Source organism: Dermacentor variabilis, chromosome 1 (genome assembly GCF_050947875.1).
Source record: "Dermacentor variabilis isolate Ectoservices chromosome 1, ASM5094787v1, whole genome shotgun sequence".
Taxonomy (NCBI): Eukaryota; Metazoa; Arthropoda; class Arachnida; order Ixodida; family Ixodidae; genus Dermacentor; species Dermacentor variabilis.
The window spans coordinates 136,784,411-137,023,325 of NC_134568.1; the positions used below are offsets into that span (position 1 = coordinate 136,784,411).

General features: G+C 45.9%; 2 protein-coding genes, 1 long non-coding RNA gene and 1 pseudogene across 12 annotated transcripts in view; 1 reads left to right on the forward strand and 3 right to left on the reverse strand.

Annotated features, from left to right (window-relative positions):
* Window positions 1-17,042, forward strand: part of raw (NDT-like domain-containing protein raw) — a 147,865-nt gene extending 130,823 nt beyond the window's left edge. For 4 of the 6 annotated variants that reach the window (XM_075695514.1, XM_075695528.1, XM_075695538.1 and 1 more), the window contains 15 exons: window positions 206-318; window positions 1,128-1,227; window positions 1,415-1,491; window positions 2,674-2,691; window positions 2,811-2,902; window positions 2,994-3,047; window positions 3,202-3,280; window positions 4,305-4,584; window positions 6,678-6,738; window positions 7,187-7,360; window positions 7,480-7,546; window positions 9,506-9,641; window positions 13,296-13,440; window positions 15,896-15,979; window positions 16,641-17,042. In XM_075695514.1, the coding sequence (XP_075551629.1) occupies window positions 206-318; window positions 1,128-1,227; window positions 1,415-1,491; window positions 2,674-2,691; window positions 2,811-2,902; window positions 2,994-3,047; window positions 3,202-3,280; window positions 4,305-4,584; window positions 6,678-6,738; window positions 7,187-7,360; window positions 7,480-7,546; window positions 9,506-9,641; window positions 13,296-13,440; window positions 15,896-15,979; window positions 16,641-16,769 (1,609 nt within the window). In that variant the 3' untranslated portion in view covers window positions 16,770-17,042. Of the gene's footprint in view, window positions 1-30; window positions 141-205; window positions 319-1,127; window positions 1,228-1,414; window positions 1,492-2,673; window positions 2,692-2,810; window positions 2,903-2,993; window positions 3,048-3,201; window positions 3,281-4,304; window positions 4,585-6,677; window positions 6,739-7,186; window positions 7,361-7,479; window positions 7,547-9,505; window positions 9,642-13,295; window positions 13,441-15,895; window positions 15,980-16,640 lie in introns of all 6 variants that reach the window. The other 2 variants (XM_075695518.1, XM_075695553.1) reach the window with 1 other exon arrangement.
* On the reverse strand, window positions 6,485-15,901 carry LOC142585074 (uncharacterized). The gene is made up of 2 exons (XR_012829022.1): window positions 15,402-15,901; window positions 6,485-8,641 (listed from the first exon to the last, which is right to left on the reverse strand). It is a non-coding gene; the product is annotated as an uncharacterized LOC142585074 (long non-coding RNA).
* Window positions 17,043-30,031: 12,989 nt separating the features above from the next.
* On the reverse strand, window positions 30,032-215,432 carry LOC142585079 (uncharacterized). Of its 5 annotated transcripts, none has more exons than XM_075695581.1 (27): window positions 215,264-215,432; window positions 213,281-213,455; window positions 212,912-213,101; window positions 212,748-212,820; window positions 189,695-190,055; window positions 189,329-189,609; window positions 188,229-188,320; window positions 188,013-188,159; window positions 182,635-183,214; window positions 163,495-163,938; window positions 157,186-157,843; window positions 153,919-154,093; window positions 143,478-143,577; window positions 139,726-139,814; window positions 134,706-136,211; window positions 134,397-134,631; window positions 134,023-134,215; window positions 120,826-121,157; window positions 78,941-78,964; window positions 66,610-66,720; window positions 66,357-66,440; window positions 49,894-50,079; window positions 43,304-43,527; window positions 34,015-34,342; window positions 32,896-33,051; window positions 31,945-32,721; window positions 30,032-31,789 (listed from the first exon to the last, which is right to left on the reverse strand). In XM_075695581.1, exons 2-27 carry the CDS (start codon window positions 213,393-213,395, stop codon window positions 31,601-31,603), a joined length of 7,650 nt encoding a protein of 2,549 aa, XP_075551696.1. In that variant the 5' UTR covers window positions 213,396-213,455; window positions 215,264-215,432; the 3' UTR covers window positions 30,032-31,600. The 5 variants fall into 5 exon arrangements, with proteins under 5 accessions (XP_075551696.1, XP_075551687.1, XP_075551704.1 ...); XM_075695572.1 differs by having other exon boundaries at window positions 157,186-157,846; XM_075695589.1 differs by lacking the exon at window positions 78,941-78,964 and having other exon boundaries at window positions 157,186-157,846.
* Window positions 89,966-97,062, reverse strand: LOC142585101 (uncharacterized; annotated as a pseudogene).
* Window positions 215,433-238,915: the final 23,483 nt, after the last annotated feature.

A 238,915-nucleotide genomic window follows, 5' to 3' on the forward strand; every position in this document is an offset into this window, starting at 1 on the left:
GGGCCATGGTTGCTGTCTGGCAATTTTCAGCAAGGCTCTAGAGGCATGGAGCAAGTTTAGTGGGGAAGCTGGGAGCCTAACTCAACAAGATCTCTTCCCATTGTTTCACACATTGGAAATCTACCCAACTGAATCACAAGGTAACTATTTGCTTCCCAAAGCCTGATCCCCTCCTTTTTTCGTTTCTTTTTTTGCTGTTTTTCAGCGCTCTGTTTAGTACCCATGCAGCAGCTCCTCCTTTTTATTTATGCGCTTTTTGTAAGTTAATTTGCCATGGAAGTGGACTGAGAGCGGAGTTCTGTAAATATCTGTGCAAAGGTAAGCAACAGCCCTTATGCTAGTGCCTGAGACAAGTTCTGTGCTCTCTCCCTTCGTTGCTTTCTTTCTTAGTTTTCTGCTGACAATGCTTTTTGCCTGGCATCACTTCCCTGATTCGTCACTCCTTTATTTGCAACTTCATGCCATTTAACTGTAGTTTACTGGTAGCCTCAGTATGGAAGCCTTCAGTATCACATAATAGGTAATTACTCATTGCCAAAGCAGAGCTTCTGTCACTGCCACTTAGAAGTCACTGTGAGTTTTTGTGATAGGTGTTAGGTTGCACATGCATAAAAGTAATGACAGATTGTTGGTGCCAGGAGATCACGCTGTTGCCGGCCAGATCAAAGTTTATAGTGCACAAGTGGCTTTTCTTTTTAATGCTAATAGTAAATTCCTTCCTATTTGTGCTGAAATATTATATTTTTATAATATGAAGTGAACTTTGCTATTTTGTATTTATGAAATGATGGCATAACATGCTTTGGTGTTGTCCTTCCTAGCACTTCTTTTCTCTTTTACTTGTGTACCTACGTCTAGCATGCCTTTTGAAGCACTATTAACACTAATCATTTGCCAAAATGTTTACAGTAGTCTGAAGTGGAGAACATAGGCCAAAAGCTGGGCAATATTAGCCATTTATTATCTTGTTGTGCTTTCTCTTGTTTCTCTGCCTTTGGGCTGATTAGCTTTCATCTAAACCTGTTTAGCCTAGTGTGCAAAAGGTATCAGCCTAAATATTCAGAATATGTCGCACAACACAATTGTCACAAAAGGTTTCGTATGTTTCTTCCTTTTCTGTTTTGCAGTTCATGAAATGTGGCAATGTTCTCACACCCATAATAACACTTTCACTGTGGGAAGCTTCTGTTTCTTCGCTTCGGAAATGAAATATGCGCATGAAAGACGGTAAGCAGGAGACCAGCAACATAATTTTCGAAACCAAAAGCATATGTACTGCCCTTTGTAATTAAGACGCTAAAAATCTTAAATCAGATGACCAGAAACGTTAAACACTTCAAACCCAATGATAAATGTCGTGAGGCTTTTTTTTTCTCTTGAGTTCTGACCACGCACCATGGTTGACTATGTGCAGGTTATCCAGGTCCCAACCTCTCTCAAAGTCTGTAAAAGATGTACGTAAACTTCTCATGAAAAGGAGGTCAGAATCTGGTAAGTACTATTTTACTTGTATTTTGATAGATGTTCACAAGTTGTTGTCAAAGGAATAGCACAAAAACAGCATGAAAGATCAGCCACGAACACACAGACACATGCTTTCTTGTGGTTTTTGTGCTTTCCTTCATAAATATATGTTACCAGTTTACCCATGCTTCAACGTTACCTTACAAGTTGCATCAGTGATGTGAAATTTTGTGTTATCTATTATGCACAAAATTTAAAAGCAAATACATTGCTATGGGCCAACATATTGGCAACAGCATAGCCAACTTTTATATCACCAGGCATTTGCATAGTTAGTATTCTCGATAGTGCGGAAGAAGGCGACGTGGCTCCTGTGATGACACACAGCTGTTAAATATATGGTGCACCACTGTCAAGCTATAGGATGAGTAGTGGGCACATTATCCTCATTTGAGTGATGGCTAGCGCTACTGTTAGAGCTACACTCGATATGGCACTGCAGTCGAAGCTATAGCAAGCGTCAAGTAATCAGGAGCACAGGCAGGCAAATGCATATGTCCTCGTGACACGTGCCCCTCAATGTCAGAGTATTGTCTGCTTTGTAGCCCCAGAGAAAGCCTCATAGCTTCCACTCAAGTGCTACATTTCTGTGAAACAGAGGATGGCTTAATAAGGAAGCAACCTTGACAGCTAGCAAAACAGGTATGCTGTTGCAAGCTTTTTGTCTTTCTTTTTTGCTTGCACCACTATGTTTGGTTTGTTCAAGAAATGTTAGTTGTACGGAAAAATTGTGTATACTTTCTTGTAAGGGGCATAGAAGAGCCGCTAAAGGGGCTTGAACTTTATTGTCTGTAGTTTGTTCTCAAGCCTGCATGAAAAATATAGTGTCCGCTCATCTTAGTTGCTCCTTCAAGATACCCATATGCCTGCCTCAGTTGATGAAAAAAACAAATTCAGACTGCTACAGTACTTCATGTAACATTTACTATGTGACCTTACTTTCTGCATTGTAGATAGGAGTTTAAGTTCATTACTGCTTAAGTAAACCTGTATAAGCATGCCGAAACTTTGTAGCTGTAAGCTTATTGCATAATACATGGCAAAGCACATAATGTGCAGGCTCTTTGTGACAATTGGTCGTTTTATCTGACCCATTTATCGAGGGTTAACCTCTTACTTCCTTTCTTTCCCCCTCTTCTTTTGTTTCAGTGGAGAGCTCATACGATGGTGAGCATTACATGCATATATCCGCATGCTTTATAGACAGTCGTTTTGTTATCTCATTTGTCCTGCAGTGTTGAAGCTGGCTTCAATTTCACTAATTTTAATTTTTTTTATCCATTCAGTTTTCCTTGGCGGTTCTTGCAATCCCACCACATGGAGGAAAGATGTTGCTATACCAAAACTCAAATCATATGGCATCTCTTATTACAATCCAGTGAGTACAAAATATTGGTAATACCGTCATGCTAGTGTTTTTAAAAATGTTTATATTTCCCTAATGTGCAAATTGATTGGCTTATTTCCAGCAGGTGACTCAGTGGATACCTGAACTGATTGAACTTGAAAACCAAGCAAAAGAGGTGTGTAATGCAGCTCACCTGGGACCCTGTTTTCACTGACAGGATCAAGATGCATGCAAAGTGCCCCTGATAGTTTGTTTCTCTTTGTATCATCACTTCCTATAATTTCTTAGGTATTCATGGCTTTCTCCTGTTTTCTTTTTTGCTCTTGCAGAATGCTAAAGTCATGATGTTTGTTATTGACAACCAGACGAGATCAGTTGCTTCTATGATAGAGTCGGCTCATATAGCTGGTATGTGCATCTGCATATTTTAATTGTTTGTTATTTTAGTGCTATTTCAAGTACAGTGTGATTTTGTGTGTTGTGCATCAGTTGTATTGGCATTAATATTTTCAAGCTGGCCTGACTGAAAGCTGACTGAAAGAGAGAGGCGCGTTTTCAACCTTTCTACATCATGGTGCCTGCAATTGCAGGCCTGTAATTGCAGGCATCTGAAAGCTCCTTCACATCGCATAGCATTCCTGCATTTACCCTGCACAATGACCGCTTTCACCTTCATTAAGGAAAATGCCTTTATTTGAATATTTTTATACTTGCCTTGTCTATTAAAGATATAGAGAGATCACAAAGAAAATGGTAGGAGAAAATGACTCATGTGACACCCTGATATATTTTGTTATAACCTGGTTGCCAGCTTTGTGACAGTTTTTTTAAGTGAAAAAGTTATGGCACACTGTTTCTTGGCTGTCTGCGTGCAATGTGTAGTACACCAAGCAGGTTGTGTCATTAAGCACAAATCAAACATGAAGCCACAATGTAGAAAAACCTGCGTTAAATTTATAAGTTTTAGTTATGCTATACTTTGTACTACTTTAGCTTTCTTTTTGTAAAGTGCATTCACTGCTTCTTGTATAAGCAGTTGCATAGATCCTCCGTGAATTGCTTCCTGATGTTGCAGTCTGGCTACTTAGTTCTCTCTTAGCCAGGTACAAAGTGCTGCTAAAATGTGAACACCTTATAAGAGTCAAGTGTTATCTTGCTTTGTACAAAATATGTATTGCAAAATTGCGCTATATGGGGGAAGCTTCCATAGCTGGTGGCTCTTTAAGACAAAATGGTCTAATGCAACAGCAAGGAACATATGCTGAAGGTTCACTTACTTGTTCACTTGAATGATTTGGCAACCATGCAGTGTATTACTAAACATGTTGCTGGCAAACTTAGCTTCTCATTAGCGTCTCTGTACCTGGTTATGTGCGGCATCAACTTTGTAGACAAATGCATGGCGCTGAAGAGGCTACTTGTGTGCACACAGGCACCCGGCGCAAGCTCATCCTTATCCTCACTGAGCAGTCACCGCCAGGCAGCCTAGTGCTGGGCGAGCCTATCTCGGAGAAGGAGTATCGGGACCTGCAGCAGGGCCGCAACTACTTGCGGGACTTGGTGGAGATGCGTGGCATACCCGTCTTCCAGAGCATGTCTGATGCCCTGGAGGTGACCAATCGCTGCCTCAAAGAAGATCTCTGGCCTCAGGATATCCAGGGCCGCCAGGACCTTGTCCAAGTGCCACATCTCGCCCTTGGTGACAAGTACCTGTGAGCATACCTTCCCTGCACATTTACCCACTTGGGTACAGATTGCCACATCCCTGTCCAGAGTGCCAGAGTGGTGTGTTTTGGAGCAAAAAGAAAGCGCTATATGAGAGTAGGTGCTGGGGCTTGGGTGATGGTGCTTGCCTGCAGACGCAGCCACATGGACACACAAGCTGCGTAATATTGAATACCGTTAACCAGGCAACTACTGCCAGGTTATGCTTTCGGTGCTGTGTAGCACACTGCCCAACCACTGAAGACAGGATTGTGGCTGTCCATACTAGAATGCTGAAAGACTTATTGCTGCTTGAGGGCTTATTTCATTAAAGCTTTATTTGTGCTTCAGACAGATTAAGCAGATTCACATTAAGAAGTTAAAATCTGCGTGTTGTGCAGATACAGTCCTGCACAGTGCAATTGTGCGAGATTAGCCTTTTGGCTACTGTCTCAGGTTTTTTTTCACAGGCTGATTTTTCTTCATGTCATGCGGAATTTGCACCATTCTTCCTGGCTTTCTTCAGTTTTCATAGTGTTCTTCAGTTGCATTATTTGAATTATTGTGGCTCTGTGTGAACAGCCAGCCCATCTCATCATCATAATCAGTTCAAATCCTTATAAAGTACAATCTGCTATAAGTACTGTAAAACGTTGATTATGCAGGAAATGGTTGTCCCATTAGGTTAAGCAATATGAGCAGTTAGTATCATGATAATGGACTACCCAAGCTTGCAAGTAGAACTCAGGCATTTATTTAAGCTAGGTGGCTAAGGCAAGGACAGAAATAACATAAATTTTAAGTAATGTGCTATGTATGTTGCATGTTGCAAGCACTTTATGGGCACTTCAAAAATTTTGTGCACAGTTGCCTAATATTTCTGTGTGGTTCATGGAGCCCTGTGCGAGCACAGTCCTGTAATATTTCTAATTCCTTCCATTTTCCCAGTGTAAATGAAATACCAATGCTGCTGCTGTAAAACATGTCAGCTGTTAAGTTAAACAAGGCAGCAAAATACTTCCTTATTAGTGGCACTGTTACATTAAAGTCAGTAGGATCAAATTGGAAGATATGAGTACCTCGCTAGGAATAAAGTAGGCTAATTGCATGACGGGGAAGTTTGGAAGAGTAAAAATAATTTGAGACCATAGCAGAGGCATGTAATACTATCTGGTAGTCAGTAGCAAAAGCTTTCCACAAGCTCATGTCAGTGTGTTTGGGAGAGTATAGACTGCAATGTAGTTTCTGAACTGAAGTGTTGAAATGATTTTAGTCATTTTAGATTTTCTTTTAAAATGGCTCTTTCATCACAGTGGTGCTTGATGCCACAGTTTGTTCCATTTGGCAGTGTCTGGCTGTAAGAAAGCATTGTCACATGTCTAGTTGCATTTTCACAGGCATCAGACAAAACAGCTTTGAGGCAACACAGTTTCACTGTTACATCCTCCCCTATAACTGAAAATATTTGGTGTTGCATGTTAAGGATTACTTTTCTTCTCTCTCTCTGTCAAATGCATATGTAGTATTGATATTTTCATTGCATTAGCATTATATGTACTTTGACCTGTCTTTGCATTGTTGGGAATGATGGTTACATGGCCGGGCATTGCATTTTATTTCTGTCTGGGAAACTCTATACTCATGAACAACTTTCTGTGGCAATGAAGGGACAGCTACGGGGGCGGAGCTTCTGCACATGTGTTACCATGCCAAGTAGTCGGCCAGCGTTTGACAGTGCTTTTGGTTGCACGGAACGAACGCTGAATCGACACAGATTCCATGTGCGACAGTTTTGCGTTTGCCCAGACGCGGAAAAGAAAAGCCGCAAAATAGGTAAACGTTTACATTAAGTGGTGTTTTATCTTGTTTAACTGTTGCTAATAAGGTGTTTATATTTTCTCTTCCCCAGCTTAAACTAACGTGGATGAAAACACGGGACTCTTTTCAGAAGTGCTCTCACTTGTGCGCTCTTTGCCTCCGTAGCTTTTCCTTCATAGCCACAGAAAGTTGTCCGCGAGTATAGGTTGCACGTAAATGTCTCAAAACCTGTTGGTTATGCTTATTTACTTGCACTGCTACACAATTTTTCCACCATTTACAGGAAAGTTCAAGAAGCATTCAAGAGCTTCTCTTCAGATGACGGGAAAGTTCGCATAAGAGACGTAAGCATTGCTTATTAAACTTAAAAGTGCATTATTCAATGCATGTTGCTTTGTCGTAATTAGCTGAAATAATGTCTTATCTTGTTCTGGCCCCCGTCCCATGCTCCTTCTACCACACAATGGCTTGCCATCACTGCACCTAATCTCCACACTCTGTATTATAAAGTAGAAATGCATGTAATTAAAGAGGGTTATCAATAATGCACAAGATTTCTTTGATCACCACTGTTCATGGGAGACATTTCCAGACGATAAATGCAACCTCTTGCTTTGCATGTTGTGAGGTATAAAGGCTTGCTGGAGCTGTTTGAGCTATTGTGGAATACTGCTGAGGCAGCTTTCACTGTGTGCAATCTGTTACTGCATCTAAAGCACTGACTCTGCTACATAGAAAGTTTGTTTCTCTTGGGCTCAAAACCTTATGTATTTTTGTTTTTGCTTCTGTTAGGTTAAAATGGCATTCAAGGTGCTAACAGCAAGAGATCTCCCACAAGAATGTTTGGAGGTACTCAGAAGCAACCAGCAGCCCACTGTGGCAGACACGGTGGTTGAAGGGGGTATGGACGACATTCCCGTCACATTTGATCAGTTCTGCCTCATCCTGTCAGAATTCAAGCATCAGGTAAGGACTCCCATTTATGCTGTCGTGCTATACTGCAATGTGAGGATTTATCTTGGCATTTGTTTCACCATTACGAAACGTCAACCAAACTGGCTAAGCTTCTTTTCTTTCTTTTTCAGGCCAAAAATGGCATCTGGCTTACAGAGTTCCTAACTTCCATCCAGCGTCTCTTCAGTCAAGTATATGGTACGCTCTCTCTGAAATGCATTTCACTACAATTGTTGGGTTTCTAAATGCTAACAGCCACAATTCACATACCATCATAGCGCAAGTAGCCAGAGTAGCCATTACTGAAAATGTATGGGCTGTATGAACTTGTGCAACATTCGTACTGCCTGCTATGAAGAAGTTAGCAAAACTTAATTATAAATTTTTATATTATCAATGTATAATGCCCTGGTCAGGTTGGCAAATTTAGTGTCACTATGACAAAGTGCACTATGCTTTGCAGAGTGCCATTCTGGCAGCCCTGTATCATCAAATTTGATGGCAGTGATGGTCAGTGCTACAAAACACACCTAAAATGATTATTAATATTTGGAAGGTTGTCATTAATGTTGATTTTTGTTTTACTAAAACACTCATTTTAAGTGGTGTTTGCAGAAACTTCTTGAGCAGCAGCAGCATGCATTGCACAACTAGGCAGTTTTCTTATTTGCTGTAAACATTAGAAGCACCCCCCCCTCCCTTTATCTTGATTGAAACAGACGTTGTTGGAATAGTTACTTTTTAATGCACTTACTGTTGAATGCAGTCATCATCACATACTTTTTGTAATGAGCGTTGCTACGCTCTTGTGTGACAGCCTCCAAATGACACTAACATCAAGCGACACTTACTGAAAGTGACAGTAAGTTTACCCATTTGACAGAGGTAGAGAGATTTCCAATGAGAACTTTCTGGTCATCGCCATAATAACTTTGAATTGTTAACAGTGAGCACCTGCTCAAAAGCATGGAGGACAGCAGCAGCAGTTGCGCTTCATATCCACGTTCAACAGTCCAGAGAGGAGTGTTTTTCTTCGAGCTGGGCATGCCCAAGCGTGTCTTCCTGCAAAAGAAGCGCTGAATCCAGCTGAGCCATGTACAGCTGTCGCCATCATCCCGTGTTAGTACATGGGTGAAACTCTTTAAGCTAAATGGTCCCTTTGAGCCAGCATTCATGAGTAGCTTAATCTTGTAAATATGAACGCACACTTTATTGGACAATTATCAACATAATGAAACAAAACTGGCATTTTTATTTGTGAAGTAGCTGTGCCCCAGCTTTTCTCCAGAGTACCTGGAAAAAAAAAGGTGTGGTTGTTGTGAATATGGTAACTGACTGGAGATCTTTGCGTTATCTTGAAATAGCTATTCTTACTACTAAAGAATATTGATGGGTCATCTTAATGCCTATGTTTATATATTAAGTGCATTCCATGTGCATACTAAATGAAGTTAAAGAGCTTGAAGTTGAGAACAAAAAGGCACTGCAGCATCTGTGATATCTAGTGTTTTTGTTTATCACTAGCATTCTCTTTTCACACACATTCTTTTGTAAAAGTGTGCATTGGTCTCATCTCTTTTTGACAGAAAGTGGACTCGTGTGAACTGAATATGTTGCTTTTTCTCAACAATTCTTCTAAACACTGCTAGTTCAACGGCACAAGCATTCAGGGGGCTAAGTGTGGTTAGCTAGGTAGCATTTGAATTGGCAAATATTTGCAAATTGTTGCCTAGATCTATTATACAATCTCCAGATAACTGTTACAAATTTAGATTTGAATTGTACAAGCAGTTCTGCCACAAGCCATTATGAATTGTACACATTTTCCTAGTGTGAAGAGGAAAACATATTTTCTCCAATTAAGACTTTACAAGTAGTATTGATTTAAAAGTATTAATTGGGATGGGTAATTCTGACTGCATTTATATTTGAATTCATTAAAGTGAGGGTAACAGTGATTGATTTGTAAGTGGCATTGCATATATGAGAAATGCTGCATATTTGGAGTGTAAGCAAGAGTAAATTATGAATTTAAGTTGGGTAAACTGCTAGTTGCACGTAGCATATAAGCTTGTGTTTCAATACAAGCAATTTGCACTGTTATTAGACAGGATGTGCATGGTGCTGACCAATACATTTATGGGTTTCCTCATGCAGATCGCATTGTTCCAAGGTCGGCCCTTTCTGGTGGAGTGACAGATGCCCCATTACCACCCTACTGGAGCCATGTTTACCTCGGAGGCTCCACAAAAGACTGTAGTTGGAGAGATGAGATTGCCATTCCACTTCTCAAGTAAGCAGGCAGTCATGCTCTGTCCCTGTGGTGTGCTGAAGGCTATTTGTTGCACCTGTCTAGGGTTTTCCATGCATTGTTTTACAAATGTTACCCACGCTGTGGCAGTAACGCTGAACCTGTCTACGTAAAAATTCTAATAAGGAAATTTAGTGCACAAGTACAGTCACCAACCTATAATTTGGACTTGGTTGGGACTGCCTTAAAGTCAGAATAATCAGGAGCCTGAAATATTGTATTCTTAAGAAATTAAGTCACTTAATTCCCCAAGTAGCCAAAAAACAGCTTTTCAACTTGTTCCTGCACACATATGCTTATATGCAACCTGGTCAGTCTATGTTTTGACCTACTGCGGTGGCTCAGTGGCTGTGGTGTCACACTGCTGAGCGTGAGGTTGCGAGCTCGATCCCGGCCGCATCTTAATGGGGGTGGAATTCAAAAACGCTTGTGGTACCAGAATGCAAGTTAAAGAGCCACAGGTGGTCAAAATCTCCTGGCAACTTTAACAGAGGTTGACTGCATTCCGACAGCCGAATGATCGCAGGTTTCTTTGCAACAGTCACTGTGCAGCATAATGACTGTTGCACAAAGCTTAGCTGCTTTCGGTTTTGAGGCGGCACCGGCGACGTATCAAAACAAAAACTTTGCTCTTTCTGCTCAACTCAGTCACCAAATTATCGAATGGCACTCGGTAATGTGTCTGAAATTTTGGTTGTTCATATACCGTATTTACTCGCATAACGGTCGCACTGTTTTGTCAGAAATATTGACGCAAATTCAGGGGTGCGATCATTACGCGGGTTAAATTTCCCAAGAAAATATATATTTTTTTATTCCGCGTTTGCTGCGGGATGGCAACAGGTCAACAAGCAGGCGGCTGCCACTGTAACAGTGTGGGTCATCAAAACAAATATGGCGGAGCGGCGGAGCAAGCGGAACGTGCTGAACGCGATTTTTTTTTCTTGTGAGTACATTACGCACATTGAAACAGTTCAGTAATGAATAATATTGTTAATATCGGCAAGTTTGCGACAATAACATAGCCATGTCTGCTTTGAGGGGACAGAAACAGAGCTGGGCTCGCGTAGCTGCCAGTGACATAGAAACACATAGCGGGCATGCTGCGGAAACTGCGGTATTTGTCTTTACTACTATCCTAATACGGTGCGTTTCCGCTAAGGGTGGGCGAATATCTTAGCTGTGTTACAAGCGTCGGCGAATGAATAGGGTACATTTCTAACGTATCTGTGTAAACGTGGCCACTGTATTTGCCGCTCGCGATTTGTTGCATGCCCACGAGCGCGGATGAGAAGAATCGGAAGGCGCCTTTTTTGTTGTTGTTGGCCAAAACCATTATGAAGCCTACAAGTAATAAAGCCAAGGCAAGTTTGGTTGTAGCTTTTTTTTTTTCTTTTTCATGGAAGTGCGGAAAGTGATGAAAGGAATGAAATGGGGCATCTGCTTAAGAATGTTTGGTGCGTGCAGACCGTTTGGTATGCCTTCAAGAGTTGTTCGCGTAGCATGCGACAGATGGTAAGTGCGATCATCATTAGCTAGACTTGGCACATGACATGTCACTGCAACAAGTTCGGGGTGCGATCATTACACGAGGAAGAAAAAAATCTAATTTTGACGACAAAATTCAGGGGTGCGATCATTTCGCGAGTGCGATCATTATGGGGCGAGTAAATACGGTACATTGTATCAATGTGGTGAGTGGCAGTGCTGTGAAGCTGTCCAAATAATTGAGCATGTCCGATTTATCTGTGTCTGAATACAGTAGAACCTCGTTCACACGTTTTGGAGAAAACAAAATGCGAGAGAAATTTATTAACCGAGACAACGTACGATCCGAAGTCACTGAAAAATTTGCATACTCAACTGTAGTTGACAGCTACGGAATGTGAAGCATTCTGCAAATCGTTGCAGCGCAAGACGATGCATGCTGAGCTGTTGGGGACTGAGCGGCTCGAGACACGCATTGTTGTTTTTGTGGCTTCAGCAAGCATATGTTAGCACTCTTTGAATATCACCTGGGTCGGCAGCTCCCTCAAGTGGGACATTTTGCCAGGAAGTTTCCATGTGCCCACTTGGTGTGAATCGTTGCAGCACGAGGCACCGACACGTATTGTGCTAGTGGGGCCTGAGCGACCTGAGATGCATGTTGTCGTTTTCGTATTGTGTAGTGTTTTAAAGGGCCCCTCACCAGGCCCCATAGCAAATTTTGGTTATATGCTGGAAGTTGTTACGTGTCCTCTAGGGAGCGTTCTGCCGCCAAAAGTTTTCAAGTCGGCTCATTAATAGCCGAGATAGAAATATTTCAGTGCCGCGAACCCATGATTTCAATAGGTGGGCTCCACTGCCAAGCAAGGCACTTTCTCCACTCGCCCCATCTAGCCTACGCAAGCGAAATTCCTTCCCTGCGTTCTCCCATACACGACCTTCAGGGTTGCGTGACGCATACGTCACAGGCCCCACCTTAATTTTTTTTTTTTTTTTGCTCCTCAATTTTTTTTCTTCTTTTTTTCGGCGCTACGCATTTCTGCCGACAGCGTCGCGCACAAGCTGTTGTCTTGTTCACACAGCGCACGATTTTGCGTGTTGTGCACAAGGAAACCTGACCAGCAGTATAAATCAGTGCTACACGAATACTGAGGCACAACAAGCGAATCGTAGAGCATGATCACGCACTGGAACACGTAAGAAAATGGCATAGTTCTTGTACCTGTGCACGTGACTGCACGACCGTGGGAACAAGCAGACGAAGCGGAAGTACATCTCTCTTGCTTCGGTGTGAAGTAAAACAAAAAACATGCAGACATTCCATTTGTGTTTTATTATTTCTTGAAACTTCAATTCGTCAATTGAAGCAACAGATCGCACAGATAACAGATGTCTTGAATAATTCTCGAAGTCACATGTCACCACGAGCGGTGTCACACTGCGGACATGACTACATTATGACACCATTATGACATGACACCGTTATGAGCAAAAGGTTCAGTCCCATGTAAGGGCCGCACCTTAACAAAATTGTGAAAGATAAGTGCAGTCCTTAAGCGAGTCTATACGGTATGCTTCTCTATTGCATTTAGTCGGTTGGCTGTGTTTATCACATTTAGACAGCTTAAATTTTAATGGGATATTAGTGGTGCCGTAATACTGTCACCAGGGCAAGTTGGTATAGCTACATATTTGGAATAATACTAGTTTAAAGTTATACATAAGATAAAGGATTGGATGACGTAAGTGCTTGTGGCAACTCACGTACATTTTTTTCTTTTCTTTTGTCCGCATCTTCTCGCCTTGTTATTCCAAATATACGGTAATAGCGACAAAAGAAAACATTTAGACATTAGATGCCCATAAGAAAACTTCGTCATGCACTAAGAATTTTGCTAGAATTTTTGCTGGTTTTCTTACAATAAAAATATACCCTGTCTTTCTTTTTTTTCTCATTGTGCACTTGCAGCATTTCTGCTCATGCTTATGTAGCCTGTGTTCATGCCAAGAAATACTGCCATGTTTTAATGCTGGATGAACACCTTCAGCTCCCAAACATCTGGCTCCTCATTACAAGCTATTTGCTTTTGTTTTGTTGTTTTTGGTGTATGTTATCAAATTTTTTTTCATATTTTTCTTGGTGGTGTGCAGGAAACATGGACTGACACATTCCATCCCATTTCGCTCCCCTTGGAATGCTCGCCTGAGCCCACTTGAAATGCACATCATCAACAGTGCTCAAGTTTTGCTCTTCGTCATCACCAAAACTGCACGCTGTGTAGCTGAAATGCTAGTGGTTAGTGAACTTTGCTTTCTCAATTAGTCTTAGTCTCTTAAGTGGCCTCTGGCATGGACTTGGTCATTTGCACGCACATTTCTGTGTTAGATCTTGTCATTGCCAGCAGATGCAGGCAGGCTGCTCCATCTGTCAATCCAATATTAAAATTGTCTGAGCACTGCAGCAACTTGAAAAACATGTTGTGTGATGTGTGTTGTGATAAATTTGCTTAATTCTTACTGCGGGCTGTACAAAGGAACTATATTTTGTACCAGCAACTACGTAAAATATATTTCCAGTGCACTTTTGATGTGGCGTTTTCTGGCGACTTATTTTACACTGCTTAGTAAACACATAACTGCAGTCAGAGATGTTTACTGTGCTGTGGTCAGACAAAATAGACATAATATGCATTTTACTTGCAATAAGAGCTTAATCATTGTGTGGCATGACGTGAACACGCCAACATAGGGTGATGCCACGGCACAAAGGCATAGAAAATGTGCTCCATGTTGTGTCATTTTGCCACATTTAGTGGCACTGAGAAAGACCCTTCTTGTTTTTTGCTATTGCGAGTGATACCAAAAAGGAACCATTCTTTTCTTGGTGCCAGTCGTCACAGGAGTGTAAATTTTATCCCCTTCCTCGCTGGTGGAGTACTACAAGATTTCACTGCAGCGCTGTAAACAAGCAAAAGAAGGAACTCTATCTCTGATGACGCCACCAACCAACACTAATTTTGAGCACTAGGTGTGACCCTGTATACACCTGTGCCTTATACGTTACACTTATACAAAACTATGGCCGTTCTGCTAGAAAATGAAGTTATTGTCGCAGAGTTTCATGAGGAATTTCATAACTTCAAACTAGCTTTGACCACCAGAAGTGCTCCAGTAGGTGGTTGTGTGTTTGTTTGCACCACTGAAACATCACCACTGAAACATCACACCACTGTAACCTCAATGTAACTTAATTCTCAGTAAAGCGATGTTTTAATGGAAAGCACGACTTCAGTTTCAGTTCAGTTTCAGTTTATTATTTGTTCATAACAATTGGTTACAAGAAATGGTGTACAGACAGGGGTCCCAAATTCAGAGACTGCACCGGGACCCTTGGATTTGAAGTTATATAAAAAAATAAAGCGGAATGCAGAGCAGAGAAACAAAATATGAAATAGGCGAAACATAACCAATAAACTGAGTGATGACACACATTAAAAAAAAGAGGAAAGATGCACAATCAAAGGTAATTACACAGCTACTAATTAGCAAAATAACATTATAGGAAATTAATCAGACAGCAAATAATTCTTCAGTTCGTATTTGAAAGAGTACAAGGTAGATGACAGCTTGATGGAATATGGTAAACTGTTCCAAAGTTTAAGCGTGCAAGAAAAGGAAGCCATTTTTGTAATTAGTATGAAGTAAAGGCAACAGGAAATTTCCTTGTGCTATAAAGCTTGTGTTATTAGGATTAAAAATGAGATCAGAACTAACGAAGTTGTAAGAAACTTGTTGAGTTAGTAATTTGAAAAATAGTATTGCTAATTGATAGTTAAACAAATCAGTAACTTGAAGAATGCGGTTTGTACATTGTGAAGAGGCGTTAGAGAAAAAATGGCTTTGCGTTATAATGCGGATAGCCTGATTTTGAACATGCTGAATACAGAAAAGATGACAATGATAGGTATTACCCCAAGAAGCGATACCATAAATGATATGGCTATGAATGAAAGAGGAGTATAACGATAATAATGCTTCTTTGGAAAAAATTCACGTGATTTGAGTAGTGCTCTAATGCCACATGCTGTTTTTCATTTGATGTGTGCAGTGTGGTTAGTAAACTTAAGGTGGGAATCTAATTTGATGCCGAGGAAAGAAACTCATGTGGAGGCAGGAATGTCATGCCCATTGAGAGTTATGGTCCGAGAGCAAGGTAAATGTCTCTGCAGGCAGTAGAAGTAGCAGGAATTAGCGTACGTTCTCTTTGTTGCGACTGCTGCTCAATGAAGCTGGAGCCACAGTGGATCCATTTATATCCTCTCCGTGCCAAAGTAGCACAAGCGCAGCATGGTCCAGGGAGGTGAAGCACGTGCCAGATGATTGTACAGATGACTCGACGATGTATGAACTGCACAGGGCGCAGATGGCGGGAATCACACAGAAACGAGGCAGCGGCTTAGAAGAACCTGCAGGCAGTAAAAGTAGCAGGAATTAGTGCACGTTCTCGTTGTTGTGACTTCTGCTCAATGGTTGAGCAGCTTGTTTGTTTTGAGGCTCGAATAGTATATAATTATATCAAAGTCCTCATATTATTTGATGATATGCTGACATAACCTTTTTGGTAATATATATTGACATTTGCCACACTTTGGTGTGTGTGCATACAGTGATGGTAATGTGTAGCCTGCAGCAGTTTATTATTGAATTGACTGGTGTTGCGAATTCTAATGAGAGTTGCTTGTTTTCGCCAGGCTGTGCACTATGTTGGCCAAGGCTGCAACGTCGTCCTTTGTATTCAGTACCTGGAAAGTGAAGTGGTCATTGATGGAGAAAAGGTAATTGGCCTTTTATCTCAAGCACGTACTGTCTGGACACATCCAAAGTACATACTGCTTTAAGTTTGGTTTAAATATTGAGCTAATTGATGTGGTCAAACTTGAAGGCTCTGCCTGTAGCATTTTGCTGCTGAGCGAGTACTATGGTGTTGCGCGCTGAGCTCAGGGACATGGGTTCGATCCCAGCCACAGCGGCTGCATTGCGATTGAGGTGGAATTCAAAAACGCTTGCGTGCCATGCATTGAGTGCTCATTAAATAACTCCAGGTGGTATTTAATGCAGAGCTCCCCCTCCTCCCCCCCCCCCCTCCCACACACTATGGCATGCCTAAAAATTGGATCGTGGTTTTGGCATGTAACAGTCCAGAATTAAATTGCTGAGCGAGTATAAGATCATGGTTTCAGTTCACAGTTGCACTCTCATTCAAACAGTGGAGAAGTACAAAAAATGCCTGTGTATTGACATTTCATTGCATGTTTGAGTAAGCCCAGGTGGCAGGAACTAACTTTCTCTTATGATATCCTTCATAATCTGGTGTAGCTTTGGAATGGTTAAACCTCATCACTCAGCCAAATCTAAAAATGAAAGAATGTGCTTGTGGCGCATGTTTGCATCTACATATGCAGGGTATATGCAATGCTTTCTTTTCTTCTGATGTAGCTCTCTGAGCTGGCAGTTAAGGACTACAACCGTGGACGGATGTACCTCTCGGACTTGGCGACACGAGCTGGGGTTCCTGTGTTCAGTGACATAAGTGAGGCTGTACTATGTGCTGCAGAAAGGTGCTGAAGCAACCGGATCCGACAGCAGTCGTTCCAAATGTCCAAAACCAGCCCCTTCATGCTTCACCATTTTAAATTTTGACAGCGCTGTCAGAGTTGCAGTCTGTTTGCCTTGAACTGTCTTGTAAATGTGCTCATCAAGAAGTGAAACTGATAACTATCATGGTAGTGTAAATATGAACATGCTGAAGTCTGTATAGTCATTTGTACAGTTTCATTCCTGCAATTCACTCAATGAAAACATAGCAGTCATACCCAAAATAAAGTGCATTTAACAGTGTGTCCTTGTCTTACCCTGTAATCAGCCATAGTGAATGTAGTCCAATGGCTGTAAAAGTGCTGTATTATTGCCCAGATATTCATGGCTGGTTAACTTAACAATGGTTTTATACTCACCTACTGGTTAAAATTACTGCTCTATTCAAGCAGTGGCAATAGAAAACGTTTACATCAACGATGCGCAGGTCCTTCCAGCTTGTGTGAATGCTTGACCATTCAGCCATGCCCACTTCGTTAGTAGTAGTATTCAGTCGTGTCTGTGAAATCATTACGAGTGCACAAAATTTTCACATTTTGTATTTTCCAATGCAATTAACAATGCAATGCTGTGTTCTCCACAAAATTGAGGCACACCGTCCATGCATAATATCTTGAGGATTGTATTTTTGCAGACATTTTTGGCTAATCAATTTCAATCCTTGCTTGATTTTGTCAAGTAAGGATGTAACTTGGTAAAATAGACCAAAATGAACTTTTGGGGCAGCTGTGTGAAGCAGCTGCACTAACCTACACTTGATATTGATGGCAGGCATCTTGTCATAGTAAAAGATTGCACCAGCACTCGTCATAGTGCTGGAAGTTTGTGATAAGTGATCATGCATATTGATTCACCTTGCATGAAATGGGTAAATGAAAGCTGTAAAGGGGGGAACTATTAAGCTGTATTGGTAAATCTTTATAGAATGCCAAAAAGCTGTCCATGAGCAAACATTTGGCAAGCCAGAAGATATTAAAAAATCCTGTTCACACTTTCTGTGACATTGTGAACTTTGACAAAATCTCCTCTGGTTTAGTTAATTGTTAATCAATAAAGAAAAATTACATTGCATTTTAAATTAACCAAGACAAGAACTACAAAGCTTAGATAACTTAGAAAGCTTAGATAATTTGGTGGAGACCCAGCAGGGCGAAGTTTTGTCAATAATGATGTGTTTCATGCAGAGATGTTCTTGTTTAGGTCAATGGGTGAACATTGGAATGATATCAGCATACAATACAGATCTTGTTTTATTTGCAAAATAATTCTGACAGGTGGCCTTCAGTTGATTGGTCTAATTAAAAAGCAATTGACCAATGAGGCTGTACTACACTATTCCCATGGTTCACATCTGGAAAAACTACCTGTGCATCACTCTATCCGACAATATAAACTTTTTTTTCTGATGTCCCTGCCTCGTTTAAAATAAATTATAACTGTGGGCAAACGTCGTGTTACTGTAACAGCTGCCGAAAAAATTTGAGGGAACGTCTAATAAGTCGTCTTCAGTTGTTCTTGTCAAGCTGTCCATTAGCCAACTTTTAGCGTAACGTTAGCAGGGCTTACTAAAGTACTTCTAGATGTCCATGGCTACAAAATGTCTTGATCAAGACAGCTACTAGGCTTTTGAATTAGCCGTTCAAGAGATCTTTTAGACATCAAATAGCTGCTTGCGTGTTTCGTGGGGAATTGCTGTGCAAATAAACCATATTACATGGACTTTAAGCAGCGAACGCTACATATTTTTACCCATACTTAATGAACTGAGATGCCTAAATAGAGGTTCCTCTGTGACTTACGCTTGGAAAATTTGTTGCACAAAGGCTGAGAACAGCGAATGCCCAGTTGCGCTAAGTGCACGAACAGCGCACAAATCGAGAAATTGGTCGCATTAAGAGGGGAGGCGCCTGGAGTTCGCTCAGACATTTACTAGATGAGACAAACACTAAGTCTAATCAGAGAACTGTGATAGGTAAGCTGGTCCATCAGGCGTGTCGGGACTCCATGGAGCAGGAGTTGCTGAAGGATTTGGCCGAGAGATACCTTCCTTTGGAGACCTGGCACGATACACCTGACGTGATTTTGGAATATAGTGGGGACGAAAATGCAGCTATGGATGTGGAATTTACTGAAAGTGATGTAAAGATGGCGCTGCAGAATCTTAATGGTCTATCGGCATCAGGGCCGGATGGCATTACGAATAAAATGCTACGGAATTTAGACGATGGGTCCATTGAGTTCCTTACGCGGGAGATCAATTGCCGATGGAAGGAAGGCTCTTTCCCGGAAGAGTGGAAACTTGCAACTACTGTTCTGATACCCAAACTGGGGAAGGCCATAGGGCTTGAAAATCTCAGATCCATTTCCCTGACGTCGTGTTTGGGGAAAGTCGCTGAGCATGCCATTTTAAATAGGCTAACGCGTTATGTTGAGGGCAATGGGGTTTTTCCGCACTCGATGACAGGATTTCGGCCCGGCCTCTCGACTCGGGATGCTATGATCAGGATTAAGCATCAGATCCTTGACCGGCGGACAAGGGATACTAAGGCACTAATTGGACTTGATGTGGAAAACTTTCGATAAAATCCGACATTCTTTCATTCTACGGGTGCTATCGGACTTGAATATGGGGCAGCGGCTTTTCCATTTTGTCAACGTTTTCCTTATGGATAGAAGGACATGTCTCAGGTTTGGGGAGACATGTCTCAGGTTTGGGGAGATGAAGTTGGAAGTCTTTAAATTGGGTTGCTGTGGTACTCCGCAGGGATCCGTACTCTCGCCTATGTTATTCAATCTGGAGATGTTGAAGTTGGCTAATAGACTGGACACTGTCCAGGATATTGGCTATTCTATCTACGCGGATGACATTACTATATGGAGTGTCGGTGGTAGTGATGGAGAGCTTGAGGCTAGGCTGCAGCAGATGGCAACGCTTACGGAGGAGTATCTGGGTCTCATGGGGCTCAAGTGCTCCACTAAAAAGTCGGAGTTGTTGATCTTCTAATCTGAGAAGCTAGGTCGTAGGCCGAAGGGTTGGATACCGGAAGTTGAGCCTTGCATTAGAATTCATACTAGGGAAGGGTCGGTGATACCCAAAGTTGAAGCAATCAGGGTCCTGGGTTTTGTACTTGAAGCAAACGGATCGAACATTAGAACCATTCAGCGTATTACCAAGAAGACGGAGGAGGCCATAAGACTTATAAGAAGGATCTCTAATAGGCATAGGGGTTTAGGAGAAGAAGGTGCGATGCGCTTAGTTCACGCATTTATTATGTGTCATTTCTCGTATGTAGCAGCTATGCTAAATTGGAATAGGGGGGAGAAAAATAAATTGGAAGCATTAATCAGAAAAGCCACCAAGGCTGTGCTTGGTCTGCCTATGACTACGTCAAACGATATGTTGTTACGACTGGGTTTGCATAATACTTTAGATGAGATTGCCGAGGCTCAACGTACCGCACAGAGGGAGCGGTTGCTAGGTACACCAGCGGGTAGGTATATTTTAGAGTCAATTGAAGAATCGGTGGCTGTGTCGCACGAGTTGAACGTGAACCTTAGGACAAATATCATGGTTCGTCCGTTTCCGCGGAATGTGCACCCCGTGCACAATGTAGGGAGGCGGGTAGCGAGAGCTAGGGCTTTGTTGCGAGAGGCAAAAGATCAGGAGGAGCAGTCTGCGTTTGTTGACGCCGCATGGATTAATGGTAAAAATGCTTATTCGGTGGTGGTGGTGGTAGATGGCAAAGGGAGCGTTCGAAATGCCGCTTCCATGTATACCAAAGATCCGGGGGTTGCTGAACAGGTGGCTATTGCTCTAGCATTAATTGATTCAAGAAGAGTTTTGGTGTTTAGTGACTCGCAATCTGCGATTAAAGCCTTCTCGAGAGGACTTGTTGCGGAACCGGCTAACAGACTGCTACAGGGTAGGGATATCACTTCGCATACAGTTACTTGGTTCCCGGCGCACATGGGGACAGTGGAGGGAGCCCCGCGAAACTTCAACGAGGTGGCGCACAGGGAGGCACGAGGATTAGTGTGCCGTGCACTCCCTGAAGGGGCTGGATCTCCCGCTCCTGAGTACAGAGACCAACTGTTAACCTACAACGAAATCACCAAGCACTATTACTTAGGGCGCAGGGCATTCCCGCTGCCACATCCTAAATTAAATAGGCCGCAGGCGGTTACATTAAGGCTTCTGCAGACACGAACGTACCCTAACTCGGTCACCATGAATAAAATTAATCCGGACTGCGGGGTTTCAGTCTATTATAGTAAGTGTGGGGGTTTGCTCGATTTAGAACACATGCTGTGGCACTGCTTGGCGTTGGCCGGTGATGGTTCTCGAGGTGAACAGTGGTGGCAGCGGATGCTGCACAGTGAAGTGCTGGCGGACCAATTCAGGGCTGTCCAGAGGGCCCGTGTGATGGCAGAGGGGCTCGGCCTCTCTGTACCGACGTGGGAGCGGCCCGCATCAGTCCCAGACTGATCCCTCAGGATCTAAAGTTCTTCATACATACATACATACATACATACATACATACATACAAAAAGAATGCCTTGTTAACAGTTCTTAGTTTCAACAATTGATTTACTTCTACTTCAGTTTAGAAAATTCAAAAAGTAAAAGCACAAATTCAGTTTAAATCTTACTATTATTATTCATAGTTTAACTTACTCAAGTTTAAGTATATCCTTTTTTTTATTCTCTTTCTTTGGTATTCCTGTCAGCGCAAGGCTTACTATATATAGTATTTATCAATACTTTATCTCATATATCCACAGTTTATTTTTCATCTTTGATTATATATTTATTTTCCTGTGCTCAGAAGCAATTGTGGAGCGGGTCAAAGGCGACAAAAGAGTGACGATAAGGACATTTCCAGGGCGGGAATTGGGCGCTGTCATGGAGTGAGCAAAAGCAAGGCTCGAGCAAAATGCCCACAGACGCAATCTTGTCGTAGTAGCAGGTGGGCTAAATGACGTCCTAAGCAGAAAAGGGGCAGGACTAGCCCAGCGCTTGGCGAAGGAGGTCGACGACTTGCACAAGCTGTCCCCTCAGGTGCAGATCGTGGTGTGCACGGTGCCGGAGGTGCCTTTACGTGACAGTAACGTACAAAGAGCCGTAGTGGCTGCTAATGAGGCTATATGGACAATGAGCCGAAAGGTTTAGAGGTTGTAGAACAGGGAAGTGAGGTGTGGTGATTTTTACCGAGACGGGATCCACTTCAATCACAGGCTTGGACAAGAAGTGGGCTTGCTGGTTGCGCTGTTGCTTTTTTAGGGGTGCCCACGGGCGCTCAGGAGGCCAGAGTAGGTAGTAATGAAGCAGGTCCCCTAGGGCAACCTCAGAATAGCATTGCCGTCAATAACAGAAAAAGGAGGAAAATGAAAGGTAGCTCGCCTTGCAATAAGCTCTGTAAGCATGCAAGGCGGCAGAAGAAAGGAAAAGTGGATAGAGTTTGAGGAGCAGTTAAATAGAGAACAAACAGGGATACATGCGGCTACAAAAACTCACCTTAGAGACTCGGAAGAGCCGCCAGTGATTGAGAATTTTGTTTGGGAAGGGTGCAACAGAACTCAGTCGGAAAGGGAGGCTCATCCATCGGGGAGCCAAATGGAAGAATAAATTCATAATGTCAAGAGTATCTTTGCTTATCATGCACCATGAGTCGAAAAGAAAACTTGGCTGGGCATAACACATTTGTGGAGTGGAAATAATTGCAGAGAGAAGAATGAAGTTAGTGAAATGCCTAAATGCTGATATTAAGGGTTTTGGGAATGATGCCAAAATTATCCTATTAGGTGACATGAATGCCCACATACAGGATCTAGATGGCTATACCAACAACAACGGGAAGTCGATGCTGGATCTTTGTGAGCAATATAATCTCATTATCGTGAAGACAGGGCCTAAGTGTCATGGGAAGACCACGTGGGAAACCGACAATCGATCATTGATTACTGTCTGATGACAGAAGCAATTGCTGATAAGCTGAGAGAAATGGTCATTGACGAGAAAAGGTATAGTAGCATAGGGAGTGACCATAAAATCATCATTTTGAAAATGGGATATGCAGTTGGGAAATGGAGCAAGGAGTGCAAAATGGCAGTCCAAATTTGAATGATGAACAAATAACAAATATAGTCGCAAGTGTTGAGGAAGAACTTGGCAAATGGCCAAGCAAAGAGTGGGAAAACACGGGGAAGGCAGGAGATGGAAATTCAAGATGAGCAAAACTAGAACAAGGTAACAGCGGGAGCCAACGTTTCCACAAGTGTACTTGTCTTTTTCAAAGCGACATATGCTTTCCTCGGCACAGTATATATAGGTAGGGTTCTTTTAGAAGAACCCTACCTATATGTACTGTGCCGAGGAAAGTATATGTCACCTTGAAAGGCGATATATGCTCCTTGCTCTCTTTCCGTATATATAAGCAGGGTTCTTTTAGAAGAGCTCTACCTAAACCCTAAAGAGAAGCTACATGCATGCTCGTTGGAAAGGAAAAAAGAAATTTAAAAAGCTGGTGGAACAGGGAGGTACGAGAAGCAATTGCTGAACGACAGAAAGCATCCCAAGAGCACAGGCAGGCAAAAAAAAAAAAAAAAAAAATGGCGGTTACCACAGGATAAATTAACCAAAAGATGGGAAATATACAGGGAGAAAAAATCACGCTGGTTTAAATACTGGTTCAACCAAAGATAAAAGGTGAAAGTAAATGTTGGTTGTCAGAAATACATGAGAAAAAGAAGGCCGCACCTAGAATATTTTGGAACCACATAAAGTTATTAGGCAGGAAGTCTGTCAGAATACAACATATCCTACACGAAGATGGAAACAAACTGGAAGAAGATACGGCACTAAATTACATTAAAAAAATAACAGTCGAATCATTCCAAAGCAATGGCGAGGTTGTATTTGAGGAAAAAAACAGCATGAAAGAGAACCAGATGGAAAAGGAGCTGGTGCTGACAAAGTTCAGCTGGAAGAAAGCCGAAGAGAAAATTCCTAAGCGCACAGCCACAGGGCTAGACGAGCTTCCCGTTAGACTGATTAATGAATTGGGACTAAAAAGTAAGCAAGTTCTGGTTAAAGCAGTGGAAAAAACTTTAAAACATAGAAGAATGCCAGACAGTTGGCGACAAAGTAGAATGAATAAATTTGATTTATAGAGGTAAGGGGGATAAAGATAGAATTCACTCGTATAGACTGTTGACCCTTACGTCGGCAATATACAGGTTAGCAATGCAGGCAATTAAGTTAAAGCTGCAAGCATGGGCAGAGAATACTATCATTTTGGGAGAACTTCAGAATGGCTACAGAATAGGTAGGCGTCTGGATGATCACTTATTTGTCCTTACTCAGTGTATTGAAATACCCACAGTATAAAAGAGACTGTTTTATGTGGCCCTTTTATAGACATTACAGGAGTGTACAACAACGTAGACCGCAACATTTTGTGGGATATTCTGGAAGGGGAAGGCTTAGGCGACAATTGTATACAGCTTGAGAGAGATTTACCTAGAAAATACCGCTTGCACTGAATGCGAAGGGAGGGGTGCCCTTCATCCCCGCTGCTCTTTATGATGTACATGGTGAGGATGGGAAGGGAGCTAGAGGGAAGTATTATCTGGTTTAATCTCTCGTACAAACAGGTGGGTACAGTAGTAGAGCAGCATCTTCCAGGTTTGTTTTAAGCGGACGACATTGTGTTGCATAGCTAACAAGCAAAGTGACATGCAATGTCTGGCTAACATCTGTGGACAGGAAGGCGAGAATTTAGGTCTAAAATTGAGCATTAAAAAATCAGGTGTTATACTAAATGAAAACAGTCAACAGACAGTGTCAATACAGGGCCAGGAAATGCCTCGCGTAAAAGAATATACATACCTTGGTGTATGGATAAACGAATGCAATAGATATATGGAAACACAAGAAAAAAAAAAAGTAAAGAGGAAGAGAAATGCAGCCGTAATGAAACACAGAGCGCTATGGGCATACAATAGACACGAAGTGCTCCGGAGTATGTGGAAAGGTACAATGATTCCAAGACTTTCATTTGGAAATGCAGCCGTTTGCTTGAAACCAGGGGTACGATCAGGACTCTATGGCAACCAAAAGTCAGTGGGATGCCTTGCATTGGGTGCTCACGGGAAGACTACAAAAATGAAGCTGTGCAGGACGATATGGGCTGGACAAGTTTTGAAGTAAGGGAAGCTCACAGAAAAATTGATTATGAAGAACAACTGAGGAATATGGAAGAAAGCAAATGGGCTGGGAGAGTGTTCAGTTATTTGTACAGAAAAAACATTGATTTACAGTGGAGGAAAAGAACTAGGAAGCTTACCAGCAAGTATGCGGCCTGTAGGGTGGGCAACACAGCAACAAAGGTCGAGCGGAAAGTCGGACAGGCTGAAATAATCTCTGGTGGCGGCAATGGAAAAGAAACCTGCCATGAGTAACTACTTAAGAGGAAAAAACGAAATCGGGAAAGAAACAATTATGATGACTCAAAAGGATGCTAATTACTTTTCGAAGCGATACCAGGATGCATTAGGACACTCATTTATAAAGCACGATATAAGAAGGAAGAAGCATGTGCTTGCTGTGGTAAAGCTAGGAAAACGATGGAACATGTTTTATAAGAATGTTAAGATATCTGCCCAGCAGTCTATTTAGGCACCTCTGGCCTTCACCAACCAATAAGTAGATTGGTGGAAGTAAAGAAACGACAAACAATGTAGGTGTACAAAAACAATGTTCACAATGCGGGTTCAGAAAGCTTGGTTATGGGAATTTATCTTTTTTTTTCTTTTTTAACACAGGTAGGACATTAGGCAATATAATAAGAGCTTGGTGGCAGCCCGCCACCTCTTTCCAAAGGGGACAGTCATAGCATCCATCCATCCATCCATGTGTTTCGGTTGGAAAAAAAGAGTGATGTAAAGAAGGACAAAAACAATGTTCACAATGCGGGTTCAGAAAGTTTGGTTATGGGAATCTATCTTTTTTTTTTTCTTTTTCAACACAGGTAGGACATTAGGCAATATAATAAGAGCTTGGTGGCAACCCGCCACCTCTTTCCAAAGGGGACGGTCATAGCATCCATCCATCCATCCATGTGTTTCGGTTGGAAAAAAAGAGTGATGTAAAGAAGGACGCTTGATTGCAGTGATGATGACTCATGGTACATGCAAACAAATTTGCAAACAAACTTGCTTGCAACAAATTTGCAGCCTTAGAACAGAGATGATGACGATGACATAGAGCTAATGAATGAAACTGTAACGAGGCAGCAATTTAAGTGGGAGGCAAGGCACCAAGGCAACCAGCAGGCAAGCTCTCCCAAATAACAAAGGACCTAATAAAGAAACGACAAAGAATGAAACTGTCCAACTCAAGAGATAAGATAGAATTTGCGGAACTGTCAAAACTGATCAACAAGGCAAAAATAAGTGATATTCAAAATTATAACGCAAGACCGAGGAAGCCATAAAAAATGGACACAGCCTGAAATTAGTGAGAACTTGGCATAGGACAAACCAATATGTATGCATTAAAAGATAAGCAGGGTAATATCAGCAATCTTGAAGGTATAATAAATGCAGCGGAAGAATTCTATACTGACATGTACAGTACCCAGAGGACTCTGGAGAACTCCATTCGGAACGATAATGAACAGGTGTTTTACGTAGTAGTTCTGCGGAAACCCGCAAGGTGGAGGGAAGTAATTAAGAGAAAGTCTGACATCCACCCTTTCGTAGCAATTGCTACAAAGGAAACCCATACGGGTTCCTCGAAAGAAATTCATCCCGGACCAGGACAAATTTTTCTTCAACTCCGAGGCCTTTCTTTCGAGGAACCCGTATGGGTTTCCTTTGTAGCAATTGCTACGAATGGGCGGATGTCCGACTTTCCCTTTATTAATTGCTTCTCTCCACCTTACGAGTTTCTGCAGAACTACTACGGCAAACACTTGCCTTTGCTTCATGTTGTCGACAAATTCGACTTCGCCCTGCCATCTGCTAGCCGCCTGGTTAGCTCCCATGTTAGAGCGGCTGCCCCGGAAAGGCGGTCGTCCCGGGTTCGTGTCCCGGACCAGGACGAATTTTTCAACTCTGAGGCCTTTCTTTCGAGGAACCTGTATGGGTTTCCTTAGTAGCAACTGCTACGAACGGGTGGATGTCCGACTTTCCCTTTACTGATAATGAACAGGATACAGAAACTCCTCTAACTAGACATGAGGTCAGAAGGGCCTTGCAAGGCATGAAACGGGGAAAAGCGGCAGGAGAAGATGGAATAACAGTAGGTTTATTCAAAGATGGAGGAGACATAATGCTTGAAAAACTGGCGGCTCTCTAATGAAATGTCCATTAACTGCAAGGGTCCCAGAAAACTGGAAGAATGCAAACATTACACTAATCCACAAAAAAGGGAGACATTAGAGGATTGAAAAATTATAGCCCTATTAGCTTACTCCCAGTATTATATAAAATATTTACCAAAACAATCTGCAATAGGATAAGGGCAACACTGGACTTTAGTTAACCAAGGGAACAGGAGGGCTTCAGGCAAGTATTCTCTACAATGGATCACATCCACGTCATTAATCAGGTTATCGAGAAATCCGCAGAGTTCAATAAGCCTCTATATGGCTTTCATAGATTATGAAAAAGCATTTGATTCAATAGAGATACCAGCAGTCATAGAGGCGTTGCGTAATCAAGGAGTATAGACCGCTTACGTAAATACCTTGGAAAATATCTACAGAGATTCCACAGCTACCTTAATTCTACACAAAAAGGTAGGAAGACACCTATAAATAAAGGGGTCAGACAGGGAGACACAATCTCTCCAGTGCTATTCACTGGAGCTTGGAAGTATTCAAGCTAATAAACCGGGAAGGCTTAAGAGCAAGGATCGACGGTGAATACCTCAGCAACCTTCGGTTTGCCTATGACATTGTTCAATTAAGCAACACTGCAAACGAGTTGCAACAAATGATTGAGGACCTTAACAGAGAGTGTAAGAGTGCAGCTGAAGATTAATATGCAGAAGACAAAGATAATGATGAATAACCGGGCAAGGGAACAAGAATTTAGTCTGTGAAGGAGTAAGTTTACCTAGGTCAACTAATCACAGGGAACCCCGACTATGAGAAGGAACTTCACAGAATAAAAATGGGTTGGATAGCATACGGCGGACATCGCAAGCTCCTGACTCGAAGGTTACCGTTATCATTGAAAAGGAAGGTATACAATCGGTGCATTTTACCAGTGCTGGCATATGGGGCAGACTTGGAGACTGACATAGAAACTTGAGACCAAATTAAGGACTGCGCAAAGAACAATGGAACGAAGAATGCTAGGCGTAACTTTAAGAGACAGAGAGCAGTTTGGATCAGAGAGCAAATGGGTATAAACGACGTTCTAAGTGACATGAAGAGAAAAAATGGAGCTGGGCAGGTCATGTAATGCATAGAGTAGATATCCGTGGGACCATTAGGGTGACAGAATGGGTACAAAGAGAAAGGAAGCGCAGTAGAGGACAACAGAAGACTAGGTGGCGCGACGAAATTGGGAGATTTGCAGGTGCTAGTTGGAATCTGCTGGCACAGGACAGGGGTAATAGGAGATCGCGGGGAGAAGCCTTCGTCCTGCAGTGGACATAAAATAGGCCGACAATAGGCTGATGATGAGGCTGCAAAGTTCCGATTCCCTATGCTAGAGTCTATGTGCCTCAAGTGTCAGTTTTGAGGTGGGCAGCCGTTCCATCTGCCAGCCTGCACACAAAGAGCAGACACCACAGTACAGTAGGGCATGGGAAAATGGCCATTGCAGGAAAACAAGCGAATTTCATTCCCTCAACAGGTTATAGCAATGCCATGTTGATTAGATGTCTGCTGTCAGAGTGGCATCATCCAGTCTTAGTTGCTTGCCCAAACCCTCGAGTCCATTAGGGTCTGCATGTAATCATATGCCATATCGAGTGATCTATTACAAATGTTCAAAATCACTATGGGTTTAGTGGCTGTTGAGACAGCTCCAACTGCACTGTATTGAACATCCAATTGGGGCCTCATTGCGTCCCATTGTCACATACTTGTAGAGGTCATGAATTGCCGTAAATAAAAAATTTTAATTAGCTCTATATGCCAATTTGTCTTACTTGAAAGTTGCTAGATGAGTAATGCCATGAAACAATATACTAGTTCACACAGAGCAAGTCCTCAAATAACAGACTTCTGGTATGATCAATGGTGAACAGCAACTTGCCTGTTCTTGCGCCAGATCAATCCTTAGAATTTCAAAAAAGTAAAAGCAATAATGGTAACACACACGAATGAGTCTTCAAAATAAGTAAAAGGAGGCCGTCAATTCGGAATTTACATAGCTCTGGATACACTTCACACTCCCAATGTAGCTACACTAGACACCCAATATCAGCAAAGCATCATCATTTCGTTGGGGAAACTAGTGCACCACAGTGGGCAAGCCTGCTCAGCTTAGCATTCCCATGGTTATTTTTTTACGAGGTCCCGTCATGGCTGCGTACACTTCAAAACAATGCACATCACTTAACTCCACATTCCAGACATCTTCCACTACATACATATTTGACAGTACAGTTGGTCAGCTATGTTGGCAGTGTGTGAGCCAAGTGAACACACCCTGCCGAGTTATTTTGCATTGTTAAGTAGGCCATAGTTAAAATGGCTGTAAAGAATTGTTTTCGCATAGTACTCATGATGCCACATCAACTTAAACTGTGTTACATTCTTATCAAACCATAATAGTGGTGCAGAAGCACACAGTATATGAACATAATTGCTGCATCAGGGGACAGATTCTGGGGACTATCACTCTTGGCGATACTATCACTTCGGCCATCAGTCGCACGCTGATTGGATGGTTGAGCACGATGTCACGTGAAGGTGATAGTACTGCCGAGAGTATGTCTCCATGTCAGTGCTATCAATACTATTTAAGCTTTTTTGAACATATTGCGCAGCACCTTTAAGATTGCAATGTTCTTAACGTGTAGGAACAGAATGAATAGGATAAATTATGCTACAAAACCTATTAAGAGGCCAAAATATTAACATGCATTGCACACGTAACATGAAGTAGGGTGTACACAGGAACATTTGACTAAAAATAGGCACTGGGCTGTGCCAGCCAGATTTGTAGACACTTCAATCGGAACGTGCATAAAAATAGGCAAAAACAAGATGCATAATCCTTAGTGCTTTATTGCAGAAAACTACATACAGCAACTCTCCTCATACAATGAAGTGCCCATCACATTTTCAATAGAAAATAATCGAGGCGGCAAAAATGCACAGAATGACACTTGTGCCTGCATCTCAGGGAAAGAAATGGAGGAGAAGGGGAAGGATATACGACAGCCACACAGATCCTAGATGAATCACATGGCTTCCAGCGCCTACACTGAACTATACCTTCAAGGTAATAGAGTCCACACAAACTTAAATGCAGCGCAATGCTAACTGACAAATGACAAACCACCACACAACCTTTAAAAAGAAAAAAAAAAAAGGGAGAAAAAATATCAAAGCACAGGTGCTTTTTCCCCGAAATTCAATGGACACCACATTGCCACAGATATCAGCCTGCTGCATGGCAAAATGACTGCACAACACCTCCATGGTGACAACACCCAATCCGAAACTTGGTGGCAGTTTATTACCGTTATAGACACTAATTACACAGCATAAACTGAAGAGTTGTCACATCATTCTCAAATGTACATTGTGCACCCATTGGCTGTTTATACCACACACAGCATTTTTCAACACCATCAAGAATGCTTTTCTTTTCTCTTACAAACTAGTCCTTCAAATACCGCAGCCACAATTTCAAAAGTGCATGCTCCTTTGCAACATTACACAATTAAAAAGCCATTCTCAAAAAACAAGGCATGGGAATCCCCCAACAGTATGCCTGGTAAAACAGATCCTGCCTCCTCCTCCTCCTCCCATATGGGTGTATATAAATTAAGAGCAAAAGTACACCACAAGTATTACACAAGAAGCGCTCGAGGCGTGAACGGAAACCATTTTGGTTCAGTTTCCTATGCAATAGGGGAAGAACCAATGGTGTCGGTTCCCACTGACCACATTTGTCACCACCAGGTTGACAGAAATACAGACTCAAAAAGACACATTCAACCACAGGAAGGAGGCAAACATGTTTTGGGGAGGATCCACAAAACTTGGGCACAAATTAAAAGGCCCTTGGGAAAATAAGTCGAAAATGTTTTTCATCAGAGGGGGAAAAAAAAACATGGCAGAAGAAGCCTGCCCACAAAAACACGATCAGCTACAGTACAGGCAGTTTACACACTTGTTATACATATGTATAATATTTATACTTATCCAAAGCTCGCCAGACCAATTTCATTACCCTTTTCCGAAATGGACAAAAACTCTCAGACAGAGAAGGGGGCTATGAATCAGCAGCAGCATTGTACACTTACACACACATGCTCACACACAGAGAATTCCCTTGTTCGCCCACTGCCCCCATGTCGGCACACATGTAAAAAAATGAATTCAGATCCTTGATGCCTTGCTGAAGGCAACAGGAGACCGAAAAGTAAAAAAAGGGGTTAGGGGGAGACCACATTTATTAAACCATGGACCAGATGAGTCCTTTATGGGAGGCGGGGACAGTGTAGGCAAAGAAGAGAATAGGCAAGTCAGCACATGATTTCCCAGAGACAACCAAGCGGCGGTGAGGGCCGTACAGGCGCCGGCCAGTCCCAGCCCAGCAAGTGGGCCTCACTCCTCAGCTGCCTCCTTGGGGGGCAGAGCTTTGTCGTCGGAGCTTTCGTTGACCACCAGGCCATCTTCGGTGGTTGGCTCGGGGACCGTTGGCTTGGACTGGGCAAAGAATAACTGTGCTTGTTTGACCGCCTCAGCCTGCTGCTTGGCCTGCTGGTCACTGGTGGGCAGTTGACGTGCTGGTGGCTGCAAACATACAGCAACTTTAATGCTAGTGCCAGGCAGTGTGGTCACATGTTGCCCCTCACCAAGTGCATGCTTCTGAAAATTTTTTTCACAATAACCTGCAGTTTACTTCATCGGCTTAAAAAAAACTAATGCGCTCTGGAGGGTTGCCGCACCTGCTGAGCTCGCAGAGCAGGTGCAGGTGGGCCCCGGGGCTGCTGTGTAGAGGTCAGCGTCAGACCCTGTTGGGGCCTTTGAATGGGTGCAGGATACTTGGTGGGCGCTGTTGGCGGGGTGCCTCGTACCAGGTTTGGAGGCAGTGACAGCACTTGCACAGGTGGCCGCAAGGAATTCCCTGGGGGAGTTGTTCCCGTGGTGGCTGCAGTGGGTGGTGCAGACTGCCGGCCCTGGCCAAAGGCAAAGGGTGATCCAGGGGGAAAGGCCTTGCTTGCCTGGGCCTTTGGCGGTGGCGTGGCACCAAACTCAGTGGCGAGCTCCAGAGACTTGAAGGGCGGGGGGTGGAAGGTGCGATGAAGGGGCGGCTGCGAGCCAAAGGCCAGCGCCTGGTTCTGCTGCTGAGACGGGTAGTAGCCGCCCTGGGATGGGTAATACGAGGTACCCAGAGGTGCCCCTCCAGGAGCCGCCCGGCCAGATCCCAGCAGCTGCTGCGCAGTTGGCAGGCTTTGCTGGCCCAGCACCTGGCTTGTAGGCACAGGCGGCCCTGCCTGGTATGTTGGCTGCAGCCGCAGAGCTGCTCCAGTGGCAGCAAACATGTCAGGCCCCGAGTGGGCTTGCGGAGGGGGCACAAACATGCCCCCTTGGTTGAAGCTCTGGTAGGACCCCAAAGGTGGGGGAGCTGGATAGCCATGTGTGGCCTGTGAAAACTGGTGGGCCACAGGACGCGGCACAGGGTCCTGAAGCAGAGTCTGGTAGAGTGCCGCTGGCTGAGTAATCTGCAATGGAGGTGTGCATGTATCTTATCTATCACATCTTTTAGCTCTGCACATGTGCCTTCAGGTGCTCAGTCAGACCACAATGATCAATCACAAATGGGTCAGGGGATTGGCTCTGCATGTTCATCACATAAGTAAAATGACTAACAATGCTCAATGAAAGATCGGCTTTACCTGCTGGGTGCTTGTGAAAAGCAAGGCAGCAGGAGGACTGGCTACTGCCTGGGGCATGCCTGCCACCTGAAGGTTTGCCATGGCCCGTACGTCCAAACCAGCCAAAGACGAGGCCGCTGCTGTTGGCGGCGGGCTCAGTGCATGCAAGGCCCTCACCTAAAATACACAATGAATACATTAGCTCCTGGAAACATAACACAGACATGCCACATGTTACATTTCTTTTAGCTCCTAAATAATTTATGTCAGACCTGCAACAAAGTTGATTTATGCTGTTTTAAACTACAACTTGCTGGAGATCTTTTTCCAGGTTGACTGCTCTCTAAAAATTTTCATAGGATTCTGTGCAAGACAACATGGCAATAAGTTGTGTAGTTTTTGGGCAATTTTAAAGACAACAGTATTCGTGACGTTCTTTAAGCAGATATTTATACTTGCCTCCCTATAGTAGCAGATGTGAAATATGGCAGATAGCAGTGTGGGTATGCAGGTATACAGTCCAACGCGCTTTCAAAAAAGTACAGTAGAACCTCACTGATTCGTTCCCGTTAAGTACCTTTTCCCAGCACCAACGTTTGCAATCCAGAACAACGAGAGGGAGAAAGGGAGAAACCCAGAAAAGTTACTCTTTTTACCAGTTCATACGTTCCTGGAAAACTATTCCTTTGGTTCTAACACTCAGTACGTCGCCAAACTGCTATCGTATGATGTTTCCTGGCCACTAGATCCCGTGTAAACAAGAAAATGTGCGAGGAACACACATCATCAGGAACTAATAAACACATCATGAAACTTTGCAGTTCCCTATAGTTCGGCGGTGTGAACATATCCTGAAAGTTTCATCTGCATATCTTAAAAAATAAAAAAGTTCAGTCTCTAGGGTAGCTCCCCCTTGTGCCAGCTTTGCCAACTAGCCCACCAAGCCATTCTTGCGAACTCCTCCACTTTCCTCACGCTCTCTTTTTTTCATTCCTCTGCTACGCGCCACATTCACTCTCATCTTTCTCTGTGTTTGTTAGCCCAGTTATGAGGTACGTCACCAAGTCATGTCAATGCAGGAACAGGTGCCTAAGAGCTGCGCTCTCTGCACAGACGCCTACTAGAGAGGTCAGTACTCGCCTTGGACAAGTTTTGCTGATCCAGCATAGTGTGTGCCTGGTGAGTTTGTCGCATCAGTGCCTGCTGCTGCTGCTGCTGCGATGCCTGCAAGCAACCATGGGCCTGTGCTGCCTGTGAATGATGATGGTGGGCTGCCAAAGACAAATGCTGCTGAGGCTGCACTGGTGGCTGTTGCTGAGCCTGCGGCTGGTGGTGATGGTGGTTGTGGTGGTGGTGGTGGTGGTGGTGATGGTGACCACTGGCAGTGTGCTGATGGCCAGATCCTACTGCCGATGCCACATGGTGCGAGAGGGAGGACGGCGCAGCTGGCTTTAGTGGAGACACAGAGCTGCGCATTCCCATTAAGAAACACAAATTAGACACACACCATCAGAAATTTAGCAATAATAAGATACACTTCTAGCTGCGCCAGCTTTGCAGTTAGATGCAATTTGGTAGCGGCTGCAAAGCATTACTTTATACACAGAAGAATACAGTAGACTTCTATAATCTGGCTCCGGTTAATTCATTTTTTCAGTTAATTCTATCCAGACCAAACGTCCCAGTTGGCACCCATACATCTCTATGGGCCACAAAGCTATCATTATTTCAGTCCAGAAATTGACCTTCAAGAGATAATCTGAACGTGACTGGTAAGCATGAACAAACCTTATCCCAACGATCTCAGTGGCAACTAATAGCAGCAGCATCTGTCTGGCCGACGCTTAGGGTACAATAAACGCATGAAACATGTCATGTCTCACCAAAAACTTAGTCTGGCCAGTGTCATCATCATTGCCATAACAAGATCTTGACCATAAATGACAATAAAAGAAGTTTTCACATAGCACGATGACATAATACTTTCAGTGTTTGATAATGAAAGCTCATTGAAAATGTATTACAGCCAACTTCTGCCAATTTGACAGTGATAGGACCAACTAAAGTGTTCGAACCATCCAGCGGGTCCAATTTAACAAGACGCAGACAAAGCGCAAAACACACCGCTGGTTCATTTACTAATACTTGCTTTATTCTAACACACCCCTGAATCAAATGTGCACATACAGTAAAACCTCAATAAACCGTACCCGCTTAAACAGTAGTTTCGTTTTAAAAGTAGTAAAGTCAAATCCCCGACTCGGCGGCCATTGAACATAATGTGTTTTGTATCCGCATAACCGTACCAACTTATTGCGTACGCATCGGTTAAAACGTAGCGTTTCAACTTTTCGTCGCGCAAACACGGCGGTGCGCCGTCTCCATCGGGCGGCCCAGCAGAACAACAAGCCCCAGAGATCGGAACACCGGCCTCTAAGCGCCCTGTGTGTTTGCGCGTGAAGCCACATCAACATCAACATCATTTCGACGTCGTGTCAGAGCGTCATGGCGTCGTGCAAGCGAGGACTCGCGTCGTTCTGAAGCTCAAATAAAAACCCGCCAGGTGCTCAGCATAGAAGAAAAATTAGACATCGTCCGTGCTATCGAACGTGACCCGAAGTCTGCGCTGGCACGCAACAGGGATCTGCTATTGACTACAGTGTGTAGCATTTGGAATGCGAAGAAGTTGCTCGGCAGCGCTGCTGTGACCGCGAAGACATGTCAGCTACGAGGTTCCACTTTTTGCCATCATTGCCTGTGTTGTTGCCGAAGTGTCGACTAGCGACAGTGATGAGGACGACACGGAAAGCGACAGCACGGGCGATTCAGGCCCGAGAGTGGCATAAGCTGTGCATTACGTCAGCCTCATGAATGCAATTGTCGCGACGAGAACAGGGGCGCGATAATGTAACTCTATTCCAAATGAAAAGTTTTCCAAAGGCGCCCCCGGGACTTCTGCAGCACTACTGCGCACATGCACGGAGAATATGTAACGCCAACGAGGGATCTGCCATGCGAGTGTTTGCAGAGAAGTTGGGGCTGGCTGAAAAGCTATGCAGCTTCAGTAAGTTTGAGGCCGCTGTCGTCGTCGTCGTGCTCGGCCGCGGCGGCATCAAACGAAAATAACACTTTTGCCGCGCGAAGTGAATAAATACTGCATGTTTTTTCCCCCTTTCATCGCACTCTCTCTCAGAGTTCCGTTTTCGACAGGTAAGTGGGCGATCTCATGCTATTCGGTTAAACAGTACTACCGTTTAGTACATACTTTTTCCGAGCTCCGGCCAACTATGGTTTAACGAGGTTTCACTGTACTTTCTGTGCGGTTAAAGTAGTAAACTTATGTAGAAATGACATCAAAGCTCCTAAACAATGTAGAAACTTAACGCAGAACCGATTTTTTTGCAAGAAAAATTTACTACGGTGGTTAGTTTCATAATGTAATTTTCCCAGCATGTTCTTTTTTAAGTCAGCTTCCCCGCAATACATTCATGCAGCAAAGCAAGCAAGTTGCGAAAGCAGTTTTGGTTTTATGTCTGATTGCATGACGCATGCAAATTTCAACCCAATTAGGAGAAAATGATGATGTGTGGTGTTTTATGGAGCAAGGGCCACTTACGGCCAAAGAGCGCCATGGCACATGATAATGTGAACGATGTACTGCTGGTGATATGGACAATGAATTCCTCACGGTAGATGTGGTATGGCTATAAAAGGGCCTGAGAAACTCGCTGTAAATACATAAAACGTATACGTGCTAAAGTGATAATCATTAGTTTGCGATGTGGGCTACGGCAATTTTCATTAGAAACATGATGCAACAAAACAAAACGGAACAATGACACTAGAGCTTCACGAGAGCCCTTAAACACAAGGGCTGTTATACCCCTGTCACATGGGGATTTAAGGGGGGACACGGCCCTTGAAAACCGAAAAATTGCGAAAGAGTCGATTTTTGAAAAACCATATTTTTGGGTTGTATGTCTCATAAACTACCTGTTCCGTAATTATCAGCACCTAATTCAACCGTAAAGTACCAACACTAACGCTACCTTTGAGGCCACCGCGGCCCAAAAAACACGCGCAAATGCGGAAATGAAGTCCAACTTCGCGCGCGCCATTCCCGGCCCATGCGGCCTGCCCGCGCCATCTTGGTGTCGTTTTGACCGTGGATTCTTTGTCTCTATTTTGCCGCCTTGCAAAATGGCATCGTCGGCGCGGTTGAGGCGCTATTGGCGTTTTCCCGCGATGTGATGCGGAGCGCTGATTGGCCGGAGCAGCGCGTTCAAATCTCGCGGGCTAAAGCGCGCCTGCCATTGGCTGCTGCGCGGGCGGTGGCAGCTGCTCCCTTTGATGCCGCGCTCGCGTCGCTGTTGCCCCTTGCTCCGACCGCCTCAACATGGGCTTGCGCGCTGCTCATCGCCTTGCGCTATCTTTTAGATTATTTGCTCAGCTTTTTTTTTTCCCCCGCTAGTTCTTCGCTGCACGCACTGTCGGCAAAGCCCAAGACAGTGCAGACGTTCGGTGCACGGGAGCGCGATGCGTCTTGTACGAGCATCGAACTTCTGACCTCCCGCAGCGAGTGCCGACTGCGTAGACGCTTTTCAGCGGCGAAACTGTGCTTTCGGCTGTCGCCAGTCGAAAATCCGACACACTGAGTGTGCCTGGAGCCGCATGAGCTAATAGCCGCATAAGCTCCGCAGGAGCTTTCTAATAAAAAAACACGTGGGTTCAACTTTAAGGCCTGTTTTCTCGGAATGGATTTTTTCGCTAGTAGTGGTGCTGGGGAAGGCAATATCTCAAGAACCGCTCTTCAGATTTGCATGCCGTTTTTTTTATTCTCTTCCTGAATGACTTTGCCAGGGGGTAACAGGCTTCTTTTATTTGAAAGCTGGTGCAGCTAATTTCTATTAAGCAATTATTTTTGATGAATGTGGTCATTACTGGCTACATCAAATTCAAAGTTGTCTTAAAATTTTTTGGAGGGGAAATTAAAGAAAAGGGCTCTTTAGCCCCCTGGGATATCTATCAAGGGATCATCACAGTGAATTTCAGCTTCCTACGATGTCCTGGAATTTCTCCAGGCTCTTCCTCAGGCATATACATGAATCACCTAGTTGGACCTCAATAACTCTGGAACTAATAAACATATCTTCATGAAACTTCGCAGTTCCTCATAGTTCTGTGGTGTGAACGTACCCTGAAAGTTTCATCTGGATATCTTAAAAAATAAGAAAGTTCGGTCTCCAGGGTAGCCTCCCCCCTTAATGCCATTTGAATCGAACGGCATTCGATGCATCGAATGTCATTTGGTCTCTTGCAGTGCTACACAGTAACATATAATGGCATTCGCAAATGATAATGACGATCTGGAACAAAATTTGTGAGGTTCAAAGAAATTTTGTACCGATTAAACGCGTTTAAGAACTTGTGCGAGTACTTTTAAAACAGACGAAAACAAAAGTGCTTTTTCCACGGCGCGTGACGGCCCCTGCAGTCGTTCGGTCGCGCCGACCTGTATATTATTTGAAAGAGCAGTCTCATCTTAATTTTCCTGCCAGCATCGGCTCCATCCGCACATTGGCAGTGAAGAAATTCCGCATCAAAAAGACGATCCAATGCGTCAAAGGCACGTGACCCTCAGCTAGCCACGCCATTGGCTAGACTAACGTCGTCGGCATCACTCCGCAGCCGCTCTGCACACGCCGTGCGTGCCAACTAGGTTTCCCATGCCAACAGCAATGCCGACCTCGACTTCGAATTTCGCTAAAAAGTTGAAATTTAAAGGAAAAAGAAGAAAAAAAGAGAAAGAAGAAGAAGAGGAAGTCTGTGCACAACGTTGAGAAATGACACTTCACCGCGCAGTTTCCCGATGACATCGATTTTATAGGCGCGTTTATAGTCTGACGTTATCGGTGCACAGGTGCGGAGTTTGTTGGCTGCGTCCGGTTACGCTGGCTGCACCAGTGTGTCGAACCAATGGTCTTATGATAGAAGCTGTTGTTCTCACCAACGTGACGTAAAGTGTGTGCGTGCTTAAGGCGCCAATACACTTCGACGTGACCCGGCGCGCGCGCGCATGGTGGCTGCGCTACGTCACGCCAGGTCGGCTACGCTGCATCAGGCGTAATCAGTCCCCCTACAGTACAACGCCGTGCACCTGCCGCAGCTGGAGTAGCGCGTGCGCAGAACACCGCGCCGCTACGTGCCGCCTGTCGTGAAGCATGGAAACAAATCTTTTCGCACGCTTTCTCTGTAGGTAGCGATTGCCACCGTGGACCGGACTGTTGCTCGGCGATGGCACGGACGCAGACACATTCCGCAAGACGAAACATTAAGCAGGAGACACGGTATGATTCGGCGTCCGATGCGACGTGCGGCGCCGCATGCTCCGGCATGCGGTATACGACGATTCGGGGCACACGGTGCGTGCATCCGAAAGATTGAGCGACGCACAAGCTCCGCCCAGATCCAGCCCCCCCAGCTTGACTTCATAGCCACATCGAGAAACGCAATATAAACAACTCTGCACAACACTGCTTCGCTTTACACGAACACTGTCACTAAAATCATGCCCCTGCAAGTGACAGAACACTTCACGACGGCGCGTTGTCCACTGACGACTCCGCTAACAGCCAGCGATAGGGCCGGTAGGCCTAGATAGGCAGACGGCGCTTACGATCCAACCCGAGCTCGTCTAAGAGCTCTTATGTTTGCCAAAACAATTAACACTGTACACTTAGGTCGCCCGTAATTAAATACAATTGGTTTACTCGACGCAGTCGTTGCGAAGGTCAAACGTGCAAGGGAAGCGAGCAGCGTCGCTCAGACGGTCGGTGTGGGATGTCTGCCCGCGAAATGCTCTCGCATCGCGGCTCCCGATCTCGCCAGTAGCTTAGTGCTAGTGTACTAGGCGCTGCCTTGCATAACAGGCACACGTTTGAGATAATTTTACTGAACTGGTAACTATTCCTTGTCGGAAACAAACTGCAGCAGGCAAGGAAAAAAAAAAAAAGAAACACTGCGGGAAACCGGCCAGTCAGCGCCGCCTCCGTGGAGGAAACTGAGAACGTCACATACCAGCCACGCTGTCATTGGCTGCGGCCAGACGCCGGTGCGGTAGCCGCACACCGGACGTCCGATCCGGTGCTTCGGCACGGGAAAACACCTCGATTCTGGCTGCCGTTCCGGTGCGTCGGACGCCGGATCGGACCGTGTGGTCCCGCTTCTTCTGCACCCCCCCACCCCCCCAAGAGGAACAGGTTTCTACATAAAACACACACGTAGCCGCTGCCACTCCTTTTCGTCGCTTCAATAGCTTTCAGTTCACGAGTATAGCGGTCCCTCAGCCGCTTCCATAGTTTCAGGCACTCTTCGACTGAAACAGGGAAAACAAGACAAACAAACAGGCGCTGAGTGTACAGCATGTCCGGAGACGTATACATACACGTGCGTAGCATTGACGCTCCTGTAGAAAGGCCGGAGTACATGCGTATCTGCTCCCACGCGTTGTTTTCCCGCTCCGCATTCCAGTAGTCCATACTTTTGGTGTCGTAGACACAAGGGTGTTGCTGGACGGCGTCCAGAAACTTTTCGATTTCGGAGCCGCACAGGTCGGGCATGTTTTCTTGCAAAGAGGCCATCTCGTTCTGGCTCAGCCTGCCGAGTAGTGAGTCTCTACCTCGACGAGAGAGGGCGCTAGGCGCTAACTTGCTCGGCGCGGTCGGCGCAAAATGCAGTTAGTTGCATTCGGCGCCGGACGACGCCCGAGCACGCTGGATGCCGCCGGACTGTAGAGTGTCGTGTTTTCGCCAACGTAACGTCGCCATGACGAGCACGCGCGCGTTACGTCGGAGTGTATTAGCGCCTTTACGCTACGTCAAGACTATATTTAGCTCGCCCGCTCCCACAATAATAATAATAATAATAATAATAATAATAATAATAATAATAATAATAATATATGGGGTTTTACGTGCCAAAACCACTTTCTGATTATGAGGCACGCCGTAGTGGAGGACTCCGGAAATTTAGACCACCTGGGGTTCTTTAACGTGCACCTAAATCTAAGTACACGGGTGTTTTCGCATTTCGCCCCCATCGAAATGCGGCCGCCGTGGCCGGGATTCGATCCCGCGACCTCGTGCTCAGCAGCCTAACACCATAGCCACTGAGCAACCACGGCGGGTAAGCCCGCTCCCACAGTAGAGCGCCACAAGAGATCCCGATGGCGTGTTAGGTGAAGTCCCCCGATGCGCTCCTGACAACGGCCATGTTTCATTAACATTTCGGCACGATGCTACTGTTCTGTAGCCGGAATTATTGCGGAGTATTGAGAGTGAAGCTCAAGGAAAACTTTAAGCATTAGCGCCAACTCCTGCTACTGACCGAAAATTGGATACTAGATCGCACTGACGACACTGCTGCTGAGACAAACGAGATGCTAGCTACGTCTGCTGAGCCTGCATCTGCTGAAAGCTTTCAGCGTGTGCTCAGAGGGCAACACCGTAGTGACACTAGCCAGGCTACATTTCTGGGGGCTACTCTACTAATGCAATAGCACTTGCATATATTTTCAAATATTTTGTGGTGCTCTGTTATAAAAATAAGCCCATTTTTCTTTTCAAATTTTCTCAGAATCACATTTTTGGTGTTCTTTAAACTTTCCGAAGTGCTATCTCGGTCTTTGGGGCACATAGAACTGTAATTTTAACAGCAGCATGTAGCTACATGTGTGTACTACAAAATATTAGGAGCAGATATTTTTATTTCACTTTTGTAAATGTTTAAATATGGCTATAATTGGACCACATGATTGCCACGTCTGGAGATCGAATTTCGAATTGCTGTAAAATTGGTAATACAGTCGCCGACCGTTTATTCGGACCTCACGGGGACTGCGGAAATGTCCGAAAAAGCAGATTAAGGAAAAAAAAAATGATATCCTTCATTTCCACGCGGTCATTCGGGCTCGGCAGTAGGCTTGAAGAAATCGTGAATGCGCCGTTGCACGCTGTTCCGTTTACGCGCAGTCAGATAAGCCTGAATCTCGGAGAGGGTCGTACGGTCACTATAGGTGGCTGAAAGCACAGTCACTGTTTGTGCATGCTCCGCATGCGACGGCAGCGTAGCACATCGTGCGTCATCTTCCGACTTGGAGTCATCGTCCGGCGGTGCAGCAGAAACCTGACGAATGATCTCGCCGTCGTCGAGTTCTGCGCATGTCAGTACAGCAGTGTCAGCACCTGTGAAACTGTCAAATGAGACGGTGTCCGGAATCGCAATGCAACCACTGCGCAGGTCTCGGCAGAACATTTTCCGCGTCAGTCGGGAGCACATTGGAAGGCGACAAATCTTAGGCCTCCCGGCACCCGCTTGCCGGCATTCCCCAGCAAAGTCTGCGCGGGCACTGTCGGCGCCATTAGACACTTGACGCGATGTTTCTACACGCCGCGTTGGATCACCGAAACCTCGACACAGCACTCAAAGCAAACACCACCATGCCGACACCAGTCGCACAAACGAAAAACGTGCCTGCTCGCAGCGTCGTGCGCGAAGAAACAAATCAGCTGCTGGATTGTCTTGACATGGCTTACTAAGCTGAAACTGGAACTGCTGTAGAGCCACTCTATCGAACAAGGCAGAAACGATGATGATGAGCGAGGATTTCCAGTAGCGCCACTTCGTGGGGCAGCAAGGAGGCTCTGTGCAAAACAAAAATGGCGTTCAGCAAGTCGAACTATGCGCCGGTCATAGTCTGTGCATGATGCTCTCGATCGAGGTGGTTCAAGGAGTGTCCGAAAAATCAGACGAGAGGTTGCAACGTGTCCGAACTTTCGGCAGTTGTTACACATTATGGTCTATAGGGGGAATGGCGGTGCCGCGAAGCTGACCAAATAATCGGGCATGTCCGAATTTTTGGAGTCCGGAAAATCGGTCGGCGACTGTAACTACAATATAAAAAAGTAGCCCTACAGTTGTGTAGCTTACATTTTGTAGTATCCAGCCATATGTCTTCATAAACATTCTGGCTCATACTCTTCTTACAGTTGTTCTGATAAACAATAGGTGATTAATTTTAATTATATCTGGAACCACTCAGTCAATTTAAGAAGGAATACTGGTTGCTTTCTTGCCCTTCCATCACACTTTCTTCAAGTTACCTTTCTGACAGGTAAGGGGGCGATGTTGTGCTAATTCAGGTAAGCAGCAATACCGTTTAGTATATTTTTCAGAGTTCCGGCCAACTACGATTTAATGAGGTTTCCCTAGAGTAAAGCCTTCAAAATAGGGCCATTTTTTGCATTGTAAGGCAAGTTTCAACACCCTGATTAAGTGGGCTTCGAGTTGCAGCATGCAGCGACCAAGAAGCCCAGCTGGTGCTGGTTAGCATGCGGGGCTGCCAAATATACAGTTACTGCTACGCACTCACCCAAAGGCAGCTTCACTAGTTGCCTGTGTTGACTCTGTTTGACCCTGCTGAGCCATGCTTTCGGTCGCCGTGCTGCTTGTCGCAAAAGAAGTGTCAGCTGAAGCAGAGCCTCCAAAGGAGCCAAAGCTTGGAGCCTGTACTGCAGCACTGCCAGTGTCGTCCCCCGCAACCGAGACTGCACCGTGCTCCAGCACTGTTGGCAGGGGCCCCACATTCTCCCAGACCTGCAGACAGGGGCCTTTTGCATACACGAAACCAGCCGAGAACTGTTCTCTGTTCAGTTCCTCACTGCCATCAGGATGTCGATGGATGGGTATTATAGTAATCACCAGTATCATAGTTGGTGAAGACATTTCATCACATGGCTGGAGATATTTAGGACAAGAAAATTAGAGAAAAAAATTGTATTCTGTTGATGAATTAAACCGGAAACCTGCAAGCACTACTTGTAGAAATGAACTGGTTAAAATTCATGTGCCTGCTCAAATGAGTACTAAATTGAGGTTGTAGTAGCCACAAACAGTCTTCAGAAGGCCAACTACAATGAAATTTCACTTTGGCTGGACAAGTATGTATAAGTCTATTGAAGCAATTGCGGGAAAGCTACAAAACTAGCATTTTCACTGCAATTCATGTTCATCCCCGACTGATCTGGCATGCTTCCTGCATTTGAAGATGTATGTACCATGCACGCAATACTGTCGCTGTGTGCAACATCTCTGCACAGGCTCAGTGTGCAATTTGACAGGCAGTGGTAGGCAAGGTTCAACCCGTGTGCACCTTGCATTCCACTCCCCCCCCCCCCCTTTTTGTTCTGGCTATTTCAAGTGCTTTTGCAGATGTGAAGATACATGGCTGCGTACGAGAAAATAACAGAGTGACATAAATGATTATATGTGCAAAAGATGCACCACGCTTGCACCTAACTTGTGCAAGCAGGAAGAACATATTTTACCAAGCGAGTCAACCGTTGCATTGTCCTTTCATTGGCCTTTCCTGGTTGTGAAACTTCCCCCCAAATTTCAGACACTGCCTGAAGCTGCCATTAAAGCACCACAGCTGAAAAAACACAAAGGGGGGAGGACAACATGCTTGTGCCACCAGTGTATGCTAGTAGCGGGAAGATCAAAGCATGCACATTTGTGCCGATAGATATAAAGGGGAATGTGGCTCCCTTATCATCATCATCATATATATATATATATATATATATATATATATAGTCTAACCCGGATATATTGAACCTGCATATTTCTAATTATTGGCTATATCGAACACACAGATTGCCCCCTTGAAAATACTATGTAAAAGTATAGGACAATTGCGTAGTATATAGAATTCCATTTTCGCCGGACATTCGATATATTGAACGCCGCGCCCCTGGAAGGTGCGCTTTTCTCAAAGACATTCGTGTCCGGTCCTCAGGGGGAAAACATTTCTGCAGTCAGTCAGCAAGCTCCTCCTCTGCACATGCGCGGCCATCGCCTAGCGACGGAGATGCAGAGCCTTTCCCCCTTTCTTGCGCCCCACCGGCGCGAGCTCACTCACTCCTCCTTTACCGCCGGCGTGTGCATTGGGCAAGGCCATTGGAGCTCAACGAAGAGTGTGCGGAGACGCGGCGACGTTTCCAAGCCACACTTCCTGGGGAAAGGAAGAGAGAGTGAGGGGTCGGCACAGTCGCTGCCAGAGGGCTCAAAAAACGAAGCATAGCGAAGCGGCAATTGCACCCACAGCGTCTTCGATATTCCGCCGATCTTTTTCCCCGCTCTCTTCTTTCTTTTCCCTTTGTCGTTCCTTCGCAGCTACGCTGACTGCCGCTCGAACGTTGCTTCTTTATTCTATGAACAGGCTTCGCTCGGACTGCTCCAGCTGCGCATCACGAGTTTTCTTGTGTGTACCTGTGTTTCAACGTGCCGTGTGTAGCATGTATGATTGCGGTCATCTGGTGAGCTATGGCATCTGCAGACATAAAATATGAGGAAGAATCTGGACTTTGCAAGAAAGTTTGAGGTAATCCGGCGTGTCAAGAACGGAGAAAAGTCCTCCGTGGCAGACGCATTCGGCATTCTGCGGTGTACTTTAAGTACATTGTTAAAGGAGCAGGACATCAAGCTTAAAGCAGGTGAGGAAAGTCGCTCGGGAGCGTGTCCTGTGTGCCCTGCTGCTTTTGACAAAGTGGAGAAGGCACTCTATACGTGGTTTCTTGAAATCCGAGCGAAAAATATTCTCGTGGATGGCCCGATGTTAATCGAAAAGGCCAAATGGTTTGCAACGGCTCTTGGCGAAGAGAACTTTTGCGGTGGCACTGGATGGCTGCAACGGTTTAAAAACCACCACGGCATTGTAGGGAAGGCCATCAGACGAAAGTGGGGCTGTCAGCAGCCAGGAGATGCAGCAGTGGCTTTCTGAGGAGTGGCCGAAGATCACTGCGCAGAAATCTTCAATGCAGACGAAAATGGTCTCTTTTGGCAAATGTTGCCGAATAAGACACTCGCTTTTCGTGGAACCTCATGTCACGGCGGTACAATGAGCAAAGTGCGTGTGTCGGTACTGCTTGCAGCCAACATGGGTGGCTCGTGCAAGCTACGGCCATTCGTGATCGGGAAGAGCAAGTCACCGCACTGCTTCAAGAACTGTAAACAGCTTCCCGTCCGCTACGGCAGTAATAGGAAGGCCTAGATGACACGTCAACTTTTTGTTGAATGGCTGCAGGCTTGGGACGCTGAGTTGGGCAACTCGGGCCGCCGAGTTTGCCTTCTGGTAGGCAACTGTTCGGCCCATCAAACGACTTGCAAGCTGCAGCACATCGAACTGAAGTTTCTCCCGCTGCAGCCCCTCGACCAGGGTATCATAAAGGCATTTAAGGTAGGCTATTGGAAGCGACTTATTAAACGGCTCCTCGTAAACCTCCGCATGGGAACCGATCAAGATTGACCTGCTCGGCGCGATCCAGATGATTACCGGCGCTTGGATCGACGTGAAGCAGGTCACAGTAGCCAACTATTTCGGCAAGGCAGGCCTTGAAGTGGCCGGAGATGAATGTCCGGAAGCTTTAGATGACGATGAGTGCTTGGAGGACGCATTTCGCGACTTGTCCAATTTTCCCGGCGCCGTCCCGTCCGAAGTTACTGTTGATGACTTCATTAACGCTGACAGCGAAGTTCAAGCGGTAGCCGACCTCGCTGATGAGGACTTTGTGGCCGGAATAGCTGGCGTTCAAGACGGCGATTCCAACGACGACGAGGGCAACTGCGTTTTCAAAGAAACGCATCCGTGCACAGCCATTGAACTGGCGTCAGCGTTCAGCCTGTTTCGGCGCTGTTGCGGCGAAATGGAAGGCACTGGGCTCTCGCACCTGGACAGTCTCAAGAAGATTGAGACTAGTGTTTTCAACTTCATTTCCCAGAGAAAAAAGCAGCCCAAAATTAGTGATTTTTTTTCCGTGAAATAAAGCGCTTTCATATTGTCTGCACATGCTATGTGACTCGCGGCTGTTCCAAACGGTAAGCCACAATTTTTTTATGATCGCGAGTGCTTTTTTGGCCTATATCTGTATATCGAATTTTCGCTATATCGAACTATTTCCCGATCATCATCGAATTCGATATATCTGGGTTCGACTGTATATATAAATCGACTTCCTTATTTCTTCATCGCTTTTGATGAAAACTGGCGCAAATGTCTCCCTGATGCTTCCACAAAAGTTTCAGATTGATACCTTGAGAACGTTTTATTGAACAGAATTTTTCACCCTTGAACATTCTGGAGGGCCTGGGGAGCTTAAACACGATAGAAGGCTGTAGAGTATTGACTGCATAGCTGAACGCTTGTTGAAGGTCATGACAGTCTTTTTAATTTTGTTTCTGCAACACAAATTTTCTGGAGTGTCACTGTTTTGTTACTTCTGCATCAAGCACACCTTTGGGGTAAGCGAATAGCCACACTGTGAAATTATAAAAAGTCAAGATAAAAAAAGCGAGACTGTCACGACCTGCACTGTATAGCCCAAGGAACATGATGAGGAAAGGGGGGGGGGGGGGGGAGAAAACCCCGTAGTAGAATAGGCTAAATGGTAAAGAAATCTGATCCAGAAAGTGAGCAGAAGGGGGGGGGGGGGGGAGAGAAAAAGAAAAGTTGAGACAACGGCTGTCAGTTTCTTCTCTTCACCATACTTTGCAGACCAAATTTGCAGACTTTGGTGTGTTTTGCGATGTGGAGCTTCTTGGACACGTGGCCTCTGGTCTGGTGTGCCTTCATCCCCCCCCCCCCCTTATGGCGTTCTTTTGCTGCTGCTCTACAATGAGCATGATGCTCAAGTTTCAAACCAAGTGAACTCTGAGAGGGCATGAATATAGTTCCAGTGTTGCACCTGCAGACTGCCTCATTGATAACAGTCTCCAGTACAATCAGTGAGGAGATTCTTTATTTTGACCATGTTACTGAATGAATGCTCTCATCAGCTTTCCGAGCCATCTTCCCTTGACAATCGCTGTGGAACTTGGAATCAGAGAGCCCCTGATAGGTGCTGCTAAGTGCTTTCCAGCTTGTAATTTTGTATGATGCATCACTTCTGCAGCCAGATGCCTGTGCCAGCCCAAGGGGCCTAGTGAACAGGGCTCATGATGAGGTTCGTTTTTTGAAGGGATGGTTTGATAGATATGGTAAAGAGATATCGTGAGCACATGACAACAGAGTCTGCGCTCATGATCATACAGTCAGGGATGCCATGCGCAAAATGCCTGGTTGCGAATTCCCAAACATTGTGTGCTGAAAGGCTTAGCTGTGGGTCTCAGATGTCCACAAACGGCGGGATCAGCTACGCTACTGCAATACTGGCGTAGGGCCAATTTTGACACTAGTTCAGATTACGGAGAGTGAACACTATCCAGAGCTTGCGAGGTGCAAAGCCAAAATCCCAGCAGACGACGTGAGCGCAAAACCAATGGCGAACCACATTGGTGTCACGTGGCGAGTGCAACCAATTGCAGACTCCAGCACGACCTTCATTCATTTGCATTTTGTATGCTTGTTTCTATATGGAGGATAGCTAAAGAGGCAGATTTGAAGACAGAGAAATGCATGAAGCATATGGAGAAATGCATATCGCAACCCGATTCAGTCAGGATGTAATAATGCGGAGAGAAGCGTCAGGGTGGAGTGAAAATAGTAGAAAGGCATTTGTTAGCTCTGGGATTGGCGACAGCACATACAGAATGTAAACGAATGTTTTTAAGTTCCTGGCGAACGATGGCTTGTACGAGGGGAACTGAAAATGTGGTAGGATCAGGACTACGCAAACAGAAAGGTGCGGGCGCCATCACAGCCAGTTCGCATCTAACGATTTGCACCACGTCTTCAGATGGCGACGCATGCTGCTGTGCAGATTGATCTTCATACATTGACGTTGCGGCAGTATTGGGAAGTTTGGCGAATGGTTACAAGACGCGTCGGCTTTTGGCCCGCTCGAATTGTCGGCACTCTTTAATGATTGCATCAACTGTAGAGCAGCTTTTGCACATTAGCAGATTAAACGCACCATCTGCAATGCCCTTAAGCACATGCCCGACCTTCTCCCCGTCTGTCATGTCGTAATAGGTTTTACGACGAAGTGCCAGCACATCTTGATTGTACGAGATGGACTCCGTGGGGGATTGGGCACGTGAGGCCAGTTCCTGCTTTGCGGCAATTTTGCAGCCGGCTGGTTTGCCAAACAAGTCTCAATTTCTCTTTGAATTGGTGCCAGCTGGTTAGCTTCTCTTCGTGGTTTTCGTACCACACCTTTGCCATACCTGTTAGGTAGAACAACAGGTTAGCTAGCAGCGTAGGGTCTCATCTGTTCATTCCACTCCCATGTTCGTACATGGCCACCCACTCTTCAACGTCGGCGCGATCGGTCCCGCAGAAAGTTCCAAGATCTTTGGGTTGCACAACGACAACCGAAGGTGGCAGCGATGCAGCATGTGACGGTGACGTAGGAGGTGGCAACGACGTTGATCCCGAGTGCTCACCGTCATTCATGGTGTGGACGGTGATGAGACGTCCACTGCGGAGCTCCGTTTCCAGCCGTGGTACCCCGCACCTCTCACCAATATGTTACGAGGGATGTTGCGAGTATAGAAGATTGTATTTGCAATATACACACAAAATGATTCGGAGTAGTTACGATGGCTGACCACCAACACCACGCAGCAGCGAGCGTCCTGTGATTCTTCTTCCTCTCTTCCTTCATCCTTCCGTAACAATATGAACAAGGTTCTACTGTGTGTTCAGTACTGTTCTACTACTGTTCCGCACCACTGCTGCTGCTGAACTGCAAAGGAAGTTGCAAGACCTTCACAGTAGTGAGGGCTTTCTTCTCTAAATAAAGGGAATGAAGGTATTAGAATAATTTTGGCAGTTTTCCTAGCTCTGTGAAATCCATATATTGTTAAGCCTCATTGAAGTACCTCAATTTTCAGACCCAGCAGCAGCTACGGTTATGACCAAGGGCTACGTAAAAACGAAAAGTGAACTCACTACAAAATACAGCCCTTGGGTACTCTTGAATAGCATGCACATTCACTCCATAACTACACGGAACAGGTTATTACCTTCTTTACAGATGCAATTTTCAGATTCAGATCATCCGTAGAAGGTGAAATGGGAGAGTTGGCAGAAGTGATTTCACTGGACAGGGAACGTGTGATAGCTATGTGCTTGGCTTGCTTCTCGTCACCAAACGGGGCCAATTCAGGGTCAAATGTGAAGTCCAGCTTCATGTCTCCACTGTCTTCTCCCTGCACAAAAGATGGGGAGCAGCTTAGAGACAACTAAGACACCCCATTCATTAACTACACATGACATGCCTTTTATAAACAACTGCGATGCTGAGTTACAGCGTGTACGCCCTTCTGTGAAACCAGTAAATTCTAATGGAGGGGGGGGGGATTATGCATACAGCGACATGTGTACTTGTTTTTTGATAAACAAGTACACTTGCCCACAAAATATTGTGGGGTGCGCGAGCACGTGGCGAAACGACCCTCCTCCCCTTCTAGCTGGGAACCCCTGGTGTCGAGACCGACGCCTGCACGCATGTGCGTCCCTCTGAGACTGCAAGCGTGCATCTTTCCGCGCGTCCTTGCGCGCCCGGCGATATCCGAATGTAGCCACGAGGTGCACGTCTTGCGATATGCGCTGTCGCGGCTTCGACGGGCACAACTATGTGAAGCGTGTTTAGAACGGCGGGATCAGCTACGCTACTGCAATACTGGCGTAGGGCCAATTTTGACACTAGTTCAGATTACGGAGAGTGAACACTATCCAGAGCTTGCGAGGTGCAAAGCCAAAATCCCAGCAGACGACGTGAGCGCAAAACCAATGGCGAACCACATTGGTGTCACGTGGCGCCGCTGCGGCTGCTTTTTGTCGAGTCACGAGCGCTGACGCATAGGGCCCGGTGGCGAACGCAACAAGTTTTTTTTTTTTTTTTCTGCGCTGCACCTTTTTGTGACCAATCTTCGTTGTTTCTGTTTACGAATGGGGCGTTTTCCCGCAGAAGAGCATGGCAGAAAAGGCCCTCTATAGAAGGAGACAGGCAAGATGAAACTGAACTCTTGATTTCCGTTGTATAAACGAAGTGCTGCCCGTCGAAGCCACCACAGCGTCAAACGCAAGAGGGGCACCTCTTGGCTGCATTCGGATATCGCCGGCGCGCAAGGAGGAAGCGCGGAAACATGCACGTTTGCAGTCATGGAGGGACGCGCATGCGTGCAGGCGTCGGCCTCGACATGCGCTCACACACCCCGCAATATTTTGCGGGCGAGTGTACATGTGTCAATAGCATACGCTGCTATGGGCATCTCAGCCAAATTTTGCACTCATGAGCCGCACGTGGAGCTCAATAGCGGAGCACACAGTCGTCATTTTCTCAAACTTTTCGGCAGAGGCCTTCCTCCTCCCCCTTTGTGCAGATTCCCAGGGAGTGCTGCGACTGGTCGATAGCAGACATTAATCAAGCCTCTTCGGATCAATGTGCCACTTCCTGCTGTTACCGTGCCTACTTATTGATGCAATTTACTCAACAAGCTGAAGCGAGCAAAAATCTGCGTTTTGAATTTCAACAACTTATATGTACTTCCTGGAAAAGCCCACTACCATTTGCTCATGCTCGGCCGTGCATGCATGCGCAGGAATGAAACTTTTGGCACACCACTTATTGGTGCCGAACTGTCCGGTCACGCTAATTTTTTTTTCCTTTTCTTTTTGCAAAACTCAACTAGCCTCAAACCACACAAAACTTGGTCAGACCACACATACCCTTGCCAGCACGTGCTCACTCCTAGCAGTTCCTGGTTAGGTGCCTTGGATGACATCACTTCGTATTGAGCTATTCACAGCGCATTCAAATATGTAATTTGGATGTGGCTACTATCAGTTGGTAAGCTGCTGCAGAACAAAGCAGGTCTGCACCACATAGCACGGTCAGACGGGAGCACATGAGCCCGCATGCACACTCCAGCCCTGTTGTGCACATACCAAACGCACTACAGTTCCATATAGCTGCGTCTGCTATGTAGCATCGATACCGTGGCTGTTGTGGAGTGCCGCGACGAGTCCGCTCGCCAAGCTCCCTGTGGCTCCCAGAGGACACATGCATGCACATAGTGTACAGATGTAGGACACACGTAGTGTATTGACTCGCATAATGATCGCACTTGCGTAATGATCGCACCCCTGAATTTTGTCGTCAAAATTCGATTTTTTTCCTTTCCTGTGTAATGATCGCACCCTGAACCTGTCGCAGCGATATGTTGTGTGCCAAGTCTAGCTAATGATTATCTCGTTTACCATATAATGCTATGCGAACGACTCTTGAAGACATACCAAGCGGTCTGCATGCACCCAACATTCTTAAGCATCCGCCCCATTTATTCCTTTCTTCACTTACCGTACTTCCATGAAAAAAATAAAGAAGCTACAACCAAACTTGCCTTGGCTTTATTATTTGTAGGCTTCATAATGGTTTTGGTCAACAACAACAACAACAACATAAAAGGCACCTTTCGGTTCTTCTTGTCTGCACTCGTGGGCACGCAACAAATCGTGAGCGGCAAGGATAATGGCCACGTACGTTAAACACTGATACGTTAGGAGTGTACCCTATTCATACGCCGACGCTTGTAACGCAGCTAAGATATTCACCCCCCCCCCCCCTAGTGGAAACGTGCTGTAGTAAGATAGTAGTGAAGACAAATGCCGCAGTTTCGGCAGCACACCCGCCGTGTTTCTGTCACTGGCAGCTAAACACGCCCATCGCAGTGTCTGTACCCTCCAAGTGGACATGCCTACATTATTGTCACAAGCTTGCCGATATTAACGATATTATTCATTACTGATACGGAAAAAAAAAATTGTTTCAATGCGCGTAATGTACTCACGAGAAGAAAAATCGCGTTCGGCTTGCTCCGCCGGCTGCCAATTTTGTTTTGGTGTCCCGCACTGACAGTGGCAGCCGCCTGCTTCTTGACTCGACATTCCACAGCAAACACGGAATGAAAAAACAAAATGTTTCTTTTCCCGGGAAATTTAACCCGCGTAATGATCACACCCCTGAATTTGCATCAATTTTTTTGACAAAAAAGTGTGATCATTATGCGAGTAAATACGGTAGCCAATTTGCCACACGAGCGTATGTTGCTGTCCAGTCTTTCTTTCTTCTAAGCCTGTGCACAGAGGAGTTAAATGTAAACATGGTGCAAGTTTCTTACATACCCAACAGTAAAGTTCAGGTTGCATGTTTAGATGCTGGAACCGTTGTACGCAGCAACAAAGCTTTTTTGAAGGCAACTGTCAAAAACGAATTCCACGACTTTTTCTTTTTCAGGTCAGCAATTTTCGGCGGTTTCAGGAGCCAGACCTGAAAGTGCGGTGCTTAGCTAACACATATGGCAGCATCATAACAGCTCACTGCACATTTATGGCAGGTGCAGAAGCATGCTCCCACATTGGTGCTGTACTCTGGTGCAATTCTACATGTGGTTCATTGAAGCTGGGCCTCTTAGCACTCTTTCTTCTTGTTTTGCAATCACATATTGTGAATATAGGGCTTATTATGAACAGAACAAGGAATAATGAAAGATGCGTACACAGCTGTCTGTACGGGTGCCAGATCGGTTGGCATCTGGCAATGGCGGACGCGGTCAAGGAAGCCGCTGGAAGTGGCGAACATGCAAGTTACGTCAACACGCATGGCAGCTTCACAGCCACCATTATCCGCCATGTTGATTGATTGGCAGCCGAGAGGTCACAGGTTTTGAAGTTTGTGCCGGGAAGCGCAAGTTTTGCAAAATGCAATTTTATGTTTTCATCAAGATGACAACACAGGTCGTGGAACTGAAAACTTTAATGACTAATACTTTTTTTTCTTGTCTCTGGCAACTATACTACAACGTTAGGATTTCAAAAAGAAAGTAAGCAATAGCGTGCACAAGCCAGTGCAATGCATCTGCAATTTTGCGAATATGTGGTGGTGGCGGTCCATGATCACTGCCATGTCAGCTTCCCGATTGGCTGAAGGAATACTCCCGTGAAGAGTGTCACAAAAAGGGCCATTTCATAAACTCAATTTGACAATACACTGGGTCACCATTGCAGATATTTTCCGCCATAATTTGTGGCACGAAAAGCCGCACAAATTGTGCTAATGAGCGGCCATAGGCAATTGCTACTGAGAGGCATGCGTATCAGCACATTTTTTGCTTAATTTGGGGCCATGAAAATATTTTGTTCATAACGCATGCTCATAGCATTTGCATCACTCTCAGGTGGAGTTGGCATTTGCGTTTTAGGCCATAATTTTTTTTTTCAGATATTTATTTGAAATAATATTGGCTGAATAGTGCAAACCTGTGATATTTTCCACTTTTCACTGCTGTGTTTGCATCGTAATCAAGAGAAGAGACTTTGCACATCATCAAAAGTTACGACGACTGTTTTTTAATTTATTTTTAAAATAAAATGTACGGGAGGTGGTTTCCTCACATGGCGGGGAGTAAGCAGCGAAGCGAACAAGGGATGGCAGTGACAGCGCATACAGAGGAACTCCGGTTATACGTCCCCCGATTTTGCGACGACCCGGGTTTTATGACGGAGTAGCGTAGTCCCGGTGAAGTCCCAATAGAAGCAATGCATTAAAAACCCCGGTTACCCGACGCAATTTTACGCCTAACCCGCATTATACAACGACCCTCACAAAGCGCGGGACGGAACGGCGGACAAAAGTAAAGTCTCTCTCCCCCACGAGCAGCCACCCGCAACGCCCGCTGAGCTGAAATAGCGCCTTTTCTTCTCCACAATCACTTTCTCCTTCTCTTCTCGTCGCGTTGGGGGAGCGTTTCTCTCCTTCCAGTTTCACAGCAGCAGATCGCCGACAAGGTAGCGCCGAGAGGCCTAGGTTTATCACACATGTTCTTCGTCTTAATCCTAGTGACCAGCGTTCAGCGGAGGTTTTGAGCTGTGTGGAGCAACGTGATGCACGATGTCCCGAAAGTGGACAGTTCTGTCATTCGGCGATAAGCTAAATATTACCGAGGAAGCGGAAAAGAGGCATGGAGCCACGAAAGCCAGCATTGCCTGTGACTTTAAGATACCCGAATCTTCGCTTAAGACGAACCTGGCAAACAAAGCGGTGATGTTGCAGAATGCCAACAAGTTTGGGCTCAAGCGGAAAGCGGCAAAAAAAGGACAGCATGAGAAGTTAGAAAAAGTTCTCGTCAGGTGACTGCATCAAGCATGGAGCTCTGCGATACAGCAGAACCCCGCTGTTACGTCGTTTTCATCCGGTCCCGGCATAGCCTCCATAGGATCCAATGTATAAGGAACCCCGTTGTTACGTAGTAGCTGTGAAAATGTTCCCGCATGATGCGTCGCCACCCGAACCCGCCTGGGCTAATGTAGGCAACGTGCTCCAACCGCCATTTTGGCTTTTGACAAGTTTTGACCGGGCTTGGCTATGGAATTGGCTGCAAGAAGCCGCACGCCAGTTCGAGAGGCCGCCACTAGGTGGCCATTCGTGAAAAATGCTCTCACTATCATCACTGTGATTACGGTCACCGCATGGTTTGTTGGACGGGTTGACTCACGGAGGAAGGAAACTCAGGAAAGGCCCTGACGTCACTCTTTGTGAAGTTATAGCTAAAGGGAAGCCGGAAGTTGGCGTTGCTCCGCCTATCGGGCCAGCTCTCCTCTCTTGTTTACATTTCTCGCGAAACCAAGCTGCGCTGCGTGCAACCGGGCTGCTTGGACGCGCGCGCTCCACAGCAATACTAAACAATCGTTACCACGTTAGCATGATTACGCCAAAGAGGGCAAAATTTCCCGCGGATATTCCTTCGTCCGTTGCCATTGCCGTGGCGCAGTGACGATGAAGAGCACGAGCCGCATGATGCCGGGGAGCTGCCAAATCCTAGCTTTGGAGAAGCTGTCGCGGCTCTGGACCTCCTCCACAGGTACGTCACACTTCTCAGCGACGCTGACAGCAATGCGACCTTCTAGGCTATTGAGAAAGAGCGAAAGAAACGGCAAGCTACCATTCTAGACTTTTAAGTTCTAAGCGCACTCTGTGGAAATAAATTGTCTATAGTTGAAGCTGCACTTTTTTCATTCATTTTCGGAGCTTTCCTCACTGTTGCGTTTTCCTGGCTGTTACTTTTTTTTCCTCAGTCCGGTGAAAAACTCATGAACGGGGTTCCACTGTAAATGTTCACGGCGCCATTCTAAAAGAAAATTCGGACCTTGTGGCATTGCGTCTGGGCATCGACGACCTTCAGGCATCGAACGGGTGGCTGGATCACTTTAAAAAACTAAACAGGATTGTGTACAGCCGCTCCTGCGGAGAGAGCACTTCCGTGGACATTTTGACGGTGAACGAGTGGATGGAGTCGCTGCCGGAGACGATTGCTGCATACAAGCCCTGCGGCGTTTTCAACGCCGCAGGGCTCGTATGCAGCTATGCTATGCCCGTTTACTCTCTGATCCACACCACTCTCTTCCCGTCTCCTTAATGTTACGCCTATCATTCTTCATTCCATCGCTCTTTGTGCAGTCCTTAACATATGGGGCAGAAACTCGGAGACTGACAAAGAAGCTCGAAAGCAAGTTAACACAGGTAGAATGCACTGATTGTACTCTTTTCTTCTTAGTGATAATGGTAAGCTTCAAGTAAGGATACAAGTGTGTCTGCCGTATACACTCCAACCCAATTTTATTCTTCTGTAAGTTTTCTTCTTATGATCAGGGTCCCCTGCGAGTTATTGACCTAGGTAAACGTTTTCCTTTGCAGACTATTCCTTTGCGGGCTGACTGGTGATCCTCAACTCTCGTTCCCTTGCCAGACTATTGATCATTAGCTTTGTTTTCCAGGGTACAAAGTATGCATTCTGGAGATAATCAGTAAAGCTCTCAGGTAGTGCAAAAAGATTGGCAGATAAGAATGCACAAAGAAGGAGACCGCTCAAGGCCATAAATGACTCGCCAGTCAACAGCTGCAGATGTCCCAGTGTCACAAAGTGCATGCCAGCGTCCATCTCGACATGACCACCATTGCAACCACAGCCGCAGTGCCGCTTATAAGGTGGTAAGGAAGCTCCCCATTGTTGCCGAGCTCGCTGGGCTGGTTCATCACGCGAGTCGCCAGAGCGTGACGAGGGACAAGGTAGCCTTGACGTGCAGGAAGAGCGATTTGGAAGAGAGTGGCGTGGTCGTGCATGAGAGACAGCTGTGGACGTGGTCGGCAGGCTGAAACCCCTAGGCCGAAGTCTTCGGCAGCAGATCGACAGGTGGTGCAAGTCTGTCACGATCTTCGGCAGCAAGATAACAGCAGCCAGACGCTCCTCAGATCGGGATCTTGGCCAGCAAACCACAGATAAGCCTTGTGTTCCAATCTGCTCTCAGAACTTTCTGCTGGGCTCTTTTTTCCCCCCGTTTCATCTTCCATTTTATTATTCATCATGTGTTGATTTTTGTATGTTCTGTTAGTGTAGTGTTTGGTGCATTTATTGTTGCATGTATTCTTCGGCTGTGTTGGGTATCTTTTTTTAATTTCGAGAGTTGTCAATTCCTACTTGGTGGGCTTTGTTGTGCGCATTGCGTCCGAGCTTGTGTTTGTGAACCGCATGCCTTCAGCGAAGTGTTGCAGCCTACTGTGTGTAGTTTGCTTATTATTTTTTCATCATGTCACTGGCATGATTTTAGTTTATTAATCAGAGTGTGTGTTTCTATAATCCGAGTGTGTGTTTCTACGTCGCGTCCCGTCTCATGCCTTGGGCCCACAGTCGATAAGGCGTAAGCCTTATCGGCATTCAGCAGTTGAACCATCTACAAATGCACAAGGGGTGGGTTTGTTGTCGCCCCATCCCCTCTGCTCCGGAGAGTACGAATTATCATACACCAATTTTGATACCCAGGCTAACTCAAAACATTGTCGCCGTCAGAGCTTGAATCTGCTTTGCTGTCAACTTCAGAATCATAAATGGAGTCGCCACTAAATTCAAGTGTAGGTGCAGTACATTTTCGAGCAGAGCGCTTTTCTCGTGACGCGCGGGACGACGCCATGGGAGCAACTTTCGATAATTGCGTAATGACACAGGCACCCCCCTTGCTGGGATTTTACAAGAGAACCAAAATAGGAACTCTTGGAAGCAGGTTGAAAATGCCAGGCCCACATGTTGGACATGCGGGGGACTTTCAGATATACTTTCGTGGAATAAAACGACTCATATTCCAAACCAAAGCTCACTAGAGAACAGTTGACTTCATTTTCGGGTAATTATCACCGCTCAGTACTGTTGTTGGATGGCAAAGCCGGTGATATAATTTAATTCTTGACTTGCTCGGAGTCATTTGATTTCAAAATTTTGATGCTAGTGCGGCATAATTGAGAGCAGCTTGCTTTTTTCCTGGAGTGCGGCAGAGGCTGACAGCTACGCCCTTTTTCGCTACAACATATGCACATTAGTTTGCAAAAAGGTCTGTCAAAAATCACACCGCCAGAGCGGGAAAATTTAAACCGATTATGAAAGTGCAGTGTCTGCACTAATTACTGGGTGGCCTTAAGTGGATAATAAACTGCTTGAACATGTCAAAATTGGCAATTTAGAGCATTGATCACCAGCGAGTGATTTGAATAGGTGCAGAAACGAAGGAGTTAAGTGCCTTCATGTCAGTTTTTTAGGCAAAATGTCAAGTATGCATCACAATATGAAAGCAAAACGGGGCGATCAGTGCCATTTTGTATGCATCGCGCCTCGAAGAAAAAAGCGGAATGTCCAACATAAAGCCCCAGCTCGCTGTTTGCAGCCACTGTCGCAGCACACAAGCCGTAACCATTTTAGCCCAGCATGGCGCAATTTAAGAAGATTTTCTGTGTTTGGCACAGGAATTTGTGTTTGTATCAAAATGGTGCAGGAGCCCCACCCCTGTACATGAAGTTTTACAGTGGGCAAGCCATGTGAAAGCAGTAACTGTCACTGGTTCATAAACTTGTGCTACATAATCACCTATGTCACATGGTGGATTTGTCCTTGTGTCGGGATTTTGGCCTCTGAATGTGAAATTAGACTAATGAGTGTCAAACTTGATGATGAAAACAGCCACCAAACCTATCTTTTAGACTTCTCGCAACAATGTCCTAATAATCGGGTGGGCAGTACAAGAAGGGGCTTCAGCAGTGAAATTAATTTTATTGCTTTTTACAAAGCCAGCAGCACAAAAATGTACTTTTGTCCTGTGCCAGCTTTACTGATATGCTATCTACTCAATACCACAATGGTACAGCGCAGTGGTTCGCTTTAGCTCGATGTGCAACGCGTGCTGTCACGAATTCACCAACTTTGGACTGTGCGACATTTTCAGATTAGGCTGTGATACGTGAATTCAGTTCGGAGCTTTCTGCCAAGACGCGAGCTTTCACCATTCCATCCAGTAAGCGGTAGTTACCAGCATGTCGGCCGCAGACCCGATCTCAGCTTCCAGCCATATGCCTAGGTCATGATGTCACAACTTATCACAGAGGCTGTTTACTGGTCTGAACAAATCTGAGGCCACCTTGCCACAATTACTTGCTCCCTGGCATCATGTGAGCTGGAAGCAAATTTTTTTCATGGCCTTACGATGCAGCTAGACCTAAATAGCGGCCCTTCATCAGTATCCAACAGTGCAAGTAGGTGTTTGTAGCAGAATCAACCAAAATCGCTGATGTGTAAGCTGTAGACAGCTCCTAGAGCTCACTGAAGAGGGAGGGAGCGAGCCTCTCTTAAATGAAATAGAATAGTTAAGGGAAGACACTCCTTGAAACAACTTTTTCTTTATTACTTGTACTAGAGCTTCCAAGTTCAGCAAACTGTAGAGCTTTTTATACAGATTTCAAATATGTCATTATTTTTTGTGTAGCTGTTATAATGGCAAAACATAGTCATCTTTGTGGGCACTTTTTTATGTCCTAAATAAAAAAAAAAAGCATTGTGCTGTAGCTTGTTTAGCTCTTCGTAGATCACAAAGTGCCGATATCTGGCCAAACAGCATATACAATTACTGGAACTATGCAAAAGGATTACAGCATTTCAACTAATTTTTTCCCCCTCGATTCCCTTAAATTATTCTTCTACTTTTGACACTACTGCTTGGAGATATTGCAATTCCAAGTAGGTATCAGCACTGTAAAAATCTTCAAGAGTAAGTACCCCAAATTTCATTAGTTTCATTTCATTTTATACATACAGACAATTATAAATGTACAAGGTTATTTTCGCGATTGTAGAAAAACTTAGTTGAAGTGCCAGTTTTTTTTTTTTTTTTGTAGTTGCAGTAAATGTAGACGCTGTTAGAATAGATACTGGCACTTAGCAGTCTACAAAGAGCTAAAGAAGCTACAGCGCAAAGCTTTTTACAAAAATTTATTACACAATGAAGTGCTACAAGATCACTACTTTGCCATTGTGTAGGACATAACTCAAGAACTATAGCGGCTACACAGGAACTAATGACATGTTTGAAATTAGCTTGTAATGCTCTATAAGTGGGCGTATTTTCAAATCTCTAGTACAAATATTTATGAAATGATTTTTTTTCAAGAAGAGTCTCCCCTTAAGGAGGGACATGGCATCTGGAGGTTTCCTTATTTATTAAGCAAATTCAACCTAAGTGCACAGATATAAGTATTTTTTTTCTGCCGATTTTAAAATCCAATTACCTTTTTTTGTGGCTCAAGTAATTAATAATGAGATAATTAAAGTTCATTAGCATGTTTTGGTGAAACAAAGATATACTGGCCAGGTAGTTAATATTTATTGCAAGAGTGGAAAGTAGAATGTATAAGGATTGCAGTGCTGCAAGCAGTTTTCCAATCCAACAACAAATAGCAATTTAGCGGCGCATTGAAGTTCAGTGTTTACAGCACAGCTACTTATAAAAAGAAAAAGCAAACAAAAAAATTGTGGAGGTTGACAAATAAGAATATGCTTGCGGCGCTTCAGGCATTATTCATTTAGCTGCCTGTAGCAAAAAAACAGCTGTAGCTGTCCTACAGATTGAGGATATGGTTGCTCTGAACGGGCAGTTGAGTAAAAAGCTTCTTTTCAGGAAATGAAGAAAAATGAAAACAGCTCGATTTATTCAAAAATATTGCAATATCTTTACACATTACCAGCTGTAACTGGTTAGTATCCCCCTGGCACATAGTTTGAGAATTGTTGCCTGTGTGGCATTTTTTGAGGGCTTGATACATGTTTTCAGCTGATGCACGCTTTCGAGCTGAAGCTTTCTATCTCCGCTGATCTTTTTCAGCCATGCGATCCCTGCATAATGAGCTGGGGTTGAGGCTCAACTCTTGCATTATAGATGCAGACACTTTGACGTTCGGCACTGCCTCCGCCACAGCTGCCTGTGTGGTGAACAGAGAGGCATGGTGCTCCTTTGGTGCAGACCAGATAATCGAGTGGAGGCTCTGGTTGCTGTTTTGGACCTTCCCCCTCTGGCACCTCTCAAGCAACTTCTCACTCAAAAGCTTGTAAATGGGCAGCTAGGCCTGGCAAACATGAGGGGGCAGGTCGCGATGATGCTTTCGTGCTGGCTCGCCCCTAGCCTCCGCGGCATTTTGACGGCACCACAAGTTGGGGCTTGTTGTTGCAGTGCAAGATAAGTACGGCTATCTCCATCAATAAATATAGCGATATAACGGAGGTTGTGCCATTCTAGGGACCTCGAACTGAATGAGGGTGACCTCCACTTCCATTTTTCCCAATTTTTTTTCTCACTATTCTTCTGGCACTGGTGATTCTTCTAGTTTCCAAAACCAGGATCATTTTCATTTGGGCCTTTCTCGCATCCCGTGCAGAAATGGCCCAATACAACGTAATCTAAACAAAGACCCGTAAACAGTTCAATCACGGCGCTGACGCCGATGTGCTAGGTGTGTCCGCGGGTCATCCATGACCCATCGTACGACACCGTGATGCTCCCAGGGTTGTCGAGACACAATTCGTTGTAAAGTTCACAAAATAAATGAGCACACTCACTTGTCACGTTTCGGGCAGCATGATCGGCAGGGGGAGTCAGCTTTTCCTTCGCGTAGTGTTGCCATGTCTTAGTGTGAAGTCCGTGACGGCTAATGTTCATCGTGGAAAATGCATCATTGAGGGCTGTTTACCGGTTTCCCGTTGCTTGCATTGCACGAGCGGCGAGAACGTTCAGAGCGAGTGGGTTTGATTTTTGTTCACCGTGTATGCATGGCGAGCTCCACGTAGACGTCCCATCACCACAGTTCCCACACATAGGAATTAACTAGACAGAGAGTCCGTATTCGTGCTCACCTCTGACGACTTTCATGTCCCCGCCATTGCATACCTTGCACTTCATTTGCACAAGCAGAATGTACACTGCATCTAAACTTACTAAACACGGTCCCATCAAGTGGTTCCACAGGTTCAGCTGCGGCATCGGTGTTATCAGTCAGAAGATCTCGCTCCTTTCCGTCGCGGGAGTGGATGACAGCCACTGGAGCTTTTCCTAGGTTCTTTTTTTTTTTTTTTTGCCCTCTTCCAATTCTTCGGGCTTCAGGAACTTCAAACCGCGACAAACGCGGTTTGAACGGCTTTGCACGGCGACGGGCTAGTTAGGCCTAGGCCTACATTGGCGGCGTCAGCAGATGCGGGTGCAGAGGGGGCTGCGACGACTTCGCCATCCGGATCTGTTGCGCTACGCTTCTTGAAGTTGTCGATAAGCGCACATCGCATCTTTTTTTGCACCGAACTTATTCCTAGTATGAAATTTCTTACGGGCTATTGCGTAGTACGGTGCCACTTCACTCACAATGACTCATTGCTCGGACAATATGGCACACAGCTGACTGCATGGATGAGTACGACGCAGACGACGCGAAAGGAATGCCGCTAATTATATGCCGAGCACAGGTCACATGCTCTAAACAACTAATAAGGGGCCGCGCTTGGACTCTTTTGGCGCAGAAATTTGAGGAAGCCAATGACATCATGGAGCCGGAGTTGGCGTGAATTTTAAGAAAGATCGCTCTTTCAAATGACACCAAGATGTCCACGCTACGATGCATGAAACGGCAGCTGCGCTTCACGAAAAAAGTACTATTTCTGCAATAACTTCGGCTGAAATTCTGCAGGTACAGACAAAAGCGATATTGTGGCTAAAATATTGATTCAAGAGTCGAGAAACTTTGTGTAGTTGTAGCTGCAATATAGCTGCAGATTTTAAAAATTCAATTGTCCAAAAGTAGACTTTTACGCAATTTTTTTTTCGTCCCGAAGAGCCGTGTCCCCCCTTAAAATTGTTCACGGCTGCGATGTCAGCAACATCGTGCATGTCATGTTCCAAAAATCGAGCAACATACCATACAGTGTCTGAAACTTTGGTCACCATTTTACATTGGTCACACAGGAGAGGAGAGCAAGGTCTGGCTCGGCACTATGCTTGTGGTGCAATCCAGTCTTAATTGGAGAAGCTTGGTTTGGTCCATCGTGAAGCTAACACAGGCACTTGTCCATGCATGCCATGCCACTTTTGGTGGTGTGGAGAAATGCTGCTTGAGGACTATAGTTCAGTGCCCAAAAGCCTGTGCAAACATATCAGCACAGCAAGGGCACATATTTATCATTTTGTTGAAATGTAGCAGAATGTAGCAGAGTTAGCCTTTTGGTGCAATTGGTGCAGCGGTAGCATCCCTGCTATTTATCCAGCAAAGGGCAATTTTAGGATCGAAGTACATACACAGAAATGCATGGGTGTCAGCCAAGACCTTCAGTCAGCATCTAATTAAGCGGAGTCAAATGAACGAGTCTACTGTGTTTAATGACATCAAATGCTTTGAATAGTGAAATTCGTCGCGAAGCAAATTAGAATAGCAATATTTCATTAAATAGTTGCACGAGCCAAATAAACAGCGAAAATTGTTTCCGCATACATATGCGCTCATAAAATAACAGCTATTAACAACAAGGATGTATTTGATCATGAAGGACCTTCCCCATTCACCCTTTAGCAACAGTGCAGTTTAGTACCAAGAAAAAAATTGAGCAAGGACTAAATGTCAAGTCTGTAGTCGGGCTGCCTGCGCAAATGCAGCGCTAGCAATCTGTTTTAAAGGGCCCCTCACCAGGCCCCGTAGCAAATTTTGGTTATACGCTGGAAGTTGTTACGTGCCCTCTAGGGAGCGTTCTGCCGCAAAAATGTTTCAAATCTGCTCATTAATAGCCGAGATAGAAATATTTCAGTACTGCGAACCCATGATTTCAGCAGGCAGACTCCACTGCAAAGCAAGACACTCTCCTCACTCACCCCATCTAGCCTTCGCAAGCGAAATTCTTTCCCTGCTTTCTCCCATACCAGACCTCGAGGATCGCGTGACGCTTACGTCACAGGCCCCGCCTTCATCTTTCTTTCTCCTCGCTCCCCCCCCCCCCCCCAACCGCAGTACGCATTTCCGCTGCCCGCACCGCGCGCAAGCTGTTGTCTTGTTCGCGCAGCGCACTATTTTGCATGCTGTGCAAAAGGAAACGTAACTAGCAGTATAATTCAGTGCTACCTGAATACTTAGGCAGAACAAGTGGATCACAGAGCGTGATCACGCGCTGGAACACTGTAGAAAATGGCATAGTTTTGCTACCTGCGCATGTGACCGCACGACCGTGGGAACAAGCTGACGAAGTGGAAGTACATCTCTTGCTTCAGTGAAAAAAAAAAAAAAAAAAAAAACGCAGACATTCTATTTGTGTGTTTTATTTCTTTAAACTTAAATTCGTCAATTTGAAGCAACAGATCGCACAGATAACATATGTTGCCTTGAGTAATTCTCAAAGTCCCATGTCACCACGAGCGACATTACACTGCAGATACGATTACGTAGGCGCAGGGGCACAACTACGTCACTGTCTGGCTTGGAGCGCGGCAGCCGCGAAAGAGGGGAAACGGCATTCAGATGGAAATTTCAGATCTTTCCGCAGTCCGTAGCGATGCAATACTTTGCAGACACGATTGTTATCGCACAATGTATGCTCTCTGCTTGTCAGCTCAATATGGCCAAACCTGGTGATGGGCTTTAAGGGATGAAAACTATTCTGCAGCATTTATCTTGCTTATGTGTGACACTATGACATGAAGCCTTTTCTCAAACAGCGAAGACTTAAAAATGCAGTTTGACAGCCCGCAACGCTCGCAACTACGTATTTCGCACACAGTGAGAATGGGCCCAGACTACCCCTGCTGCCACCTTGTGAAAGGAGGCAACAACTCTAGAGCAATCGCAAAACACTTTGCGCATGGGGAAAGCAGCACTGCTTGGCTACCTCTCCTATTCTACCACTGTGATCACGAGACCGCAACTTTAGACGCCAACTCCTGACGAAACGGCCTAAGCAGTGCGGCGGAGTGGCTGGTGCCAAGCCAATGCAGGACGCTCGCAGTAAATATGTTCGCACTCAACCTTATCGTTGATTAAGTGTGAAATCAGATCAGACGTACAGGCTAGAGTGGTGGTTGTACAGTCCAAAAACCTATGATATTAAAGTTCTCGCAACAACAAATTATCATTTGCAATAACAGCCGCAGTGTGCGCCGCCACGCATCTGGGCACGACTGAGAGACCACCTGAGAATAAGCGTCCGTTGCTTCAAGAACGCTGGTTCCAATATCAACCAACACCGAACGGGCATCGCGTGTGGTTACCGCGTCGCTGGTGTAGACTTGCTCAATCACTGTGTAGATTCTTGGTTGATCACTGTCGGGGACCTGAAATACATCACTTTTACACTCAGCACCTGATGCGTCGGAGAAACGTGTGCTCAAGAAACAGTGCGGAACACTGTTGCTCCGCGTCTGGTGCCGACTGACGCGAAATCTCGCTAAAGTGATTGTATCTCCGAAAGCAACAGACAGAATACTACTGCATAGCAGCGCCACCATCGCTGACTGACACATGGGGTACACTACTATCTGCTGCCGACACTCTGGTTTTGAATAGCCCCAAGCAAGACTCGCCAAAGCCGGCTTGCAAAATTTTGGCAGTAAACAGTGATTCAATGCATTTCCCTCCCAGTCTGTGGCATCTCATTTCGCAAAAACGAAATTCTTACGAAAGCGAACTTTTTTTGCTTGCCCCACTGGTTTCTTGACTGTGCTGTTCAACCATATTTGTGTGTGTGATATACTGATGTACAGCTGGGAGAGGCACGAGACTTCTTGTTTAATTAGCTGTTAGATGCCAATTGCAATATTTTTGACGTAATTATATCTTGACATTTTCTGCAATCATGTGATCTGTTATAAAGAGACTCCACTGCATTGTACTTCCTAAGCTAAAAACACTGAAAGGGCTATTTCATAAAACTTCCACTGTGAACCTTAATCAAACCCAAGTACAACTGTTACATCAAGCTTTAATCTCATGCTGTTCCAGAGTCCACCAAATATGACATCTAAAACAAATGTGTGAAGATAGAATGGCACATTTCTTTGTCATGAATAAAGAAGTTTGCATCTAAAAAGCTGCACACACCTTGCATTTGTTAGGCTCAACAGTGTCGTTTGGTGCCTTTGAAGCAACTGGTGCCAGCATGGGAGCATTTGAACTTCCCGGTTCCTGCGCAAAGAAGGCAACAAACTGCTGACTCATAGAAGCACACAATATTCACACAGTGAAAGACACCATTAGCTCCTATTCAATTGTGTCGCCATCAATGCTGAAAATCATATGCTGATCAGAAGCAGTAATCCTAGAATGAGAAACAAAAACAGAATGGCTGCACTACCTGTGACTTGGTTTGCAACTCGAACTTGTCCAGAGCTGCATTTTCTGCTTTGAAGTTTTTGTTTTCAAATATGACAGTGCCCATAGGCTTGCCGGAGTCCACGCCCACAGCCTAAAAGCAAAATAAAGACGCACTTGTCTACCAATGGACTTTAAAAAATGAACATGTAGCACTTTCTTTAAGCAGCTCTGCATATACTTGGAAATTTTCTAATACTCTTAACTGTTCACAAGGCAGAGCCAGGCGATTCTTGCTGTGATGAAAGGTTTAGGCGAGTGCTTTTAGCTAATAGCTAATAATTATGATGAACATAAAATAACATGCTGAACAGGAAGTCAAAAACCAAGTTTTACTAGTAATAAAATTGACCAGTCTACTCTCACTACCCTCCCTACACCAGTAGTGCTCTGCTCCAGCAGCAGCAGAATGCAAACAGCAGGTTGCTACAACAGGAGGTAGTGGGGAGGTTGAGAAAGTGTGTAGAGAAGCACCTAGCTAGGCTTGTTACACATGTAGATCTGTTTAGCACACTCTAATGACTAGCCATGCAAGTGTCGCGACTGAGTTTATTTCATGTTTACATGCAAATTCACAAATATTGGATGCTATTTTTAAAGAGGAATATTGAGGTTAAATAGGAGGGTTTTTGTTGTCTGGCAGACAAAAGTAGTGAATTTTTCCAGTAAGGTTTATAAATGAGTAACAAGCCATGGTCGCCTTTTGGACGTAAATATCCTATTTAACCAGGCAAATTTTACAGGAACATGTAATGGTAAAGAGCTGCTATTAAATCACATGGCAAACTCATCTCTACAAATTTTCATTGTCAAGCATTATATGTACATTTACAAGAAACCACATTCCCAAAAAGAATAGAGACAAGTTTAGTGATTAGTAGTGCACACAGGCAAGCTTCGAGGTGTGATGCTTTGGGAGCATATATGCGCACATCTTGTAGGGGGACCTGTCAGGCATTTGGCCCTTGCCGGTTGTTGTTCTGTGTTAATGGTTTCCTATATATACACTTGCAACACAACTGAATATCAACTACACTTATCAGCCACTCTTCATTGAACATAACATTATTTGGCAAACGTCCCCTCAATGTTGCAGGCTTTCGTTCACAATGCAAAATGTCAAGATTGAGGAGGTTAATGCACTGTCTTGGTGCATTAGTGCTGTTTACATGTATGCGATATAGCGGAAATATGATACAATGTACCATTGTTGTATTAACGTAAATGTGGCTATTATTAAAGAAGAAAAAAAAAAAACAGGCCTTTATTTATACATGTTGGTTCTGGCTTGAGTGCTAAGTGGAAACGAGGCATATACCATATCGATATAATTATAATTTATATATCTTGGCAATTTGCTCGCAAAAAGATAGTTCATTAGTTTTGCAACACATGCATTTAGTATCATTTACGAAAGGGCAACCACAGGGGCAAAATCAGACAACCCGACTTTCACGTATCTATTTGCAGTGCAAAAATCAGGACCTAATGGGTTTTACCCAAACGCGAGGGGATCCTACTCATACATGACATCTGCTCCTGCACTCGCAGCTGGTCAGATGCAGTGCTGACTAAAATATTCATAGCAAGACTGAACTTAGTTGCAGCTGCTGCAGAGTAGAGATTTTCACAGCCACAATTGCAGACGAAATGTTATAATAGGCAGCAAGAAACTAGAGCAAACAACCACACCGATGCAGGCAGCGATCTATTTTGCATATAGTGGAAGTAGTGCATATACAGTTGAACCCTGCTACAATGAACGCTGCTTCAAAATATTTCCAATTACCCGTCAGCTAGCCATAGAAGTCAATACAAAAAGTTCTCGCCACAATGAAAAATTTTTCGAGCTTGTTTTCGCTTTAACGAAATTTTCGCTCGGTTGAGCTAGGCTTTAAAATTTGTTTTGCAATAAAATAAACATAACCCCAATCGTCTGCAATTTTTTGAACACCCACGCCGCTTAGGTTCACTGAAAACGTGCTCCTGCTGCACCGTCGCCGATAAACAAACTCATGGAGGGGCGCCATTGTTTGGTGGTGATGACGATGTGGCTAGCCACCTTGCGACAAGATGCCGGCCCACTTTGCCAAGTGGGAGCCACAGCCAATCCGTATCCATCCTAGGTCACGCGATCGCTGGCGCAACGCGGTGACGCATACTTTCATCTGTGCTTGTGCGCTTGGCCAGCATGGCGACAAAGCGAAAGTTTCTTTCCTTGGAGGTGAAGGCGCAAATCATCAGCGAGGCTTCGAGCGGCAGAAAGAAAGGAGACGTTTCAGCAGAGTTCGGCATCTCCAACAGCACGCTGTCGACAGTCTTGAAGTCGAAGGACACGATCACCAGTGCACTTTCTGCGGGGGCGTCCGCCAAACGGAAGTTGACTCGAGCTGCACACGAGGATCTTGAGAAGGCGTTGTTTACTTGGTTCCTCGACATGCGTGCCAAGAAAATGCCAATCAGCGGAAGCGTGTTGCAGCAAAAGGCACTCAACTATGCTTGCATGCTCGGCATCGACGATTTAGGCAAGCACAGGTTGGCTGACCCTCTTCAAGGCCCGACACGACATCATTGCAAAAATGTTGTGCAGCGAATCTGCTGCTTCAGATGCCAATGGTGCAGTAACTTGGGCGACATCTGCTCTGCCGGACATAATGAAAGAGTATGCCTCATCAGACATCTACAATGCAGATGAGACGGGACTATTTTATGAGCTGCTGCCCACAAAGACGCCAACCATGCAGCGGAGGAAAGCACAGCAAGACGCGTGTGACTGCTTCTCTGCACTAACATGGATGGCACCGACAAGCGCTGCCCGCTCATTATCGGCCAGAGCGCGAGGCCTCGCTGCTTCAAAGGCGGTAAGAGCTTGCCGGTAAGCTATTTAGCAAACAGGAAATCCTGGATGACGTGGGCTATCTTCCGTGATTGAACATAGCTTTCCACCGCGATATGAAGGTCCAAAACCACAAGGTGTGCTTGCTTATTGACAATTGCTCAGCGCATAATGTTGAGAACGTTGAGTTGGAAAATGTGGAAGTTCGCTCCTTCCCCCCAAACTGCACTGCTTTGATTCAACCGTTAGACCAAGGCATCATTCACAGTGTGAAAAGTGCATATCGGCAGCGGCTGATTCAGAGACTGTTGCTCAACAGTGACACTGGGCGAAAGACCAAAGTGGACTTGTTTGTGGCCCTACAAATGATTGCCGCGGCGTGGACGGCAACCCGGCACAGCATAATTGAAAATTGCTTTGCGCCCGCCGGCTTTAAGCCTGAGGCTGAAGTGACGGCCAACTCGACAACGGACGAGGAAGACTACCGTTTTGGAGTGGAGCCACCCTCTACATAAGTTACGACGGCATGGGCTGCCCTTCAAGACACCAGAAATGTACCAACGAACGCTAGCATAGATGAGTAGATCGCCGTTGACGTGGACGTAATTGTTCATGAAGAGTTGAACAACGAATCTATCGATGAAGAAATCCACCGTAATCACGCGTTGTCAGATGATGGAAGTGATGCACAAGATCCATCGGCCCTGCCTCGTGCACTCGGTGTAATGGACGCTTTTGACATCATACGCAATTTCAGTGACGCCCACGATGATGACGTCTCAATGCAGCTGCTGACCAAGTGCGAACGTCGCACAACGGCTATGATGACCAAAGGACGGAGGCAAACAAAGATGACCCGACTTTTTTAGGAAATAAATGATGTTTGTGAGTGTGTGGTCAAATTTGACAGTGTTTTGGGGCAAATTTTGCCACAACAAAATTTTTGCTTAAACGAAATTTTTCGCGCGTCCCGTGAGTTTCGTTGTAGCGGAGTCGACTGTAGTGCAAATAGTAGTTTTTTAATATAATGGCAGCACCACCCTGTTTTTATTTAATTTCATTTAGCACAATTCTTGCAAAAGTATCTCGGGAAACACGGCAAAAGGCTTGAAGGTTGCTCGACTTGGCAATGTCACCCTGAAAGCTATAGCAGGTTCCCAGCACAGGTAGGTTATGAAACCTACAAAATACAGGTACAGTGAAACCTCATTAAACCATAGTTGGCCGGAGCTCGGGAAAGGTACGTACTAAACGGTAGTACTGTTTAACCGAATAGCGTGAGATCGCCCACTTACCTGTCGAAAACAGAACTCAGAGAGAGTGCGATGAAAGGGGGAAAAACATGCAGTATTTATTCACTTCGCGCGACAAAAGCGTTATTTTCGTTTCATGCCGCGGCGGCCTAGCACACCGACGACAGCGGCCTCAAACTTACTGAAGCTGCGAGCCAGCTTTTCAGCCAGCCCCCTCTTCTCGGCAAACACTCGCATGGCAGATTCCTCGTTGGCGTTACGTATTCACCGAGCACGTGCGCAGTAGTGCTGCAGAAGTCCCGGGGGTGCCTTTTTCATCACGGGTGCCGGAGTTTGGAATAATTTTCATTTGGAATAGAGTTACGTTATCGTGCCCCTATTGTGGTCGCGACGATTGCATTCATGAGGCTGACGCAACGCGCAGCTTATGCCACTGTCGGGCCTGAATCGCCCGTGCTATCGCTTTCCGTGTCGTCCTCGTCACTGTCACTAGTCAACACTTCGGCAACAACAGAGGCAACGATGGCGAAAAGTTGAACCTCGTAGCAGACATATCTTCGCATTCCAAATCCCACACACTGTAGTCAACAGCAGATCCCTGTTGCGTGTCAGCGCCGACTTCTTCGTGTCACGTTCGATAGCACGGACGATGTCTAATTTTTCTTCTATGCTGAGCACCCGGCGTCTTTTTTATCCAAGCTTCGGAACGACGCGAGTCCTCGCTTGCACAACGCCATCGGCACCGCGTCGAAATGATGTTGATGTTGATGTGGCTTCACGCGCAAACGCACAGGGAGCTTGGAGGCCGTTGTTCCGATCTCTGAGGCGTGTTGTTCTGCCGGGCCGCCCGATGGAGACTGCGCAGCGCCGTGTTTGCGCGACGAAAAGTTCAAACGCTACGTTTTAACCGATGCGTACGCAGTAAGCTGGTACGGTTTATGCGGATACGAAACACATTATGTTCAATGGCCGCTGAGTCGGGGATTTGACTTTACTACTTTTAAAACGAAACTACTGTTTAAGCGGGTACGGTTTAACGAGGTTTTACTGTATGTTGAATACAGTATGCAAAAGTTGAAAACATAACCAGCATTATTAGTCTTGGGACACCATTGGAAATCAGTAAGACAAAGCTAAGAATGAGTAAAGCCCGGGATACATAGAGGGTACTTTCACAGCGAACTTTGCCCAGCACAAATAGACGTGGCAGGCCGACGCCGACGGTTTGCTGGCGTCACTTACATAAAGTGAAAAACAGGCAGACACCACCACGTGCTCGCCATGTTATTTGTCAGTGTTGTCAGACTCTAGGAATGTGTTTTTGGATAAAAACATAATAGTAAATGCACTTTTTATTGTATCATTTGTTGCTAATTACTAAACAACTTGAAAAAAAGTTTCATAGAGGCGCTTACAAACCATTTCCGCACATTCATTGAGCTGTAAGCGTTTTAGCGAGATGGCTTTGCGTCGTCTGACTATGTTGAGCGGTGGCACCGCGAAGTGCACGCATTGCAGAACGTTTTGTGGTTCTCCTACAGTGACTTTATAGTTTACTTTGTGTAAAAACACATTGTGCTTATTCATGTTACTTCGGTTTCAGTTCCTCTCTTAAGCCGTCTCCAACAACAAGCGTTTAGTACTGCAGCCGGAGAGGATATAATTATCAGTATTTGGTGTGAAATGGGCCTGTCAGCGGCTCTCGTTCTCTATGCCCTAGGCATTCCGTGCGCCACCTGGGCTCACATAGATGTTAACAGCCAGAAGACCAGGCGTGGTCGGCTTCTAACTATAGTCCGTCGTCGCTCTTTTCCCTCAAGGCATTCGAGCAGAAGCGACTTATGGTTATAGTAGAGCAGGGGTGATTTCTGACCAAAGAAACACAATACCAACATTTGCGAGCACGTGTGCCGACAAAGAAGAAAGAAAGAACAACAACAAAAAAACAGCTTTGGGCGCCGCAAACGAGATAACATTTCGTCCCCTATACCTGAACCCATATGGGCGGCACCATACACACAAAAAAGACAGTAAGTTAAGCAGTACAATGCACACACTATTTTGTGCCATGGAACCTTCGATCGGCTTGGTAAGAAAACTGCACCGCACATATAATTATGTTTCGTGGGCAACTCACTTAAGTTTGTAGACGACAAGTTTACACAAATATGTACTCTTAAACATCCAATATCTGGCTGTAATGATCAATGGTGTCCCTTTCAGGCGAAGAGAGCCGGAAAGTGCATGGCCAAACTAGCCCAAATTCCCACATTCTGTCGCTTCGGCGCGGGCGTGCAACGGACGCTAAGATGGAAAAGCAAAAATACACAAAAGCAACTACTGGAAGTCTGAGGGAGATTGATCGTTGCGACACCTGGGGAGCATGCGAGGTGCTCCTGCCACTTCCGATGGAGATTTTCGCCGGGCAGAGTTTTTCCAATCGGACCGGGTAGCCGACGGGAGTCATATTTTTGGATGCCAAGGGGCGAGCATTCACCGCTGGGCGTATTTACTCGCCTGGATGCCGTTTTCAACTCCATGTATCCCAGGCTTAACACTTTCCAGCTTATTTACACTTTTACAAAATGGTTCTCCAGCAGAGTGCACAAGTATGAGGCAGCCAATAAACCGTTTCTACATGACAAAAAACTGAGAAATGGGCACCACAAAACCCATTAATCTTGGGGACATCTACTGGAACAATATTCAAATGCAGTGTCATACGACAAACTCCTCCTCGGAAGCAAACCTTGGTGAAACAGGAAGACATGGACATTCTGCCTGGAAGGGACTGACTGCCTTACATGCACGATTCTCTGCTACTCAAAATCTGAAATTGTCTAAACAGAAAGGTGCGTTGTTGAAATGAGCATGACAATTTTTTGCACCTTAGTGTATTGTTTCATGCAGAAAGTAAAGTCACTACGCATCCACAAGACGATAAGAGCCTTAGAGCCTTCTGTTGGCTGCACTGTTTTTTTTGGATTAGTGGACAGCCCCCAAAGCCCATAAATTTTCCCATTAGCAAAAATTAACACAAACAGAACCCGACTATTGCCTTACACCAAACCGACAAGATTTCTGAGCTACTCATAAGCAGCAAATGATTTAGGAGGTCGTTTTCTCACATAAAATTACAATCACAGCAGCTTTTTTCTTCTTTGTTTAAAGATCAATTTTGAAGAGCTTGCAGACCTACACAGGGGGATTGGTAGAAGTGTCACAACAAGTCAAACAGATGTAAATCACCATTTAGAGTGAACTGTGAAAACTTGATCATTTCTAACAAGCTAGTACCATCATGAACCTAAAATGAACATTCACTTTCATTCTTTCAGAAAAGAGATACTAGGGCTAAAAATAACCATTACGGTATACCACTAATAAGCATATACTCATTTGAGTCAGCCAATTGGCTCTAAGTGATACAAATTAACCAGCACTTGCCACTAGCATGATTGGCCACCAGTCTCGGAGTACTAATCTTGAGCACCAATTCCACAGTGGTGGAATAGTAAGCTATGTCACAAGGGTTTGTTGTTATGTGTTGTACAAATTACCAATGCACCGGGGTTGTGCCAATTACTTAAATTTCCTTGCACCAGATTATGCTGCCAAAAGTTGAATGTGCCAAGCTACACATCAAACTCAGTCTTCAAAAACAGCGCACATGACATAACTTTGTAATAGTAGCACTGGGAAAGAGAAAATGTGAATGGGCCACTATATATTCTCAACTTACAGTGGAAAAATGGTTAGATGGTGCTCACGACTCCCTGCCACATACTTCCATGTGTACTTGCTCACGAACACACGCGAGACATTAGCAGCCCTGGATAAACATGGTAGAAGCTTGCTTATGTTGTGCTGTATTTTGGGTCCCCCCTATTGTGAATGTCCACGTAGAAACAAAAGTATGAAAGCAAACACCCACACATCTTTCAGAATCGACATGTTTTAATTTGTGCTTATGCACGGGACTGTTTAGTCAAACATATAAGAAAGCTCTGTTACTGAAGCCACATATGAAGAACGGCGATACATAGGAGTGTAACTACTGTAGCTTGATACCACAATTTGATAGCACAATTAAGTCACGATCAACTGAACCTACAAAAATGCAGGTTTCCAAGACAACAATTATTAATTAAAATGAAAGGTCAAACACTGAAACAACAGTTCAGGAACATGAAGTAAAGCTTTGCTTTGAGCAATTTTTTTTTAATGGCAGTCTTACATGCTTGCTGCTATGTTTACCACTCTTCTCTTGAGGTCTGCTTTTTGCGTCCAATTTTATTCAAATAATGTAAAATGTGTCAGAATTGCATTCTTTTCAGGTGCAAATTATGATGAACTTTTTATAAGTGCATCAAATTTGCACTTTATTTTAGAGCACTAAGTACTCCACTTGGAGAAAGACAAGGTGGTAGAATGGTGCTGTGTGCATTTTCTGATGAGTTTCGATGTTGCTGCCCCAACACGGCACACGTCACACATGGTAGTGCTTTCAGCAGAGTGGTTGTGTCTAGCACATTAGAAGTGGAATAAAGGCACACTGAGCATGCATGGAGTTCAATTTACTTGAAGGTCTACTGCTTTATTTTTGGCCATCACTCGACAAAATCACCAAAACAAGTCATGTCCACTAATGTGGGCATGGTGCTTGATGGGGTTAAGCATGGCACGTTCAGAACTCGCTAAGTACTTTCAGTCCCAAGACTGAAAGTAATAAAAACATGGTTGAAAAAAATGTGGAATTGCATTGTCACTTTGCTATGTTTAAATAACATCATTTCTGTCTAGAAAAACAAACTACTTAGACCGTCATCCAAATCACTGCGTAAAAGCAGCTCCGCTTGCCAAGCTCAAAAGCGGTTGGATATTGGAAACAACTACAATTTAAACGCCTGTGTGTGACATGGGAATTGGACAAAGCACCAAAAACACTTGGATGTATTATTATGCTTCTTCTAAGCACAAAAACACGAGATTGACTCCTCATAATTTACATACCGATTGAAAATGTCTTAAGAGCACTGGGTGGTCAAATAAAGCTGTTGTCATGAAAGAACAGCACACAAAGCAGTAATGTTATAACAAGAAAACTAGACTAGTGCCAATTTTACAATGTTCTAATGTGACCATGTAGAAAGTATGATGCAGATAGGAAGTACTGAAAAAAGCTAATAAATGGATTACAGTGAAAGCTCGTTAATTCGAACTTCAATAATTCGAATTTATGGATAATTCGAACTGTACGATTTGGTCCGGCCAAGCTCCACAGAAGTCTATGTATAAAAAAGTCCGTTAATTCGAACGCGAGAAGGTTCCCTCACGGATAATTCGAACTACGCTCACCTGGCACACGGCCAGAGAAAAGCGCCTACTGCCTACACACAAGGCTATATTGTCTCCGAAACGGAGAGAACGGCGAGAGATGGCAAAATCGGAAAAAAATCTAACCGACGCGGGGTCAGCCAGAAGGCAGTGGCGGCTGCCGCCTCTCCGTTCTACGTAATCTCCAAGACTTCTTGGCCGTTGTGAATCTCGGAGGCTTTGCAAATCTTGTACAGCTGCAAATGTTTTGCCGAGATGGCACGGCAAGCGCCAAAACACAGCGAATCAAGTACGTCGCAGCTGCGCTTGCAATCAAGAACCAACGAATCGGGGCCTTCGCCACCTTCACATGTTCAGCGTCTTTGTCTCGGCAGTCTTCATCGGTTGTGCACCTCTGTTTTCAGCTTAGGAGGTATCGGCCGTCGCGAATCATTGTGATACTGTTAAGCCTCGGCTAATGTTCGTTTCGGTGGACATCGGTGGTGTGGCACAGTCGGACCCAGAGCTTCGACTTGAAGATGGCGTGTGGCCGCGACACACGCCATCACTTTCTGACACGCCAAATTTCTGACATGCCCTACTGCTTCCAAATCGCAGTGTACTGTTGCTCTCCTTCACTTTCGTTAGTTCGAACTTTCGTTAATTCGAACTGAATCGGCTTCCCCTTGCGGTTCGAATTAACGAGCTTTTACTGTAGTAATATATGACATAAGTGCAGTACCAAGACAAACTTGGAGCACAATTCCAATAATATGTACTTCAAGATGTGACACATTAAATATCAATACTTTCATCAATGTACTTGCTGCTGATTCACTAATCTTGTCACACACAATGTGTACACAGAGTCTTTAAAGGTTTAACTAGCAAGATACGAGATACTTGTTTCAGAATTTTTTATTCCTTTATTTCTTCATATTGTGCCAATAAGCACTTGCTTAAATGAAAAAAATTTGCAGTGGCGACAATATGACCACGGTGTGTCCTGAGAAGAGAATGTTGAAGGCTGCAGGGTTTTGTCACCAAAATATGTGCTGCTGCTCACTATCAAAATTTCTTAATACCAATGTAGAGCAGGCAGACAAATAAAGGTAAATTAAAAGGCACGGACTAATATTTCGATTTACTTAGTTTTTGGAGACATTTTTCTTAGGTTAACAATATTCTTGAGCTGCCCGCTGAAAGGTGAAGGACAAAGCGAGAGATTATGTCGATGTGTGCTACTGTATGTCACAAAATGTACTGCAGCCTCAATTGCCCCCGGTAAAACTCTGGCATTTATTCTTTGTAATTAAGATTCAGAATAGGGGCACAAAATTTTGAGGACCCCAAAGAGCTTTCTGCATATGTTGGATTTAAGGAACATAGGAAGCAAGTGTACCAGAATAAAGTCTCATGCTTGCAGTTTGCATTTTGCCACTGAAGTGACACTAATGCTACAAAACAAAGCTAGTACAATAAATAAAAGATGGTCAAAGAACTGCTGTCCCCACCTGCACTAATAATTTTGAGTATTATTATTTAACAGGAAAATTTATGGACAGTGAGTGGGGTACTCCAGCTGAAAATTTTCCATCTTTACCATCTTTTCCATCAGCTCTCAGATAAACCAGAATAAATGAATCTTCAAAACAGTAGCAATTGGAGTTCAATCTGTCCTTTATGCAAAATTAGAGGAAACAAGCTACACCATATCTTGCTTATGAACTTGAGGAGCTGTTCCAAGTTCAGGTCAGATTTGGTTCAAGGCTAATGCCACCATATCAATAGGTGTGGCCACGTTATTCATAAGGTGTCCAATGTGAATCGCACTATATCGTCAATATGCACTGGTGACACTACAAATCTTGAAATAGAACATTATGGCGTTCTCATAAAGAAAAAAGGATTTTTTTTTACCGGTCATGTTATTCCTTGCAGCGAGCTACTCAAAAAAGACTGCGCCCTGACATGCACTAATCGTAGACAAAAGATGCACCCTTTCAGCTAACGCAGAAATGTGTATCTGTGCATTTCCTAACACTTTTTTTTAAAGACCACTCAATACTAATGATTAAATTGATAAAAAAACAAATGTAAGTAGCGTACTGCTTTTATTACAAAAACATTCAACGCAGCTTCAACAAGGTGGCACCCCACCCACTAGCAACAAATGGCCTGTGTATAAAAAGTCTAGAAACAGCTTTTAGAGTCACTGGTTAACGACGTTCGTGACCTTTTTTCTCTGGCTGAAGATGGAAATTTTGATGTTTAGCGATAACTATGCTACCGCTTTAAAGGGGCTTTGAAACATTTTTTGAGCAGAGCAAGAAAAATGTTCTGATATGTTGTACATGCTGCTGTGAACATGTGAGCTAAATATTACTGCACTGCATGCAGCAGGGAACACAGCGATAAAAGATAACTTGCTATCGCTTCTGCAGTGCTGTCAGATCAAAAGCAGCTGTCTAACGCTATTGGCTAGTTTGCGTTAAGTGTTAAATAAAAAAGAAGTATGTCTGCAATCTCAAAATGACTGAAAAATTAATCTTTGACCTGCACGTAGATGCGTCAGCTGCATGGGGTGCCACGATGAGCCCTTTCGATGTTGCGACATTAAACTTTTGAACGGGCTTTGCTCCATTGGGTTCTCCACTGTAGCTTTAAGTGCACTTGTGGAGATGAAAAGGAAAAATTTGGTATGGGTGCTTTAACTAGTTATAGTTGAAGGATTAAAAAAATATCTGCTGCATGAGATTCATGAGGCGACGTCCTTTAATAGTGAGGCCATTTTACGATTAGTTAAAAAAGAAAAGGTTTCAAGGCACGTTTAAAATAAAACTGGGACACTCACACATGCATGCACGCAAGCACACCACACGCCCAGTAAAGAAAGATTTTGTACATACCTTAATGTAAGCATGGTCACGCGTCTGTTATAATAAATAAAATGAAAAAAAAATCAGTAAATACACTGTCTTACATAAGCAATAGAATTAACGAAAACTAATAAGCATGAAACAAAGCAAATGGTATCACAGATATCAATACATATAGAGAAGACGGGTGATGCAAATATCGTACAGTTCTGTTAGTTGTCTCAATCACTTTGCTGCTCTGACAAAGACGGGCAAAGGAATGTGCTTAAATTTATGTGAAAGCATACCTTACATATACTATACACAACTGTGCTATGTTAACATAGGCACAGGTTCCAAGCCAAAACTGGCCATCAGATGAACATAGTGGCGAAAAAAGGATCAACACAAAAGCGATCAAGATCCGTTCACTGTAGCGTGCCAAAGTTAAAATGAAGCGTAATGCATAAATGCATTTGTAAACATTGGTTCTTCGAAAATTTTGAAATTCCCAATTCATAAGGACTTACAAAACGCAGGGTGTCTACAAAGTTGACATTTTGTTGACATTTTCAAATTCCCAGAGTTTTCCAGGTTTTCCCTGAGCGACGAAGAACTTTATGTCAAGTCGGGCTTACACCATGTCGCCTGATGCTGTCACTCTCGATAAGCACTAACAAAAAAAAAAAAAACTTAATTTAGTTCGAATAGTAAGCAATATTGTTTATTTTATTCAAAAAAGAAAACTGCAGGTAGGGGATAGTAAAACGCAGAGCAAATAAAATATCTTCAAAAAATAAAAATGATGAAGCCCATTGTAAATAGAGTCGAACAATTTGAAATGCAAATAAAAAGAGATGTATACAGAAGTAAATATTTTAGAAAATGAGCTATTTCTATCAAGTGACAGCAAGATCTTTAATATTAGGCTTGAACTTTGTCACAAGTGAGATTTTCTCAGTATTTGGAAAGTCAACCTTAACTGCCCTTACATCGAAACCGACGAACAATGCATCTGTTCTGTGTTTCATTGCTTTCAAGAGTTAATTTTGGTTTGGGTGAGGGTAACACCAACAATAACAAAACAGTATCAATTTCAGTAGACTTCTGATTTACTGTTCGTTAAGTAGATCAGTTAAAATCCCCCTTTGTTATCAACACCTTCCTTTGAGCACTCGTTCACCTCACTGGAATAAATTTCCATGACATCAGTGACAATAGCCAACTCGGTAGATACCAATCCAGTTCATGTCTCCCTTTACCGGGAACAATTTTTACAATTGCTAGTAGGTACAGCAGGGCATGGTGTTTCTTGCGGCGTTCAACGTTTCTACACGGATGCCCCATTTGGGGATCGATGTGTCTGAAGGGGCAAGGTTGTGACTGGTGTTGTATAGGTCGCGGGTCGCTTTATTCACCACGACGATAGACTGCATTTTTTACAAGCACTGCATTTGCGGTTACATGTGCCCAGGAGGGCACATGTAACCAGTAAATGGAGGCCTCAGGAGAGCACCTGAGGTTATAATGAAGCAGGCGGCGCAGGATTACCAGGGCACCCAAGGGGTAACGGGGAGATCAAAGCTGGAAGCAGGACAGCCCATGGGTTGAGGCCGCGGAGGCCGAAGCATGCCTCAACCCACGAACCAGTTCGCATTCCAACTTTGGTGTCCCCGTTGCAGCTTTGGTGTTCTGGAGGCGCTGCCAATAATGAAAAATAATGACAAGTTGTTTGAATTAGTAAAAAAACATGATTGAATAATGATGAATTAGCAAGGAGAATGGGGTTTCAGTGTTGCTTAATATCACGTGACATTAGCTGGATCTCAGTAGTCCAGTGATATTTAGGCTAACATCTAACATAGCTAACATATCTGACCCATTTGGAGATCGCTGTGTCTAAAGGTACATCGGACAGACTTTCTAGCACCTGTAGTGCTGGTGCTGAATCAGTCATGCTGAATTATAACTGTCGCGCCTTAGGGCACTCTAGCTTCAAAAAAAAAAAAATTTCTCAGGGGAGCAATAGCGGCCATAGTTGAGGCCGGGCCTGCTCTCCTGGAGCAGTATCTTCGCTCTTGACAGGCTTTTTGTATGCTACTGTCAGAGACTTTTCAGGAGCATTTTTGAGTGATCTCCTTTGAGTGAAGTAAATGCTCAGTGCCTTAGCAGCCTCGGTTGAACACAATTGCCTGATGTCACGCTGTGGATATTATTGGCTTTGCGTCTCGCCCATGTTATGTTAGGTTAGGCTAGGTTACATTAGGTTAGCGTTGAGGTGGGCGTGGCATATTCTCCCAGTGGTTACACCGTGCGGATTATTGTCTTTGCGTCTTGGCCACGTTAGGTTATGTTAATGTTAGGTTAGAGTAAAAGGCGTTGGGTTACGCTAGTGTGGCGCAACATATTCTCATGGCAGTTGCAGAGGTGTCAACCGTCACTGGTGGCCTTTCAGCCACTCACGTTCAACCGCAGTTACTAGGGAGCTTTGCCTTTATTTTCAATATACGCGGCCCTGCCTCTACTACAGTCCCTACTGCTCCAACAGAAAGGTCTCTGCTGATATTTTGAAGGTCTATCCCCATAAGGTGCGAGAAAGGTATCCGGCATGACTCAGCATGAGCGTAAAAGGTGCGAGAGTGTCCGACACAGCTATTGCCAAATGGGGCGTCAGTACCCGCTGCTTCATCACCGTGCCAGAGGTCAGCGTCCCAGCGTAAACAAACTCGACCCCACTTCGCAATGCAGGCATGCCTAGGGACAAACGCATAAAACATGCGGAAAGAAGCAAAAGGCCCCCCCCCCCCTTTCTTTCTCGCACCCGCTGTTATGCATGCGCACAAGCGTCCGACACCTCCAGAAGTGCCGCGCCGCGCAGTGCTTACCAGAAATTGTGAAGTCACTCCTGGGAAAGCCAACTCGGCACCCTTATCCCACACCGCACCCACAGAACAACGGCCTGCCACATCCATTCACTAAAAAAAGTTTCCATGGCTTTCTATATTTTTTCTTTGTTTTTTAACCCTTTGAAGGTTTTTGCCGTACATGTACGGCGGCGGTTTTCTGTCCCGCAAGGTCTTTGCCGTACGGGTACGGTTACGACCCTCAGTTTGAAATTTCGCGCCATAATGACAATGCGTGCTCACCGGGAGGTGCTGCCACCTCTTAGCACTTAGAAGATGCGTTTGAAATTTGTGCTACCTTCTTGGGGAGATAAACAGGACTGATTGCTAGCTTCAGCGCATCGCTCAGACTGCGGCAACACGCTTTCGCGGTTTCGGTTCTGCCGCGTGATCGCAATGGAGGCGCGCGAAACGTGGTTTTTCTCTTTGTCGGCACGCTCTCGCAGGGACGGCGGAAGTTGATTTCTATCTTAATTGGCACTGCTCTTAGCTTGTTTATCACCAATGTCTTAGCTTGTTTAATCACCACCGCTCACGAGGAATTCTCGCTCTCTGCGGCAACGCGCTTACACGAGAGGGTGCATCAGCCCTCTGACCAAGGCAGCCGCAAGCAGAGATGTCATGTGTGCGCCAACACAACTCCTCGCTCCAAGAGAACAGACACGCATTTTAGGTGTGCAGACTGCGATAAGGCGCTGTGCGTAGACCCGTGTTTCAAGGAGTACTACGCTCGGAAATACTATTGAACATTTTGCAGTTCTGAGTGATGCCGACACCAAAATACTGCTCCTAATTATTTTTTAGTATTTTTTCCCGACTTTATACATTTTGTACATTCAAGATCCGCAATAAACTAATTTGACCACCTGGGAAAGTTCTTTTCAAAATAATTCGACCCTCAAAGGGTTAAGGCATGTCCCCGTTAGCGACACGGCAGCTTGCCACACACCGTTTGGAGTTCGCGGACAGCTGGCCAACAGCAGTCTTGCTGGCAAAAGGCGAGATCTGCCTGTTGCACAGTACAGAGGATCTTCCAGCGGCACAGTGACCTGGGCACTCAGCGACAGGAAAGTGGTCACGGCTACGCTCACCGCCGCAGATTTCTCGGCACCGATACCGTCGCGAAGCCTTCTTCGGCTCACATCGAATCTAGCAAATAGCGCTTCAGAACGAACCGCCAACGCTCCCAAACAGCAATGTTTTGTTACCGTTGTTGCCACTTTAACCCTCTCCTTGCAATTATTTATCACGAAGAAGAAAACACTGATATTTGCAGTGCCGCCAGCTGCGATGCGAGCATGGCCAAGCCGCGGTTCACTGTCCGCTGTCGGTAGTCATGCACTGCAGCTAAGGTAGACTTGTTTTGTGAGTGGTGAACAGCACTAACAAATCTTTGGCTTAATAAAGTTAATGTTAAATAAAATTTTAGATCCATGCCCACTGCATTTCTTTTCTTGCGGGAAAATTTGGTCATTTCCAATGTTGAATTTGGATGCAGTCATCAGATAGTGACTGGCGAGCGCGCGCATGCATGGACGCACGCTGCAGGTAATTCAGACTTGCTTGAGCGGGGAGGGGGCGCTTGCTTGGAATTTTACGGTATAACATATCACACAGTACATATAGCAGCAAACAAGGCGTTTTTGCAGATTAGTTCCTAGGTAAGGCAGACATACTTTACAGCTAGCAACACGAGCTTCAGAAAACTAACAAAAATTTATTAGTGAACTTTTCCACTGGTGCCTTAGGGGCAGTTGCTTAAATGGCAAACTTGAAGGCAGTAACATTTTAATTACCCTCATTTTGTAAAAATGCTGAAAGTCGCACCTAATTTGAGATATCGAATTTTGACGATAAATCCAGGCAATATCGAAACCGAGGGAGTTCGAACGTTTCAGCCAGTCGCAATAGCTACTGATGTCATGCACTGTCTGGCAAGCACGTGTGGCTGTGTTCGGCCAGGATTTGCCACGGCATGCTATCATTCAAACTTCACCCCACACTTTACAAGGTGTTGCCGTCTGACTCGCAGCGGGATGCACCCAGCATCGATTGAGCTTTGCGATATGATTATCAACATCTCGAATTAGTTGCAATTTTCAAAATGTTTAAAAGATTGGTATACATGAAAATGTCACTGTCTCCAAATTTGTCATGTACACAACTGCCCCCAAGACACTAATAAAATCGTTCATGAAAGTGTTATTACAGCGAAAGTGCTGTATATGACTAACCTTCTGAAGTTTTTTTGGCGTCCGGCAACAGAAACGGACTTAGTGATTTCTAACAAACCCATACGGGTGCACTGCGGCGGCGCAGATGTCAAAATGCGGAAGAGATTAGAACGCTCGCCGTGAACAATAGCGTGACGTCAAGGTTATCGCAGTATATAAGCAGGAACCTGGGAACCTACGAAAGAGCAATGACGCCAGACTCGCAATGCAAAAAATGACAGTCATTCCTGTCTGTGAAGATGGGATGGCAATGAAAGCACTTTGCTTTTCATTTTAAAGCTTTGACTGTCATCAGCTTTTGCTGCCATTACATCTTTACAGAGTGGAATGGTTGGCCTTTCAGTCTTCTTATGCTCACACTATTAGCGGCAAAGAATATCCACCTTGTCCAGGAACTTGTCTGCAAAAACTACAGGTTGACTACCCTCATTGCTTTTTATAAAGAATCTGTATGGTCTTAAAAAAAAGGGGGGGGGGGACACTATATATTTAGACAAGTGGGTGAAAGTATGCAAAGAGAGAGATGGGTACAGCACTGATGTACACTATTGGTGCTTTGCCAAATGCTCTTTGCACAATGTCTCCCGATTTGCTTGTCTGCCTAGTGCAACCTGGTTCCCTAGTCGTAACATATACATTTATGAGGCTCGTTGCAGCCTGAGAGAGCAAGTTTCCCTCTGCACCACTAAATTTCCATCACCGAATGCTCTGTGCAAGTTTTATCCCGATTTGCTAGTCTGGCATGTTGTTTGGCTAGTGCAACTTGTTTTGCTTGTTGGAACGTATACATTAATCATCCTTGTAGCAATGTGCAAGAGTAAATTTACTTCTGCACTGCTAAGTTTACACGACTGCCGAGTTGATATGCAATGTAAGATGCCGGAACATTGCAGAATGGCGACATATGTAAAGGTAACATAATGGATTGCAGTCAACAGTATTCAGGGCGAGACTGCAGAAACACAACAGCTAAGAACATAATGCGGTCTCTGACCACCAGAAAATAACAGTACAGAAATAAAGTTTGCATTGTGCAAGAGCTAAAAAAAATGACCAAATACAACCCTAAAAGCCAAGTAAAATTTTTCTTAAAGCACATGAAAACTAGCTTTGGATATGGCAATAAAATTCCTCGGTGGTTCAGAGCTCAGGGGAAGGTGGCACACTTGAACATGAGACTTGACTACGGGACGAGAAGCATGGTTTGCATGGTGAAGTTGAAGTAGCTGCTCTAGGTTGCTAGCCATGACTGCCATATGTTGTCATAGAGGAAGCAGTTCCCAGAAATGAAATGGCTGTAATCACGTGCGAGCTGGGGATAGGAGTTGCCACAGTATTATAGCACAATACAAGAAATATTGGCGTAATTCAAAATGCAGGTGGTATTTATGAACTCTACTGCTTGGTGAGAACTGTGTGTGTCCTGCTGCCAATGCAGGCATGATTAACAGTTAAAAATTATAAAAGGTAAGCTAGGCAGTACTTTCAAAGGCACAGGAGAGAAGTTTTATATCTAATCATCGCTGTTTGGGCCAAACGGGTCACTTCCAGAGTGGAGCCACCCTAAGGTCTAGGCACAGAAATTTTCTGTAAATAAAGCTGTCACCACCAATCAAGAACGCGTCAGAACAGGATTCCCTGCAGCTTCTACTAGTAAGTCTCTGACCATACTAGTTGATTTCAGGCACACTATTGTGAAGGCAGCGGCCTCTAAACATGCAGCAACATTTTTTTTTTTTTCCCATTTTATATTCTCGGTCAACATCAGGACCTTTAATTCCTTAAGAATGCATATCTCGGTTTACAGATACGCAATTAACCAGACTGTGAGTAAAAAAAAAAAGCAAAATTGATGACATTACGGGAACCTAGTGCAAGAACTTCAAGGTGGAGTTGCCACCTGTGTCACTTTTTCTTTTTTTTTGGAATCTATCCTGGCTTACCAAGCCTCATTTTTGTAATTTCAGGAGGGTTTTGGCAGCATGTTTTTGGAACTTCTGGGTAACAATCACATGCATGGAAATGAGGGACTATTCCAACATTGTTATTTCACGCACAACAGACTATATACCGTATGCATGCATGTTGCAAGAGGGTAAAAATGAGTATGACAATGAGCGACTGTCCAACAAGTGTGAGTGGACGTATTGTCACGTGGTAGTGACGGTGAAGAAAGCAGCCAAACTGGGAAAGACAAAACTAGCGTTTTATTGGGCGAACTTGTGCCCTCAAAAACAGGCTACACTCAAAGAACAGCGACAGCGGCGAACACAGTCGGCGATCGTTGAAAATCTGATCAGTGGGTCAAGCGCGCTGGCTTTTATACATCAGTCTTCGAATGTTCTAGAGTAATCGCTGGGACCCGCGTGCCTTCCACAAAGTTCTACATTATGCGCGTCGTGCACACATGCAATCAGGTTACACAAGGTTCGGTCACAGACAGCGGATGGAAGCCTAAGAAGGTCAAGTTCCTGCCACGCCAGACGGCCGGGCTATGCAATAATGTAAACCTTTCACAAGGGAAGGCGCCTCCCCAATTTATTTCAGCTTGTTTGTAGAGTGAGCATGCCACAGGAACTTTTGGCAAAATAATTTGTGATACATTTGTGTTTAAATTATACAAAGCACCGTTTGATGTGGCCCCCTCCCCTAATAGAAGCCTTCCTTGCATGAACAATTTCTTTCAGCTGTGTCTATTCACACTTTGTCTAGTTAAGCAGTTAAGTAGTTTTATTTGGTGAGCTAGTTCAGTGTTAGCTATCAGTTGATTAGTAACTTAATTATACAGTAATACCATGTTTACTCAAACTTGCACATCTAAGAAAAAAAAAATTGGCTAAGTCAAAATTTCTTGTCGCACCGAACCATTTCCCACACCTGTCATTTACTGCTCTTTATCTCGTACTTTTGGGCCAAATAGCGGATATCTCGAAACCTTGACTGAGAATGGAACAAACTCTCCGTCGCCAGACCGTTTAACAAGTTTCGTGTGAGGCTGCCGCACCTACCAAAAAGCAGACGCTTTCCCTGAATCTGCAGTTGGACATTAGCGGCATAATAACTGTCAAGCAACCATCTGGCGCATCATGTCACGGGAGAGATGTGCGCAGAGGCAGGCCTTACAAAATAGCAAGCGATTTACCATCGGAACTGTGATTTCCATTTTAATTTTATTCTACGCAACGCAGAGCGCACATGCTGCGTGCATTGCAGCACATCCTGCCAGGGTTGCCAGATTGGGCTATTAATAGCCGAATTGGGCTACTTTTTGTCCAAGGCGTCAGAATTTTCCTTTTGGCTATACGGCTATTTTTGGGCTGCATCATTTTCCTGTGTAAAAAAAGAAGTAAAAATAGTTAAGCACAAATGAAAAGCACACTAGAATCAAATGCAGATGATAGCAGGTTGAAGAAATTGAGCGCATCTGCTACAAGATCAGAATTTGCAAATTATATGATAGAGAACGCATATGCATGTCAAAAGGTCAAGGATCACGGCCTTTTGATAATTTTAATTAACTCTTTCCTTACCGCAGAAAACAGCCGTTTTTGCTATGTGTCTACATATTATTTTTTTTCTTGGGAAAATTTTGTTGTACAATGGATTGTTATATATGAAAATGTAGCTGATTGTTTTGCCTTTCCAATGTAATAACATACAAAGTATTCACTGCGACATTTTTTCATATTTTATCTCTGAAAGCTGAAGAAAAGTAAGAAAAACATACATGCGAAGACACGAAATTGACACTACACTTCACCACACATAGAAGAAAAAAAAACTGGGATATACAAATGATTGTCCGTGAACTCAGGTACACTTCCTGAAAATCTGAGCACTCTAGGTAAAAAATTATATTTTCAAGCGACCTTTGAACTCAGCGCCCATGACGCATGTGCCAATCGGCGAAACAGTTACGCGTAGTCGTAAAACAAAGGTGCGCTTCACAGGTGCTGCAAAAAACATTTGTCTTCACTTCTTTCTTGGTTTTCTCATAGCACTGCTTACAGTTCCTTCGGTTTTCGACCTTCTCAGGCTTGTGGCGAACCCAGTCGGGTGGCAGATAAGAGATGCTGGCCGGTTGATCATCATCAAGATTCAAAATTTGCTTGATGAGCATCTCTCGGAATGAAAGTTGGTCAAAGCGGGCACTCAGACGTAGCTCAGCAATGTCGGGGTGCCCTTTCCGATGCTCTTGAAACAGAATAAAACTATTTACACAAGCAATATCTATGCAGTGGAAAAAGAGTGTTTTCCACCAGCGCACACATTTACGAAGCACGTTGTACGTTCCAATGATTTGGTCAGATTTGTCAACGCCCAGCATACCTGCATTGTACTCATGTACCAACAAGGGCTTTCTTATGGTCCTCTCGCTCCACTTGTTGCCCACTTTTGTACGTCTCTTTGCAGGCACATGTTCATTAGCTGTATGAATGGTGCTCATGAGACTTACAGCCTTACGGTCCTTCCACTGAAGAAACAAGACATTTCCTTCCCTTAGCCAACGAATGTCTCCACGTTCAGCTTTCTTTTCCCATTTTGGATCTTTCAGATCGCCAGGGAAGCCTCGACGATCTTTTCTCGTTGTTCCACATGCCAGCGTTTTGCACTGAAGGAGGTGTTCGAAAAGGTGCTTCGAAGTATAAAAATTGTCCATGTAAATTTTGTATCCTTGTCCTAAATATTTATCACAAAGCTTACCCACTACATCAAAAGCCAATCCATGCGGTCCCGGTCTCTCCCGCTTGCCCGTGTAAACGAAGAACTGTAAGGTGTATCCAGTTTCTGACTCAGCTAAAACCCACAATTTGTAGCCCCACTTCGTCACCTTGTCCCGAATATATTGCCTGATTCCCGAGCGTGCTTTGGATTTCACCATCCTTTCATCGACTGAAATGGCTTCCCGTGGCTGAAAAAATCGTGCCGACGCCTCGTTGATCTCTCGAAGTAGTGGGAGTACCTTCCGCAGTTTGCCAGCTGAAGCAGCACTGTCATCCTCAGGGTCCGAGACATGCAAAAAAGCAAGCAGGGAGAAGAAACGCTTCCTGCTCATGATCTTCCCTGGAAGTAGACCGCCGTAGATTGATCCAGTGTTCCAATACAAGTGGAGTCTAGGAAGTTGCACGATGCCCATGTAAATCAATAGCGCAATGAAGCGCAACATCTCAGGGGGCGTGACCTCTAGCCAGGAGCCATCTGGCTGAGCATAGCTTGGTTTCTCAAAAATTTTCATCCACGCATACTTGTTTGTGTGTGCACAGAAAGCGGAAATCATCTCAGCGGTAAAAAACATCATGAACATGTCCAGTGCACCAAGAAACCTCCGCGTCTCACTCCGGCGCGTCACGTCCAGGTGTACGCCAGGTGCGCGATTCGGTGAAAACCTGACTCGGCACGGCGTGTTTGGCAAAATATCGCCTCCGTATGTAGTTGACACCCTAAAAGAAAAACGTAAACAGGTGTCGTCATTTACAAAGCACGCGCATCGTATAACAACAACACTGACATCCGAAACTATGCTTACCTTGCCACGCTAGTTGAAGGTCCGGGCTGTGTAGAGGAATCATCACTGTCGGAGTCGAAATCCGATGATCCAACGTCCTCTACGGACTCCTCACTACTGCTCATATCGATAATATGAGCATCAGAAGCAGCGGAATCACTTTGAGAAGACTTCTTTTTCAGCGGCGCGCGACGCGTTTTCGGCGGCATGTTGGGAAAACTCCTCGCTACCTTCTCCGCTGCTTTTTTTTTTCTCGCAGGAGCCTTCGCGCTAAAACGCAAAAAAACATATAGAAAGTGCGCAGTAGTTCTTCTATTACTGGCCAGATGGCGCCACACGTCCGTAACCGCGGAGTTTTATTTTTGGCGGGGCATTCAAAACCATCGATCCATAGTGATCGATGCTCTATGGCGCGGTAAGGAAAGAGTTAAGAAAGCTGGCCTCGGGAAACATTTCTCCATCGGCCAACTAACGCTACCCGTGCACGTGCACCAGCGAACATATACTGTTACTGTCTCCACATGTGAGCTTTCGGCGTTCTGTTTTAAGCATGAGATGCTTTCAGCTCCGGTTGACGGTGTGCCACGGGTGACCTCGGCACCAGAACGGAGGGACAACACCGGGCTGAACCCAACCGAAATTTGCCGAATTTTCTGCCTGCCGCATGGCACCTACATGGCAATTTGCTCATACCCTTCCTGTAGAAATTGCCCCTGCTCCAACGCCAATGTAGAACATATCCTCTTCCCTTGCCCCACAGCCACCACAGCCATCCATTCCCTATACAACTCCAAACGCCCCTCCTGTCTTTGCTATCGCTACCCGTATCAAATGCTGCCGTCGAACGGGTGTTCAGCCAGGACTCTCTCATTAAAACCGACCTTCGAAATAGCATGCCAAACGAGACATTTGTAGCGCTCCTCCACATGAAGATTGGCCTGGCCAAGAACGGAGGCTGCTGCAAGCATTTTAAACCGGACCAAGAATTTTTATCCTGTTTCTGACATTTTGTACAAACCAAGCAGTACCACTTCTCAATATGCTCATGATGACTAAGCATAGCATACTTTGTATGTCTATATATAGTACTAGATTTAGTACCAACCACCCGCCGTGGTTGCTCAGTGGCTATGGTGTTGGGCTGCTGAGCACGAGGTCGCGGGATCGAATCCCGGCCACGGCGGCCGCATTTCGATGGGGGCGAAATGCGAAAACACCCGTGTGCTTAGATTTAGGTGCACGTTAAAGAACCCCAGGTGGTCAAAATTTCCGGAGTCCTCCACTACGGCGTGCCTCATAATCAGAAAGTGGTTTTGGCACGTAAAACCCCAGATATTATTATTCTTATTTAGTACCAACCGCCATCTATTGTGTTAGACTTTGTCTAGAATTTTTTTGTAGTTTTTCCGTTTAGTGCATTGTGCGGTGTTAAGCGAAATTATCATGAGCTGTAAGTAATAATACTGAATGCCTGAATGCACGCCATTGCTTAGCGTGTTTATTGAGCGGTGCCATTTTTTTGTTCTTTTCGTGATTTCTTGGTGCTCTGGGAAAACTAAAACTGTGCATTTGCAATGAAGACCGCATTTGCCTTATGAATTTGCCTGCATGTCCGCATTTCAGCACTTCTTGTGCTTGTGCAGCATCTGTTTTCCGTGTCGCATGGCCTCCGTGACGATGCGCGCAGAAGTCTTGTGTGGTTATGCGTGGAAAAAATAATCTAGGTATTCTTGCCAAAAATTAATTCAATATGCTTAAGAAATGACTTCAAAAAAGAAAGCTTTTTGGCTACTTTTGGGCTACCCAAACGTATTACTTTAGGCTACATTTGGGCTACTGCAGAGGCCAATTTGGCTACCTGTGGTTGGAGCGCCTCCACCCTGCTCGCACAGTGCATACTTGTGAATGCTCACATCGCTTTATGTGGCACCGTTCCCGCTACGTCCGTGCCGCGTGTGTTGCGTAGTGTTCCAGGAAACCTTCTCAATTTTGCTTAAACAGTTTTGCTGTTGTAATGTCGTACGGTGGCAGTGGTCTGCACTATGCACATGGACTTACCAGAAACAGTGCCACAGAAAGCACTGTGTGCATTCCCGAGTACGCACTATGCAGCAGGATGTACTAGAAGTGACAAAGGAATTTACTGATGGCAAAATCATTGGGATGGCTACAAATGGTGGGGACGGAGAAGGCAATGGCAACAAAAGACCTCAAGAGGTGTCGACATCAGCTGGGGGAAAAAAAAAACTCCACTAGCAGCAAAATATAGTTGAGCGCAGCGGCGGAAACGATAGGCTCATGCAATGTGTGAAGCAGCTCAAGGACGCCTTTCTAGGTGCAAGTGGTACTGTGAAGCACACCTGCCTTAGGCAGTTTTTATGAACTGAATAAAACGGCAGGGCCGAAAACCTGAGCTGGCTGTTATCTTTTTTTTTCTTCAATACCTCTACGAAGGGCCAGTTTAGAAGTTCTTGTTCAAAGGCTGGTTAGTAGTGAATTTTTTTAGAAAGAACTCGACCTTTCACTGCAATTTCTGCAACTTTGCTTATCTCGAATATTTTCTGAATTTTACTACTTCCAAGTTAATGAGGTAACAAGTGAATCAATTTATTTCAGTTCAATAACTTTGTTATTCAGTCCGTTAGCTTTATTTCATCAGTTACATTAGTTTTGTTACATCATTTATTCAGTTGGTGTTACGTAGTTATGTAATTAGTTTATTGGTTGTCTTGGTATTGTTACTGTAGTTTGTTACGTTATACATAATTATGAGTTTAGTAAATGCAGTTGTTAGATTAATAAGTTAGGTTAGTTAATCAGTTCATTAGTTTGTTGGTTTAGTAATTGGTTGGTAATTTATTAGTAATTAGTTTAGTAATCAGTTTGTTAGCTGTTAGTTTGAGACAGGTTTTTTATGCGGAATTATATAAAAGGGCGAAGAGAACCTGCTCTATAGTCTGTTTTTAAAGACGTAGTAGTCGAAGTGTACAATTTGAATTACGAGTTAAGCCGCTATTACAAATGTAGTTTCACCTAAATAAAACAAGGCGTTGTAGTTGTTTCGAAATTATTCTCGTTAAAGTTTCTGAACACTTTACAGAAACAGGGTGGCGATTTGCACATTGTGTCGAAAATGCTCGCTGATACAGGCAGTCGACCCTTGCTAAAAAGCAGGCTTACGCACATAACACCTGTGGCGCACGAAGCTCTCCCATAGCATTCTGCTGAAATTTCGGGCCCAGATGCAAAGTATTGAAGGACCTTGGTATTAGACTGATGTGTCACTGGAAATAGTGGTGCTGATTAAAGCCCAACATGGTATATTGGTATACGAGTCTCACTCTTTGCAGTTTTTTGTTCAGTTCTGCATGAGCCACTAAATGGCCTTACTCCCTAATTCCTCAGTGCCACAAAAGCTAGCTCATATGCCATATTTGACAATGCCATCAGTAACGATGGATGGATGTCCCTGTAATCACCATTGTCATAGTTGATGAAGATATTCATCATGTGGCAAGCAACTTTCAGGCAGAGAACATAGTGTGGTAGAGGATGCAAGATTAATTTTGACGGCCTAAGGCACTTCCACAAGCACATAAATTTGTGTAGCAAGTTTTCCCGAAAACAGGATAAACATTGTGTGTAAAGCTTAGCCCGCTAATTTTTCCAATGCAATGGTGTCGGTGTGTGCCAAGAAAGACCGGTGATGCAGCACCATCCAATTTCAATACGCTCCAGCAAAGTAAGAGAATTCGATAGCTAGAAATTCACCAGTACAGTAAAGCCTGCAAGTTTGAACAAATTCCTATCAGTTAGCAAGCAGAAGAACTTTGTCAAAGTTTCTGTGTGCACTCGAATTACGTGAAGGACAAGACATTTGCCCTGAAACTACTGAAGATGCAAAATTGTTTTCACCCTTGCATAGTAGAACCTAGAAAATATATTTTCCCATTTCTATTATCGCTGAAGCTTGGTCGCAGTGAAGCTAACAATATACAGTCAAACACGGCTATATCGAATTCGCAAAAAAACGCCTATCAGTTCGATATAGAGCATAATTCGATATAAGCCTGCTAAATTGCATGTCATAAAAGCACATACCATTTATAATATCGCTTTATTGACGAAACTAGCTTAGTTTCGCATAAATTAGTCCTGCATTTTTTTCTGCTTGGGCAATTTCGCTGCCTGCGACGCACGCACTTCCCCACGTTGTCTAAGGAGTCCGAGCAGCTGAGGTCGCAACCTTCCGCATTCGCACAGAAGCACCGGACTAATGCGAGTGCACCAATCACTTCGGAGGATGTGGGCAAAGAACCGTAGTTGCTTTCCTCAACGTGCCTACTTTCATTTGTGCTCGGTACGATGTCGGCGATGTAGTCTTCGTTTCGGGATCTACCGTTGTCGCGACACCATCATCTGCACTTGCAAACTCGTCCACCGTTGATTCGAATGTCCCGGAAATTTTGACAGCTCGCTCCAAACTTCGGCAACACCGGCAACGGCTTCGTCGCATTCATCAGAATTTACAGTCATCACCGAGCACGCGGGAACCAGCACGTATGAAGAACGCCTCGTACACGGCCGTGCGTACGCATCGGGCGCCATGGGCACCGGGTTGCGACTCTGGCCACTTTAGCCCTAATCGTGCTGAGAGTGCTCCTCGGAATCTTGCACGCTGCGGGGATACCGCGTTCGACGCGATTTATGATTTCGATCTTCACGATGAAAGGCGAATTCTGCCGCTTCATCACGGCAACACTGCAGGAGAAGGCCCTCAAGGCACAAACACGATGAACCAGAGAAGCAGCCAGACAACTCGCACTTTCGCCATCTTGCACGAAGAGCGCACAAGAGCCTCTGATTGGCTGTCTGAGCAAGCGCTGTAGGCGGGCCAGGATCATTTTTTGCTGGGGAGTGTCGATAGATAGTGATCTAGAAAGGAAGGACGCTTGATTCTGCAACCCGTGAGGGAGCACGGCAAAGCGTCGTCAGGGGAGAGGGAGTGGGAAGTGAAAGATGATAGAGAAAGAGGGAGGATAATAGCATTCACTATGTGCAACCGGGGGAGTGTCGACGGCTCGCCCGAACAGCCCGAGGCAGCGCGGTCACGGTAGGGAGAGCGGTTGGATGGAGCCGCGCCGCCGGGTTTCCCCGCTACCGCGAGTGAAAGCCAACTTCTGGGGGCACTTTTCCGCCGCTTGACGTTCGATATATCGGAGTCACTGCAATATTTGTTCGATGTAAGGGGAGATGCTACTCGAAGACACTTTTTCTTTAATATACACCCTAGAGGAATGAAACTCTGCATGTTTATAGAGTTTTTAATGCTGATTTCAAATATGTAATTAGTTTTATTGCAAGTTGTATAGTTCTTGTTCTGTACCATGGCAAAGTGTAAAATATAGGTCTTTTTGCCCACCCTTTTTTCCATAATTAAACTTCTATAATTAAGGACCACTGATGGTTCATTTTCCTCCACTTGGATTGTAGAATGCGGAAAACTAAGTAGGAAGTTCATATAAAAGATTTGAATACACGAGAAAAATTGGAACCCAGAAAGTCTATATTACCCAGATACCAGTGAGTGTTCACATGAAATTGGCATAATATATATATACAATATAGAAGTTTAAATGAGATAACGGCACTCCCCACACCTTAAAGAAAATGTGGTCAAAATTTCATCCAGATCTGAGCACCCGAAGTGCCTAAAACACGATGGGCACAGTCAAAAAGTTGCCAAAAATTGCATTTTGAGAAAAACGAATTTTAAAGTTAAACTTGAAGGTTTATTTCCAAAAAAAGACTTGAAATGAGATAAAACTCTCACACAAAAGAGGAAAATTGTCCTCTAAGCAGCCACTGCCACTAAAATGAGCCCGCACCATAAGTTACTCCCTCACGGCGCTCCCGAGCAGAGTCCTCGACATAGGCCTTCTTTGTCAGCATCCGCCGATGTGCTCTTGATTCAGCAGTTTGCTTGGCAGACATTTTTTTTTTGGCGTGTGCTGTCACGTGATGTGCCAAGCACAATTAGTTCTTGAGGTGGAAGCACACCCAGCTCTACCAGTACACGTTCAAAGCTGGAGTGCCCTCGATTGAACCATAGAACTGCCAAGGCAGTGGCCATCTCCACGACAAACCTCGAGGCAAATCGAGTCTTCGGACAGAGAAGCCATATTTTGCTATTTAGCGACTCTGCCGCATTCTGGGTTTTGCCCTGAACACAACGGGTCAGCAGCCTTTCATCAGTTAGCCATTTATAAATAGGGAGTATTGCCTTCCCTTGGGCCTTCGTGAGCAAGGGTGTGTGGGTCGGTGCAGGTTCACCCAAGGCTTCAGCACGCCTGTGCTTGCACCAGGATGCTGCTCCATCTGGGCAGTACTTGTGGCTGCTCGCACCATCCGAGGAGCAGGAATGAAAATACGAGGCCCAAATCGCCTGGTGCATTGCTTTTACACTGCCCCTGTTGCTTGTGATGGCAAACTGGTAATAGGTTTGCAGCTTCTGAATCACTGGATCCTTTAACTTTTCCCCTCTTGGCAATGGCTCCTTTAGCTTGCGAAGAGCAGTTCCCAGGCGCTTCGCCACGTGATTGGTGCAGTCTGCCTTTTCTATACTTACAGCACCACCATAGACATCTGCCTCTACAACTGCGGTGTAGGCTTTGGAGTCTCCATCGCTCAGGAATTTCTTGAAGTGCAGTGGTGTGTCGTAGGTCTGGCTCCTTTGCCATATCCGTACAGCGGCTTCTGCTTCCATTGCATGAGATGAACAGTGAGCATTTTGCTCACACACTGGGCCATGAAATGCTTGCCAGATTTCCTCTTCTTCATCTGGCAGGACCTTATGCCGACTGCAGGCTAGGCAAAACTTGGAAAGGACTTCAAAGTCCAAACAATGTCCAGTGTCAAGGGACACAACAGTCCAAATACCATTGTGGCTCTGATGGCCTCGTTTGTGCCATGTACCGTCATACATGACGGCTATTTCATTCCCGCCCGCATCACTCGCTGTGAATTGCCTGGCTCGCGCAAGATTTTCAGCGATAGCATTCCTTGCCGCGTCATGAACTTTCCGGCTGACGGCAGCAAAAGATTTGTGATGCATTGGCTTTTGCAAGCCGACAACTGCAGAAAATCTGACTAACTGCTCGTAGCCAATTCCTACAGAGCGCGCGGCCACAACAGCTTTCACATTGACAGCGAAGCTATCGCGTGCACTCCCGCTGTCGTAGGCTCTGGTTGCGCGCGGTCCGTCGCCTGCAGCATTCGTGCTGGCCTCCCCGCCCGGAGAAATACGCCGTGATGTGTACGTTGCTGAAAGAATGCTTTCGGGGCACGCACTGTTCTCGCAGCGTAGTTCTAGAAACGACGCAAGTCCTTTGCGCTTGTCGGCCGGTTCCCGTACGCACATTTCCGAACGGTGACACGTTGGACAAACCGCACCATTCATGAGGATGATCAATGCGGTTAGATCAGTGATCATACACGACTCACCGTCTCGCGCACTTTCTTCGTCGTCGAAAAGTCCGATCTTTTTTTGAGAGGCACTGACGTACTCCAATGCCGCGTCGAACTCTCCAGAGCAAGCGGCGTCGCTGTCGCTAGGCCTCGTGGCCGTCGCTGCACTTGCCGTGGGGCGAGTCTTCGGCTTCGATTATTGCCGGCGTCCTCTAAATTTGTGCAAGGAGCAATACTACACTGGCCGATGATTACGCTTGCTTTGGCTTTCTTCATCAATAACGAAGATAAAAAGCACAAAAAATTACCGACGATTACGTTACTTCCTAATGCGAAATTTGAGCGCAGCAAATAAGCTGTTTCACCTTTTCGATAGATTGAGGCAAAGAAATCGAGCAACACATGTATGCGCTATCACAGAATTTTTTTTTTATTTTTCACACGTATTCCTTTAACAAAGACTCCACTAACAGTTCTTGACAGTCATGAAGGAAGCTTTGTGGTCGGAGAAATAGACTGATATATGTTCGACTTGGTACACCAATGCTTGATTCTGAAAGACGAGATCTATACAAGTGCCTCGCGAGGTTGTCACAGCCGTGGGACGCGTTACGAGCGAGAGGAACGGGATGTTCTCCCGCATAAGTGTTAGGAAATTGGTGTTTGTCTTTATGTCAAGCCGCCACCGATCTGGCTCTCTGATTGCCACCGCACAGGGCGAACGGCAGCGGCAATTTCGGCTCGGGCGGTGCACATATACAGATCCGCCGCCACCGATCTGGCTCTCTGATTGCCACCGCACAGGGGTTGCATTGGAGGAGGAGCGAAGAAAGGAATTAAGTTCGAGCCGGCGCTTTGACAACCGGAGACTCGCAGGAAGAGGGGGGAGGGGGGCGGTGTGTACACCCAGCGGCAAACGATGGGGGCAGAAGCGCGCGCAGCAAGCGGACAACACGATAAAGGCAGGAGGGAAGAGATAGCAGCGACTGACTGATGCAACTGAAGAGCACCCTATCCGCCACACAAGAACAGGGGGGGGGGGGGGGCCCTTTCCTCCTCTTTCTGCATGGCGGCGACGGTGTTCTATGCAGTCACGTTATCTTGACTCTCTAGCGGCGACAGCGGCATCCAGCGGTATCAGTCGGTCGCTGCTAGCGCTGGGGGGATGAAAGGCGGGCGGAGCTGGTTACGAGGCCGACGACAACGCCGACGACGACGCGAAACCCAGGAACGGACGCCAAAGAGCTGCGCTCTAAAATGCGAAAGGCCCGTTGTTCAGCGGCGAGGCTCGACGAGACAGGGACCCTGCAAGTAGGCTTCGCCACACGCAGGAGCACAACGACCAATGGCGATTCAGTTTCGTACCACGTGATTTAAAAACCAGTCGCCGCTTTTGAAAAGCGCGGCTAACGCAGGCATTTTTAAAAATTATTTCTTGCGTCGTAGCAGCCCGGGCAACCATGGTTACTGGGAGAATGCGGCCTGGCCGATCTCCTCATGCGATCCGGAATGTCGTGCGGCCGCGCGTTTTCGGCCGCGAGACACTCGAAGACGGCATGCTCTCGGACTTTTAACACCCACCTTGTGCTCTTTAAACGCAATTTTAACCCATTTCCATTTTAAATTCAGCCTTAATTTTTATTATCATAAAAGTAGAGATATTAAACTTGAAAAAACAAGTGAAAACAAAAAATCGATGATTTTCGAAAAACGCCGCGTTGTTTGACCCGATCTCCCCGCGTAATTTTTGCTATATATACTCAATTGTAACTATACCGTGACCAGAAATTGTTCGATATATAGAATAATTCGATGTAAACTGGTTCGATATAGTCGGGTTCGACTGTACAGTGCAGTCCACTTATAACGATATTGAGAAAGACGAAAAGTATGATCGTTATAACCGATGATCGCTATATCTGGGCTGCAGTTAAAAATAATGCGGAACATACCTTTGCAGCTCCAAACTCAAATTCGCTACTTGCTCTAAAGAATAAATGATGTAGAAAGTAGGCTGTGAAAAACAAACTATTTCTAGCGCCAATGACCGTGTCAAGGGGTGGGCTCGCCGAAATAGTCCGAAATCTGCACTTGCTTTTGCAGCAGCTTCAGCTTCACAACCGCGGTGTGCATGGATTCCAACGGCTGCGCGAACACTGGCGGCAATCCTTTAGCACGCACAAAAGCAATTAAGGAGTCGATTGACGACGGTGCACTTTGCGTGGACATCGAGGTCGGGGTCAAGGAGCCACTGTCAATCTCATTGTCACTGTCGCTGCTGCCGTCGCCACCGTCGCACAACTTTGCCGTCTGTCGAGACAGCAGATCTTCGGCGATCGCCTCGTCGGTGATCTCATCGCAGAACGAGGCAGCACTGTCTGCAGTCAAAAACTCTTCCTTCGACGCACAACCTGTGTCACCAGTAGGAACGAGCTCCCAGAGCATGGTTATGTCAGCGGCTTCCACCGTGTTGGTCTCAGTGGGTTGGGGAAGTTCGCCCTTACGCACAAAGCCCGCCTTTTTGAAGCAGTTGGTGATGAACCACTGGTAAAGCTCCTCTTCCAACATCGGCATACAAAGGGTCTCTAACCCTTTTCCGCTGATCGGCATGGCCGCTGATAGCTCCTGCCTTCACAATTGCGGTGCTCCCGGTTTTCAAGATGGTTGATATCGTTAACTGGGCGAGCTCATACTTCTTCACAAGGGCGCTCACCTTGAAGCTGCATCGAGAGTCCTGCAAAATATCCATCTTCGTGTCAAGCGACACAGCTTTGCGCTTTGTCGGCGCCATCTTCAAACTGGGTTGTACCGTTGGTTGCATGCCGCATCGCTGCCGTCAGCCTGCTATCGCGAGAGAGAGACGTGGGACATGTAAAGATGCGCGGGACGGGCGCCACCGCGCCGCTTTGCTTGTCGCTTTTTTTTTTTCTTTCTCTTTCGGAGCGACTGTGGCCGACACGCATGAAGCAGCTAGCGCCATCTTTTGGCGCGCTGCGCCTACTCAGGTACTCTCCGGTGCACGGTCGGGGCGGGACGTGCTGCGCGGTAATGGTGGCAGATACAAACTTACGGAGGTAAACATCGCCTCGTCTCGACATCGTTCGCTCCAGGGAACTAAGCAATGAAAATGTTACGATTATTTGGCACGGAAAACGCCGCCCAGACGGTAAAATTTTGATCGTTATATCCGATACGCGGTGGATAACCTATCGTTATAGATGGTTTTTTTCCCCCATAGACCTAATGCATAAAATGACACTCTCCATGTCAACCCATCGTTACATCTGATATACCGTTATAAGTGGACTGCACTGTATTCATGTTTGCCAATACAGTCTTGAACAAATTTTTATTACTCAAGAACGACTTGATGGATATTCCCAACTTAATAAATGCATCGTCAGGGTTCCTATAGAGCTAAAGCATTTGCATGAATGATCTTATGGACGAATTTAGGCCCAAAATTTCCGTTTTTCTGCACTAAATCGCTCGTTCTGAGCCACAGCAGACAATCTTACCGGCCGCCATGTTGGATATTCCACTGGCTCAGCTTCCACTGGCCTGCTTTAACGCGTCCAAAACAGGGAGGTGCACACTATGAATAGAGAGTGCACTCTATTCTGTAGTCATGGAGGCCGTGCCCACTCTTAAAATGTTCCTGGAAATGTCATTCACCCCCCCCCCCTTTCGCCGCATTTCTTTTTCTTTTGCTGTAAGCCAATTTAACATCACTTGGTGCAAAATCTTTTTTTTTCTTTGTTTCAAGTGTTGGTCACCATTCTGTACATGGCATGTCCATAGAGCAAGTCTGTCTCGGAGATGTCGCATCGTTGCGTGTGTTTGCACAGCTTTGCATTTGTGTGCTCGGCGCCACCTCCTGCTGTGCCTTCACGAGCTTGAAGTGGTGTGAACAAACGTGGCCCATTTCTTCAATCACGGTCTGTACATGGAGATGACGTCACTCTAATGCAAATCCAAGCAATATGATTGCCTCCAAACGTACTATGAGGCCGGGATTATTAGGTTTCTTTTAAGCCACTCTAAGCCCAATAATTTTTCTTTTTGGCTGAAAGAACTTTTCTTACAGATTTTTATGTCACCGCAAGGTCCGAAAAATCGATCAGCAACTATATAGCATTTCCGTTATTCCATCCCATTCCTTTGGTCTTAATTAAATAAAATACTAGGATATCAAGAGAAGGCAAATGAACAGCAGTACTGAAGAAACTAACAAATGTATACAAAACGCCCACAACACAAGAACAAATGAAGTTTTCTTCATTCCAAATAAGTCCACAAAGTACTCGGTAACTGGAGTTCTATGAAATGCAATTTATAAGGTGCACTTAGAAATATGCTATCATAATTTCCCCTTGCTTATGTTCCCAGAATCGAATGCCAAGAGAACAGCACGTTACAAATAAAGAAATAAATGCGATATCAGCCACTGTATTGAATATGGAAAAGTAAATTTTTGTTGGCATGTGGCTGAAAATATTTAGACTGGTAGTAAAAACATCAAATACAGTAGTTACCAGCCACTTTTTTAGGATATACAATTTTAACCCTTTGAGGGTCGATTTTTTTTCCCCATATGCGACCACCCAGGGTCGATATTTTTTATTGCAGATCTGAAATTTTCTTAGGGACTTATTTAGAAGAAAAAGTATTAATTTTTCTAGGGTGATCGTAAAGTGAGAAAAAAATATTTTGCGTTGGTATATATGTACTCTTTATTCATGTATAACAACAACAAAGGAAATAAACTTATAAGAATGAAAAACTTCATGCACTATTATACACCTACTTAGAGACTGAAAATGCGCACACGAGAATATTTCTCAATTCTCACCTGTTCCTGCTCTTACACTAATATTTACGTCCATAGCGTAAGCGAACTCCGTAACTGTGTGCGCACTCTAGAAAAGTGTATGGTTGTGGGCTTGTCAAAAAAGCACAACATGTGACAAACTTCCGCTAATTTTAATCTTATCGCCAACCAGAGGCAATTAGTTTTCGCGAATGTCAAAAAAAAAAAAAAAAAAAACACTGGAAATGCATGCACGGCGACATCTTTCCTATGCGCACCCTTGTGAGCACTAAACGAGCGAGAAACAAGCGGTAGCCCTATCAGTGATTAATAACGAGATAACCATCAATTTTGAAGCGGAAGAAGCCGAAACCGCCTGCGGAACATGTGCCAGCGGTAGTATATAGACGCGCGGGAGCAAACTAGCTTTAAAGCAAAGCATGCAACGAGAACCGAGAGAGGGAGGCGCGAAAAATATTCCCTGTATCCCCGCATAGTGGCAGCACATGATAGGAAAGAAAAAGTTAGGAAATTGGCACGTTTTTTAGACGTTCAGACGACACCGTAAATATACGGCATCGACCATTTTTGGACTTGTACGCGGCGCCGTATATTTACGTCATTGACCCTGAAAGGGTTAAAGCGATGCACCCCCCCCCCTTCTTTAGCTATCCTTCACTCTCTACAGCTTGTATGTTTCTTACCACTTATGCGAGCAGTAAACTTTGATCACTATGTGTGTGCTGGCTGTTGGCTTGCCAGGCAGATAGTAAGTGGCACGAGTGCATCCCCACGGTAACGCCGAGGGATGGCGATGCCTAACCCAGGTTCGGGCGCATAAGGGCTGCACTTTAAAACTGGGAGAAGAGTAAAGATTGAGGTGTAAAAGAGGAGGAGAGCAAGGCACCCTATTGATTTTTGTGCGTGGGAGATATTACACACTAGGGGAGCATGAGGTTAGGAGGGTGTATGCCAGTTGCGCGCGCCCCTTCTGCAACAGACCCCGCTGTGTCAAGAGCGACCGCTTGATGAACAGCAATTGCAACGAAGTTGAATCCAGGGGTGGTACTCTGTAGAAGTCCACTGAGTGCACTGTCCATTTCGACCGCTGCTCCTTGGCTGGGGCTGTTCGTCTCCTCCTCACTCATACAGCAGCGGCCGAAATGGACAGTCCAGTAGTGGACTCTTACAGAATAAACCCCCAGGATATACCAGGGATAGTGGGGGGTTGCTACGGAGTTTCAACCAGAATGCTGCGATTACAAGACACTGCACCATGGCATCATTTGGCATTTTGGTTAGCAGCGAGACTGCTACTTCGTGTGTCTGCTAATAAGGTTTCTTTAAGGTGGCGGTCCCACTCCGGCGGCACGAGCCCGCCGTTTTCAGTACTTTTAGAGCAACCGTGGCGCCTCTTCTACTTAGGATACAAAGTTGTCGTACATACCATAAAAAAGCTTAATTCTTGTGTATTTCAACTACATATAATATAAATAAATTGGTTATCGTGGTTTAGAAATACATGTTCAAGAACAAGCATGAGATACATGTTTTTCGCGAACTGTGTCTCAGTTGTGACCATATTTAGAAGAAACTACCGCATTTACTGCGTTGCGGCTTGCTGTGTAGCTTTAGGACATATTTATCTCTTTCCTAGACGCAGCAAAATATTGTTGAATTTTTACTTTTTGAATAATTTGCATTTGAATATTGCCAAATATCGCAACTTCTGTGGTAAACAGCCCGCCAACTACACGCTCAAGGAAGCTAAATTTTGGACAAATTAGAGTTCAAGGAATTTCAATTTAAGACGCAAAATTTCATTTATGTGCCTTTATTAGTTTTCCTAATAATGCGACCGAAATTAAACATTCTTTAGAATTCTGGTCCTCCTTCTGCCCATTTTTGCGGGAAAGTACTAAAGGTACGAAGCTGCCGTTTTGGATGAGGCAATTAGAAGCCTGAATTCAAAATCTCAACGCATACTTTTCCAATAAAGCAAATAGAAACGCTGTACGGGACGCGTGAATTTTACTATTTTTTACTACTGGTAACATCAATAAAGTCGACGCAATTTGCAAACCGTACCGCAATCGAAGGTCTCGTATCTCAAACATTAGCAGTTATGGTTATTTTTTATTGTAATATGCTATAATCACAGCGACAAACTGCAAAGAAAGGAAGAAATTTGTACTATTTTGGCGCTTACATGCAAAATTTTCACCTAGCGCCATCTACACGACAGTCACAAAAGTGCTGAGCCTGGAAGTTCACAGTTTCTCCGAATGTGGCGGGCCAAAACATTTTACCTCAGGAACGAACGTTTTAGACTTTTCTGCCGAACGATTCTTGGGGCGGAATCTTATAACGGTTCCGAAAGAGAGCCGGTTCCCTTGCCCTCACGTGATTCGTCAGAATAGTGGTTGCGTCAGCGGCCGTCAGAGAGCGGGCGGTACTGCAAATTTTGAACACGTCACGCATAAGTCAAGAATTTTCAAAGCGAACCCGTAGTCGGCCATGAGTGGAACCGGCGAAGAGGTAGTCCGCTTTGGGTTCCGTTGCTGTGGCTTGGCTGTCTGCTTGCGACCATGGCCGCGCCGCCTGGGAGACTCGCGGGTGGTGCGCGCTCGCGCGCGTTGATCATCTCTAAGGTACGACTTCACACACATGAAAACATGGTGGCACCACTCATTCTTTGCCTCGGGTTGCTCTCCCCGACCCGCCAACGACTGGAGGTGCTAGACGCGTTATCAGAGATGACCGATGAGGAGTTTCGTCGTCATTATCGTCTGTCAAAGGGAACCATCCGATGGCTGTGCGACGAACTGAAGGATCCATCGCCCTTTGCCGGTGCGAGACGTACGACCCGAAGAAAATGTCCCTGTGCGACGATATCATACAATAAAGAACCAACTTTCAAAATTTTCGCACAACTGTTGGTGATGGGGCTTCAACTGTCCATTTTATAACGGCCATTTTATATTGCCTAATGCTCAATAAAATATGTCAACATGCGAAGACAATTGAAAACTTTCAGGACAATATTTAAATAATAGTTCATATTTATTGAGCAAGAAGAAACATTACGCAATTCTTACCTCGTCATATGATGACGTACACTTCAGAGGCGGCACCCTCTGGTTTATTGGTCGTGTACTCCCTGTCTTCCACCTCAGGCTTGAGAGTGGCCTATTTAGTGACGTAAGCGGTAAGGCGAACCGGTTCGCATTGGGAACCGTTATAAGATTCCGACAGTGGGCTCCCCCACAATGCCTGTCAATCGTCCTGAATAGAGGAACCACTCCCAGAGGCATGGCCAAGGCCCCGAGACATGCTGTTGTTTCCTGCTTTTGTTGGGCTAGTACGTGCATAGCAACCATGGTGAAAGCACGTGCCAGCTAAGCATAAGAGCCGCTTGCGTGGCCGAAGAAGGGAGGAGGCCTCGCCCATGGTGCGCTAAAATTCCTCGGTGAAACTTTTGTTCAGTCGTCGACTTTGTAGGTGGCGCGATTACGGTAACACAATAAAGGAATCTTTCCCGTCTCTTTTTTCTTTGGCTGGCACAACGCATTGGAATGGAGTTGTATGGACATGTGTACACCTGTGACCGCTTTTCACTGAACGCAGGACGCGCCTGCATGTATCGGAAGTTTCTCGAACGTTATCGATGCTTTATCCGTTGTCTGTTGTCACCGGCGCTTATGTAATCTGATTAAATGAACTACAGAAAAGCACGCATGTTGTAAGACTCAACGCGCAGTAAGACGAGACTGTAGAGAACGAATTACACCTCATCCACACCACGTGTTGTCGCCCATTAGTCTGGGCCAGTATTTTGTAGCAAAGCCTTTCCGATGATAATGCATTTTCGCGCTTTTCGTGCTTGGTCAGCGGTGTTGGATCTGGAGGACAATCCTACCGCTGTCCCCCAGTTATTGGATCTTGCCGTTGAGTGCGGGAGTTGGCCAACGTTAAGGCTTTGAGATGAAAACTGGAGATTTATTTACATTATTTAGAGTAAACACATGAAGTAAGCCGACAGTAGATCGGAAGCTGCGGCCCGTGGCAAGAAGCCCGAAAGAGTTGAATGAAGGAATGCTTCTCTCGGCTCCGTCTCCCCTTCGGTGCCTCGAGGTCACGTCCTTTTCGGCGAATCGTCGAGCCCGCTCAGGTGTCGCCATTTTCCTGCAATGGTAGGCCATGCGAGTTCAGTCATATACGGCGGGGGGGGGGGCGGGGGGGGTAGCTGCAAGGGCTCTTCCGTAGAAAGGGTGACTTGCCACTGGCGTTGCCTGTCGGCTTGCAAGCGCAATCACAATAGGCCGATGGGGGTTCCGAGGACTTCACGGTGACTTGCCACCGGCGTTGTCTCTCGGCTTGCAAGCACCCTCACAATAGGCGGATGGGGGTTCCGAGGGCTTCACGGTGATTTACAGCCGTCGCTCCCTCCGGGTTGCAAGCGCTCAGCTGGGGGAGACAGGTTGTTTTAGAGCGAACTTTCAGAGCTGCAAATCAGCTTTGCTCGGGACACAGGTTACCTGGAATCGTACCAGGCTTCAGCTACACTTTCGGGAGGAGTCTAGTAGTAGGACAATAGCTCTACGTGCGGCGCACGAGGTGGGGGATGCCAACTTGTTTGGACGTGCTGCGCCTCGGGAACGTAGTTCGATGCGATCTGGTGAACTCGAAGGATGCCAGAAAAAGGCCCCATATCTAGCAGTCCTTAGAGTAACCATCCGCTGACGTTATCAACGGGATCAGCCGGCTGTTAGCAGTGGACTAGCATAGATTAGCATAACGCACTGCTACAAAATACCGGCCCTGGTAGGCATTTTTCTTTTGTCGAGCGTGCGTAGTGGTTGCCCGTGAGAGAACCTAGCACAGACAGAATTTGTCCAAGTCATGGGAAATCGCAAGGAGAGTGCTTCACGAAAAAGGAAAAGAGCCGTCGCAGCATCTCGCCGAGCGCGGGCAGCAGCTGCGTTTTCACACCACTCGAGGTAAGACCTTTTCCGTTACCGGGGTTTGTAACTACCATAGAAGGGGACATTCGATAAATCAAAGCACAGCAGCAATTCCAAAAAAGTGTTTTATCCATTTGCGTTGGAGAGCTGATTCTTTAGTTTAGACATAATCGTGAAGGAAGGTGAGCAACACGACATAAAAAGGCCGTGGTGGGAGCCTTACCTTGTAATTCTGGCGATGACCGGCTCATTTGTGGCGGTAGGCTTTTAGCATACATGGTAAGGCAGTGAGCTTTGACGGGCTATGAGGTGCTTCCTATTGTCTCGTTGTTTCGGGCTTTGTATCATATGCAGCCGGTTTACATCAGCTATGGCAGCGTTGTCGACACCATATCTGTGCATCTGGTGCAAGTGCATATAGCGCACATATCAGGGGGAGAACAAGAATTTTGTCAACTGTTGATTGAATTATCCAGACGAAATGATGAAGTAAGAAGAGCACTGTTTCATTTTTTCAGGAAGGAAGGATCGCAGGAGAGCAGTGAGCAACAGCGAAGTGCAGCCTGCACTCCGTCCTTGGAAGACAGTGGCACTACCATAGAGGATGGCACAACGGTCGAGTACTGGGATAAGTTTCGGCATCGGTGAAGAGCCTCTGCCGGACCTGAGTATTGAGTCAAGCTTCGCGTCAACTCAGCCAGAGGAGCCGAACATCTCCGGGAGGCGAATCGTGTCACTGAGTCATTTTGTAGATGCTGTTCGGAGTCTCGACAACCACATGTGCCCCAAGTCGACTGGTCGCTTCGTATTTGTGAAGGAACGCAGAGTAGGGCTGTGGTCAGAGCTTACGTTTTCCTGCACTGAATGTGGGGAAATCAAGAAGTTGACGACTGACCCCGTCCCAGAACCAACGTCCCTCACCGACAAGACAATATTAGGGATCAACGATGCTGCCGTGTGGGCTTTTATGAGCATCGGATCTGGCCACTCGCAGTTCGAGGAAGCGATGTCCATCATTGAAGTTCCCGCTATGAGTAAAGGGGCATTTCTTCGTCGAGAGGAATCTCTTGGAAAGGTAAAGTTATTTACACACACTTCTCTTTTTATGCGGATTTGGAGTGGAGTTGTTAGAAGAACTAACGTGACGTTGCAGCTGTGCTAAGCATATAAAAATACGGCATAGTGCACATCCCCCCATTCAATCTTTAATCGTTGAATCTAAATGTTCCTGGCGCAATTACAGGATTGCCACTATGGCGGCAAACCTGCAGTTGATATGTTGATCCATGCACGCAGGGGTCACGTTACGAAGTGTAACGCCGGCATTGTGAAATGTTTTGAGCTCATAGTCTGGTGTAATTTTACTTTGTTTCAGTGCTGGAAAGCCGTTCTTCTGGACCAGATGATAAAAGCAGGCAAGGAAGAGAAAACACTCGCAGAAGAAGCCGGGGATTTTTGTGAAGATGGCGTAACCCCCCACATCACAGTGATTGTCGATGGTGGTTGGTCGCATCGCAGTCACGGACACCGGTATTCCGCCAATTCTGGTGTGGCTGTTATTATAGGAAAGCTTACTAAAAAGCTCCTATACTTAGGAGTGAGAAACAAACTGTGCAGCACATGTGAACACTACGCCAGGACGGGTAAGGAGAAAAAGGAGCATCTCTGCTATAAGAATTGGAACGAAAGCTCAGGTGCAATGGAGTCCGATATTATCGTTGAAGGCTTCCAGAGGAGCGTCGAAATGCATGGTGTCGAATATCGGACGTTCATAGGGGATGGCGATTCTTCAGTCTTGCATCAGATCCTTACAAAAGTGGAATATGGCCGTTTTGTAAAGAAGAGGGAGTGCGCGAACCACGTAGTGAAATGCTACACCACTCGCCTCTACGCTATTGCTAAAGAAACTAAAGGAATTTCAGCCTACCTAAGTGGTCCCAGAATTAAGCGCATAAAGAATGGTGCACGGAAGGCTATCAAGCATTATGCCAACATTCTGCGGGATGTGCAGGGCACTGCAGAAGAAAAAGATGCACAGAAAGCAGAACTCACCTTAGAGCTAGCTGCCGACCTCATAAATGGTCCAAAACATGTGTTTGGGTGCCACGACAAATGCAAGAGCTATTTTTGTGATGGCACCAAAGGCGACAACGTTTATGAGAATATGCCTAAAGTCCTCCAGCTGAAAATAGTGACCGCCGCCAACATAATTGCGGAGAAGGCTAGCCGTCTTGTCACGAATGACACCAGTAACCTTGCCGAGGCAGTAATGTCACTGGTAGCCAAATTATCTGGAGGAAAGCAGATAAACAGGTGTCAGAAAGGCTCGTATGAACACCGATGTTATGGAGCTGGGCTCAGCTTTCAGCTGGGGCCCCACTGGCATTGCGCTACAACCAAGGCGGTCACCTGCAAGAGTCCTGCAGCCATCTTGAAGCGCTACACAAACAAGAAATTCTGTCAGAAGGCTAGCAAAGAGTCTCTGAGGCGAAAACTATTTGAGGAAAATGGCCACCTGCAGCGTCGGCGTAAGGAGTCCCCGATGAAAGACTCAAGGTGCCATTACGGCCCGAACTGTCAGAAACCCGATATGCCGCTTGAACAATTCTCGGAAAAAGAAGCAAATATTTTGAAAAGCCTGCAGGTGGACAAAAAACGAAGGATTGAGATTGAGGAGCACATGAGAGATCAAGCAGACAATTGCACGTGGCATGTAGAAAGGCAAATGCGTCTAACTGCATCCAATTTTTACGCTGTGTGTAGAAGAAGAGAGTCGACGCCATGTGACGCACTCGTGAAAAGCCTACTATACAAAAATAGCTTCACTAGTGCCGCTCTTGAGCATGGTAAGCAGCAAGAACAAGTCGCAGTGCGGTTGTACGAAGAAGAGACGGGAACTCGCGTGCAACCATGTGGGTTATTTGTTGATCAAGAGTATGGTTTCTTGGCAGCATCTCCCGATGAATTAGTTGGGAGCGACGGTATCTTGGAGGTCAAGTGTCCGTTCACAGCGAAGGAGATGGAACCATGTGAGGCTGCTAAGAAATTCAACCAGAGGAGCCAAATCCTCGAACCACCCGCACTAAGCAATTCTCATAGGTACTACTATCAGGTTCAAGGCCAGCTAAAGATCACCAAAAGAAGTTTCTGTCACTTTGTTGTCTACACATCAAAAGGAATTCACGTACAGCGGATTGAAAGGGAAGAAAGCTTTTGGAAATTGAAAATTCTTCCTTTCCTCATCAGATTTTACAGAGACTGCCTTCTTCCCGAAATTGTAGATCCTCGCATTACGCGCAGCATGCCCATCCGCAGGCCACAGTGGAATGAGCGAGCTATTGAAGCACAGCGAAAAATCAAAGAAGCTGCAACGAAGAGCAAGCTGACAAAGCACAGTAGCCTCTCCGACGCTCGCCGCGACCTCGACTCGTAGGCTTGCCGGTGCTTCAGCTCTGTGTTGAGGAGCTGTTCCTACCATAGCGCGCACTTTTATCAGTAGAAGAGTACGCATTTGGGCTGGTTGCTTCATGATTACGAGATAAGATTACGTGTACAAGATTCCCTTTTCATACAAGCGTTTTTATATCAGCCAAACGGGGCGGTGCATCAAGGACCGCATGCGCGAGCACTCAAACAAAGTTCAAAAACGAGCTAAAGATAGTCAGTTATCATTGCATTGTAATCAATGTGGCTGCAAGCCGTCTTTCAAAGATGTGACCTACCTGTCAAGCTACCTCGATGACCGCGCACGCCTTATTTTCGAAGCTTTCCACATTCATGTTAGCGGCGAAGCATGTGTAAGCCTTCCCTCCATTTCTTTCCTTCCGAAGGAGATTGCCTTCCTATCGCATCGCAATCCTCCCTGCGCATGCCCAATTCTGTTGATTCTGTGGTTTGAGACAGCGGCGGAGTATATATATGCTGACTGAAAGAATAAAGGCACTTTGGTTGTTAGTCAGCGCTGTTGTCTGTGTCCCTTCACTCGTCCTGTTGTTTAGCGCTGTTTTTTATTGCTTTTATCAGTGTTCGTGAACAGACGACTTGTAACGCTCTGTGTAGTGACTAGTCTTTTGAAGAATAGAAAAGAAAGAAAAAGCTGTCAAAGGTTCCACTCTGTCTTTCCTACGTGTCGTGTTTTAGATAATGGCGTCCTCCCTATTTTGACGCACGTTTCTAATGGATAGGCTCTTTTTTTGTCATTGGCGCACGTGCGCCCTGGCAGTGTTTCAGTATAAAATCGACCTGAGTATGCGGTCCGCTCACGTTATCAAAGGGATCAGCCGGACGTGAGCGGTGGATAAGACTAGCACAGAATAAAGGATACGCATTGTTGTGATCGACCTTTCGGTCCTCCTGGCGAGCCTGGGACTTCGAGCCGGAGCTGCGCCTGCTGAGCGGCCAAGGCCTCTTCAAAGGGCACCGATGAGCTGCTCCCTTTCGAGCCGGTGGACGGGATGTTGTGATCGGCCGTTCACTCCGCGACACCCCTCGGTCACGGCTCGCGCGATTATGGTGAAAGGGCCGACAGCCTCGACAAAATGGTTCTCGACCCGGATGAATTATGACCAGCGCGGGAATGCTTTTCATGAGAGGTTTCAGAAATTAGCAATGATACGGCTGCCACCTTTCAGCAGCACAAACTGGCATATCCAAGCCAGAGACGCGCTCAGTGCGATGATACTTGAACATGTGTCCAACAGAATTTCTTCACCATATTTTTTTTAGAAAAATATCGACTCGTGTGACGCACGTGTCAGCTGCTGAAGTCAAGGTGACTGGTTCTACACCATGCCGTACCGGCCGCATTTTGATGGCGGCGATCTGCAAAATTACCCTTGTTTGAAGCATCGCGAACCGTGGTTGACATGACAAAGGAAGCACATGTTAGTAGAACATGATTCGCACATATTTCACAAGACTGTGGCGCCGATGGCGTGTTTCATGCCTGCTTATCTGAAATTGGGCAAGAACACCGCTAAGCGACCTAGCCTTATATTATATTACTGTACGTGATGAAAGTGTGCTGTGTACCATGGGTTTTTTTTGTTGTACGTACGCTCTTTCCTTTGTCCTTCGTTTGCATACATAAACTGTAATAGCTGACCTCAAGGTCTAGGTCCCGAAGAGAGAGAAAGAAAATAAAAACAATGCTGTCAAAGGTTCCACTCTGTCTTATAGGTGTCGTGTTTTAGATAATGGGGCCCTGCCTATTTTGACGTACGTTTCTAATCGATACGTTCTTTTTTGTCATTTGCGCATGTGCATCCTGGTAGTGTTTCGGTATAAAATCGACCTGAGTATGCATTGCTGAAGTGGGGATCGCACACGCCGTACGATTTGATTTGTGACTACAAACGAACCTAACAAACGATATGCAAATATATGGGAGTTCGCGGCCCTAAAACGCCCTACCTTCTAAAGAAAACTCACCAACAGTCGACCATTCCGAAAAACGAACGCCGCGGAGATCGCATTTATCGATTACGACATGTTTTGGTAGGCTATTCAAACCTGATGTGCAATTTCGCCTTTCAATATACTATTCTAACACTTCACTAAAAGTCGAGCGCGAACTTATAGCAAAAAGTCTTGCATATTGCATTTTCATAATAAACGTCAAGGAGAGAACATGTGACGAAGCGCACAAAAAAGAGCAACTCATATGTTGATAATGATGAATACATAACAAAATATCAGTTTAGTACACACAATATGCAGACGAGGGTCCCGAAATCAACAGACGAGAAATATGAAAAGGGAGCCTCGTGTCCAGCTTTATTGCGAATGCCCCGTCTATTTGTGTTTTTTCTCGCTAGCTCATACCCCCCTCCTCCCGAAACATGTAAATAATGACGGGATCAGACATGCAGCCTTATTAGCTAGAGTGTCTCGTTCATGTGTTGTTTTGCACAATACCATGCGTGTCGAGAAAGTGTGATACATAACATCGTTACGTGCTTCCGTTATCTTCGCTTTTCTGTACCTCAATCTATTGTAGCGAGTTTTTATGACCTTGAAGTAAGCTAGGAATGTAATAGAGTGAAAACATTACATACATCACATATCAATAAAGAAGACAAACGCCTGCTTTAGCAAAGCCTTCAAATAAAAAATAGAAGAACGCAGTAATAGCGAAATTCGCTCTACAAGAATGCGCCTTTTTGACGAGATACCTTCAAATTTTCGACGTGTACGAGAACAGCATCCTCTCAGCAGACGAAAGCCCACGTGCACGCTTTTGTCCACGGCCTGCATGTCGCGCGGAACAAAACAGCGCTGGCCACGCAATGCGAGAGTGCGCTGAGTTATCACTTTCCCTCTTCTCTACTATTTACCCCATGCTCCTGCTGGCCGACGTTCAGCTGTCAGCCATCCGAATTGTCAGGCCAGCAAAACTTCCCTCAGCCTTTTCTTCTCACAACCACGAATAAAATCCACGACTTGTCATCTACACGTGGTAAGTCCGTCGGGACGGCCAGGCAGGCGGTCACAAATACAGGGAAAGGAGAAAAAGAACCCGACACGGGCGCATTCGTCTTTCCGGAAATGTCTCATTTGTCGCGTAGACACTGAGGTCGACAGACTATCCTGCTTTTCTTTTGTGTTGTGTTCCTTTTTTTATGTTGTTTTGTGTCGTGTTCCTAAATAGACACTAATCAAGTGGCGCTGCAAAGGCAACCTGCAGTGAACTTCATGGTGTGAAGGATGTTGTCATATTATTGTTCAGTTGTATTCCACGTAGTAGTGACGGTGAAGAAAACAGTCGCAAAACTGTGACTGACGAAACGGACTTTATTGGGCGATCCTGTGCCCAGAAAGCAAGTTGTACTCTAAGCACAACGATAGCGGCAAACAGTCGGCGATCGTCGTAATCTGATCAGCGGCGAAACGCGTCGGCTTTTATACACGAGTAATCGAAGGTTCCACAGTAATCCCTGCTTCCCGCGTGTCTTCCAGTAAGTACCAGACAATTCGCATCGCTCATACAATCAGATTTCATAAGCGTCGGTGACAACAAACAACGGATGGAAGTATCGACCACGTTCGAGAAACTTCCTATACATGCAGGCGCAGGCATGTCCTGCTCCGAGCGAGCGCTGTGCTGCATCGGCAAAGAGCATCCCTTCAGTCATGACTCAGTGGCGTCGCCTGGTGGGGGAATATGAACTACTCGCAAGATGGCTGCCGTAGTACCCCCACCTTAATGGGGATATGTAGCAGGTCACAGAAGTTATTTGACTTCCACAATCGTCTTTGATGGTTCCTGCTACAATTTTTTCAAACAGACCTGATTATTTGGCCTTCCCCAGATTATCCCCACTCACCCACAGAACCAATCGATAACACCAACAGAAATTTTAAAACGTGCATGGTGTGCCACTTCATTAGTTTTTTGTTTTTTTGTTTTTTTGTTTACATGATCTGCATGTGTGATGCTGCAAATGTAGGACGCAAAGAAAATTGCCACCACATTGGCCAAGTAGAAACCACACACTTCCCACCTCTCAAATAAGGAACCCTGGTTAAGCATAGCGGCCTAGGCAGTACAGCTGTGACGAAACTTCGCTGCCAGTCAGCAGTGGCCGACTACTAGCTTCCAGTGGAAGCATGACATTAACTTGTTAATACGAGCCAATCTATTGCAGTTAATGTGTTCGTGAAAGCAGGCATCAGAAACAATCGAGCGCAAACACGTCACACCGAATCGTGCTCTTCTGATAACAGTTTAGTAAGTGCTCATCCTTACCAACATTGCGCGGTGAAGTGCTCTCACACTCGGCCGGCATAGTGAATATCTACAGTAATGACAGGAATGCTTGCTTGAGCAGCCACTCAACCCATGGCCGAAGGACATAGACGGTCGTTCCACAAATCGTTGAAATAGGCAAGATGCACGCGGTGCTCCTTAAATAATAAGATCATTATGTAAATAGCAATCGATCTGTCTACCAAGATGACATTTTAAAATGTTCCATGTTGTCCAGGTTTTCCCAGAGTGCCTCTGAAATTTCTTTTATGTCAAGACTGGCTGACACCATGGATGACACCTTGGATGTTTTTTGCAGTGCTAGAAGTGCGTATGTGTGTACTTGCGTGTGCAACTTCACAATTTAATCATCTTAGCACCACGATGACCAAACGCAAGGTGCATGACATATTCGCCTGCATAACGAGACCGTTATGTTAAAATGTGCGCGATCAACACCGAGCATCTTAACTAACCTCATTTCAGCATGAAGTTGATATCTCTACGAGATGAAACTGGCTCTACGCTTTTATGACAAAATACTGCCACTGGCTCTTAAGCACAAATGTACCTGTACTGTACTTATGTTGTAAAAGCGATTGCCAGGACAAAAATTACACATAGGAATGGTTTCCACAAACGAGCATTTTTCCCTTCGTGCAGTTCCAATTCAATATAAGCCAACAAACTCGTGCACCACTTTATTCTGTCAAGACAGCGAAGCGAAGAAAGCCTACTCACAATAGTCGAAGTCATTTACACTTAATAATGAACAGCTTGCTACGCACTCCATAGCTTCATACACCTGTTGAGGGTACAATCGGGGGGGGGGGGGGGGGGGGAATCTGAAGCAGCACCGAGAATAGCACCCGTGCATAAGCTTACCCATGCCTGAGCTCCGAACTCCGTCAACAAAGAAAAAAAATCTCAACTCGTACACGTGTGCATCTTCAGTACTCTTAAAATCAATCCCCAACATTAAACAAAAAACTCAGTTCTTCAGTGACACGGTTGGCCACAAAACTTAGCCAAAACATGCTAAACCTCTTGCAAATGCCTCACCACCGAGACGGGGAAAAGTATTAAAAAAACACTGAGAAAATGGTGCGAAAAACACCACGTCAAGGCACTCGACTAATTGCGAGATGCAGACCTTCTCTCCTGCCTCCTCGCATGCTCCTCGCAGAAGCGGTGGTGGCAAGATAAAGGTATGTTGATACTTTTGGTCTTATTCAGGGTGCTTAAGTGCATTAGACCGCATCAAGGTCATGCCATTGGAAGCTGCTAGCGATACTTTTCAGAAGGGTCATTTGTACTACTTTGTGCGCTGGTATATGCATTCAGACCGCTCAAACTGTGTTCATAATTGCATATGACATATTTATACCTAAGCAATAGATTCCTTTCATTCTCTTAATACAGTCGCCGAGCGATTCTCCGGACTCCAAAAATTCGGACATGCCCGATTATTCGGTCAGCTTTGCGGCACCGCCATTCTCCCCATATACCATAATGTATAACTGCCGAAAGTTCGGACATCTTGCAACCTCTCGTCCGATTTTTCGGACACTTCTTGAGCCAACTCGATGGAGGGCATCATGCACCGACTCTGACTGGCGCACAGTTCGACTTGCTGAAAGACATTTTTGTTTTGAACGGAGCCTCCTTGCTGCCCCACGAAGTGGCGCTACTGGAAATCCCCGCTCATCATCATCGTTTCTGCCTGGTTCGATAGGGTGGCTTTACAGGAGTTGCGGTTTCAGCTTAGTAAGCCATGTCAAGACAATCTAGCAGCCGATCTGTTTCTTCGCGCACGACGCTGCGAGCAGGCTACGTTTTTCGTTTGTGCAACTGGTGTCGGCACGGTGGTGTTTGCTTTGTGTGCTGTGTCGAGGTTTCGGTGATCCAACGTGGCGTACGGAAACATCGCGTCAAGTGTCTAATGGCGCCGACAGTGCCCACGCAGACTGCGCCGGGGAATGCCGGCAAGCGGGTGCCGGGAGGCCTAAGATTTGTCGGCATCCGATGTGCTGCCTACTGACGCGGAAAATGTTCTGCCGAGACCTGCGCAGTGGTTGCATTGAGATTCCGGACACCGTCTAATTTGACAGTTTCACAGGTGCTGACACTGCTGCGCAGAACTCGACGACGGCGAGATCATTCGTCAGGTTTCTGCTGCACCGCCGGACGATGACTCCGAGTCGGAAGAGGACGCACCATGTGCTACGCTGCCGTTGCATGCGTAGCGTGCACAAGCAGTGACTGTGCTTTCAGCCGCCTATAGTGACCGTACGACCCTCTCAGAGATTCAGGCTTATCTGATTGCGCGTAAATGGAACAGCATGCAACGGCGCACTCACGATTTCTTCAAGCCTACTGCCGAGCCCGAATAAGTGCGTGGAAAGAAAGGATTTCATTTTTTTTTTCTTAATCTGCTTTTTCAGACACCCGTTTATTCGGACATTTCTGCAGTCCCCGTGAGGTCCGAATAAATGGTCGGCGACTGTATCAGTTTTTTTAATGCCGCTCGGTGATTGTGTGTGCATTGCAGCCGCAGTGTCGTGTTTCCTTCTATTATGTTATTGTACAGTTCCCTTTGGAGAACAGATATTTTTCTTGTTTTTCAAGCAGCATGTGTATTGTGTATATTTTTGCACATATAGTGCATATTTCGCACATATACTTTTGCACATATATGCAAACAGAAAAACGCACGTAAACTTCATGCTTGCCGGTTCAAGCAAATAAAACATATCTACCCCATTCATGCACTCAGATTTATGGGAAGTATCCTCACAGAAAAAGAAAAGCTACCAGTGCAACATTCCATTCATGTTTCAGTCTTCCTTGTGTGAAATTTGTTAGTCCATGCTTAACATTAACGAAAAAAAGGAGGCACAGTAGCCAAATTAGTGGCAACACAGTGGATATGGCGTTGCGCTGCTAAACTCGAGCTCACGTATGGGTTCAAACCAGGTCGTGGAATTCGATGGGAACGAAATGAAGAAACACTTGTGCACTTCTGTTTAGATGCACGTTAAGGAACTGCAGGTGACGAGACCTGAGCAAGGTGCCTACTAATCGTATCGCCAGAAATAAAACCCCAAACTTTAACGTGAAAAAATAAAAAATAAAGGAGGTAGCTTTGTCCGTCGGCTTTTTACTAGGGATGTAAATGAGAGAAATTTTTCTCTCGAGACTTATTTATGAGAAAAACCATGTTACACATATCTTATATTTCATACCTAAATGTAATGCCGTTCACAACTCTACGTCCGCTCAACTAAGCAGCTTCTCTATTATTAACAGCTGCTTTAAGTTATCTGGTGCACTATCATAAGAACAATAATAAAGCAATTGAAATAATGGCATGCCTCACACACACGCAGAGATATTTGTAGATCTGCTGTGTTCGTTGAAGAATGTAAGTGTGGTACTACATTGGGCACCCAGTTTCAATGGGTCGCAGACAAGGTGATACTGTCAATAAACAAAAAAGTTTTCCCTGGCTTAATTAACAGGTTTACAGGCTGCCTCAAAACAGTGCGTTTATATTGAATAACAGCTGCAAACTTATTAGCACCCATGCATTAAATATCTCGGGAACTGGGGCACCTCTGCGCAACAGCCACTACTCTCCAGCAGCACAATCATTTCAAGCAGTCCTCACTTGCACCGGCCCCTCACCTTCGGGACTTCAAAAGTGCTATTAAGTGTTACATTCGAACGCAAACTGCTATTCGATAATTTTTAATGGTGAATTCTGAAGTCAAATACGATATGTATAGCGAATACCATTCATTTAGACTATATATTTTTACTTAATTTTGCCTGCTGGCACGTTGAAGGAGATCGCCAGACAAGCCACGGAGATTAATTGGTAAAGACTTTCCGGTCTCCCCGATTCAGTCTGAGTACATAGGGAATATCTTTTTCCCTAACACTGTTCATATGACCATCCAATAACTGTCTTAATTCCTTTTCTCTGAAAGTAGATTGGTTCACCTGGGGGCTGGTGCAGCTTTTAAAAGAAACACGCTTATTCTGGTCAGGAGTTTTTTCTTTCTTTTCAATCGGCGCATTTACAATACTTTATAATTTTTTTATTACATACATGTCGTGGACATAGTCACACCTGGTTATATCAAACTCGCAAAAAAAATGCCTATTGGTTAGACATTGGGCAAAATTTGACATTAGCCTGCTAAACAATTGCACGAGATAAAAGCACATACCATTTACAAAATCACTTAATTGATGAAACGTAGCTTAGTTCCGCATGAAATAGTCCTGTATTTTCTTCTGCTTAGGCAATTTCACTGCCTGCGACACATGTACTTCTCCGCATTGTCTGAAGAGTCGGAGCAGCTGAGGCCGCAACTTTCCACACTCGCGCAGAAGCGCCCGGACCAGTGCGAGTGCACAAATCACCTCGAAAGACCTGGGCAAAGGATTGTCGTTGCTTTCCCCATTGTGGCCACCTTCACTCGTGCTCAGTAAGATGTTTCCAGGCTCTCCCATGGTCGCGACACCACCACCCGCACTCACAAAATCGTCGACGGTTCATTAGTCAAAGGCGTTCTGAAAGTCTGACAGCTCACTCCAAACTTCGGCAACATCGCCAACGGCGGCGTCTCACTCATCAGAATTTTAAGTCATAGCCGGCATGCCTAAAGCAATTTTGGATGGACCACTTGTACACAGCTGTGCGTACGCATCAGAAACCACAGGCACCAGGTCGCGAGTTTGTCCACTTTAGCCCTAATCTCTGCCTTATACAAGATTCTGCTGAGCATGCTCCTTGGAATCTTGCATGCTGTGGAGACATCCAACTTCTCACCGTGTTTGACTCAATTTACGATTTCGAGCTTCACAGTGAAAGGCAAATTTTGCCACTTCACCATGGCAACACTGTGGGAGAAGCCCCACAAGGCGCAAACACAATGCACTAGAAAAGCAGCCAGATAACTCGCACTTGTGCCATCTTGCACGACGAGGGCACAAGAGCTTCTGATTTGGCTGTCTGAGCAAGCGCTGCAGGCGGGCCAGGATCATTTTTTTTTTTTGCAAGGGGTTTTAACGGCTCGCCTGACTTGGTGCGGTCACGGTAGGGAGAGCGGTTGAATGGAGCTGCGCTGCCGGGTATCCCTGCCATTGTAAGGGAAAGCCAACTTCTGGGGGCACTTTTGAACCGCTTGATGTTCAATATATCGGGAGTCACTGCTATTTTTGTTCGATGTAAGCGTAATTTTTGCTATAGATACTAATTTTAATTATACAGTGTTCAGAAATTGTTCAATATACAGAATAATTTTAAGTAAACGGGTTGTATATGGCTATGTACCTTTACATTTACCTGGAAGCGCATTGGTCATCTGCAACTCTTCACGCCACACAGTTAATAAACCTGACTTATTTTACTATAATATCATTTTCTTTGATCTGTCCCTGTTTAATATTCCACCAACAAGAAAGCGCACGTGAAACGATGTGGTATCAAGATTTTCTTACGTAGCTTCATGTTACAGATGGGTGGCTTTTGTGGCAAAAATTCCGAGTTACTATTAGAAAACAATATTAGAAATAGGTATTCATCTGGCTATAACTACAAATGGTACAGGCCGTTAAAAAGAGTCGCGGGTGCACCAAAGCAAGTAAAACCAAAACATGTCACTCCACAGATTTTCTGCGAGAAAAAATGGCGTTCGTAAGCGTTCGCACAACTTGTTAGCAGACGACACACTTGACAGCAAAAGACATGTATAACCAATGCCTCAAATATGTATACATAGCAAAAAGGTGCCTGTATAAATTTGCAGCTGAAATGAAGTACTATTAAAAGAGCGTACGCAAGCAATCGGTCGCAGTACCCACAGCGAAATTACGTTGAATATGCCGTGAAGCGCGTCTCCGCCCCAACCCAGTTAGCTCACAGCGCCCTTGCACAATTTTCTTACATGCGGCGCCTCAGCGGAAAAGTGCCGTTCAGTCCACTAGACCACCATTGTCTAGTACACTTTAGTGCTAGCATGAACTTGTCACAGGCTGGCTGCAGCTGCAGAATGTAGCCTGTTAAGGAGGGTTATCGTGTTCCAGAGGAATGGGCAACATACAGCAACTCTCGCTGAATGGCTACTTTCTGCAGCTACCAACAGGCGGCAATACAAGTTTACAATACAGTGAGCCGTGATTTCTTGAATGCACCGCAAACTTTTTTCAAGCATGGAAAACTATGCTAACAGTGATGAGTCTCCCCCCCCTACACAAATACACACACCACAAAGCTAGCAAAAGGCATCACTCACCCCAGCAGAAGGTGGCACACCAACAGGCATGACGGCCAAGCCTTTGGGGGTGGTCCCAAGCAGTGGGGCTTTGCCATCATTACTGGGTGAAGAGCGCTGAGACGATGCTGCTGAGGCTGGCTGGTCGCTCACGTCAATGCCACTGTCATGCTGATCACTACTTCTGTCAAAGCTGCTCGATTTGGAGGACACAAGGACATCTGCAGATGACACTGCCGGAGAAGTAACAGACTGTGGGGCAGCTGACGGAGGGCTGCCTCCCCGCAGAGCATGAGTGATAGGCTTTTCCCACGCATTCACCATAGGTCGAAGAACCCCCGTTGGAGCCAGTTCTGCAGTCAGACAGTGCACAGGAATGCAAAATAAGAAATGGAATGAGTGTAGAGAATAATTAAAATCTACTGACTACACTGTTTTCTTATCTGATGCAAAACACTGCCACAAAAGTTCGCTCCAATGCCAGAGTTGCCATGCCATCAGTAACGATGGATGGATGTTTCTGTAATCACCAGTGTCATAGTTGGTGAAGTCAATTCATCACATGGCAGGCAACTTGGCAGATAGCACTGTGGCAATAACTGACAAACTTTCAGGGAGTAATTCCTGAGGTTTAACAACTTGAAGTTGCCCTGATGATGACATGTGGTGTTTTAGGGCGCAAGGGCCAGGCATGGCCAAAGTGCGCCAAGACAAATGGTAATGTTGTCAATGAATTATGGATGGCGTGGACACTGAATTCCTTATGGTCTACGTGACATGGCTGTAAAAGGGCCTTAAACCTGTTGCTGTAAATGGCGTAAAATATATAGGCACTAAACTAATGAGACTGACTAGTTAATGATGTGGGCTAAGACAATTGGGTTTTCATTAAAATATGATGCAATAAACATAACAGTGGCACTAGAGCTTCAAGAGAGCCCTTGAATACGAGAGCTGTTAATCGTGTGCTAAAAATTACCTCGCCAAATGATTTTCAGAGTGTCTGTTTCAACTAAAACAGACTATTTTTAGGTTAAAATGCGGTTCATTGCTAAGAAAAAAAAAAAAAACGGGTGAAGAGGTACATTTTCATGATACGCAGAAGGGAAACACTTTTTCCTCTCCGCTTCTACTGCAGGGCATTGAATAAAAACATGGAGGACTGAGATTATTGCCGCACTTGCTACAAGTCGGAAGGCATAGGAGAAGCTAAAATATGCCCTTTGGAAGAGTAGAGACCATTCATTACATTCAACACACAGGTTTTGTACAGGACTTGTTCAGAAGGCGCCTGTAGCAAGGCAGATACCCAAGTGGTAGATAGGATCTAACATTTTCAAAGCACTAGGTGTAGCAGAATTATATACTATGGCTCCGGAGTCCCGGCGTGAATGTATAAGGCTTTTGTATATGCTAAGGAGACATCTCCTTTCGTTTCCCCATGATGTGGGCGACAGGAGCTTCAACAGGTTCATAGTCTTAAGGCATTTCAGATGGGAGATGAAGATTAGTTTATTGTCTAAGATAATACCTAACAATTTATGCTCGGAGCTCACAGATAGTCGTTCTCCATAAAAGTCTATAACTGGGTCCTTGAAAACCGAAAAATCGCGAAAAAGTCGATTTTTGAAAAACCATATTTTTGGGTTGTATGTCTCGAACTACCTGTTCTGTAATTATCAGCACCTAATTCAACCGTAAAATACCTTAAAAAAAAAACTACTTTTGAGGCCACCGCGGCCCACAAAACATGCGCAAATGCCGAAATGAAAAACTTCGCGCGCCCCATTCCCAGCCCATGCGGCCTACCCACGCCATCTTGGTGCCGTTTTGACCGTGGATTCTTTGTCTCTATTTTGCCGCCTTGCAAAATGGCATCGTCGGCGCGGTTGAGGCGCTATTGGCGTTTTCCCGCAATGTGATGCAGAGCGCTGATTGGCCGGAGCAGCGCGTTCAAATCCCGCGGGCTAAATCGCGCTTGTCATTGGCTGCTGCGCGGGCGGCGGCGGCTGCTCAAATCCCGCGGGCTAAAACGCGCCTGCCATTGGCTGCTGCGCGGGCGCCGGCGGCTGCTCCCTTTGATGCCGCGCTGTTGCCCCTTGCTCCGTCCGCCTCAACATGAGCTTGCGAGCTGCTCATCGCCTAGCGCTATCTTTTAGATAATTTGCTCAGATTTTTTTTTTTCGCTAGTTCTTCGCTGCACGCGATACCAGCAAAGCCCAAGACAGTGCAGACGTTCGGTGCACGGGAGCGCGATATGCGTCTTATACGAGCACCGAGCTTCCGCAGCAAGTGCCGACTCCACAGACGCTTTTCAGCGGCGGAACTGTGCTTTCGGCTGTCGCCAGTCGAAAATCCGACACACCGAGTGTGCCTGGAGCCGCAAGAGCTAATTAGAAGCTCCGCAGGAGCTTTCTAATAAAAAAAACGTGTTCAACTTTAAGGCCTGTTTTCTCGGAATGGATTTTTTCGCTAGTAGTGGTGCTGGGGAAGGCGATATCTCAAGAACCGCTCTTCAGATTTGTATGCCGTTTTTTTTATTCTGTTCCTGAATGACTTTGCCAGGGGGTAACAGGCTTCTTTATTTGAAAGCTGGTGCAGTTAATTCATAATAAGCAATTAATTTTTGATGAATGTGGTGATTACTGGCTGCATCGAATTCAAAGTTGTCTTAAAATTTTTTGGAGGGGAAATTAAAGAAAAGGGCTCTTTAGCCCCCTGGGATATCTATCAAGGAATCATCACAGTGAATTTCAGCTTCCTATGATGTCCTGGCATTTCTCCAGGCTCTTCCTCAGGCATATACATGAATCACCTAGTTAGACCTCAATAACTCTGGAACTAATAAACAAACCTTCATGAAACTTTGCAGTTCCTCATAGTTCGGTGGTGTGAACGTACCATGAAAGTTTCATCTGGATATAGTAAAAAATAAAAAGTTCGGTCTCCAGGGTAGCCTCCCCCCTTAATCGAGAATGGAGAAAAGGATGCACATACTTTTGGGGGGTTTAGTTGGAAACCGTTCTCATCCGCTTACTTAGACAACTTATTTAAACAAAGCTGTACTTGTCGCTCACAGATACTTAGATTACACGATTTGTAACCTATCTGGATGTCATCCACATATACGGAATAAAACATAGTATGTGGCATGACAGTCTGGATCGAGTCCATTTTGACAGTAAAAAGAGTGCAGCTCAGCACACCACCTTGTGGAACACCAGCCTCCTGTGTAAAAGGACGAGACAGAACGTTACGAACTTTAACACGGAAGGTGCAAGCAATAGAAGGGGCAATTCTGAATCACATTCAACAAGTTGCCTCGAACTCCCATTCCATCCAGGTCAAGGAGAATTTCAAAACACTATGTTGTGTGTCATATGCCCTCTCCATGTCTAAAGATACTGACAAAAACTGTTTGTGCACAAAAGCATCCCAGATATTGGTCTCGATACGGACAAGGTGATCTGTTGTGGATCTACCTTCGCTGAAACTGCACTGCAAGGGATTGAGTATTTTGTTGCTTTCAAGAAAATGTACTAGGCACCGGTTAATCATTTCCCTTTAAAAAAGTTTGCATATGCAACTTGTCAGAGCTATAGGCCTATAACTACTAGTGGAGGAAGGGTCCTTGCGCTCCTTAAGAATAGGAACTACAATTGCTTCTTTCCAGGCGGATGGAATGTAGCCGGCAGAGAACATGGAGTTAAAGAGTGACAGTAGTGTACTGCGGGTTTCAGGGTACAAGTGTGATCATTTCATATAGTATTCTGTCACTTCCTAGAGCATACTTGTTACAATTCACAAGCCTGGAACTCCGCCATGCTTAATGGGCAATTGTATGCTTCACTGCCTGTGCCTTTGCGACCCAGGGGCTGTTACTCTGCTTGACACTGGTATCTTAGAAATGTATGTGTGTAATGGGAATTACTGGAGATTTGCTCGAAATGTGCTCCTAGACAATCAGCCTGGTCCTCAAGAGTGCCTCCTTGTGTGTTTACTAGTGGTATGGGATGACTTTCTCAGCCTTTTATTTTGTTTACCCTGTTCCAGACTTGTCTTTCGTCTTTATAAGAATTAACGCCATAGATGTATTTTTGCCGGCTTTCTCTTTTGGCACGGTGGTGCGTTCTTCTACATTCAGACTTGCGTTTCTTAAAGGAGATGAGGTTTTTCGTGGTTGGAGAGTCATGGAACTGACTCCAAGCCTTATTTTGTCTCTTTCACGCTTCCTTACATTCATCGTTCCACAAGTTCGTCGTTTAGAACGGGATCCATTTGTTTGTGGGATACATATCAACACTGCATCAACGACGTATTGACGCTGCAGCTGTATATGCTGGCAGGCGACACCCTTAACAATTTAACGAGGCGAAAGCGTTGTTGTGGTCTTTATGGTAAATGGCATCCTATTTGAGAAAATGTGTGAAGGATTGAGGTGTGTCTCTTGCACACACAGCAACCTTGGATTAAACTCGCGTACTGTAAAAACCCACGTATAATACAAGTTTTCTTTTCACATTATTAGCGTCCCAAATTTTTGTCTCAAACTATATGCGGATCCAAACAAAAATTTTAGTGAGAAATTTGGGCTAGAAGTTTTGGTTTCCTTATTTCTGCGTGGCTACGACTTCCACTTCCTTATTCTGCGCGACTACAGCATCGTTTCTTTATTGTTGAGTGTGCACCTTGGCAGCATGTGTGCAAACCACGCTTCGCGAAGTGCATGTTTTTTATTCCGCACTGAAGGAACAAGAAGTCCGGACCACAAAAACAGTACTTGACGGCTTTCAAGAGAAAGGTTATTTTAGCCAAACAGGACATCGGCAACAGTGCGGCCGAGAGGCAGTTTGGCGTCAACGAGGGAAGCATTCGCGGGTGGCGTCGACAGAAGGAAGCCCTTTTTGCATGCAGCGGAACGCGAAGCTTTTGCGGCCCGAAGAATGGGACATTCCCAGAAATCAAACTCACCCTGACGGAGTTCGTATGCCAACAGGGAGCCGTGCGTCTAGCTGTGAGCGTGGAGCTTATGCAGGCAAAAGCTAAGGAGCTTGCAAGAGAGAAATGGCTATCAAGCTCCGCCTTCAAAGTGAGTAAGCACTGGATTTATCGCTACATGTGCCATGCTGAATTTTCCTTACGCTGCCGAACTTTGATTTCACAAAAGCTACTCGAATCGTTCCAAGAGCTGCTTGTGGCATTCCAGCACCAGGTTATTTCGCTGCGTAAGTTCCAAGAACTTCCAGCTAGGGCAAATCGGCAATGCTGACCAAACACCGGTTCATCTGGACATGCCATCGCCCCTCACCATGCACGAAAAGGGCTTTAAAGGGACACTAAAGGTTACCAGAAACTCAAGTTAAAGTAGTAGAGCAATGTTCTAGAACGTCTAAGGCGTCAATATAATCGCGAACAGAGCTTTAGTAACCGAGAAATTGAGGTAAATGCACGACACGATTTGAGACCCCCCAGCGACATTCCGGTACTAGCCCGATGACGAAAGGACTCCTCATAATTTGTGTTACTAATACTCAACTACTCGTATTAAAAATATCATTTCATTCGATTATAAGACGGAAAAGAATGCTACTTGTCTACGTCTATTCTATTGTAAGAAAAAATAACATTTTGACGTTACCCTTCAGTAATATGGGTGTTCAAAAGGTTTCGTTTTCGCTCGACTCTGCGCGCTCGACTCTGCGCCGCGCACGCTTTGGAGTTTCAGTAGTTTCGTTATCGCGTCGTGCTGTGAGGGTTCTGCTGGCTCGCGAAACTTTCATTTGGAACAAGCAGCGAGAATGCCACGTCCATGTGATGTCGTGGGAAGCCCTCGTTGCTTTCCCGCTCCGGAGAGCCGGTGTCGAGGCCGCCACCGTAGTACGCAACGACGCCGGCAGTGCGAGCCCTCAGCAGCAGGTCGCACTCGTCGGTGCTCAAATCGCTGAAGTTGAGCCCACCATCGCGAGCCAATCTGTCGGTGTCAGGGTCCATTGCGACGAGCGTCGAAGTTAGCGTCATAGAATGAAGTACCAGCTTATGGGCGTCTTGCGCTGGAGTTTGAGGTATAGTAGCGGCGCCTGGTGGCGGTGCGGGAAACGACATCTGGGTCGTGCCAGCTTGGGTCGTATTGAGCCCTGGCTGTGGCGAAGCACGTTTCTAGGCCGAGTTTTGCGTCGATTCGCACATTTTTATGCCCTGTTGCGAGTGCGAAAAGGCTCGTCGCTTCTCATAGACCACGCCGACCACGCTGAGAGCTCGCCGCAGCCTATAGTTTAACGAAAACGGACTCTCCGTGTGCCGTGGGACGTAATGTGGGACGTAATTCGTTTCTCCTTCCGCAAGCCACCATACTCCCGCTTTCGCTCTGCTGTCGGCTCTGTCTTGGCTCTGTCTTGGCTCTGTCTTGGCTCTGTTTCTGGCCGCGCGTTCGCGTGTTGCGCAGAAAAGCCGTAGCGCCGTCTGCGGACGCCGTTCTACTCACCGATGGCGCAACGTCACTATGAGACCATGATGTCAGTACTCCTCGATCGGAGGGCGGGCGATTTGAACTGCGCTAGAGGTACGCGGACGCTTCAGAACGCATTTTCTCTTAAAATAAGTCTCTCCTTGGCACGAAACAAGCGTTTCGAGGTTTCTGTGATGATATTTCAACAGTCCACGTTGACTTAATAGTAACCTTTAGTGTCCCTTTAAACAAATTTATGTCCGGTCCACTGGCAACGAGAAAATGCGAGTTACCATCATGTTCTTGTGCACGGCACACGGATGCAAGCTCCCGCCCTATGTCGTCTTTGTTGTAGCTTCGACGGGGCGGCTGGACGAAAGGGTTACGGCATGAGGCCTAAACGGCCGGGGCGCACAGCGCCGCAAGAAAAGAGCCGGACTGCTCCAGTCTGGGACCAGACAAAGAATGCCCTTTTATTTCTCCGAGGGGAAGCAGGAGACAACTTGCAGCGTTTGGCGCTGAGTGGCGCCCTGATGTACAGACCCAAAACCGAAACCGGAAGTTAACACAGGATACCACATCACCTCTCCCTTGAAAGGAAAAATGCTCTACTCGCTCTCCTCGCAACAAAAGTAAGTCACGAGTCAAACAACACATGTTAGCACTGTAACACACATGATTAGTGATGACATCTGTACACAATAGAAAATGATATCTCTGGCTTCCCCATTAAAAAAAAAAATGCACATGAGCACTGAATATGAGTTATTGCACTCCAGTTCTGCAGCTCCAGTACCAGTCTTGGGAGGATGATGAGATGCAGCCTTGCACACACAGATAACACAGAAAATTCACAAAGTACAGAAGTATACAGTAACAAACATCTGTGTGCCCCCTGGGACAGCACAGATGGGTGGCTCATTCGCCCTGACTTTTGGCCTGACTCGAAGAGTCTTTGCGGCTGTCGTGGATTGGGCATTGTGCGTAAAAGCACTTTACACTCCATAGTCCCCCCTCGTAAAAATGCTAACTACTTTTAGTGTTAAAAACTTTTTGGCATGAAAGACATTAGTATGGCGGTCAGCACCATAGTAATTATGTGCACACTGCACGATTACGCTACAAGAAACGTAATGTATCCCCAATACCAGTAGTAACTGGAAGAAAAGGTGGGAGACAATCATCAAGGGAAGGGTAGTCACTGGAGTGACTCTTTTCAGTGAATTTTCCAAGAAAATCCTGTAGTGCAGGGCATTTCACAAGTTTGGATGCATTCCATCGTTTGCCATTTTCAAGCGTGAAAGTATTGCGACCTACCCTACGGTAAATCTTAATTGGTCCCGAGTATTTAGGATCGGACTTTCTCGAGTTACGTACTCGGACAATATCTCCTGGACGAAATTGAGGGCATTTTGATGCACGACGACGGTCCACGTACGTCTTAACACTTTTAGCGTAAGCGCCGAATTCGCATGCAATTACTTCCTTAATAGTCTGGAAGCTATACTTGGTATCCTGATCCCAGACAAACGGTTGTCCTTGCTTTAGCAGTTTCCTAAGCGGCTCTGTCAATTCAGCGTACTGGGGAATCAGGTTAGCGTAGTATCGCGTGACACCGAGAAATGAATGCAGCGACTTCTTGTCAGTTGGCTGCGGTGCCTGAAAAACTGACTGAACTTTGTTTTCCAGCGTCGAAATACCGTTTGCAGCGCAGACTTGCTCACGGCGATCCCGAGGTTGCGGACACAGTTTCGCCGAGACTGGTTGCATTGAAGCTCGAAGATGAACGTCGTGGATGAAGTCCTTTACAAGTCCCAATTGTCCCGAGTACGGCTGGGCGAACTCCGAGGGAGCGTTGTGCGGGAGAGACGGAAACTGAACGCTTGCGTCAGCTGGAACTACTGACACCTGTTGGCATGTAGCGAAATCAAGCTGCGTACAAGCAGGGGACTGTCAATGCTTTCGGTTCGTCGAACGGCAAACTGAAGCGAAATGTCCTACTTTTCCACACGCACAGCAGAAAACGTTCTTGGCTGGACAGCCTGGATCAGATGCGATGTGGTGAGGTGAACCACATCGGTAGCAATGGCCTGCAATGTCTTGACTGGCTTCGCGGAGTTCGGGCCGCGCGCCATGTTGGCCGGCCTCCCCAGGTCGAGACTTTCCGCCATGCCGCCGAGCGCCATCTTCAAGCCGCCGGGTCGAGGGAGAAGGGTGGCGGGAACCGCCATCTTGCACGCCCGGGCGAGGAAGGCGATGGCTGTCGACGCCATCTTGGCGTTGCGTCGAGACGCACTGAACAAACGAGCTCTTGAAGACTTCAAGTTCGTTGTGAACGTGTTGTACGGTTCGTCCGAATTCCTGGGCCTTCTTGAGCGTGAGGGACGCTCCTTCGTAGAGTAACCTTTCTCTAATTCTTGCTGATGCGACGCCTTGGAGGATTTGGTCGCGAACGGACTCGTCGTGCCAAGCACCGAACGCACAAGCAGGCGCTAGCCTTTGTAGCGCGGTGACGAAGTCCTGAAAGGTTTCTCCAGGTAGTTGCTTCCTGTCCCGGAAGATAATGCGGTGCACCAGGGGATTGGTGCATTCTTCGTAGTTCTGGTCGAAGACGTTAACGGCCGGGGCGCGCAGCGCCGCAAGAAAAGAGCCGGACTGCTCCAGTCAGGGACCAGACAAAGAATGCCCTTCTATTTCTCCGAGGGGAAGCAGGAGACAACTTGCAGCGTTTGGCGCTGAGTGGCGCCCTGATGTACAGACCCAAAACCGAAACCGGAAGTTAGCACAGGATACCACAGTCTTCAAGCACAAGAGAGTGCCTAAAGGTGACGAGCTGCGAAAAAATGTGGTCGTGAGATACCACGAGAAAGGCTGGATGAATGAGAATGTTGTGCTCGACTGGATAAAATCTGTCTGGTGTAGGCGGCCTGGCGCACTGTTGTCGTCCCCGTCCATCCTCGTGCTGGACGCATTTCATTGCCATTTGGCCGAATAAGTGAAGAGGCTGTTGCGCGAATCCGGCACTCAAGTCGTCATTATCCCGGGTGGGCTGATCTCTCAGCTGCAGCCTTTAGATGTTTGCGTGAACAAGCCATTCAAGGACACGGTCAAGCGGTGTTACGAGGATTGGATGCGCTCACGTGAACCTGCAGTGACACCGACCGGGCGGCTGAAGCGGGCTTCGCCAGCCACACTGCGCAAGTGGATTGTGAATGCATGGGCCAGCAAACCAGAGGTCCTTGTGCGTCGCGCATTCGAGAAGTGCGGCATCTCAACGCGCTCGATGGCACAGAGGATGAGTGCCTCTGGAAAGATGTGTCCGACAAGGAACTATCCGAAGAGAGCGCAGCTGAGGAAGACAGCGACTGAAGTGCAGAGTTCAATTTAAATAAATGTTTTCCTCAAGTTTTCCCAACTCATATTATATGCAAATAAATTTTTTTTTTTCATTTCATGCGCCAAAAATCTCACCTCGTACTGTATGCGGCTTCGTATTATATGCGGGTTTTTACAGTAAGAGATCCTTACCGTCTTCAAGATTATGTATTAGACCTCTCACATTCCCATGCATTATCAGTGTGGCCATATTAGAAGTGTTTTGTGGTGTGTGTCAAGAGGAATCAATTAGGTTAGCTCACGAGGCCTTTCCAGGCACCGTGATACAGGATTTTTTTTCTTGGCGCACTCCATGGAACTACGCCATTCCTTCGGTGTCTGAGACACCAAAGTCGTGTTTGTTACATACATCGCCTATTCAGAACATGCCTGCTCGGCAGGCATGTTCGGTGGTTTCTAGGGCCTGCTGTCTGCACGAGCAGTGGCTGCTCCTGACAGGGGGGCTGGTGGCGTAACAGTCTCCACACTCCGTATGACTCAGGCGGCCACCGGAGGATGTGGCGCTGCCCCCCCCAGCGTGTCACATCACTGTAGGTAGGATTCGATGGATTGTGAACAGAAAAACGCTAGCATGCTTCTGGCAAAGAAATGTTTAGAATGACTTTGAGCTTGATTATTTCACTTTCTTCCATGACAGGCACAATCTCGAATAGGCGAGGTGGTCTCCAACACAGCACAGAGGGTTGCCAATGAACAGTTGTTTGAGGTGTGGTCTTTAGGCGCACATTTTGCACAAGCAACACGTCCTCGGCAGCTCTGAGACCCACACCCAAACTGCTGACACTTAAAGCATTGGCCAGGATTTGGAATGTATGGCCGTACGCGAAGTTTACGATATCCAGTCTCTATTGAATCGGGCAGTTCACTTGTTCCAAATGTAATTATTGCATGCTTTCTTGAAATTTCCATGTCATCTCGCCTTAATTCTTTGAATTTCTACCACATTTTGGTCTTGCCATCCATCCAACAGCTCGCTTTCACATCGTTCAAGGACGTTATCACCAGACACGACACCACGCACAGTGTTCATTGACCAGTGCGGGCCCACAGAGACAGGAATGTCACCAAACGCAACAAGTGTTCTCAGTTTCCTGTATTGAAGCTTGTCACGCACTTCCAGAAGATGGTCACCGCTTCCCATCTCAAGTTACTTTATGATCAGACTCGATTCCTTCTGTCAGACATTTTGCAACAACAAATGAGGTACAGACTGTCTTGGTTTTATGTTGACTATGTATTACATGGTACTAGGCAAATTTTTTTATTTCATGAGAAAAATGAAAGTTTGATCGGATGAAGGTTGATCAGGGTGTGGAGGGAAACTAGAAGCCATACATAGCATTACAGTCGCCGACTGATTTTCCGGACTCCAAAAATTCGGACATGCCCGATTATTCGGTCAGCTTCGCGGCACCGCCATTCCCCGCATATACCATAATGTATAACAACTGCCGAAAGTTCGGACACCTTGCAACCTCTCGTCTGATTTTTCGGACACTTCTTGAGCCAATTCGATGGAGGGCATCATGCACCGACTCTGACTGGCGCACAGTTCGACTTGCTGAAAGACATTTTTGTTTTGAACGGAGCCTCCTTGCTGCCCCACGAAGTGGCGCTACTGGAAATCCCCGCTCATCATCATCGTTTCTGCCTGGTTCGATAGGGTGGCTTTACAGAAGTTGCGGTTTCAGCTTAGTAAGCCATGTCAAGACAATCTAGCAGCCGATCTGTTTCTTCGCACACGACGCTGCGAGCAGGCTACGTTTTTCGTTTGTGCAACTGGTGTCGGCACGGTGGTGTTAGCTTTGTGTGCTGTGTCGAGGTTTTGGTGATCCAACGCGGCGTACGGAAACATCGCATCAAGTGTCTAATGGCGCCGACAGTGCCCGTGTAGACTTTGCTGGGGAATGCTGGCAAGCGGGTGCCGGGAGGCCTAAGATTTGTCGCCTTTCGATGTGCTCCCTACTGACGCGCAAAATGTTCTGCCGAGACCTGCGTAGTGGTTGCATTGCGATTCCGGACACCGTCTCATTTGACAGTTTCACAGGTGCTGACACTGCTGTACTGACATGCGCAGAACACTACGACGGTGAGATCATTCGTCAGGTTTCTGCTGCACCGCCGGACGATGACTCAGAGTCGGAAGATGATGCACAATGTGCTACGCTGCCGTCGCATGCGAAGCGTGCACAAACAGTGACTGTGCTTTCAGCCACCTATAGTGACCGTACGAACCTCTCCCGAGATTCAGGCTTATCTGACTGCGCGTAAACGGAACAGCGTGCAACGGCGCATTCACGATTTCTTCAAGCCTACTGCCGAGCCCGAATAAGCGCGTGGAAATAAAGGATTTAATTTTTCTTTTCTTAATCTCCTTTTTCGGACACCTGTTTATTCGGACATTTCCGCAGTCCCTGTGAGGTCCGAATAAATGGTCGGCGACTGTACTGTATTCGGTAGGAATGCCCGCCGCCCACCTCAGAGCCCAACCTGGGGACGTCACAGGATTAGAAAAATTCTTTAGAAAAATGTGTATTGCTGTATGTGAATTGTTGTAGTCTCCCTGTAAAAAAAAAAAAAAAAACTGTACTTCGTAACTTTCCATGTCGAAACTGTGCCTGCGAGAATTCAGGGTGCCTAAGGCCTAGTCAGGTGACCACGTGTGTCACCTTTAGCCCTCTTCACCCGGACAACTGTATATTGTCTAAATTTCAATAAAGTTGAAGTCTATTCTGCGAACGCCAGCGGTATGTTCCCTCTATGACTTAATATACATACATATATATATATACACACACACACACACAAGACTGGATATATTGCACAAGGTTAACCCTTGCCGCCCAAAAAATAGGAAGTTAAAAGAAATGAATAGAAGACAGGAAAGATGGAAAAGTGGGAGAGGAAGACGAAGATTGGAGAGGAAGACGGGAAAAGGCGACTGCCCATTTCCTCCAGAAGGGTCAGTTTGGAAGTGCTGTCTATGTGAAGGAGAGGCCGAAGTGGTGTGTTGCCTCCACAGGGGGTCCATAAAGGTCCAAACACCCAGCATCGGCTCAAACCCCAAGGATTCCCCTTTCCCCAGACACTGCTAAGCCCCGCACGGCTACACGCGGGAGGGTCCAACCCTCATGTGTTCAGGTATGTGGTGTCGCAACGCACCAAAAGCTTGCCAACGCAGACACCCCTGCGGGGGCCTCAAGCTGCCCTGTCAGCTATGCAGACGTCATAGCAAAAGGCTCAAATTACCTTCACCGCCAGAGGTTACTAAACAAGTACACAAATTCCACTTGCATCCTTGCATTTTACTCTAATCAGAACATGGCTGCTGCAGATAAAATTCAACTGCACAACGAAACAAATGAAATCGAACGAACCTTTTGTACTAAAGGTAGAATGCGACTGAGTCTTCGTAATGGAGGCATCAACGGAGTCTGTGGCACCTCCCTCAGTTTTTGCAGGTAGTTGACACTCAGTCTTCGAAGAAAACAAGCGATCAGATTCTCGCTTTTTAATTAGGCGAGGAGGAAGCTTGTTTTGACGACCGTGTACACTGGTTTTGCTTCTTGTCTGAAAGGGATAAAAAACGTAATAAAGCAGCATTTCCCAGGCCAAAAAACAAAAGCTACAAAGATCTACTTTCAGCATAGTGGTCTAATCACAATAATTCATTGGATTGACAGATTGTGTATGTCATCACAGTTGCGCACAGAAAGATGCAGCATGCTGCAGCAGCCACATGTACTCTCACCTCTTTTTTTTTCTTGGAGTCTCCATCAGCCAAAGTCTTGTGACGTTTCTTTGAGGTTACTTCTTGAAAGTCGCCATCATCAGCATCGCATAAAGAAGGATCAGTCACAGCTGGGTGGTCATCTATAACGACGACACTAGCATAGTTGCTTAGGTCAATACCTTCAAGAGCATTCGGTTTCTCTTTTTCAAGTTTTGCATTTGATTGCCCTTGCTCCGATTTCTTCATGTGTTTTCTGCAAAAGAGGAAAAAAAAATAAAAGCCAGTGGTGAGTCAAAATGTTTTTTACCAAACAAAACCAGGACCCACCTGGTACCAAGGTCAGTAAGGGCAGCCTGAACTCCCACTGGGTCCTGCAGCTTCACTTCATCCACTCGATACACAAGGGTGGCTGGCGAAGGCTCCCCCTTGGCACTCACATCTCCTGGCCGCTGCTGCTGCTGTTGGCGTGATCGGCCTCCTGGCCGGGAGCCACTCCCACGGCCCATTCTGGCAGGTGGCCCGCCACCCCCAGAGTCTCTGCGTTGCACAGGGCCTCGACCATTGCGGTCCCCAGGCACTCCTCCTCCACCTCGGCGTACTTCCCCGCCTGAACGGCGTCGTTCCTGACCAATACCAGGGGCCTTCGAGCTAGTGGGTGGGCCCTTTTTGGAACCCGATGATTGTTGGCGCACACCATCATCGAGGGCACGTCTATCTGCCACGTCACTGCTCTCAGAAGCAGTTTCCCAGTCTTCATTGGCCACATCAGACAGGGCATCCTTACTTGGGCCCGCACCACGACCACCTCTTCCCTTGTTCCTTTCGGGGTTCTCTTGTCTGCGAGGCTGGTTCTTTTGAAAGCGTGGTGGCAGTGGCTCCATGCGATTAGGGCGCCTTACAACTGGACGACTACTGTTAGACCGTGGCTTGCTTCCCTGGGTTGAAGACCCTTCCTTACTTGCTTCTTCCTCCTTGTTACCTTCCTCTGGTTTGCCAAAAGGTGCCTTCAAGGTAGGTGGCCCATAACCGCCAGCTTGGTATCGACCTCTTGAGCTTCGGCCTAATGAAATTGCACCTCCACGACCTCGGCGTGAAGGCTCCCCTCGAGGAGAGAAGGCGCTTTTCTCTTCCTTGTTCTTAGCCTCATCTCTGCGAGGCTCGCGAGCACGACCAGTCTCTTTTACTGTCCTATTTTTCCGGTCAGAATCCGGGCAGGCCTCTTCAGACCCCTCACTCTCCTCCTCCTTGGGCCTCAACCGATTGGCAGGCCTCTCCTCTTCAACACCAGAGCTTTCCTCACTACCATCATCCTTTTTGCGGTCAAAGCGGGGCCCACGTTCAGTCCGGCTGCGACGGTACTCCCGGCTGCGACCCCTGTAACCCACATTGCCACTGCTGTAGCCATTACCACCACGACCACCACGGCCTCTGTTGGCCTCGAATCTTCCCCCACTACCACCGCGAGAACGAGATGCTGGTGCACGTTTCTCTGTATCATCTTTTTTGCAAGCATCCTTTGCTTTCTCCTCATCTGCACGGGAATTGTCGTCAACCTTTCCTTCCTTGATATCGTCCTTCCCGTCATCCTTTGCAACTCCCCCCCGTCGCAGTGGCACAAAATTCTTCTTGCTTGGACCTGCGCTGTCCAACTGCTGCTGAGTCACAGGAGGTGGGTGGTGTGTGTGCCAATCGCGCCTCTTACTTTCGCCAGTGGCAGAGTACGGAGTGTCAGACCAATCAGGCACCTGCGGTTTATCCTTCCCCCGCTCAGGCGCTAGACGGTGCGGCTCCAATTGCTGCAATGGCATCTCTTGCCGTTGATCAGCGGGAGGCCTGTAAATGTGCAACAGAAATAGTACTTGCAAGCTTCTCACAGACATGCTCACAAGAATTTGAAAGCATATCTCTGACTACAAAAATCGCTTCTCCCAAGTCATACAGCACATCTTCAGCATTGTACAGCCGAAAACATATAAATAAGTAAAACTTCTGTAAAATGCCAGCCTAAAGCAAACTGTTTATGCTAAACATGATTAGACAATTATTAGTATTGTCAGCAAATCATGGCAGATTCACAGGAGGAGGAGTAATACACCTTATTATTAGTGTTTAAATTACCCTACCATGCACATGAACATCGTACGCTGGTTGATGCAAGAAGGACACGACATGAACAGCTACATGCTATTCCAGCAGGGACAAAAATATGCCCTATGTAATTGTAAGGCGGTGAATATTATAAGGCGATACAGGGTAGTGGACAGATTATTCCCAGTCAGAGGAGAATTCCCCAAACACTGAATTACTAGACAGTCAAAACACAAAAGGGCAAACACGAAAGAGAAGGGAACTTGAACACGCAGAGGCGGGTAGAAAATGGGGTTCCCGAGAAAGTAGCGGATCTCAATTGCTGAAAACTTTTCCTTGAAGTGTAGCTTTACAGCAGCATGTGCCATGATACCGTGAAGCCACACTACAAGGCAATACTTTTGTTGTCGTGAGGCCACCAGCTCAAGGCAATATTCGTATATAGCCCACACTATACTTTTACTGTTAAGGGGGGACGCGGCCCTTGAAAACCGAAAAATAGCGAAAAAGTCGATTTTTGAAAAACCATAGTTTTGGTTTGTATGTCTCATAAACTACCTGTTCTGTAATTATCAGCACCTAATTCAACCGTAAAGCACCAAAAATAACGCTACTTTTGAGGCCACCGCGGCCCAAAAAACGCGCAAATGCCGAAATGAAGTCAAACTTCGCGGGTGCGCCATTCCCGGCCCATGCGGCCTGCCCGCGCCATCTTGGTGTCGTTTTGACCGTGGATTCTTTGTCTCTATTTTGCCGCCTTGCAAAATGGCATCGTCGGCGCGGTTGAGACGCTATTGGCGTTTTCCCGCGATGTGATGCGGAGCGCTGATTGGCCGGAGCAGCGCATTCAAATCTCGCGGGCTAAAGCACGCCTGCCATTGGCTGCTGCGCGGGCAGCGGCTGCTGCTCAAATCTTGCGGGCTAAAGTGCGCCTGCCATTGGCTGCTGCGCGGGCGGCGGCGGCTGCTCCCTTTGATGCCGCGCTCGCGTCGTTGTTGCCCCTTGCTCTGTCCGCCTCAACATGAGCTTGCGCGCTGCTCATCGCCTTGCGCTATCTTTTAGATTATTTGTTCAGCTTTTCTTTTTTCGCTAGTTCTTCGCTGCACGCGATGCCGGCAAAGCCCAAGACAGTGCATATGTTCGGTGCACGGGAGCACGATACGAGTCTTGTACGAGCATCGAACTTCCTATCTCCCGCAGCGAGTGCCGACTGCGTAGACTCTTTTCAGCGGCGGAACTGTGCTTTCGGCTGTCGCCAGTCGAAAATCCGACAACACTGAGTGTGCCTGGAGCCGCAAGAGCTAATTAGAAGCTCCGCAGGAGCTTTCTAATAAAAAAACACGTGTTCAACTTTAAGGCCTGTTTTCTCGGAATGGATTTTTTCACTAGTAGTGGTGCTGGGGAAGGCGATATCTCAAGAACCGCTCTTCAGATTTGTATGCCGTTTTTTTTATTCTGTTCCTGATTGACTTTGCCAGGGGGTAACAGGCTTCTTTTTTTGAAAGCTGGTGCAGTTAATTTATAATAAGCAATTAATTTTTGATGGATGTGGTCATTACTGGCTACATCAAATTCAAAGTTGTCTTAAAAATTTTTGGAGGGGAAATTAAAGAAAAGGGCTCTTTAGCCCCCTGGGATATCTATCAAGGGATCATCACAGTGAATTTCAGCTTCCTACGATGTCCTGGCATTTCTCCAGGCTCTTCCTCAGGCATATACATGAATCACCTAGTTAGACCTCAATAACTCTGGAACTAATAAACATATCTTCATGAAACTTTGCAGTTCCTCATAGTTCAGTGGTGTGAATGTACCCTGAAAGTTTCATCTGGATATCTTAAAAAATAAAGTTCGGTCTCCAGGGTAGCCTCCCCCCTTAAGTTTATCAAATTCTCAGTGTGTGCTAAACACGCAAAAATACGAAACTGCCAAACCTGACGATTTAGTTGGTATAATTTGGGTTTGCAAAATCTGGATTGCCAGAGACATGGCTCTTCTTCAGCCATACTACAACAGGAACAATTTATCAGCCTCGCATGCAAGCCAGGGGGTGGCTTCACAGCTGAATTCTGCGGGGAAAAAACTGCTTATTTTCACATAAATATGGTAAACATATGCAGCTGCAAAACCTGCACTTGCTCCTTAAGGCACGAATGAGCACCGTTGTCACCTGAAATGTCTTGCACCGATTTTATAATATATATATTCTACAAAATGCATTCCCCCTACTCCTCAAAGCATATGTTTAGCAGTACAGTAGAACCTCGTTCACAGATGTGAGAAGTAAAAAAAGTGAGCGAAAAAACGTACGAACCAGGAAAACGTACGATCATGCTGCCAATAAAAAATTTGGCAGAAGAAAGCTGAATCATTGCAGTACGAGAGGCCAATACTTAGGGCTGCTGGGCTCAAGTGAACCGTGCAGACAGATGAAACAGTAGAGCCTTGTTATTTTAGAAAACTAAACTGTGACTTCAGCAAGACATTTCTTTATAGTCACCTAGCCTTCTTGAGAGCTTGCTTTCCCTTATTTCCATCATTATCGACTCAAAACAGTGCACTCAACACGAACAAAATAAGTATTAGACAAGACTTTTTAATGACATAACACTTGTCCACATCTGTCATGGTGTCTATATTTGTAGATGAAACTTTTCTTTCTCCTGGCCAATTACAAGATTGAAAGAAAGCAAAGGTAAAGCTGAATGCAAGCGCCATCTTTTTCCAGCGAATGTCGAATGAATCCCTGGTACAAAGAATAGCACCTAACTGGAAGTTCAACTAATATTCATCACTACCGTTAGCTATTATTACTATTTCCATCAGGTCTTCGAATCAGTACAAACAGGCACATCTACTAGTAACCAAGGTTTCTGTTAGAGAACATTTCTTTTAATGAATGCATAATATCGAGAATTATTGCCTGCTTTGCTCCTGGATGCCATGTTTTTATCGCATGCATGAATCATGTCCAACAATTAGGTTAAACGTAGAATGGCATTCGAATGTTCAATCATGTCGTAGCTGGAGACTAAAAATTAGGTTTAAAAATTCCAGCCAGTGAAAAGAAAGTTATCTACTAACACAACATTTTGTATTGTAACCATAATTGCATTGCACTGTAGCTGCTGCTCCACCTTTAACTGGAGGGCTATGACAATGATAGTGCGAATTACAGGCATTCTTTTCAATTCAAAATATAACAACCAAGAAAGTGCATCCTGTGTTTTGAAAGTGCAAAGTGCCAGTAAGAACTTACATAGCCCTCTCATCCCTAAGGGAATCTCTGCTTGTACGACTGTCCCTGCTATCCGGTCTCGAGGGCTGAGTCTCTCGCTCCCATTTATCCTGCAAAAAAAAAAAAAAAAGAAAGGTTACTGAATGTGAAAAAAAAATCACCAGGAAGAAAGAAACATTGCTCTTTGGAGGCGACATGGAGCTTCATTTTTGCCAAGTGTTCTCAGCGTCCGCATCTGTTTTGTGTGCGTCACTCTTCTTATATGGTGCTTCAGCGGTGCTTGGCAGCAGAATCTATGGAAAATATTGCTACATGTGTGGTATTTGAATGAACAAGGCGCGCGGGCACCATCACTCGAGAAAAGAGGAGGAAGAACGAACTGCCCTCGCGCTGTGAATCTAACCGGTCTTGTAAATATAACCTGCAAATAGTTGCTCGTCTTACTGACTCGTCCTTGGCATAACAATATTAACAGCTTGGGCAGACAGGCAACAGCGCATTTTCGTGGATAGCTCAAATGGTGACAACTTATGAACAGATGGGTTGATGGCAGACTTACTAATTTTGGAGCTTTCACTAAACCACAACCTTTCAGAATAACAAACAATTTACCGCGGTCCGCTAAAGTTTGCTATGACGAGATTTCACTATTTTTTTCTTCAAAGCAACTTGTTCGAATAATGCAATTTGCATAAAACATTGACGCAAGCCACACATTCACAATTTTTTTTTTTAATTTTACTTGCAATGAACAGTTTCATCCCTTGACTCAGTAGTTTAAGAGGACTGATACAGTCGTCGACCAATATATCTAGCACCGATAATCCAGACATCGTCGGTAGTTCGGACAGCTTTAAAGCACCACCAAAGGCGCCTCAGACTTAATGTGTAAAGACGACCAATATTTCTGACAGCCGACAGCTCTACATTTCATTATCCAGACTGCTGGCTCCAAGAAGTCTTTCTCATGAAGTTATTAACAGTCCACATGAAATGGCACCAACGGTGCCCCTGCAATCCGAATCCGAATGAGCCCGGCTCAAGTGAAGAGGCTGAACTGCAGCCTACAACAACACGCTCAAATGCAGACATCATTGATGACCTGCTAGGTTGCGGTGTGCCGATTCCTGCCGCTGTTGCATTTGAAAACTTTGCAGATGTCGTGTGCCAAACTGAACGATGACGAAACACTTGAGCCAGTTCTCCCACAATCAAACAGCGACTTCGGATGATGATGATGTGCCATGTGCTCCAGAGCCTTCACATGCGGATGACTCGAGCCTTTGCAGTCCTTGCATTGGCATGCAGAGACAACACAAAACTGGCAGAAATACAGGTGGACTAGGTTGCACGTAAGTGGAAGTGCGTGCTGCGATGACCACTTCCTTGGACAGGACATTAACATCTTTTCAATATGTTCGTTTTTTTTTTTTAAGGCATTCAATAGTTTGGACGAACTAGGCTGACAGTTTTTTTTTTTTTCACATTATCATATACCAAACTCTAGGGTCGGCTTACACTTGACGATTTTAAGAAACAAGCCAGTTTGTAATTGAAAATGATAATGGTGCATAGCTAGTGCCATCTAGAAAAATCAGTATCGCAGCCACTATTAGCCTCACTAGCAGCTAAGCAGCTAACTGAAGTACATGAGCGACGTCGCTATTTTGACCCGAGTCTTATCGGCATGAGGCGTGGCCCATAATGTGGCGTTATCGTAATGGCACCAAACTGGCGATGCGACTGTAGTGCCGCTTTCAGACGAAAAGTGGTACTAGCCCGCAGACATATCATCAAAGGTACAAGCCAGGTGGGACTTTACCATCAATGAGAAAAACGTCCGCCATTGGAGGGGTCAGCAGGGTACACTTTTTGCGTGTGCCACAACGAGATAAGGAAAATAAGCGCATGATAACAGAGAGGAGCTGTTCAGAGATTGCACAGCGTTTCAATGCGTGCGAGCCGTGCCACACTGTGTGTATGCACGGCGCATGCGTGGTCAGGGCTATAGTGACGAGGCTAGCAGCGATGATAACATAGAGTGTACTCGGCGTGTTTATATTAAATGTTTTCATTTCGTGAATGGTGTCCACACTTCTTTTGTTCGGCCTACATTCGAGGTAGGTTTTAAAATTTTTTTTTCTGGCTTTGGATATTCAGTCTCCTTAGAATCGAGGCCAGCCTTGATTCAAGAAAATATGGTTCATTCCCCGTGGGGTCCAAATTATCAGTCATCTACAATATTCAGGTATTCTTTTGCAAAAATGTAAGTTCAACAAATTTTCTAACCTGGCAGCGCAGGCTTTTGCTCAGTGTTGTCCTTCAGTCTACTTGAACTTTCGCAATTGTTGAGGTCATAGCAGCAGTTCATGTTCACCTGTTGTGATGCAGTCAATGGCCCTGAGACCTTGATTGCGCAATGCCGGCAGTTAAGAAGTTAAGACAGTTAGCCTGTGTTGCGCCAACTCAAGAACATATTTTTTCGTCTATCACTTTCGGGGATACAATCACCTTCGCAAGATTTCTTGTAACTCGGCAACAAACGTGTCAAAGTATATGACAGACAACATTCTTGCCACTGTGTGCAGATAGCAACCTTGGCATATGGCAAAAGCTCTATCAGTTGTACATGCTGACGCATCCAATGCCAAGTCGTGTGAAAGCTTGCGGAAGTGATAGTACAGTAAAAGCTCGTTAATTCAGATTTCTAGAGACTGAAAGAAATGTCTGAATTATGAAATGGACAAAAGATACATGACTTTCATCAGCACATCTTTACTTTTAAAAGAAATCAGAAATGCTCGCCTGCTTTCTCGCAGGAATCCACGCAGATACTACCGCATTTAGCAGAATCTAGGCGGGCCGAGATTCTAAGCCAATCTCCGAAAGTCCGAAGCCAGGAAAAAACTTACCATTAATGTAGGCAGAACAAAAAAACAAGGCAAATGTTCACAAAATGAAAACAGCATTTTTAGAATATGAACATGCCGAGGCGTAGAACTCATTCTACGCATCATCGCTGCTAGCCTTGTCGCTTTCTTCTTTATCACTGTCATCTCCTCATTGTGGCACATGAAAAAAACGTCTCCCATTGCCCCTCAAAGAATGGACGTTATCCTCATCAATGCCGAAGTCCAGCCTGGCTTGAACATTTGACGATGCCTCTGTGACTAGCACAACTTTTCACTTGAGAGCGGCACTATAATGGCATTGCCTGTTTGGTGCCATTATCATAATGCCACATGCCAATACAACACAGGTCAAAATAGTGACGTCGGTCATGCACTCTAGTTGGCTACTGGAATGCCACAGCTAGTAGCTGCGATATTGATGGCACTAGCTATGCACCATATTTCTCAATCTCAACAAAAAAAAAACTGGCACATTTAAAAAAAAATCCTGGAATCTAAACCAACCCTAGAGTTTGGTACATGATTCATCGAAAAAAACCACCCTACTAATCCGACAATCCGATTAACCCAGAAGTATAGTGCAGCTTAAGAGTTACTAATGGTATGAACTAAAAACTTGCACAAACCACAATTTTCACAATGAAATTTTGAAATTAGGCATTGTTTGAACAAGCACTTGTTTTGTTTTCACTAAGTTTACAACTCCGCCTAAAACTACCAGTATAACTAGATGCAAAAAAAAAAAAACACTGATATCACAGTGTTACCTAAAATACTTGAAAGTGCAATAAAAGACGCGATTTCAAGTGCCTGCATATGAAATGATTGAGCTAGAAATGAAACCACTGCAGATGTTCTTACTCTTGCCACTCTCTGATCGTACTCTCTTGTGCTGGACCAGGCTCCCATAGTATCTCTCTCACGTTTTTCACGCTGCTGTTTGTCCTCGAAGTCTCTCTCTCTGCAAAAGAGAAGTGAGAAATGCAGGATTTCTATATTATATGACAACAAATTACAAATGTGTATGAAATGGGGCAGCCGGTTGTGACAAAGTCACTAAGTACAGGGGATAGGAGTTTCGAAATATAATGGTGTGGACGACTTATAACTTAAATCGTCAGAGTCAAACCACCGTTATATTAACGGAACGACACTACACCTTGAACAATTTTCAAAACCTGCACACATGAAAAATACAAAGAAAGCAACCACTCCTACTTATATCTCACTAAAAGGATCACCAGTGCAGCAAAGTATAGCTCAGACCACTTGTAACCACTTATAGTGCAGGACTAGATATAATGCAGCCTTTCCAGAATTTTGTTTACCTTCTCATAGTACTCTATGCTAACACATACCACTTATAGTGTAGCCTCGCACGACAAAATAGCTGTTACAACTTGATTGCCAGAAAATCCCAAAGACAAGCAAGGCAGCAAGTGCGCTTCTCAACAAGTCAGGCTTGTGAACAACGCACGCGTCTCAACAAGGCGTGCCAGCAGAAGGAAGAGCGACAAGGGCTATGAGGAGGAGGAGATGCGGAGCAAGAAAATGAACCAGGAATGCAGTGGGGAAAATGAAAAATATGGCTGCAGAAGAGATATGTGCGCACTCTGGCTCTTTACAGTTAACGTGAAGAAAGCAAATATAGTTGCTGGCTGAGTTTTTGAGACACTGGCGGGGTCATAAATATGGCCACAAATAGCTGCGTGTACGATCGCTGCTTGCGACTGCCGAATGCATCCGTTTGAATGCGGTAGTGTGCGCTCTGGACTGGGCAGCGAGAAGCACTCGTCATCCGACTCTAGTTCAGACGACTCTGATCAAAGGCATTGCTCTGATTCGGAGTAGCGCTTGCGCACTTTGTGCTTTTCTGTGTACTGTACACCTGGCCAATGTTTAACAGTATCGCGCGACCATCGACCCACGTGTTTGTCAGCACCTTATCACGGCATGGAGCGGCACAATAGCGAAAATAAGCTCGTGTGTACACATGCGCGTATCTCTCTTGTTTCGCCGCTCAGCGCCGTTAATAAGGTGCTGACAAGCACGCGGGTCGATGGTCGCGGGATACTGTTAAAAACTTGGCCAGGTGCACATGTGAGTAGCATTTAAGTAAATACTGTCACCATTGTGCAACCGGGTGAGTCGCATTTGTTTCAAGGTAAGGGGTGTCTTTCGATACTTTTGACATCGAAAAAGATTTTTTTTTTTTTTTTCATTTTTAGAATTCATTAGTTGGGGGATAGACCTATACTCCGGTCCGACCTATAGTCCGGTTTTTACGGTACGTAAGAAGCGAAGTATACCACTTATTGCTGATATACTTTATTTACTCGAATTTAGGCCGGCCCCCGATTCTAAGCCTGACCCCCGAATGTCCAAAGCCAGAAAAAATTTAAAAAGCTTACCTTGAATGTAGGTTCATAAAATCAAAACAGCATTTATTTAATATGAACATGCCGTGTTCACTGCATTATAATCGCTCTTAGCCTCGTCACTATAGCCCAGACCACGCAGCCTGCGGACGTGCACAAGCTCACGTCAGTGCGCCCATGCATGGGCAGACAGTGCAGCACGGCTTGCACGCATCAAAATGTGGCGCGATCTCGAGTAACAGCTCCTCTGTTATAACGCGCTTATTTTCCTTATTGCTGCCATCTCCTCGTTACAGCACATGCAAAAAGACCCCCTTCCCCCTGCAACGACAGACGTGTTTCTTATCGATGCCAAATTCCCGTCCGGCTTGAATGTTTGACGATGCCTTTGCGCCTAGCACAACTTTTCGTTTGGAAGTGGCCCTATAGCCGAGTCACCTATTTGGATAACTCCACGCATGGACCAGGCCACACACCAATACGACATGTGTCAACACAGCGACGTTGCTCGTGTACTTCAGTTGGCTACTGGCACAGCTAATAGCAGCTGCAATGCTGACTTGTCAAGACGGTTGTTAGCTACGTACCATATTTATTTCCAATTACGAACTGGTGCATTTTTAAAAATCCTCAAATCTAAGCCGACCCTAGAGTTTGGTACATGATTATTTGAAGAAAACTATCGGCCTAGATTTGAATAAATATGGTAACAGTGCAGTATATTGAAATGGTTTGGTGAAGACTGTCCGCTGCACCCTTGTTAGCTTATATTGGGTGACCATGAAAATCTTCCAACTCAAAAATCCACGAGATTTGAAATGCTTTCTACCTGATGTCTTATTACCAGGTGCTTGGTTGGGCTGAAACACTACTACAGAGATTGCAGTGATGGACAATTACATTAGAATCACAACTAGGTAATCAAAAGCTTGGAACCATAATTTGTATATTACTTGTACTAAGTTTCCCTAAAGCTGCATCAGTCTATGAAAGTTTTACTGTGCATATTAGTAGGTGTCAGACACTAGAAAGGAGACTACTTAATCGACAAATTTTTTAATGTATCTATTCACAGGGTTCATGCTGGTGTATATGACAAAAATTCAAGGGTTTTCAAGGACTTTCAAGGCCCTGTGTGTGGTTTTTCAAGGACCACATTCTCTGTTAGAAATCTAAATAGATGTTCAGGGGTAGACAGGGGCTCGAAATGATGAGAATTCGCTGAAAAAGGGGATTGTCGCTGCAGCCAACGTTTTAACAAAGAAACTTGTCTGCAGACAAAACTATGGCTCCAGCGATACTTTCATTTTTTTTTACCATTATTCATCACTGTTTGTCAGAGCTGCACGCATGACCACTTTCAGTGTGTTAGAAGATGCAAACATTTATTTACTAAAGCAGATCAACCAAGCAACAAACACTCCCTCAGTCCTTAGGTGGCCTCATTTTTCTTCTCCTGAATTTTTACGTCAATGTCCAAGATCTCCTGCTGCTTGCTCTTGACAGTCTTCCTTAGGCTGTTTAACTTCATTACGCAAGTCGGGTCACTGGTTGCCTCCGCTTTTTCTGCATATGAGTTTGCTGAAGCTGTCAGTTCTGCAACAGCGCCTTCTGGTTTCTTTTTCTTCCTTCTGAGAGTTTCAATCTCTTCATAAATGCAGCGTTTCTTCCTCTGTTTTGCACCTTCACGCTCCTGCTTGTTCTGTGTTACCAAAAAGGCACGGTATTGGTTCCTTGCAGAAGCCACAGATGCTCTCAATTCCTTGGTGATGGGCACATTGAAAATGCCACCTGCTACGCGTACAGCATCACAGATTATGCATTGTGAAATGAGAGACACTTCTTTCATGTTCTCTACTGAAACCTGGTGATTCAAGCTGAATCCTCTCTCACACTTGCTTGGCCATGAGTAAGTGTAAGCAGCAGTTTTCCAACCCTCCAAAGCTCGGCATATGCTGAGCCAACCTTTAAAAGTTCACAGAAAAACTTGCCAAGTGCATGCAAGCTCCTTTTAAATAGCTGCAACTCATGTTTGCACTCCCGTAGCAGCTCAATTAACTGTGCAAGTACAGTATCCCTTGAATGCTCATGGATCCTCTCTGCTGAAATGAGTGCTTCCAGAACTTTCTTTAAGCCTTCCAGACACTCATCCGGCTTCGATGACATCTGCCTGTGGTCTAGTAAAGAGAGGCCTCTCACAATGGGATATATCAGGGGGCTCTTCTCCAGGATCTTTACTGTGACACTTAGAAGAAACTCCTTGCACTGCATGCGAAATGCAAATGCGGCTTTCACACTTACTGTGTGGCTTTTAAGAAGCTGCTTGGCTGTGTGACCAACATCTATCTTCTCGAGTGGCACATGGTTGTTTAAATCTTCAAAGTCAATCTTCAGGAGGCCAGTGATTTCCACTGATGAACAGAGAACAGAAGACTTGAGAAACTTTGTTAGCAGTTTTCTGACAATACTCTCAAGGTGCTTTGCAAAAAGAACATAACTGGCTTATCTGTCTGTGTCAAAAATGGCTGGAAGGTCATCGCAATAGGAAGTGCAAACTTGAGGTTTGCTACCACTAGTGGGTCACAGTGAAAGTCACAAACATTCTGAAAAGAAGCACAGTTGGGAAGGTTCACTTCCTTGCTTCTTGCCACTTCCACATACTCTGACGTCAGGCCAGAGAAGCAGAACCCGCTCTATCACCAGGACATTCTCAATCCACCGATGTGCACAGAACTTGAGAGGCAACAGAGTTGGTCTAGTGACAACTACAAAGTCTTCTCTCCGGGCAGGTGCATCAAAAAACAGCCTGCTCATACTTGAGAGGAAAATGTCCAAGCTCCATTTGATTGCTGCAAGACCTGCCTTGTAGACATTATGCACAGTGTAGGCATTATCACCAAGCTACAGCTGCCCAAGTCTAAGCACCTCACCTGATTGTTGTTCTGTAGGCGCTCCTGCAGGCCTTTGAATGCCTTGGGATTCACATTGGGTCAGTCCATTGGTACTTGCACTATTTTATGTAACGGAAGTGGTTCTAAGGCACCAAGTAGTTATTCTTGCAGATCTTCAGCCCTGGCATGGCTTATAAACACAGATGTGAAGTAGCGTACGGTGACAGACTGTGATGCATCCCAGTACCTTAGATGAACATCCATTTGCTTTTTCTGGCAATTCTCATTCAGAGATTCATCAAACAAGACAACATAGTAGTTGCTGTTCTCTATCTCCCGCCACAGAGAGGAAAGAAAGAATGGCCTCAAACCATGGCACACGATATACGAGCACTTCTGCTCTCCACATGTGAAAGATTGTGCCACCTCACTGTCTGGAAACATCCTCTGAAACAATTCATTCACCTGTGATGACAAGTGATATGAATAGTGCGATGTTATAACCTTCAATGTCCACAAAAATTTCTGCGTCAATCACAAGTTCATGCTTCTTGCATGCATCCATAAAGTTTGACGACTGCGATGGCCCTGGCTGTGGTTCATTCGCTTGACATTCAGAGATCGTCAGGAAGCTCCTTATCATGCAGCTACTTCCGGTGGCTTGCATGTCTCTATGCTTTCCACTTCTTAGGTGGCTTTTCAGTGCCGACTCCCGCCCATGGCAGTGATGTCAAAACACTTACAGCAAACTTTGCATTTTACCTTGTGCGGATTTGACATGTATGGTGCAAGCCACTCTCGGTAGTTGTTGTTCAGCCACGACCGCTGAAATTTGCGTTTTCCGGGCATTGTTGGCACGCACGTTTACTGGCGCACACTACGCTGCAGGTGCCCAAAATGTCCTGATACCGCTGTACACGCACACCCAAGCGCTACATGTGCACTAAATCTCTCAATACAACCGCAAATACACAGATGAGCCCTACACGCACACAAAATGGCATGATGGAACCACACGCATGCATAAGTGTTACACATGCACAAAACGTGACAATACAACCACACACGCAAGCGCTAAACACGCACAAAATGTCCCCATTCGACCACGCCAGAGGAGGCACTGACCGCGCAAACTGCACACACAGTGGCTGCCATTTCTCTACTCAAATGGAAAGTAGCACAGGAAATGGGTGAGAGGAAACGGTGGGCAAGCCAGTGTCATTGTGGCCAGACGTTCACGAGCGTCCGCTAGGCACGTGCTTACTTGACTTTTTATGAAACTTGCACCATACTTTTAACAAAATTGCAGTGGGAATTCAGGAGCGCTAAAATTTTCTCAAATACAATCACTGAAAGTTTATTAAATATAAAAATTTGGGAAATTCAAGGATCCGCAAAAATTCCAGGACTTCCAAGGCCTTGAAAACAATCTTTTCAAATTTAAGGGTTTTCAAGGGTTTCAAGCACCCGCATGGACCCTGTATTCAGTCAGGGTTGCTTCTGCATGAGTTGGCATGCCGAAGACTAGGTGCAAGAACACTTTCTGGTCATGCTTGCACTGACTGTGTGCAAGTGTTTTTACATTTTACAGGTGGTTTAGTGATAACCTTGTCACAATTGATGCATTACAAAGGTTCGCCTACTGCTTCAGCCTAAAGAGTGCTGGCCAGCAAATAGTTCATGCCCATGGCGTATTCATGGATGCTTTCCTCATCAGTTGACACGGCAGCGCAATTTTCAGGCGGATTTATGGAGACTGCTGCAGGCACCTCATTACAAGTGCCAATACGTTCAAAATTACAACACTTCGTTAACTCGCTTATCTCGAAAAATCGAGGACACCTTTCTATGTGCAAGTGCTGCCACGAAGCACACCAGCCTTACGCTCTTTTTATGCACCAAATAAAATGTCAGGGCCGAAAACCTGAGCTGGTTTATATCTCTGGTATGTTATTTTTTTCTTTGATACCTTTACAAAAAGCCAGTTTAAAAGCTTTTGTTGAAAAGCTGGTCAGTAGCGGCAATATTTTTAGGAAGAACTCAACTTTTAACTGCAATTTCTGCAACTTTGAGTATCTAGGAAATATTTTCCGGTTTTCACAAATTAATGAGGTATTACTGTATCTTCAACCATTGTGGAGCTTTCTTTGCAAAAGCTTTATCAAAACATTTTTTCCCTCTGAACAAAAAGGAAAAAATCCGTTCGATAAACATGAATCAGGCATTACGTTAGCCTATTTGATAGAATGCCGGTACACCAATACCTATACTCACTTCATTTCAAGTGTCCACACGCGCAACGTTGATGAAAATTGGACCTTATTTTTAAAAAAAGTCAATTTTTTAATTAATGAATTTATCCCTCAGAAACGCATTATATCCAACTCTCATGCTCCGTCGTTTAACGCACGTCTGCAGCGCCTACTGAAAAAAAAAAAAAAAAGACTATTCCGGCGGGCCAAGGCAACCCAAACGGCCGAACGCTGGCATGCTTACGCCACCGCTAAGACGGATTATAAACAAATTTCGTCTGAAGCAAAACAAAATTTCTACTAGCACAGGCTCCCGCTCCTTTTTAGAGATACTCCGAGGAAATTTTGGAATGTGGTCGGCGGGAATAAGCCGAATACAGTAGATCTTTGTGATGAACACAACACTCCAATACACCAGAGCGACTGCTGCAAAGTGTTAAATGATTTTTTTTTCTTCGTGTTTTTCCTCTACCTTGCCGACTGTTTTCCCTCATCCTTGTAGATCTGACTTTTTACCTATGGATCCAATACTCATTGATTCGGTTGGTTTGACATGTTTAATTGAAAAACAGAAGATTGCATCTTGTTCAGGTGCCGACGGCATTACAATGAAGTTCTTGAAAAGTACATCTACCAGCTCATCATTGATTCCTTGTGAAATCTTTGAACAGTCATTACAGAGTTGTACCATCCCTCCTGATTGGAAGGTGGTTCCATTGCATAAATCAGGTAGTAAAACTTCAATACTTAAAGGGGCACTAAAGAGAAAAATGATTTCTTCTGCATCAGTAAATTACCTTTCTACAGCACCAAAAACACCACTCTTACAACGATAAGACGTTGGGTAAGCCAGAAAAAGCGCAAGAATGAAACACGGGTGGCGACGTCTACTTGAGTTCTCACACCCGGTGGCTGTGGCGTCTTCGATTTTGATGGCGTCTTCTAGCACCTACTAATTATATATAGCGGTACAGATTGACCACAATGTGTTCTAAAGGAACTAAATATTAAACATGGCAAGTTTCGGGAACCTTTACTCAGCCAATGCGGCCCAAATGAGAAAACATGCTTTAGAATCCCTAACGACACGCTGACGTACCGGTGCTGGGATATTGGCGCGAAATTCAAATACTGATACTTGGACCTTCATTTTCTCATCTAATAATCAAACTATTTTTTTTAAATGACTGCCTGCAGGGTACTCAAACATTGCTTCATTAGTCTAAACTGGTTTATTGTTTCGCTTTAGTGTCCCTTTATCTATCGGCCCATTTCATTAACCAGCGTTCCCTGTAAACTTCTTGAGCACATGATTTATTCTCATCTTATTACCTTCCTTGAATCTAACAACTTCTTCAATTCATGTCAAAATGGCTTCAGAAAATTTTTTTTGTGTGAGACACAGCTCCTATCTTTCACTAATGATTTATTTCACGCTATGGATGCTAAGGTTATTCTGGATTGAGCTTTTTAGGACTTTGCTAAGGCATTTGACACTGTTTCTCATGATCTATTATTAATTAAACTCGGTGCTCATATTATTAACAATCAGGTATTAGGCTGGATTGAATGTTTTCTTTCCAACCGTAGTCAATATGTCTCAGTTAATGATTATGACTCGCCTCTTGTTTCCATAACTTCTGGACTACCTCAAGGTTCTGTGTTAGGCCCTCTACTGTTTTTAATTTACATTAATGATCTTCCTGATAAGGTTATCTCCCATATAAATCTTTTCGCAGATGACTGTGTGCTTTATCGTTCAATTACTAATCCCTCAGATGAAGCATGTTTGCAATCGGACTTGAACGCAATTTCTTCATGGTGCAGCGAATGGCTTATGACACTTGACACCACTAAGTGCAAACACCTGCGTATCTCCAGCCGTCGTCCTGAATACACCCTTCGCTATCTTCTTAATAACACTCCGTTATAATCTGTCTCATCGTACAAATACCTGGGTATTCACTTAACACACAATCTGTCCTGGAAAATGCATGTCAACTACGTATCGAACCAGGCTAACCGCACGCTCGGATCCTTACGGCACTATTCCATAGCTTCTAACAGCACCGTTAAGGAAGTACTAAAGCGCCAAACAGACGACACAAGAAGAGACACGGATGAGCGCTTGTGTTGTCTGGAGCACCGTTAAGCTTCATCTATATAGGACGTTAATCAGACCTAAACTAGAATATGCTTGCTCCATTTGGGATCCTAATCAGATAACCTTAATTTATTTTTAATTATGCAAGTGTCAAATGAAGAAAGACGCTGGGGTGGTTTGCAAAGCAGACAACTGTGGTCTGCTGTGGTTGCCAGCTGCCGCAGCAGCAACCAATGGCGAGATGCCTTTCAGCACAGCAACCAATTGGAGGCCCGTTTTCATCGAAGGGGCCCATGTGACCACCTCAAGCAGACCCGCGCTTCGTGTTTGTGCGTTTCTAACAAGATGGCGACGACCAGAGAATTCAGACACGGAATGGCGAAACTTCGAGCTTTCGAATGATACCAAGATGGCGGCATTCAGTGGCGGGAAAGAGAGTTAGGGCTCTACGAACTGCAGTGATTTTACACTATTTAAAGCTGTTTTCCTGCCCTGCGCACAGATGAATTATTTTCCGACACTTTTACTGCGTTTTCAGCCAAACCATTTTGATACAACGTAGATTAGGCATTGCAGATATCCAAACACGTCGATGCCAAAAAATCTTTTCTTTTTTTTTTTTCGGTTTTCGTTATCTGATCCCCGTGTCCCCCCTTAACCAGGAGCAGCCAGGAGTGAGCACACACTGGGAAGCATGCGTATAATCTGACCTTATGTTAGTGTGGTTCGAGGCTAGTTGAGCATTCAAAACTAGTCTAAATTAGTGATAGCGGATGGCTGCAACACCAAGAAGCAAGGTGGCTAAATTTTTAATTCCTTCGTGGGCAGCCACGGCAGGTCATGAGCAGACGATAGTCGTCTCCAGATTAAGTATTACCAATATTTGGAAGCAGATTTTCGCTTCCTTCAGCCTGTTTATTTAATTGCCATAATAAGTATACATACACAGTAACAGTAGAAAGCGCACAGATTTGAACACCCTTCTTGATTGAAGACCGCTACAGGCCAATAGCTATGCGTATGGGAACCTGCCAATTACAAAATAAAGCATCCAGAAAAGAGTGAGCAGCAGGCTTCTGCTGAAAAGAGGGCTTTAGAAAACTGACTTCGTGCTCCGCATAAAAGCTCTGTGCACCACGAACGACAGCAAGACTTGGCCAAGATTCTCACAGCAACATATGCTATCCGCAAACTGTATTTTTCCACCAAGCCTAGCAGTGGCTCAGGACCCTCATATGTTTATGCTTGTTTGAAGGGACAAGAGGGTGAATCTAGAGTTTTATTATTGTGCTTTCATAGCAGTTTTACAGCCAGTTGCAGTCCAGGAAGAAACATGTGCTGAAATAAACTAATGATTCTATTTAGTTCTCTTCCTTCTTGCACTAATTCGTGGTCCTAAGGGCAATTCACTTGCGTTATCACCAACAACGGCCAGCCGTGAACAATGGATGATAAAGGAATGGACTTAAGGGAAAGAAACCAATAAAATATATTGGCTCTCAATTTATCTAAGACAGCTTTCATAATTCAATGAGAGCAGCTAGCAATTTCTGGAACCAGGTTAAAAGTACACTCTTAAAAAAAAAAACAGCAAGTAAAATTAATCATAGATGCATGACAAGCCGAAGTTAAATTTCAAAATGAACAGACTGCAGCAACAAATCAAAGTATGCTCACTTTCTAAACGAATCCCCACGTGAGCGGCAGTCAAAAGGCAAATCCTCTTTGTCTGCCCTCTTTGGAGGGAAATCCAACCGCTGCTCATAGCTGGGAGCATTCCTGCCGAAGTCGGCAACCTGGCCACCATAGTACACAGGTGCCACAGATGGTCGCCAGCTGTCATATGGGCCACCTGAAAGGTAAAATTGAAGTTAAACAAGATTCACACAGTCGCAAAGTGATAAACTAAACCTTATTTCCTTACTCCAGAAATTAGTGGCACTCTTCCCCTGATTTCACACCCAGATCCTCTGACACTTATAAACTTCCCCACCTACGGTTTCTTAGCACTCGCTAGTTATGGCGTGAGAGAATGGCCGTCAGATTACCGTATTTACTCTATTTTAATGCACCCTCGATTGTAATGTGCACCTGTTTTCTGCGACCAAAAAAAAAGAAAAACACCCTCAAACTGTAACGAGCACCTGTTTGCCGTGACCTGAAGAAGAGTCCTTTACAGTACCGCACACCTCATTCTTTCATACAAAAATACAATTTTCATTTGGAAAAAACAAAAGAATGACTCCCCATGCACTAATATTGCAATAAATTAAAAAAAACTCAGTTTTGCTCGAAAGGGGAAGCATCGATGAGGATAGCAAATTAGTAGACAGCTATACGAAAAGTGAGGATAGTAGTTTTATCAACCGTATAAACTTTTGAAAATTCGATTACTAACTAAATTAACAGGCATGGTGTCATACGCGCACAATTAAACGTGAACACGTCTCGCTCAATGACCCCGGAAACTAAACGCTGGAGTGAGAAAGTGCGACAGCGGGTCTCGCTAACTAAGCGACGAGAAAGCAATGGGGTGCGCGCCTACATGCGTAGACTCTCGTCTCCGTTGCAGACCGCTTTCCAGATAGGGGCCGGGCAGCCACGACATAAGTAGTAGCTGCCGGAGTAGAATGCCTCTCCTGTTTGCGCCAGTCCGGCATGCAAGTTTCGGGAACTCCGAATGCCCATGATGTGGCCCTATTTCCGTTTATCTCTGCACATGTGATCGCTTTCCTTTTAATTATGGCATCATGATGAACTCTGCATGTCACTGCAGTCTGCACTTCCATGCTGATAGAGCAAACTCAGAAAACGGGAAGACGGACAGTGCACTAACCTAAGCCAATGGAAGCATTGCCTAAGCACACATACTAGAGCAAACGGAGAAAGCTACGGTAGCTAGGCTCGAAGCGCATACAAGGCGGCCATTTTCAAATGGCGATGGCAATAGGGTAACATATATTTATGGCCGTACTCTATTCTAGCACGCATGCAACTTTTGGACCCGTTTTATCGGGAAAAAGTGCAAGTTAGATTCGAATAAATACGGTACCTACACGACTGCTGTCCAATTCTGGAGGCTAAAGGTGCAGAGATATGTGCAGAATCTTCTTTGTTGCTTAGGCAAACCCTGCACCTCTGTAGGTTCCAATATGCTTCACCAGAATGCCTTCCACGTTACTTTTTTCCTCCTTGTCCATTTGCTTTGCATTTCCTCCTTTACATGCGCCCTTGCAACTCTGTCCTGTGCTGCTGTACATTTCATTGCAACACACACCTGCTGCCTCGCTTGGCAGCGGGATTTTTCTACCAGCCATATTACAATTGCCGACCAATGATTCGAACTCGACAGGGATCGCCAAGAAGTCTGAATGAACGGGAGACAAATATGAGATCCACCAAAAACAAGGAGACTTTGTCACAAGCCAAAAGTGCGTGAAAACGTAACTGCACACCATACACTTCGCTTTTAAAAAGTACTTGTTGCATGGGAAAACTAATTGGACATTTGAAATCAGCATGTCAAAATACAGAAGTGATGGAAGTTTGACCAAATTGTGGCCACAAATTAAAAAAAAATTTAGGTGGGGTGTCCCCCCTTAACCTTGATGTCCTGCTTGTTTTTTAACAACGTACGTAAAGCACTCCGCGGAATGCCAAATGCGTCTGCCACGGAGGACTTCTTTTCTCCGTTCTCGACATGCCGGATTACCTCAAGCTTTCTTGCGAAGTCCAGATTCTTCCCCTTTTTCTATGTCTGCGGATGCCATTGCTCACCAGATGAGCGCAGTCATACATGCTGCACACGGCATGTTGAAACACAGGCACACACAAGAAAAACGCGAGAGACGCAGATAGAGTGGTCACTGGGGCTGCGAAGGAACGAAAAAGGGAAAAGAAAGAAGAGAGCAGGAATAAAGATAGGCAGAATATGCCTTCGAAGACATTGCGGGCACAATCGCCGCATCGCTATGCTACGTTTTTTGAGCCCTCTCTGGCTCTCTGGTCTCCCCTGGCCCACGAGCGACCATGCCAGACCCCTCACTTATAACCAGTTTTCTTTCTCTTCCTTTCCCCAGGAAGCGTGGCGTGGAAACGTCGCCGCGCGTCTCTATGCTGCGCACTCTCTTCGCTGAGCTCCAATGACCTTGCCCGATGCACACGCCAGCGGTACAGGAGGAGAGAGGGAGTTTGCGCCCGGTTGCACTGGATTGCTACCGGTTGTGTATACACTATGGAGGTGCCGAGTTCTCGTGATCGTGTTGCCAAGCGCAGTGCGAGAAAAACACAGTGGCAACGCAAGCGGCGGCAGGCTGACTACGAGTCGACTGACCCCAAAGTCGTCGTGTGTGCAGATCACTTTCAAGATACAGCGCGCCCCGCTGCGTAAACTGCGCAGTTGCTACAAGAGTACAAGCCACCCACCTTACTCCGGCACTACTGTCCCGCTTTCCTCCCTTGTGTGCAATTCACTCCCCGTCGCACACTTTCACTCGCACATACAGCGTACGTTAAGGGGGGACAATGTTATCACACTTAGACTTTATATAGAACATCATGACCACAATGGCAATAATACACCTCAAGTGTCCATATCATTGCTATCGCAATTCTATAGGAATGCAACCGCTACGCTTGCGGGTGACCCGGGTTCACAAAATCAAATGTCACTGTTTGTTTAATCGCTTACCGAGTGAACAGGCGAGTCTTATACACCGGCGCGACTTACTAGAACGGAAAATACGGTAGTTATAGTGAGGGTCAACTGTACAGAATATGATGCGCAGCTGTATTATTTAGACATTATGCGTACATAATAAAAGATGGCCCCTCCAAAGCCTTAAGTTATGCAAAATGCCATAGATGGCACCCATTAACAAAAATTTTCTTTCAAAGATAAGCCTTTCAGCATGACTATTTCATACATCAGAACAGCGCCCTCACCTGGCGGCACATGTGGCGGTGCCATGGGTGGAGCCAGAGCCTGTGGGGGCCGGTCTGCCTGTGGGGGAGCAGGACGTCCAGCCCCAGGAGGCCAGCACTCCAGTGGCCGAGCTTCCCGAGCCTCATAGGGTCGATCCTCGGCACTGGGGTAGGAGGTGCCCCCCTCTGGCTCTGGGGGACGCTGGCCACCAAGAGCTTTCAAAGGGCCCATACCCAGTTGACCCAGGTAGGGTCCTCCAGCTCCCATGGCCACCCAACGAGGGTCATAGCTCACACCACCCATGCCTCCCACGCTCGAGGAGGTCTGCGGTGGAGCCATGCCAGCACTTGTTTGTGGTGGCTGTTGCTGTGGCTGTTGCTGTGGCTGTTGCTGTGGTTGTTGCTGTGGCTGCTGTTGTGGCTGCTGCTGCTGCTGCTGTGGCTGCTGCTGCTGTTGCTGCTGCTGCTGCTGCTGCTGCTGCTGCTGCTGTTGCTGCTGCTGCTGCTGCTGCTGCTGCTGCTGCTGCTGCTGCTGCTGCTGCTGCTGCTGCTGCTGCTGCTGCTGCTGCTGCTGTTGCTGTTGCTGTTGCTGCTGCTGCTGACGTAGCTGCTGCTGACGCTGCATTTCAGCCTTCTTGAGAAATCGTGGAGGCATATTCTTGAATGGCCGCTGATAATTCTGCTGAAAAAAGACAAAAGTGAATCTATTCAAGGGCTGCTGCAAGAAATTTATATGATAAAAAAGAGGCTTGCACGGATACAGCTGAACCCAGATAAAATGCACACCTTTGTCGAAAAAAAAAAAGTGTTACAATTTGACTTTCCCTCAAAAAAAAAAAAAACACAGAATTAAGCACGGAAAGAGCCACATTTTTTCTCAAGAAATAATGCACACACTGTTTACTCTGGCAGAAACCACGCAGAGAAAAAGAAAGCCACATGTGGCACTGCAGCAATTGGTTTTGCAGTGAAACCACGTTAAACCGTAGTTGGCCGGAGCTCGGAAAAAGTACGTACTAAACAGTAGTACTGTTTAACCGAAATAGCGCGAGATCGCCCGCTTACCTGTCAAAACTCAGAGTGCAATGAAGGGGGAAAAAACATGCAGTATTTATTCACTTCCCACGACAAAAGTTCTTTTTGTTTGATGCCACGGCGCCCTAAAACCGACGACAGCGGCCTCAAACTTACTGAAGCTGCAAGCTAGCTTTTCAGCCAGCCCCCTCTTTTTGGCAAACACTTGCATGGGAGATTCCTCGTTCGTGTTAGGTATTCTCCATGCACGCATGTGGTAGCGCTGCAGAAGTCATGGGGCACCTTTTTAATTTCGGGGTGCTGTTCTCATCGTAACGAATGTATTCATGAGGCTGACTTAACGCACAGCTTCTGCCACTGTCAGGCCTGAATCACCCACCCGTGCCGTCGCATTCTGTGTCGTCCTCATCACTGTTGCTAGTCCGGCAACAACAGAGGCAACGATGATGAAAAGTAACCTCGTAACCGACATCTATTCGCGGTCGCAGCAGCGCTGCCGAGCAACCTCGCATTCCAAATGCCACACACCATAGTCAACAGCAGATCCTTGTCACATGCCAGCGCAGACTTCGTGAGTGTCACTTTCGATAGCACAAACGATGTTGAATTTTTCTTCTGTGCCGAGCACCCCGCGTCTTTTTTATCCTAGCTTCGGCATGACGCGAGTCCTTGTTTGCACGATGCGATAATGCTCTCTGGCACAGCTCTGAAATTATGTTGATGTTGATGTGGCTTCACCACAAACACTCAGGGCGCTTGGAGGCCATTGTTCTGATCTCTGAGGCTTGTTCTGTCAGGCGACCAGATGGAGACGATGCACCACCGTGCTTATGCGATGCAAAGTGGAAACACTACATGTTCACTGATACGTACACAATAAGCTGGTACTGTTTACGGATACAAAACATATGTTCAATGGCCACCGAGTCGGGGATTCAACTTTACTACTGGCATTGGTCAAAATTTTCTATTTTCCAATTTATTTATTTTTTCGCAATCCTCAGACCTTCTTTTACCTCATGGAGAAATATTATAACAAAATATGCAAAAGAAATCGAGAAAATAGCACTTTCCTAGAGCACCGTCATCAAAAATTGCAAAAATATCGTGCTTCGGAAGGCGCCATCGCACCGCGGATAGCTCGGCTATCTGATGACGCAGCGCAGCAGTCTGTATCATCGTAAAGCGGAGTGATCGGAGCTCAAGATAGCTGCAGTGCCGTACTTCCCCACCGAAAAATAAAACCAGCAAACGCGAGCAAAAGAGAGGTAAAAGCGGCATCGTGATTGGGCGCATTAGTCACGTGGGGAACACGGAGCGCTCCTATTGGCTGTTGTACATTTGAATTGAAACACACTTGTGCGCATTGGCGCAGCAGCGCCTTGCGAATTCCATTCCCTGTGTTTGACCATCATGGCAGCCGAACTACCCTAACGCACATGTTCCGTGATGAGCCACAAAGGAAGCAAGTTCCGAACGGCCCACGCGTACGGAAAATGAAAGGCACAGAAGGCGAAAACTACCCCAGAAGCGGATGCCACCGCCCGTGTCGACAAGGGGCGACCGGCGCACGCGGGTGATCGGGAAATCACGTCTGCGTGCAGTGCTGACGACGCGACCATGTGTGCTGGTGAGGACGCGACCGAGTGCGGTCGTGACGGCAATATGACATCGGCGAGAGCAGACGTCACATCAAATACCTTCGGATTTCAGCTCCAATTTCAACGAATGAAGCGATTGCGGAACAAGCGGAGACAAGAGCGGATGTTTTCAATGCGCCGTCATTGAATGCCCTTTCGCAACAAAGAGGAAATTTCAGCTTTTGAAAGAAGGAGTGTGTGCAGACGAAGTGGTTGAGTCGTCATTGTTTATTGTATATAAAGCACTCTTAAGGGGGGACATGGTTTGTAAAAATGACGTCACTTATTTTTTAACCAAATTGGAAACTGCACAGACTTGTTCAGTTTCTTGAGCTGATTTTAAATTTTAAATAGGTCAATTATTTCCAGAGATAGTAATAATTCTATTGTTTGCTGAAACAATATACATTTTTAACATAACATTGTTATTAACACATGGATAGATACTAGAACGCATAAGGAATACAGTGCTGCAAGCAGATTTAAAATTGAACTACTACTCAATTTACAGTACAATGAAGTTCATTGTTTATGCATAATGAAAAACAATTTTTTTAACTAAAAAAAATGTTTTTCAAGCTGTGAATGAAAAATCTGCTCTCAGCGCTGCTTTATCTGCACATTTAGCTTCATGCTGCAAAAAAATATTATAGCCCTAGCTGTCCTAGGTCCAAAGATATCAAAGCAGCAAACCAAGGAAGTGGCCAAAATCTGTGTTCTGAGAAAACGAGAAAAAATGGTTGATACTTTATTTAGCTCTACACAGTTAAAAATATCATGGTATGTACACTCCTAATGGGCTAATATGCACCAGGCATGTAGTCAGATTGACTGTTTGCTCCTGTGTGCCCTTTCTTCAAGGTGCGGCGAGCAGGTTCACGGTAAACGGGTTGATCTTCTCATCTCCATTGACGCATCGCCAACTCCACTTTGACGATACGTCACCGCAGTTCATACACACGAGCTGAAACTTGACGGCAAGACCGTATTCCCGCTCACCTCTCATGATTTGCACATCTCCCTTACAAATCTTGCACTGCAAACGCGAAGTCAATGCGTTCACCGCCTCCAAGTGCACGATGGTGAAGGCAGTTCCTTCAGGAGGGGGGGGAACCACGGCGTCTGCGCGTTTAGCGACAAGATTTCGCTTCCGCTCTGTCACCGCGACGGATGACATTTCCCGAAGTTTCTCTTCTGCTTCCTTCTTCTCATCCTCCAACTGTTGTTCGCAGCAAAATTTGCGTGTCAGGACGCACACAGCCGCTCTCCGTGATGCTGTCGGCAGCTGACAAGCTCGTAGGTCTAGCGTCCATTAGGCCTACCGTGGCGGCAGCGGCGACCGCTTCGGCGTCTGCACTGCCGATCGCAGCGCAGACGTCCTCGTTGTCCAGAGTCATTGTGGGACGCTTCTTGAAGTTCTCCGATAGCAATCGCCTTACTCACTTCCCAAATTTGTTCTTGGTGCTGAACTTCTTGATCGGCCGAACCATAGCTGCAGCCAGTCGACAACACCAAGACAAAATCGCGCGCGCTTGTGCGCGTCTCGACAGCGTGAAGCAGACGACGGGAAGGCCGCTAGGCCAATCGGGTGCCTTGACTGTCACATGCGCCGAGCAGCCAATACAATCGCGCATTGGTATGTCTCGATGACGCTTTTTTTTTTTTTTTTTTTCTAGAAAGCAAATGAGCAAGGACAGCCAGCGACGGCGGAAAATTGAAGGTGAAGGGCGGCTCTTTCAAATGAGACCAAGACGGCGATGATAAGCCGTGTGCAACGGCAACCGTTCGACACGGAAAAAGTGCCAAAAAGTGCTCTCTCCACCTTCCTCCATCCAGCTGCTGATTGTGTTCAGTAGTTTAACTGCTTCCCGATGCCCCAATCACATGTAAAAAGCTGCGGGTGTCAGCATTAAAGAATGGCACTGCTATAACAACTGCAAAGAGGGGTCACGGGTGGCATGCGATATGCGAGCACCGCCGAGGCATTGCCTTGGTTGCCTCCAAGCGGGCCTTCTTAAAATTGCGAGAAGGCTGCCGCGGCAGCCTGTCAGCTTGAGAAATCCAAAACAAAAGCCGAGGCAAGATCGCCACAAGCATCTCGCCACATACTTCTCACTGGCTTACACAAGAAAACCCTATGTCCATCAGCCTTGCATGCTTTACACGAAGCTGGAAGACATCCTTCTAAAAGGCATCCAGGTGCTCCACGTAGTGCAGCGGAAGGTTTCTCGAAACAACGAAGCCCCGGAGGGATTGAATCATCTGCAGGGCCTCGTCCGAGGACAACGTTGAGGCAGCCTGCCCTACCGCGTCGTCGCTGCTGTCGTCACCTCGGTTAGAGACACCTAGTTTGCAAATCTATAGCCGTGCGCTTTCTTTTCACTGGCAACGTCGTGCATTGCTGATGGTCAGCGGGCGCGTCAGCTAACTTCCGTTTCGGCAGAGAGTCAAACGAGGCTGAGAAACCTCGTGGCCAGGAACGATTTCGACGCAACCAACAACGACGAATGCGAGTGATTAAGCTGTTTGCAGAACTGCTCTGAATGAGGAGCCAGCGAGCAACATGCGAGTAGCGCAGTTGGTGCGGTGCATTCGTTTCGGAGAGTGAGGTAGCTTAGAGCCATGGGCGCAGCGTATCCGTGTCGCAGAGGTGAAAGGGCGACGGGAGAGAGGAGCGAGGAGATGGCTGGAAAATGAGCGCGTGGCAGTTGTTGAAGCAGCGGCCCATCGTGCAGCGGCTCGAATTTCTCGGTTTCTTTTTGTTCTCTTCGGGGGATTTCGCATTTCACTACCTTTCAGGTCAGACACCCAGCAGCCAGACTTCGTCGTTACAACGGCATTGGGGCATTGCAATAAGCGAGTTATTTTCACCATGGAAAACATACATAAGTTGACGGTGCAGCAGCTTCTCATTGTTATAACCGATATATTGTAAAAACATTATCATTACAAGTGTGTTCGACTGTATGCATGTTTTTTAGTTGAACTTTATGCAAGTTTATTTGTCTATGGAAGGGCTACTTAATTCAATTCTTGTATACATTTAGCTTGCAGACTACTGGAACAGGCACGTACTAGGAAAGCGCGCGGAGAAGTGCAACCTCTACACTCACGGGGATACCATACGGTCGCACTTTGCACTTTCCGGACAGTGTCGTTACGCGTGCTTGCGCTTTGCCGTAGTTAAGTGCCCACCTCGAGCAAGACAGTGGCAGTGTCCACGCAAAGGCATGTTAAAAATAAACGGCAAGAAACCTTGCACATTTTAGGCGACACGGAGCTATCTTTCTGTCTATAGTTTTCTTGGCATCAGCACCTTTGTTGTGCACATCACTCTTATTATACGATGCTTTGGTGGTGCATAGCAGCTGAATCTATGGAAAATAGAAAAAGCACGGGACAAATACGCACAGCAATGTTTTCACGGATAGCTCATATCAGGACAAGTTACGAACTGATGGTTTGATGGGTTTAGTGGTTAATTTTGGGGCTTTCACTATAACGACCTTTCAGAGCAACGAACAATTTACTGCAGTCCCCCGAACTTCGTAATATCGAGATTTCACTGTACAGGGTAACCAGAAGTGCACCAGTAAAGCGCCAACTATTGCTTACAAGAAACATGCAGAACTCTTGAACTCGGCACAACACACACCTGGTATCCACTCGACGACTGCTGCCTAAAATCTGGCCTCTCACGACTAGGCAGCAGCGTGCCTCCTCGGACATCCTCCCGGCTCTCGCTTGAATGGCACGAGCGCTGATCCAGGTCTTCCTTTTCAGCAGGCACAGGTGTGGACTCATCAGGCACACTGGGCTGCTGCTGCTGCTGCTGCGGTTGCTGCTGTTGCTGGCCGGCAGCGTTGGCGGCAGCAGCCGTGGCGGCGGAGGACTGCTTGATTTGCTCGTAACGCTTCTCTTCCTCTTCTCTGCGCTGTCTGGTGCGCTCCACAGTCACCGCCATCTCATCATTCTGCTGCTGCCGTCGTTGCCGCCACAGTTCTTCCTCGTCACCAGTCAGCTGGTCAAGGCCTGGGCGACTAGCACCTCGAGATGGTGTCACTGGGCCGACACCAAATCCAGAATGGTGCGACGGTTGCTGCACACAAGCGAAGTAATTTCCTTTAGACTGATAAACATTTGTGTGTGGCAAACATTAAGGGGGGACGTGGCTTTGAAAATCAACTTCCTTATTTCTTCATGGATTTTGATTAAAATTGGCACAAATGTTTAGAATGTCTCCCTGATGCTTCCACAAAAGTTTCAGAGCAATATCTTGAGAACATTTTATTCAATTTTATTACACGGAATTTTTCTCCCTCTTACTTTCTGGAGAGCCTGGGGAACTTAAAAAATGTGATAGTAGGCTCATAGAAGACTGCATAGCTAAATGCGTGCTGAAGGTCGTGACATTCTTGCTTTTTTTTTCCGCAACACAAATTTTTTGGAGTGCCATATTTTATGTTACCTTCACATCAAGCACGCTTTCAGGGGAGACGAATAGCCATATCGTAAACTTACAAAGGGTCAAGATAAGAAAGCAAGAATGTCATGACCTGCAGCTGCAGCTGCAGCTGCAAAAAACGGAGCCAAAATATGTTAAACGGTAACGAAGAAATCAGCTCCAGAAACTGAGCTGAAAGGCAGAAAAACAGTTTTGAGAAAACGGCTCTCAAAGTTTCACCTTCTCTTCAGTTCTCTAAAAGGCACCAAATTTGTAGGCTTTGGGGTGTTTTGTGATGTGGGGTTTCTTGTACATGTGGCCTCTGATCTGGTGTACTTTCCCCCCCCCCCTTTTCTTTTTATAGGGCATTCTTTGCTGCTTTTGCTCCAAGTGAAGTGCAGAACTTTGTGTGGGCATGAACATAGTTCCAGTGTACATTCAGGCAGCCTGTACCCGCCGGCTGCGCGACTGATAGCAATCTTCAATACAATCAGCATTTTTTTTTTTTTTTTGTAGAATTGACCATGTTACTGAATGAAGGCTCTTAGTGTCAGCAGCCTGCCAAGTCATCTTTACATGACAATGGCTGTAGAACTTAGGATCAGAGAGCCAGTGATGTGCAGCTGCTAGGCGCTTTCCAGAATTGTACTTTTGTATGATGCCCCAATCACTTCTGCAGCCAGGTGTCTGTGCCAGCCCAAGGGGCCTAGTGAACAGAGCTCATGATGGGGTTCTCTTTATGAAGGGGTGGTATGACAGATATTGCTGCAAGCTATCGTGACAATAGAGTGACCGCGCAATATGCTTGGTTGTGGGTCCTAGATGACGCACGAAATGCCTAGCCACAGATACAAGAGCCAATGCGCCATGTGCTTAGTCGCGCAGTTTGAGGTGCCGACGCACGAAGTACCTAGCCGCACAGTCCGACGTGCCAACGCGCGAAATTCCTAGCCACGGGCTCGAGCAGTCGACACTCGATGCACATACCGTATTTACACGATTGTAAGTCGACCCCTTTTTTAAAATTTGAAAGTCTGAAGTTGGGGGGTCGACTTTCAATCGAAACCAAAACATGGCCCCGCCAAAAAAAGCCATACCAACGAGAGCTACAACATAGTTACAATTTTATGTTTGCTCCATAGCCCTACGCGTATTTTTTAGCTATCCCGCGTGTTTGTTCGCTTTTCGCAAGGGTTTTTCAACATTTCTGAGAGGCTTACAGTGCATGCAACACTCATGGGGGGGGGGAGGTGTCGATAGTCGATGAAAGCGCCGCTGTTCCCATTTGCGGCGGCACCCTCAGAACGGCGGCGCTTGCGGGGAGTATCGGTAGTTCATGGAAGAGCAGACACCGCTCGCGGGTTTCTCTTTCTCTGTTTAAAGGCATTGGTATTGGTGTGACGCGTTCCACTTGACTGCCGGCTACGTGCTACTTCTATGCTTCCCCAGTCGTCATGAGGGCTCCTGGCCCACTAATCTTTCGGCACTCGTTCACAGCAGCGTTCAAGAGGGCTGCCATCCTTTACGCCGAAGAAACAAACCACTGCGCAGCGGGCCGCAATTTCGATGTTTCTAAACGGGTGGTGCGAGAGTGGCGACTGCAGCGAAGCGAAATTTTCACCTGTGTGACGGCAAGTGAGAAATTTCCCACGTGCCGAAGTATGGACGCTTTCCGGAGCTGTAGGCTAAGCTTGCGGCGTACGTCGCTGAAATGCATGATCGGTCCCTGCCAGTGAAGTGCGACGTGGTCATGAAATAAGCAGAACGGCGGAGCAGAACCTTAATTTTAAGGTTCTGCTCTGCCGTGAGTACGGGCGGCTGGCGGCAGAAGACTGCGAAATTACGCCAACCGAACCTGTCAAAAGAGCCTCCCTGATGGCTGCGTGTGGTTGGGTGCATTTGGCGTGGGCTGCTGTTCTGCAAGATGTTCTGGTGCGGTCGTTTGCCAAATTTGAAATTTCGCTGGACCACGATGCGCTGTGGGACCGCAGCAACGATGACGATGGCAGCACTAGTGAAGACGAGTAGTCCAATGACCATGTCAGCTACTAATAAATTTTCGTTATCGAATGCGCCCCCCCCCCCCCCATCAAGCGATATAGGGGGGTCGACTTACATTCGAGTCGACTTACAGTCGTGTAAATACGGTATTCGCGCAGTCGGAGGCACCGATGCACAAAATGCTTAGGTGAGGGTCCGAGAAGCCTGCGTGCGATGTGCATGATTGCCGAGTAGGAGACTCCCTATGCGCGAAATGTTTAGCTGCATGCCCTAGCATTGTATGCGCGATGTGCTTCGTCACGAATTCGGAAACACAGAGTGCTGAAAAGCTTAGCCGCGAGCCTGAAACGTCCACGAGCATAGGGTTCAGACATGCTACTGCGATGTCCGCGTAGCGCCCGTTTTGACACGTCGAGATTACGGCGAGTGGAGACGTCCATACTCGCGAGGTGCAAAGAGCTGAGCAGACGACGCGAGCGCCGGACCAATGGCGAACCGCACTGGAGTCACGTAGCGGGCGCGGCCAATCGCAGACTCCAGCATGACCTTCAATCATTTGCTTTTTGTGCGCTTGTTGCTGTATGAAGGAGATCGCTGAAGTGGCAAATTTGAAGACTGAGAAATGTGCTTTCCAACGAGACCAAGATGGCGGCGCTCGGTCACGCCGTTCCGGAGATATTGTGGCTTGAAAAACTGTGTTCTTTCTTGATTTCCACAAGATTTTTCGCCACCTTGGCTGATAAAACGAATTTTTTAGAGCGCTTCTAAGTCATTTACAGTGATGATATTTGGGTATCGGATAGAAAAAAAGTTATAGAAACTGAAAATGTGGTTTTCAAGAAATGGATTTTTTGGCAATTTTTCGCAATGCGAAAGCCGCGTCCCCCCTTAAGCATTTATGCATGTTGTGATGAAACAAGCAAAGCAATACGAAACGTACACACACATCAGCTATGACAGCAAGATTACAAAAGTGACTAACACACCATTTACAAAGTTCCATTCTTTAGCTTATCAGCACTTTATGAGGTGTCAGTGTAGGTAGGGCTTTTATAGGATCTCTGCAGGCGAGCTTTTGATACCAAATACTTGATTCCCCCCTCTGCCACAGATGCTCTCACAAAAAGTGGCAATATAATCCCCATTCAGCTTTAAAAGAAATCATTTTTATTGTACCTTAAAAAGCCCCTCACCATATCTGGCCATTTTGAGCTGACAAGCGCAAAGAATACATTGCACAATAATGATCGTGTCTGCAAAGCATTACATCACTACACGCCGGGGAGGATCTGAAATTTCAAACCGAACATCATTTATAGTTCTCCTCGCGCCCGCCATGCTCCAAGCCGGACGGTGACATAATTGTGCCCCTACGCCTACGCAGTCGTGTACAGAATTACACTTTCGTCACACAGTGAGCAAAATGTTTGTTCCAAATATTTGTACAATATAGAATATTCGAATAACTAAGAATACAAATATAGTAGAACCCACTTATAACAATACCAGTTTTAACATTATAACTGTTATAGTGAGAAGCTGCTGCACCAACATTTGTATGTTCAGTGGCAGGAATGCTCACAGCCATTTTGGAGCAATTTCTGGAATGAGTAAAATTCTTTTGAAACAGTTTGGCGCGGAAAAAAAATTGCATTTTGGAGTAACTTGGAGCAGGCCAATTTGAATTTTGGTAGAATAATAGAACAATGAAAATGGCACCGCACAACACCAGCACTATACAGTCGCCGACCGATTTTCCGGACTCCAAAAATTCGGACATGCCCGATTATTCGGTCAGCTTCGCGGCACCGCCATTCTCCCCATAGACCATAATGTATAACAACTGCCGAAAGTTCGGACACCTTGCAACCTCTCGTCTGATTTTTCAGACACTCCTTGAGCCAACTGAATCGAGGGAATCATCCACCGACTCTGACCGGCGCATAGTTCGGCTTGCTGAACGCCATTTTTGTTTTAAATGGAGCCTCCTTGCTGCCCCACGAAGTGGCGCTACTGGAAATCCCCGCTCATAATCATCATTTCTGCCTGGTTTGATAGAGTGGCCGTACAGCAGTTCCGGTTTCAGCTTAGCAAGCCATGTCAAGACAATCCAGCAGCTGATTTGTTTGTTTCGTGCATGACGCTGCGAGCAGGCCACCAGGCCACGTTTTTCGTTTGTGCGACTGGTGTCGGCACGGTGGCCTTTGCTTCGTGTGCTGTGTCGAGGTTTCCGTGAACCAACGCGGCATATGGAAAAATCGCATTAAGTATCAATGGCGCCGACAGTGCCCGCGCAGACTGCACTGGGGAATGCCGGCAAGCGGGTGCCGGAAGGCCTAGGATTTGTCACCTTCCGATGTGCTCCCTACTGATGCGGAAAATATTCTGCCGAGACCTGCGCAGTGGTTGCATTGCGATTCCGGACACCGTCTCATTTGACAGTTTCACAGGTGCTGACACTGCTGTACTGACATACGCAGAACTCGACGACGGCGAGATCATTCGTCAGGTTTCTGTTGCACCGCCGGACGATGACTCCGAGGCGGAAGATGACGCACCATGTGTTATGCCGTCGCATGCGGAGCGTGCACAAGCAGTGACTGCTTTCAGCCGCCTATAGTGACCGTACGACCCTCTCCAAGATTCAGGCTTATCTGATTGCGCGTAAACGAAACAGCATGCAACGGCGCACTCACGATTTCTTCAAGCCTACTGCCGGGCCTGAATAAATGCATGGAAATAAAGGATTTCATTTTTTTTTTCTTAATCTGCTTTTTCGGACACCTGTTTATTCGAACATTTCCGCAGTCCCCGTGAGGTCCGAATAAACGGTCGGCGACTGTACTGCAATTGCATTATTCTCTCCCTACCATGAGGAAAATGGGTGTTTTGTGCAGGTTACGCCAGCTTTTTATGTTCCTGAATATTTTAAACATATAAACAAAAAGAAGGATGACTGCACTTTTCATGCGTAGATGTCATTAACAAGATAAATGTCATCAAAAAGATATAAATTCCCAGAATCAAAACTGTAGGATAACATTGAACAAGGTTTGTTAAGACAAGCTTGCATCAAATAAAAAAAATATGTAACAAAAGCTATGATGTACAAAATGTATTGCAGTCAACTAGGCACTATTTCTGGAAAAATCAATTTCTCATTGAATAAGTATTCAACTACAAAAATTTAACTGCAAGCACTAGTTGGGCGTGCCGGGCTGCGGCCATCCCAGGCACCATCCCAAGACTCACAGATGCTCAATGCATCGATAAAGACAGCCACAGACGCAGCGGAACAGCAAGTTCCGCAATCTTTCGAAGCACAGGCGCCACTCCCAGAGATGACCATTTTTGCTTCCTGCTTTGATGATCACGCGACTTCGGAGCACGTTCAAAAATCACCGCCTGTTGAGAGAAAGCCGCACTGCTTAGAAAACAAAAACATAGTTCTCCTTTACGTCCGATGGCGAAGTGAGTCCATGAGTGCCGTGGAAGGTCTCGAAAGTGGCATTTCAAACCATCGTTAGCAGGCTAACGATGCCAACGAGTGTGGCATGAAAAGAGTAAAGCTCAACTTTGAAGTAGAATACCCCGATACTGAAACTATCTAGTACATGCGTATTTTGGTAATAAAGCCGATAGATTTTTAATTTGTGTTAGTGTTCATTTCCCAACAGTGTGGGTGAAGTGCCTGGAATTGCACTTCAACAGAGCATCTGAAGAAGCGAAAGTTATGAACTATGGTGTTTATTGTTACGATAGTAATTTATGGACATTCTAGGTGCATTTCTGCCATCACTGTGGTGTTTTGTATAAAGTCCAAGGGTGGTAACATCGTCCCTGCACGCCCTATGCTGTATATGCAAGTGAAATCGTGCGAGAGTGACCGAAAGATGGCGGCTCAATCTCGCGCACGCAAGGCATCAGGGGAAGGGGAGGAGGGGGCATTCTACTCCGTTGGCTCGTGTGTATGGCACAGCCACACAAGCTCCATCTTGAAAGCAATCTGCGAGCGGGACAGAGTGCATACGTTGAGTGCAGACAGCTTCAAGTGAGCTGCGTTTTCGTTGCTTAGTTGACGTTGAAATGAGAGGCAGCACCAACGTCACTTCACTGGCTGCTGACGCCACGCTTGCTCACCCCAGTGTTTTGTTGACAGCGAGTATGCGCGATCATCGAGCAAAACATGTTCACATTCTCTTCAGCATGCGTGACAACATGCTTGTTAATTTAGGAAGCGAATGTTCACAAGTTTATACGGCTGATAAAACAACTATCCTTACTTTGTATAGTTGTCTGCTAATTTGCTATCGCAATTGATACTTTGCCTTTCGGGCGAATCTGCTATTTTTTTTTTACGCAATTTCTACATAACAAAATAGGGTGATTCCAAAGCACCTGATGTTTAAATTTCTGGTATAATGAAACTATTCCAGTCTGCTTTATTCAAAGTCTGTCATTAGCCCTTTGTGATAGGTCAAAATGGCTCAGGCATCACCCATATGGGCATAAAAACAGATTGGAATAGCTTTATGCTATACTGGCCTTGGGACAGCGATGCCCCCCAGCTGAACCCACTGCAGTGCACACCTCCCTAATAACTAGTTCCCTCGACACACCATCAGCCTACTTTTTGCTGTTTTGAACATCGGCTATTGAGCAACGAAAAGCTCAAACGTATTCTAATACGGCCGCCCTTGCCATTCAAACAGCAGTGACAATATTGTGGCAAACTGCAGAAGGTGGCGTCACATGGTATGCGGCTGCATTCTTTTTCGAAAAATGAATCCACTCACTATTCGTGGCCACTCCCGGAGCACACATGCCGAAGCAATTACGGTGCAGCATGGCACAATTTCAGTAAATTTTCTGTGCTTGGCAGAGCATGGCACGAAAATTTGCATTTCTATCAAAATGGCACGATTGGCAGGATTCCCACCCCTGTACGTTTTCTACGGTGAAATAAGACCCTTACTACAAGCCCCTATGCCACGTTATCGATTATAATGATGGTTTGGCTGCTAGGTGTCCATACCAAAAATTAATTAAAAGCGAAATCTCAGCAAAAGAAAAAATATGTTGAGCCGCTGCACAATTACCCGCCTCCCAAACGGTCTCCGCATGCTCAATTTGCAGCCATCTTCCATCACCCGTCCTCCGCTCCAACCATGAATGGGCTGCGCCCATAGTTCTCTGCCGCACAACCACCCTCCTTAACATGGACTGTGTTAAATACATTGTTCTGCTCCCAGATTGCTGACTGGACCCTCATTCTGCGCAGCTCTGCTTCCTCGTGATCGTCTTTGTTGGTTGTGTCGGAGTCGTTAGCGGCCACATGGCGTTACTCAGCCTCGTTTGAGTCGCCACCAAAACGAAAGATGGCTGATCCACCACACTGGTCAAAAATGCATGATGCTGCCAGTAAAAAGAAAGTGGACTGCTATAAATTTCGAAATGAAGTGCTTTTAAAAAATGAGGTGACCATTGCAAACAAGCTTGCATCAGATAGTGACAGTGGGCCTTTTTGAGTATGCAGTCCCGGACTGTCCACAAAGTCTGTGGCTTCCCGTCTGATTAGCCCTGATAGAACAGCACATCAGTCACGTGATCATGTGTCGGGGACTGCCCAAGCTTTTATTCGATAGCACCGTGACTGAAAGCCACTCTTCTCACAGCCGTCGTCTGCTTAGCTACTCGTGGATAGCTCTCTACCCAGTGAATTCATTAGCGTTGCCTTCGACGTGGGGCAGTCTCAAGAGGCCACATCACAGACACAACCTTAAACCTTGCATAGTGGAACTACAGCCTTAGCAAATACAATGTGTTCACACAGCAAAGTTTATGTCGCGCTCTTGCTCTTCATGCCCCTTCACCACTGTATTTAGGATGGCTCATTGCCAGCGAAATAAAGCGAAATTTCCACACGGACATAAGCAAAAAGTGTGGTCGTGCCACACTGCTGTTCATGCAGAAAGCATCCTTGCCGATGTCCTGAAAGCTCGTGGAGGCCGTCTACTAATTGATGCGTGTCTAGGACAGAGCACGTGTACACAGTCTACTAATTTTGCACGTCAATAAGCAAAGGCTCGAGCTTGGCAGCGAAAGAAATCAACACATCACAATCAATCGGTGAAGATCCGATATTATACCACGCAGCTACCGACGTGAAATAGCCACATGCAATATATGCTTCCTTGCACACCAGTTTCACTCCCATGAAAAGCGAGATCTACCTGTTCACTACGCATATAGCAATGAGCATGATAGAATGTGCTAAACACACCAAGAAAAACAAGCATGTACGCGTGACCGCCGAGATTCTCTCCTAAGGGGGGAATCTGCGCGACTCTGCGCGTGAACACTTTTAAGGCGAAAGCCTTTAATGGCTCATGCTTGCTGCTACGGGGGCGTCCGTTCGCACAACATGTCACACTCCGCTAGGGGGCGCTTGCGACGTCATCGGAGTGGCGCGCGTACTGCACATGCGCCCGGTAGATGGCGCCAACCTCACGCTCCAATACGGCGTCGGCAGACACTCCTCGCCAGCCGAGCGAGTCGGATTTCTCCGAAGCGCGTTCCCGTTTCTCCAGCAACCAAGTGCACTTGCGCTGCCGAACAAAAGCGCAAGTCACAGCAGGCTCAGCAACAATATTCGAGTGAAAAGGAACAGCGTCTTCCAGTCTTCCAACACAAGGTTGAAAGAAAATAAATGGATGAGACTGAAGCGACTCATCTAGTCTCCTGGGACGGAGGCTAAAGAGGTAGAACGCAAGCGAAAACGCCTTCGAACAAGCTCCAGCAACAGCAACAACAAGGCACTTCAAGTGGGGAATGCCAGATCCCAGATTCTCCCAACACCAGTGCCAAACACTGTCGAATGATTCTACTAGGCGACTTCAACCAAGACGCCAGGAGTAAGCATGACTTCATTCAAGGAATGCGAGACTCCCTAGCGCTAAAGCTAGTGACGCCAAGAGAGAAGGCTACAACCCAACACGGCAGCTGTCTAGACTTACGTCTTCGAACATAAGCCACCACAGGAGATTTAGAGCACATTTTGTGTCACTTCATAAATCATAAGGCAACCATAATGGACATAGATCCAGAAAAGCATCAAAGCTTCACCGGTTACGAGCATCAAGACATCTTTCACGGCGACAACTGATGCTCAGACAGGATACATAGAACAAATGCCAGTCGAATCAGCCAAAAGAACAAGTACTACTCGAATCAGGCAATAAATTATTTAATGAACATCACAGTGCATTTCAAATAAACAGCAGTTCAGACGAAGAGGGGTCATAGAAAGGCTTCCGCCTACCGCAGTTTAGCTAAGCAAAGTGCCCTACATCTTTTTTATTTTCGATCGATTTTGATGAAACTTGCAGAGTTTATGTATCTCAATAAGCTAGTTTTAAATGTACATCACGTTTTCTTCCAGAGTGAATAACTTTCCAGAAATTGAAGAAAGTCAGCTTCATTCCATGATTTGCTTGGAGGTAGGCTATCTACCAAACTACATATGGCATAATAAATATTGACGAACAACTAACAAAGAGTGCAAATAAGCAAGTGTGGTGTACTAACCCGATTTTATATCAAATGAGAGCATTGCAAACTTCAGTGAGAGAAATCCATCTAACTGCCAAGAAAAACATTTTTTTTTTCTAATAAATGCAACGTTATTTCGTAAATTTGCACTCTAAACACCTTTGCCTTTCTGAAAAAAAATAATAGTGATAGCACAAGTAGAAGCAGAGAAAATGCACCTCCAATACGGCATCATCATCAAAATTATGGTGCTCTTATCCACTTCCTCTTCAGTCACGACAGCAGTGTTCAATTCTTCAGCGAGTGTAACCGGCTTGTGGATATGCGTAATCTGGCCAAGCAGTTGAGGTGCTGACGTTCAGCAGCGAGCTACCGAGCGTCCTGTACCAACTGCAATGACGGAATCACTTTCGGAAGTTTATTGCATCTTCCGTGTTTCCGCCCATAACGATTCATGGAATGAAACTGTCGAACTTCCAGCACATCCAGCGTAGCAGTCTAAGACAAAATGGCGGCTGTTTTCGTCGTATTGTAAATCATAATGTACCAATAAAGTTTGAACATGTTTTTATTGTTCCTATAAGGGAGGACATAAGTTGTTGAGATAACAGTTATTTCTTGATCAAATCTGATAAAACTGCCTATGCTCATTCAGTGTTTCTTCATATTTACTTTAAATATCTAATTATATTTTGCATATACATACATAGTATGCTGTCCAGATGATAATTACCTTCTATTGTTTGTTGAAACAATTAAAATTTACCTTCTAAAGGGCAAGCTGCAACCAACAGTGGAACAGTTCCAGCGTTGCATGAGGATAGCAACGCTGGAAACGAATTCGAAATTTAACTATTCTCATTTTATAGCCCACTGAAGTTCTGTGTTCACAGTATCAAAAATAAGAGCAAATGTAAATGTAAATAAAAAAATTTGGAGCTGAAAATAAAAAATCTGCTCTCAGTGTTGCTTTCTCAAAACATTTAGCTTTAGCTGTCCTAGATCCAAAAATGTGAATACAGCAAGCAAACAAAGTGACCAAAAACCATGTTTTGAGAAAAATGAGAAAAAAGAAATTTTGCTCAGTGCAATTCCGAGGCATTGCTATTTACATATTTGCATTCAGAAACGACTCTTAAGGCTCGTAGTAATCTGCTTGCAGCACTTCCAGCTTAACGCTAATCATATATGGGCATGTTCAGATAAGAACGGTAATCGAGGTCCCATGACCATTTTTTGTTTTCATTAAAATTTTTATGTGATGGGTAAATGATGCACACAAAGGAATGAACCTTAGTTTTGCAAGAAACTGTATTATTAATTTTTGATCAAAATTTTTTTATGCACCGAGAAATGGTCTAATATTTTTAAAGAATCAATTACATACCAACGTAACTTAGGACAATAAATTAGAGAATACAAAAAACGTTCGACCGCCACCAGCCAGTTCTTGAGACATCAGGTGAAATAGCGAATTCCCATTTTGACGCATTAAGAATGCCGCTAACAAGCGAGTAGAAGCTCTACAAACATTGAGGATGGTTCGGATATTGTGGTAAATAAAATGTAACCAAGTGCAGTGAGTGCTCAAACAAATTTCTGACAGTTACTATTTCTAAGAGAAAGTAATAAGCAACTCTAGATAAAACATGAACTCAGTGTAGTATTCATTTTCATACTTTAAAACAATAAATTGCAACACTTTTTGTGCTTTATAATTATCGAGTATTGAGGATTATTCAGACAAATTTTAGTGAAATTCGATGTATTTTTAAATCCAAGTCAAAGTTACCACTTTTTTGAAGTTTTTGAACTTCGGCCAATTTTGAGACCATATTGAAAAATATCTGTCAAGTGTAGAGCTACAAAACTTGCCTAAAGTGAGTAGTAGCAGCTGGAAAATACCGAGAAAAAGATTCAGTTTGGAGATCTTTACGCATCTTGCCCTGAATCTGCCCTGAAAAGTGCCTTTTTTTGAACTGCGTAACTCCGGAAGCAAGTTTGCTATTTTTTATTTAGAAGATTGACACAGCAAGAAAATGTTTTTTTATTTGTTCGTATAGTGCAAGTTGCAAAGTGGTAACGAAAAAATAATTATGTGCAGAAAAAATTTACTGTGCATGCAGTGAGGCTCCAAACTTCCAACTTTGCCAATAGCATGGCGTTATTACGGTTACGTGCCTAAGTCAGCGAATGGAATTGCGCATGGGGTCTACTTTTTTGCTGGCTTTTTCTTCATAGCCATTCAGAGCAAAGAGTAGCGGTGGCGCGAAAACTAAACGAGAAGAGATGCCCTTTCAAACAAGACAAAGATGGCTGCAATCGGAAACGTAGAACGGCAACAGAGCGTCACGTAGAACGCCTTTTCTTGTGTTTGACAGCAAAAATTCAGCTTGCCGACGCGATATAAAATGCCACTAAGACCAAAATATTGGCCTTAAAATTTTTGAGATAATGCATCAGATACTGTAGAATCAAAAAATAATTTTTTCAAAGAAGTGATTTTTCCACCATTTTTTCGGCCTCTAAGACCCATACAGCTCCTTCCAGGCTACCCTGGAGACTGGACTTCTGTATTTTTTTAAGATATCTGGATGAAATCCGGATATCCGGGGTACGTTTACACCACAAAACTATAAGGAGCTGCAAATTTTCGTAAAAATTTGTTTATTAGTTCCAAAGTTATTGAGGTCTAACAAGGTGGTTCATGTATATGCCTGAGGAAGAGCCTGGAGAAATCCCAGGACACCGTAGAAAGCTGAAATTCACTGTGATGACCACTGACAGATATCCCAGAGGGCTACAATATCATTTTCTTTAATTTCCCCTCCAAAAAATTTTAACAGAACTTTGAATTTGATGTAGCCATAATAAACACATTCATCAAAAATTATTTGCTCATTATAAATTAACTGCACCAGCTTTTTCAAAAAAAAGAAAGAAGCTTGTTACACCCTGGCAAAGTCATTCAGGAACAGAAAAAAAAAAACGGCACACAAATCTGACGAGCGGTTCTTGAGATATCGCCTTCGCCAACACCTTTTCTAGCGGAAAAATCCATTCTGAGAAAGCAGGCCACATGTTGAACACGTTTTTATTAGAAGGCTCCTGCGGAACTTATCATTAGCTTTTGCGGCTCCAGGCACACTCAATGTGTCATATTCTCGACTGGCGACAGCCGACAACACAGTTCCACCGCTGCAACAGTCTACACAATCAGCACTCGCTGTAGAAGATCGGAAGCTCAATGCACGCTTCCGCGCACCGAACATCTGCACTGTCTTGAACTTTGTTGGCGGCATTGCATGCAACAAAGAACTAGCAAAAAAAAAAAAAGAGCTGAGAAAATAATCTAAAAGATAGCGCAAGGCAATGCGCAGCTCGCAAACAGACGCCTCTTGAGGCGGACGGAGCAAGGGGGCAACAGCTATGCGAGCGCAGCGGGTGCAGCATCAAAGGGAGTAGCTGTCGTCGCTAGCCACGCAGCAGTCAATGGCAGGCGCGCTTTAGCTCACGGGAGTTGAACACGTTGCTCCGGCCAATCAGTGCTCCGCATCACATCGCAGGAAAACACCTATATTGCCTCAACTGCGCCGACGATGCCATTTTGCAAGGCGGCAAAACAGAGACAAAGAATTCACGGTCAGAACGACGCCAAGATGGCGCAGGCAGGGCGCATGGGCCGGGAATAGCGCACACGAACTGACTTTATTTCGGCATTTGCGAGTGTTTTGTGGCCTCAAAAACAGTGTTATCTTTTACTTTGCGGTTGAATTAGATGCTGATAATTACAGAAGAGGTAGTTTATGACACATACAACTTAAAAATATTGTTTTTCAAAAATTGACTTCGTCGCGATTTTTTGGTTTTCAAGGGCCGCGTCCCCCCCCTTAAGGGGAGACGCTCCTCAGAAACCTTTCTTTTTAAATATTATTGCTAGGCAAATGAAAATTGTACCACTTATATAGCTTGATATCCTCATTACAAATCTGTTTTTAGTTTTAGGATAGCTCAATGCTTTCATGTCCTAAGTGCCATGCATAAGTGAGAAACAGTGCATGTTTGTGCAGCTACTGGACCTAGCAGTTGGCATGATATAGCAGTGCAAGATGGCATTTCTTGTCCCCAACACTCCAGTGAGTGCTAATAACCAAGATAATGCAATTCCCTTGACAGGCAACCTTTTGAGAGAATTTCATATCTGATGCTTCGTTTTCAGTGACTGGTACCCAAGGGTATTGAACATTTCCATTCTTAAAAATAAACTGGTTGCACTAAAACCTAGATAAGTGCATTCTACACATCTTAAAGATGATGCACACCAAATTTGGTCTTGATTGGACCACAATAAGTACATCAAATGTCGTGCACAAAAGCCATGTTTGGCCAAAAATATGAAGCTGAGAAAAACACGATTGAAAGTTATAAAAGTTATTTGTGTTGTAGTGATGAAATCTATATAAAAATTGCACATAATGCAGGCCAGGGTATCTAGATCCAGTGCACTACTTTAGAATTCACCTGCACCATATGTTGTTCTCTCATAGAGTCTTCGTGAGCACCATGCTGACCCACTTCCTGTGCTGTTACTTTCCGAGCCAACTCCAAGTTCAGCCACTGCTTTTGTAGCAGCAAGGTGCACTTTTTGTTATGGCGGTGAACGATTTATGGTGCATCGGTTTTGGTAAACCAAGAACTGCACAAAATCGGACGAGTTGATTGTGCCCAGCTCTAAATGCGCGCGCCGCAACCACTGCCTTCATATTCACGGCGAAACTCTCTCTTGGGCTGGCCGAAGGGCGCGCTCCACCGTTAGCGTCGTCTACCGGAGATGCACGCCGCGACGAATACGTTGAAGATATAACGGACGTGGTACACGTTGCATTGTTGCAACACAACCCCAAAAACGACGCGAGTCGTTTTCGTTTTTCGGCCAACACACGGATAAAAAGGTCGCGCCGTCCGCACGCCGGACATGCCGCGGCACTCACGTTCCGGATGCCGATCTCGCAGATAAAGGTGCATGCCGTCTCCTCGCAGCTCCTGTCTTGATTGTCGAAGATTATCTCATTTTTCTCCGATGCGCTGACGAATTCATCTGCGCTGTCAACGAAACTTGAGCGGCCGGCCGACTCTGAACCGTCGAAAACGTCGCCGTCACCTAGGTTAGGCTTAGCTGCCGCGGACGTCTCCATTGCACGCCGCTTGACTTTGCGGCGAGTCCCCTTGAACTTGAGCTTCGACCGATACTTTCGAGATCGAAAATCTCGTTTCTTCACGGGATCCATCGAAACAAGGAGCAATGCCTGAAAGCCTGGGAACACGTTGAGAGAGCGGCGCGTCGCAGAAAGAGCAGACAACCTGCGGCCGCGTCGCGCGCTAGCAGCCAATGGCGTGGCTGGAATCGCACCACGTGAGTTCGAAATCCAGCGAAAGCGCTTGGTTTCGGCGGAGAAATGTTTTTATTATTACTTCCCGGGGAGATTGTGACGCGGCAAAGCAGACCTCGGAGAGAAAAAGTGTAGGCCTACTGCCTTGCACAAGCCCAGTGGCTTGCGACGCCGCGATTTGACGCATCACTCGCTGGAAAATGGGCCAGATTTGCACCTTTTCTTGCCACCTCGAGTGCTTTCACCGAGTTTGTTTATAATTTACCGATCATTTGCGGCTCTGATTTCTTTATATATGAAAGAGGAGGGATCAATCTTGTTGAAACAGTCGAAAACATAAAAGTGACTTTTTTAATGAAAATCGCCGTTTTTCGACCCGCGTCTCCCCTTAAGGGGAGACTCTGGTGTTTGATTTTCATTTTTATATTTTTGTCCGATATATATGAAATTTTCAGGCAAGGTATACTTTAGCCTGCTAGAAGCATATATGCAATCTATTTTTTCTTATTTTAAGTCGTTTTTGAGATAATTAATATCTTCTGAAAATCAATTTGGCCAACTTTTCAATAATTTTACCACTGAATATCAGAGAAAAATTTATATGTACACATTCTAGAACAATCAGAGATCACAATTAGACCATCGCTGTAATTAGCTCTATTGTTACAAAAGTTATTGCCATATCTAATGTGGTGGTTATGAAGCTCAAAATTCTCATCTGTTGTATTGCCACATAAAAAATTCCAGCATAAGGGATATCATACTTCATTAGTTTTATTGTGTGTAGCAACTCATAAGCTTTTGAATGCAACAAGAATAATTGAAATCAGGCTATTACATCAAAAGATACTGTGGGCAACAGCATGTGTCATAGGAGAAATGCAGCTTTTGAGAAAACGCAAAACGAAGTTCCAGGACATGATCTAGATTTATTCGTGGCATTAAAGCCATAAATTCAAGTCCAGCTTGCACTAGAAGCCACCAGGCACATAATCACTATCGTTTTCTTTCATGCGCCTCTTCTTTATGGCATGCATGAACTTTTCTGCTCTGGCATGCTTCTTGTCCGACGCCACTAGCCGGTGCTGGTCTTTTTCAGCACATCTTTGAACTGCTGTGCTGCCTTGGCTCAAGTGTAGCTCCTTCAAGATGGCCTCAGAGGAGTGTTTCTTCCCAGCATTAAACCTGGCGATTGCTTCAGCAACAACAGTTTCCACTGTGAAAAGCGAGGCATGTTTACTTTTAGGCACAAGCGACCATATTACCGAATGGAGGCTCTCATTTGCGTTTTGAGTTTTCTCTCTCTGACAGCGGTTCAACAATTTTCGGTCAGAGAGGCGAGTATACACTGGCAGGAGGGCTTCGGCAACATATTCAGGAAGGTTGTATCGATGCTTAGGTAGAGCTTGCTGCCTTGCCACAGCCTTGTTGTATGTGCACCATGATTCTTCGCCCTTTGGGCACCGTGAATGATTTGGCTTTGCATCAGTAGAAGTCACATGGTAATAAGTTGCAAGGACAGCATTCTCCATCTCATCAATATGCCCTTGGTGTTCCTTGAGTGCCCAGCCATAATAATTTGTGAGCTTTGCCACAAGCTCACCTGTGAGCTTCCCTTTGCCACCAAGGCTTGGCCTACCTCCTTTATTTTTCTGCAGGAGGTCTCGGAGTCCAGCACCCATCCGTTTGTGCACATGATTTACGCAATCCTCCTTCGAAATTTCCATGTAGCCATATACCTTCTCCTCCTGGAGGCTGTTGAAAGCGCGGCTATTGCCATCACACAACATAGTTGTGTATCGGAGTCCATGTTTCTCCAATGACCGACCAAACAGAATTTTCGCAGCCTCTACCTCCATTTCGCCAGGCTTGCTCGAAGTGTTCTTTTGGCATTTATGTTGAACTCGCCATTTACTATATTCGGGGTCATCATCTTTGGGGCCGAGCTCGCATCCCAGGCAGAAGTTGGACAGAACTTGAAAGTCCAGCACATAGCCAGAAAAAATTTCTATAACAGTTCCCACACAAATATGTGACTGGTGTCCACGAGTCAGCCAAGTCCCATCAAACGAAACTGCTACGTTTCCAGGATTCCCAAAGTTCAGTTCAGAATAAATAGACTTCACAGTTTTCGCGCACTTGGTCATAATACCCGCGGATGCGTTCAGGGCGGCGGGGTTCATCTTAGCTTTTACATAGTCTTGCTATGTTTTGGTATGCATACCACGAGAGGTAATGTTGAGAGCTGCGAAAATATCATTGAGTACAGTCTGTCCGTTGCCTGTACTCATAATAGCACGAGCCGCGAGCACATTCACCTCGAAAGGGTTGCAGGTCGTATTCCCACCTGTTCTTGGCGAGCTCCATCCGGTGCTTATGTCACCGGAAATGGCACAGTTCACCACCAGTTTGACGGCCACTCCATATTCCCCGTCGCCCTTTAACACTTTCAAAGGGCCACGGCAAAATTCGCATTTCGCGCACCGAAGCAAGTGATCTAGAGCCGCTAAGCTTAGAATCGTAAACATGGTCCCGCTCGCCTCCGCTTCCGGGGAATCTCCGATAAGCAACTGCTTTCGGCGGGTAGCTGATAAAGAAGACAGCTTCTGTCGTTCCTCCTCCGCGCGACGTTCAATGGCCACTTGTTCGGCTTCTGTGATTAGAAACGTGTCGACGCTCGTTGCCCTCGACGTGTTGCTGGCCGCAGGCATCGTATGCGCGGCCGTAGCTTTGGTAGCTGCTGTTCGCTCGCTGGCGCATGTCGCTGTGCTGGTCGCCGTCACTGCCGATTCATCCAACGCCACTTGGGGTATCCGAGAAAGTCGCTTGCGTTTTTTTTCCGAAAGCATGAGCCGTCGCGAACTTGCGTCGACCGCCAGCCATCGTGACGTTGCTATGGGGCACTAGACTGCGTCCAAACCACGTCTAACATGGCGTCTCACATTGCCGGAGAAACGAAACTCCCGGTCATCCAATCAGAGATCAGGATTTACCCCACGTGGTACAAAGGCACCAATGCCGTGTGAGTATTACCCTTTTTTCGAAAGTGTGTACCTTCATAGTAGCCAGACTTGGTGCCCTTTTCCTGCTGAAAATGGAATGTAGAAGAATCCAGCTTTTGAATAGTTCCAAAATGGCCGCGCTGCGGGTAACGGTTGGCGTAGACGAAGGCATTGAATTCGCCTCTTTGCGAGGGGCGTTTGCGAGCGAAAGCGGTGATGAAGCTGACTTTAGAGCTCAATAATAAAATGAGTACACATCAGGACGCATCATTATTGCAGCAATAGCTTCTCTAGGACGTCTAGACTTCAAAAAAAAAAATTGTTACAAAAAGTCGACTTTTTATAGATTTTTTGGGCCGGAAGACCCGTGTCTCCTCTTAAGATGCAACAATTTTACTTTAGCTTACCTGGGGGGGCATAGGAGGGCCTACACGTCCTGTGGGGAAGTTAGCAGTCGCCATGGCAGGTGGTGTTGCAGCAGTGGGAGGGGTGCCCCTGGCTAGATAGTCCAAGGTTGGGGTTGCACCAGTTGCAGCACGGGGTGCCGCAGCTGTGGGAGGTGGTGGCCCCGGCGGGGATTGCGGCCACTGGCGCAGAGGGGCTGCCTGTGCAGGTGGGGCCTGCTGGGACTGCTGCGACAGCGGTGAAGGCTGAGGCTGCAGCTCTGCACTCCCTGGGGCACCCCACGCCTTGCGCCCACGTTCCTCCCTGTCCATGTAAGCAGAGGCCTGTGTAGGAGGTGGCTCTCGGCCAGCACGCTGCTGGCCTGGCTGTTGCCCAGACGACGCATCCCAGCCAGGCTCCCGACTACGGCTTGGGGGAAGCTTCGGTCCTGCTGGTCCCGGAGGCCTACACTCGCCTTTGTCGGAACCCTTCATGGCCACAGGCTTGCCACTTTCAGACACTGGCATAATGTCAGACCCTTTGGAAGCTGCACCCCTACTGCTGCCCCCAGCATCATCTTCATCACTGAACACCAGCTTAGCACTGCAAAAAAGAAAGGTACTTTCTAAGACCACAAAAAAAAAAAAAAAAAGTGTTGTCTTGCAATTAATGAGAGCTTTATCGTAAGTTGCAATGCACCACCATTTTCTTCCTTTGCAGCTTAAAGCATATAAGCCGATTTAACTGTAAACTGTTTGTAACTGAAGCTGTGAGAGTCATGAATATACGCACTATAACCAAAGCAACGTTTTTCAAAGACTGCAGACATGGAAAACACAGCTGAACCTCACAATAATGAAATCGGCAAAGAACACGAAAAAAATTCACTTTTGCAAGAATTTCGCTGTTGCAAAATGAGACATCACAGACAGGTAATCCGTCGCAGAGCGACACTTTATTGTCAAAATTTCATTAGCCTACTTTGGCAAGCATGGTCGAGGATATAGAACTGCATTGCAGACGGTACAAAGTGTGCCGCATGTGTCTATCAGCTGTGGCAGCACTGCCGTAAAGCAGTATTCGGAGACACTATCACTTTTGTGAGATTTCGCATAATTTGGCACAGGACGCAGAATAACAGCACTCTATGCATGCAGCAGCATTTCTGCAGCACATGCTATCGCCGTAGGTGCTGACTCGTCCGGTCCAGAGTGCGAAAGTCATCGTATTTCATATACTCGAAAGCAATTGATAGAGATTACGGACCCCTTGCGTAAATCTACAACAGGTGCCGAATCCGTACGCGATGTCTGTCAGGTGGCACCAAAATCAGCATTCTTAAAGCAAGGGATGCATATTCCCGGACGATCGCTCAATCACGGCCCAACATGTGGCATCCATGGTGCGATCGCCATCCCAAGTGCCATGAACAATTCCACGTCTGTGGGCCATGGACAGCGCAATGCTGTCTGAAAGGCAAGTTCAACAAAAGCGCGGGCCATGCACAGTGGTGCCGAAATGGATGTGATGATCGCGACGTTGATACAACCTCACAATTTAAGTGAAGCCTCCAAGATCAGCATTTGCAATTAAATCTGAGGCACAGTTCTGCGACTAAGGCAAGGCCTCAGGGATTACCACCTAGCACGTAATCTCCGAGACCGTACTTGATGTCGCTTGATGCTGCTCTTCAGCCGTACGGATCACGCGTGGCCTTCCTATGGCAATGGTGGTGGGAAATGGCACCAAGAATTACCCTTGGTCGTCTTATAAGGTGCGCACTATGTCGTACATTCAGAGAGACACAGAAGCGACGGAGTGCCGTTTTTGACACGTGTGGCTTTTAAACTGGGCTCCAATGCATGCGGAGATATGCGTGTTTTTGTTGTTGGCTCTTTCATTCTTACTTTTGAGGGGAGGGTTTTTCCATGTGGATGCCACATAATGCTTGATCCTAGATTTGGCAGTTCGCTGCAAGAAGTGCACCCTCGCCGTCGGCAAACCCATGCCCCTTGCTACTAAGAGGCTGGCTTTCCCAAAGTTTAGATATTTAATGCCTAAGTGTGCTTTACAGGCGAAGTTTTGCAACCAGCAGGATATTATCACAAAGTTGAGCATTATATATTATATATCTTTAGATTAGATAGAAACAAATGCTGAAAACAGTGTTTGCTCCTGCACAGCCAGAATATATTCGATTTGATTAGAACATTTGCATTCAATGGAATCTTCAAACATTTTCAAACATCTCTTTTCGGAACCAAATTCAAATATTAAAAGTATAGTAGATAAGATTCGAACTACTGGACTTTTCGCCTGTCTTTTCTTTCGCGGGCGTGGGTTTCACAGAGCCCAACCACTGCCTTAGCCAATTAAATGTACACCAGGTGTGAGATCGTTTGCACGCTCTGAATTCAAGGCGGGGCACATGAAGCAAAGTGTGGCCAATGTGAAGATATCGACACGGTAAAAAACTATCTTCTATTGCCAACTCAGAAAAAAATGAAATTGCCCAATAATTCAGACATTTTTATGACCCCTTCTGCACACAGAAACATTACAGAAAAAAGGCACCGATTACAAATCTTTCAAAAATGCAATTGATTAAGGTTACCAATTACTGCAACATGAAAGTAACTGAAAAATTACTACAAAGCAATTGATTGTTACTTTCCCTCCTACTTTTATTACCATTGCACAAATGCAATAAATATATAATGAGCTGACCTGGCCCTGTTAATGCATCCTCTGCAGATACAGAGCTGGCCTGACACACGTTGTGTTATCTTCAATATGAATTGTTTGTCGAAATTCGGTAATTTTTCCTTGTTTTCTTGTCAGGACATCTGCAGTGACACTGAAAACACACTCAATGTGGGTGCTGGAGAGGTGTGTGTAGCAACGTAAAAGCACCTTGCACAAGAGGTTGTTGTTACTCAATGCCACATTGCTCGGATCTATAAGTTTATGAAGCACAGTGCTTTAAGGGGAGACGCTCCTCAGAAACCTTTCTTTTTAAGTATTATTGCTAGGCAAATGAAAATTGTACCACTTATATAGCTTGATATCCTCATTACAAATCTGTCTTTAGTTTTAGGATAGCTCGATGCTTTCATATCCTAAGTGCCATGCATAAGTGAGAAACAGTGCATGTTTGTGCAGCTACTGGACCTAGCAGTTGGCATGATATAGCAGTGCAAGATGGCATTTCTTGTCCCCAACACTCCAGTGAGTGCTAATAACAAAGATAATGCAATTCCCTTGACAGGCAACCTTTTGAGAGAATTTCATATCTGATGCTTCGTTTTCAGTGACTGGTACCCAAGGGTATTGAACATTTCCATTCTTAAAAATGAACTGGTTGCACTAAAACCTAGATCAGTGCATTCTACACATCTTAAAGATGATGCACACAAATTTGGTCTTGATTGGACTACAATAAGTACATCAAATGTCGTGCACAAAAGCCATGTTTGGCCAAAAATATGAAACTGAGAAAAACAAGATTGAAAGTTATAAATGTTCCTTATTTGTGTTGTAGCGCTGAAATCTGTATAAAAATTGCACATAATGCAGGCCAGGGTATCTAGATCCAGTGCACTACTTTAGAATTCACCTGCACCATATGTTGTTCTCTCATAGAGTCTTCGTGAGCACCATGCTGACCCACTTCCTGTGCTGTTACTTTCCGAGCCAACTCCAAGTTCAGCCACTGCTTTTGCAGCAGCGAGGTGCACTTTTTGTTATGGCGGTGAACGATTTATGGTGCATCGGTTTTGGTAAAACAAGAACTGCACAAAATCGAACGAGTTGATTGTGTCCAGCTCTAAATGCGCGCGCCGCAACCACTGCCTTCATATTCACGGCGAAACTCTCTCTTGGGCTGGCCGAAGGGCGCGCTCCACCGTTAGCGTCGTCTACCGGAGATGCACGCCGCGACGAATACGTTGACGAGATAACGGACGTGGTACACACTGCATTGTTGCAACACAACCCCAAAAACGACGAGAGTCGTTTTCGTTTTTCGGCCAACACACTGATAAAAAGGTCGCGCCGTCCGCACGCCGGACATGCCGCGGCACTCACGTTCCGGACGCCGATCTCGCAGATAAAGGTGCATGCCGTCTCCTCGCAGCTCCTATCTTGATTGTCGAAGATTATCTACTTTTTCTCCGATGCGCTGACGAATTCATCTGCGCTGTCAACGAAACTTGAGCGGCCGGCCGACTCTGAACCGTCGAAAACGTCGCCGTCACCTAGGTTAGGCTTAGCTGCCGCGGACGTCTCCATTGCACGCCGCTTGACTTAGCGGCGAGTCCCCTTGAACTTGAGCTTCGACCGATACTTTCGAGATCGAAAATCTCGTTTCTTCACAGGATCCATCGAAACAAGGTGCAGAAAAATGCCTGAAAGCCTGGGAACACGTCGAGAGAGCGGCGCGTCGCAGAAAGAGCAGACAACCCGCGGCCGCGTCGCGCGCTAGCAGCCAATGGCGTGGCTGGAATCGCACCACATGAGTTAGAAATCCAGCGAAAGCGCTTGGTTTCGGCAGAGAAATGTTTTTATTATTACTTCCCGGAGAGATTGTGACGCGGCAAAGCCGACCTCGGAGAGAAAAATTGTAGGCCTACTGCCTCGCACAAGCCCAATGGCTTGCGACGCCGCGATTTGACGCATCACGCGCTGGAAAATGGGCCAGATTTGCACCTTTTCTTGCCACCTCGAGTGCTTTCACCGAGTTTATTTATAATTTACCGATCATTTACGGCTCTGATTTCTTTATATATGAAAGAGGAGGGATCAATCTTGTTGAAACAGTCGAAAACATAAAACTGACTTTTTTAATGAAAATCGCCGTTTTTCGACCCGCATCTCCCCTTAAAGGGGCCCTGAAGTTACAGTATACTATTTCAGAAAAAATTAGCAAAAATACTTTCAGATTCACGCACTACATAGATGTCAACTAAAGTTGAGTCATTTTACTCACTTCGAATCGTACTTTTTTTCTTGCAATTTTTTCCAAAATGTATGAATGAGGTTGCGCATATCCATGGCTATGGATGGTCAATTCCAAGATGATGACAGAATGCTTTAGGTTTTGCTCTCTTTTACTAGCAAGCCCACATGTTGGCAACAAGGCTTTCTTTCTTGAGCATCCTTTGGCGCATGCTGGATACAATTTCCCGTTACAATTCTCTTTTAGAGCACGGTGGCAGAGGACTGGCCTTTGAGCGCTTAGTGCAGCCCTTCCACCAAGCTCCACCTATTGAAACTGCTATGCAGAACTACTTGTCCAATGCAAAGAGCAGAATAAAACAATTAGAAGCATTTTAGAAACTTTTAGGGAAACAAAAAGAAGAAACTAAATTTTTATATTTGCTCAATTCATAATCAGACTTACTTGTAGTCAATGTCTCCCTTCGCAGCTGCCCAGCCATCTTGGGAGTCATTTTGAAGAATTTCATCGAATCCTTTAAGGTCTTTTTCACTGATGATTGCAGGCCGCTGGTAGCCATCCTCATCAGGAGCACTTCTCATGCCTCGAACCCTACGTTTCCCACAAAAGTAGGCAAAAGATGACAATCTTGATGGTTAGCAAACAAACAACTGTACGTACCTACTATCTGAGTAAGCATAGGGTGGGCGAGCACCTCCAGGCACACCAGAGTAGCTTGGGGCATAATTTCCAGGAAATCCACGTCCATAAACCTGTTAGTCAATTAGTAAAAGAACAGTAAAGTTTCACAGAGCAGGAATTCAAGTAGCCTCACAATCATTACAACAAATGATTTGCAATTGGAATATTATACAATTACAGCAATGTTACTGGACCGAATAGAGTGCCATGACGAGAAAATTCAGGCTAGTACAGTCGAACCTGACTATACCGAACCCGTTTACATACTTATTTTATATTTCAAACAATTTCTGGACACGGTTTAGTTACAATGAGTATATATAGCAAAAATTATGCTTATATCGAACAAAAATAGCAGCGACTCCCAATATATCGAATGTCAAGCGGCGGAAAAGTGCCCCCGGAAGTTGGCTTTCCCTTGCAGTGACGGGGAAACCCGGCGACGCGGCTCCATCCACCCGCTCACCCTACCATGACAGCGCTGCGTCCGATGAGCCGTCGACCCCTCCCCCCCTCCACAAAAAATGATTCTGGCCCAGCCACAGCGCTTGCTCAGACAGCCAATCAGAGGCTCTTCTGCCCTCGTCGTGTAAGATGGTGAAAGTGCTAGTTGTTTTGCTTCTTTTCTGGTTCACTGCGTATGCGCTTTGTGGGCCTTCTCTCGCAGTGTTGCCGTGATGAAGCGGCAGAATTCGCCTTCCGTAATGAAGCTCTAAGGCTTGTTCTGCCGTGCGACCCGATGGAGATGATGCACAGCAATGTTAGCGCGACGAAAAGTGAAAACACTACGTGTTAACCGATATGTACGCAGTAAGCTGGTACAGTTTATGCGGGTACAAAACACATTATGTTCAATGGCCGCTGAGTCTGAGATTTGACTTTACTACTTTTAAAATGAAACTGCTGTTTAAGCAGGTACGGTTAAACGAAGTTTTAATGTATTTGAACCCTACAAAATAACACCTGCCACAAAACATAGTTTATACAATGAACGGCCCAATAACCCCCGAAATACATTAGTGTTATTAGCTGCGCTGTAGGAGCTTGCCGGGTGGAGCAAATGAAACAAGCCAACCCACCTGTACAAAAGGTGGCACCGCCTGCTGCCTATAGGAGGGCTGTGCTGGTGAAGGAGGAGGTCCACCACCGGGCGGCACACCTGAGGGGAGGGCTCCCCTTGGCGGAGGTGCAAACGATGCTTGTCCGTTCACGCCACTGCCACTGCTCGGAGGCAGGCCGCCGGGTGGGCCAGAGCCCTGCCCGCCACCACCCCCTCCACTGCCGCCCCCCGGAGCCTGCTGCTGCGGCTGCTGCGGCGGCTGCTGCTGCTGCAGTGTGCCCCGGCTCCAGGTCCCTTCCACTGCAACACACACTTTGTTCTCCACCCAAACTATCTGACAACAATGCAACTCCACATGCACCAACTTGGAAAAGGTTACACTTACTCTGCGGTCTCAGGCTGGGGCCAGGCCCATACTGAGAGTCTGTCGCCGACCTCTGGGTCCCGTCGATGGGCACATCGCCACCAGCTAGCTTGGGGAATTCCTGAGGAAAAAATGGCGACTGATGGCCCAAGAAGTTGCGTTCTGGACCACCACCCTCTTGGCTGGATGTCACGCTGCTCCAGGTCTTGACGCCAGCGCTGCTGCCAACGCCTACCCCAACAGTTGCCCCGCTTCCCAGACCCCCCGTAGCACAGGTGCTTGTGGCCACTGGTGCCTGTTGCTGCTGTGGTGGCGGCGGCGGCTGCTGCTGCTGCTGTTGCGGCGGCTGCAGCTGCAGCTGCGGCTGCGGCTGCTGTGGTTGCTGCAATAAATATCCCACACTCAGTCGCACAGTTTATACATTCATTAGAACCACACATATTGGAATCTTAAAATCACCACACTGTAAACCATCTGTGGGCTTCTGAACTGCTCTGAGAATTTAGCTGCATACTAGCAACTAGCTTTGCAGATTTAAAAAAAAAATGCCTTCTAGCAAATATAAAATGTAATTCACCAAATTCCGAACTAATATACAAGAAAAATCCAAAGCAATTCCACATTAAAAAGGAACAATGTAGCAAATGGAGCTGCACAAATTACAAGCTAGACTACAAGCTAGACTACAAGCTGGAGCCAAACTAGTAGGCCACTGCTATCAAGAGGCAGAAATGTAGACTAAGCAAAACCTAACTCAGAGTTCATATACCGTATTTACATGATTGTAAGTCGACTCGAATGTAAGTCGACCCCCCCATATCGCTTGACCGGAAAAAAAAAAAAATAAGAGAGCATACCCGAGGGCGCATTTGATAGCGAAAATTTATTAGTAGCTGACATGGTCACTGGACTACACGTCTTCACTAGTGCTGCCATCGTCATCATTGCTGCGGTCCCACAGCGCGTCGTGGTCCAGCGAAATTTCAGATTTGGCAAACGACCGCACCAGGACATCTTGCAGAACAGCAGCCCACGCCAAATGCACCCAACCACACGCAGCCATCAGGGAGGCTCTTTTGACAGGTCCGGTTGGCGTAATTTCGCAGTCTTCTGCCGCCAGCCGCCCGTACTCACGGCAGAGCAGAACCTTAAAATTAAGGTTCTGCTCCGCCGTTCTGCTTATTTCATGACCACGTCGCACTTCACTGGCAGGGACCGATCATGCATTTCAGCGACGTACGCCGCAAGCTTAGCCTACAGCTCCGGAAAGCGTCCATACTTCGGCACGTGGGAAATTTCTCACTTGCCGTCACACAGGTGAAAATTTCGCTTCGCTGCAGTCGCCACTCTCGCACCACCCGTTTAGAAACATCGAAATTGCGGCCCGCTGCGCAGTGATTTGTTTCTTCGGCGTAAAGGATGGCAGCCCTCTTGAACGCTGCTGTGAACGAGTGCCGAAAGATTAGTGGGCCAGGAGCCCTCATGACGACTGGGGAAGCATAGAAGTAGCACGTAGCCAGCAGTCAAGTGGAACGCGTCAAACCAATACCACAGAGAAAGAGAAAGAGAAACTCGCGAGCGGTGTCTGTTCTTCCATGAACTACCGATACTCCCCGCAAGCACCGCCGTTCTGAGGGTGCCGCCGCAAATGAGAACAGCGGCGCTTCCATCAACTATCGACACTCCCCCATGAGTGTTGCATGCACTGTAAGACTCAAAAATGTTGAAAAACCCTTCCGAAAAGCGAACAAACACGTGGGATAGCGAAAAGAGACGGGTAGGGCCATAGAGCAAACATAAAATTGTAACTACGTTGTAGCTCCAGTTGGTATCGCTTTTTTTGGCGGGGCCATGTTTTGGTTTCTATTGTAAGTCGAGCCCCCAACTTCAGACTTTCAAATTTAAAAAAAGGAGTCGACTTACATTGTGTAAATACGGTAGCAATGGCATTCTGATTAGGTCTCATGTAATGCAAGAAACGAAGTTTGGCTTTGGTCAGATGCATGTAAAGTGAAACCACAGTTTAGGAAGAGACAGCACATGTTCGGATTCCATGCATCTTGTGTAAGCAACAAATTCGCAATTTGACAAATTTAAGCCTTTGAGAACGATTTTTTTCGCCAAATGCAACCACCCAGGGTCGATTTTTTTTTTATTGCAGATTCCAATTCTTCTTAGGGACTTATTTTTTTTAAATTACCGTAATTTTGCTAGAGTGACCATAAAATTAGAAAAAAATATTTTGCGTTGGTATATGTGTACTCTTCATTCATGAATAACAATAAAAAGGAAATAAACATAAGCATTAAAAATTTGATGCAGTGTTATACACATAGTTCAAGGCTTTGAAAATGCGCACCCGAGAATATTTCGCAAGACTCAAATGTTCCTGCTCTTAAAACTAATATGTACATCCATAGCATAATCGAACTGTGTAGGTGCGCGCACTCAATGAAACTGTGTGGTTGTGTGCCCGTCAAAAAAAGCAAAACGTGTGACAAACTTCCGCTAATCTTCATCTTATCGCCAACCAGAGGCAATTAGTTTTTGCGAGTGGCCAAAAAAAAAATAAAAGCAACAGAAACGCATGCATGGCAGCATCCTTCCTATGCGCAGCCTTGTGGGCACTAAATGAGCTAGAAACAAGCGGTAGCCCTTTCAGTGATTAGTAACGGGATAGCCATTAGTTTTGCAAGCGAATGAAGCTGGAACCGCCTGCGAAACAAAAGCCAAACCGCCGCCCGCGCGTGCCAATGCGCGAACGTTGGTTATAGACGCGCCACAGCAAACTAGCTCTAAAACAAACCATGCAACGAAAACCGAGAGACGGAGCCGTGCGAAAAAAAATTTACTGTATTCCGACATAGTGGCAGCACACGATAGAAAAGAAAAAGTTAGGAAATTGGCGTGCTTTTTAAACATACAGACTGCACCGTAAATATACGGCATCGACCATTTTTGGACTTGTTCAAGGGGCCGTATATTTACGTCTTGACCCTCGAAGGGTTAAGAAGGCTCTATTACAAATCACTGAAAGCAAACCAGCTATCCCCTTAGTTGCATCTTGCATTGTTACCTACCTTAAACATTGTTGCAAGTGGTGTGCGAGCCCCAAGAGACGCAAGCTTACATCACCGTCTATTCATGTTTCCAGTGTAAACGAGACGAAACACTGAAAGACAAGGCAGCACAAAGGTCTTTCAACGTTTCATGTTGTTTGCACGGAAAACATTAATAGAAAACCGAAATATGTTTATCTTAAAGGCCAACTGCCCCGAAATTTCAGTTTGGCTAAATGGGTACAAGTAGTATACACTCTGAAGCAACCTTGGCGAAGTCACAACTCCGACAATTCTATAATTTTCTTATTAGAAGCCTCTAAACAGCACCCAAGGAGAAAATGCATGCAGGTTGTGGTTGGCGGGTATGATGCAAGTCGCAGCACATCCCTTCACTTTTCTGCATGCCACAAGAAGCCACGGGGTTCTCGGTGATGTGTCACTGCTGATGAGCAACTGTGATTCTTTCTTTTCCAATTTGAATATCAAAAATGACTTTTGCTAGCTTTCTGCAATGCTTCCACATGTATTTTAAACTCAAAATTTGACACGCAGGCAACTCCTCCTCTATGCTACAATAAACTAGGCTTTTTCACAGGGTTCAAAACTGAATGATTTATATCTAAGAGAAAGATACAAATAGTTTCAAAACTACTCTCTACTTTAGCATTCAAATTGAACACCGTACTGTTTAACGCATATTACCACAAGTGTCTTTACACGCATGGCACCTCACTGCTACTTGATTGGCACCAGCACATCCAAAAAATGGCAACTTGGTTCTAGAGCGCAAGTGCATAATGATGCATGCAGCCAAAATATCTTAAGTCAAAAAACAACAAAAACGCATGTAAAGTGTACATAAATCAGTATGCCGAGGCTTCACCTCAATCAAACAAGGTAAGCATTTGTAATATGCTATTTGGGTGTCTGGTGCCAAATCGTTCTTTGAAGTTGACTGAACGTGTGTGGCTGCTATTTTTTTACATCCGCTTTTTCCAGAACACAAGAATGCTGAATTTTGAGCAGAAACCCTACCATTATATGAGAAAACTGATGCTTTGAGTTTATTATGATCATAATCGTGGAGTAGGGAATACCAGGGCAACAAAATCCAAAGGGCAGCCAAAACCAGAGGTTTAAAAACAACTGTGCGGAATATAGGAGTACATGCCTAAATTATGCTGCCGCACTCGGTTATTAATATGCCAGGATATTTGTATGAGATTTCTCAACAAGATTGTAATGAGCAACCCGAAGGCAGTTGGCATAAGCTGATGAAGTGGTGAGAGCTCTTGAAGAAACTAGAAAAAACCATGTGCATCCCATGTCTTCAATTCAGTAAGGTAGTTTGGTTTCTCAAAACTGTGTTCAGTGTTTGATATGAAAAAGGTTTAATCACTGCCAGAAAAAAAACCAAACAAAATATGAAACTTCATTCAATGAAATTGCAATTGGGTGACGTCTGGTGCTGCATTTTAAAGGAGTCTCCTTTGCTAAGACATAATGCATTTAGGAAAGCTGCCACTACTGCTGCCTAAGATTACAATTAACAAAAAGAAATACTGGAGTTTTACATGCCAAAAGCAGTCTTGCCATAGTGGAGGGCACTGGCTTAATCTTGACCACATGGGGTTCATTAATGTGCACCCAATGCAGTTCAGCGTTTTCGCATAGCCCCCCCTCCCCTTTCAACTGCATAATGCCACTACAGCAGCATAAACAAATTAGGGGATAGCTATGCCTCCCTTTACAATGAATGACTGCTGCAGCAGCAGCGAGATCTTTGCCAGCTGTTTGTTGTCAATTTTAATTACCTCTGAACACTTCTGCCACTTTATTCATTGGCTTAACTGATTGCCAACCACCTCATTAGTTGCCTTATGTTGACCTACCTCAGCCCTCCTCTTGCTTCACTCCAGAACATTTAGCTATGCTGCATGAAAGTGTTGCTAATGCTGCCTTCAAAATGCATGCATAGAAACCACCATTCTGTGCACCACACAAAGTACAAATTTCACACTAACTCGAATGTATAGAAGCCTGGTGACTGTTCTGAATTAGTGCATCAGGCTCCAGGCTTTGTCGCAGTGTCACGAATTCTATGCGCAGTGGCAACAGATAAAGCTGCGTTTCTTATCCACTCCACCATGAAATCAGCGTCACATCGACTGCTACATCGGCGGTACATGCCAACCAATAACTAGCACCCTTTTCAGCAGGCCACAAGAAAATACTGTGATGGGGATAAGACTAGGCGAAACAAAAGGGAAACTGCATTTAGGTAATATATGCAGAGAGAAGCCAAGATGGTGAAACAACCACACGAGCACTTCGTCAATCTTCATCTTCATCCCCTTGCTTACGCCTTCTCCAATGTACAGGAATAGCTTGTAACATATGACCGCCGCTGGTGGGAGCGCCGTCTTGGCGCTAGGAAAGGGAAGAGTTTATCGGAGAAGTAGGGCTTCAAACGGCCGACATGCACAATATCACTAGGTGGCAAGGACAATGACAAGCTACCGTCCAATGGAGCTATCTCGTACGAGATTTCACTGAGCTGGCAGAAAACTGTACAAGGTCAAGAGTTGCAAGACAAAAGCTTTGAAGACAGGCCCATGTGGCGGGACGGCATCCAAAGAAGGACCAAAGAACTTGAAAAAGGGGGTACCAGCAAAACACATCGACGTACACACAAGGAGAAGGCATTAGACATGAACTGACACTAGGCTTTCAGCTGTACTTTATTCGAATTCACATTCCCACACATAAGCTCTGATGCACTCCTCCCAAGAGATGTGCATAGATAACACCTCGAAAGTATATTGCTGCACGAGAACAGCCGACGCCATGCACAACTTCTACTCCTCCGAAGAGCCGTGCATCAATGTCAGTTTTTTTAATCATCTTTTACCTACCCGATAGGTAAGCACATCCCTTGTTGGTTAAACACACAGATGTATCACCGACAATTTTTTGCTCATTTCCAATGTGAAAAGCTGAGATTACGTGTTCTTATTTGGTCTTACCCTTCCCTAAAATGGTCACACGATCAAACAATGGCACACTTTTTTTGCACTTCTTGCAGCCACGGTAATGAACTGCCAAATTGCTTTCCTGGTCCCCGCTTAAGGGAAGCAATTTGGCAGTTCATTACCGCGGCTGCAAGAAATGCCAAAAAGTGCAAAGGGAAGCAATTTGGCAGATCATTACCACAGCTGCAAGAAGCGAAAAAAAGTGTCATGGTTTCGTCGTGTGACCATTTTAGGGAAGGTAAGACCAGATACGAACGCGAAATCTTAGAAACTTACCAAGTTGTCTAGAGCGTTTTTAAGGGTGGAAAACCAGCCTAGTGCATGGTGATCTGCGATGGCCAAAAACGCGCAGCCAAACAAGTATGGTCGAAATTTAGCGACTGCCCCCAACTAAAGTGAAGCATTCGCATTCAGTGATCGAAAACTTGCCCTCTGAAAGGGACTTGACTGGCTTTGGGGATGACGCTAGCATGTCTTTGTTGCCTCTGGGCATGGACAGCGCCAATGCCATGTCCACTGGCATCGGTGCAAACATCAGTGGTCGCTGACGGGTCAAAATGGGCTAGGACAGGTGGGGTGATAAGTAATCTAGCGAGTGTGCGAAAGGCATCGGCTTGTTCAAGACCCCACGAAAATGATACGTCCTTCCTCAGGATTTGCATTAAGGGGCGGGCAATGTCGACTAAATTCTTGACAAAGCGTCGAGAATAGGAACATGGGCCGACGAAGCTCCAGACACCTTTGTCCAAATGTGGTACTGGAAAATATTGCCCGACAAAATTTGTTGGGATCGGGCTGTACGCCAAAGCATTGTCAAGGTGGCCTAGCACAGTGATTTCACAACGGCCAAAACTGCATTTTCACGAGTTTTTCTGTAGGCCTGCTCACCAGAAAACATCAAGAACTCCCAATAGGCGTATAAGGTGGCCCTCAAATGTCAGATAAAAACAATGTCATCTAGATAACAAAGGCATGTGGACCATTTGTAGCTGCAATGAAGAGAGTAGATCATTCTTTCAAACGATGGGGCATTACACAAGCCAAATGGCATCGCCTCAAATTGAATTCCATCCAGTGTAACGAATGCAGTCTTTTCGCAGTCCAAGTCATCTACAGAAATCTGCCAGTATCCTGACCGTAGGTCAGTGGAAAGTAGGTAGACCCATGACGACAGTCAAGAGCGTCACCAATTCTCGGCAGAGGGTAGACGTCCTTTCACGTGACTTTCTTCAAGTCATGGTAGTCTATGCAGAAGCACCAGCTACCACCCTTATTTATTAGTACGATCGGTGACACCCAAGGATTGCAGGAAGGTCGCGCTGAATTACTTGCCGTTAAGCATGGGGCACACGATAAGGACGTCGTCCGATGGGGCTGGCGTCTCCAGTATGGATACGGTAAGTGACGACAGATGTCTGGCCCAAAGGGTGGTCATCAAAGTCAAAGATGTCACAAGAAGACGTGCCCAATATCGGCAGCTTGTTCTTGAAGGTCAGGCGCAATCATCTTGGTAATACAGTCGACAACCGCTTATTTGGACCTCACGGGGACTGCGGAAATATCCGAATAAGCAGGTGTCCGAACAAACATTCAGAAACAAAAAAAAGAAATCCTTTATTCTCACGCACTTATTCGAGCTCGGCAGTAGGCTTGAAGAAATCGTGAATGCACCGTTGCACGCTGTTCCGTTTAGCAGCAATCAGATCAGCCTGAATCTCTGAGAGGGTCGTGTGGCCACTATAGGTGGCTGAAAGCACAGTCACTGCTTGTACAAGCTCCGCTTGCGACGGCAGCGGCTCATGGTGCGTCATCTTCCAATTCAGAGTCATCGTCTGTCGGGGCAGCAGAAACCTGACTAATGATCTAGTCATCGTCGAGTTCGCATGTCAGTACAGCACTGTCAAATAAGACGGTGTCTGAAATCGCAATGCCACCACTGCAAAAGTCTCGAACATCTTCGGCGTCAGTAGGAACTACATTGGAAGGTGACAGATCCTAGGCCTCCACAGCACCCGCTTCATCGGTTACAACACATCCAGCGTGCCAAAAACAGTTCTGTAGGGTGACAGGGGTCCCCACCTTCCAGGCACCTGCAAGTATGCTTATTGCCGACTGAAGGCTAACAGCGTACTGCTTGCCCGCGTCGGCTCAGAAGACAATGCGGCTCAAGAGGCCTGCTCTGTAGAGCACCTTCAAATTTTTTTATAACGCCCTGGTCCATGGGCTGGAGGGCACTCGTGGTATTGGGCGGCAGGAATTCCAAGCGGATGGACTCAAGATCATGGATGTGACCAAGTGCACCGCAGTTATCCACAAAAAGCAGTACCTTCCAGTTTTGAGACTTGAACTTCCTGTCAAGTTTACGGGGGTCACTAAAGAGCTACTGCGTGATCTACACTTTTGTGTTGGCCGCATACTACATTGGCAGCGACTTCACCCGCTTAAAACACCTCGTGCTTATTGATTTTCAATCACAAGAAGCCGAAGCTTCTCCATCCCTGACATGCCGCTGCCTATGGTGACGTGCTCTTTACTATGCTTCCCGCCGTGGCAGGGATCGCCAGGCACAGAAAAGGTCTTATCGGGCAGCATCTTATAGAACAGAGCTGTTTCGACGCAGTTAAAAACATTGTGTGCCGAAAACTGGCACAACAGCAACTCCAGAGTCTCCGAGCAATAATTTGCAGCAAGGGTCTGGTTGCCGGCACCATTAGACATTACGCTACGTACGTCCAAGTCCTGTCCATTTAAAATCATCAGTGTAACACTAAGCGCAATATAATCAGGAACGTCCACCAACTAGGCCACTTTATTGCTTTACTAGACATTAGACATTCGACGCTATGTTTCCGTATGCCGCGTTGGATGACCGCAACCTCGATACACTACACAAAGCAAGCACCACCGTGCCGTCACGCCTACACCAGTCGCACTAACTAAAAATGTGGTCTACTTGCAGCGTCGTGCATGAAGAGAAACAAATCGGCTGCTGGATTGCCTTGACATAGCTTATTAAGCCGAGACTGGAACTGCTATAGCCACTCTAGCAAACCAGGCAGAAACTATAATGAGCGGAGATTTTATTTGAAGTAGCACCACCTCGTGAGGTAGCAAGGAGGGTCGGTTCAAAACAAAAATGACGTTCAGCAAGTCAAACCATGCACCGGTCAGGGTCGGTGGGGGCAAGTGCCATCGATCGAGTTGGCTCAAGGGGCGTCCGAAAAATCAAACAAGAGGTTGCAAGGTGTCCGAACTTTCGGCAGTTGTCATACATTATGGTCTATGGGGAGGACGGCGGTACTGCAAAGAAGTCCGAATAATCGAGCATCTCCTAATTTTTGGAGTCCGAAAAGGCAGTCAGCAACTGTACTACAATTGGCTGTACAGCTTGAGGTGGGGGATACAGCAAGGGGGGAACCATCGTCTGCAACTAATGCAGAAACGGCATACATGTCGATACAAGAGACGTTTGCCCGGGTCATACCATTTGGCATGAAGTTCGAGATGGGAAGGGACGCAGTTACTACAAACGGTCAGGATGGTATGGGGAACGGCGACATTTCTGGCAAATAGAACGTCAACAATAGGAGTCGGGACATAATCGCCATCGAGGATAGAAGGGGGAGACCTCAATCAGGTAAACATACAAAACGGATTGAGGCACCGGACGTATGTAAACCACAGAACACAAACACGGTTGACAGGTGTTCAAAGCATCATAGTAGCGAGGTAAGTTAAGATGAGGCAATCTGGTTCCTAGTGCCTACTAATGGCCTTTGGTACTGTTTTTTTTTTTTTCAAACTTTCAATATATCAGTTGTGAAATGTTTTTTTTTTTTGTTTTCTCAAACCCACAATTTTGATGATGCCGTATTTGAGGTGCATTATCTCTGCTTCTACTTGCACTATCGCAATTTTTTTTTTCAGAAAGGCAAAGCTATGGAGTGCAAATAAACGAAATAATGTTGCTGTATTTAATATTTTAAAAAATTTAATATTTTTTTAGCAGTTAGATGGATTTTTGTCACTGAAGTTAGCAATGTTGTCATTTGATATAAAATTGGGCTAGAACGCCATACTTGCTTATTTGCCCACTTTGTTACTTCCACATTATTTTCGTATGTCTATATTTATTAGGCCATGTATATTTTGGTAAATAGCTTTATTTCTTCTACTTCTGGAAAGTTATTTACTCTGCAAGAAGACGGTGTATATTTAAAACTAGCACATTCAAATACATAAACTCGGCAAGTTTCATCTAAATCGACAAATTAAAAAAAATTTTTTCAGGTGCAGGGTCCCTTATGTGCAGGGTCTTCTTATGTCAACAGCAAAGCACCGAATGCACCACTGATATGTGTGCCCGCGTGCCAACGAAAGCAGTGACAAGACTTGGCATAACAAAAGATAAAATATAGTTAGGTAATATATTGTTACGTGGCAGTGACAAAGAACACAGTAGCAATACTGTGAAAGACAAAACTAGCTTTTATTGGGCGAACCTGTGCCCACAAAAACAGGCTACACTTAAAGCACAACGATAGCGGCGAACACAGTCGGCGATTGGCGAAAATCTTATCAGTGGGTCAAGTGCGTTGGCTTTTATACATCGGTCGTCGAATGTTCCAGAGAAATCCCTGGGACTTGCGTGTCTTTCACAAAGTTCTATACTATTCGCGTCACGCATACGTGCAATCAGATTACACAAGGTTCAGCGACAGACATAGGATGGAACCACTGACAACGTTCCAGAAACTTCCAATACATGCGGGCGCGTCCTGCGCTTTGCGATAACATTTGTTAGGCAGTGAAACGTGGTCGCCGATAAAGATAAGCAAGTACACGCGTCAATATGCAGAGAGAAACCGAGATGGCAGAACCACCACCACCACACGAGCGCTTCTTCGATCTCTTCTTCATCCCCATGCTTGCGCCTTCTCCAATTAATGGGAGTGGTTTGTAACAATACCATTAAGCTTTTGGCGACACCTTCCAGAGAGCAAAGAATGCTTAATAACTGAGGCTTGCCTGTGCTTTGCCGTTTCAATATTCATGAAGTATAGTGACTAGATGATTAACTCTTTCCTTATGAGAAAATTGGTCACCTGTCTAAGGTATAAGTAGTTATTTTTGTAATAATATTGCCACGAACAGTGGCGAAGACAGACGTAGTGGGGCTGGGTCAGAATCTCTCCTGTCGGCCTGAAAGACCTGCTAAAACCTGTGTGCCCTGTGCAGTCTTGACTAGCCAAGTGCTAGCCGTTTACTGCCGAGTAAATACTCCCGGTAACATTTTTTGGTAGAGGTTGCGGTCTCCATTCCTCCTGGCTCTGGATCTTCGGAGCAGACGCCACGTTTCTCCCGCCTCCATGGCCAAAGACAAAACACGGTTATAGCAGCCCACAACTCCGGCAACCGTGGTCCTTTCGCATCCCCTCGACCCCAGCTTAATTTGCAGTACAGACAACAATGACGTCGACGATTCACTCCCATTGCACGAGCGCGTCAGCAAGCACAACAGGTAGGATGAAACGCTTATGCTCCCCAACATCATTTTCTAGCTACGGGGTACAGCTCGCGTGTGGTTTACCAAGCACGAAGAACCGACAAGTTGGGACATATGCAAGGAGAAGATGCGCGAATTGTTTGGCCGATCAGTTGCACGACAAATGACAGCCCGGCACAAACTTGCGGCCAGAGCTCAGACGACGGAATCGTACATCTCGTATATCCAAGACATGCTAGCCTTGTTCCGCACCATTAAAGACGTGCCGGAGGCGGACATGATTGGCCACGTGTTGAAAGGCATAGCTGACAATGCCTTCAACATCCTCATGCGTAAGCACAGCAGCACGGTGCATATTATCATAGTTGCAATGTCCTACTACGAGGGCAAAGTCTTTGCCTCCATCTTTTTCTATCCAAATTACGTATGTAAATGCAAAGTCAACATATCCATTCGCAGCGGTGACCTTTCTTGGACCGGCTCGGCCTTATCTGCGGGTAGCTCTGCAGAACGGCATTGCTATCAGTTGTTGAAGATTGCAGTTGTGCTTCACACGAACACGTATGAGCAACGAAGTGAAGGGAAGGACGCCCATCGAAATCCACAAGGAAATGCAGTCCACATATGGGGAAAGGCGTCTTGCTTTGAGAAGTGTGAAGAGGTGGTGTTGCGACTTTACAAAAGGTCATTAAGACTTGCATGACAGTGAGCATTCGGGGAGGCTACGTGCGTCGCTGACTGACACAGGGGCATCTCAAATTTAGAGCTGCGATGGGACAAATGCCTGAACCGGTGTGGGGACTATGTGGAAAAATAGTGTAAGGTATGCAGAATAGTACGTATATTTTTAATTACTTAGACAATAACCTAGAGAAAGTCTATACGAGCACTGCTAGTCAAATTTTTCACACTGAATGCATGGGACATGACCCGTGCTCTATGGCCGTGACAAGGGAAGAGCGAATACACGGATGGTTCACTCAAAACAAGCCTAATAAGCAGCACAGCTTCAAAAACCTCAATACTTTCTTGTTACACACGTTTTCCTGGTGCCAACGTTCGCAATCAAGAACACAAAAAAATAACTCAATAGAATTACGCTTCTTTTTTACCAGTTCATGCGTTCCCAGAAAACGGCATTTTTCAGCACCAACATTCAGTACATCACACCAAACTGCGTTCGTACGATACATTTTCCAGCGGCTAGACGCCATGTAAACTAGAAAATAAGCAGGGCGCGCGCAATTTGGAACAGTACATACTTGCCCACCACGGCAGATTCACCGCTTTACTCACCCACCCATCTCACATGAAAACACCGGCGCGCACTCAGTTTCTCATTTCAACAAAATGAAATCTCTAGGGTCATCAGGTGCACCATTCACAGCTATCACTATCAATCCTGCTGCGATAAGCATCTTCGCCTATCTCTTTCACAGTGCAAGGTGCTGTCGAAAGCGTAGCACACGCTTTTAATAGGCAATAACGGAAACAATGCCGTTCCCTGCTGCAGACTGCGATTGTATACATTTTCCGGCCACTAGATACCATGTGAAGAAGACAAGGCGCGAGGCACACACAATCAAAAACCGCATATAGCAGCCCGTCTCACATCAAAACAACGGCAAGCACAGTTTCTTATTCCGGTACCAGCAAATGTCCACACTGGTCGTCGCACGCCCAATTCACAGCTATCGCCGCCAGACCTATCTTCACCTATATGTTTTACAGTGAGTGGTGCATAGCGCCACTGGTAGCGTACTGAACGGCTTTAGCAGGCGATAAACCAAATGCACAGCTATTCCCTGCTGCAGATGGCAAGATGAGCATCACGTTCCACTTCGGCGGCACCTGGCGTTGTCCACCAGCTTTATTTCATTTTAGTTTCCGATCGCCATCACCATGCAATAGGAAAACAACAAAACCAGTCTCTGGCTGCGGGAGCACCACCAGCCCGATGTACGTCTGGGTCTCGTGCCACGATCTGCACAACCAGGCACGTATCCAGTATTTTTTTTTCGGAGGGGGCCCAAACCAAGGTAACATTTCTATGAAAATGAGGGGCAGGGGTACCTTTACTAGTACAAACGTGAATAATGCCTACCATTCGCCCTAAAGACGCCTAAACCCGCAAAAGAGAAATTATAAATAAGGTGTACCTCACAGGTACGCCTGTGAGATGCACCTCTCCTTTACTTGACAAACAAGGAACCACATCAAATGGACTCGTGCAGGAAAGCGCAAACACTGCGAAGAACTAGTAAACAAGCGAAAGTCTAAAATGAAGATTTCTAGTAGTGTTTTTTGAATTAGCTCTGGAAGAAATATAGAGAAATATATAATTGCGGAACAATCACAGTTCTTTTGAATCCATTATTTACTACTCTACCAAGTGCCAAAACTGACTCGTATTGTTATCCAGGAAGTTGCGTAACGATGCGTAGCCGCCGGTCCTGTATAGCCACGTAAAGTGCCGGATGCTATGGTTCGAGACGTACTGTGCCCACCACGGAAGGTTAGAAAATGCCCACATAAGCACAGCAGAGGAGTGGCTACGTCAGATGGCTTGACTGACAACTGTAGAAGAGTCAATCAAGACACACGAAATCATTCTCCACTTCCGAAGGAGTTTTCTTGACTTTTATAAATAAAATGATGATCCATAAATGATCCATAAACTGAATCCCTTTCCTGATCCCTGGATGAGTCTAAACAAAGGTTGAACTAACGAAGGAACAGCGATGCGCGTGACCATTGCAACAGATGGTGGCAACTGAGCGCACCTAGAGGTAATCAAGCGGGCACAAAAAATTCACATCCCAAGAGATGCCGACAACTACCGCCATCCAAAAGGAGTGAAATATGCAGCAAAAGGTTGACCGCTGAAGAGCTGTCAAGTTTCAAGCTAGATTTGGCAGCGCTTCAGGAATGTGCGTAAGGAGTGGTGGTATGGGCACAGGGGACGGGGGAGGTATGCCACTTAATTTCGGGAGTGGGGGGGGGGGCACCATTTGGGTACGTGCTTGTGCAGAACGCTTCGCATTACGTAGACGTGAACAATAGGTGAGTGTCAAAGTTTCTTAGTTATTTCTGATCGAACATTTTCCCAATTAGCATGTTTCCTCTCCTGTTTCTCTTCCAAAACGTATGAACAAGCTTCTACTGTACTTGTTCAAAAATTTTTAATTTGAAGTGAAGCTATTTAAGTACATTATAATACCACAGAAATTAAAATACCTTATGCACAAGTTGGTTCACTGGTAGCGGGAACACGCGATGTTTTCGGGTGTATGTCAGCATTTCGCAGCTGGTTGCTGCAAGCCAGGTTATGCCCCTTGCCACCACGCATTCTCTTCCTGCCCAGCAGTTATCGGCACTGGCCAGTCGAGATTTTCCGGGCCATGGAGGAGCTGTTACGATCAGTCAGCGGGGGTACGATCAGCCAGCGGGGGTAGTGACCTTCTAGCCTCTCCTGCACTACTTCAACAAATCACTTCATGAAGCTAACAATGCGTCCTCCTCAGAGCTGCAGCGCCAGCAAGGCGAGACATGTTTGGTGGATGAGTGTTGTTTGTTGGTTCACTGTCGCCGTCACGAACCAATGGGAGCAAGAAACCCCCGGAAAAGGGTGTTATATGGCATTACCTCACGAACTCCGGTAATTGCCACATTCGTTTCATAGACGTTCCAGCTAACTGCTACATCATCCCAGGAACCAAGACACATCAGGGAGGACAAAGGGGGTTGAAGCGAACTTTTTTCAGCTCCTAAGGTGCTTCAATTCAGTCATGCTAGACTGATGAGATGACACGTTCTCCACTCTTCACATAGATATTGTAAATAAACCCTGTAGTCCTTGTTCTCAATGAGAACATGTTACCCCTTCAACAATGTCCTATGATGGAAGAGTCTGCCGACGGCATGGGCCAGCTACCCCTTTTGACATGCCCAACCCCAACTCTACAGCGCAGTGCGAGGCATGGCGTGGGGCAGGGCGACCACACATCTTGAGCCACGGTTACGATGAACGCTATCAAAGGGGACAAAGTTGCGCTTGACCTGCCAGCCATCTGGATGCTAAGAGCATAGAAATTATTGACCTTTAAGAAAATTATAGGCGACACGAAGCGCTGCCTTTGTGCAGGAAACTAGGAAGCTTCGTATTTGGACTTTAGCGCAAGGGACACCGCAGTTTGTTCTCGCACCGTTCTGCACTGCATGTTTAAGAGATGTATGCTTATGACACACTTAGTCTGTTGAGCTGCTGGACGATACGAAACGCAGCATAAAGCTACTGTTGGCGAATCACGAAACAACATGTATATAGTCATTCAAAAGTATCACTCTTTTCTTCCGAAATGATCGTGAAAAAGTAACACTAACGTATATGAGCAAATACACACAGAAGAAATTGCAGTTACCAATGGTGTTGCGAATGTGTTTCCGTCCGCAGAATGTTTGCAGGAGATGCAGCACAGCAACATTATTTGGCGTATCCAAGAATACCATTCTCCTAAACAGTTCTGCCGCTGCTTATTCACATTCTACGCCACTGCACTTCACTGCAGTAGGAGTGAGTGTCATTATGTGCTTTCTGCATCTCACATATGCACACCATTAAGTTAAACATTTCTTTTTGAAGCAGGGGACTCTTGATGTCCGAGTGCATGGCAGGGCAGCCACACGCGAGCAGAGTAGAGGGGCCGTTTGGTAACAGCGTGCTGCACGTGCCGTTTCACACAGGTGCTTGGTTTTCGCCATTTCCCCAAATCACGCTGCGCGGAGCATGAGCCACATGTTTGCGTGTTCCCCCTATCAGTGGACTGACCTGTACATTTTACTCCCACAGAAGTTTGAAAGAACCTTAGCCCTACAAGAACATTCAGAAAGAAGTATCGAAAGATAGCTGCCATCATAAGCATTTAAATGATGCATGCTGTTACACTTGCACTAAGCCATAATGATACTTATTTAGTTGGTCTTATTTATTGTTGGGCAAGGGTCAGCTCAAAATTTGATGATGTGAAAGTCAATTAAATCTCCTTTCTTGCAAAAACTGAAGTGTGAAATATACCCCCACAAACAACTAAAAAAAATGTGGGCAGTTTGCACTAGTGGTGCAAGGCTTGGTCACGGCGGAGCTAGTTCCGGCTTTTGCTACGTATTGCTACGTTTAGCTAAGTTTGGCGAGGTTATACATGGCTAGGATAGGTTCATACTAAGTGCTGCTAAGTTTTGCGAGCTCATGCATGGCTTGGCTAGGTTCTCACTAAGCCTCGATGGGTTTTGCTAAGTCTTGCGAGATGATGCATGGCTTAAGGGACCCTGAAACAATCTTGACGATTTTGTACAAACGTACTGAGTCGTTAGAGTAGGTCCTTCTGATCATGAATGAACGCATCTAAGTGCTTCGCGTAAACGTGTAATATAAGGTTTTAAATATGTACATCACTGACAATCGCAGCACACTGCTCAGCTGAATTTTCAGCCACCCCTACCCATATGATGTAAATCACCCAATTGACGTCAGTAGGGCGAGCTGTCCGATTGGCTGCCCAGGACGAGTCATCAATAATGGTGAACAGATGATGTTCGTAATAGTTGGAATGTTAGTAATTTGTTTATATAAAAAGAAAGTAACAGAAAGAGAATGCACAAGGACAATTTCTCACTACACTTACGAAAACATGGGTGGCACTACAATCGAACTATATGTTCACGCGCAGACACTCATGCTGAAAGCGGAAAATGTTCTCAAATTGTGCGGTCCAATTAACACAATAACAACTTCTCCATCACTACATGTCAATGCAGACCCAGAGAGCCGCAATTAAATTTATGGGGCACACCGTAGCATACCTGCCAGGTTCGCAGGGAAGACATTAGGGAGATGCGACGGGGGGTGGGGGGCTCTGAGTCAATATTTCACACGCATTTTCTATAACTGAATTTTTTATTTAGTTGCGATGGAGCAGGAATTGTATAGTTTTTGTTTCAAAACCACCAACAACCTACACAACTGGTCACTATCACTAAATCTTCGATGTGGCTGACGCCACCCTATTCAAGAAGTCCTTGGAGTACTGTCATGCGTAACAATGTGCGCCGCTGCGACACTTCGCAAAAAGAATGTGTCCGAGGGTCATGTCAGACATAGATGCTCAGAACTGGGTACGATTTTTTTTTACAGTGCTGACCTGCCTCTCGCATTCAGCGTTGCTGTGCGGTATAGAGAGGATTCCGAGCATCACCGCTGAGGTGCGCCCAAATTTCAAAAGCCCGTCTGCGCCTCTGAGCTGGGAGATGGCATTCCACTGGGCATCAGCCCGTTCCTCTTGCAGCACATCTGGAGGAATGACAAAAGCCTGCAACTTCACAAACTCCATATTCAGAAAGTTGAGAGCTTCATCTTTAGACTCTTGCGGCTCCTGTGGTAACAAGGCCGGAAACCTCTCCACAAAGAAGAGGACGTTACGAAATGACATGGTGTCAATGGATTTGGCACCCGCAACTCGTGCATTAATCAGTGCACTGTGAGCCAAAGGAAATTTGAGCCGAATGTAATCACAGGCAGTGACCATGTATTTCCGAACAGCCCCCAAAAATTGTTCACTTGGCTTGAGTTTTTCAACAATCTGTTTAGCTTCTTGTCCGACCACAATGTCTCGATCATCCTTCTGTGCATCTTGGCTCTAGTAGTCAATCGTAAGCAGGTCCTTGTGCTCCTTTAGCAGGCCTGGCCTCGCAAACCTTGAAAGGAGGTCCTCAAGAAGCCCAAAGAGCAGCAATTGCAGCAAATGTATTTGAGGAGCTTGCGCTTGCAGACGGCGAGTTCAATGTGTCAAAGGCAGGGATAATGGGTTTTAAAAAAAGACAGCAAGCTTTATTGAGATCAGAACTCAAGAACACAAACAGCCGTTCCTCACGTGTTATGCATGGTGCCCCCCCGAGTCTTGCCTTCCACATCAGCGCCCTTAGCCTTTTTCACTGTCACTGGTGTACTCTCTGCTGGCGTTTTTCTCTTCTGTTTGCACAAGATGGGCTCCGGTTGTGCAGTTACCGCTGACACCACTGTTGTCTTCGGAATTTGATAGTAAGACAAACTGCGGGCTTGTGGCTTCTTTCTGCACCTCATGAAGGAAAAAGCTCAACAGAGGTGCCCACTGGTCCAAGTAGCCTTTACAGGCATTTCCCAAGCAACAGCCATCGAGTTGGCGCGTGCTTGAGGCTTTTTCGGAACTCAACATCCTGCATATTGTGAAACTGTTTAAGGGTAAATTTTCTTTTAGCACTCTTTTCCAAATTAAAAAAAAATGTCCACGAGGACTTCGTCCACTTTCGACGGGAGGAAAGACGCCGCTTTTTCAGCAGCAATGTTGATCCAATGGCACGGACAACCAATTTTTATAACATTTTCATGGGCCTCTGCCAGCACTGCCGCTATGCCATTTTTTTTTCCCAACATCACGTTGGCGTTGTCAGAACCAAAAGCTATGCAATTGGATAACGGTATGTTCAACAAAGCAAGGGTATCTATAATCAATCTGGCAATGTTGCGCCCAGTTGAATGGCCCTCCAGAGTGCTTAGCGCAAGCAGTCTGCTCTCGATTAAGCCCGATTCTTTAACGAAATGGGTGACCACGATCGGGTACAGTTGTGCTTGGCTATCGTTACTACCATCTATGGCAACCGCAAACACCCTTTCTTTCAGGGCACTCACCATGCTTTCCTGTGCGTGGCAAGCCATCTCCCCGACAATTGCTGTAGTCTTACTCCTAGAACATGCGTAGCGCTTTGCAACATCTGACTTCGGGAACATTTTCCGCAGCAGAGGTGCCACGTGTTCAGAGGTGCTCAGCGGGATGTTGTGCTCCAGCAAGAAATCCGTGAACAGGGTTTCCGCACGGATGACATCACTGTCGTCTTGTCTCACAAAAAATTGTTGGAGACGTTGCTGGTTCTCTTGGCACTGACGGCTGCTGGCGTGCTTCTTCGACGAAACGTGCGTAGCCAAGTCGGTTCTGCCGCCGTGCAAGATGCTGATGTCGCAATTGCAAACAGTGCAAAATGCATGATGCTCGCCTTTCCACGACGCCACAATACAACCAAAGTCTGCGGTATACTTCCTTAAAAAGACTTGAAGGTATTTCTTGCGCTCTTCACTCAACGCCATTGCCGACAACTACGTAAAGGACACACTACACCAGGCACCGGAACGCCGAAGCCAACAAAGAAAGTAAGAAAACTTCCGGTGTGCGTGTGGAGGCAGCCTCGTGCTACCTACAGGAAATACCGGCACAAGTGGAGAGAAACTACAGGGAGAATCAGACCCTAGTGCCACGCTTGTGATACCCTGGGCAGCTGCGTAGAAATCTCCTTATGCGTAGATGAAAACGACCGCGGCGCTTCGTTCGCATAAATAGCAAAGCAGAAGCGATACTACGAGCTTCAATTCTGCGCTTGACCGACTACGCTTTTTAGTCTCTTCGCTGATCACGATGTCAATCGGTGTCACGCAGCTCCGGCGCTATGTGGCCAGACTAGGAGAAGGATTCGGCCGAACACGGGCGCATTTTCGGGAGATTTGTTTGGTCGTACAATCGCACAAAACCATCAAAATTCGGGAGTCTCCCGGACAATTCAGGAGACCTGGCAGGTATGCCGTAGTGAGGGACTCCGGAATAACTAGAACCACCTGGTGTTCTTTTACGTGCACCTAAATTTAAGTACATGGGCATTTTCACATTATGCCCCCATCGATACATAGGCATCGTGGCCAGGATTTGGTTACACGACCTTGTGCTTAGAGCCCAACACTATCACCATTAATTAACCACGGAGGGTAGAACTGCGATCAACCCTAGGCTAGTATGCATAAAACTACTGTAATCTGTTTTTATTGCGAAAGAAAGTACATGGACACTGCAAGCACATTTCTGCCACTGTCATCGCCGTGATGTTCCGTATGACGTTCAAAGGCGATAACATTGTTGCCGCATGCCGTATGCTGCATGTGCGAGTCAAAGCGCACGAGGGTGAGCCGATGATGGCGGCTCTATCTAGCGTGCGCAAGGGAGCAAAGTGAGCAGAAAGCGTGCAGTCTTCCGTTGCGCGCAAGGCACCAGGTGGAGAAGGGGAGAGGCCACGCGGGCCCATCTTGAAAGCGATCTGTGATGACAGAGTACATGTGCTCAGTGCTGATAGCTTCGTTGGGTTAGTTTGGGTTTAATGGCACAAAGGTGTGTGCGCTGTTTTCGCCCTTATATCACGATGCACAGAGAGGCTGCACAAAGGTCAATTCGATTGCTGCAGCTGCCACATTCGCTTACTAACTAAATTTGCAAGTTTATACGGCCGATAAAACTACTATCCTTACTTTGCATCGCTGTCTAAGGATTTGCTATTGCAATTGATGCTTTGCCTTTCAGGTAAAACTGCGGCTTTTATTCCAAATCCGTCATTATTAGCCCTTCGTGATAGGTCAAAATGGCTCGGGCCTCACCCATACGGGCAAACAAACAGATTGGAATAGTTAAAACATTATACCGGCCCTGAGGACAGACGCCTGCCCGCTGAACCTGCTGCTACGTGCGCCTCTCTATTATCTATTGGTTCGCAACACCCTCAGCCTACTTTTCGTTGTTTTGCACTTCAGCCAGGAATTGACATGCCACTTGTATTCTAGTACACTACATATATACAGCCGCTATGGTCACTGCAACAGCAGCGACAACAGCCGAGAGTGGCCACACGTGCGGAAAGGTCCAAAAGCGCAAAAATTACGAGACACTGTGGGAGGCGTTGTCACGCAGTGTGCGGAATATGAACAGCTGCACTCTTTTTCGGAGAACAATCCGCTGGCTGTTCGCGGCCAGTGCCAGAGCACACATGCCAAAGCCATTCTGGCACAACCTGGTGCCACGTCAGTCAGTTTCTTGTGTTAGGCGCAGTTTGGCACAGGAATTTGCATTTGTATCAAAATGGCACAATTCCTGCAGGAATCCCACTCCTGTGTGAGCCAGTCATGAAAGAAACTGTACATGCCTACTGCCGCACATAAGTGGTTTGCCTTGCCACAACATAGCATGAACAAGCCAAGCAGCAACACCACGCAAGTTTTGTTAACATGCCCACAGCTTAGCAGCTGTAGAGATAAGTAAACTTTCACCTCAAACAATTATTGTGCTCTTTGGCATTAAACCTTGGGAGTTGTAATGCTATGGGCATGCAATCGACTCTGAGATTTTTCACTTTAAAAACTGGTACACCAAACACAAATCGCTAGACTTGTTTCGTCTGCCACTGACAAATTTGTGCCAGAATGCTCAAAGTCGCATCACAAACACTAAAGTTCAATTTCTCCCAATCGAGTACTACAAAAAAATAAACACTTGTGTTGCAGCTGCTACCGCCTTTTGCGAAGCTTCTGAATTCCCTAGCAAATTCACATCGGCTGTTCAATGGTCAAATTGGCAAAGCATGGGTGCTGCTGCATTGGCTCATTTGACAGCGGCTATTCTGACCCTTGCTGGACCCTTCAATGCTCATTGAACTATTGCTAAAGACCACATCACAGACTCGTAACTCTGATGCAGACAACCCCAAATACGCAGTTTTTACTTTCCTTGCAAGACCTTTTAGAGGAAAGAAGTACAGTAGGATAGATGGCTATGGAATATGCTGAAGTAAATTGCTCTCAGAGTGGCAGTGTCAAAGTAAAAACAGCATTTATTCTGTGCAAATGCCATTATTACTTTGGCACTGCCACTCTAAGAGCAATTTATTTTAGCAAATTCCATAGCCATCTATCCCACTGTACTGCATCTTCGGGTCACACATCCATTTCATATGTAGAACCTATTGTACTTTTTCAGAAAAGGGCATTGCGATTCACAGTTTTTTTCTGATTGCAATGCTAAGTCAATGACGCTGTTTTAAAGTTTAAATATAGTGCCGTTTAATTTATTACTGAATTTTAAGGCAACAAGTACTCGTAATAGCATAACCACTAACTACCCTTCAGTTTTTTATACTCCAGAAGCAATACACGGAGCACACTTGAGGGAAAGTTTCTCTTGCCTTCATAATGTACATGGAAGGAGGTTACACTGCATATTATTAAATGCATATTTATGTACATGATTTATGCCACATTGCTGTCGCAGTTGTGAATAACTAGCATGGATCCCAACTAGCCTTGTACTAGGGATCCAGAAGTCTCGTGCAACTTTTCCTATTTATAATAAACTTGACACAAAATGTTTCAACCCTCAGAAATTGCACCCACAGAAATTAAGTTCCTGAGGTATTACTGAATCCGCAAAGGAAACAGTATCTAATACACTTAATACCTTTGAGGTATTAAATACGATGTGTCAGCACTGCAAGTACATGGTGGAAGGATACTCAAGTATTTTTGCACCATGCACTGCCAGCGGATGTGCATAGCCCAAACCAGTTTTACAGATGCCCACCTTTGATGCAGGCGGTCCTTGTGAATGCGAAGTAGGTGATTGTGAGTGTTGCGACTGCTGCTGTGGGCCACTGCTGCATAAATAAAAAAAAAAAGCAGTTTGCATTGGTTGCAATTCACACTGACCACACGGCTCAATGGGCCATTCACAAAAGAGAAGCAAACCTGTTTTCTTCGGGCGACTTTCCTTTCTCTTTTCCTGCACTCCCCCATCCTTGACCTCCACTTGGAACTAAGCTGATATTAGGATTGTTTCCACTGTTCTCGCTTTTTAGACTTGGAAGGTTGACAGGAGGTGGCATACGCCTCCCCGCACCAACTTTCCCCAATGACTGCAAGCCATGTTTGGGGGCCGCTGCAAGGAACAGTGCAGAAAAAGACTCCAGCTGAAATGTGCTGAAATGACATTTTACATGTACGTAGACAAACCATGCATTACAAAAAAAAAGCTGATTCAAGTGTATTGAAGTGACAGTAACAAACTAGGGACATTCATCTAAAGACAGCAACAGAAATTCAATGGTCATCACTTACCCGAGGTTTTAGGGTTCTCTAAGCTTTTTCCCTTGTAGATATTATTTATGTCCAATGCCAGATACTTTGGCTTTCCTTTCTCCCCCTTTGAAGGTAGCCCCGAAACCGTGGACATGCTGACGAGGAGAAGTCATTGAGCACTTTGCTGCACTGCACCCAGGGAACGGTCCGCTCCCTGAAAAGCAGAAAGACATGGTGCTGGGCTCAGTACAATATCACGAGATTGGCATACACAACAACAAGGCTTGTCTAACTCTCTATTTACCACCTTAAATGCTCTTTCGTTAATTTCATCACAATAACAGCAGGAATGGAAAAGATTTACCTGTGCACACACCCAACAGCACAGAAAGTGAGATAAATATGATGCTCTCATATAGCCCTTAATTTATAACTTACCTATGGTCACAAAAATGTGCTCGAGCATGTAATCCCAAGTTTTGCCAACGCAGCAATCCAACATTTACACAAGGCAAAAGGTTTACAAACATCGTTTTAAATCAAGGAAAGCCATGGTAAATACTTTTGCAGCACGAACTCCAGAAGCATTAAATTATATATCCCAAAGAAAAAACAATGAAACTGTACACCCTCCTCACTTGGCATATTTTGTGAACTTATCAATGTGAACGCTAATTAACAAGTAGTCTATCATGCCACATTTCACAATAGACTGGACCAGGTGCCCCCCCCCAAAGCACCTTAATACTCTCAATTTTGACGAAATTACATGCAAGTGAAAAATTATCCTACTTTATGTAGTTTGTCTGTACTCATGTTAGTTGTACCTGCTTCATATCTGACAGTTCAAAGCAGCGCACAATGTTATCGTTACATTTAAGCACTCTTGTGTAATGCAATATCTCACATTTGTGCACTCACATTAGCACTTTCGCCACCCTTGCTGCAACATGACTAGCAAGTCGACACAGGTATAATAACCGATTACCACAGCTTACTAGACCTTCCAGTCAAGGTAAACAAAACAAAAAAATCACGCACCGAGTTGGTCCGAAGTTAGGCCTCCAAGTACAATTTTGACTCGCGGTGATGTTGCGTATTTTTGCTGACACTTTTCATAGCATTGGTATTATCCGATTGCCTGAACGCAATTCTGTATGCGCTTCAGATTCATTGGAACCGCGCATCAATGTATAACACACCTGTACGATTCGTCCACAGCACAAAGCTTTAACACTTTCTTTGGCTGCATTAACCCACAGCGCAATTGCTTTGAGCCTAATATACTGCTCAAGCCAATGTAACACCATACGCAAGGGAATGGAAAGGCCAGCTATCGACACTCCGGCATGCAAGCTGCTGTAGAAGTCATTGCACCCAGCAACAGCGAGGCAAACCGATCGCCGAGTCCTAATGCGCACTAGCAGAATAGCCAGGCCCATTAAGGCTTTGCGAGTGTCACACAATATTGCTGACTCGATCTGCATACACACAACACGCAGTCCACAGACAAGCACCGCAGGAATACTACGACTAACTGAAAACGTCATGAAAGCAGGAAGCCCAAAGTGACAAAAGACCGAACTGCGCGTTACAGGCTACGCTAGTTCATATCTAGAAAACTTGTACTCCGACGCCCTACATACACGCGCAGTACAGCAACATCGTGCAATGACCATAGTAAAGAAGCGAAGACCTTTCCGAAAGCAAATCTACCTACCCGTTGCGAGGAAAGAACGACGACCGTTACAGTGCTTACAATGAATCGAGGTCCCGGTGAGATTAGGCCTAAATTTGCATTCGTAAAATCGCACCCCACTGATGCTCTTTACCGCATACGCCAGCGTACTAGAATGCTCTTAAACACAGAGGCCTACTACACAAGGTCCACTGATGCAGAAGAGTGGTAAGCACGACACTAAGACATTTTTCCGTGTTCCGACCACCCATACAAAAAGCCAACTCTCAATAGTGCCCCTGCTTTGCTAGACCAACGCCAAACGAATAAAAATATACACGTACCTCGGCCCGTCCTTATGGGTTCTGTATTTTAGTAAGATGAGTTTGTTCTTGTGAATTTTGCAGGGACGGATGGAGGCAGATTTCTGACAATTAGTTCAAAGGTCGACTCCCCCAACTCCAATCCAAAATGGCGAACAGGGACGATGCAGCGTTTAATAGCCCAAAACCATGACGTCACGTATGCTGCCTCCCATACTGCATCGCTGCATGGCAAAAGAATGCAGTGGGTAGGAAGCTTCTGTGTCTTCTTTTGTATGTTTTGTGTACCAAAAAGCAAAGAGCTGCATAACTCGAACTGTCCAATACGTCTAGGCGTTTCGCTACTGCTGTGAAGGATGCTGCTTATTAAAACTTTTGTTTAGTTTAAGTTATGCTATTCATTATGTTACAAGATCCGATTACTTTTGGTTTCGCTTTGAGGCTGCTTAAACTGTGTCTCGACATTGAAAGCTACTCTTACGAAGTGATCGTGAAATTATCTTTTCGCCAATTGTCTCTTAACGTGCTCTTGCGGTCGCTAGCTTTGTATGTACCTTTCGTGCGCAATGCTTCAGAACCCATCAGCTCAAACGTTAAATTTCACATGATATCACTGAGTGACCTAGAAAGTCAAAATAGCATAGCTCGCAATGCGGTTCAGCCTGTTCAGCGATCGTGGTCCATTGCTTCCGGCGTCATCTTCAAGAAAGGACAGCTTCGTTCTTTCCCAAGCTCTGGAATGCATACGCATGCTCACAACGGGCGATACTTGCGGTTCCAGAAAGTGCTAAATTCCTCCGAACGATCAAGTTATCTGAACAAAAATGAGACTGCTATAATCGATACATTAGTCTGGTATCCAGGTTAGAAGACCACTCAGTGAACAGTGCGTGTTGAATGCATCGCCCCGACCATCGCTTCGTCACCTGAAAGAACGTATATGTACTGGCGTTTTCTTGTCATTCCATGCAGGAACATATGCACGTGCGTGCTTGTGTACGTCATCATCCAGCTAAAAAAAAAAAACTATGTCTGGGGTGGGGGGGGGAGGGGACGAGCACTTTGTTCATGTTGCTTTTTATTAGTTGAATTGGCTAAAAATTATTATTTTAAATTAATTTAAAGCTTTCGTCCATTGTCTCTAAAGTTCTCCAGAAGGTCCAGGTGCTGCTCATCCTTACGAAAGGCGTACGTACGGTGCTGATACTCAAACCAGCGTGACAAACAGGTCAGCAAGTGCCAGAACCGTACAACCGCATATATCGACGTTCCTGTTCTTTCACTATATATGCGTCTTACAGCTGGCTCGATCAGCAAAGACGGCAGTTCCACGATCGTCCATAAAATCGTAGAGAGCCTGCAAAACTGTGTTCATCAAGTTTTCTTTCTTATTCCGTGTTGGTAATGAGCAGCCTTGCTTCTTCATTCGGTGGCCATGCATCATCCCGATAAGCCGAAGGCCGAGGTCAGCTCTGAAACACGAAACCTCAATTGTCCTCGTCAGCGGTGTACACAATTGTTGCTTGGGCTTGTGGGCAGATGTGATCTGCTTGACGTTTTTGTCAACAGAAAATTATTATTATTATTATTATTTGTTTTGAACACATATACACAGTTAACAGGAAAGGGAAAGCGAGGAGCAGACTGGCAACTGCCACCGGAAGGGGCACAACGCTGCCTACTCTTCTGAAGGGAGGTGACAGCAACACAGAAATGGAAGATAGGAAGGAGGGGAGGAAAAAGGAAAGAGGAAAGGAAGAGCAACAGGACAAATCTAAAGACTAAAGTAGAACTCTGCAGCCGGAATTAAAGTGACGCCGCGTCGAACAGCCTCCACAATTATCAACCACATCCATGGTGTTGCGTTTCGCCTGCGACACGTGGTTTTGCCGGCGCGACTGCGGCGGGGCGGCAGACATTTTGGCCCGATCGTCGTCGCCGCAACACTCATCGGCAGGTGTTTCCAGGCGCGACTGCGGCGATGCGACCGCAAAGGATCACCCTCGCATTCCAGTCATTGTGCCCGAAACAGGCGATGCCAAAGCAGGGATCATCCTCGCATTCCAGTCATTGTGCCCGAAACAGGCGATGCCAAAGCAGGGACCATCCTCTCATTACAGTCATTGTGCCCGACCGGCAGCGCTACAACAGGGTGCTACGAGATCGTGCTCGACAGGGTGCTACGAGATCGTGCTCGTCATGGTGCTACGGCATCGCTACGACAGTGTGCGTCACCATTAGCCCATTGTACATTCGCGTGGTCGTCTTTTGAGGGGTTCCTTCTTGCCCTCAACTGCGAGAGTATAAAAACAGCTGCCCCCGGACGCAAAAACGAGGGTTCCGATTTCTTCTGTTGAGTGAAGTGCTCTCCCGTCTCTCTACTTCGGTCAACCTGACCGCCAACTCTTTGCGATGTTAAAATAAACAAGTTGTTTTGTTGTTACCAGTCGACTCATGCTTTGCCGGGACCTTCGGATGCTTCCAGTTGTACCCCAGGCCGCCAGGCCAACGCTACCCTTGGGGCTTGCGACCCAGGTACAACCACGGGCGTCAGCGCCGAGTTCCCAACAGATCGTACCAGCAGTCCGATCCAAACATCTGGTTGGCAGCGGTGAGATCGCCTACGACTTCAAACAACTGTCTGCCAGCGGTGAGATCGCGACAACGGAGGCCAGCAGCGAAGAGATGCAGTTGACTGTATGCTGAGCAGCTCAACGACGATCCGGGAGCAGTGCAACGAGCCCTGTGTGAGGACTGGTTGCCTGCAGCGGAACGACTGCGCTGGACTCTTGGCTGCGAGGTTTGGTGAGTGCGGGACTTTCTTCTTCTGAGCTTTGCCAGGCTTTTGTTAGTGTCAGAAACAGAGCTGGTAATTGTGGTTGTCGTTGCTGCCGGGTTAGTTTGCGGCAAGACAATAGTAAGCAGTAGAGAAAGCAGCATTCAGAGCAGCCATGGATTTGAAGTCGTTGCGCAAACCGAAATTGTTGGAGCTTGCAAGAGAGTTGGGTCTGGATGTCTCAGACAAACTAAGAAAACCAGAACTGATAAAGGCTATTCTTGAGTTAGAGGCTGAGGATGACGAGCTGTCGGAATGCCTTGAGACCATTGAAGAGAGAGAGACTGCAAAAAGACAGGAGCGCGAACTTAAAGAGCAAAAAGAAAAAGAAGAGCGCGAACGTAAAGAACAGAAAGAGCGAGAGCAACAAGAGAAAAAAGAAGAGCGTGACCGTCAACACGCTTTGGAAATGAAGCGTCTCGAGATAGAGATGGAACGCGCTCGTAATGGAAGTCAGGCACACGGTGCAGGAGAACGAGTATTGTTCAAAATGACTGACCTGATGCGGCCGTTTAAGCTTGGAGAGGACATTGGTTTGTTCCTGGTTAACTTTGAGCGAACGTGCGAGAAGCAGGGGTTCTCTCGGGAAACGTGGCCACAGCGCTTGCTCACTTTGTTACCCGGCGAGGCGGCCGACGTAGTCGCTCGCTTGGATAGAGAGGAAGCAGAGGATTTCGACAAAGTAAAATCGAGTCTGCTAAAAAAGTACCGGCTGTCTGCGGAGGCGTTCCGTCGGAAGTTTCGGGAAAATGAGAAAGGCAAAAGTGAGTCATATACAGAGTTTGCGTATAGGCTTATGTCGAACATGCAGGAGTGGCTCAAAGAAGAGAAAGCGTTTGGTGACCACGATAAAGTTCTGCAGTGTTTCGGGCTAGAACAGTTTTATAGTCGGTTACCGGAGAACGTGCGATACTGGGTCTTGGATAGGCCAGACGTTTGTACGGTGGCTAAAGCCGCTGAGCTAGCCGAGGAGTTTGTGACGCGTCGGGCTCGCGGAGCTAAGGACGGTCAAAAGGGTGAATTTGGCTCGAAGTTTGAGAGGCCGAAGTTCACACCCATGAGATTAAAGGGGGACACGCGTAAGGAGGATGCGAGTGAAAGCAGTCCGACCAAACGTAAAGAGACGGCGGCAGCCAAACGCAGAAAGCGGTTCGAGATGAGGCGAGCGCGCGTTTGTTATACGTGCCAGAAGCCGGGTCACTTTTCGGCGCAGTGTCCGGAAACAACACCAAAAGTTGTGTTTTTTTCATTAGGCAGCACTGACGAGAACATGAAGCTTCTCGAGCCTTACATGCGAGACCTCCTCGTGAACGGGAAAGAGTGCCGAGTGCTTCGCGATTCCGCAGCAACGATGGATGTAGTTCACCCGTCTTACGTAGAACCCCATATGTTCACGGGCGAGTGCGCATGGATCAAGCAAGCCGTGGAAGCTCATAGCGTGTGTCTGCCGGTAGCAAAAGTGCTTATTGAAGGACCTTTCGGAGCGCTTGAGACGGAGGCGGCAGTGTCATCTATGCTGCCCCCCCAGTACCCGTACCTATTTTCAAACAGGTCCGATCACCTCCTGCGCGAGAAGGGGCTTTTGTTTGGTGAAGCTAGTGTTCAGGCCTTAACCAGATCGAAGGTTCGGGAGCTCGCTGCAAAGGCGGTAGTTGCGGGGCCGACGTTATCAAACAACGAAAAAGGGTCAGAGGCGCAGCAAGCTGATATTCAGAGCACGCCCGAACTGAATAAAATTGAGTCTGTAGCGTTGAAGGCGCCAGATACTGGAGAGGAAAATCCCGATTCGGGAAAGTTAGAAGAGCTATCTACTGATTTGCTCATCGCGCCTACGTCAGACGGACTTGATAGGTTGCTAAAAGTCAGCCGGTCGGCTTTGATAGCCGAGCAAAAAAAGGATGGCAGCCTGGAAAACGTGCGCTGCAATGTCAAAGAAGGTATCGCCAGGAAAACTGCGCGTTTTGTGGAAAGAGGTGGAGTCCTGTACCGGAAGTATCTAGACCGAAGAGGAGTGGAGTTCGATCAGCTGATCGTGCCTCAATGCTATCGTCAGGATCTGTTGCGCTTGTCGCATGGGGGTTCGTGGTCCGGACACCTAGGAGTTAAGAAAACTAAGGACCGTCTCTTGCAAGAGTACTATTGGCCAGGGTGTTTTCGGGACGCAGACCATTTCGTGAGGACATGTGACACTTGTCAGCGGGTGGGCAAACCAGGGGACAAATCGAGGGCGCCGTTGAAATTGGTACCTATCATTACGGAGCCTTTTAGACGGCTCGTTATTGATACTGTGGGACCTCTGCCGGTAACAGCCACGGGGTACAGACACATTTTGACTGTGATCTGCCCAGCGACAAAGTTCCCTGAAGCAGTGCCGCTTAAAGAACTCAGCTCAGTTGAGATAGTTAATGCACTACTGTCCATATTTGCGCGAGTTGGTTTTCCTGCGGAAATCCAATCAGATCAGGGCACAGTGTTTACTAGCGCTTTGACGACAACTTTTCTCGAAAGGTGTGGGGTAAAGCTGTTACACAGCTCAGTGTACCACCCACAGTCGAATTCCGTTGAGAAGCTCCACTCCGTCATGAAGCGCGTGTTGAGAGCGTTGTGTTTTGAACATCGAACTGACTGGGAGCTGTGTCTGCCTGGGGTGATGTTTGCTTTAAGGACCGCGCCGCATGCGGCTACGGGGTTTTCGCCAGCTGAACTGGTGTACGGTCGCTCGCTTCGATCTCCGCTTCGCATGCTTCGAGAATCGTGGGAAGGTAGGGGCGACGACCCAGTCGTGGTGGAGTACGTGCTTAAGCTCCTCGAACGCTTAAGAAGGGCACAGGAGTTGTCAGGTGAAGCAATGACAAAGGCCCAGCAGAGGGCCAAGGTTTATTATGATCGGACAGCCAGGGCCCGTCGTTTTGAGGTTGGCGATGAGGTCATGATATTGCGCACATCGCTAAACAACAAACTAGACGTGCAGTGGGAGGGCCCAGCGCGAATTGTTCAGAAACTGTCGGACGTTAACTACGTGGTAAGTCTGCCAGGAAAGCGGAAAGCACAGCAAGTTTACCACTGTAATCTGCTCAAACCTTATAGACAAAGGGAAGCAGTGGTGTGCATGATGGTAAACGTTCCTGAAGAGCTTCCGGTCGAGCTTCCGGGACTAGGCTCAGTGACGAACAGGGAAGACACCGGTCAAGTCATTAGTGACCTTATCAGTAAAGCACCGCTGTCGCCTGAGCAGAAAACCGAACTACACCAGCTATTACAAGAGTTTCAAGGTCTGTTCTCTGAGAGGCCTGGTAGGACTTCGGTACTTACTCATGATATAGAACTTACCTCCCCAGAGCCAGTACGATCCAAGGCGTATCGGGTGTCACCCCGCCAGAGCGATATTATGGAGGCTGAGGTAAAGAAAATGCTACAGCTCGGTGTTATTGAGGCAGGTGAGAGTGATTATACCTCCCCTTTGATTTTAGTTGAGGTACCGGGCAAGGAACCTCGTCCTTGCGTCGACTACCGCAGGCTTAATTCCATCACTGAGGATCAAATTTATCCGATCCCTAACATCGAGGAGCGCCTTGAGAAAGTTAGTAGCGCTCAGTTTATTTCCACCCTAGATCTTGTCAGGGGTTATTGGCAGGTTCCACTTACAGAAGAGGCTAGTAGGTATGCGGCGTTCATTTCACCAATGGGAACATTCCGTCCTAAAGTGTTGAGTTTTGGTTTGAAGAACGCGCCATACTGTTTTTCAAGTCTCATGGATAAAGTGTTGCGGGGACAGCAAGAATTCGCTTTACCGTATCTAGACGACGTAGCGATATTCTCCGCATCCTGGTCTGAGCATATGACACACTTGCGGGCAGTGCTAACCCGCCTGCGCGAAGCAGGCTTGACAGTAAAGGCTCCTAAGTGCCAGTTAGCACAGGCCGAGGTTGTCTACCTCGGTCACATGATTGGTCAGGGTCGTCGCCGCCCCTCTGAAATAAAAGTGGCCGCTGTGCGAGACTTTCCGCAACCGCGCACAAAGACCGATATTCGGTCGTTCTTAGGTGTCGCCGGCTACTATCAGAGGTACATCCCTAGGTACTCTGATATCGCGGCTCCCCTGACGGATGCTCTAAGAAAGACAGAGCCTCAAACAGTCGTCTGGGACGAGACAAAGGAAAGAGCTTTTAGCGCCCTAAAGAGTGCCCTAACAAGCCAGCCTGTGCTACGATCGCCAGACTATACAAAAGGGTTCATTGTTCAGTGCGATGCTAGTGAGCGAGGCATGGGCGTTGTACTGTGCCAACGGGAAAATGGAGAAGTAGAACACCCCGTCCTGTATGCTAGTCGTAAGCTGACCAGTCGTGAGCAGGCGTATAGCGCCACCGAGAAAGAGTGTGCGTGTCTCGTGTGGGCCGTTCAGAAATTGTCATGCTATCTAGCCGGCTCGAGGTTTATCATTGAGACGGATCACTGCCCTCTCCAATGGCTGCAGACCATCTCTCCCAAAAATGGCCGCCTCCTGCGCTGGAGCCTCGCTTTACAACAATATTCCTTTGAGGTGCGTTACAAAAAGGGGAGTCTCAACGGTAACGCCGATGGCTTAAGTCGAAGCCCCTAACGTAGGAATCAGCCTCAAAATTGTTTGTTACTGATGTTTTTTTTCCTGAGGCAGGATTTTTTTTAACATATTGCTTTTGTTTAGTGTTTCAAAGTGATGATATGCTTTCTAGTGCAAGTTTTCAATTTGTGGACGCGTTCTGAGTGATGCTAGACTACTGTAAGGAACTAGGCAGTGGTATAAAAAGGGGAAAGAGCCTGGCAGGGCTTAGTGAGGGTTGTGCCGTGCTTGCTGACTGAGCGGTTGAGTTTCAGCGTAGTTCTAACGCTTACCGGGAACGAGAACAAAAATGTGAACTCTCCCGAAGTCACTTTGCAGTGTCCCGTGCGAACCTGAACAAGAGAACGAGGCCTTCTCTGTGCGCTGCGCTCAAGAAACGTCGAGGGACGCCCGACTTCGGTTATGAGCATCATCGAGCGACATCCCTCCGGACAGCGGATGCAGTCCCCTGTCCATCGGGATCTCCTTCCCCCGGCGGGGCGGTCTGTTGCGTTTCGCCTGCGACACGTGGTTTTGCCGGCGCGACTGCGGCGGGGCGGCAGACATTTTGGCCCGATCGTCGTCGCCGCAACACTCATCGGCAGGTGTTTCCAGGCGCGACTGCGGCGATGCGACCGCAAAGGATCACCCTCGCATTCCAGTCATTGTGCCCGAAACAGGCGATGCCAAAGCAGGGATCATCCTCGCATTCCAGTCATTGTGCCCGAAACAGGCGATGCCAAAGCAGGGACCATCCTCTCATTACAGTCATTGTGCCCGACCGGCAGCGCTACAACAGGGTGCTACGAGATCGTGCTCGACAGGGTGCTACGAGATCGTGCTCGTCATGGTGCTACGGCATCGCTACGACAGTGTGCGTCACCATTAGCCCATTGTACATTCGCGTGGTCGTCTTTTGAGGGGTTCCTTCTTGCCCTCAACTGCGAGAGTATAAAAACAGCTGCCCCCGGACGCAAAAACGAGGGTTCCGATTTCTTCTGTTGAGTGAAGTGCTCTCCCGTCTCTCTACTTCGGTCAACCTGACCGCCAACTCTTTGCGATGTTAAAATAAACAAGTTGTTTTGTTGTTACCAGTCGACTCATGCTTTGCCGGGACCTTCGGATGCTTCCAGTTGTACCCCAGGCCGCCAGGCCAACGCTACCCTTGGGGCTTGCGACCCAGGTACAACCACGGGCGTCAGCGCCGAGTTCCCAACAGATCGTACCAGCAGTCCGATCCAAACAATGGCTAGTTCGCGATGCGGCTAATTGTGTTCTCCACGATGAGACGCCAAGTACAGCTGCACGTAATCACCGTTTCACCGGTAGTCGGTTCACAATATACACTACAAGGTGTTTGAACCGGCCACCTCCCATCTTCGAAGGAAGAAACGTTAGGGCACAGTACTGATCACACACAGTAGGGCCGGTCACGGAAGGTCACGCTTACTACAGAATGTTGAAAGTTCATGCTGCAAACGTGAACCTAAGTTAGTTAACTCTATAAAGGTTAGTAGGGCGCGATGGGCCTGATTGCGTTTAGATGCACAACCAATGGGGTATAAACATTCCTCGAGTGTCGCACACCGCAGGCCAAGGAGATGATAGTTTCTCACTAGCGACATGCGCTGCGCACTGAAAGCGGGACACTCAAATATAAGGTGCTGAAGTGTCTCGTAGCAGCCACAAGACGTATACAATGGACTTTCCACACGCCCTTGTCTGTATAAACGTTCGTGCACGTTCACGCAACCAACCCTCAGCTTGAGCAGTTGTGCTCTAGCGCGACGAGGCAAGCCTCGACCATGAACACGGGGCGAGAACGTTCCATTTGCAACGCGCTGATCTGGATGCTGCTTGAGTAGGTGGCGACGAATCAGCAGACGAGCGTCATCAAGCTTGCACAAAATTTCTGGGCAGTCACAGTTGTTATGAACGCAACTCGAAGCGAGCCGATCAGCCTCTTCATTTCCGGCGATTCCTAGGTGTGAAGGTATCCATTGAGCAACCAGAGATACACCACGTGATCTAATTTTGCTCGCAGAGTCAGTAATGCTGCGCACAAGTGGACAATCAAGCTCACTGCGTTGTAACCTGCTAAGAGCAGCACGGGAGCCCATAAAGATGACAACCTTTGATGTAATTAAATCCTCTTGCACGTATTTCAGTGCAACATTAATCGCTGCTAGTTCCGCAGTTGTTGGACGAAGTTAATGAGGTATTTGAAAGATGCGTCGTACTTGAGTTGAAGGGCAGAGAAAAGCTGCAGAGGCGCCTTGACCGTCGTTGTGTACAGATGCATCTGTGAAAAGTTGAAGATAATCTGGAAACTTTCGAACAAGTGAGACTGAGCCAATTGGAATATTACCGAAACAGCCATATCGGACTTTTTGTGCATGTCAGCGATTGTGAGGTAAATGGGGAATACGTGTTTCGTGATACCTTTTGGAGGCGGAGACGTACCTGAAGCAGCATGTTCAGAACTGGTAGTGATATCCATAAATAATGCCGCAATTTTTCCCATGCGAGATAACGGGCGGTGAATGAGACGATCAAGGAGCGATTGACTATTCGATGCGCGGTGCAGACGCTCAATATGATACAGAGCTCTCTGATCTGCTTGCAGCCTCAGGGGTAACTGATGCGCTTCAGTAAGTAATGCAATAGATTGCGCCTCACGAGGTAATCCAAGCATTAGTCGAAGGGCAACGCGATGATCTCGCTCCAGTTGGGCCATAAAACTAGGTGGTATGTTCAAAATTGGTAATGCCGCGCAGTGGCGTAGCAATAGGGGAGCCGGGGGGCCGTGGGCCCCGGGTGCAAGGGGCCTGTGGAGGGGGGGGGGTGTCATATACGTCTGAAGACGCCCCTCTTTCCGCCGGCTACACCCGGGGGGGGGGGGTGACAGAAGACCTATGGGCCCCGGGTGCCAGACGACCTAGCTACGCCACTGGTAATGCGTACAGCATGCCTGAGAGTACAGATGACTGGTACACTTGAAGAGCCGTTGTTTGGTCGCAACCAGCACCACGAGCAGTCAAGGTGGCTACATACTTAAGGAGGGAGTGCGATTTGCGTCGTACACATTTAATGGAAGGACGCCAAGAGATGCGATCATCCACAATTAGCCCCAAATAGCGGTGTTTTCGCACCCAGTTTATAGGCGTTTCGTTAAGATACAGTCGGCTCATTGTTCGACGAGCGCGTTGTTTAGGGTGATATGCTATTGCAGCCGACTTAGCAGGTGATATGAGCAAGCCAACTTCACCCAAGTACTCCGAAGTAGCGTTGAGAGCTCTTTGCAAGCTTGCACGAAGCCGCGGACCAAGGTGCGAAGGGCCGCTTATCCACAGAGCAATGTCATCTGCGTAGACAGCTATGCTCACAGGGAAGTCAATGTCTCGAGGCAAACGACTTGGAAGCGCGGCGAGTACCGCGTTAAACAAAAGCGGCGATAATACGCTGCCCTGTGGAACACCGCACTTCCCATTTCGGTATTCACTAGTTACTCCTCCGACACGCACTTTCATCCGGCGCTCCGATAGAAAATTATGCACAAGTTGGAGCAGAGGACCCGAAATTCCCGCGGTTGCAAGAGCGAAAATAATCGCCTTATGCGGAACTGAATCGAAAGCTTGCTGTATGTCTAGGAAGAGCATGTAGGCGGAATGCTTTGGCGTTAGCACAGGCACCTCGCGATCCGTGCGCCAGTTGTATACACCTATGGGTATACTGCGCCAAATTGCGCCGAAAGCACGCTGCACCAGAAGGCATGCGTCAGCGAAAGATCGCCGTCCACGGTGCAGGGCGTTGTATCGTTGGTCTCGGAATGCGTGTAAATGTAACTTTCGTATTCTTGCCGCCATTAGGTGTGAGCAACTGCACCCAGTTAAACACCGTGAAGATTTTTAAGGGATACGATAATATTTTATCTTCCCACCCAAGCCGGCAAGCAACGGCAGGCCAGGAGGTCTGGAGCTTATCCAGCGGAGTCACGTGGTTGTGCTGGCGCCATTTCCGCGAAAGCGCGGGCGAGAGGTCTGGTCCCGCTTGTTTTCTTGATTTTAGAGCGCAGCTTTTAGGCACGCGTTCCTGCGTTGAGCGTCAGCGTTCTCGGCGTAACCGAGAGAACGAGCAATGTGAAGGATGAAAGAGCGAACCCGGAGCGCTGACGGGGAAGAAAGACAGCGATAACGAAGAGAGCGCGAGGAGGAGGGTGCAACGGAACCATGAAGTGGAAAGCGGAGGAGGGTATGGCGAAGGCGTGACAACAAAAGTGTGTAGCCGATGACACACGATGACACACACGCTACTGTCCTGTCGAGAATGCTATGTCATGCTGATAACGCGCGCATGCCGATCGTTACTGGAAAGTACCGGGCTCGCAGCGTTAAAGAAAGGAAACGCAAGCAAGGCAGATGACTATTATTGTTGTGTGGCAGATATACACCCCACAGGGTGTAAACGCTTTTAGAGTGTGCACTCTAAAAACAGTTGCCCCCTTTGGGGTGTATATTTGTCCCACAACAATAATCGTCATCTGCTTTGCGTTTCCTTTCTTGAAAACTCGGCGCTCGCTACTGCCCTGTACAGAATGCTGTGTCACACTGATAACGTGCAAGCCGTTCGTTACTGGGAAGTACCCGGCTCGCAGCGTTAACGAAAGGAAACGCGGGCAAGACAGATGACAATTATTGTTGTGGGACAAGATAAGCCCCAAAGGGTATAATTGTTTAAAGAGTGTCAGACCTTTTTAGAGTGCACTACAAAGAAGGTTTACACCCTTTGGGGTGTATATCACCTTGCTTGCACTCTACAAAAAGTTTGCACCCTTTGGGGTGTACACTTTAAGCAGCGTTTACACCCTTTGGGGTGTATATTTGCCCCACAACGATAATTGTCATCGGCTTTGCTTGCGTTTCCTTTCTTGAAAAGCCGCGCCCGCTACTTTCCTTTCGGGAATGCTATGTCATGCTGATAACGCACATGCCGTTATTGACTGGAAAGTACCGGGCTCGCAGCGTTAAAGAAAGGAAACGCGGTCAAGACAGATGACGATTATCGTTGTGGGACAAGATAAACCCCATAGGGTGTAAATTTTTCAAAAATTGTAGAGTGTAGGCAAAATTACTCTCTTTGGGGTGTATATCTGCCACACAAAGATAATCGTCATCTGCTTTGCTTGCGTTTCCTTTCTTGAAAAGGCCGCGCCCGCTACTTTCCTGTCGGGAATGTTATGTCATACTGATAACGCGCATGCCGTTCGTTACTGGGAAGTACCGCATAGAGTTTCTCACTAAGTAGTGAGAAACTCTATGAAGTACCGGGCTCGCCGCGTTAAATAAATGAAATGCGGACAAGACAGATGACGATTATCGTTGTGTGGCAAAAGGGTGTAATTTTGGCCTTAAGTGTGTGGTCGCGAAACTCTCGAATGAGTCCGAAACAAAGTGATTTGAAGTGTGGATACAGAACACCTGTGTGGATACACTTTTTTTGTAAGTAAACAATTCACCCTATTTCAGTTACAGCGACGGCTGCAAGGCGTTGGGGCATGGCAACAGGAGTGGAAAAAAATGTGATGCTCCGGCTGTAGCCGTCCTTAAGCTCATGAACGTCATCAAAGCCTGGCTGCGATTGATGTAAACAATCAGTTATGGACATATATGTTTTTAGACGCCTTTGCCATTATTAGCGTGGAGAGAGGCCTTTCTCCATGTGTCGTTCCGTACGAGACGTTCATCTGAGGGATCGCCAGCCGTTTGTGCGCAGGCGCGAGTAAGAGCGAGAGAGAGAATATCTGGGGGCTTTTGCTGCCAAGGCACTACGGAGGAGGTTTCTAGCGTAACGTTGGTTTCTAGCGCGTGTTGTAGGCGTGCCGGCATTGCGGAGGAGGGTCGAGTTCGCGCTCGGACGCTGGCTGCCGGCGCGGTTAAATAGGTGAAGCTGCGGGGACTGACGCCCGATTTGGCGACCGCTGTGTCGGACAGACTGTCTCGCACCTGCGGCGCTCAGTCTGTCGTGGCGGATCATAGCTTTCTGGCGCCTTACGGCGATGTATTTTGGTTCGTTATTCTATTGATGTACCCTGTAAATAACATCACAGATGTTTCTGTGGGAGCATTAGCGACCGTAGTGGAGCACGGGCCGCATATATTGAAAATCTAGAAGGCAGAGCGCCTTAGCAACCGCGGTTGAGCGCAAGTGGCTGAAAGGCCGCCGGTGGCGCTGACTGGCTCAGCACCAGCGCCGCAGGCGCGAGAAAATCTCTCCGACGTACCTTCAGGGGCAAAGTTCTGACTGGTGTTACAGAAGTCGCGGTAGTGCTACTTATAGCGTCACAAGTTGGCGGCTGGACGTAATTATATTGATTCAGTTGTCTTTTTTACTAATTGTAACAACGTGTCATTATTTCACATTATTGGCGGCGCCTCCAGGACGCCAAAGCGGCAACGGGAACACCAAAGCTAGAACCCGGACTGGTCCCTGGGTTGGGGCTCGCCGAGTCCTGCGCGTGCCAGGTGCATTTTTTGTGCGAACACCCCCTGGCACGCTTCGGCCTCCGCAGCACCAACCCACGGGCCGCCCTGCTTCCAGCTTTGATTCCCCCCCCGCCCCCACCGCTACCCCTTGGGTGCCCTGGAGATCCTGCGCCGCCTGCTTTATTATAACCTCAGGTGCTCTCCTGAGGCCTCCGTTTGCCGGTTACATGTGCCCTCCTGGGGCAGTGCTTGTAAAAGATCCAATCTATCGTCGCGAGGAAAAAAGCCCCCCCCCCCCAACCTGCGATTTATACAACCTAACCCTTTAAGACACAGCGCGATCACCAAATGGGGCGTCCGTGCCCACTGCCTCGCCGTACTGACACAAAAAAAATTCACGTGGTTTTTTCTGCTTTAATAAGTAGTTAATGACCCAGTAATCATGGCACGAAACCTCATTTACTTCAGAGCGCGACAGGTTATTATTTGCAGTCTTTTTTGTAGCGACCAGTCGAAGTTTCGGTTCCAGCGAGCAACGAGACGGGACAAACGGGAATGTAAACAAAGTGGTCACGTGTTCGCAAAAAGCCATGACGTATGCTCTGACGCGCAGCCAGCGTGCGGTCGGACGACCGCAGCCAATGACAGCGCCAGTAGCGTGAACGTCATGGCCACGTGGTAGACCCGGCGGAGCGGGGCTGGCGAGCGGGCGCCTCGCTAGAGTGTACTAGAATAGTACACTCTAGCCTCGCCGTTCCGATCATGTCTGTTTTTTTTTTTCTCTCCCTGGTCGAAACGCGGGCCTCTTTCGCCGCTGACGGCGGCACATACCCAATGGGCATTTGAACTCCTCTGGACGTCCACTGGACTACCGATTCTGGATATCTTGGTCATCCATAGGACGTCCGCAGATCGCCTAAGGGCGTACGGCGGACATCCACAGGACTAGCAGGCGCATACTAATTGGCAGTCCGAGGGGTGTCCCGCGGATATCTAGAACGGATATACGGATGTTCCACGGACGCAAGAATTTGTTTATGTTTTCATTGCTAAACGTCCGTCAGACATCCGTACGACGAACCGTGGACCATTAAGGGATGTCTGCAGAATGTTCATTTTTATTTAAATAGGCTGAATAGCGCAGTTAGCGTAAACATTGGCCTTCTGTAGAATCTGTGCTGCAAAGATGATGCAGTACTGACATGTACTAATGAAAATACAACTTGCACCCATGGAACGCAGATTCCAAAGGAAGCTAAGTTTACATAAAATGGAGAGACAATCACTTTCACAGATATTTTTATTCATTTCGATTACAAAAGCTCGATTTAATACAGTGAGCCGCTAGTAATGCAAGTGTTACAAGTATTCAAACACAGAATTGCTCACGAGACCAGATACTGCAAACCTATAAGATTCAGAGACAGAATGCATGTGACTCCTGCATTATAATAAATGTCAACAACTTATTACCACAAACTAAGACAAAGGCTGCAGGTGACAGCTTTTACAGCAGTACATTAATATTTCCAGCCCCCTAGTGCTACAAGAGTGAAATGAGATCACATAAGAACGTCTACTAAGCACCACTATCGGTAATACATATTTAGAAACATCAAGGTAGGCAGGACCAGGTGTAGCCCTCAGTGTACTTCAAAAGCATGGTACACTTCTTTCACTACAATACACTTATTCTTAACCTTAACATCAGGGAACATGAAAAAAAAGCGCAGAATGCCACATGGAATACGAGACATGAAGAGAGCACAGGCATTGAGTGTTTCATTAGCGTGAATGAATCGTGAGGTGAGGCTCGTCCAATCCCCGAAAAAAATGTTGGGCAATCAGTACGCTATAACATTTCACTACATTCAGTAATGACTAAGGAACATAAAGGTTCTGGCAATCCTCACACCTAAAATATCACACAGCTCTGGTAGGGTCGCGCCTGCCACTTATAATGAACTTCTTAAACACTTCTATCTCTCGCGGCGACAATACCCTCCTCCTCACCCCAAGCTCACTAGGCCTCAGGCACTGACATTCAGACTGTTGCAGACAGAAACCTATCCCAACCTGTTCACGTTACATGCGATATATCCGGAGATTTACACTGATGACGCGTGCCCTGCTTGCGGGGATAGATCAACACTTTCTCACATGCTCTGGGGATGTATCTCTATAGCAAGCCCTGACGTCAGCTCAGCTAGGTGGGAGGCGGCCCTCCGCAACCCACTCCTGGCTGAGCAACGTTGGGCTGTCCAGCAGGCCCACGATGCGGCTGGCAGGCTAGGCCTGTCGGTCCCGACGTGGGAGCGGCCCGCGACGTGCTAATACGCGTTCTGCAGGACTGTAAAATAAAGGTTACTCAATCAATCAATCAGACCTAAATTATTTGGACCGTGCCTTTTTTCAAATTCTAGCAATACCTTGGAAACAGCAAATGAATTCAGGCTCATAGAACCTGAATGGCACTGTTGTCCCCACAGAGCTCTCTTACACAGATGGACAAAACATGGGACACATTCACAGATGTTAGACAGAACAAGCAATCATAAACTACAAGAAAGCTTTAAATGGGCACCATTGTACAAATAAAGTAATCATTATATTTTATTCACAGCAGCTATATTTTTTGCGTTACAAAGCTGTAGTGACCACATTTACCTCGCTCTGCTTAAAATCTTCGGGAACCTCTGGGATTCGCAGCTGCTTCACAGAGCTTGGAGAAGGTTGCGAATCACTTTAATCCGAGTCTGTGTATATAAATTGTGCTCGGCGGCGTCCTTTTTGAACCATGTCAGGGTCACTGCTCAGGTCCAATGTGAACTGACTTTTATTCAGCTTTTTACGTGCATGATCGTATGTGGCTGAACAAGAAATGACAATGCAATGGTCAAGTTTTGACTCTTATTTTGTTCTAAAATATCCCCATACCAAAACATGGCTCCCACTAATAACCCTTTTACAGAAATGTCAAACTGTTTCCACGTTGATTCCACCGGGTGTGATTTTTTCACCATTGAAGTAAGCTTCTTGGGCTTTGCGTGAGCTGGCCACCAACACTCGTCGTCGGAGATCCAACTAATTGTAGGAACAACTTCCACTTCTTCAGTTTTGGTGAATTCAACATTGGCATAACGCATCTGAAGAAAGAACACATGCTTGAACAAGTTCAAAAACTGTGACCAGTAATAAAATCTCAATGTTGTTACCACCATGATGTGGCAAAAAAAAACACCTCCTATTTTGTACTAGGAAAGATACATAATAAATTAACAAACCTGACTGTGAGCTCAAAGATAACCTGACTGCAACAGCCACGCCAAAATAAAAATAAAAATATTTCTTCCATGGAACGAGTTACCAATTTACGAAGCAAAAGACTGCAAACACTATTCTATGAGAATAGTTTGTTTAATGTGAATAGTGTAAACTTACAATCACCTGACATTGCAATACAGTGCGCATATTTTGAAATTTTGCTCCAAATTAGCCTAGCTAGGTCTCAAAGCTGCTAATTTTAGGATTTCTTTTTTAATTAGATACCTTGACGGTGGGGTAAATGCTCAATTATACAGCTGTGCTGTATGTTTAGGCATTTACAAGCCAGTAGTCATGTTTGGGAGATCCCAAAGTATTACTTGTATTAAATACCACATTTACAATCTCACCAGCTAATATAAAAATTTTCAATTTTATCATGTGCGACTATAGAAATTAAATATGCATACATTGTTGCCTCACTCACGAAGTGGAAAGCCATCCGCACCGAATCTCAATCACCCGCAGCAATCGCAGTCACAGAATGTGGAGTCTTCTGAAAGTGTGTCATATTCTGACGACTCGGGTTTCTGAACGATTTCGTTCACGTTAACACAAGGTACGGTTTCCAACGTTTAATTACCGTTTGCACAAGGACTGCGAAACAACAGATGGACTGGTTGGAGAACACTCCTGCCCGGTGCACGGAGAATGGAGAAGTTGAAAGGATTTCTTCGTCTCCCGTGCCGCTGTCTCTTCAGCAAATCTCTTGCGAGCTCTCTGCATACTTTGCGCGCACTACAGAGTATTAATAATGAGTAGCAGCTCCCAGCGACGTATGCGACCGCAAGCAATCGCGTACAGCAGCACCTCCTTGCATATATGCGACTAAAAGAAAGCCGCTCACGCGAACTATTGCGCATATATGTGGCCTGTAGACTTACCTTTTCTGCAGGGCCAACCCGGCCAGGAGCCCAGGAGAAAGAAACAACAGCCTTGAGCACCTTGCGCAGCCGTAGTGACAACTGAAAATGGCGCCTATGCACTCACAATAAACGCGCGAAACGCTCGCCTTCGCGCCTTTTTCGCACGTCAAGTTTCATCCTAGACGCCAGCGCTCGCATGGTGCTCGTTTCTCTCCTGGCGGTACGATTGCACCTCCCACAGGTGTACGTTTTCGCCGCTTCCATTCAAGGTCGCGCCGGCGCTTAGCTCGCGCTGCGCGCGAAACGTCTCTTGTTTCCGACGGCGCCTCCTCGGATGACTGGAAATTATTATTGTGTTGTTAACTGTCACAACAGCAGTGTAAACAAAAACAGGGTTAATGCCACCAGTGAAATTCTGCCGATCCACACTTTCAAAAATACTGCCAGAAAGATACCCCAAACGATAAATAGAAATAGTCTCCCGTGAAAAAAAATGCAGGGTATGCTAAGCTTCAGAAAAGATTGCGCTGGTAGCATAATGGGTATGCTTGCGACGCATTTTCTGCGTTTTTAGAGATGATCGAAATATTTCTGAAGTTTCCAAATGAGAGGCTGCTGTTAATTATTATTATTATTTGAAAAGCGTTGTAAATGGACGCCAACTATACAATGGGACAGTCGGTCTCTGGTCACATCGATATCTGGCGAGCGTGATGGTCCAAAAAGGATATGTTTGATAACGCGTAAGCACTCTAAGTACAGAAATGTTTCTGTGGCCCTGCAAGTAATAATAATGAGACGGTCACACAAGCTTGGTAGCTTTTACAATCACGCTGTGCTTTAGAACCAGTCCACTAACCTGCCTCCATGGTTACCTGTATGCTCTCCACCAGAAGAAAAAAATCCCATGGGCAGGTAGAATTCGATAGAATTTGGTTTATTTTATGCTGCATGTTTGAGGACTCATTGATATTTCGCAGACAAACGTTGATGCCTCTACTGAACAAAGCTAGCTGTAGTTAGCTTGAATGAACTCAAGGCCGGTTCTACGTTGATATTTGCAAGTGCATAAATGCTCAGCAACAGAGCAGTTCGTCACTCAAGTCCGAACGAAGTCCTACTCGGGACATTCGCGAAATGTCCAACACGAATGACCTAAGGATGTCCGCAGGAGGATAAGAACTGGATGTTGAAATTAGTCCGATAAAGATATCCACTGGATGTCCCCAGGACGACTGCTCTAGGACTTGGACGTCAGGATCTTATCCGGACGTCCGAGGGAGTTTCAATGCCCATTGGGTAAATGGGCTACAATTTGTTTCTGACACGAAATAACTTCTAGAATAAAGTGACCTCGAAAGAGTGCGAGTTATAAAACGTTGTGCGAAATAGTAAATCGTTGGCGTGATTTCTACTCGGGCGCGGTAAGCGCAGACGCGCCATCAATCGTCTGTATACGAAGCGGCTCGCCTGACGGGACTGTTTACTCATCGCTACTAACGGCACCGGGAAAACTAACCGTATTTTCACTTAAGAGAAACATAAATGTTCAGGCATTGATTATGCTGGCGAATTTAGGCGCTTTATTACGAGCTGCGGACGCATCGCAAGGACCCTCGGCCCCGGATAGACGGCCGGCGCGAGCTAGGCCTACATCGTTTCCCAGCGATCGCAAGCTCGCTTGGCATGCTCGTTCGCTTCTGTCGGCGCCAATGAAATCAAATGTGCTGCAATTTAAGCGTGACATAACTGTGTACACGTTGTGCCGACTAACATAGGCGCTTCGTTATACGAGCTGCAAGCGATCGTGTCACAAGCGCAACCGGTGTCGGATTCGATGGCCCAGCGAGCTATGCCTGCCGGCTCTTGGCCATCGGCGGCTGTCAACGGATCCGATACTGCTAACGCGGCCTTGCGTAAACACGTCTACAGTGCTCGCATAGACGTGTTTATATTGTCATCGTTTGTTTCAAACAAGATAGCTATGCAAATACGGTTGCTTTCACTTTCTGTTCGAAGTTACGCTGCATTCCGAACTTCCACGCAGTGGCGCCGGTTCTGGGCCGTCGCTCGCTCATTCGTACCATGTGACCCGAATCGCCGCATGCGGCAAGTCGCACACGACGCGCCGTACTACAGATCGCACGGAAAATCGCGCCATGTGTCTCGCGCTTTAGACGTGGCCAATCACTTAGCGACTCAGATATTGCGGCCGGCGATGGCGAGGACGAACCTCAACAAAACCCTCGCATCAGCCACAATCAATGGTAAGGCACACAAAAAAATCGGCGTTGAACGTTGTGGCAGCGCAGTCAAGCTGATAGTGTGGGAAATATCCCGATGGACACGACAAAAACTGCAGTTGCAGCGACACGGAGAGCGTCCCACTACAACGGCTAGAATAAGCAACAACGGAGGAGAAGAGCACATGTAAGCCGCATGGCAGCCAACGAAAATTCGTGACGTAGCCACATGACGTAGCGTTTTCTTGGCTATTTGGATGGATGGATGGATGGATGGATGGATGGCGGCTATACCCTTTGTAACGGGCGGCGGCTGGCGCCACCTAGCCTTTTGCTCCCCTTCCTATTTTATTATTATTCTTCTTTTTCCCCTTTCTTTATATCCTCTTTTCCTTAACCTAGTTTTCACTCCCCTCCTCCCCCCAAAATAACTATCTAACACAGTAGAGGAAACATTATCTCCCCGATTTATAGTATTATCTATCCCTTGACTTCCTCCACCAATCCTCTAGCCTCCCCTTCGTTACTGCCACTCTTTTCACGTCCATTTGCCCTCGTTCCCCGGGAAAACCTAATGCCCCTTCCATATCTGCCACTGTTCCCTCTGCCAGGGTTGGGCGAAGGTCTGTGCATCTCAGCACTATATGCTCAGTGGTCTCCATTTCGGTTCCGCATGCTGTGCACCGAAGGTCCACGTCTTCAAATTTAGCCCTGTATGTTTTCGTTCTCAAAACCCCTGTCCTAGCTTCGAATAATAGTGAGCTGCCCCGCGAGTTATCAAATAATAGCTCTCTCTTAATCTCCTGTTTTTGTGACCTATACATTGATAGCGCTGGCTTTCCGAGCATTCTTTCTTCCCACATTTTTCTTTCCGTCTCCTTCACCTCCTTTCCCACACTAGAACCACGTTGGACCCCCTCCCTCGGCTGTAGGTATCTATTCCTCAGCTTCCTAGTTCTGAGTGTCCACTTTGTGTTCAAACTTTTCATGTACAGATATTTGTATACTTTTCCTGCCCACCTTTTTTCCTCCAGTGCTGAGAGTCTCTGTTCAAATTTTAGTTTACTTATTGCCTCTCTACCTTCAAATGACGTCCATCCCATGTCCCCCTGCACTCCCTCATTAGGGGTGTTCCCGTGTGCTCCTAAGGCCAACCTGCCTACACTTCTCTGTCTCGTTTCCATGCATGCCTGAACTTCCGATTTCATGCACAGTACTGAATTTCCGAATGTGAGGCCAGGTACCATAACCCCTTTCCATACGCCCCTAACCACCTCGTACCTATTATAGTTCCAAAGTGCCTTATGTTTCATTACAGCCGAGTTCCTTTTCGCTTTTTCAATCATAATTTTTTCCTGTTCTTCCAAGTACCTTTTGCCCTCGTTTAGCCATATGCCCAAATACTTGTATTTTTCAACATGATCAATCTTAGTGCTTTGTATTTCCAATGGTTCCCCCCTTTCTTCATTGTATACTATTATCCCAGACTTCTCTCTACTGAATTGCAGTCCCAATTTTTCTCGCTCCTCTCCACATATGTTCATTAGTTCCTGTAGCTCTACTCGGGTGTCAGCAAGCAGTACAATATCATCTGCATACATCAGTCCGGCTAGTACTTGAGCTACCTTCTGCCCTTCCAGCATATAGCTTATGTCGGTTCCTATTGTGCTCTGTTCTAGTCTCTTTTCCATTTGGCTCATGTAGATCATAAACAGCAGAGGCGACAATGGACAGCCCTGCCTGAGACCTCTTCTTATTTTAGCTGGCTTTGTAGTTTCCCCCTCCCATGTTATCTCTACCTCATTATCTGTATAAACTTGTTGTAGGAACTCAATCATCTTTCTATCTAGACCATATTCCCTCAACTGGCTCCATAACTTTTCTGGGTTTACATTATCATAGGCTCCTCTAATGTCTAAAAAACTATCCATAGCGGTTTCTGCCTGGCTGTTGCTATCTCTATGCACTGTGTTATAACAAATAAATTATCATCTAGCCGTCTGTTCCTTCTAAATCCATTCTGCAGTTCTCCCAAGATCTCTTCACGTTCTGCCCATTCCTCCATTCTCTTTTTCACCATCTGCATTGCTACTCTGTATATCACTGATGTGATAGTTATTGGCCTGTAGGATTTAATGTTGTCCTTGCTTCCCTTACCTTTGTACACTAATATCATTCTGCTTGATTTCCAGTCCTGTGGAACATCTCCCCCTACTACTATTTGTTCAATAAGTTGTCGTAATATTAATTTACTTTTCTGGCCTAATATGCTTATCAATTTCATAGGTATGCCATCAGGTCCTGTCGCTGTTCCCACGGGGACCTTGTGTTCAATTCTGTCCCATTCCTTACTTGTCATCCTTCTGTACTCTTCCTCAAATTCTGTCCTGCTGTTGTCATTGTTCTCCATTTCGCTACCCACTGGCTCTGCAAATGTTGCCTCTATTGTTAACCTAATATATTCCTGAGCTTCCTCTCCCTCTACCTTTGTTCCTTCTGGTGTGGTCAGTGAGTGCTGAACCACCTCTGTCTTCTTACTCTGTTGCCTTATGTGTTCCCAAAATTTCTTAGAGGCATTTCTGTCTTTTTTTCGTATCTCTAACATCCACTGTACCCCAACTTTTGCTATCTTGGCTTGAATTAATGCCAATGCTTCTCTTTTCATTGCAAGGTAATCCTCCCATTTTGTCTCCACCTCTTCTGGTGTGGCTCCCCTTTTCTTCGCTGCTCTGTGTTTTCTGCACGCTTCTTTGCGTTGCTCTATGGCCTCCTTAACTTCTCGGTCCCACCAGCTTTTCGGTTTATATTTTCCCTGTTTACTTCCTAGTTTCCTAATCTGTCCCTTCTCTAGCTCTCGTTTAAAAATACCTATTAACTCGTCGTATGTCCATGCCCTTTGCGGTTGCTTGGATACCATGCTTTCAATGTTTTTCGCCACTTCTTGTAGCTGCCTGTCATTCAATTTGCTCATACCTTTCCTTTCTTTAGTTTCTACCAGTGGTACTGTCCTTCCAAAACTGATTTTGATTCGCTTGTGATCACTCCCCAGGCTTTTTGTACCTTCCTCATCAATTTCCATCCATCCCATCCGTTCATACAGCTTGTGGGACATTAGGCAGTAGTCGATTGTCGAGTGGGTATTATTTCTTTCCCATGTTATTTTCCCGTCGCATTTAATTTCAGTATTAACTATCACCAAATCATGAGCCTCACAAAAATCTACTAACATCTGCCCAGTTGCATCTGTCGCCCCGTCAAAGTATTCCAAATGTGCATTCATGTCCCCTAGGATGATTATCTCCCGTTTCATAGCTAACTCCCTGATGTCCTTGGCCATACATTT

Coding starts and splice junctions, on each gene's coding strand:
- LOC142585079 (XM_075695572.1), bottom strand. CDS start 213,395: ATGTCCACGGTTTCGGGGCTACCTTCAAAGGGGGAGAAAGGAAAGCCA. Junction 189,610..189,694: donor CCCCAGCCTGAGACCGCAGA/GTAAGTGTAACC, acceptor TGTGTGTTGCAG/TGGAAGGGACCTGGAGCCGG. Junction 66,721..78,940: donor GTGACCATGCTTACATTAAG/GTATGTACAAAA, acceptor TTTTGCTTTTAG/GCTGTGGGCGTGGACTCCGG.